At 38.3% G+C, this 288358-nt stretch overlaps 2 protein-coding genes across 11 annotated transcripts in view; both read right to left on the bottom strand.

The window, feature by feature from the left end:
- The window catches only part of Arfrp1 (ADP-ribosylation factor related protein 1), a 262721-nt gene extending 171891 nt beyond the window's left edge, over nt 1–90830 (bottom strand). For 3 of the 7 annotated variants that reach the window (XM_090381339.1, XM_090381340.1, XM_090381337.1), the window contains exons 1-5: nt 90716–90830; nt 77039–77156; nt 55465–55552; nt 36886–36974; nt 6450–6531 (exon numbers count right to left, since the gene is read on the bottom strand). In XM_090381339.1, the coding sequence (XP_090237465.1) occupies nt 6450–6531; nt 36886–36974; nt 55465–55552; nt 77039–77131 (352 nt within the window). In that variant the 5' untranslated portion in view covers nt 77132–77156; nt 90716–90830. Of the gene's footprint in view, nt 1–6449; nt 6532–36885; nt 36975–55464; nt 55553–77038; nt 77157–89919; nt 90064–90569; nt 90665–90715 lie in introns of those variants that run through there. The other 4 variants (XM_090381344.1, XM_090381341.1, XM_090381342.1 and 1 more) reach the window with 4 other exon arrangements.
- Nucleotides 90831–107144: 16314 nt separating this feature from the next.
- LOC150081137 (DGAT1/2-independent enzyme synthesizing storage lipids-like) lies at nt 107145–287525 on the bottom strand. 4 transcript variants are annotated; one of them, XM_090380977.1, is made up of 10 exons: nt 286991–287115; nt 278205–278369; nt 263559–263730; nt 238866–239033; nt 205886–206079; nt 194140–194203; nt 179870–179945; nt 121272–121335; nt 110376–110530; nt 107145–107255 (listed from the first exon to the last, which is right to left on the bottom strand). In XM_090380977.1, the coding sequence occupies exons 2-9, from the start codon at nt 278343–278345 to the stop codon at nt 110414–110416; spliced, it is 996 nt and encodes a 331-aa protein (XP_090237103.1). In that variant the 5' UTR covers nt 278346–278369; nt 286991–287115; the 3' UTR covers nt 107145–107255; nt 110376–110413. The 4 variants fall into 4 exon arrangements, with proteins under 4 accessions (XP_090237103.1, XP_090237104.1, XP_090237102.1 ...); XM_090380976.1 differs by lacking the exons at nt 107145–107255; nt 286991–287115 and adding an exon at nt 287195–287525 and having other exon boundaries at nt 110269–110530; XM_090380975.1 differs by lacking the exon at nt 107145–107255 and having other exon boundaries at nt 110269–110530.
- Nucleotides 287526–288358: the final 833 nt, after the last annotated feature.

Below are 288358 nucleotides of genomic sequence, written 5' to 3'. Positions count from 1 at the left end.
ACTGTCTTTACTCAATTTGAATCTATGCCCCCTCAGGTGCTTAGTCTCAGCAATCGGAAGTATCCAGTCAGCATTGAGCCTGCTCAATTATCTTATACATCAAGGTCTTATAAATCAAATTCAATTTAAACTTAGTGAACCGCGACAAGATTATTTTTATTAACCAATGTGAATATTGATATTCACGCATACGCATAAAGGTCGACGAGTCTGAAACGGTGTATGGTCTCCGTACATTTATAGAATTGGTGTTTAACTTCATTTCAAGTGTTTCGGCTATTAAGAGTTTTGTGTATTCATTCTATATTAGCATTAGTAGAGGCATTTGATGCAAGAAAGCAAGCTCATGCAGCATCAGCCAAAAAAAAAAAAAAAAAAACCCACTTCCACTTCACCCCTCTGTTCGTTCAAAATACCTGTCCAGTTGAGCCTTAAACTTATTTAAGCTATCAACCTCCACCACAAGGGATGGAAGTCTGTTCCACCAACCAACCACCCGCTGGCTAAAGGCAAATTTCCGCACGTCTATCCTACATCTGTCTTTCCTCAATTTGAATTTATGCCCTCTCAGGTGATTTTTCTGAGCTAGAGGAAGAATCCCATCAGCAGTGAGCATGCTTAAACCATTCAAGGCTTTATACACCTCTATCAGATCACCTCGCTGGTGCCTAGTCTCCAGACACTGTAATTTGCAAAACTTAAGCCTTTCTTCGTAAGAGCACCCCTTTGTTCCATTCACTAATCTTGTTGCCCTTCTCTGTACTCGTTCCAGCAGCTCTACATCCTTCTTGAAATGAGGCCTCCAGACCTGTATACAGTACTCTAGGTGTGGCCTGACCATTGCCTTATACAATGGAATAATCACCTCCTTATCCCTGCTGGAAAAATTCCTGTATATCATTGACAATACTCCATGAGCTACTCTTGCAGCCCGTCTGCACTGCTCAGAGAACTTCATATCTGCCTGCACAACCACCCCCAAGTCCCTTTCATTCTCTACCACTGTCAGTGTAGTACCACAGAGTTGATACGTTGCTCTGGGGTTGCTGTTTCCCATGTGTAGTATTTTACATTTGTCAATGTTAAACTTCATTTGCCACCTCTCAGCTCATCTGCTCAACCTTTCCAGATCCTGTTGCAGCAGCATAGTGTCAGTAGTGTCCTTGACAACCCTGCCAACCTTTGTATCGTCTGCAAACTTCGACATTAAGCTTGATATCCCTGCTAGAAAAATTCCTATATATCATCATACAGCCTGTCTGCACTGCTCAGAGAACTTCATATCTTCAACACTGAGCCCTGAAGGACTCCACTAATAACATTAGTCCACGATGAGCAGTGTCCATTGATTACCACTCTCTGTCTTCTCCCCCTCAACCACCCCTTTATCCATAGCAGCAATTTGCCTCCAATGTCACACTGCTCCAATTTGTGTAGCAGTCTTTCATGTGCAACAGTATCAAAAGCCTTTCTAAGATCCAAGTATATAATATCAAAGTTATACCCTGCATCCAGTTCTTTTGTGACTGCATCATAGTATCCAATCAAGTTGGCCAGGCAAGACTTCCCCTTAACAAAACCATGCTGTGTCTGAGCTATAACTGAAGTTTTGTCTAAATGATCCTGCAGTGCTTCTTTAACCAGTGCCTCCATTAATTTTCCTGGAACAGAAGTTAAGCTCACAGGTCTATAATTACTTGTGTCAGCCTTTGATCCTCCTTTGTGAATTGGGGTCACATTTGCACATTTCCAGTCTATCGGTACCTCCCCTGAGTCCAAGGAAGCTCTCATAATTATGGCTAAGGGTTTGCTTACTTCCTTTGCTGCCTCCTTTAATATAACTGGATAGATCCCATCCACCCCGGGTGTCTTTCTTGTGTTTATCTTCAACAGTTTCTCCTCCACTTTACTCCCAGTTATTTCAAGATTCTGTAGCTTACTGCTAGAGTTGAATACACCTCTGGCATTCCCCTTGCTGAATAACTCCTCATGTGTGAATGTCGATGCAAAATATTCATTTAGTGTGTTAGCTACCTGAGCAGGATCATCAACAGTTGACCCATCAATATCAAGTGGACCAATCTGATTCATCCCCTTCCTTCTAGAGTTTACATAAGTAAAGAACTCTTTGCTGTTTTTCTTTGCATCCCTTGCCAAGGATTTCTCGTAATCTGCCTTCGCCTGCCTAACCTCCTTTGTAACTTGGTTGCATATCAACTTGTATCTGTCATAGGCTTCTGTGTCATGTGTTAATTTTTAAGTATCCCATGCATTTTTCTTCTCTGCCATATGCCTGATTAGTTCATCTGACATCCATTTTGGCCTAAACCTTGAACAATATTTCTTAGTTGGTATGTAAAGCCTAGTAGCTTCCAAGATTATTCTTTGAATGCTTCCCATTTTGAATTTGCTGTTGGTAACATCATCAGTTGGTCCCACTGTATAGAATTTAAATACTGTCTCAGTCCATCGTAGTCGCCTTTACGGAAGCAATAACCCTTACCTTTACCCCTAATGGTAGTTACCTCTTTGAGTAAATCCCACTTCAGCACACTGTGATCACTGCCACCTAGTGGTTCATTTATCTGCAGATTCTTAATGCATGAAGAATCACTTCTGATAATCAAATCAAGAGTATTACTCCCTCTAGTTGCCTCCCGAACATGCTGATGTAGAAAACAATCATCCAATAAATCCACAAAAGCCCTGCTAGTGTGTGAGTAACCAGCCCCCAAATTCCAGTCAATATCTGGGAAATTAAAATCCCCATTATAAGACTCTCTGATTTACTGGCCCACTCTATTTCCCTGTACAGTTCCTTATTATACTCATCAGAGTCATTAGGCCTATAGCACACTCCTACTCTCAATTTTGATCTCCCAATGCTTATGTCACACCAAACTGCACTGTCCAGCGATATCGACTGGCTTCACTTCCTCGGTTTTTATGTGTTTCTTAACTAATAGCATAACCCCTCCCCCCTTCCTATCCTGTCTATCCTTTCTGTAGACGTTGTACTCCCCAAATTGCAGTTCTGCATCCCTTATATCTGTGTGACACCACGTCTCTGATATCCCCACAATATCTGCCTTTGATGTTTTGAGCAATACCTCAAATTCATCAAATTTATTTACTAAACTCCTAGCATTGGTGTACACGCATGTATACCTGCACCTGTTTCTATTCTTAGCTACCCTAACACAACCCATGTGTTTACTTGTACCGCAATGGCTCCCAGCAGTCTCTGAAATACCATGCATCTTGTTTTTCAGGCTTCTGCTCATTCTAATAGAAGCAGTGCAAGAATCTCTTTCACCTCTGCCAGTGGCTACTGTCAATCTATTGGTCTTTGTCTCCCCCCAAGTTAGCAGTTTCCCGATCCACCTAACACTGCCTCGATAGCATCAGCAAATATTCTTACACCCTTTCTATTTAAGTGTATCCCATCCCTGTAGAAGCAATCTCTCCTGTTAACAAGTAAAATATTAATAACTTTAGTCTAAAATAAAATATTTTTAATAAAATAAAATATTAATTACTTTAGTCTCATTAAAAAGAAAAACATGGTTCTCCTGGATGGCATCTCTAGGCTGCTGCTCATTACAATAGAAGCAGTGCAAGAATCGCTTTTGCTTCTGCCTGCGGCTACCATTAATCTTTTAGTCTGTGAATCCCCCCCCCCAAAGTAGCAGTTTTCCAACCCACCTAACACTGCCTCGATAGCATCAGAAAAGATTCTTGCACCTTTCTATTTAAGTGTATCCCATCACTGTAGAAGAAGTCTCTCCTGTTAGCAAGCACAGACCATGCTGAAAAAAATTCTACCCCGCAAGCCTTGCACAATCTCTCCAGGGTCAAATCCATTGACAAGGCTCTCATCATATACTACCTCCTATAGTGTCTGGGCAGAATTGCAGACACTTTCAAATTTAACGCTAACTCGCGACTTTTTTTCAGCATTGACCTGCACTTGTTAAGTAAATCTGCAGATCTCTTAATGTTAAGGTCAACGTGTACAACAATATCACCTTTTGTGCCCTTAAAAGATGATATCTGCTCTACAATGTCGCCCCTGGCAGACATACCCTGGTCCTGTTCGACCTATCCTTTTTGCATACTATATTCTCTGTCTCCCTGACAACAGAATCACCGACAATAACTAGTTCCTGTGGGACCAGTGCATTCTGCCTTGGAAATTGCCGCTGTGTTGCCTGATGCACAGGAACGAGCTCTGGCATTGAGTTGGGCAGCTGAGAGCTTGATGGGCCCCCTCATTAATTTTTTTGAGGGCATTTACCATACACCTCAAACTCTCATAGACACCCATCAGAATGCTGAGTTGGTGCTTAATTTCTTCACAGTCTCTGCACCTAGCACACACGAAGACATCCTCCTTGGCTAGATCATGCCTGTTCTAGACAGATCTGCAAACATTTCACATTTTGCACATTGTTTTAGACTGTGATGCATGGGAGAATCACCCATTCAGTTCTCCCAAGAGCCACAGCACTTTGGCTATTCTGTGACAGCTGCTTTGGTGCTGTAGTCTGAGTCACGATTCCATTTAAGTATAATTCAATTAACAATGAAATTTAATAAGATTAATAAATTTTATTGATAATACTGTACTAATCTAACAGATTTCTAATACACTACTACGTATTTCGCTATCTAATTTTATGTTAAACTTTACGGTAGTCTGTATCGTATAACAATGGTGGCAAGTTACGAACGTAAAATCTAAGTATTAACTTTCAAAACAAACCACGGAGCTTGGCTAGAACTATAAAGCTACTTACAGAAAATAATTTAGTATAACAGTTAAATCAATAAAACAACTAAATATAAATGAAAACTTAGCATTCATCAGAGCTGCAAAAATCTTGACCAACGTGTTAGCAACCTCATACCCAGAAAGCATGACCACCATACTGGGCATTCTTTATTAATTTTTGTACTAACGTTTTTTCAACTTCTAATTGCTGCCAGTACCCATTCACGTGGTTCACTTCACATGACCACCATACTGGGCATTCTTTATTAATTTTTGTACTAATGTTTTTCGACTGAACAAAGGCAACCTATGCCTGAAAGCTATCGATGTATGTTTATTTTATCTGTCTAGGTTTTGAGATGTGTAAAAATGGCTGAACAGTGTGTGAAAACTTTGAGAAAATGTAGAAGAAATGCTAATGAAACATTAGAGGAGAGATCTAATAGACTAAGAGACCGAAATGAGACTCTGTGACTACGAAGATGGACAGAAAACATTGAAGAAAGAGAAACAAGATTGGAAATGAGAAGACGGGCAAAACGCCGTAGGATTAATCAAATACAAGTACAGTACTGGATGTGAATAATCAACAAGCTGTAATTAATGTGGAAGAGCATGACATAGGAAATATGTGTTACAACTGTGAGTATTATAATGCAAGATATTGGGGACAGGAGTTAAACACATTGAATAAATACACTAAATGCTGTCATGATGTTTCACTTGACCCATTGTCTGAGACACCTACTCCATTACAAGAGCTTACAGGGGATACACATGGAGCAAATAAGTACAGAGAACACAAACGCAAGTACAACTCAGCAATGCCATTTGCATCAATGGGTGCAGAGATTAAATTAACACCTGGAAATGTTCTATACTGTTTTAGAATACATGGCCAGATTTACCATTTGGTCTCACTGCTATATCCAAATAAACCAGGATATGGACAAATTTACATTTTCGATTCTGCTGAAGCAACAACAAAACGGCGTGAAAAACAATCAAACCAAGGGTGTATGGCCGAAGTAATGCAATTGGAAGAGATTCTGCGCCAAGTTAACCCACTTGCTGAGTCATATAAACAAATGCATCAAATAACCTAGGCTAATCCAACAATGAATGTGCACGTGTCATTTATAGAAGACCCGAACTTAGATAAGAGACGATATAATGTACCTACATCCAAAATGGAATCTACTGCAATAAACCACCTGAAAATAGAGACATATGCATATATCCCATATCACTGCTAAACAAATTATATCGCTGCTAAACAAGAATGGTGAAGACTGAAGGATCTAGGTTAAACTATTTATGGCATAATCAGAAAGATGCCATATGTTACAGTGGATACAACTAGTTTTAATGAAATTTTGAATGATACTACAGATCTTTCTAAATGAGCCAAATAAAAGTTTAATGAAAATTTAATCATTGGAAGTCAAGTTATTATGTGTGGATATGCTAATATGCATATCCACACATAATAACTGTGCATATTTATGAATGTGCCTAAAAGAAGGAAGTTTCACAAAACAAAATCATAAGTTTTGTAAATTTTCAAAATATTCATAAATCCTGGCACGTATGCAATAACTGTAAAATTTTCAAGACTGTGGTCATAAACAGTCTAAATCATTTTAAAATTAAGCATGTAAAAATAAAAACTTACCAAAAGCTTGGTTAGATTCCTTTAATCTGTCTTTATCAGAAGAATCAATAATGTATATCACAGCATGAGACTCTGCATAATACTGAAATGAAAAATAGTCATTTAGGACATCAGTTTTTTGAATTAACCAGTAAAAAATATTTAACTCTTCAGGCAATTATGAAGATTATATGGTAGAGGTGACCAAACTACATCTAATGATCTCTCTCTCAAATGCAGCTTGAGGAGAAATTTGATAAATTATATGAAAATTTTCTTTAATCTTGTTATATTACTCAGCATGTTAAATATAATTGAACTAATAAAACTAATAACAATATAATATTAAAACTTTCCAGCTGTTTTAAACAACTAGAAAGTTATTTTTATTGAATAGAAAAATAAATACAGTTAGTAAACGTGAGAGCTGTATTTTATATGACTTTCTGATGTTTACTAAAAATGGATATCACCTTCTATAATAAAAAAAATTAACACTTTATTAGTGTATTAGTTAATTATGCACTGTTTGCAAGTATGCAATGCAATATGAGTAAGTATTTCTTTAATTTTTAACCTTTATTCTATAATAAATTAACATGAAAAAATTTATAAAATAAAATACAAAAAACAAGTTAAAAGTAAAATTACAAAGCAAAAATAAACAAATATACAAGAAAAAACCTGGGAGGTGTTAGATATATAGCAAAGAAAACAACTCTCTCTCTCTCTCTCTCTCTCTCTCTCTCTCTCTCTCTCTCTCTCTCTCTCTCAGCAAGTACTTAAGATCAGGTCTTATATAGCCAAGTGGTCAGGAGAAGAGTGCAGTAGCGCATATGGTTTGAGTGGACTGTGATACAAGCCCATGACTGCTAAATACGATTAACGACTATATTCATAATTTATTGCAAACTCTTTGACCTGGTAGTCATGCTCGAGTATAAACAAGAACATGTAGAAATAATATAGTAGCTGTGTCTATACTACATCATCTAATTAGAAGAAAACGTTTTTAGGAATGGGACAATATGATGAAGCGGAGAGCATTACCAAAAGTACTCATCAATAAAGTCAGCTTACTGCCAATTGTACATGTTAGTAATATTAGCATTAGTAGAGACATATGATACAAGAAAGCAAGCTTATATAGCATCAGCCAAATAAAAAAAAAAAAAAAAAAAACCTTTCCCATTTCACCCATCTATTCACTCCAAATGATTGTCTAGTTCTGCCTTGAACTGATTTAAGTTTTTGACCACCACTACAACAGATGGAAGTTTGTTCCAACTATCAACCACCTACTGGCTCAAGGCAAATTTCTGCACATCTATTCTACAATTGTCTTTCCTCAATTTGAATTTATGTCCCCTCAGGTGAGTAATCTAAGCAACAGAAAGAATCCTATCACATTGAGATTACTCAAACCATTCAAGGCCTTACACATCTCAATCAGATCACAACACAGGTGCCTAGTCTCCAGACAATGCAATTAGCAGAACTCAAGCCTTTCTTGGTAAGAACAACCAATTGTTCCCCTCAACAATTTTGTTGCCCTTCTCTGTACTCGTTCAGAAAGTTCTACATCCCTCCTAAAATAAGTCCTCCAGACATGTATGCAGTACTCAAATTTTAGTCTGACTATTGCTTTATACGAGGCAACAAGTTGTATTTTCATAAATGAAAATACAACTTGTTGCCTCGTTTGTCGTCCTGATGACGTAATGTCCAAAATTTTTCTGGTTTTCAAGAACACACGAAGATTTTAACAGATGCTACATCATTCTTTATCAACTAAATCCTACATCATTCTCCACAACTAAATCCTACATCATTCTCCACAACTAAATCCTACATCATTCTCCACAACTAAATCCTTCCTCTGCACAGTGATACCGTCATCAACCAGTGACTTCTGACACCACTCCAGATTAACATAATTATATCTAGAACTTGTTCCTGCAGATCTTGTTTTTGAATGACATTACACCCTTTGACAGTACTACACGCTTTCTCTTTGTGGACTATTTGGGCAGAACTGCATAAATACGTGGACAAAGATATAGATAAAGATTTTATTTATTTATTTTTATTTTTTTTGTTTTATTTATTTATTATTTTTGTTTTATTTTATTTATTTTTAATTAATTAATTAATTAATTTAATATTTTAATTAATTTATTATTATTATTATTTTTTTTTTTTTAACTTTATGCTATTCTATTCTTTGTCTTCTGCTGTCCTGTCTCCTGGGAAAGACTGTGTGTTTGTGTGTTCGCCTGCCTGGTGACAAAACGACCAGAAACAACACAACACACACAGCTACATGGGGGTTCTGCGCCCAGTAAGCATTCACGATTGACAATATCAAGTTTCTGTCAACAACGCTGTTTCCAACAATTTTTTCTTTTAAAAGGGCATCCCACAACCTCATATTTTAGAAACTTTAAGAAGGCGTGGCGTATAAGGTACTTGGATTCATCAAGACATTCATTATATGTTCAATAATGATGTGTTTACAAGACCTTTATTTGTCGCAATAGTCTTGCCGATTCTTGAAATACGGTCCCTATACGGGGTCCAGAACAATAATACCAAATGTGTTCAAGAGTTGTAGAATATTAAAAGAAATATCTCCAAGATTTTCCTTATCTTATTTATTCAACAGGCGAACACTGATCAAACTTAAATTTACATATAAGCTTTTACGTCACAAAATCTTAGGTACGGGCTCCGTAGAAAATATTACTTACTCTGTTCCCCTCAGACTATGGCAAAAACAGTCCAGGATTGACTAGGCAAATCAATTCAACACTGACTAGCAAACACAGTCCAGGACTGACTACGCAAAAGCAGTCCATTACTCAGTCTATTTGATTAATTTTGAGAACAGTCTGATAGGCAGCGTCAGACGCTACAATCAGGAGTAAAGGAAAGGGTTTTTGCTTCCGTAAAGGGGAGTACAGTGGTCTCAGACAGTTTTTAAATTCTGTACAGTGGGATCAACTGACGATGTTACCAACAGTAAATTCTAAGTGGGAAGTATTTCAAGGAATTAATCGTGGATGCTACTAAAAGTTTCATACCTATTGTTCAAGGTTTAGGCCTAAATGGTTATCAAATGAACTAATGAGACTCGTAACAGAGAAGAAAAATGCATGGGATGCATATAAATTATCAAGCGACTCAGAAGCCTATGGCAGATATAAGCTAGTCTGTAATCAGGTCACAAAGGAGGTTAGGCAGGCGAAGGCAGATTACGAGAAATCCTTGGCAAAAGATGCTAAGAAAAACAGCAAGGATTTCTTTACTTATATAACCTCTAAAATTAGTAAATTAATAAGAGGAGTTTACCTCAATATAGTACGTGGAACACTTCCGTATGATACCCTCCAGAAATTAAAACGGAAAAAACGAAAAAATCGACAACTTACCGGTACATTAAAGTAAAATGTAGATAATTAAAGTAAAATATAAATAATTAAATAATCAGTTTAACACAATTCAAAATCAATTCAAAACAATTAAAATTCAAATTAACGCAATTAAAAGAATCTAACGAAAATATTCAAAACGATTTTCCTTCCTGAAGCTGACAATGCTTTTCGACCGCCTGTCGTGATCACAGGAATGAAAATTACCGAATCACGCTAAACCTGCAACTTAAATAGTGATTATATGTCTTCGCGCATGCGCGTAAAGGTCCACGCATCGGAGATCAAATATGGCCGCCGGACATTAACAGAATTCTCGTGTAATTTAATTTCAACGGTTTCTGCAATTAATAGTCGCATATAATTACGTTGAACGTTAAGTATTTTGGCCTCGTTAAATAAAAAAGTATGTTTTTCGTTAATGGCATGAAAGGCTAATTCTGACGCTGCTGAACGAGAAGCACGAACTGAGGCTTCGTGTTGATTTACACGAATATTAAGAGAAAACCGCGTCGAACCCTGGTAAGACGAGTCGCAATCACCGCAAGAAATGTTGTATACTAGATCATTAATTTGTGTTGCGAACTCGGAAAGAACCGAGCGATTGTTCAGTATAGTGTGTAACTTCCGTATAGGCCTAGCTATAATTTTAAATTCGGTATCTTTAAAGAATCTGTTAAGTTGTTTGTGCCACTGTTCAACATATGGGACAGAAATAAAGTATTTTTTGATATTACTATTGTTGATTGGTGTAGTATTTTTTATCCTATCCTTAGCTTGTACCCTAATTCGATTTATTGTGTTAATGGGATAACCCCTTCAAGAATCTGCTAGTTAATATTTGTATTTCTGAGTCCAAAGCAGAATCCGTCGTTGAATATTTATAGGCATTTAGAAATTGATTAAAGATAATCGATCTTTTGTAGGTGAACGGGTGGTAGCTATTATAATGAAGAAGCATACCGGTGTTTGTGGGTTTTCGATAGATGCTAAATTGTATTTTGTTCGAGTCACGGGTAAGCGTGAAATTTAGAAAGTTTAATGACTTAGTATCCGTATCTTCCCTTTCCAATGTAAATTTGAGTCTAGAATGAATATTATTAAACGAATGTAAAATGTCTTGGATAGTACTACTATCAGTAATAACTAGAACATCGTCTAAATACCTCCCATAGTATGTGATACGGGGACGAAAAGGTGTCAAATGTATCTGCTCAATCGTTGAGAGATAGATCTCTGACATTAAGCCACTCAGGCTCAAACCCATTGGTAATCCAAAAAGTTGTTTGTACACCTTGTCTCGAAAGGTGATGTAGTTAGCCTCAGCTAATAGTTTAATTAAGTGAAAAATTTCCTTAATGGGCAGCTTCGTATAATTAATCGGTGTCGAGATTTTATTTAACATATCCCAAATAATATCTAATGTGTATTCAACGTTTACATTCGTATATAATGAGGTAACATCTAATGAGAATAAATTGTCATTGTCGCCGAGTCTACAGTCTTTAAGATTATTAAATAATGTATCGTAATTCTTAATCCCAAATTGTATAACCTGTCTAAAAGGTTTTATAATATTATATACATGTGTGGCTAAGGCTGAAAATGCCGAGTTCTTGTAGGAAACAATAGGTCGAATCGGAAATCCAGGCTTGTGTAATTTTACCTGACCAAAAAGTGCAGGAATATTGTATGTTCTGGACTTCAATTCCTTCAACTGAACCATAGTAATGTAGTCGTTTTTACGATATGTGGTTAACGTTTTATTGTATTGATTTACCAAATTGGTAAACAGTGCCGGGTCCACTTCACGATAAGTGGAGGTATCAGACACAACTGAATCTAATTTATTAATATAATCATGTTTATCTAGTATTACCACTGTATCTCCTTTATCTGCCCTCTGTATAATAATGTCCTTATTTTCTCGAAGTTCTCGTAAAGCTGAACTGTCATGTGTATTCAATTTAGGAAGTCGCGTTTCTTTTATGTTATTTACTACTTGGTTAACTTGTTGAATAAATACATCTTTTTGTGGAACACTACGAAGTCCAAATTACGAAGTCCGACCTACAAAACATCGATTATCTTTAATCAATTTCTAAATGCCTATAAATATTCAACGACGGATTCTGCTTTGGACTCAGAAATACAAATATTAACTAGCAGATTCTTGAAGGGGTTATCCCATTAACACAATAAATCGAATTAGGGTACAAGCTAAGGATAGGATAAAAAATACTACACCAATCAACAATAGTAATATCAAAAAATACTTTATTTCTGTCCCATATGTTGAACAGTGGCACAAACAACTTAACAGATTCTTTAAAGATACCGAATTTAAAATTATAGCTAGGCCTATACGGAAGTTACACACTATACTGAACAATCGCTCGGTTCTTTCCGAGTTCGCAACACAAATTAATGATCTAGTATACAACATTTCTTGCGGTGATTGCGACTCGTCTTACCAGGGTTCGACGCGGTTTTCTCTTAATATTCGTGTAAATCAACACGAAGCCTCAGTTCGTGCTTCTCGTTCAGCAGCGTCAGAATTAGCCTTTCATGCCATTAACGAAAAACATACTTTTTTATTTAACGAGGCCAAATTACTTAACGTTCAACGTAATTATACGCGACTATTAATTGCAGAAACCGTTGAAATTAAATTACACGAGAATTCTGTTAATGTTTGGCGGCCATATTTGATCTCCGATGCGTGGACCTTTACGCGCATGCGCGAAGACATATAATCACTATTTAAGTTGCAGGTTTAGCGTGATTCGGTAATTTTCATTCCTGTGATCACGACAGGCGGTCGAAAAGCATTGTCAGCTTCAGGAAGGAAAATCGTTTTGAATATTTTCGTTAGATTCTTTTAATTGCGTTAATTTGAATTTTAATTGTTTTGAATTGATTTTGAATTGTGTTAAACTGATTATTTAATTATTTATATTTTACTTTAATTATCTACATTTTACTTTAATGTACCGGTAAGTTGTCGATTTTTTCGTTTTTTCCGTTTTAATTTCTGGAGGGTATCATACGAAAGTGTTCCACGTACTATATTGAGGTAAACTCCTCTTATTAATTTACTAATACAGTCGATTCCGGTTATTTGGGACACATCGGGACTGTGCATTTTGGCCCGATTAAGCGGCTGCCCCAATTATCCGAAGTTTCACGTAAATAGTTAAAAATACAATTTACCCCCCCTTTACAATTAGTTCACTGTACAATCAAATCACGTTACGACGAACTCAAAATAGTAAAGTACCGTTCACTATACGATGTGCAGTAAGCGCCGGTCATTGTGATCACGTTTGTGAATTGAATTTTAATTCTATTAAACAGCGATTCTAATTAGCGAAAATAGGAGGAATATTATCCATAGGATATAAAAGTAAAGATATATTAAGCACAAATTTACCCTTTATTACCTTACCAATTAAAAAAATAAATGATACGTGAAAATCAGAAGAATATACGTGATAATCGGAATAATTAATACGTACTGTAATATGTACATACTAACTAAACTAGTTGACATTTCTGTTCACTGACATTTGTTGGTGGGGACTGAAATTTAAAACAGTAATAAGATAAGCAATCAAAAACAAAGAACACGGCACACACAAATTGCAAGTAACACAACAAGCGCAAGTGAGAACGGAGTAACAAATTAGGAAGCTTTAAAACTAGGAATGAAGAGAAGATTCTAAAAATTATTTTTTTATATGATTGAAGATTCCATGGAAGTGTAAACACATTTTACCATAATAACCCACAGAATTCCAGCTGCCGGTATTATCGCAAATTCAATAAGATCGAGTTTACTGTCCGTTTATGATAGACTGCACTAACAGAAAAGCCCAACAAACAGGTGACTGCTAATTGTTTTATGGTTGTGACCTCCAGAAATCCGACCGAACTACATGGTACGTTGGTACGTTCGGATACAATCGTAGGGTAATCTCCTGCCCCGATTAAACGGCATTTTGTCCCAATTAAGCGAAGTAAACCCTGGCTATTTTCTCGATTGGTTTTTGTTTTTTAAGATTTGCCCCAAATAAACGGCTGCCCCGATTACCCGGTGGCCCAAATAACCGGAATCCACTGTATTATTATCAACGTAGAACATATTGAGTATTACAGCTCTGATTCATACTATATAACCTCTAAAAGGAAGGGGTTGAATCTGATTGGTCCACTTGACATCGATGGTTTGACTGTTGATGATCCTGCTCAGATAGCAAACAAACTGAATGAGTATTTCGCATCTACATTCACACATGAGGAGTTATTAAGGATTGAAAATGGCAGAAGGTTATCAAATTGTAGCAGGGTGCTTAATGATTTTGTAATAACTGAGAGCAAAGTGGAGGAGAAATTGTTGAAGTTAAACATAAGAAAAGCACCTGGGGTGGATGGGATCTATCCAGTTATATTAAAGGAGGCAGCAGAAGAAGTAAGCAAACCCTTAGCCATAATTATGAGAGCTTCCTTGGACTCAGGGGAGGTACCCACGGACTGGAGATGTGCAAATGTGACCCCAATTCACAAAGGAGGATCAAAGGCTGACACAAGTAATTATAGACCTGTGAGTTTAACTTCTGTTCCAGGAAAATTAATGGAGGCACTAGTTAAAGAAGTACTGCAGGATCATTTAGACAAGACTTCAGTTATAGCTCTGACACAGCATGGTTTTGTTAAGGGGAAGTCTTGCCTGACCAATTTGATTGGATACTATGATGCAGTCACAAAGGAACTGGATGCAGGGAATAACTTTGATATTATATACTTGGATCTTAGAAAGGCTTTTGATACTGTTGCACATGGAAGACTGCTGCACAAATTGGAGCAGTGTGACATTGGAGGCAAATTGCTGCTGTGGATAAAGGGTTGGCTGAGGGGGAGAAGACAGAGAGTGGTAATCAATGGACACTGCTCGTCGTGGACTAATGTTATTAGTGGAGTCCCTCAGGGCTCAGTGTTGGGTCCATTATTGTTTTCTGTATTCATCAATGATACTGATGATGGTATATCAAGCTTAATGTCGAAGTTTGCAGACGATACAAAGGTTGGCAGGGTTGTCAAGGACACTACTGACACTATGCTGCTGCAACAGGATCTGGAAAGGTTGAGCAGATGGGCTGAGAGGTGGCAAATGAAGTTTAACATTGACAAATGTAAAGTACTACACATGGGAAACAGCAACCCCAGAGCAACGTATCAACTCTGTGGTACTACACTGACAGTGGTAGAGAATGAAAGGGACCTGGGGGTAGTTGTGCAGGCAGATATGAAGTTCTCTGAGCAGTGCAGACAGGCTGTATGATGATATATAGGAATTTTTCTAGCAGGGATAAGGAGGTGATTATTCCCTTGTATAAGGCAATGGTCAGGCCACACCTAGGGTACTGTATACAGGTCTGGAGGCCTCATTTCAAGAAGGATGTAGAGCTGCTGGAATGAGTACAGAGAAGGTAAGATTAGTGAATGGAACAAAGGGTTGCTCTTATGAAGAAAGGCTTAAGTTTTGCAAATTACAGTGTCTGGAGACTAGGCACCAACGAGGTGATCTGATAGAGGTGTATAAAGCCTTGAATGGTTTGAGCATGCTCAATGCTGATGGGATTCTTCCTCTCTCTCAGAATAATCACCTGAGAAGGCATAAATTCAAATTGAGGAAAGATATCTAGGATAGACGTGTGAAAATTTGAATTTAGCCAGCGGGTGGTTGGTTGGTGGAACAGACTTCCATCCCTTGTCATGGAAGTTGATAGTCTAAATAAATTTAAGGCTCAGCTGGACAGGTATTTTGAACGAACAGAGGGGGTGAAGTGGAAGTGGTTTTTTGTTTTTTTTTTTTTGGCTGATGCTGCATAAGCTTGCTTTCTTGCATCAAATGCCTCTACTAATGCTAATGTTATAAAAGCGTATAATCAACTTCTTATCCCTGATAGCAATATTCCTGTATATTACTAACAACACAACATGAGCTGCTATGGCAACCTGTCTGCACTACTCAGAAAATTTCATATCTGACTGCACAATTACCCCAGGTCTTTTTCATTCTCCACTAACATAAGTGCACAGTTGGTACGTTACTCTGGGATTGCTGCTACCCATATGCAGTACTTTGCATTTGTCAATGTTAAACTTCAGTTGCCACTTCTCAACCCATCTGTCCAACTTTTCTAGATCCTGTTGCAGTAGCATACTGTCATTAACGTCATTAACAACCCTGCCAACCTTCATATCGTCTGCAAACTTGGACATTATGCCTGATATACCTTCAATATCATTGATAAATATAGAAAACAACAATGGACTCAACACTGAATCCTGGGGGACTCCACTAATAACATTAGTAAATAAAGAGTAGTGTCCACTGATTACCACTCTCCAACTTCTCCCGCTCAACTATGCTTTTATCCATAGCAGCAACTGGCCTCAATGCCATACAGCTCCAAATTGTACGGCAGTCTTCCATGTGCAAGTGTCAAAAGCTTTCCTCAAATCCAAGTATATGATATCATAGTATGCAATCAAATTGGTCAGACAAGACTTCCCCTTAACAAACTCGTACTGGATTTGAACTATGACTGCAGTCTTGTCTAGACGATCCTGCAATGCTTCTTTAACCAGTGACTCCATTATTTTCCCCAGAACAGAGGTTAAACTAACAGGTCTGTAATTATTCGTGTCACCCTTTGATCCCCTTTTGGGAATTGGGGACATATTTGCAAATCTCCAGTCCATGGGGACTTCCTCTGCAGAGGCATAGCTAGGTTTTTGGTGCCCTTGGCAAATTCATGGCTACGCACCTTTTTTTCGATAATTGGTAAAATTATAATAAATAATAAGTGCAGTCAGACCTCTGTTTAACAAACTTCTTTCTAGGGAAAAAAAAAAAAAAATTTTTTTTTATGTTTTTCAAATTCCCCTTGGTTATTACATTTAAAAGTCTCCGTAGAATGATGAAAATTTTCCATATAACGAATATAAGAGACAACTGGGTAGCACTGTCGCACTGCTGGCCTTCAAACAATTTTGGTAATAGTGCTGCAACTTAGTAGTACCCGTAAAACCTATCCAACCACTTGTTCAACAACCCAGGAAGTCGAGCTGGTTAACTACTTTCTATGTATCCATAGCCAGTGGGCAGATAAGGCATATTCCACATTCGGACTGTAGGCTCTGGTTTGTTGGGCTTTTGTTGTTTTATTTAAATTATAAATTGCAATATTCACAATAACCTGTGTTTAAGCACAAACCATTATACACACATTATTTATAACTTCTAACTTTTTCAGTATCATAGAACGTACGCAATGCGTGAATTTAAATTCAAATTATTATATTAAGGTCACCCGTAATTTCTTGCATAAACCTGTATTTATGTCTGTAAATTGCATGTGTTCTCTGGTCAATTTGCCTGTTTTTCTGTATGCAAAACCCCCAGATTCTGGGGATAAAACCTTGTCTCTACGCCTGAGACTGACTAAATCAGTCACGGTCTGAAAAAACCCATTAAAGTTCCTCGCGTCATCGACAGGATTCGAACCCGGGCCCTTTCCACCCAGTGTGGGGAGGACAGTGAAGATACCACTGTGCTACACGTGCAGATACAATGCATGAATTGTGAACTGCTATGCATGTGCTGATGAAGCGGTCGCCTGAATGCTCCCTTCAGAGCTACGTTCTGGACTGCAAATGCTGCTATACAGTATGTACTCAAATTTATGGACATACAGACTTGAATTGCTCTCTGTAAACACACCATTTGGCAAAAATTAATTTTCACCCTGCACTCTGCTCTAATCCTGATGCAACATCATCTAGGGGCGCCATTTCGTCAGCTAGCTTCGGGTGTTGAAATAGCTTGGCACAGAACTGATATGTCCTGCCAGTGGGGCCCTTTTATACTGGCGCCCTTGGTATCTGCCCCAATGCCAAGGCGTTCCTATGCTACTATTTCCCTGAGTCCAAGGATGCTCTCATAATTATTGATAAGGGTTTGCTTACTTCCTTTGCCACCTGCTTTAATATAACTGGATAGATCCCATCCACCCCCGGGTGAATTTCTTATGTTTAACTTCAACAATTTCTCCTCCAGTTTGCTCTCAGTTATTACAAATTCATTTAGCTCCCTGCTAGAGCTAAACTTCTATACTTCTGAACATCTGGCCCTCTCCTCCTTGAATAACTCCTCATGTGTGAATGTAGATGCAAAATGCTCATTCAGTTTGTCAGCTACCTGAACGGGATCATCAACAGTCGAACCATCGATATCAAGTGGATTAATCTGATTCATCCCCTTCCCTCTAGAGTTTAACTAAATAAAGAAGTCATTGCTGTTTTTCTTTGAGTCCTTTGCCAAGTATTTCTTGTAAGTTGCCTTTGCTTGCCTAATTTGCTTTGTGGCTTGATTACAGACTAGTTTGTATCTACCATAGACTTCTGCATCACCTGATAATTTATATGCATTCCATGCATTTTTCTTCTCTGCCATGAGTCTCATTAGTTTATCTGACATCCATTTAGGCATCCATAAACCTAGATGACCTTGAATAGTATTTCTTTGTTGGTATGAAAAGCCTAGTAGCTTCCAAAAATACAAATGCAGGCCATGCTGTTAAAAATTTCTCTACAAATGTCTTGCAGTAATCCACAAGGCTTTCACAGCATATATTCCCTCTTGTCATGTCTGGACAGAATTGCAGACCCATACACATTCAGACCTAACTCGTGGTATTTTTTCAGCATAATCCTATATTTATTCAACAGATTATCAGGTAGTGTTCATTTAATTTGGAATCCAAATCAGTTGCATCAGTTGACAGGTCACAAGATAGTTGAGTCCCTGATGAGTTCCCAATTACATTTGTTTCTAGGACAAGCACTCATTTATTCAGTAACTTAAATTATGCACCAAGTTCTAATTTGCAACTGATCGTTTCACACATTGGGTGCAAAGAAGACAATCATCAGCTGAGTTGGGTTTCCACTAGACCAACCTTAGAATACATGCCACAGGCTATAAAAATGACAAACTCATGACACACACTGGAAATTCCTGCAGACATTTCCATCCTGGGAAAGGTGTACTTGGACTTTGTATTGTATTGTAAGTCTTGTAGCAACCATTATTAAGGGTTAAATTTGAACTTTATAAAAATTACAACATTTAAAATTAAAATATATTACAGGATTTAAATTAATAAACTATTACAGAAATGAAACTGTTAACAAAACTTTAACCATTAGTGAAGTTAAATTTAGGCTATTGAATGGAAGTTACAAAGTTCTCCCACCAAACTATCAATTACAAAGACCTTCTGAATATTAAGCTGTGTTTATAAATACTTAACTGACATTAGTTAGAGGCATATGATGCAAGAAAGCAAGCTTATGCACCAGCAAAAAAAAAAAAAACTTTTCATTTCACCCAGCCATTCACTCCAAAAGTTTGTCTAAACCTACATGATTATATGAATTCACACTACATATTAACTATAATTTAGTATATTAAATTAAAAAATATATATATATTCTAAAACCTAACCTATGAAGTTCTAAAATGCACAGCCACCATATACAATCAAGTGCAGCAATGTGTCTGCACTGTTCACATCCAAGCAACGAAATCCAACTTACTGAGTATGTAGCTGTAATCCCAGAATAACATTCTATGTGGTGCCACACTGACAGAATAGAATGAGAAAAGACCAGGGAATAATTGTGCAGCCAGACATGAAGTTTTCTGAGCAATGCAGATGGCTTGTTAGGCAGCTCATGGAAGTGATATATACAGGAATACAATGGAATACAATGAATACAATGATTTACAGGAATTTTGTCAGAGGGATAATGAGGTAATTACTCTGTTGTAATGGCAATATGGCCACATCTTGAGTACTGAGTACAAGTCTGGAGGCTCACTTTATGAAGGGTGTGGATCTGTTGGAATGGGTGCAGAGAAGTGTAGACTATAAAGGGGTAGTCTTGCTAAGAAAGGCTTCAGGTCTGCAAATTGGAGTGTTTGAAAACTAGATACCTGCAAGGAGATCTGACTGACGTGTTAAAGACTTTAAATGGATTGGCTGTTCAAGTATCTGTACTACTGTTCATACAAAACAACTGAACAAGCATAAATTTAAATTCAGGATGGATAGGTTGCAGAATAGATGGGCTGAAATTTGCTTTCAGCCAGAGGGAAAGTTTAATTGTTAGAACAAACTTCCAACTGATGTTGTGGAAGTGGTTAGTTTGAACAAATTACACTCGTCAGCAAAAAAAAAAATATTTTTTTTTTTCACTCCATGTTAAAATTCAAGAATCACCTTGAATTTTAACAGGGATCTGTTAAATGTGACGTTGCTGAATTAAAATATGGCAACCATATTGCTGTAACACCCACCAATTTTAAGGGAAAAGGGATTAAAGGGATTACTAAATTTTAGTACTGTATTTCATATAGTCTGTTGTTTGTTATTTGGTTTTTAGGAGCATTAGCAACTAAGGCCATATTGCTCCGGAATATGCAGTGGTCATTCCCTGACCTTTCCACATTTGGTGGTGACGGGCTCGAACCCGGGTCTAATCAAGAAGTGTGTGCTACACACTGCTACTCCTTCCCACCTGGCTACGGAAGCGCCATTTCATACATAAATATTATATAATATTGGTGTAAATACACCATAGTTTACCCATAAATTTAACTACGTAAGTAGTGTAACGGCAACCTCGCCCACCGATGAGTGAGTCAACTAGCTCTGAAATGCATCTGGGTGGTGGTGCCCACTGAGAATAAATAACAGTAGTGTTATTTATTCTCAGTGGGCAATATGAGATAAAATCAAACGATGCCGTTACACTACTTATGTATTTAAATTTATGGGTAAATTATGGTGTATTTACACCGATATTATATAGTTAATTTCAACCCATAACTTATTATGCCTTGTGTATTTAGTCTTCAAAAAAAGTACTAAACATTGAACAACCTGGTGGGTCTATTAAGCTTATTCTACTAACAAAAATGGTTATCTGATAACAAAAGGTGGTAGAGGCTGAAAATCTGGTGAGATTCAAAGGTCAGCTGGATAATAATTACCTAAGGGAGAGGGAAATGCATAGGTTGTCCATTTCCTTTTCTCTTACTAATTTTTATTATTTTTTAAAAATTTTCTTCTATTATTATTAATTTGTTTTTTATTCTTATTATTTTATATTATGTATTTTTTGTTATTTTATTTTATGCATTTTTTGTTATTTTATTTTATGCATTTTTTGTTATTTTATTTTATTATTATTTATTCATTTTATTTTTTTATTTTTTTTTGGCTGGTGCAGCATAAGCCATAGGCTTCCTGCACCATGTGACCATTTTAATACTAATACACTTTTGTCATTTTCTGCCTTTTATAATCATCCATCGGTGTCTTCCATACGAGATTCCAACTGTAATCTGCCAACATATTTGGACTCAATTTTCCCAGGTATCTTTGTTTTCCAAATTTTTTGGTCAAACCTTTCAACATGTTCATCAGAGACCGCTTCCAAGTTTTCGGGGAAAAAAGTCTAAATGGAAATGTAGGAAATGAAGCTTTAACAACAGGTCTTGGTTTTTGGTCATTAACCTGCAATATTTGAAAATTGTGCATGATAAGAACTTTTTAAGCATATGAGTTTTTGAACATATTGTCTACAAGAATCTGTCTAAATTATTTCAGGGGGGGAAATTGATGCTGACCAGTGTTATGAGAGGGGGAAGTGGACAGATGATTTGGGAATTATTTTATTTTTCCATAATTTTTTTTTTTATTATTAATTTTTTGGCCAATTCTATACAAGCTTGCTTCCTTTCTAATATTCATTTGCTAATATTAACACCAATGTATTAGTATTAATAACAGCATCAAATCTAAATGAACAGCTAAGTAATGTTCAGAATAAAACTGTCAAACAGTGCTGCATGCAATTCTGAAACATAACTTTCATTATGTGAATAATAAAAGTCCTATGACCCAATATTCAAATACATAAAGTAAATGTATTTGATAAAATATATTTACTTTATCAAATAAAGTAAATGTATTTGATAAAATATATTTACTTTATCAAATAAAGTAAAGCAGGGTAGTATTTCAATGCAGGTATTAAAACAGTTTGAGAAAATAATGCTTTTCTGCTATTACTGCCTGGTGACAATATTGTCCCTTCCATGATGTGGACAGCTTGAGCTCCAGCTCTTTTAGAAATGACTATGTTTGTCCATGAGCCAACCTTAATGTAACTACAGTGGAGCATCAATAATCTGAATTAATTTGGTCAGGGGTTAGTTTGGACTTATTATTTGTTCGGATTTTCGAACTTATCAAAAATACTGTTCTGGAGACTAAAAAAAAAAGTTTAGTAAGTTTAGAAATAAAAACACTGGCTTTAAAATCTGAGGGACCACCTAATTTTTTGTTAAAATCCAGCACCTTTTCACACAACAAAAATCCAGATATGGGTTCTCCTATACTTTGTGTTCACCACAAAGAAACCATTCTCATGGATTTTTTTTTTTTTTTTTTTTTTGAACCATCTGAATCAAGTTTTGATGTGAACTTTAAAATTTTTTCCTTGTTGTTTTTAATATCTGTTATGATTGACTTTTCAACCTTGTAAAATTTTACAAACAAAGACCCACTTTCTCCCTTTGAAAGTCTGTTTAAAATCTTAATCTTCAATTCAACTGGTAAAAATTTCTGCTTCCTTTTAAAAGATGAAGAAAACTACAGCACGGTAAAATAAAATTCCATAAAAACTCTGTTCAAAATCTTTTTACTCCTATCTTACTTGCGCTTATCGTGTTCGTTGCAGTTTCTACGTGCAGTGTTTTGTTATTAATCGACGCTTATTCCTTTTTCACTGTTTTAGATTTTACAACCCCAAAAAAAAAAAAAAAAAAAAAAAAAATCAGTGAACAGAAATTACCATTAGCATTAGTAGAGGCATTTGATGCAAGAAAGCAAGCTTATGCAGCATCAGCCAAAAAAAAAAAAAAATAAATAAATAAATAAAAAATAACCACTTCCACTTTACCCCTCTGTTCATTCGAAATACCTGTCCAGCTGAGCCTTAAACTTATTTAGGTCATTAACCTGCAATATTTGAAAATTGTGCATGATAAGAACTTTTTAAGCATATGAGTTTTTGAACATATTGTCTACAAGAATCTGTCTAAATTATTTCAGGGGGGGAACATACGCGACAAGGGATGGAAGTCTGTTCCACCTACCAACCACCCGCTGGCTAAAGGCAAATTTCCGCACATCTATCCTACATCTGTCTTTCCTCAATTTGAATTTATACCCTCTCAGGTGATTATTCTGAGCAAGAGGAAGAATCCCATCAGCATTGAGCATGCTCAAATCATTCAAGGCTTTGTACACCTCTATCAGATCACCTCGCTGCTGCCTAGTCTCCAGACACTGTAATTCGCAAAACTTAAGCCTTTCTTCGTAAGAGCACCCTTTGTTCCATTCACTAATCTTGTTGCCCTTCTCTGTACTCGTTCCAGCAGCTCTACATCCTTTTTGAAATGAGGTCCCCAGGCCTGTATACAGTACTCTAGGTGGGGCCTGACCATTGCCTTATACAAGGGAATAATCACCTCCTTATCCCTGCTAGAAAAATTCCTGTATATCATTGACAAGACACCATGAGCTACTCTTGCAGCCCATCTGCACTGCTCAGAGAACTTCATATCTGCCTGCACAACCACCCCCAGGTCCCTTGGTCTGGGGTTGCTGTTTCCCATATGTAGTACTTTACATTTGTCAATGTTAAACTTCATTTGCCGCCTCTCAGCCCATCTGCTCAACCTTTCCAGATCCTGTTGCAGCAGCATAGTGTCAGTAGTGTCCTTGACAACCCTGCCAACCTTCGTATCATCTGCAAACTTGGACATTAAGCTTGATATACCATCATCAATATCATTTATAAATACAGAAAACAATAAAGGACCCAATACTGAACCCTGAGGGACTCCACTAATAACATTAGTCCACGATGAGCAGTGTCCATTGATTACCACTCTCTGTCTTCTCCCTCTCAACCATCCCTTTATCCATAGCAGCAATTTGCCTCCAATGCCACACTGTTCCAATTTGTGCAGCAGTCTTCCGTGTGCAACAGTATCAAAAGCCTTTCTAAGATCCAAGTATATAATATCAAAGTTATTCCCTGCATCCAGTTCTTTTGTGACTGCATCATAGTATCCAATCAAATTGGTCAGGCAAGACTTCCCCTTAACAAAACCATGCTGTGTCTGAGCTATAACTGAAGTCTTGTCTAGATGATCCTGCAGTGCTTCTTTAACCAGTGCCTCCATTAATTTTCCGGGAACAGAAGTTAAACTCATGGGTCTATAATTACTTGTGTCAGCCTTTGATCCTCCTTTGTGAATTGGGGTCACATTTGCACATCTCCAGTCCATGGGTACCTCCCCTGAGTCCAAGGAAGCTCTCATAATTATGGTTAAGGGTTTGCTTACTTCCATTGCTGCCTCCTTTAATATAACTGGATAGATTCCATCCACCCCAGGTGCCTTTCTTGTGTTTATCTTCAACAATTTCTCCTCCACTTTACTCTGTTATTACAAGATTCTCTAGCTTACTGCCAGAGTTGAATACACCTCTGGCATTAACCTCGCTGAATAACTCCTCATGTGTGAATATCGATGAAAAATATTCATTTAGTTTGTTAGCTACCTGAGCAGGATCAACAGTTGACCCATCCATATCAAGTGGACCAATCTGATTCATCCCCTTCCTTCTAGAGTTTACATAAGTAAAGAACTCTTTGCTGTTTTTCTTCGCATCCTTTGCCAAGGATTTCTCTTAATCTGCCTTCGCCTGCCTAACCTCCTTTGTAACTTGGTTACAGATCAACTTGTATCTATCATAGGCTTCTGTGTCATGTGTTAATTTGTAAGTATCCCATGCATTTTTCTTCTCTGCCATATGCCTCATTAGTTCATCTGACATCCATTTTGGCCTAAACCTTGAACAATATTTCTTAGTTGGTATGTAAAGCCTAGTAGCTTCCAAGATAAGTTCTTTGAATGCTTCCCATTTTGAATTTGCTGTTGGTAACATCATCAGTTCATCCCACTGTATAGAATTTAAATACTGTCTCAGTCCACCGCAGTCGCCTTTACGAAAGCAATACCCCTTCCCTTTACCCCTAATGGTAGTTACCTCTTTGAGTAAATCCCACTTCAGAACACTGTGATCACTGCCACCTAGTGATTCATTTATCTGCAGATTCTTAATGCATGAAGAATCACTACTGATATTCAAATCAAGAGTATTACTCCCTCTAGTTGCCTCCCGAACATGCTGATGTCGAAAACAATCATCCAATAAATCCACAAAAGCCTTGCTAGTGTGTGAGTGACCAGCACCCAAATTCCAGTCAATATCTGGGAAATTAAAATCCCCCATAATAAGACTCTCTGATTTACTGGCCCACTCTATTTCTTTGTACAGTTTCTTATTATACTCATCAGAGTCATTAGGCCTATAGCACACTCCTACTCTCAATTTTGATGTCCCAATGCTTATGTTACACCAAACTGACTCGACACTGCACTGTCCAGCGATGTCGACTGGCTTCACTTCCTTGGATTTTATGTGTTTCTTAACTAATAGCATAACCCCTCCTCCCTTCCTATCCTGTTTATCCTTTCTGTAGACATTGTACTCCCCAAATTCCAGTTCTGCATTCCTTATATCTGTGTGACACCACGTCTCTGAAATCCCAACAATATCTGCCTTTGATGTTTTGAGCAATACCTCAAATTCATCAAATTTATTTACTAGACTCCTAGCATTGGTGTACACGCAAGTATACATGCACCTGCTCTTCCTCTTAGCCACCCTAACACAACCCATGTGTTTACTTGTACCCCAATGATTCCCAGCAGTCTCTGAAATATCCTGCATCTTATTTCCCAGGCTGCTGCTCATTCCAATAGAAGCAATGCAAGAATCACTTTCTCCTCTGCCAGTGGCTACTGTTAATCTATTAGTCCTTGTATCCCCCCAAATCTAGCAGTTTTCCGACCCTCCTAACACTGCCTCGAAAACATCAGCAAATATTCTTGCACCCTTTCTATTTAAGTGTATCCCATCCCTGTAGAAGCAGTCTCTCCTGTTAACAAGTACAGACCAGGCTGAAAAAAATACTACCCTTTGAGCCCTGCACAATCTTTCCATGGCCGAATTGATCGACAGGGCTCTCATCATATACTCCCTCCTATTGTGTCTGGGCAGAATTGCAGACACTTTCAAATTCAACCCTAATTCACGGCTTTTTTTCATCAGTGACCTGTACTTGTTAAGTAATTCCGCCGGAAATATTGGATTACAAAGTGTGTTAAATAACAGATTACAAAGTGTTATGTTTAGTTAGTATTGTATGTATATTAATTAAACTGTGTTTGTAAGTGTAAATTTTTATTGTTATTTTGCTAACCTGTGGATAATATTTTTCCAATTTTCGTGTATCATTTAATTTTGTTAATTGGTAAGGGAAAAAAGGTGTAAATGTGTGCTTTATATCTTCATTTCTATAGCCTATGGATAATACTTCCAATTTTCGCTTATTAGAATTTTAATTCTATTAAATTGCCATTTAATAGAATCAAAATTCAATTCGCAAACTAAAATTACAGTAAGCACCAGTTATTGTGATCTTCACAATAACTGGCACTTACTGTAATTACACTGAAACTTCATTATAACGAATTCGATAAATCCAGCAAAAAAATTCGTTATAGAAAAATTTCATTATACAGTCAGTCCTCGTATAACACGTGTTTACACTACACAAATTCGATCATACACAATTTATAAATAGGGGAATGATATCTTACATAACACGAACCGAATTCGCTTATGCAAGATTCGTCTTTGTGTTTACAAGAAATGGCAGTCGAACGCAGAATCACCCCAACCGAACGCAACACGATAGGAACGAAGAGAAGATTCTGAAAATGTATTTGTTTTTTTATATCAGTGAAGGGGAAACATTTCACCATAATAACGTAAAAACCAACACAATTTCAGCTATCGGTATAATCGCAAATGCAATTAGATCGAGTTACTACCAGTTTATAACAGATTCTACTAGCAGAAACGCAACTGGAAATTGTTTTTATTGTTTTATGGTAGTAACCCCTTGAAATGTGCTTTAGTAAAATGTGAGGTGTTAATCTCTGCCTTTACGGTGTTGTTTATTCAGTTCTACACGCGCGCAGCTTTGTTTATGTGTATCAAGTGTGCCTCCTCGTTTGTAATTGTGCTTTATTCCCTAAAAATTAGTAAAATAGTTAATTAAAAGGTGTGAAAAAGAAGCGTCCTGGTGCATATTCAGAGAGAAAAATAAAAGCAATACTGTATCGATAAACAGAGGCAGACTGGATCAAAAATTCTTACCGAGGAAAATTTATAGTGGCATCATACTATGGTCCGCTTCTGTCGATAGAGAAAAAATATGAAATTGTGAAACGCTTTGAGTGAAATGAAAGACCGTGTGATATTGCACATGCTACAGGCCTAAATGAGGCAACGTCGAGAATTACAAAGAATGCAAAGAAAATAAAAACAACTTTCATAGCAGGAACAACTCAAAGTGTAACTAAAATCCATTAGATTAAGACACAAAGAATTGGAAGAGATGGAATGGCTGTAATAAAATACATAAGTATTTTATTATGATTATTTATTGTATTTGGTAATGTTTTGGTTACAAATGTGTATTCAATCGTGAGTGCACGGCACCTAACCCTATTTTTCCCATAGGGCCTGTTGTTTATATTGCACGATTTTGCATTGGACCAGGGTTTCTAGGAACACAACTATCGTACTATATGAGGACTGATTGTACAGAGAATATCTTTTTTATTAGAAATAAATTGTTATTTAATTAGAAAATAAAAATGAATCTACATTTATTTTTAATGTATTTTATTTCAAAAACACTTATTTAAATTACGTTTACACAATTTTCGCCGGTAAGTATCACAAATTAAAAAAATCTGTAATTTTCGTTTACACAGTACAATTAAAAAATTCTGATTCTCAAAGAAACCCTCACATTTATTCAGAGCATTAAAAACATTATCAGGAACATTTTCACAAAACTGTAGACCCATACGAACCGTTTTAAAAGCGTTAATCATTTCTTCACGAGTTGGCTTTTCTACAGGTTGTTCTGATGTCTTCAGCGTCATCGTTAATTTCTTCGTGATCACGGTCGCGTTTAACACTGTTCAGCAGTATTTCATCTTCATCTGTATGTTCTGTTGTAGTCAGATCTTGATCTACATAAACATAACTATCCACTGTTATTTCATTTTTGGTGTTTCCAGACGACACTAATAATGTCCAAAGGTTTTTCAGTTGTAAAAGGGGCAGTTCATCTTGTTCGTCTAGTTGTTGTTCGACTTCTGTATTCAATGCAAATCCTGCTTTCGAAAACAATTTTGAATAGTGTATTCAGTGACATCGTTTGTCCAAACTTTTGCCAGTTCAGAGATGCAATCTCTAAGGTTAATTGTAACCTCCAAGTTTCTATTTTCTGATAACGCATTGACAATCTTCGTTATTATTCTCTTTCGATAATGAAATTTAAAATTTTTAATAATGCCTTGGTCCATTGGCTGGAGTTTTGACATCACATTTGGTGGTAAAAACAATAACGTCACACTTTTAAGTTTGGCAGAAATACTGGCAGGATGTGCCGGACAGTTGTCAGTTACCAACACGATTTTCCTTTTTTCTTTTTTATACACTTGTCTAGTTTTAATATCCAGTCTTCAAAGATATCACTGGTCATCCATGCTTTTATATTAAAGGTGAACTCCCAAAGTTTTGCGCCTCTAAAACATCTTGGGTTTTTTGATTTTCTGATGACTAAAAGTCTTAATTTTTCGCTTCCTGTCATATTTGCTCAAACTAGCACAGTGATTCTTTCTTTGCTTTGTTTTCTGCCAAAACATTTATCATCCTTAAAAGCAAGTGTTCTATTCGGTAAGCATTTAAAGAATAAACCCATTTCGTCAGCATTAAAAACATCCTTAGGTTCATATTCTTCCAAAATCTTCTGGTATTGTTCCTCCAACTGTTGCAATCTTCTTCGCTTACATTAACGCTTTCTCCACAAATAACCTTTTCCACAATTCTGTGGCACTTCTTAAATTTATCTAGCCACCCAATGCTCGCATTAAATTCTGTATGTCCCAGGGACTGTGCAAATTTCAGAGCTTGTTGCTTAATTATTGGACCCGATATTAGTATATTCTTTTCACATATCATTTGCACCCATTTTAAAACAGCTTTATCAACATCTTCATATATACACAATTTAATTCGCTTCTTGTCTGCTCCTCCTTCAATTGCATTTAAAATTGATTCTCCATTTTTTAAAATCGTAGATAAGCTGCTTGTAGGTATGCCATAGTTCCCCCAATATCTTTTTTCTTAAAACGCTGGTCAATATCATGAAGAAGCTTTACTTTATCATTAATACTTAAACACTTTCTCTTCGACATTGTTTCCACAAATGTAAAAATTACTGGGCTGCATTAGCATTAGTAGAGGCTTTTGATGCAAGAAAGCAAGCTTATGCAGCATCAGCCAAAAAAAAAAAAACCCACTTCCACTTTACCCCTCTGTTCGTTCAAAATACCTGTCCAGCTGAGCCTTAAACTTATTTAGGCTATCAACCTCCACTACAAGGGATGGAAGTCTGTTCTACAAACCAACCAACCACCCGCTGGCTAAAGGCAAATTTCCACACGTCTATCCTACATCTCTCTCTTTCCTCAATTTGAATTTATGCCCTCTCAGGTGATTTTTCTGAGCAAGAGGAAGAATCCCATCAGCAGTGAGCATGCTTAAACCATTCAAGGCTTTATACACCTCTATCAGATCACCTCGCTGGTGCCTAGTCTCCAGACACTGTAATTTGCAAAACTTAAGCCTTTCTTCGTAAGAGCACCCCTTTGTTCCATTCACTAATCTTGTTGCCCTTCTCTGTACTCGTTCCAGCATCTCTACATCCTTCTTGAAATGAGGCCTCCAGACCTGTATACAGTACTCTAGGTGTGGCCTGACCATTGCCTTATACAATGGAATAATCACCACCTTATCCCTGCTGGAAAAATTCCTGTATATCATTGACAATACTCCATGAGCTACTCCTGCAGCCCATCTGCACTGCTCAGAGAACTTCATATCTGCCTGCACAACCACCCCCAAGTCCCTTTCATTCTCTACCACTGTCAGTGTAGTACAACAGAGTTTATACGTTGCTCTGGGGTTGCTGTTTCCCACGTGTAGTACTTTACATTTGTCAATGTTAAACTTCATTTGCCACCTCTCAGCCCATCTGCTCAACCTTTCCAGATCCTGTTGCAGCAGCATAGTGTCAGTCCTTGACAACCCTGCCAACCTTTGTATCAACTGCAAACTCGGACATTAAGCTTGATATACCATCATCAATATCATTTATAAATACAGAAAACAATAATGGACCCAACACTGAGCCCTGAGGGACTCCACTAATAACATTAGTCCACGATGAGCAGTGTCCATTGATTACCACTCTCTGTCTTCTCCCACTCAACCACCCCTTTATCCATAGCAGCAATTTGCCTCCAATGTCACACTGCTCCAATTTGTGTAGCAGTCTTCCATGTGCAACAGTATCAAAAGCCTTTCTAAGATCCAAGTATATAATATCAAAGTTATTCCCTGCATCCAATTCTTTTGTGACTGCATCATAGTATCCAATCAAATTGGTCAGGCAAGACTTCCCCTTAACAAACCATGCTGTGTCTGAGCTATAACTGAAGTCTTGTCTAAATGATCCTGCAGTGCTTCTTTAACCAGTGCCTCCATTAATTTTCCTGGAACAGAAGTTAAGCTCACATGTCTATAATTACTTGTGTCAGCCTTTGATCCTCCTTTGTGAATTGGGGTCACATTTGCACATTTCCATTCTATGGGTACCTCCCCTGAGTCCAAGGAAGCTCTCATAATTATGGCTAAGGGTTTGCTTACTTCCTTTGCTGCCTTCTTTAATATAACTGGATAGATCCCATCCACCCCGGGTGCCTTTCTTGTGTTTATCTTCAACAGTTTCTCCTCCACTTTACTCCCAGTTATTTCAAGATTCTGTAGCTTACTGCTAGAGTTGAATACACCTCTGGCATTCCCCTCGCTGAATAACTCCTCATGTGTGAATGTTGATGCAAAATATTCATTTAGTTTGTTAGCTACCTGAGCAGGATCATCAACAGTTGACCCATCCATATCAAGTGGACCAATCTGATTCATCCCCTTCCTTCTAGAGTTTACATAAGTAAAGAACTCTTTGCTGTTTTTCTTTGCATCCCTTGCCAAGGATTTCTCGTAATCTGCCTTCGCCTGCCTAACCTCCTTTGTAACTTGGTTGCATATCAACTTGTATCTATCATAGGCTTCTGTGTCATGTGCTAATTTGTAAGTATCCCATGCATTTTTCTTCTCTGCCATATGCCTCATTAGTTCATCTGACATCCATTTTGGCCTAAACCTTGAACAATATTTCTTAGTTGGTATGTAAAGCCTAGTAGCTTCCAAGATAAGTTCTTTGAATGCTTCCCATTTTGAATTTGCTGTTGGTAACATCATCAGTTGGTCCCACTGTACAGAATTTAAATACTGTCTCAGTCCATCGTAGTCGCCTTTACGGAAGCAATAACCCTTCTCTTTACTCCTAATGGTAGTTACCTCTTTGAGTAAATCCCACTTCAGCACACTGTGATCACTGCCACCTAGTGGTTCATTTATCTGCAGATTCTTAATGCATGAAGAATCACTGCTGATAATCAAATCAAGAGTATTACTCCCTCTAGTTGCCTCCCGAACATGCTGATGTAGAAAACAATCATCCAATAAATCCACAAAAGCCCTGCTAGTGTGTGAGTAACCAGCCCCCAAATTCCAGTCAATATCTGGGAAATTAAAATCTCCCATTATAAGACTCTCTGATTTACTGGCCCACTCTATTTCCCTGTACAGTTCCTTATTATACTCATCAGAGTCATTAGGCCTATAGCACACTCCTACTCTCAATTTTGATCTCCCAATGCTTATGTCACACCAAACTGACTCAACACTGCACTGTCCGGCGATGTCAACTGGCTTCACTTCCTTGGTTTTTATGTGTTTCTTAACTAATAGCATAACCCCTCCCCCCTTCCTATCCTGTCTATCCTTTCTGTAGACGTTGTACTCCCCAAATTCCAGTTCTGCATCCCTTATATCTGTGTGACACCACGTCTCTGATATCCCAACAATATCTGCCTTTGATGTTTTGAGCAATACCTCAAATTCATTTACTAAACTCCTAGCATTGGTGTACACGCAAGTATACCTGCACCTGTTTCTATTCTTAGCTACCCTAACACAACCCATGTGTTTACTTGTACTGCAATGGCTCCCAGCAGTCTCTGAAATACCATGCATCTTGTTTTTCAGGCTTCTGCTCATTCTAATAGAAGCAGTGCAAGAATCTCTCTCACCTCTGCCAGTGGCTACTGTCAATCTATTGGTCTTTGTCTCCCCCCAAGCTAGCAGTTTTCCGACCCACCTAACACTGCCTCGATAGCATCAGCAAATATTCTTGCACCCTTTCTATTTAAGTGTATCCCATCCCTGTAGAAGCAATCTCTCCTGTTAACAAGTACAGTCCAGGCTGAAAAAAATTCTACCCCTTGAGCCTTGCACAATCTTTCCAGGGCCGAATTGATCGACAAGGCTCTCATCATATACTCCCTCCTATCGTGTCTGGGCAGAATTGCAGACACTTTCAAATTCAACCCTAATTCTCGGCTTTTGTTCAACAGTGACCTGTACTTGTTAAGTAATTCTGCCGGTCTCCTACTCTTAATATTATTAGTGCCAACGTGTACAACTATATCACCTTTTGTGCCCTTAAAAGATGATATTCGCTCTACAATGTTATCAACCTTTGCCCCTGGCAGACATACCCTGGTCCTGTTCCACCTATCTTTTTTACAAAGCATGTTCCCCGTTTCCCTGACAATAGAGTCACCAACACCTACTAGTTCCTTCGGGACCAGCGCATTCTGCCTTAGGGGTTGTCTCTGTGTCACGCGATGCCCAAGTGCAAGCTCTGGCGTTGATTTGGGCAGCTGAGAGCTTGATGGGCCCCTCAATTTAGTTTCTTCGAGGGCATCCACCCTGTCCTTCAAGCTCTCATATAGGCCCACAAGAACGCCGAGTTGTTGCCTGATATCGATACACTCCTTGCATCGCGCACACACAAAGACATCCCCCTTGGCAGTATCATGTCCCGTACCCAATTGCTCTGCAAACATCAAGCAAACAGTGCATTTTATAAGGCTGTGAGTCAGAGGACAACTGCCCCCCCTACATGTTTTCCAGTTGTATGATCCTTCTTTAATGAGCCAAAAGCCATACTACTTTTCCATAAAGTAGATAAACATATCACCACAAAAGCTTCTTTTATATTTTGTTTTTATTGCTTTTATTCTTTATCTGCATCTTCTTATTGCTTTTATTCTTTATCTGCATCTTCTTATTGCTTTTATTCTTTATCTGCGTCTTCTTATTGCCTTTATTCTTTATCTGCGTCTTCTTATTGCCTTTATTTCTATATAAATATTCTAGCTTTTAGTCTATAAAATTTTTCATTATATTGTATTTTATTTTTCCATTATATTTTAATAAAGTTTTATTTCTTAATTTTGTCAGTTACTGCACTATTTATTTAAGTATGCCCATTCTTAAGTATGCTCAACACGAAATGCCTTTTTTCCTAATGTGAGATTGTGGGTTGTGTTATATCGCTGAGATACACTGTGAGCTTTGCAAGCAAATCTCAGAACATGAGGGTTATTTTCCAAGCTTTTGCTGTCATTGAGCACTGCTGAGCATTTGTAACTCACTCACATTCAAAAAAAACCTTGACTACACATGATTCCTTCCCTTGCTCTTGGTTAGAGTGATTCATATATGTGTGCAGGTCCCAATATTAATCACAGAAGGCCCTGCATATGTCTATGATTATGAATATGTCTAAATAATTATGAAGACAATTATTTTTCGTGATGAATAATGGCAAACTTCTTATGATATGGCTAATATACATCATCCTACTTCTGTCTGATGGATGATACTTGCATTCTTTTTTTTGGCTCTTTTGCTTTCATCTTCCATTGTTTCTTTTAGTTACCTTTCTGTTTGCAGTCGACACTTTTTTGTTGTACACAGTAATGTTTTCCAGTCATATGATCCTTTTGTAATATAATAATGGTAGATTATACTATTTTTCCTTAAAGAGTTATGAAGAAACACATCATTATCATTCAATAAATGTCTACATGAATATTTTGCTTTTATTGTTTTTAGTGCGTTTATTGTTTCTCCGTATTCCTACAGCTTTTATGTCTATTCATATATTTTAGCTTTTATACTGTATTTTAATTTACCAGTATATTTTAATAAAGTTCCAATTCTTACATTTCTTCTGTTTTGAAAGATTAATTTATTAGTTCCCATGTAGTTTCTTTATGGAGCAGTGCTTGAACAAGTTTTCTTGAAATGGATATATGATTAGTTCTAGGTTGTTTTTTTTTTAAACTCACAGTAATTTCTCATTATTTTGCTATGTAATAACATTATAAGAGTTTCCCCATGCATTCTATACTATCCTTACTATTTTCTACGTTATACAATAATGAACAATTTGAAGTTATGCAAGAACCCCTATGAAAAACTATGAACTATGAAAAACTATCCATAAATCTATCAGCAAACTGCATTCCATTAAGTGCTAATTGATCTGATTCATTAAATCAATCATCAATCACTTAAATCAATGATGTTATAGTATGTTACATCCATGCACCAATTAGTTTATCATCTGTTACTTGCACCTCACTCAACTGTTCATTTGCATGCTCTTTTTTGCTATTACAATATACAACGTTAATTTTATGCAGCCCACCTGTTCACTGTGTATATTATTGAAAATAAACGTTTGGATTTGCCATCGGAGCTTTTCTTCTTTTTTTTTTTTTTTCAATCAGCAGTTAGAACATTCCCACTAGGCAGTTAATTACGCAGACCACCGAACACTGTCAAATATGTTACCCAAATGGCACAGAAAATAACTATCGTTTAACTTTGTTCAGCAGAATTTTGGGTACCAGGAACTCAATTGATATTATACTTGGTACTCTTACAATTAATTATGTAATTGAATCACAGTTCCCGACTCTTATAGGCAATGATATATGCGAGGAAATACTTACACTACACTCCCCCCCCTCCAATTTGCCCGTGTATAAAAGTCGAAATTCATTAACAGTATCAGTTATGTAAGTGAATCACAGTTTCCAACTTTTATACAAGCCCAAAAATGAAGGAAATAGCTCGCTCTCTCTCTCTCTCTCTCTCTCTCTCTCTCTCATGAATATATCTGTTATATATATATATATATATATATATATATATATATATTCATTACATATAACAGATATTATATCAGCATTATATTATAAGTATTATAATATAATAATAATGGTATTTTTGGTATTATAAGTAAATATAATACCAAACAAGTCCCTGATATCCAACATTCCTCATGCAGCTATGTTTTGTGGTAAATTTTTGCAGCCCACTGTGCTCGACAGTAAGAGCAAATTGATGCATCAAATTTTATCCAATGCCATAAAAGTTAGGTTTCCTCCTATGTAATTTTAATATTTTGAATGCCACTGAAATTTGTGAATGAAGTTTTCACTCTTAATTGTAATCACTTTGCAGTTAGAAATTTGGCACTTCAGTTTACTGTTACTGTTTAGTGCAGTGGGCAGCAAACTTTTGTGATGAAACATGGCCATAACATGTGCAAAGTCAGCTGTGATAGTAAGAATGAAACAAGCCTAACTTTCACATGTAAAACAGCTCTTGTCAAAATAAGAAAAAAGAGGTCACGTACTGTTTAAAAATTTTTGAGGCAGCAACTCCACAAACAGAAACAAATGTCAAAATGCTATATATTCTCTTTTTACTGTCAGTAAAGACACATCTTCTGCTACTGCCAACATGAGCCATTTGGCTAGCTTTAGATTCATTCTGCATGAATGAGCTGATGCTATGCTACTGGCCAAGCACATGATGAGAAAACCTTGTTGATAGATGATCGACCAATGTCCTCTGTTTATCAAGCAAATAGCATGAAGCTGCCAGTAGAGAGAAAGGAGTTTTCCCACTACCTGCAGCAACTGAGTGCTGGTGTTCTTCGTCCACATCTGCTAGTAATTTGCCACTGAAGAGTACTGCAACCCTGCCAACTGAATGCCCAAAAGAAAACCTTATTGATATCTGACTCGTGTTTAGTGAGTGTAGATGGTAGCTCTTGGCAGCAGAAAAGCAGACTCCCAGTGGATGTTTAATATGTTCTTTCTTTACAATTTGTCTCTATTTTTTGCTGGTGGTTAAACCTTGCTTCTTTGTATCATATTGCCAATACTAATGTACTATTAACTAAATGATAAGGCTACTACAGTTTTTCAGGTCACTTAGTGTCATCTTTGTTGTTTACATCTTCATATATTATAGAACACAGATTATCTAGGTGATTGTGGTAAACTACTTCTATATAGTTCTTGATAATTCTTTTATGCTCAGGCATTTTAATTTCCAATTGTTTTCTTGGCTGGTGATCAGTCAACCATATTTACATGGCTTGTGTTTATAGAGGCAATTAGCACTATGCATTGTGTTATAAAAATGTTATCATCAAAACAAAACATTCACTAAATGCAACACACTGAAGTTAATTAGATCTCCAGTAGTGATTGGAGACCTAGTGGAGCTAGCCTTTAAAACAAAAAATTGAGAAATAAAATGATAACTAACACTTACTTTGTCCCAAAGAGACTGAAGTTCATCTTGACCACCCAAATCCCAAAAATTTAGCCGAATACCATGGATATCGATTCTGCCAACTGAAGGGAAAAAAATTTATTTTTTTTATAAAAAAGCTAATTTTCAGTTTGCATATTCTTACTAAATCTTTATTCACATATTCTTACTAAATCTTTGTTTGCATATTCTACTTTCTGGCATTATCAATGTTTCTGACTTACTCATCCTACTTTTTTTTTGTATAGTCAGAAAGTAGCATGAGTAAAAACAAATTGTTTCCTTCCACATTGTAATTTATTCCTTTTATAATTACTGTTTTTGAATCAGTAACATAATTACATTCTTTAGAACTTCTTATGATTCAAGGTGTATTTCTGACTGATGATTGCATTTATACACTTACTTTTTCGCAAATATACATGGTCTCAGTTCTAATCTCAATGATGTCCATTTCCACTTACAGTCTGCCAATCCTGTACTTTTTCTGAAAAAAATCCCAGTTATCAGTTGATTCAACCGCTGTCATCTCAATTCTTTGAATTATTCGCTGTATAACACAAGTATGACCTTCCGATTCAAAGGTCATACTTGTGCATATGTCCGTTCCGATATTCCCTCGCAGAGACTTAGTAATTTGGAATCTCCTCTTTTCGATCTTCTCTGGCTTAAAATCTCTCTACGACATTCTGTCAAATTCATCCTGTTACCTCTGTTGTTCTCCATTCCACTAATCACTTGGAACTCTTCAACTTCCTCTTTTTGAAACTTGAATGTCTCTTCCTAACAGTAAGGTAATTTTCCTTGATTTTAATATTTGCAACTCCAACTAACTTCCATTTTATAGTCATACCAACCCAGCTGGTCGAGATGCTAAGGCTTTTGCAATTACTACTGACCTTGCACATTGTTCATTTACCTACCAGAACACCAGACAATCCTAACTATGCAGCCAACACACTTGATCTTTTTCTCACAAAAAACTCTTCTAAGTACACAGTCGAGGTGAGTGGTTCTCTAGGCACCTCAGATAACTTGGTGATAATCTCTTCTCCAGTGGAGCCTTTATTTCATAACCATTCTCAATCTGTTGTTGTTTTCCATTACAAGAATGAAAATGAGATGATCTGTGAGATTTCTTTTGCTTAGTTGGATTTAGGGTTGCCAAGTGTCCTTTAATTCAAAGGGCAGTCCTTTATTTCAGCTCATGCGTCCTTGTCCTTTAATAAACTAGGAAAGGATGCCAAATGTCCTTTAAGTCAGTAATTGAACTCCAAAATTTCATTCATTACTACAATTTTTAGATGCATATGTTTTCAAAATTAATTAGTCAATCGGGATAAGTTAAATTCAACATTCAGATGTAATTTCTCATTAATGCATAAATTAGAGCAGTTGGCAACTTGGTATTCCTGCCACACTACCCGTTGCAGCTTGTCACTGTTATCTTTGCTGGAAGGGAACGAGGAAGGCACTGTCCCTTAAGGCATTAACATATTTAGTACTTAGCCATATGGTGCACTATGGCCCTAGATGCTGATGTGCCAAATAAATCCCCAATCAACCAACCAACTTAGCCGTATTACATCGGTTTTGAGTTTTTAATGTCATTATATTTCTTATGAGTTGAAGAATATCCTCAGATGAATATTTTGGTAAAAATAAAAATAAGCAGCAGCCATTATCAATCCAATGCAGGATGGAAGCCTCCTCAACAATTCATGTTGAGGGAAATGGACCATAATCTGCCACAGGTTCAGGGGCAGATTAGCATATCGACCGTATTTAGCAGTCAGGGGCTTGAACCCAAAGAGCATGTGCTACTGCACTCCCGCTCCAGACTACTCGGCTACAGAAACCTTTCCGTAGAAATCAAAATATCTTATAATAAGGGCCTTTAACTTTCCAGATATTGACTAGAACTTCTGGGCTGGTCAATCACACTGTGCAGAACTTCTCTGGCTTTACTGGATGACTTCTGTTTACAACCACATGTAACAGAGGCAACAAGGGAAAGCAATACTCTTGATCTGATTCTTTAGCAGTGATTCTTCATGCTTTAAGAAACAACAGATAAGAGAACCACTAGGTGGTGATGATCACAGTATACTGACCTGGGATTTACTAAAAGGAATAAATACTGTAAAGGGAAAGGATTTTATTTAGACAGTTATTAAATTCTTTAGACATTCCCATCAAGCCATTGATTAACAACGATCAGAGGACCCAAGGCATGCCACAAAAACAGACTGCAAACCATAACATCGCTGCATCCAGATTGCTAACCACCAACAGTACATCCAGGTGCCATGGCCTCATGCTACTTTTTGCAAATGCGGATATGCAAATATGCCTATCAGCATGAGTTGGAAATTGGATTCATCAGACCAAGCTATACATTTCACATGCTGATGGTCCAGTGTTGGTGCTGAAATGCCCATGCAAGGCACAGTTTCTTGAGTTTCGCAGGGAGCATGAGTACCCGCAATGGCTTTAGACTGCCATAGCCTATTCAAGGTAATGTCCAATGCATTAACTTATATAGGCATTGGACAGTAGAAATAGCAAGACTCCTAGCAATATCTACATCTTGCTCCCACAATCATTCCATATCCAGAAAGATCTCAATGCCAACTCTTTCTTCTCACAGACACTCAAAAACTGGTCACCACACATGTGATCTACAATCTTACATTAACCATTCTTGACTTTGAACCTTCACCCAGTGTCACAGATCAGTACATTCCTAAGGGACGTTGCTAATGCAAAACAAAACCAATGTAAATGTTTACAGACATAAATACATTCATTCGTTAGTGCTTATTATTTACCCAAATTCCTCAACAAATAGGTACATTTCCCTAAAATCTGAACCTCTCAATCCCCAAGTGTGCCAGATTTAAAGTTTACTGTGAGGATCATACCCCCCCCCCAAGAAAATTAGTTGCTGTCTCCTGTACTGAAAATCAATCCAGCTGGGTTAAATGCTAAGGTATTGCATCAGGAAATTACCAAAATCAGTAAACACCAGTATACAGGAAATTTTAGGGGGTGCTTTTCACAGTGTTTCTGAAGGACACAAATTTAATCAGCAGACACTTGAGTTATCAATACTGAACATAACTACCAAAGAAGAGAGCTTAAAAAAGGCTTGGGTCATACAAATTAGTCCATAGATAAATATTAATTTAAATGGTAGCAGGGGGATGGCTGGTCCTTTTAAGAACTATCAGATACCTTCCCACAAACTTACCAAAATAGTAGTAGCAATGGCTATCAAAGCAGAACAGGTTCAGCTGTCTAGTATCATTGTTGTGGGCTCCAGGGTTCCCCCCTTGCCGCTGAGTCAGAACAAGAGAACTTGTTCTGCTGTTGGCTGGACCCAACAGGTGTATAGCAGCAAGTGTGTGTGCCAGCCACCAGATCTAGCACTCCCCCATCCCTAGCTGCTTGAAGGCACATGGGGTTCTACTATTGATAACTCTTTACCGGGGTTCCAGGATAGCTGGGACCCCAAGTTGTAAGCAAAAGGAGTTGGTGATAGTGGGAAAAGTCTGGGATGTTTGGGTGGGGAATAAGAGGATAATAAGTTGGGAATGGGAGAAGGCATTCTCTAGAAAGCTAAGTGATGAGAGTAGTAACAGACTGCAAATTGTAGTGATGGACAGGAGTCAATCCCACCCCGGTAAGGAGTCAGCAAGTCAACCTAGTGGTGGGTTCCAGGAGGGGTTGATATCCTACCCTCTAAGGGTTAGCGAGTGGTTCTCTGGTAGTGAGCCTACTAGACAGAGGCCTGTTTCTCACTCAGCAGGACTGAGTCAGATTATGTAATCTCACTCCCATTATGGGGTTAGTTGTCAAGGTCTGGAGTGTCTTCTGAGTTTGGTAGCCATTTTCAGTGGGTTCCTCTTGTCGGGAATTCTGATAGGTTATGGGTGGAACCCGCAGGCTGGTCATGTCCAGGGAGGATCCTGGTAAATTGGACAGGTGAAGGTAATGTGGTGGGCTGTCTCCAGCATTCCACAGGTGCAGGCAGGGGTTTGTGCACATGAAGTTTTGCATTGAGGCTTCCATGTTCAGTTAGTAGAAAAGTCATGTGTAAGCTTGGTATGAAACATTTGTTGAGCTGTTTGGGATGCTCCTGCACTGTTGGCATGTAATTATGGGCGGTTCTTCCAAGTGGGTTGGTAGCCCAGGAATTTGGCCATGTGGAGTCTTTTCTTTTCTTCTTGGATGATGTTGTTCAGGTCCAGTACTATGTTGTTGCTGCTAAATGGGAAGTTCTGTCTCTTATGGTATATTAGATAATGGTATGCCACCTCAAGATAAAGAGTTAACTTAAAGGATCCAAGTAGAACCCCTGCATGCAATGCATCACTCCCCCCCCACAAGCAGCAGGGTCACAATAGTTGTTTCAAACAATAGTGAATAATGATTGAACCTCAGCTGATAACTCCTAGTGTTACTACAATATGGTGAAAAAACTACCAATGTATATACAGATATGAATGCAACTGTGACTCACTACAAAACAGAAATGAGACTCAGTGAAGATTATTAACAATATCATTCATTATTTGTTTACAGTCAACACTGCAAACAATGATGACAATGGTATGATATATATGAAACACACAAATTAGTGGACAGGAAGACTGCCATATCCTGACCACATTTCTGATACATGCCATGCCAAGTCTGATATACTAATGCTTGATATTTGGCAATAGTCATGGATCCATCCATACTGTAACCAATCACTGAATCGCTAAATTGTCCAGTGCTAATGTTTATCAAGTGGTGGTTGGTACAGGTACTTTCCTACAGTCACTGCTGCCAACCGTTCTGTACACTGAAAGGACAGAATTCGTGGGATACCTGGTTCCTGGACAATGTAACACTGTCACCCCTCTCGCTAGTGGACAAACAATGCTTAGCAGGTATATCGAGTGGTGGTTGGTACGGGTACTTTCCTACAGTCACTGCTGTCAACCGTTCTGTACACCGAAAGGACAGAATTCGTGGGATACCTGGTTCATACCCTTCTGCATGAATGCATCACTGCATTCATGCAGAAGGGTAATTCGATGTCAATATAGATAAATGTTGCGAGTCAACCAACTTTGAAAGAGGGATGATAGTGGGTGCCCAATGCATGGGTCACACTATTGCGGAGGTAGTACAGAAATTGCACTATCCCCATTCAACAGTATCAAGAATGTATCGGAAATATGCCATTTCCAGAATAACATCTCATCATGGACAGTGTTGTGGGTGGAGAAAGGTAGTGGATGAACGTGGCCGTCAACGTCTCTCTTGCATTGTTTCAGCCAACCAGAGAGTGACAGTGGAACAAATCACTGCCAACTTCAACGAGGGAGGTTTCAGAAACGTCTCAACCAAGACCATTAGCATTAGTATTAGTAGAGGCATTTGATGCAAGAAAGCAAGCTTATGCAGCATCAGCCAAAAAAAAAAAACCCACTTCCACTTCACCCCTCTGTTTGTTCAAAATACCTGTCCAGCTGAGCCTTAAACTTATTTAGGCTATCAACCTCCACCACAAGGGATGGAAGTCTGTTCCACCAACCAACCACCCGCTGGCTAAAGGCAAATTTCCGCACGTCTATCCTACATCTGTCTTTCCTCAATTTGAATTTATGCCCTCTCAGGTGATTTTTCTGAGCTAGAGGAAGAATCCCATCAGCATTGAGCATGCTTAAACCATTCAAGGCTTTATACACCTCTATCAGATCACCTCGCTGGTGCCTAGTCTCCAGACACTGTAATTTGCAAAACTTAAGCCTTTCTTCGTAAGAGCACCCCTTTGTTCCATTCACTAATCTTGTTGCCCTTCTCTGTACTCGTTCCAGCAGCTCTACATCCTTCTTGAAATGAGGCCTCCAGACCTGTATACAGTACTCTAGGTGTGGCCTGACCATCGCCTTATACAATGGAATAATCACCTCCTTATCCCTGCTGGAAAAATTCCTGTATATCATTGACAATACACCATGAGCTACTCTTGCAGCCCGTCTGCACTGCTCAGAGAACTTCATATCTGCCTGCACAACCACCCCCAAGTCCCTTTCATTCTCTACCACTGTCAGTGTAGTACAACAGAGTTTATACGTTGCTCTGGGGTTGCTGTTTCCCATGTGTAGTACTTTACATTTGTCAATGTTAAACTTCATTTGCCACCTCTCAGCCCATCTGCTCAACCTATCCAGATCCTGTTGCAGCAGCATAGTGTCAGTAGTGTCCTTGACAACCCTGCAAACCTTTGTATCGTCTGCAAACTTGGACATTAAGCCCGATATACCATCATCAATATCATTTATAAATACAGAAAACAATAATGGACCCAACACTGAGCCCTGAGGGACTCCACTAATAACATCAGTCCACGATGAGCAGTGTCCATTGATTACCACTCTCTGTCTTCTCCCCCTCAACCACCCCTTTATCCATAGCAGCATTTTGCCTCCAATGTCACACTGCTCCAATTTGTGTAGCAGTCTTCCATGTGCAACAGTATCAAAAGCCTTTCTAAGATCCAAGTATATAATATCAAAGTTATTCCCTGCATCCACTTCTTTTGTGACTGCATCATAGTATCCAATCAAGTTGGTCAGGCAAGACTTCCCCTTAACAAAACCATGCTGTGTCTGAGCTATAACTGAAGTCTTGTCTAAATGATCCTGCAGTGCTTCTTTAACCAGTGCCTCCATTAATTTTCCTGGAACAGAAGTTAAGCTCACAGGTCTATAATTACTTGTGTCAGCCTTTGATCCTCCTTTGTGAATTGGGGTCACATTTGCACATTTCCAGTCTATGGGTACCTCCCCTGAGTCCAAGGAAGCTCTCATAATTATGGCTAAGGGTTTGCTTACTTCCTTTGCTGCCTCCTTTAATATAACTGGATAGATCCCATCCACCCCGGGTGCCTTTCTTGTGTTTATCTTCAACAGTTTCTCCTCCAATTTACTCCCAGTTATTTCAAGATTCTGTAGCTTACTGCTAGAGTTGAATACACCTCTGGCATTCCCCTCGCTGAATAACTCCTCATGTGTGAATGTCGATGCAAAATATTCATTTAGTTTGTTAGCTACCTGAGCAGGATCATAACACTTGACCCATCAATATCAAGTGGACCAATCTGATTCATCCCCTTCCTTCTAGAGTTTACATAAGTAAAGAACTCTTTGCTGTTTTTCTTTGCATCCCTTGCCAAGGATTTCTCGTAATCTGCCTTCGCCTGCCTAACCTCCTTTGTAACTTGGTTGCATATCAACTTGTATCTATCATAGGCTTCTGTGTCATGTGTTAAATTGTATGTATCCCATGCATTTTTCTTCTCTGCCATATGCCTCATTAGTTCATCTGACATCCATTTTGGCCTAAACCTTGAACAATATTTCTTAGTTGGTATGTAAAGCCTAGTAGCTTCCAAGATAAGTTCTTTGAATGCTTCCCATTTTGAATTTGCTGTTGGTATCATCATCAGTTGGTCCCACTGTATAGAATTTAAATACTGTCTCAGTCCATCTTAGTCGCCTTTACGGAAGCAATAACCTTTCCCTTTACCCCTAATGGTAGTTACCTCTTTGAGTAAATCCCACTTCAGCACACTGTGAACACTGCCACCTAGTGGTTCATTTATCTGCAGATTCTTAATGCATGAAGAATCACTGCTGATAATCAAATCAAGAGTATTACTCCCTCTAGTTGCCTCCCGAACATGCTGATGTAGAAAACAATCATCCAATAAATCCACAAAAGCCCTGCTAGTGTGTGAGTAACCAGCCCCCAAATTCCAGTCAATATCTGGGAAATTAAAATCTCCCATTTTAAGACTCTCTGATTTGCTGGCCCCACTCTATTTCCCTGTACAGTTCCTTATTATACTCATCAGAGTCATTAGGCCTATAGCACACTCCTACTCTCAATTTTGATCTCCCAATGCTTATGTCACACCAAACTGACTCAACACTGCACTGTCCGGCGATGTCAACTGGCTTCACTTCCTTGGTTTTTATGTGTTTCTTAACTAATAGCATAACCCCTCCCCCCTTCCTATCCTGTCTATCCTTTCTGTAGACGTTGTACTCCCCAAATTGCAGTTCTGCATCCCTTATATCTGTGCGACACCACGTCTCTGATATCCCAACAATATCTGCCTTCGATGTTTTGAGCAATACCTCAAATTCATCAAATTTATTTACTAAACTCCTAGCATTGGTGTACACGCAAGTATACCTGCACCTGTTTCTATTCTTAGCTACCCTAACACAACCCATGTGTTTACTTGTTCCGCAATGGCTCCCAGCAGTCTCAGAAATACCATGCATCTTGTTTTTCAGGCTTCTGCTCATTCTCATAGAAGCAGTGCAAGAATCTCTTTCACCTCTGCCAGTGGCTACTGTCAATCTATTGGTCTTTGTCTCCCCCCAAGCTAGCAGTTTTCCGACCCACCTAACACTGCCTCGATAGCATCAGCAAATATTCTTGCACCCTTTCTATTTAAGTGTATCCCATCCCTGTAGAAGCAATCTCTCCTGTTAACAAGTACAGTCCAGGCTGAAAAAAATTCTACCCCTTGAGCCTTGCACAATCTTTCCAGGGCCGAATTGATCGACAAGGCTCTCATCATATACTCCCTCCTATCGTGTCTGGGCAGAATTGCAGACACTTTCAACTTCAACCCTAATTCTCGGCTTTTGTTCAACAGTGACCTGTACTTGTTAAGTAATTCTGCCGGTCTCCTACTCTTAATATTATTAGTGCCAACGTGTACAACTATATCACCTTTTGTGCCCTTAAAAGATGATATTCGCTCTACAACGTCTTCAACCTTTGCCCCTGGCAGACATACCCTGGTCCTGTTCCACCTATCTTTTTTACAAAGCATGTTCCCCGTTTCCCTGACAATAGAGTCACCAACAACTACTAGTTCCTTCGGGACCAGCGCATTCTGCCTTGGGGGTTGTCTCTGTGTCACGGGATGCCCAAGTGCAAGCTCTGGCGTTGATGTGGGCAGCTGAGAGCTTGATGGGCCCCTCAATTTAGTTTCTTCGAGGGCATCCACCCTGTCCTTCAAGCTCTCGTATAGGCCCACAAGAACGCCGAGTTGTTGCCTGATATCGATACACTCCTTGCATCGCGCACACACAAAGACATCCCCCTTGGCAGTATCATGTCCCGTACCCAATTGCTCTGCAAACATCAAGCAAACAGTGCATTTTATAAGGCTGTGAGTCAGAGGACAACTGCCCCCCCTCAGTTCTGCTCTGAGCCACAGCACTTCCATTAGCTTGAGCCTTTTGCTTTGCTGCTCTGGTCTGAGTCATGATTCTATTAATTAATTAATTAATTATGTTATGTTATTAATTATGTTAAATATAATTAATTATATTACGTTTGTAATCTAAGTCGTTATATGTATTTATTTAAACGTACAATTCAACTGCTAACAAAGTTCAACTAACGCTATCTAGTACGGTATATAACTATCGTATCACAATGGCGGGAAAATTACGAACGGTAGCGGTAGTTACGAACACGTGGAAACCCTTACCGATACTTTTATGCAATTATAAGGCCGAGTAAAGAATAAATACACCAAAATAATCAGAAAATCACAAAATAATGTTATACTACTAAATTTAAATCAAAAGTTTTAGAAAAACAATAATTTCAAATCAATAAATAAGAAAAATCCACTTAGCGGCTTTGAACACGACCGTCACTAGTAGCCTCGTCGCAGGCAATCATTCAGGCAATCATCGCAGGCAATCATTCAACCATCAGGCAATCATTAGCCATAATAGGTTATGGGAGCTGCCAACCCACGAGTCTCATTGCTAACACCACGTCACAAGACTCTACGTCTCAGTTGGGCGAAAGAACATCAGCACTGGACTTTGGATGACTGGAGATGTGTCTCCTGGTCCGACAAGTCCCATTTCCAGTTATTTTGAGTGGACGGGAGGGTGCGTATCTGGTGGTCAGTAATGGTCTGGGAAGTGTTTAACTGGTACACATTGGGACTTCTGGTATGTCTAGACGCATCTCTGAATGGTCCAGGTTATGTCTATCCTTACAAACCATCTGCATCCCTTCATGGTCACCGTGCACCCACAGGTCAATGGACTCTTCCAGCAAGACAATGTGCCTCCCCACAGAGGCGTGGTGACTAGAACATGGTTCGAAAAGCATTCCACAGATTTTACCACCATGGAATGGCATTCCCATTCATCAGACATGAACGCTGTGGAACATCTTTGGAATGCTGTGGAAAGGTCTGTTTGAGCTTTGGATCCTCCACCCAAGAATGCAACGGAATTATGGACAGTGGTGCAGCAAGCATTGATGGAAATACCCGTGGAACACTTTTGTGAACTAGTAGACTCAATGCCTTGCTGTGTGACTGCCCGTATTAGGGAGAAAGGTGGGCCTACCCATTACTAGGTAGGTATCCCATGATTTCTGTCCACTCTGTGTAGTTCTCCCACTATGACAAATAAAACGAGAAGAGCATCTATGTTTAGATAAGTTAGTAATTAGTAAATGCAGACTATTTGATTGTCTGAGGTGTATATAATATTTTTAAACACGTGTGAAAAGCACTGCTCTCTCAAATGGGTTGTGTTAGGGTAGCTAAGAAAAGAACAGGTGCATGTATACTTGCGTGTACACCAATGCTAGGAGTTTGGTAAATAAATTTGATGAATTTGAGGTATTGCTCAAAGTTGTTGTTGTTATTTGGTTTTTAGGAGCATTAGCAACTAAGGCCATATTGCTCCGGGATATGCGGTGGTCATTCCATGACCTTTCCGCATCCTCCGTATTTGGTGGTGACGGGATCGAACCCCGGTCTAATCAAGAAGCGTGTGCCACGCACTGCTGTTCCTTCCCACCTGGCTACGGAGGCGCCTGTATTGCTCAAAGCATCAAAGGCAGATATTGTTGGGATATCAGAGACATGGTGTCACACAGATATAAGGAATGCAGAACTGGAATTTTTGGTGCCTCCATAGCCAGGTGGGAAGGAGCAGTAGTGCGTAGCACACGCTTCTTGATTAGACCGGGGTTCGAGCCCGTCACCATCAAATATGGAGGATGCGGAAAGGTCAGGGAATGACCACCGCATATCCCAGAGCAATATGGCCTTAGTTGCTAATGCTCCTAAAAAAAAAAAAAAAAAAGAACTGGAATTTGGGGAGTACAAAGTCTACAGAATGGCAGTAAGCTAGATAATCTTGTACTAACTGAGAGTAAAGTGGAGGAGAAATTGTTGAAGATAAACACAAGAAAGGCACCTGGGGTGGATGGGATCTATCCAGTTATATTAAAGGAGGCAGCAAAGGAAGTAAGCAAACCCTTAGCCATAATTATGAGAGCTTCCTTGGACTCAGGGGAGGTACCCATAGACTGGAGATGTGCAAATGTGACCCCAATTCACAAAGGAGGATCAAAGGCTGACACAAGTAATTATAGACCTGTGAGTTTAACTTCCATTCCAGAAAAATTAATGGAAGCACTGGTTAAAGAAGCACTGCAGGATCATCTAGACAAGACTTCAGTTATAGCTCGGACACAGCATGGTTTTGTTAAGGGGAAGTCTTGCCTGACCAATTTTATTGGATACTATGATGCAGTCACAAAAGAATTGGATGCAGGGAATAACTTTGATATTATATACTTGGATCTTAGAAAGGCTTTTGATACTGTTGCACATGGAAGACTGCTGCACAAATTGGAGCAGTGTGGCACTGGAGGCAAATTGCTGCTATGGATAAAGGGGTGGTTGAGGAGGAGAAGACAGAGAGTGGTAATCAATGGACACTGCTCATCGTGGACTAATGTTATTAGTGGAGTTCCTCAGGGTTCAGTGTTGGGTCCATTATTGTTTTCTGTATTTATAAATAATATTGATGATGGTATATCAAGCTTAATGTCCAAGTTTGCAGACGATACAAAAGTTGGCAGGGTTGTTAAGGACACTACTGATGCTATGCTGCTGCAACAGTATCTGGAATGTTTGAGCAGATTGGCAGAGAGGTGACAAATGAAGTTTAACATTGACAAATGTCTAATACTACATATGGGAAACAGCAACCCCAGAGCAACGTATCAACTCTGTGGCACTACACTGACAGTGGTAGAGAATGAAAAGGACCTGGGGGTAATTGTGCAGGCAGATATGAAATTCTCTGAGCAGTGCAGATGGGCTGAAAGAGTAGCTCATGGTGTCTTATCAATGATATACAGGAATTTTTCTAGAAGGGGGCTAGAAAAATTCCTGTATATCATTGATTCGGGGGCTATAAAAATTCCTGTATATCAAAAATTCCTGTATATCTTTGCTGCCTTGTATAAGGCTTGGTGCCTTATACAAGGCAGATGGCCTGTATCAGGCCATTGCCTTATACAGGCCATCTGCCTTTTATAAGGCAATGGCCTGACCATTGCCTTATACAAGGGAATGGTCAGGCCACACCTTGAGTACTGTATACAGTCTGGAGGCCTCATTTCAAGAAGGATGCAGAGCTGCTGGAACGAGTACAGAGAAGGGCAAGTTAGTGAATGGAACAAAGGGTTGCTCTTATGAAGAAAGGCTTAAGTTTTGCAAATTACAGTGTCTGGAGACTAGGCACCGGCAAGGTGATCTGACAGAGGTGTATAAAGCCTTGAATGGCTTCAGCATGCTCAATGCTGATGGGATTCTGCCTCTTGCTCAGAATAATCACCTGAGAGGGCATAAATTCAAATTGAGGAAAGGCAGATGTAGGATAGATGTGCAAAAATTTGCCTTTAGCCAGCAGGTAGTTGGTTGGTGGAACAGACGTCCATCCCTTGTTGTGGAAGTTGATAGCCTAAATAAATTTAAGGCTCAGCTGGACAGGTATTTCGAAAGAACAGAGGCCGGCTTTGCATAGAGAGGCATGCATAGAGGTAATGACATCTATGAAAAAGTAGCAATATAGTGATCTGATATGCCAATCATATGCAATTTAGCCTGGAGTACACAGGTTGAAGGAGAAGGGGAAGTGAGCCGATATCATAAGTAAACTCACTTCCTTGTATACATTTTTTTGGACAACTATAAGTATTTCAAAATATTATCATTAAAATAAATGACCATAGATTTGTGGTTGAAAAAAAGGAACTTTAATATGATAAGCAAGTACTTCTAATATTGCAACTGTGCTCGATGAAAACGAACACAATATTGTTAGACTTCAAAGTGAGAATCAACAATTGCAGACTTTTGTTCCCCAAAAATCCGAAGAGAAAAAACAAGAACCAACTAATAAAAGTCCAAAACGAAAGTATGATGACAGTTATTTGAATTTTGGCTTTACATGCATTGGAAATAAAGATGCTATTGATTCACAGTGTGTCATATGTAATAAAATATTAGCAAACAGTTCTTTGGTTCCCACTAAACTTGTGTTTCATACGTGTTCCGTAAATATATAAGTGCTCCGTAAATACATTGTGAGATGAAGTGTTCTGTGACTAAAAAAGTTTGGGAAACACTAACTTAAGGTGTGGCCTGACCACTGCCTTATACAAGGGGATAATCATCTTCTCCCTGCTAGAAAAATTCCCATATATCCTGAATGTAAATAAATAAATAAATAAATAAATTTTCTGTTTATACTCCGGCACGACAACCAAGTCAGTAGAGTTTACAATAAATCGTCAATACAAATATTTATCATATTTAGTAGTCACGGGCTTGAACCCCGGTCCACTCAAGGAACGCGTGCTATGCACTCTCGCTCCTGACCACTGGGCTACGTCAGGCCTAGTACCACCTAGTTGGCACGTTACTCTAGGGTTACTGCATATGGGTAGCATTACCACCCAGTTGGTACGTTATTCTAGGGTTACTGCATATGGGTAGCATTAACCCCAGAGTAACATACCAAATGGGTGGTACTACGCTCCAACACTCCTACACTTCAAATGTGTTACATATTTGAAGTTATAATACTTCACTGGATTGTATAAACATACCAATCACCTTGACAGTGTGCGTGAACTTACATTAATGCTTTCTTTTTTTTCACTGTCTGTACTTGTCTCTCACTAATCTTTTATAATTAGAAGTGACAAGGTAGGCAGCCTTTACTAATTTATTGACTGGGAGGATGGTATTTTGACTTGTATTTCTAGACTTATGACAACACGAAGTAGGAGATGAAAACTCAATTTATTTTCTTTGAAAATAAATCTTTAACTGTACAGGTTGTGCGGTTAAAGATTGAACCTCCAACCTGAAATTCCAAAAACCGAACGTTTTTGAAAAATACTCAAAAGTTCTGGAAACTGGGACCCCTGGCAGGAAAGAGCTGCGATGTGGTGTGGTGTGTGTTGACATCAGTAAAGTGCCAATTATTATCAACACAAGGTGTCTATGTCCATTACTTACCGTTTGTTTAGTTTATTCTCTGTTCTGTGGTGCAAAGATATTGTTGAAAATGTCAAAAAAAACCTGATACCCTGAGATATCAGGTTTGCTTTAATTCATAAACTTAAATGAAGAAGAAGGATCATTTAAGTTTATCTATAGAAAAGAAAGGGAATTTGTTGAAGAAATTGGGCAGCAGTGTAAGTGTGAGACATCGTACAGAAGAGTTTGGTGTTGGAATGACCACCATTTGCGACCTGAAGAAACAGAAGGATGAACTGTTCAAGTTCTATGCTGAACGTGATGGACAGAAGTTAATAAAAAACAGAAACACACTGCAAAGCTAAAAATGAAGATCTCAATTGTGTTTTGAAAGAGTGGATCTGTCAGCGTCGCAGTGAACACATACCACTTACTGGTCAGCTGATCGTGGAACAAGCAAAGATTTATCATAAAGGACTGAAAATTGAAGTGAACGGTGAATATTCAACATGCTGGTTACAGAAATTCAAGAAAAGACACAGCATTAAATTTTTAAAGATTTGTGGTGATAAAACATCTGCTGATCATGAGACAAACTTGCTGTGCTAAGCCAAAGCTTGCGTCCCCACTGTTTTAGAGGAGTGAATTTCTTACCAGTCCATTATTACACTAACAAAACAGCACGGATCACCAGGAACATCTTTTCTGATTGGTTTCACAAACATTTTGTACCAGCAGCTCGTGCTCACGGCAGGGAAGGTAGACTGGATGATGAATGCAAGACTTTGTTATTTCTTGACAATTGTTCTGCTCATCCTCCAGCTGAAATGCTCATCAAAAATAATGTTTATGCCATGTACTTTCTCCCAAACGTGACTTCATCAATTCAGCCATGAGGCCAGGGTAATCTTAGATCAATGAAGTGTAAATATAAAAACTTTCTTGAACAGCATGCTGACAGCAGTGAACAGAGCCGTGGGCATGAAAGGTTTCCAGAAGGAGTTTAACCCAAAGGATGCTGTATATGCATGCCTAGAACAACCTCTGGCCTGCAACTATACTCAGTGATGATGAAGAAGCAGCTAATGATTTTGAGAAAAAGGTGATATCTGAACTCCTTAGATATGCAAAAACAGTGCCTTCGGAGTCTTTTTTTTTTTTTTTTTTATGTGAACCCCAAACACGAGAGGTATTAGAACCTATAGTACTTAGTACCATGCTTGGGTTGTAGAAGTCTCTTTTATTTTATAAACATATTATTTCTTTTTTCATTATAAAAGCTAGTCTGTCAGTAAGCTGACAGACTAGCTTTTAACACTGCGGTAAAAATGCCTATAGATAAAATGGTGAAAAAGTGTAATGAACTCATTGAAGGACTAGAGCAGTGTGCTTTTATAATGAAAAAAGAAATATGTTTATAAAATAAAAGAGACTTCTACAACAAAAACCTTTGTTAATGAGACAAATGACTCTTGAACAAACATTCAAAAAGGCCATTCAGCACAATGTCTCCATATCCCTGAAGGACCCAATTCCTGGTCCCTCAACTGCTTGTGATGTTCCTTCTCAAGAAGGTAAATAAAAAGGAATTTTTTTTGCATGAAATGTGAATTTTGAATTAGTATTGGTTGCATTTATATTTTTTGTTTGTTGCACTTATACTCCGATGAGCCAAACCATTATGACCACCTACTTAATATGATGTTAGTCTCCACAAGCAGCCAAAACAGCTCGTACCCGGCGAGGCATGGTCGCTACAAGATTTCTAAATGTGTCTTGTGGTATCTGGTACCAACACGTAACCAGCAAATCCTTTAATTCCTGTAAGGTCCATGGTTGAGACGCCGCAGATCGGAGTTGCTGTTCCAACACAAATCACAGACTCGATGGGATTGGTGTCTGGAGAATTTGGAGGCCAGGGCAATACTTGGAAGTCTTCCTCATGTTCCGCGAACCAGTCTCAAAAATCCGGGCGGTGTGGCATGGCGCATTATTCTGCTGAAAGATGGCACCGCTAGAGGGGAAGACCATTGCCATGACAGGGTGTACCTGGTCAGCAATGATGTTTAGGCAGGTGGTAGACATCAGAGTGCCCGGCACATGGATGGCTGGACCCAGGGTATCCCGCAGAACATCGCCCAAAGCATGACTGCCACCACTGGCTTGTTTTCGTCCCATGGTGCACCCAGGTGCCATCACTTCCCCAGGTACACGACACATGTACCCAGCCATCCACATGGTGCAACAGGAAATGTGATTAGTCGGACCAGACGACCTTCTTCCAATCACTCAAGATCCAGTTTCGATGCTCGCATGCCCATTGTAAGCACTGTCGCCGGTGAACCATGGTTAGCAAGGGCACTTGGAGCAGCCTGCAGCTATGCAGCCCCATTTTCAGCAGGGTTCGATGTACTGTGTGTTTTACCACATTACTCCCATCAGCAGCATTCCAATTACCGGTGAGTTGCACCACAGTCGCCCTTCTGTTGCCATCCGGAAGAGCCTTTGCTCACCTTGGGCAGCCGCGGTCATCCAACACCTTGCCAGCAGTTCCTGGGTACCCCTCCTCGGACCACTTTCAGTAGGTAATAACCACAGCTGACCGTGAGCACCCCACCAGCCATGTCGTTTTGGATATGCTCTGACCCAGTAGTCTGGCCATTACAATTTGGCCTTTGTCAAACTCGCTTAAGTCCACTGTCTTTCCCATCTGAAGAACAAGAGTAACACTGATTAACGGAGCTCAGTATCAGGTGGTTTTTATACCATGTCCCGACCCACGCATTGCTGTAGTTCACCTGCAGTTGCTTCGATTTGCATAACAACTTGTTGGTCATAATGTTTTGGCTCATCGGTGTATTCTTTTGGAAGCAGAGACCATGTATATTTTTTGGTATATAAAATTGAATTTTTGCATAAAATCTAAATTTTATTTCCACCTTACTTCAACTCCACCATTCCATGTATTCCAAAATCTGAAAAAATCCAAAACATTTCCGGCCCCAAGCATTTCAGATTAGGGATACTCAAGCTCTATTAGCTTTTAATAGTAACAGAGATATAATGCTCAATAAGTTCTACATTGATATCAATATTTGTAAAAGAATAAGAGAAGTTTACCTCAATATGATACGTAGAACACTTCTGTAGGATACTCTCCAGAAATTAAAATGAAACAATTACAAAATCAAAAATCTTACATTACAGTAAGAGATGTAAGATTTTTGATTTTTTAATTGTTTCATTTTAATTTCTGGAGAGTATGGTACAGAAGTGTTCTATGTATCATATTGAGGTAAACTTCTCTTATTCTTTTACAAATATTAGCTTTTAATAAAAATTTAAGTTCTTTTATTGCCTTCTAAATTGATAGAGGGTATCATCCCCGGGTCATCACACATGCATTGCATTGGAAGTAAAAAACTACAGAATAATTTTTTTTTTTTTTTTTTTTTTTTTTTATGGCTAATTGAACAATTACAGCAAGCTATTCACAGGTGTTCATCCCTGCCACATTCTTTAATAAAATTAATAAAAAATGCACAGAATACTTTAAAAATTCAAATTATGTTTTGCTATTCTTTTCAAAAAGAAAACATGGAGAAATTCTATGGTGAGCTGGAGGAGTCAAAAAAAGTCAAAACTAAATCCAGGGAGATAGCAGGTATGATTATATCTTAAAGAACCACTGCTCAACCATTTGTAAGAACCACTAGCACTTACCATACATGATAATCAGTCAATATGGTTCCAAAGATGCTGTGCTGAAATTTTAATCACTATCTACGTAGCAGTATATTTTCCATTATATTCATTCTGCCTGCAGGTGAGAATGTGAATAAATAAACCAGAATGTAATTGAAGAATAAAAATAACCAATTTTTAGCAGATTTTTAGCAGAAACACAAAAAAAGACACTACAAATACTAAAAAAAAAAAAAAAAAAAAAAGAGTTAAACATTCTCAAACGAATGTATTCCATATAAATTCAGGGATTACTATTAATAAACTGCAAGGCATCATAAAAGAAGGCAATAAGCAAAGTACAGACTCTAATCACCTCTTAGTTAATATGAAGTTGCCTTAATAAGAGAAACAAATATATATTTAAATAATTATTTATGTAATGTTTTATTTGCAAACCCATTTAACACTTTGTTGTTTCATACTATTTAATCCAACAGTTGTGGTTATCTTCAGTGGGCTAATCCCTTTATATCCTTTTGTAAATTTGGTTTTTGTCTGTTCCAAGTAGGTCTGTAATTGCAAAACAAAGAGAATTAATATAAAAGTAGAAATATAATTAATAAAAAAAATTAATATACTAAGAAAATTTACGTTTTTTTTTTTTTTTTTATGACAAACCCCAAACATGAAAAGTATCAAAACCTGCAGTACTTAGTACCATGCATGGATGGAACGAAACGGGGGGGGGGGGGGAGCTGAAAACTTTGCTCTGGTGACTAAACATGGGTTTCGCACCACTTCAAGCCTCCAATAAGCAAAGCGGTGGTTAGTATTATATTATAGTATTGCATTATTAGTACTATTTTATATTAGTATCAGTAGTGATACTAGTTAGTATTAGTACTAGTAGTACTGTGCATGAGTTGAAGGAGAAGGCGGGAGGGGATGCCAGAAACTTTACAGGGGTTTCCCCACTTCAAGCCTCCAATAAGCAAAGTTGTGTATTGCACCGGTTGATGAGTCATCTACCACCCAGTGTTATATTAGTACTAGTAAGTATTATTATTATATTAGTAGTGGTACTAGTTAGTATTAGCAATAGTACTAGTAGTAACATGAATAAGTTGGAGGAAAGGAGGAAGATTTTGAAAGAGAGAGAGAGAGAGAGAGAGATGAAGTGTGATTAATGCTGAAAAGAGCTCAGTGTTTTCTATAAACACAACTAAGGTATGAGATTGCCAAAAAATGTCTTTTTCTGTCTTCCAAAGACAAATACTGGAAGACATTAGCCCTTTCAGAAGTTCACATACAGATCTACACGTGATGTGGGTTCTGGAGAAGTATGTGCACAATTCTATGTTTTGAAGGTCATTTTCAAATGATGTTTCTGTTAAATGTACGAATTGTCTATCATCCCTTATCTATGTTTCCAACAAATTGTAGATAGAGTTTATAATAGAGGGCAGCACAAAATAGCTTTGAAGGTTACACCTATTGACCTCATTTGTCCGATTTTGGCTTCTGTATTAATTATTAATTTAATTTCTGTGGACCTCAGGATCCAGAATTTGATAAAACTGAATCAAATAATAGATAAAGATGTAGAAAATATTTTTTTCATCAAAAAAGTAACGATCTAAGAAAGTAAGGGTTTGTTTAAATTTTTTTATGAATTCTTTTTAAAATATGATGTTTAACAATAATTTTACTCTAATAATATTGAGCAATAAAGTCAAAATAAGAATATATTAATATTTTAAAGCATTTAATGTACAAAATTTTCATTTTTACAAATTTTTTTAAAATTTCATCAAAAACTCGCTCCACAGAAACCACTGCTTTCAAAAGTTCACTGCAGTTGACCCACCTGTGTGCAGAAAAACTCCCCACAGAAAGGCTTGGCTGTTGCCTGGCTGTGCTGTATCAAAATGCACATGTCAAATAAACAAACAGAAATTCTCTAAATACCAGATGTAAAAGGGATCCTGTTTGGGTGACTTTTCCAATTACCAATCATCTTTAAATAAAGCTCCTCAGTTGAAAAATAAGTAGATTGTTCTTCTCTTCTTCTGAAACAAAGTTATAAAAATGGGAACTAATCCCATAACTAAGCCTCTGGTTCTTGAGGTTTATCACAGACATTCTTCCACGTGTTACAGTCTAGGGTTTGCTACATGGGGTATAAACTGTTGATGGAACTGTTATTCAGGTTCCGCTTACAAGTCATGCAAACTAATCAGTCAAGTCTAAGTCATTTTGCCGCAACCAAATCCTCTGCCTACAACTTTAGGATGGTGGGACTGTTAGTAATGCTGAGTATACCCCCATGTGCAAGGCGCTAAACACTTTACCTAGTATACTGGAGGTAACCAGTTGTACATTGTGGACAGATTCAGTAATTCATACATGTCCCATGTGTGACCCAACATAAGTAGGGATCGAGGTGTGGTGTCTATACCACACAGAGGAATGTGCCCCTCTGTGTCACCAGGCAATACTAGATGGCAGATGATGTTCATTATAAAGTGAAATACCACTACTTTGCCTACTGGAGGCTTGAAGTGATATAACCCATGTTAGTCTCCAGAATAAAGCTCCATCTTTTCAGGCTATGTTGGGTATTCCTAACATTTCAAGGGAATTATCAAGTGATCTAGATAGACTTCAGGGATGGTCAGAAAAGTGGCAGTTTTGCTTTAATCCAGCAAAGTGCAAGGTCTTACACGTGGGGAACAGTAACCCCAATATAACTTATACACTTGGTGGAGTTGAACTAAAATCAGCAGTGAAAGAAAGGGACTTTGGAGTTACGATACAGTCAGCCATAAAGTTCTCCGAGTATTGTAGACAGGTAGGCCCATGGTGTCCTATCGATGATTTCTCAAACATTTGCTAGTAGAGATAAGGATGTCATACTCCCATTAATACACTGGTGTGCAAAACTTAAGGACCAGTCAGGTTTTCACCTGTAGCATCTCAAAGGAATGACCTAGATATCAAAGCATATCAAATGTTAGTTTGTTATTTGGTTTTTAGGAGCATTAGCAACTAAGGCCATATTGCTCCGGGATATACAGTGGTCATTCCATGACCTTTCCGCATTCTCCATATTTGGTGGTGACGGGCTCGAACCCCGGTCTAATCAAGAAGCGTGTGCTACGCACTGCTGCTCCTTCCCACCTGGCTACGGAGGCGCCCAAGCATATCAAAGGAACCTTGTGAGGTACAGAAATGATGAAGGAAACAACACTGACACAACAATGGAAACAAAACGGTATGGAGGGATTTTATTCAAAAATGGCAACATAGCACTGGCTGCCATGATACAGATGCATCACTGCCAAAGATGGAACAAAGGGAAGAGATGGTCCTCAGTAGGAGATATGGCCACTAATGTCGATGCAGGCTTTGCACCGCCTGTCCATACTTAGAACAATGTTGTTGATAAATTCTTATGGTAACATTGTCCATTCCTCTGTCAGTGCCATCTTCAGCTGGTGAACATTTTCTGGTGGGTGCGGACGTGCCGCTAGGCATCGCCCTAGAGCATTCCGTATGTGTTCGATGGGATTTAGATTGGAGGAACGGGCAGACCAACTCATATTATCAATGTCCTCACTTTCCAAAAGCATATAAACAGCTGCAATGTGATGGAGTGTGGCATTATCATCCATAAAGATGAACTCAGGACCAATGGCACCTCGGAACAGACCCATGTGGGGAGGGATTACCTCAGTACAGTAGCATGCACCGGTTACAGTACCGCCTTCCAGTATCTGGAGTTGTGTATATCCATCCAAGATAATGCCTCCTCAGACGAGAACACCTTGACTGCCATATTGATCCCTTTCAATGATGTTTGCGGGGTGATACCGTGTGCCAACCTCTCACCAGATTAGCTGACGTCCAGAATCGCTGCTCAGACTGAATCTACACTCACCAGAAAAGAGTACCTTACCTCATTGCACTGCCATCCAGTCCTTGTGTTCGATACACCACTGTAATGGTGTCTCCGATGAGCAGGTGATAAAGAGACATAGCGTACTGGCCGTCGGGCAAACAGTCCACCTTTGTGGAGTCTCCTGGCCACAATAAACCGAGATATCCTGCGCAGTTGGTTTCCAATGGATCCTGCTGTCTGGTATTGGTACCTCTTGACCTGTTAAAGTATATTAGCATTAGTATTTGTAGAGGCATATGATGCAAGAAAGCAACCTTATGCAGCATCAACCAAAAAAAAAAAAAAAAAAACACTTCCATTTCACCCCTCCGTTCGTTCGAAATACCTGTCCAGCTGAGTCTTAAATTTATTTAGGCTATCAATTTCCACAACAAGGAATGGAAGTCTGTTCCACCAACCAACTACCCACTGGTTAAAGGCAAATTTCTGCACATCTATCCTACATCTGTCTCCTCAATCTGAATTCATGCCCTCTCAGGCGATTATTCTGAACAAGAGGAAGAATCCCATAGGCACTGAGCATGCCAAACCATTCAAGGCTTTATACACCACTACCAGATCACTTCACTGGTGCCTAGTCTTCAGACACTGTAATTTGCAAAACTTAAGCCTTTCTTCGTAAGAGCAACCCTTTGTTCCATTCACTAATCTTGTTGCCCTTCTCTGTACTCGTTCCAGCAGCTCTACATCCTTCTTGAAATGAGGTCTCCAGACCTGTATACAGTACTCAAGGTATGGCCTGACCATTGCCTTATACAAGGGAATAATCACCTCCTTATCCCTGCTAAAAAAATTCCTGTATATCATTGATAAGACACCATGAGCTACTCTTGCAGCCCGTCTGCACTGCTCAAAGAACTTCATATCTGACTGCACAATTACCCACAGGTCCTTTTCATTCTCTACCACTGTCAGTGTAGTACTATAGAGTTGATACGTTGCTCTGGTGTTGCTGTTTCCCATATGTAGTACTTTACATTTGTCAATGTTAAACTTCATTTGCCACCTCTCAGCCCATCTGCTCAACCTTTCCAGATCCTGTTGCAGCAGCATAGCGTCAGTAGTGTCCTTAACAACCCTGGCAACCTTTGTATTGTCTGCAAACTTGGACATTAAGCTTTATATACCATCATCAATATAATTTATAAATACAGAAAACAATAATGGACCCAACACTGAACCCTGAAGGACTCCACTAATAACATTAGTCCACGATGAGCAGTATCCATTGATTACCACTCTCTGTCTTCTCCCCCTCAACCACCCCTTTATCCATAGCAGCAATTTGCCTCCAATGCCACACTGCTCCAATTTGTGCAGCAGTCTTCCATGTGCAACAGTATCAAAAGCCTTTCTAAGATCCAAATATATATCAAAGTTATTCCCTGCATCCAGTTCTTTTGTGACTGCATCATAGTATCCAATCAAATTGGTCAGGCAAGACTTCCCCTTAACAAAACCATGCTGTGTCTGAGCTATAACTGAAGTCTTGTCTAGATGATCCTGCAGTGCTTCTTTAACCAGTGCCTCCATTAATTTTCCTGGAACAGAAGTTAAACTCACAGGTATATAAAAACTTGTCCAGTGCACATCTCCAGTCTAAGGGTACCTCCCCTGAGTCCAAGGAAGCTCTCATAATTATGGCTAAGGGTTTGCTTACTTCCTTTGCTGCCTCCTTTAATATAACTGGATAGATCCCATCCACCCCAGGTGCCTTTCTTGTGTTTATCTTCAATAATTTCTCCTCCACTTTACTCTCATTTATTAGAAGATTATCTAGCTTACTGCCAGAGTTGAATACACCTCTGGCATTCCCCTCGCTGAATAATTCCTCATGTGTGAATGTCGATGCAAAATATTAATTTAGTTTGTTAGCTACCTGAGCAGGATCATCAACAGTCGAACCATCGATATCAAGTGGACCAAGCTGATTCATCTCTTTCCTTCTATAGTTTACATAAGTAAAGAACTCTTTGATGTTTTTCTTTGTATCCCCTTTGCTTTGCCTGCCTAACCTCCTTTGTAACTTGGTTATAGACCAGCTTATATCTATCATAGGCTTCTATGTCACATGTTAATTTATATGTATCCCATGCATTTTTCTTCTCTGCCATATGTCTCATTAGTTCATCTGACATCCATTTAGGCATAAACCTTGAACAATATTTCTTAGCTGGTATGTAAAGCCTAGTAGCTTCCAAGATAAATTCTTAGAAGCTACTAGGATGTTCTTTGAATGCTTCCCATTTTAATTTGCTGTTGGTAACATCATCAGTTGGTCCCACTGTATAGAATTTAAATACTGTCTCAGACCACTGTAGTCGCCTTTATAAAAGCGAAAACCCTTCCCTTTGTCCCTGATGGTAGTTACCTCTTTGAGTAAATCCCACTTCAGCACACACTGTGATCACTGCCACCTAGTGGTACCTTTATCTGCAGATTCTTAATGCATGAAGAATCCTTACTGATAATCAGATCAAGAGAATTACTCCCTCTAGTTCCCTCCTGAACATGCTGATGTAGAAAACAATTGTCCAATAAATCCACAAAAGCCTTGCTAGTGTGTAAGTGACCAACCCACAAATTCCAGTCAATATCTGGGAAATTAAAATTCCCCATCATAAGACTCTGTGATTTACTGGCCCACTCTATTTCCCTGTACAGTTTCTTATTATACTCATCAGAGTCATTAGGCCTATAGCACAATCCTACTCTCAATTTTGATATCTCAATGCTTATGTCACACCAAACTGACTTGACACTGCACTGTCCAGCTATGTCGACTGGCTTCACTTCCTTGGATTTTATGTGTTTCTTAACTAATAGCAAAAAATAGTACCTCCTCCCTTCCTATCCTGTCTATAATTTCTGTACACATTGTACTCCCCAAATTCCAGTTCTGCATTCCTTATATCTGTGTGACACCATGTCTCTGATATCCCAAAAATATCGGCCTTTGATGTTTTGAGCAATACCTCAAATTCATCAAATTTATTTACCAAACTCCCAAGCATTGGTATACATGCAAGTATACATGCACCTATTCTTTTTCTTAGCTACCTTAACACAACCCATGTGTTTATTTGTACCGCAATGACTCCCAGCAGTCTCTGAAATATCCTGCATCTTGTTTTCCAGGCTGCTGCTCATTCCAATAGAAGCAGTGCAAGAATCACTTTCACCTCTGCCCGTGGCTACTGTTAATCCATTAGTCCTTGTATCCCCCCAAGCTAGCAGTTTTCCGACCCACCTAACACTGCCTTGATAGCATCAGCAAATATTCTTGCACCCTTTCTATTTAAGTGAATCCCATCCCTGTAGAAGCAGTCTCTCCTGTTAACAAGTACAGACCAGGCTGAAAAAAATTCTACCCCTTGAGCCTTGCACAATCTTTCCAGGGCCGACCTGATCGACAAGGCTCTCATCATATACTCCCTCCTATCGTGTCTGGGCAGAATTGCATCTGGGTAGAATATAGCGGTCATCATCGCGTGTTGTTTTTCATGGACGACCACCACTAGTCCTTCGAACAGCTGTGTCGTTCTGAAGGCTGACCACGATATGGGCGATAACAAACTCTGCAGCCACACTCTGCGCACTTCGACCTTTCTTGAACCTGGGGGAAAGTCATCCAGATGTTGTCTACTGGCTATTTCGTTGTCTGTTATTATTGTTATTTGTTTTTGTTTTTTTTTTTAGGAGCATTAGTAACTAAGGCCATAATTGCTCCGGGGATATGCGGTGGTCATTCCCTGACCTTTCTACATCCTCCATATTTGGTGGTCACAGGTTCGAACCCCAGTCTAATCAAGAAGTGTGTGCTATGCACTGCTGTTCCTGCCCACCTAGCTACGGAGGGGCCATTTCGTTGTCTGTAGCACTGTATGAAACCAATCGAACGTTTATGACACCCATGCTCACCATTCGGTAATTTTCACATAACTGCTGATCTGCTGCTTTTATCTGTTTACAATTCAAATTTTTGAATGTGTACTGCTTTCTGCTGAGCAGCCACAGTTATGCAAATCGCCACAGGATGTTTTTTTTGATTTTGTAGTTGTAACCTTTAGAAATAGTGTTGGTCCTTAAGTTTTGCACACCAGTGTATAAGTCTATTGTTAGACTACACTTGGAATACTGTGTTCAAGTATGGAGACCGTACCTAAAAAAAAGAGACCGAGCTTCCTGAAAGGGTTCCAAAGACGGGTAACTCGCCTGGTGATATCGGAAACTAGGAAACTAGACACCTTAGAAGAGACTTGACCGAGGTGTTTAAGGCTCTGAGAGGCAAAAGTAAAATGAATGAGGACAAAATTGTCACGGTTTTAATGATTCTAAAACTAGGAGTCATAAATTAAAGTTACGGGGGAGACTGGATTGCAAGAAGTTTTATTTTAGCCAGCGAGTTATAAATTACTGGAATAAGTTACGTAGGAGATAGAGGCTGACAGTTTAGGGAAATTCAAAGGTCAGCTGGATAGTTACCAATGGGAGAAGGGAAACACAGATTGTCTATTTCCTTATTAATTTCTCACATTTCAAGGATACAACTCTAAAATGGTTTTTGCAAGCTAGATAGTCCAATGGACTGAACCTACTGGTAACTACTCTTTAGGAGGCATCTGGATCAGCTAGTGTATAATCTTGCTACCTCTAATCTCCACTCAGCTGGTGATTAGGGGAGTTCAAGTAGAGTGTATGTATGCAGGAGGCATTTTTGAAGCCACATGTGATTCCACGTATATGTAATATCTAAAAATTCCAGTGATTTATAAATCATATCCCTATACCTCTACTTTTACTTCATCTACAGAATGCATCACGTACAGTCAAAGTAATGAACAAATTTAGCCGAAAAAGCATCTAAACTTCCCAAAAACTTCTACATTCATTCCATACAATGTGCATTTCCTGTACAATCTTCAAAATCACATTTTTTTCCCCCCTAACAGAATCCCAATTGTTGGCTGCATCAACCATTACCAATCTCAATTATCCTAATCATTTATTACAAAGGTGATATACTTGTACATATGTCTGCTCAGATGTTCCATGTCAAACTTTCTAATTTAGAATTTCCTCTGGCTTAAATCTCTCCACTCCATTCTGTCAAATTTCAATTGCATCTATCATTCTTTCATCTTTATAATCACTTAAACCCTATGACTTCCTTTCTTTTGAAACTCAACTTTCTCTAGTCTAACATCCTAAGAGTAAATAATTTATTTTAATGTTCAAAACTCTAGCTGGCTTCAGTTTTCTAGTTACACAGAACCAACTGCTCAAAATGGTGGAGCTTTTGCTATTACTAATGACTTCACACCATTTGTTCATTTAGGTACCAGAAAACCAGACAATCCTAACCACATACCTATCGCTCTTGATCTTTTTTTTACTAGCACTTCAAAGTACAAAATCAGTGTTAGTAGTCCTATAGTCACCTCGGATCACGATTTAGTCATGATCTCTCCACCAACAGGGCTTCTTCCTGATGACCATTTTCAGCCTCTTGTTGTTTAACATTACAGGAATACAAAATTGGATGATCTGCATAATTTCTATTCTTATTTTCCTTGTTTTTTTCCTTGCTTATAGTTTAAAATCTTTTGATCCTCATGTCTACACAGACATTAAGATCAGAAGCATAATACATAACAAGGAAGCCCATGTTAGTGAAATTATTCTTCCAGGGATGAAAGAATTTATTCTGCATTCTGCCCTAAAATCTTTTTCTTTATCTAAACCTTGATTTTCAAAGAAATGTGTTAAATCAGTTCAACATAAGAAAGTAGAATATCACAATCAGTTTGTATGAGCAAATTTTCAAAACAAATCTCCAGCAGACAGAATTAAAAACTTTTTCTTTTTATGTGCCCATACATTTATGTAATACCAAATATTTATTCATATCCACAGCTTAACTAAAAAACAGGAATGCAAACTGCTCCAAACAGAAATTACATTCTTTCCTCAATTAACTTTTAGAAAATAAAGAGAAATAAGAAAAAAAGCTAAAATAAAAAAAAAATCAAATGGTAAAATAAATAAATAAATATGGATTAATAAATATAAATAAATTAATATTACAAATAGTTATGCGAGCAACTCAAACAGTGCAATCTAGAATATTCATGGATCACTGCTAACAAAACACTTAATGCAGTGTGGCACAGACATATTAGTCTTGTGACCTACAAAGGATCCACAGTATACAGCCACTCCTCGATTAACGTAAGGGTTACATTCCACGGAACTCTGTGTAAGTCGGAATTTCCCCCATCCTTGTGTAGCACTCGCAGCTGTCCTTGCTGAATTGATTGAATCAAAAAATAGATGTTTGACGAACATGAGAATAGAACTATTATTTGTATTTATTCAATTTTTTTATCTCATGCCCAGGAAAAATTACAAAAGCATGCAATTTAAAAAATTTCAAAATTATAAAGTTACAAAAAAAATACAGGAGACAGACATAACGTCAGTAAGTTTTACCTCTCGAGCATCATTGCCAGAATCGACTTCTTCATCTGATAAGTATGCCGCTGTGGAAGTTGCGGGCTGTGGAGATTTAAAAGGGGTTGGCCACCTAACCTTACGAAAGAACATGTTAATGGATGACTGGACAGTGGCTTTTTCTTTTCACCACAGATTTCTTTGTAGCAAACAAACATATCATTCACCCCTCTGTTAACTTTTAAGAATCGTTCGCTGTCAGGATCCACCTTCTCAAACCTCACCATTCACGAAATGCCATTGCCATCTCTCTGGTGATGAAGCATCTTGGCTCCTCATTTGGTTCATCTTGAGCTTCATCAACATTTTCTTCTTTCACTATCACTGTCTGCAAGTCAATAAGTCCTTCATTAGATAATTCCTTCTCTTCTTTCTCTATTAACTCCTCCATGTCTTTGGCAACAACCATACTGACAGTGGTAGAGAATGAAAAGGACCTGGGGATAATTGTGCAGGCAGATATAAAGTTATCCAACAGTGCAGACAGGCTGCCAGAGCAGGTCATGGGGTTTTGTCAATGATATACAGTAATTTTGCTAGCAGGGATAAGGAGGTGATTATCCCCTTGTATAAGGCAATGGTCAGGCCACACCTTGAGTACTGCATACAGGTCTGGAGGCCTCATTTTAGAAAAGATGTAGAACTGCTGGAATACGAGTGCAGAGAAGGACAACGAGATTGGTGAGTGGAACAAAGGGTTGCTCTAATCAAGAAAGGCTTAAGTTCTGCAAATAACAGCATTTGGAGACTAGGCACCTGCAAGGTGATCTGATTGAGTTGTATAAGGCCTTGATCAGTTGGAGCAGGCTCAATTCTGGTGGAATTCTTCCTCCTGCTCAGATTACAAACTTGAGGGGGCATAAATTCAAATTGCAGAAAGACACTTGTAGAATAGATGTGCGCAATTTGCCTTTAGCCAGCAGTGGTTGATTGAATAAAAAAAAAAAAAAAAAAAAATTAAAAATTTTAAAAAAATTGTTTACTTAAAACAGCTTTCCATCAGAATGGTACAGAGGTTAAAACTTAGTGCATTCTTAAAAGATGTTGTGAGCCCTGCTCACAATCTTTTAGCCACTGTATACATTCAAGAATTATAAGATAATTCTTTAAACTTTTTGATCAAACCCATATTTGGATAATGTACACATGACAGGATGATGTCCTAGAGCAGCAGTGGCCAACTTAATTTGTGATGCGATCTACTTTTATCCTTCAAAATGTGCCGCGATCTACCATCTCAAAAATTTCATTGTACAAGGTTTAAAAAGTTAATCAACACATATTGAAAAATGTTGTTTATAAATTTTAAAATTCAATACAATTCAGAATTCTTATTTTAAATTCATATGTATTCAAATTTTTAATTTATGCGAAGTTTGTGTCTTAATGTCATCTGCCAAGCTTTCAAAATTGGGGATATCTGTGATAAGGCCAACCTTAAAGAATCTTTTGTATGCAAGTCCGTAAGAGTAGAGCAATTCTTCATCTTTGTTTGTTTCAAATACGAAAAGGCCGATACACATAGACAGGTGAATTTAAAAATTCATTGCATTTTTTTACAGTACTTTTCTCGGCAAACATATTTCCAAAGTCTTCTTCTGATGATCTGGCTTTTAGGAAAATATTGTTTCGCAATGTAATAATTTAATTTTCAGTAATATTTTCTCCATGTGACAAATCACAGCGATTTTTTCTGCAATTTGTTTCGTATCTAAGTCGACATTTGATAAGAAATATATTGAACAATGTCTTCATTGTATTAAAATCACTGAATCTGGTTTCAAAATCGTGCACAACATTCTCAATTTCAGAAATGTATATTTTCTATTAAATTCAAAAACCAGATATTTTCGCAAGTGATCTTGCATATTTGCAAAATGATCGAATTTTTTTCCTTTGAGATTAGTATTAGTATCGGCCGCATGGTGCAAGAGAGCCTATGGCTTATGCTGCACCAGCCAAAAAAAAAAAAAAAATCCAAACAAAACAATGATAAAAACAAAAAAATAAAATAAAATAAACTAAATGATAATAATTAATAAAAAAAAAAAAAAAGGAAATTAAACCTATCATCCTATGCGCTTCCCTTACCCGAAAGTACTATCCAGATGACCTTTGAATTTCCCCAAACTGTCGGCCTCTACCACCCATGAAGGCAACTTATTCCAGTAATTTATAACTCCCTGGCTAAAATAAAACTTCCTGCAGTCCAATCTAAACATTTCCCCCCGTAACTTGAATTTATGTCCCCTAGTTCTAGCATCATTTATAATCTTGAAAATTTTGTCCTCATTCATTTTACTGATGCCTCTCAGAGCCTTAAACACCTCAATCAAATCTCCTCTAAGGTGTCTAGTTTCCAAACTCTGCAACCCACATATTCGAAGTCTTTCTTCATAAGGACGCCCTTTTGCCGATCTCACCAGGCGAGTTACCCTTCTTTGCACCCTTTCAAGAAGCTCGATGTCTTTCTTTAGGTGCGGTCTCCATACTTGAACACAGCATTCCAAGTGTGGTCTAACATAAGCCTTATATAATGGGATTATCACGTCCCTATCTCTACTTGCAAAAGTTCGATAGATCATCGATAGGACCATGGGCCTTCCTTGCAACCTGTTTACAATGCTCAAAGAATTTCATGTCTGACCGTATTGTAACACCCAAGTCCCTTTCCTCCAGTACTGGGTTTAGTTGAACTCCACCAAGTGAATAAGTTTTTTTGGGATTACTGTTTCCCAGGTGTAATACCTTACACTTTGTTGGATTAAAGCACAGCTGCCATTTTTCTGACCATTCCTGAAGTCTATCTAGGTCTCTCTGAAGAAGCTCAGCTTGACAGTGATCATTAACAACTCTACCAATTTTAACATCATCTGCAAATTTAGACATCACACCCTCTATCCCTTCATCAATGTCGTTTATGAAAATTAAAAACAACAGTGGTCCTAATACTGATCCTTGGGGAACCCCACTTCTTACATCAACCCAATCTGAAGAATAGCCATTTATCACAACCCTCTGCCTCCTGCCCTGAAGCCATCCTTCTATCCATCTAAGGATTTTCCCAGTGATTCCAACCTGTTCCAGCTTATAAAGCAACTGCTCATGTGGGACTGAGTCAAAAGCTTTGCTGAAATCTAAATAAACAATGTCGAAATTATTCCCTAAATCCAGCTCGTGAGTGACCCTTTCAAAATAGCGAACCAGATTTGTTAAACATGATTTTCCCTTTACAAAACCATGCTGAGTATCCTTGAGAATTTCAATTCGATCCAAATGATCCTGAATTCCACCCTTGATCATTGCCTCCATGATTTTCCCTACTACTGAAGTCAGACTGACAGGTCGATAATTTCCAACTTCACTTTTAGAGCCACCCTAGCCGAGTGGTCAGGAGCAGGAGTGCAGTAACACACACTCTTTGAATAGACAGGGGTTCAAGCGCCTGACTGCTGAATACGGTCAATCTGCCAACCTGCACTGGACCAGCGTGGCAGATTATGGTCCATTTCCCTCAGCATGAATTGTTGAGGAGGCTTCCATCCTTTACTTTTTATGTATGGGAGATACATTTGCACTTTTCCAATCCAAGGGAATCTCCCCAGAGTCTAGTGATGCTCGCATAATTAGCCTCAGTGGTTCAATGCACTCGCTTGCCGCCTCTCTTAAGATTATAGGGTATATTCCATCAACTCCAGGAGCCTTACTGGCCTGTAGGCTCGAATGTTTTTTCATTAAATAATCTTGCGAAATTTCAATATCATTAATTACATATTTTTTAACTTCGCTCCCACAATTTCCCATTGCCACAAAAGGCTTTTCATTTGTAAATATTGATGCAAAATAACTGCTGAGTTCATCTGCAACGGCGGCTGGTGTACTTATTACTATCCCCTTTCCCTTACGTAAAGGTCCGATCTGGTTTTGTCCTGCTCTTCTTGGCATTTATATATGTGAAGAATTCTTTATCCCCCCCCCCTCTTTGCTCTGTTTGCTAGTGATTTTTCATAAACTGCCGTTGCCTGTCGAACCTTTTCTGTGGCTCTATTACACATCACCTTGTAGCTGTTATAGGCTTCAATACTTTTTATTGCTCTGTAACCTTTCCATGCCACCTTTTTCAGCTCAAGTAATGTGGCAACTTCACTATTCATCCAACTTGGAACCCTCCTCGTGGAGTATTTTTTTAATGGTATATACGCATTCAAGGCATCTGTGATTAATGTTTTAAAAGCGTACCACAGTTCAATTTTATTCATTCTCTGCGCAATATCTACCCAGTTAATAGAGGCCATGTAGTACCTTAAGGCATCGTAATTTCCTTTTCTGAAATTAAAACCCATTCCTTTGCCTTTTACTTCTGCTACCTCTCTCATCATCATCCACCGTAGAACTCCGTGATCACTTCCTGCTACTGGTTCCTCTACTGTCAGCCCTGTTATGTCATCTGATTCATGTGTGATGATGAGGTCTAGGATATTCTTTTCTCTAGTACTTTCCCTGACATGTTGATACAAATAACAGTCATCTAGTTGATTTAAAAAGTTTTGTTCCCCATGTCGAGTTTCCTTCCCATTTACTCCAATCAATTAGAGGCAAATTGAAATCACCAATAATAAGGCATTGACGCTTACTTGCCTATTCCATTTGCATGCAGAGGTTTTTGTCATAATCTTCACAATCACCTGGGCTGTAGATTACTCCTACTCGAATTATACCTTTGTTCCCAACTATCTCACACCATACAGACTCTATACTAGCATGTGAAATGTCTGAATCCGGGAAAGCTATCGTCGCACTCAGGCTGCTTCTGATAAGAAGCATTACCCCACCACCCCTTCTATCTAACCTATCCTTCCTAAATATATTATACAAGCTGTACTGAAACTCATCATCCCCAATTTCCGGGTGGCACCACGTCTCTGTAAGCCCTATTATGTCCGCGTTACTTGTTTTAACCATCAGTTCGAATTCGCTCATTTTATTGACGACACTTCTAACGTTACTGTATAAACAATTAAAATTTACTGTTCTTGTATATTTAACAACCCTAACACAACCCTTGAAGTTTTTTAGGCTCTCTTCCCTGATATTAGCTACCTGCTCACGTGAAACGTCTTTGCCCCCAGAACATCTAGATAATACGTCCAGTTGGGGTAACAGATAAGAACTCTTAAGGTATGTGCAAGAGTTACTTTGACCAATTTTATCAGATAAACGCGTGTCAGTATTACCCACATCCCCCCTAACTAGCAGTTTCCCTGAACCTTTAAGGTATCCTCAATAATACTGGCAAAAACTTTTGCACCACCTTTGTTTAAGTGTATCCCATCTCTACAAAACAAATTCCTTCTACCTACAAGTGTGGGCCATGCTGACAGAAATTTACCCCCTAAAGCCTTGCAGATTCCTTCAAGTCTTGAGTTAATCCACAAGGCTCTTAACATATAATCCCTCCTATCGTGTCTGGGCAGATTTGCAGACACACAGACATTATGGCCTAGCTCGCGACATTTCCTCAGCATGGTCCTGTATTTTTCCAACAAATCGTCAGATCGTGTACGTTTAATATCATTTGTCCCCACATGAATAATAATATTCTCTTTACTCCCTTTAAAATCTGACAATCTATTGGTGACATCATCAATAGTTGTTCCCGGCAGACATACCCTGGTTCTGCTCCACCTATCCTTATTACAAAAAATATTCCCCGTTTCCCTGACAATGGAGTCTCCTAATAAAACAATGTCCTTTTTAACCAGAGTAAACTACTCTGGTTAAAAAGCATGATCCTTAGCCATTGCCAAAAATTGATATTTATAAGCAGAAATACTACTAATCATGTCACCCACATTTTTATTTTTTTCTGGCAATTCCAAATTCAGATCATAATTTACAGGTAAAATCTGTCAAAAAAAGCCAGATCACACAACCACTCCATATCTTGTAACTGCTGATAATCATCTCCCCTTTGATCAACAAATTTTTTAATTTCATTTAGCAAATTTCGAAAACTCTGTAGAAACTTACTCCGACTCAGCCACCTCACATTTGTGTGTAATATCAGATCTGGTTTCATCCATTAAAATGGATGATACAGTGGTAATTCATAAAATCTGGAAATTCGTCATACTTTTGCCACAATGCAATGAATCCGTAAAATTTTTTTTTTTTTTTTTTTTTTTTTTTTATGTAAACCCCAAACACGAGAGGTATTAGAACCTATAGTACTTAGTACCGTGCTTGGGTTATGACCCGTCATTGCTTTAGCTCCATCTGTTGTTACTGATACAAGCTTAAATAGTGGTAATTTAATTTTTTCCATAAAATGTTTGAATGAGTTAAAGATATCAAGACCTCTAGTTCTTTCTTTTAAGGAAACCATACGCCAGCAGTTCTTCTCGAGTGGCAGAATCATCGAAAACCATACAAATAAAAATGAGAAAACAGAGCTGTATCAGTGACGTCTGTAGATTCATCCAGTTGTAAAGAAAATGACACACAATTGTCCCCTCACATTTTTACTCATTTTTTCGATGCGTCGCATCACAGTATTTCGAGATAACTGCAGATCCTGAAGGGCACTTTTAATTTCATTTTTGTTCTTAAAATTTTCAGAAAGAGAATCTGTTATTTCTAAAAATGCAGTTTTGATGAATTGACCATCAGAAAATGATTTGCATTTTTTGTAAGAAGATGACTCACTTTAAAGGATGTTACAGTTACTGCTTTAGATTGTAAATTAGGTGTCATGAAGAAATTTTGTTGCGCGAATAATCTGGATTTAAGTTCTTTTAATTTATTTTTTCTAAGGTCTCTATTAGGCGGAAAATCCGATTGGTATTTACCATGGAGTGTGTTAAAGTGCCGTTCTAAATTTCCTTTTTTGGGTATAGCCACAGAAGCATTGCAAATCAAACAGCAACATTTTTCTTTCACTGTTACAAAAAAGTATTCTAGTTCCCACCCTTGATGAAAATGATATGTTTTACTCTTTTTGTAGTATTCATTTTAAATCAAAAGGTATTAAATTAACATATAAGTACTGACCAGTTATTAAATCAGAAAAAGCAATGCTTACCAATTAAAACACTTTGCGTTGCGCGAACCGGAAAAATATTGTGCCTGAACAGCTAATGTAGGATAATTGATGAAAAGGATTCCCAAATGAGGAAGTTGTTTCCAAAATAACCAGACAAACTCACCACTGTTTATTGCTCAGTTTTTGGTTATATCCTTATAAGAATCAGTTTTGAACGCCTTTGTGTTATTTCTCTAAAACTATTTCTGGAGGTCACGACCATAAAACAATAAAAACAATTTGCACTTTCCACTTTATTGAGCTTTTCTGTAAGTGCAATCTAATTATAAATGGGTGGTAAACTCAATCTTATTGCATTTGCAATAATACCGACAGCTGGAATTCTGTGGGATTTTACGTTATTATGGTGAAATGTGTTTCTCCTTCAATGAAATCTTCAATCATGCAAAAAAAAAAAAACAAAATTAAATTTTAAAAATCTGCTCTTCATTCCTATTTTTGAAGCTTCATAAAAAAAATATAATAACGTGCAGGTAGCAAAACCCGCTGCTCAATATAAAATTTTGGTAGTATATCTGACTGTGCAAATCGAGGGATGATTACATATTTAAAATTCGTCGTGATCGAAATTAAAGCCACAATCGACTCATTGGTCACCCTTGTCCTAGAGCATTGTCAAACACTAACAAAATCCTGAAATCATTATTTTCAGCCTTACAGCATTCATTAAGTTCATTATGTAATTGTCCATTAACTGATTTAAGAAATTCAACTTCACGTTACCACTTGCTCCGCCATGACATTTTGCTACCATACATTTTTGTGCCTTTTATTAAAACTAAGATGTACTCTGTGAGCATTGTTTTCTGAAACAATCCCATCTCATCAGTAATAAATACTTGCTTTGATGTATTTTTTTTCAATTTTTTTTTTTTTTTTATATTTTTGGAAATTGTTCTACAGCAACCATATATGAACTAGCCACTTCTCCTACAAACCAACTGTTGTGAAGCAGCTTGAGCACTATATAAAAAAAAAAAAAAAATACATCAAAACAAGTGTTTATTATTGATGAGATGGATTGTTTTGAAAAAGGATGCTCACAGAGCACATCTTGTGGACAATTCTTCTTACACTTTCTAATAACCTTGGGGGGAGACAAAGACTAATAGATTAACAGTAACCACTGGCAGAGGTGAAAGAGATTCTTGCACTGCTTCTACTGGAAGGAGCAGAAGCCTGAAAAACAAGATGCATGATATTTCAGAGACCGCTGGGAGTCATTGCAGTACAAGTAAACACATGGGTTGTGTTAGGGTAGCTAAGAATAGAAACAGGTGCATGTATACTTATGTGTACACCAATGCTAGGAGTTTAGTAAATAAATTTGATGAATTTGAGGTATTGCTCAAATCATCAAAGGCAGATATTGTTGGGGTATCAGAGACATGGTGTCACACAGATATAAGGAATGCAGAACTGGAATTTCGGGAGTACAACATCTACAGATAGGATAGACAGGATAGGAAGGGAGGAGGGACTATGCTATTAGTTAAGAAACATAAAATCCAAGGAAGTGAAGCCAGTCGGCATCGCTGGACAGTGCAGTGTCGAATCAGTTTGGTGTGACATAAGCATTGGGACATCAAAATTGAGAGTAGGAGTGTTCTATAGGCCTAACGACTCTGATGAGTATAATAAGAAACTGTACAGGGAAATAGAGTGGGCCAGTAAATCAGAGAGTCTTATAATGGGGGATTTTAATTTCCCAGATATTGACTGGTTTTTGAGGCTGGTCACTCACACACTAACAAGGCTTTTGTGGATTTATTGGATGATTGTTTTCTACGTCGGCATGTTCGGAAGGCAAATAGAGGGAGTAATACTCTTGATTTGATTATCAGTAGTGATTCTTCATGCATTAAGAATCTGCAGATAAATGAACCACTAGGTGGCAGTGATCACAGTGTGCTGAAGTGGGATTTACTCAAAGAGGTTACCATTAGGGGTAAAGGGAAGGGTTATTGCTTTCGTAAAGGCGACTACGATGGACTGAGACAGTATTTAAATTCTATACAGTGGGACCAACTGATGATGTTACCAACAGCAAATTCAAAATGGGAAGAATTCAAAGAACTTATCTTGGAAGCTACTAAGCTTTACATACCAACTAAGAAGTATTGTTCAAGGTTTAGGCCTAAATGGATGTCAGATAAACTAATGAGACATATGGCAGAGAAGAAAAATGCATGGGATACATACAAATTAACACGTGACACAGAAGCCTATGATAGATACAAGTTGATCTGTAGCCAAGTTACAAAGGAGGTTAGGCAGGCGAAGGCAGATTACGAGAAATCTTGGGCAAGGGATGCAAAGAAAAACAGCAAAGAGTTCTTTACTTATGTAAACTCTAGAAGGAAGGGGATGAATCAGATTGCTCCACTTGATATCGATGGGTCAACTGTTGATGATCCTGCTCAGGTAGCTAACAAACTAAATGAATATTTTGCATCGACATTCACACATAAGGAGTTATTAAGCGAGGGGAATGCCAGAGGTGTATTCAACTCTGGCAGTAAGCTAGAGAATCTTGTAATAACTGAGAGTAAAGTGGAGGAGAAATTGTTGAAGATAAACACAAGAAAGGCACCTGAGGTGGATGGGATCTATCCATTTATATTAAAGGAGGCAGCAAAGGAAGTAAGCAAACCCTTAGCCATAATTATGAGAGCTTCCTTGAACTCAGGGGAGATACCCACAGACTGCAGATGTTCAAATGTGACCCCAATTCACAAAGGAGGATCAAAGGCTGACACAAGTAATTATAGACCTGCGAGTTTAACTTCTGTTCCAGGAAAATTAATGGAGGCACTGGTTAAAGAAGCACTACAGGATCATCTAGACAAGACTTCAGTTACAGCTGGGACACAGCATGATTTTGTTAAGCAGAAGTCTTGCCTAACCAATTTGATTGGATACTATGATGCAGTCACAAAAGAACTGGATGCAGGTAATAACTTTGATATTATATACTTGGGTCTTAGAAAGACTTTTGATACAGTTGCACATGGAAGACTGCTGCACAAATTGGAGCATTGTGGCATTGGACACAAATTGCTGCTATGGATAAAGGGATGGTTGAGGGGGAGAAGACAGAGTGGTAATCAATGGACACTGCTCATCGTGGACTAATGTTATTAGTGGAGTCCCCTCAGGGTTCAGTGTTGGGTCCATTATTGTTTTCTGTATTTATAAATGATATTGATGATAGTATATCAAGATTAATGTCCAAGTTTGCAGACGATACGAAGGTTGGCAGGGTTGTCAAGGACACTACTTACACTATGCTGCTGCAACAGGATCTGAAAAGGTTGAGCAGATGGGCTGAGAGGTGGCAAATGAAGTTTAACATTGACAAATGTAAAGTACTATATATGGGAAAAAGCAACCCCAGAGCAATGTATCAACTCTGTGGTACTACACTGACAGTGGTAGAGAATGAAAGGGACCTGGGGGTGGTTGTGCAGGCAGATATGAAGTTCTCTGAGCAGTGCAGACGGGCTGCAAGAGTAGGTCATGGTGTATTGTCAATAATATATAGGAATTTTTCTAGCAGGGATAAGGAGGTGATTATTCCCTTGTAAGGCAATAAGGCAATGGCCAGGCCACACCTAGAGTACTGTATACAGGTCTGGAGGTGCTCATTTCAAGAAGGATGTAGAGCTGCTGGAACAAGTACATTGAAGGGTAACAAGATTAGTGAATGGAACAAAGGGGTGCTCTTATGAAGAAAGGTTTAAGTTTGGCAAATTACAGTGTCTGGAGACTAGGCACCGGCAAGGTGATCTGATAGAGGCGTATAAAGCCTTGAATGGTTTGAGCATGCTCATGCTCAATGCTGATGGGATTCTTCCTCTTGCTCAGAATAATCACCTGAGAGGGCATAAATTCAAATTGAGGAAAGACAGATGTAGGATAGACGTGCGGAAATTTGCCTTTAGCCAGCGGGTGGTTGGTTGGTGGAACAGACTTCCATCCCTTGTCGTGGAAGTTGATAGCCTAAATAAGTTTAAGGCTCAGCTGGACAGGTATTTCGAACGAACAGAGGTGTGAAGTGGAAGTGATTTTTTTTTTTTTTTTTTGGCTGATGCTGCATAAGCTTGATTTCTTGCATCAAATGCCTCTACTAATGCTGATGTTCATGGAGAAATTGTGGAGAAACTATACTGTACTGAACTGAACTATTAGTCAAAAACCAGCCCTGCTTTACAAAATGTGTTAAATCAAATCCATGTTGATGGACTAGTATTAGTGAGGGTTATATATTATCAATGCGTTTGTTATAAATTGAATAAGTTTATATTTGTCAGGTATCAAAGTCAATTTTTGGTGCTTTAAAAAAATAATAAATATATATATCTTTCCCTCCTTTCTTTTTTCACTTCATCTTTCTCTGTGTCTCTATCGTTTTCTTTCTGTCTTTCACTTGCCTTTCTCTCTCTGTCATTACACACACGCACACACACACAATCCTTACTGTTTTTCCGGCATTGTCCAATCCTAGTATTAGAATAAAATATTCATCCTTCTGAAATATGTACTTCCAAAGCCCATATAACAGAGTAAACATGATAAGTTCCCGTTTCTTCTTTCAACTACCAGAGAGGGAGGAAAAAAAAAAAAAAAATTAGCAAAAATATGCATTTAACAATAGAATAAAATAAAAGTTGCTAAATATGGTATATAAATTCCATGTACACCGATGAGCCAAAACATTATGACCACCTACCTAACATGATGTTGGTCGTCCACGTGCAGCCAAAACAGCTCGTACTTGGCGAGGCATGTAGCGTCCATGCCTCGCCAAGTCTTCTAGTATCTGGTACCAACATATAACCAGCAGATCCCTTAACTCCTGTAAGGTCCGTGGTTGAGATGCCACAGATCGGAGTTGCTGTTCCAACACAAACCACAGATGCTCAATGGGATTGATGTCTGAGGAATTTGGAGGCCAGGGCAATACATGGAAGTCTTCTTCATGTTCCGCAAACTAGTTGAGAAAATCCGGTGGTGTGGCGTGGCACATCATCCTGCTGAAAGATGGCACCGCCAGAGGGGAAGACCATTGCCACAAAAGGGTGTACCTGGTCAGCAATGATATTTAGGTAAGTCAGTGGTTTTCAACCTTTTTTTTTAAAAACGACACCCCTAAGTAATTTATTTTATTTTGCGGCACCCCTACTCAATTTTCTTCCTGTTAGATCAGATTCTCTCTCTGTATATATATAATATTAAAATATATATATGTTATATGATAGTTATTACAATAATATAATTATAAAAATTACATTTCATAATACAAATTATATATATACAGTATATAATAATTTTTTTCTTTATATATAGAGGTACTAAGTAAACATCAATTATAGATCACCACAAAATTAAAAAGATATTGTACACAGTTTTATAATGAAATAAACATATAAATTTTAAAAAAAATAATAAGTTTTAGTGACTTAAATCCAAATTACGTGGCATCCCTGGAATATTGTTGTGGCACCCTAAGGTACCGCGGCAACCCGGTTGAAAACCACTGAGGTAGGTGGTAGACGTCAGAGTGCCCGGCACATGGATGACTGGACCCAGGGTATCCCAGCAGAACATTGCCCAAAGCTTGACACTGTCGCCACCAGCTTGTTTTCGTCGCACGGTGCATCCAGGTGTCATCACTTCCCCAGGTAAACGACGCACACGTACCTGGCCATCCACATGGTGCAACACGAAACGTGATTCATCAAACCAGACAACCTTCTTCTGATCACTCAAGGTCCAGTTTCGATGCTCACTTGCCCATTGTAGGCGCTGTCGCCCATGAACCATGGTTAGCATGGGCACTCAGAGCAGCCTGTGGCTACGCAGCCCCATTTTCAGCAGGGTTCAATCGATGTACTGTGTGTTGCGACACATTACTCCCATCAGCAGCATTCCAGTTACTGGTGAGTTGCACCACAGTCGCCTTTCTGTTGCCACATACCATCCGGGAGAGCCTGTGCTCACTTCGAGCATTGATAAGCCATGGTCATCCAACACCTCGCCGGCAGTTCGTGGGTTTTTCTTCCTTGGACCACTTTCGGCAGGTACTAACCACGGCTGACTGTGAGCATCCCACCAGCTGTGCTCTTTCGGATATGCTCTGATCCAGTTTTCTGGCCATTACAATTTGGCCTTTGTCAAACTTGCTCAAGTCCGCTGCCTTTCCCATCTGAAGAACAAGAGTAACACTGATTAATGGAGCTCAGTATCAGGTGTCTTTTATACCGTGTCCCGACCTACACACAAATGCTGTAGTTCACCTGTAGTTGCTTCGATTTGCATAACAACTCACTGGTCATAATGTTTTGGCTCATCTGTGTATACTTGGCAATAACCTTTTATAAATCTGTTTAAAACGGGGGGGGGGGGGAGTTGCATTCTATTACATCTATTACTAAATCTATTACATTAAAGAAAATGTGTTTCATGATTAACAAAAGCTATAGTAGTAGCAAAAAAATTACAAAGTTCAATAAAGATGAAAGGCACGTAAACAAATTCTCTGCCTAAAAAAGAAAAAAATTCAGAAAGAACATTCTTTCTGAATTTGTACAGGAATTCAACTCTGTTGGAAAGCACAGTTCATAGATGATCAAGTTTTTTTCTGGAACCAAGTGCTATGAACAAGCTCTGTTCTGGAATTGCCATACATAACAATAAATACCAAGAATGTGGAATATCTGAAAATCCTTATCACACAAAATAATGATTTAAAGTCATGAAAATGCAATCCACACGAGCATTCTTCTTAGCTTTGTGCATGCCATTCTGTACTAATAACTGAGCAAATAAATGATGAACAGAATACTCTTTACTGGAGTCTTGGTGAAAGCAGTTTTTGTATTGTCACTGAATGAGAAATACACTTCTAGCTCATATAGTAAGAGAAGATTCATCTTCTTTTCATTTCTTCCTTCGTTCATTTCTTTGAACTGAAAAACCAAAATGCAATCAAAACAATAGAAACATTAAACTTCTAATAATCAAGCCTCTGGCATTGAATCCCCTTTATAATAGTGTCTGTTCTGGAGACCATTTTATTCTAAAAATGGGGGGAAAAAATAAAACATCACAAAACAACTGACAAAAATACAAACATAAATACAGCAAGATTCCTATAATCAAATCTGTTTACATTTTTCATTAGTGAATCACTGAGGTAAATTCGTTGATCTCGCTCTCTCAACATTATGACCAACTTGTAAGGTTAATTAGTATTTAGTTATTTTGAATGCAAGAATGCAAATAATAACACAGCAAGAGTCAAGAAAGAATAAATCTGAAAATGGACCACTCACTGAAGACATCAAAGTCTACCTTTCAAAGACAATTTTAAATCAATCAGAGAAACAAAGCATTGGTGTATCTACAACTGTGCAACAAGCTTTAGAAAAATTAGGCAGTTAGGCTGAGAAATGGCAACTGAAGTTTGACACTGACAAATGCAAGGTACTGCATATGGGTAGTAGTAATCCCACATTAACATACCAACTGTGTAGTACTACACGCAGAATAGCAGATGATGAAAAAGACTGGGATAATTGTGCAGTCAGATATGAAGATCTCTGAGTAGTACAGACAGACTGCCATGACAGATCATGTGGTATACAGTTGCTGTATATCACTTGCCAATGATATACAGGAACTGTTCACAATGATAAGGAGATGATTATCATATTATACAAGGTAATTTTTAGGCTGCATTCGAGTACTGAATACAGGTCTGAGATCTCACTTTAGAAATGTAGATCGACTGGAATGGGTGCAGAGAAGAGCAATGAGATTGGTGAGGAGAGCAAAAGGGTAGTCTTATCAAGAAAGGCTTCAGTTCTGAAAATTGTAGCATCTGAAGACTAGGCACCTGCAAGGTAATCTGATTGAGGTGTTTAAGGCTTTGAATGGATTGCACAAGCTCAATGCTGATGACATCCTCTTGCTATACACATATGAGGGGTAATAAATTCAAACTAAGGAAGGATGGTTGGATGATAGATGGGTAGAAGTTTTCCCTCAGCCAGCAAGTGGTAAATTGTTGGCACAAATTTCCAACTGTTGTTGTGGAAGTGGATAGTTTGAATAAATTCAAGGAAGAACTAAAACTACTGGAGAGGATGACCAGGCGATGTGGGAAGTTCTTTTTTCCAAGTTAAAACTATTTAACGGACATGTTATACAAAGGGTACTAGGAAAGTTTTGCAATATGACGCAACAATGAATCACCGGAAGCTGCTTGTTGAGACATGTTCATATGTGCATAGTAGCCGCCGCGCCAAGTTGATGGGCTCAGTTATTCATTAGTAGTGAGAGTGTAAAGTGCTTGCGATGGCATCGTGGTCACGAAATGAGATAAGGACAGTTTTGCGGTATAATTTCGTGAGTGGTTTAACCACAGACCAGTGCTTAGAAGAAATGACTCTTGCACTAGATGATGATTGTCCACATCATACAGCGATATTCAGGTGGTATAGAGAATTCCAAAGGGGAAATTTCACTCTGGAGGATTCTGAGAGGCCGGGAAGGCCACGAACGTCAGTTACAGAGGAAAACGTTACTGCTGTGAGGAAAATGCTTGACGAAAACAGGCAAGTGACCTACCAACAGATAGCGGATACTTTGAGCCTAAATGCACCAGCAATTCGTTCGATTCTGCAAGATCATTTGCACGTGAAGAAACTTTGTTCTCTCTGGGTGCCGCATCAACTGACTGAAGAGCAGATGACACGACGTGTGACTTGGTGCCGGGAGATGTTAAAAATGTTTGATAAAGGACAATCTCGGTATGTGAACAACATCGTGACAGGTGACGAGACTTGGCTGTACTATTACAATCTGCCAACCAAGGCTCAAAACAAAGTTTGGGTCTTTGATGATGAGGACACACCCATAATTGTCAGAAAATCCCGATCTGTAAAGAAGAAAATGATAGCTGTATTTTTCAAATCGAGTGGAATTGTGGAACGTGTCGTTTTGGACACGCAGAAGACAGTCACAGCTAAGTGGTATACTGAACAATGCCTGCCTAAAGTCATTGGATCTATGAAGAACCTGCAGCCAAAGTCAAGAATGGACACCTGGTACCTCCATCACGATAATGCTGCAGCTCACCGCGCCAAAGCCTGCACCGAATATTTGACCACGACAGGACTGAAACTTCTCGAGCACCCTCCCTACAGTCCAAACCTTGCTCCCTGCGACTTTGCACTGTTCCCGCATGTTAAAATGAAGCTAAAAGGGAGGCGGTTTTCCAGTGATGAGGACCTTCTACGGGAGACGGTCTACTAGAGACGAGGCTACTAGAGTGGTTGCTGACGAGGCTACTAGAGACGGTCGTTTTCAAAGCCGCTAAGTGGATTTTTGTTAATTATTGATTTGAAATTATTGTTTTTCTAAAACTTTTGATTTAAATTTAGTAGTATAACATTATTTTGTGATTTTCTGATTAATTTGGTGTATTTATTCTTTACTCGGCCTTGTAATTGCATAAAAGTATCGGTAAAGGTTTCCACCTGTTTCAACTCCGCTAACCGTTCGTAATTTTCCCGCCTTTGTGATACGATATACCGTACTAGATAGCGTTAGTTGAACTTCGTTAGCAGTTAAATTGTACGTTTAAATAAATACATATAACGACTTAGATTACAAACGTAATATAATTAATTTTATTTAACATAATTAATTATACATATAACCACTTAGGTTACGTAACATAAATAATTAGTAAAAACAAATAATTAATACATAACTTGATACGAAAGTTATATAAAGGGATTTCGCAGATAACACTCGTTACTGAAACGTAAATATTTCGTAGATAACACTCGTTACTGAAACGTAAATATTCCGTAGATAACACTCGTTACTGAAACATAAATATAGCGTTATAACTGTGTTTGGATACAAGTTTAGGATTTAATTTTGTACAGAAATTGAAATTTTATTGAAAGTAAATCTAAATCATGACTCAAACCAGAGCAGCAAAGCAAAGGGCTCAAGCTAATGGGAATGCTGTGGCCCAGGGGAGAACTGAGGGGGGCAGTTGTCCTCTGAATCACAGCCTTGTAAGATGCACTATTTGCTTGATGTTTGCGGAGCAGTCAAGTATGGGACATGATACTGCCATGGGGGATGTCTTTGTGTGTGTGCGATGCAAGGAGTGTAAGGAGATAAGGCGACAACTCAGCGTTGTTATGGGCCTATATGAGAGCTTGAAGGATAGGGTGGATGCCCTCGAAGGATTACAAGTGAGGGGCCCATCAAGCTCTCAGCTGCCCACACCAATGCCAGAGCTTGCACTTGGTCATCGCGGAACACAGCGGCAACCCCCAAGGCAGAATGCGCTGGTCCCAAAGGAACTAGTAGTTGTTGGTGACTCTATTGTCAGGGAAACGGGAAACATGCTTTGTAAAAAGGATAGGTGGAATAGGACCAGGGTATGTCTGCCAGGGGCAAAAGTTGATGACGTTGTAGAGCGGATATCATCTTTTAAGGGCACAAAAGGTGATATAGTTGTACACGTTGGCACTAATGACATTAAGAGTAGGAGACCGGCGGAATTACTTGACAAGTACAGGTCACTGATGAAAAAAAGCCGTGAATTAGGGTTGAAATTGAAAGTGTCTGCAATTCTGCCCAGACACGATAGGAGGGAGTATATGATGAGAGCCCTGTCAATCAATTCGGCCCTGGAAAGATTGTGCAGGGCTCAAGGGGTAGAATTTTTTTCAGCCTGGTCTGTACTTGTTAACAGGAGAGACTGCTTCTACAGGGATGGGATACACTTAAATAGAAAGGGTGCAAGAATGTTTGCTGATGCTATCGAGGCAATGTTAGGTGGGTCGGAAAACTGCTAGATTGGGGGGATACAAGGACTAATAGATTAACAGTAGCCACTGGCAGAGGTGAAAGTGATTCTTGCACTGCTTCTATTGGAATGAGCCGCAGCCTGGAAAATAAGATGCAGGATATTTCAGAGACTGCTGGGAATCATTGGGGTACAAGTAAACACATGGGTTGTGTTAGGGTAGCTAAGAAAAAGAACAGGTGCATGTATACTTGTGTGTACACCAATGCTAGGAGTTTAGTAAATAAATTTGATGAATTTGAGATATTGCTCAAAACATCAAAGGCAGATATTGTGGGGATTTCAGAGACGTGGTGTCACACAGATATAAGAAATGCAGAACTGGAATTTGGGGAGTACAATGTGTACAGAAAGGATAGACAGGATAGGAAGGGAGGAGGGGTTATGCTATTAATTAAGAAACACATAAAATCCAAGGAAGTGAAGCCAGTCGACATCGCTGGACAGTGCAGTGTCGAGTCAGTTTGGTGTGACATAAGCATTGGGAGATCAAAATTGAGAGTAGGAGTGTGCTATAGGCCTAATGACTCTGATGAGTATAATAAGAAACTGTTCGGAGAAATAGAGTGGGCCAGTAAATCAGAGAGTCTTATAATGGGGGATTTTAATTTCCCAGATATTGACTGGAATTTGGGGGCTGGTCACTCACACAGTAGCAAGGCTTTTGTGGATTTATTGGATGATTGTTTTCTACATCAGCATGTTCGGGAGGCAACTAGAGGGAGTAATACTCTTGATTTGATTATCAGTAGTGATTCTTCATGCATTCAGAATCTGCAGATAAATGAACCACTTGGTGGCAGTGATCACAGTGTGCTGAAGTGGGAGTTACTCAAAGAGGTAACTACCATTAGGGGTAAAGGGAAGGGGTATTGCTTTCGTAAAGGCGACTACAATGGACTGAGACAGTATTTAAATTCTATACAGTGGGATCAACTGATGATATTGCCAACAGCAAATTCAAAATGGGAAGCATTCAAAGAACTTATCGTGGAAGCTACTAGGCTTTACATACCAACTAAGAAATATTGTTCAAGGTTTAGGCCTAAATGGTTGTCAGATGAACTAATGAGGCATATGGCAGAGAAGAAAAATGCATGGGATACATACAAATTAACACGTGACACGGATGCCTATGATAGATACAAGTTGATCTGTAACCAAGTTACAAAGGAGGTTAGGCAGGCGAAGGCAGATTACGAGAGATCCTTGGCAAGGGATGCGAAGAAAAACAGCAAAGAGTTCTTTACTTATGTAAACTCTAGAAGGAAGGGGATGAATCAGATTGGTCCACTTGAGATCGATGGGTCAACTGTTGATGACCCTGCTCGGGTAGCTAACAAACTAAATGAATATTTTGCATCGACATTCACACATGAGGAGTTATTCAGCGAGGGGAATGCCAGAGGTGTATTCAACTCTAGCAGTAAGCTAGAGAATCTTGTAATAACTGAGAGCAAAGTGGAGGAGAAATTGTTGAAGATAAACACAAGAAAGGCACCTGGGGTGGATGGGATCTATCCAGTTATATTAAAGGAGGCAGCAAAGGAGGTAAGCAAACCCTTAGCCATAATTATGAGAGCTTCCTTGGACTCAGGGGAGGTACCCATTGACTGGAGATGTGCAAATGTGACCCCAATTCACAAAGGGGGATCAAAGGCTGACACAAGTAATTATAGACCTGTGAGTTTAACTTCTGTTCCCGGAAAATTAATGGAGGCACTGGTGAAAGAAGCACTGCAGGATCATCTAGACAAGACTTCAGTTATAGCTAGGACACAGCATGGTTTTGTTAAGGGGAAGTCTTGCCTGACCAATTTGATTGGATACTATGATGCAGTCACAAAAGAACTGGATGCAGGGAATAACTTTGATATTATATACTTGGATCTTAGAAAGGCTTTTGATACTGTTGCACATGGAAGACTGCTGCACAAATTGGAGCAGTGTGGCATTGGAGGCAAGTTGCTGCTATGGATAAAGGGGTGGTTGAGGGGGAGAAGACAGAGAGTGGTAATCAATGGACACTGCTCATCGTGGACTAATGTTATTAGTGGAGTCCCTCAGGGTTCAGTATTGGGGCCTTTATTGTTTTCTGTATTTATAAATGATATTGATGATGGTATATCAGGCTTAATGTCCAAGTTTGCAGACGATACAAAGGTTGGCAGGGTTGTCAAGGACACTACTGACACTATGCTGCTGCAACAGGATTTGGAAAGGTTGAGCAGATGGGCTTCGAGGTGGCAAATGAAGTTTAACATTGACAAATGTAAAGTACTACATATGGGAAACAGCAACCCCAGAGCAACGTATCAACTCTGTGGTACTACACTGACAGTGGTAGAGAATGAAAGGGACCTGGGGGTGGTGGTGCAGGCAGATATGAAGTTCTCTGAGCAGTGCAGACGAGCTGCAAGAGTAGCTCATGGTGTATTGTCAATGATATATAGAAATTTTTCTAGCAGGGATAAGGAGGTGATTATTCCCTTGTATAAGGCAATGGTCAGGCCACACCTAGAGTACTGTATACAGGCCTGGAGGCCTCATTTCAGGAAGGATGTAGAGCTGCTGGAACGAGTACAGAGAAGGGCAACTAGATTGGTGAATGGGACAAAGGGGTTCTCTTACGAAGAAAGGCTTAAGTTTTGCAAATTACAGTGTCTGGAAACTAGGCACCAGCGGGGTGATCTGATAGAGGTGTACAAAGCCTTGAATGGTTTGAGCATGCTCAATGCTGATGGGATTCTTCCTCTAGCTCAGAAAAATCACCTGAGAGGGCATAAATTCAAATTGAGGAAAGACAGATGTAGGATAGATGTGCGGAAATTTGCCTTTAGCCAGCGGGTGGTTGGTGGGTGGAACAGACTTCCATCCCTTGTCGTGGAAGTTGATAGCCTAAATAAGTTTAAGGCTCAGCTGGACAGGTATTTCGAACGAACAGAGGGGTGAAGTGGAAGTGGTTATTTTTATTTATTTATGTTACTTTTTTTTTTTTTTTTTTTTTTTTTTGGCTGATGCTGCATAAGCTTGCTTTCTTGCATCAAATGCCTCTACTAATGCTAATGCTAATGCTAATGCTTGGGACAACGAGTGCGCTTTACTCCCTAGTGAAACTTGGCAGAACTGGTTTAAAGATTGGTTTCGGAGGATGGAGAGGTGTATTGAATGTAGAGGAAATTACTTTGAAAAAATTAAATAAACAAAGCTGTATTGCAAAACTTTCCTAGTACCCTTTGTACATGTGTGTGGATGGACAACTTGACAGTGTCATACATTACTCAGTCAGGTCATTATTATGGAAGAAACATAGAACTGATGGAGGTGTTTGCAGCCAGCCAAAGTTTTTCTTTGACAAGTTTAAAAAAAAAAAATGCCAGTGTTCGTATTAGTGATGAAGCTGCACATACTGAAATTCATGAAATGTCATCAATCACAAAGTCAACAACCAAGTAGACACAATTATTTAAAATGGTGTAAAGTAGGCATTTTTTTATTTAAAAATTATGCTTTTCATTATCTTTTTGTTTAAAATTAGTAGAGCAGTTATTATTTGTGTTTATTTAATAAAGCAGATGAAACCCCAAGTGACAGTTTTGTAACACACCTAACACTGCCACTTGTGGTTTCCCCTAATTTATCAAATAAACACAAATAAAAAACAAAAACTTGCTAGCTTTGAGGGAATACACAGACTAATAAATTAAACTGCAGCAGCAAACAGAGCTGAAAGTGATTCTTGCACTTCTATTGAAACATGTAGAAGGCTGGAGAGAGAGGTGTCAGAGGTTACACTATAGTAGGTCATCATGGAACAACTGAATAAATGAGATGTGTTAGAGTAACCAAGAGTAAGAACACATGCATGTATAATTACACTAATGCTAGGAGCATAGTAAATAAATTCGATGAATTAATTACCGATTATGTCATCAAATGCAGAGAATGTAGGGATATTTGAGACACACACATAAGTGATGCAAAATTTGAATATGGGGGTACAATTTGTACAGATAGGACAGAAACAGGAGGGGAAGAGTTTATGCTCTTAGCACACAAGGAATTCTTTAGGGAAGATGATTCCAGAAGTTTATCAAACTCTTAACAGGGAGCTAAATGATTTTGTGATAAGAGATAAGAAAGTGGAAGAGAAACTTTTGAAGCTAAACATAAAAAAAATGCACCTAGGGTGGATGTGATCGATCCAATTATATAAAGGGAGGTGCAAAGGAGGTAAACAAACCTTCAGCCATAATTATGAGGGCATCTTTGGATACAAGGGGACTCACTATGAACTGGATATAGGGGTAGTAGTAATGGCAAATGATGCAAGAAAACAAGATTATATAGCAACAGCAAAAAAAAAAAAAAAAATCACGTGTGCCCTGTATGCACGAAAGATGCTTTTGTGTAAACATCTTTGACACCTACTAAATTACGAACAGCTAGAACCAAAATCATGAACAATGTAATTTATGCTCACACACGCTACTTACTCTACCGAAACAATGTTAGTGATAAATAGGATACACACTCCCGCTGCTTACTCTACAAAATCACCGATTGGAAGAGGCTAGGCCAATAGCCTAATTACCCATTTGATTGTAGTCATCTGTTGAACAGTATGAGTGCAACAATACAAGTATTTGTACTGTTACAATAAAACTATCTTTTTGGATCACGTTACTCTTGTCATGCTTTGTCACAAATTACACATGCAGTCAGTGGCAGATTAAGGATAGTTGGGGCCCCTAGGCAAATTATATTTGAAGGCCCCCCAAAAAATAATAATAAAAAAAATAATAAAAAATAAATAAAAGTTAGGTGGCAAATAAATGAAATTTTGTACTTTTGAATTTTTTGCTTAAATTTTCGCTTAAATTAATCAAGATTTTTATGATGTTTACTCAAAACATTAATCTATTTTAGAACACTATAGGAAAATATCCTTGCTTGGGAGCCCCAAAGCCTTGGGCTCCTAGGTACGTGCCTCATTGCCTTAATGGGTAATCCGCCACTGCATGCAGTGCTATGAGATCTGCAAAAAATTACAGTATCCATGCATAATATGTTATCAAAACTATGACTTGGCTCAGGATCTCAGCAGGTACAATTTTCAGGGTCACTGATCTCCGGATTGAAACACATATGCTTGTGTGACGTCTCACAGATGCAACATTAATGTCTTTATTTCTATTAGCTGTTCTTGCCAGTGAAATTATGGCTCTACAGAAAGGTTAGACCTATTGCTAGCATCTCCTAGATGCCACGTGGGGATGGCTAGAAAATAAGAGCCACTTTTGCTTGCCTCGTGTCTGTTAAACACCAATCACAAAAAAAAAAAAAAAAAAATATATATATATATATATATATATATATTTGTGGTTAGGTTGGATTATGCTGTGCTCATAATTCATGGTATATCAAAAAGAAAAGTTGGTTTTTTTTTGCCAAGCCTACTCCTTTCAAACCTACTCCACTCTGAAAAGTTCAATGTTTCTAATAAAATTCGAAATTGGTTCCTTGACCAAAGAATATTAGAAATGCACGACACAAAGATTACAAATTACAAAAGAATGGAATAAAGGGTTGCTCTTACCAAGAAAAGCTTAAGTTTTGCAAATTAGTGTCTGGAGACTAGGCACCGGCGAGGTGACCTGATAGAGGCGTATAAAGCCTTGAATGGTTTGTGCATGCTCAATGCCGATGAGATTCTTCTTCTTGCTCAGAATAATCACCTGAAAGGGCATAAATTCAGATTGAGGAAAGACAGATGTAGGATAGATGTGTGGAAATTTGCCTTTAGCCAGCGGGTAGTTGGTTGGTGGAACAGACTTCCATCCCTTGTTGTGGAAGTTGATAGCCTAAATAAATTTAAGGCTCAGCTGGTCAGTATTTCGAACGATTGTTTGTTTGTTTGTTTATTTGGTTTTTAGGAGCATTAGCAACTAAGGCCATATTGCTCCGGGATATGCGGTGGTCATTCCCTGACCTTTCCGCATCCTCCGTATTTGGTGGTGACGGGCTCGAACCCTGGTCTAATCAAGAAGTGTGTGCTATGCACTGCTGCTCTTTCCCACCTGGCTACAGAGGCGCCTATATTTCGAACGAACGGAAGTGTTTTTTTATTGTTTTTTTTTTTGTTTTTTTTTTGACTGATGTTGCATAAGCTTGCTTTCTTTCATCATATGCCTCTACTAATGCTAATGCTAAAACACATACAAAAGACTCCCCACCCATCCCCCATTATCACCTAACTGCAAAATATTTACACACAAACATGCAAATAACAATAATTCTTTAGAAATGGGCCATTTAAATGACAGTTCTTAACTAGTATGAATTTATTTTCATAATATACATTTTTTTGTCATTTATCATATAGATACAAAAAAGGATTAGCGACATCGACATGCAAATTATCAATCAATAATTTTTTAGAAATAATTTTCACTCTTCACCGTTCAAAAAACAATTCAGTACTACAACGTAATTTCATCATATCATTCCGTAATTCAATGTTTTCCAGCATAACCCCAGTAGCTCACATCTGATGAATATGTGACTTGGCATACCCAGGGTCCTGAGTTGGATATCATCATTCTTATCTTTCTTGGTGATTCCCTTCTACTTCTGACTCACTCTCTCTCACACTCTCTCTCTCTCACTCACACACACACACACACACACACACTCTCTCTCTCTCAGTAATTCCAAAATTTTCTTTCGGCTGGTGCAGCATAAGCCTCAGGCCTCCTTGCACCATATGACTAATGATAATAATATCGCGGGAAAAGCTTTTTAACAGACCATCTTATTTCGGGCACATCTCTCTATATACACGTTTTTGAAGTTACATAACTGAAAATAAAAATAAAATTTCTTGCACATTCCCTTGGTGTCATTCGTATATCGTTAAGAGCGACAATCGGCGAAGAGAACGCTTACAACGGCAGCAAACAGAAACAATTTGGTACGACGCTAAAAAGGTAACATAATTTTAATATCATAAAGTTTCTCTATACAGGCAATATAGAGGATTTTAAAAACATAAAAGTAACAACGATTATCTGGGAACAAATTAATAATTATATCTTCACAATTTTTCCACCTTTCTTTCGTTAGCGATTTATTCCATTCGAGATATGTAATATCGTGTTTTAATGAAATCAGTAATGTAGCAAATAAATATACTTTACAAAGAAAACAAACAAAAAAAAAGAACGCATTATAGAAAAACAACTAGATGTATCTCACTTTCTCACGAACCAGGGATGGATCACAAAAACAGATAGCTTTATCAGGACCTGTGATTTTGTCATTGTCACATAGAGAAGCCACCTCTCGGCATTGAACACATCGCCCTCGGGCAAGAGCATGCCGTGTGCGGGCTCAACATCCTGTTACAATGGTGGAGAAAAAAAACAAAACTTTCCGTTATGATATTATTGTATGTTATTATCTGTTTCTTGTGTGTGTGTGTGTTTTTTTTTTTTAACTAAGGAAACAATCTAATACTAAAACTGGACGAGTAAAAGAAATTTTGTTCTGAAAGAGCTAAAAAAATATTGAACAAAATGTTGTTTTTAGGTCGATGTGGAGGGGGACTGCACATCATCAAGTTCATACCAAGAATATTTTTCGGATGAACGTACAGTAGCGGACAAAAAAACTGCATCACCTTAAAAATAAAGTAACATTTCAAGTGAAATGTATAACATATATTGTTTGATTACTGTCATTTTGTTTGTTGCAAAGCAAAGGTATTGTGTCAGATAATGCTTCTGTTGCACCAGACAGTAATTGCATCAGCCGTTTCTATAACTGTGGCGTTGGAAGGGTGTACACGCTCATTAGCATCCTATTTTGCGGAGGTGTAAGCATGGCTCCATAGTTTCAGTTGACACCAAGACAAAAAAAAAGTGTAGCTGTTGCTCTGACCCAGGAAGGGCTTTCTATGCATGCTATCGCTGATAAAATAGGCTGCCACCAGTCAACAGTATCCCTGTTGTGAAGAGAAGAGAAGACCTGGATCAGGCCGTAAGAGACTGAATAAATCTTCCCAAGATCGATATTTAAAATGGCTATGCCTTCGTAATCGCAGTTCTTGTGCTCATGATCTAAAACTGGACTTTGACATGGTGTTGAAACAAGTGGATAACTCGGGAATTTTTTTTGGCTGGTGCCAAAAAATTATTATTTGCACCATATGGCTAATAATAATAAGTGCACGAATTATCCAAAGACGGCTTTCGGAATATGGTCTGCATGCCTATCAGCCCAAGAAGCTTTGTTTACACAACAAATGAGGAAGAAGCGACTTGCTTGGGCTAAACGCATATTTTATGGACAAAAGAGCAATGGGACACAGTCATCTTTTCTGACGAATCGAAATTCAACCTGCAAAAAAAAATTTTAATTATGATGTTAGGATCCCCTTGAAATTAGCATTAGCATTAGTAGAGGCATATGATGCAAGAAAGCAAGCTTATTCAGCATCAGCCAAAAAAAAAAAAAAAAAAACCCCACTCCCATTTCACCCCTCCGTTCGTTCGAAATACCTGTCCAGTTGAGCTTTAAATTTGTTTAGGATATCAACTTCAACAACAAATGATGGAAGTCGGTTCCACCAACCAACCACCCGCTGGCCAAAGGCAAATTTCCGCACATCTATCCGACATCCGTCCTTCCTCAATGTGAATTTATGCCCTCTGAGGTGATTATTCTGAGCAAGATGAAGAATCCCATTGGCATTGAGCATGCTCAAACCATTCAAAGCCTTATACACCTCTATCAGATCACCTCGCCGGTGCCTAGTCTCCAGACTCTGTAATTTGCAAAACTTATTGATTACATCTACCCATTTTAATTTGGCTGTGAATTGCGTGTGTTCACTGGTCGATTTGCCTGTTTGCTGGACGAAAAAACCCTAGTTTCTGGGGTAAAAAAACCAGGCCTGAGACCTACTAACTCAGCCACGGAGTGAAAATTCAACCTGCATGGCTCGGATGGGAAGAGATATGGCAGATGAAAATCGGAAGCATACCATCCAGACTGTAAACACCGACCGTAAAGTTCCCCACTGGTCAGATGGTCTGGAGATGCATAACAAGCAAAGGGCCATGTGGGGTGACTTAAGTTTATTAACGGAACGGTGAATGCTATCTTGGAGGAGTGCCTGAAACCCGTTATTAGGAATCATCACACAGACGTCCAAAACTGCATTTTTCAACAGGACTCAGCACCTTGCCACACAGCAAAACTGGTATGTTTTATGCTATTGAGATTTAATGATGAGTTTGTTTTCTTGTCTCACAAGGCTTAAATCACAATTACACCAAAGTTTTCCCTCGTTTTTCCCTTAACTTGCAGTCAGACCTGAGGAATGCTGGCGTTACAGCGTTGGACTGGCCAGCTAATAGACTAGATTTGAATTCAATCGAAAACTGCTGGTACATAATATCATATAAAATTGCTCAGAAGACGCCAACAAGTAAGATTCAGATGCAGGAGAGCATTGTAATGGTGTCACGAAATTGGGCAACCGTATATCCAGAAGTTGATTAACTCCATGCCAGATCCAGTGGTGGATTTAGCACTTGAGAAGCATCAGGCGCAATTCAATTGTGAGGTCCCCCTCAAAATATTTTCGGTACCACTACAGTGTACATTCTACGCTCACGTTTTTACTATAGCACGCGCTCTAGATTTGGTGTTGCGGTTTTAATCATTTTGGTTGCGCAATTCTTTCATACATATTTTATTAATTGGGAATTAAAAAATTAATTCCCAGTTATCACTTGCTATAAATGTCACGCCTCGTCAAACAATTCAGTTTTGATAAATACATAAACAATACATAAGATATTACTAAATATTTTAAATAAATAAATGCACAAGGCATAATACTTTAAGAGTTTGGTATCTATATAATATCGGTGTTTAGGTACACCATAGATAACTCTTAAGAAACTACAAAGTAGTTGTTGTAGGCATCATTTGCTTTTTCTCATATTGTGCTCTGCCTTCACGACGAGTTGCCATGATATTGCCACTGATGATCGGCCAATAGCCGTGAAACAGTGCTGTCTGGGTGGTGGTACTCAACCGAGAATAAGTAACAATAGTCTTCTCTATTAGTGAAGCGTTACTTATTCGAAGTAGTGCAATATCATGGCAACTCGTCGTGAAGGCAGAGCACAATATGAGAAAAAGCAAATGATGCCTACAACAACTACTTTGTAGTTTCTTAAGAGTTATCTATGGTGTATCTAAACACCGATATTATATAAGATATTACAGATACTTACTTGATAACAAAACAAAAATACTCCTACACTAAAACACCAAACTCTAGTAATTTATAACAGATTCGTGAGTGAAATGTTAGTTTCGAAAAGCGATGCTCCGTTACATGTGAGCCAGCGCAGTAGTGATTTCAGAGGCTTTAAAAGATTACTGCGCTTGCTTATTGGTTCCCAATTAGTGGTGAATAGTTTTGAACTGCCTCCGCGAACAAATCTAATATCGTTTCTTGAGCAATATCGTCACAGGGTTCTTCACTCGTGGAATTACCTCCACTAGGAAAAAACTGAAAGTGTTTAATTTAAGCATTAATGATAATATGTATTCTACTTCATATTCACTTAGTTCGCATAGATATTTCATATAATATGTAGGGATATTCGCATAAGAGTTTACTAACTTCTTATCTTAAATTATAATTTTATTCAGTAACGGTAATAAAGATAAGTGTAACTTTTTTTTAAAATGAAACAATTTTTTTTAGACCTGAAATTTGATCCCCCCCCCCCCCGATTTAAGAGGCCCCAGGCGCGCGCCTCGTGCACCTGTGCGGAAATCCGCCACTGGCCAGATCGTTGCAAGGCTGTAATTCCTGCTCGAGGAGGAACAACAAAATATTGATGAATTATTTTGCTGATTTACAGTACATACAAATACTGGTTGTACACGTAATGCAATGTTTCGTGATGCAAATGTATGTTTCGTTGTCATTATTGCTATTTTCATGATTTCTCATATTACAGCCATTTTTAAGCCAGCGACTTTCATTTTCCATTGACACAACTTAATCAATTTCCGTAAACCAAACACATGGATTCATCACATTGCTACAAAAACAAGAGCAAAATGCAACTTTCCCCGTATTCAGTAATAAAAAGAAATGAAATCTAAATAGTCACTCAATTTTGTTATTATTATTATTGCTTTTATATTATTTCTCCCTGATAATGGGATTCCACTTCGCGACGGGTACTGCTACCATATACACAGGGTGGTTGTAATATCTAGTGTTACTGTTGGTCGAGGAAATATCTGACTATCCTACAGGTGTTCAGGATAGCGACTTTCTGGAGTTGCTCGTAGGTGTTCTCTGGGAGAACTATTGCTGCTAGGCTGCTATGTAGAGTTTTTGGTACCATACCGGTGGTTGACACGATTATCGGGATGGCCGATACTTCTTGCATAGGCCACATTTATTATTATTGTTGTTAGCATTGCATTAGCATTAGTAAAGGCATATGATGCAAAAAAGCAAGCTTATGCAGCATCAGCCAGGAAAAAAAAAAAAACCTTCCACTTCACCCCTCCGTTCGTTCGAATTACCTGTCCAGCTGAGCCTTAAATTTATTTAAAGCTCAGCTGGACAGGTAAGCCTTAAATTTATTTAGCCTATCAATTTCCACAAAAGGGATGGAAGTCTGCTCCAACAACCAACTACCCGCTGGCTAAAGGCCAATTTCCCCAAGTCTATCCTACATCTGTCTTTCTTCAATTTGAATTTATGCCCTCTCAGGTGATTATTCTGAGCACGAGGCAGAATCCAATCAGCATTGAGCATGCTCAAACCATTCAAGGCTTTATACACTACTCTCAGATCACCTTGCGGTGCCTAGTCTCCAGACACCGTACTTTGCAAAACCTTTCTTCGTAAGAGCAACCCTTTGTTCCATTCACTAACCTTGTTGCCCTTCTCTGTACATGTTCCAGCAGCTCTACATCCTTCTTGAAATGAGGCCTCCAGACCTGTATACAGTACTCAAGGTGTGGCCTGACCATTGCCTAATACAAGGGAACAATCACCTCCTTATCCCTGCTAGAAAAATTCCTGTATATCATTGATAAGACACCACGAGCTACTCTTGCAGCTCGTCTGCACTGCTCAGAGAATTTCATATCTGCCTGCACAATTACCCCCAGGTCCTTTTCATTCTCTACCACTGTCAGTGTAGTACCACAGAGTTGATACGTTGCTCTGGGGTTGCTGTTTCCCATATGTAGTACTTTACATTTGTCAATGTTAAACTTCATTTGCCACCTCTCAGCCCATCTGCTCAACCTGGCCAGATCCTTTTGCAGAAGCATAGCGTCAGTAGTGTCCTTAACAAACCTGCCAACTTTTGTGTCGTCTGCAAACTTGGACATTAAGCTTGATATACCATCATCAATATTATTTATACATACAGAAAATAATAATGGATCCAACACTGAACCATGAGGGGCTCCACTAATGACATTAGTCCACGTTAAGCAGTGTCCATTGATTACCACTCCCTGTCTTCCCCCCTCAACCATCCCTTTATCCATGGCAGCAATTTTCCTCCAATGCTACACTGCTCCAATTTGTGCAGCAGTCTTCCATGTGCAACAGTATCAAAAGCCTTTCTAAGATCCAAGTATATAATATCAAAGTTATTCCCTGCATCCAGTTCTTTGATTGGATACTATGACTTCCCCTTAACAAAACCATGCTGTGTCCGAGCTATAACTGAAGCCTTGTCTAGATGATCCTCCAGTGCTTCCTTAACCAGTGCCTCCATTAATTTTCCTGGAACAGAAGTTAAACTCACAGGTCTATAATTACTTGTGTCAGCCTTTGATCCTCCTTTGTGAATTGGGGTTAAATTTGCACAACTCCAGTCTATGGGTACCTCCTCTGAATCCAAGGAAGCTCTCATAATTATGGCTAAGGTTTGCTTACTTCCTTTGGTGCCTCCTTTAATATAACTGGATAGATCCCATCCACCCCAGGTGCCTTTCTTGTGGTTATCTTCAGTAATTTCTCCTCCACTTTACTCTCAGTTATTAGATTATCTAGCTTACTGCCAGAGTTGAATACACCTCTGGCATTCCCCTTGCTGAATAACTCCTCATGTGTGGATGTCGATGAAAAATATTCATTTAATTTGTTAGTTACTTATATTATTGTTGTTGCTCTTATATTATTTCTTCCTGATTGGGGGATTCCACTCCGTGACGGGTACTGCTACCATGTACACAGGGTGGTTGTAATGTCTGGTGTTACTGACGGTCAATGAAATATCTAACTATCCTACAGGTGTTCAGGATTGCGACTTTCTGGAGTTCCTTGTAGGGGTTCTCTGGGAGACCTATTCCGGCTAGGCTGCTATGTTGAGTCTTTGGTACCATACCGGTGGTTGACAAGATGATTGGATTGTTTCATACTTCTTGCAAATGCCACATCTCCTTGACCTCATGTCTCAAGTTCGTGTACTTCCTAATTTTTTCCTCATTGCTTATCTGAACTTTGCTAGTGTTCGGCACCGCTATGTCAATCAGGTAGGTAGCCTTTTCCATCTTGTGCAGAAGGGTTATGTCCGTTCTGTTGAGCGGGATGGTCTTATCCGTTATTATGGCGCGATCCCAGTACAGCTTGGGGGTTCGGTCTCTAGTACTGCCTTGATGTCATCCATGTATATCAGGTGGGTGAGGGTGTACAGGTTCTTTCTTCCTTCTTTGAGGTGATATCCTTGGGTTCGTACTTAAAGTATGGTACACTTTCTTGTGTCAACTGTTATTTCCTCGCTAGCTTCTGATGTATTATCCTGGCTACCTGGTCGTGTCTATGAGTGTACTCAGTGTGGGTGATCACCTTGCACCCCGCGGTGATGTATTGGATCGTTTCTGTGGCCAGCTGGCATCGGCGACATGTGACATCTGACATTCCGGACTCCTTTGCGATGTATTTTCTATAGTTTCTGGTGTTGATAACCTTGTCTTGGATGGCCAGCATGAATCCTTCAGTCTCGAGAAAGAGCGTCCCGCTTGGGAGCCATGCATTGGACGCAATGGTGTCGATGTGATCTTGAGGGAGATCATTGTAATGACTGCCATGGAGTCTTCTTTGCCCATCTTTCTAACTTCGTTTCTTGTGCTGTCTGGGCGGGAGGGGTTTCCTCGATTAGGTTCAGTGGGGTATACCACTTATCTGTCTTCCTTATGGCCAGGTGGAGTGGTGCTATGTTCTCGAAGTAATCCTTCAGGTTAACTGTTTGCTATTTTCTGTTGTTCTAACAGGTCTATCAGGCTCCCTCTTCCTTTGCGAGGTATTGTTATTCTCTCGAATGATGACTTCGGGTGGTATTGGCAACTCTTGGTCATCATTGTCCTTGTCATTTTCATGATATCTTCTAGCTCGGTGTTAGTCCAATCTATGACCCCGAATGTGTATGTTAGTGCTGGAGCTGCATAGGTGTTTATGGCTTTAACTCTGTTCCTTCCGTTCAATTTTGCTTTTAGCAGGCTTCTGAGTCTCTGATGATATTTTTCGGTCAAGCACTTCTTGATTTCCTTGTGCCCTAACTGCTCAGCCTACATCATCCCTAGGTATTTGTAGGTCTTTCCTTCAGTCATAGTTTCGATTTCATTACCAGTCAACAGCTGGTAGTTTCGGTTCAACTAATTTTCCCTTTGAACACCCTACCTGTGGTATCATGTGCAGTGTGTGAGTCTTGCCTTTTTCTAGACCAAATTCCATCCTAATGTCCTTTCTGAATTCTTCAGTGATCCGCAGTAGTTGCTTCTCGGTTCCCGCATAGAGCTTGATGTCATCCATGTATATCAGGTGGGTGAGGGTGTACAGGTTCTTTCTTCCTTCTTTGAGGTGATATCCATAATTGCTGCCGTTGAGCATAGTAGATAGTGGTTGAGTGCTAGACAGAACCATAGTGGGCTCAGAGCATCTCCCTGAAAGATTCCTCTTCTAATGGGGATTGGCCTGGTTCTGATGTTCTCGACCTTAATGGTGGTACACCATTTCGCCATTGTTGCTCCTAGGAAGTTTGTCACTGTCGGATTGACCTTGCAGATCTTCAGGGTCTTCATTAGCCAGCTATGAGGCAGCTGGCTAATAGAGACTAATTTCAATGCTCCACTTCATGCCTTACGGTAATTGATTTAGGCTGTGTATAGGTTGCAGTGCTTCTTGAAGGCTTGCTCCATAACTGCGACGTCTATGGTTAATTGCTCCTTGCATCCTTTCTACTGTTCGACCATTATGTTCTGACTCTCAAAGTGGTCTGATTTCTTGTTAGTTATGCAGATGATCAGGATCTTGTATCTCGTTGAGAGGATTGTGATTGGCCGGTATTTGCCGTGTTTCTTGTATCTTCATCTTTAGGCTTCAAATATCTGTCTCCTTCAGTGAGAAACTTCGTGATTGTCTCTAGGTTGCTTATCATTCAGGGAACTGCTTTGCTAGGTGCTTGTGTGTGCAGGTGAGCTTCTTGTACCAGTAGTTGCGGATATTATCAATTCACGTGGTTTGCCAGTTGTGGGTGTTCCTGATCGACTGTTTTACTTCTTCTCGAATCTCCCACTCTCTCATCTTTTGTATGGCTTTCATTTTCTTCCGTTCTACTTCTATCCAGGGTGCTCTGCTGTTATGTCTTACTTCACTGCTCCAGATATTTCCCCAGAACTCTTCAATCGTATTCTTCTCAGGTGATCCATTTCCTGTTTTCTCATATTCACGAGTTTCCTGTAGAAGGCTCTTTGGCCCTCATCGAAGATTCAGTTGTTTATTATCCTCTGGGAGCTCTCTTTGTGGTCTCTTGCTGAGTGCGATGAGGTTCTGCTTCAGTGAGTACAAGTATTCTCCTATTCTCTGATTTCGGGGTCTCATGTTTGTTGTGGACGCTGTCTCTCTTGAGTATGCTCTTCATCTTTCCAATCAATTTCTTACTTCTATTACCCTGTTGGTACTGGGTCAAGTGACCTATCTTGACTTTTATTTCTTCTATCTTCTGCTGAATTCTTCTTTCCCAAGCTGGTGGTTCCTTCTATTTTCGGTTCTTCTGCTGCTGGTCTCTCGTTTCTTTTCCATTAATTCTAATGTCTGCTATGGCAGCACAGTATACGGCTGTGTGGATAGCCTCCAGAGTTGCACCATTGTTTTCAAAGTAATGTAGCATTATTTGCCGATAGAGGTAGTCTGTTACTCTGATTAGGTATCATGTGAGTTCTCGTGTGGTTCATTCCCTCGAATTCTGTTAGGGCCTTCTTCCACTCGTCTTCTATTCTGTATATCATGGCTTCGTCTCTTTCCACTTCAGCTACTCTGGGTTGTATTTCTTCTTGCTGTTCCTCCTCTGGTTCCACATTGACCATATTCTTTGTGCTTTGTAGCTGATCGGTGACATCCTTCTTGATTTTTTCCAAGATGGCAAGAGCTATTAGGTTCTTCGTGACGATGGTCTTTCTTTGGTCTGCTAATCGCTGTTCGGTGACCTGATTATCAGGGTATCGTTCCAACATTGCTTTATCGGTCTCTGGCCTGGTTATTTCATAGTATGACCCAGAATGTGTATGTTAGTGCTGGATGTACGTATTCATTTCAATGCTCCAATTCATGTATTGGCGTTTTCTTCCGTCCTGGGTGGTTACTAGCGCAGTTGCTCAGGAAACACTTCCAGTTGGTGGGGCTGGATGGTCTTGCCCTTCTCTTGTGGTAGCCTTACGGGGGACGGCGCCACTTGCTCCACTGTCTTGCTTGGAAGACTGTCTCCAACTTTTCGAACCGACCCCTCTGTCTAAGGCCTGAACGCGAGTGACTTTATCCTGCGCCACACTCGATGCAGTATGAATAATATTTATCTGCGACATCATCCATCTATGGAAGTCGACTTGTTTAGTTTCGGCTTATGTGCAGGGGTTTATTTATTTAGTTAGTTAGTTCTCGCGAGTGACACCAAATGGAGCCACTATCTGCTTCAGCCATCACTCCGACCTTCGGGAAGGTATTATTATAGTATTTCTCCCTGATTGGGAGATTCCACTCCGTGACTGTTACTGCTACCAAGTACGCAGTGTGGTTGTAATACATATATGGCGTTACTGTTGGCCGAGGAAATCTCTATCCTACAGGTGTTCAGGATAGCGACTTTCTGGAGTTCCTTGTAGTTGTTCTCTGGGAGACCTATTGCTGCCAGGCTGTTATGTAGGGTCTTTGGCACCCTACCTGTGGCTGACACCATAATCTGGTTACTTGTTGCACATCGATTTGATCTCCTGTCTTAGGTTCCTGTTCTTTCGTATCTTTTTCCATGGGTTTATTGCAGGTTGCCAGTGTTGGGTACCACCATGTCAATCAGATAGGTACCCTTTTCCATCTTGTCCACAACGTTTTACTCCGGTCTGTTGTGCCGAATTGTCCTATCCGTTATTATGGCGCGGCTCCAGTACAGCTTGTGGGTTGGTATCTGTAGTACTGCCTGCGGTTCGTACTTGCAGTACGGTACAATTTATTTGTCCAACTGTTATTTTTTTTTAGCTTCTGATGTATTACCCTGGCTACCTGGTCGTGTCTATGAGTGTACTCAGTCTGGGTGATCACTTTGCATCCAGCAGTCAGCAGTGATGTGTTGCATCGTTTCTGAGGCCAGGTTTAATCGTCGACATGTCATCGAACACTCTGGGCTCCTTGGCAATGTATTTTTTATAGTTCCCGGTCTTGAATGGCGAGCATGAATCCTTGAGTCTCGGGGAAGAGCGTTCCACTCGTGAGCCATGCATTGGAAGCAATTTTATCTATGCGATCCTGATGGAGATCATTGTAGTGTCTGCCATGGAGTGTCTTCTGTGCCCTTCTTTCTAGCTTCGTTTGTATCTCCTGTTTGGGGAGGGGGGAGAATCCTCACTTTGGTTGAGTCGGAGTTTACCGCTTGTCTATCTTCCTTATGGCCTGGTGGAGTGCTATGTTTCTGGAAGTAATTCTTCAGGTTAACTATCGGTGTCTTCAGTTGCTTAATGAGGTCTATTGGGCCCCTTCCTCCTTCTTCCAGGACAATTGTCAGTCTGCCCACTGCAGATTTCGGGTGGTGTTGGCGGTTCTTTGTCATTATCGTCCTTGTCTTTTTTATATCCTCCAGCTGAGTGTTAGTCCAATCTACGACCCCGAAGGAGTGTTAGCACTGGGACTGCATAGGTGTTTATGGCTTTAACTGTGTTCCCTCCGTTCAACTTTGATTTTAGCAGGCTTCTCAGTCTCTGATGGTATTTTTTGGTTAGGCCGGCCATAATTTCTTTGTACTGTGACTGCTGAGCTTGCATCTAGACCTAATTTGATTCTAATATCATTGCTGAATTCTTTGGTGATCTGGAGTAGTTGTTGAAAGTTCTTCTCGATTTCCGCATAGAGCTAGATGTCATCCATGTACATCAGGTGGGCGAGTGTACAGGTCCTTCCTTCTTTGAGGTTATATCCGTACTTGCCACTGTTGAGCATGGTAGACAGCGGGTTAAGTGCTAGACAGAACCACAATGGGCTCAGGGCTTTGTCCCGAAACATTCCTCTCCTGATGGGGATTTGCCTGGTTATGTTTTCGACCTTAATGGTGGTACTCCACTTTGCCATCGTTTCTCCTAGGAAGTTTGTCACTATCATATGACTTTGTAGACCTTCAGTGCTACTATCCAGCTGAGGTATGGAGTCGCAATCAATGTAGGCTGTGTACATGTTGTGGCGCTACTGAGATGGTTGATACTGTGAGAGAGAGAGAATGATGATAAAATCTGGGACTTCTGCATACTGCTACTTAATGACCCTGACCTTTGTATAATCTGCCAAATTAGATATTATATTTGATATATTTTTCATTAATATTATTAATGAAGAAAACAAAAATGAATTGAGCACTGAACCCTGGAGGATTTGAAAAATAATATTAGGCCAAGAAGAGCAGTTTTCATTAACAACTACATTTTCTGCAGATTGCTAATTACAGGTTGCTTCAACTACTGCTCATCTCAGTTGTAATAATTATTCATTGTGCAATTCCTTTTGTTCCAAAGGATGTACATCATACATGTGCTTATGTTCGCTCTTATATTCCCTGTTAGAGAGACAATAATTTCGAATCTTCCCTTTTCGATCTTATCTAGCTTAAAAACTCTCTATACATTCTGTCAGATTCGTGTATTGCCTCTTATTGTTCTCCAAAATTCACCATTCTCTTGTAACTCTTACATCCTTTCTTTCAAATTTGACCTTCTACGGTCTAACTTTCCTAACATGGAGGTAACTTTGCTTGACGAATTTAACGTTCATAGCTCCAGCTGATGGCCGTTTGCTAGTCACACGGACCCAGCTAGTCAAGATGCTGACCCTGTTGTAATTACTAATGATCTGGCAGAGATTGTTCATTTATCTATCAGAATATCAGACAATCCTAACCTCACAGCCAAAAATCTTGATATTTTTCTGTGAACATCAGTTCCCAGTTAAGGTATATTCTCAGTGGAGTTTTCAATGGAATTTTCTCTTAGCTTTCCATTATTTGGCATTACAAGAATCAAATTGGGATGATCTGTAACATATCTACACTTTGTTTATTGGATTACTGATTTAACCTTCTGATGTTCACATCGCTCCAGTGAAATGATGCCGGCGGGATGAAAATCTATACTCCACAACTCACCTTAAAATCTTATCTTTTATCTACACCCTGGTTTTCTAATGTGGTAACAGTGTTCAAGATAAGTGTTGCATATCGCAATTGGCTTGCAACTACATTTCCAACTTCATTTTCTGCCTACATAAAGCAGTTATTAATCAGTCCAAACTAGATTTTGAAGAGGTTAAGAGTAGAAAACTTGCTTCTTGTCCAAATGGTAGTCCAATATACTGGTTTCTTGCCGAACCAAATGACCGCAAGAAAGCAAGTGGGAGTACAGATGGGGTAAAAAATATTGCCCATCCTCGTTAGAACCTGATGCTTGCTTTGCGACCTCAGCTAAAGAACAAGCTTTCTTCTAATGCTTTTATTGACAATCTCAATAAACCACCTCCTGGCATTTCCGGTACATTACGTTCAATGCCACCTGTGGTCTTACAAAAGGAAGTCACGAGAATTTTGCAGTCTTGACAAGAAAGTTCCAGGTCACGAGAATCTCTAAAAATTTGTGCTGCTGTCTTGTGCCACCTTTTTATACTTTCTTGTTCCACTGGTGCTTTTTCTACTGTTTGAAAATTTTCTCATATCCAGCTAGTTCTAAAACTGGGTGAAAAATCCCTCCCATCCAATTATCGTCCCATTGCACTTATTTCTAATCGTTCAAAAGGATTGGATGAAAAAAATCCAACAAAGACCAACTGGTAAACTGTCAAGAAAGCTTCAATCTGAACATTGGTTTAAAATATGGTTTCCATCAATGCCTATCCATTGCTGATACAATGGCTTATCTCCCCATCTGTGGAAATAGCAATGGAAAAGGTGACAAAGTTCCAGCAATTGCTCTTGATATTTCAAAGGCTTTTGATCCTGTTTGGCTTAAATATGCTTCCATCTTATGGATTGCCAACCAGCAGTGAGGATATTAGGTGCAAATCAGCTTTCTTTCTTATAGGTCTTAATGATAGCTTGAGGAACAGGGTAAAAGACATCGAAGGAACTAAATTGGAGGCCCTCAAGCTGTTCCCACAGGTGACTCTCCTGTGAATGAAACAGGAAATACATTGTGAAAAACGATGGGTGGAAAAGGATCAGGGTATGTCTACCACGAGCAAAAGTTGAAGACATTTGACAGCAATTATCTTTTAAATTACAAAACATGACAATTGCTGTACACATTGCTACAAATGATATTGATTAGATCAGACTTACTTAACAAGTACAGGGCAATGTTGAAAAAAATTAGAAAGTTAAGAGTTAAATTTGAAAGTGCCTGCAATTCTGCTCAGACACAATACGAGGGAGAATACAAGGAGAGCCTTGTAAATTAATTCGGCCATAGAGAGAATGTGCAAGGCTCCTGAGGTAGAATTTTACTCAATACAGTCTGTGCTTGTTAACATAACACTATTTAAGTGTACCCTAACAAGAGATGGGGTTCATTTAAATAAGGAAGTGTGCAAGAATATTTGATGACAATATCAAGGAAACGTTAGGTAGCTTGGAAAACTGCTAACTTTGGGGGGCGGGGGCACAGAATAATTGGACTGCATCCAACATAACAGGGTACCTGTTTGTGGGGCTTTTTGCTGTGCTTGTTTTCAGGTTAAGGAATTTCACGTTAGTTTTTTTACTTGATGAAATTATAGAATTAGTTTTTTTTTTTAAATTCAGAATAATATAATATCGATTGGTATTGATTGCTTAAAATTCCATATCCAGAGATTACCAGCAACAAAATTGAATGTAGTATCAACTGAAAATTACAAAGCATAAGGTTTTTAAGGAAACTAAATTTTTTTCTTTGTGCATTTCCCAGAAGCTTTGTATTCCTAGCTTTTATAGTCAATTGGTGCATGATCCAAATTTTCTTATTTCAGTGTGTGTGTGTGTGTGTGTGTGAGAGAGAGAGAGAGAGAAAATCAAAAATTAAAATGCATTCAAAAATCTTTCAAGTAAAAAGATGTTCCAAGACACTTTCTCCCATTACGGCTATTTTATGTACTATAACTACATTATTTTTAAAATACACATTAAAATATAATACTTCAATTAGAAACTACACTCTTGACAGCATTCATGCTTTATTAAAATAAATAACAAAATGTGGGTTAATAGTATCAAAAAGGGAACAATCTTATGACTATATCCAATGAATATAGTTTCTGGATTATCACATTATGCTGTTGTTTAAAAATAACAACGTTAGCACCTTTACATAAAAAAAAGGCAAGTGTCATATTATTACTTTTTAATTCATGTATAGAAGAAACCTTAAAGCAATTTATAGTAATTAGTTTTTAAATAATAGAAAAATGATATTATTAATTAAATTACAAGTTTAGTATCATAACAAATATAAATTTTGACAACCAGAAGTGTAACATAATCTAAGAGAAAATACTGTTATAATGAATACAAGGATCATGAGCTTTGTTTACAGAAATTCTTGTCATGTACCTGTTTAGCATTATCCACAACAGAAAGAATAGGATTTCTAAATACAATCCAAGGTTTTTCCCATGGAAGAAAGCTGGGTTATAGAAAGAGGAGGATAATGGCACAACTTTATATATACACCGATGAGCCAAACATTATGACCACCTACCTAGTATGATGTTAGCCTTCCACATGCAGCCAAAACAGCTCGTACCCAGCGAGGCATGGCTGCTACAAGATTTCTAAATGTGTCTTGTGGTATCTGGTACCAACACATAACCAGCAGATCCTTTAACCTCCTATAAGGTCCGTGGTTGAGATGCTGATCGGAGTTGCTGTTCCAACACAAACCACAGATGCTCAATGGAATTGATGTCTGGGGAATTTGGAGGCCAGGGCAATACCTGGAAGTCTTCCTCATGTTCCTTGAACCAGTTGTGAACAATCCGGGTGATGTGGCATAGCACATTATCCCTGAAAAACTGCCAGAGGGGAAGACCGTTGGCCATGAAAGGTGTACCCGGTTAGCAATGATGTTTAGGTAGGTGGTAGACATCAGAGTGCCTGGCACATGGATGACTGGACCCAGGATATCCCAGCAAAACATTGCCCGGTGCATCCAGGTGTCATCACTTCCCCAGGTAAATAATGCACGTGTACACGGCCGTCCAAATGGTGCAACAGGAATTGTGATTCATCGGACCAAACGACCTTCTTCCAATCACTCAAGGTCCCGTTTCGATGCTCATGTGCCCATTATAGGTGCTGTTGCCGGTGAACCGTGGTTAGCATGGGTACTCACTGCAGCTAAGCTGCCCCATTTTCAGCAGGGTTCGATGTACTGTGTGTTGTGACACATTACTCCCGTCACCTTTTATACTATATCCCAACCTGCACCATAGTTCACTGGCAGTTACATCAATTTGCATAACTACTCGCTGGTCATAATGTTTTGCCTCATTGGTGTGTGTATATATATATATATATATAAAACTAACTTTGTGTTTCAGAAAACAGAGTTTATCTGTACAAATGAAAAGAAAAAAATGGATGTCTGAAACAGTCTTTCTTTTGAAATATGTGCAAGATATATAAAATTGAATTTTATTCAAGAACTAATTGAATTCAAGAACTAATATCAAATACAACAGAACTTTATATGCATACATGCACAACATTATAATGTAGTAATTCTTTAGTCTAAAATCTACTTGCAGCCTTAAATAGTAGATACCACTGATTAGAATTTTCATCATTCATAAAATATTAAATTCTGATGCATTTCTTTTTTTTTAAACAGCCAAAAAATGCAACACAAACAATGAACAGTATAATTTTTAAACAACATATTTAGTACTTATGAAGAAATATTAGATTATTACATATTTCTGTGTTGAAAAGGAGCCAACAAGAATAACAAAATATTTATAATAAATAAACAATGTGAAAAGAATTATGTGAGATGAAATTCAAAAATTAAAAAAAATTACACACCTGACTCCATATTATTTCTCTCACAAAACCCTATTAGATATAAGAAATTAATTAACCATACATGCATCATCCTTTGTGTTTTTCATAATTTAGTAATTTTATGCTCTTCTTTCTATTAGTTTTGTCTTGATAAGAAATACCCAAAGTTGGTTCTGAAATGTCAATAAGAATGCAATGTTATTTAGTATATTGAACTCATTCTATATTATCTTTCAGTAGGAAAAATAGGCTCAAGTATTTTACTGCAAGAATTTTTTTTTTTTTTTTTTTTCAGAAATTTCTATTCAAAAATCCATTGAAAATAGTATAGGTAATGTATATAATTTTTAAAGTTTTTGATGAAATGTTTGATTCAAGCATTTTGTCAATTTCTTCCTCTTAATTTCTTAATCTCTATCTGTCTCTCTTTCTGTCATTAGCTTTTGAATTCTTTAAACCAAAGTTGGGGTTTTTTCTTGATGAGATAGTCCTTTAATTACATAGTAAAAGGTTATGCAGGTCAACAAGTATTTTTCATTAAAAAAGAAGGAAAAAAAAAGATGTGGACTAGATATCTTTGGATGCTGATTCCAAATCTGTTTCCAGTTTTCCTCTATTACATCAACATAATGAGACCACTCACACACAAAGTGCAAGCTAAAATTTCCAGACTGGTTACACGGAAAGCTAACTAATGTAATATAGCAGTGTACTATCAGATACCACTGAACTGATTCATTGTGAGTTAGGTGCCAATAAGATGTACTTTTATGAAATTGGTTTAAATGTATTTCTGTTGAGTGTGTCTTGCGATTTTTGTATCAAGCATGATGGTGGTCATTAAGGAATGAATGCATTTGAATCAAATTTTGTCATAAACATTGGAAAACAGCTTCAGAAACTTACAAGTAATTGGTGATGAAGCTACGAGTAGAACAGAAACTTTTTGACGGTATTTGCATTTCTAAAAGTGTTAAACTTTGGTTGAAGATTTTGAGTGCTCAGGTCGTACATTTTCAAGTTGGATTGACGAAAATATTGGAAGTCCATTACGTTTTCATGATGGTGTGCAATTAACAATATTTGTGACATTCTAGGCCTATTACAAGGTACATGTCAATGCATTTTTAATTGAAACTTTAAACATGAGGTATTTCTGCAAAATTTTTTCATTTGCTGAGCAAAGAACAGAAACAAAACTGGATTTTTGTGTGCAGAGACCTGCAAGCACAGACTGGAAAGGGCAGAAACTTCCTTTCCAAGGTTATAAGAGGGGATGAAAGCTGAGCATATGGTTATGACCAAGAAACAAAGCAAGTCCTCCTACTGGAAATGTCCATCTCCACATCCAAAAAAGGCAAGGGCAGGTTAGATTGAACATCAAGAGCATGCCAACCATTCAAATCACTAAGTCTATATTGGTGTCTTAAGGTGTTTTGAGGGAAGATGTCATTGGAAAACATTATTCAGGCAAATGGTGCACTCAGGATTGGCTTCTGCCTCACCATAATGCACCAGTCCACAAGACTGTCAGTTCAGCAGTTTTTAGCCAAGAACAAAATGGCAATGGTCCCACGCTTTCCTTATTCTCCCAAACTGGTCCCCTGTGACTTATTCCTGTTCCCCAAAATGAAAACAGCATCATATTCCAGGGATGCTTCAAACACTGGGAGAAGCACTAGGATTGATGCATAAACTTTGGAGGGGGACATAGTATATAGTGTTTAAGATTAAAGGGCACCAGCGGTTTCCCACAACTCCACCCTCTGGAAGGGACAACATCAACATTATCTAACGGAAGTCTAAATTAATTTTATTCCCCCAGTCTGGAAACCTTTGGTTTGCACCCCCATACCTATTTAGTCAACCTACATGAATATAATTGTTTATTCATACATGTATGAAATTGTTCAAATATATATCTAATTCTTGGTATTTCATTATTTGATTTCAGTTGTTTCAGGTAAGATGGGTGAATTAGTGATAAATATTCATCACCATGCCTCAAAAGAGAAAAAATCACCCCAACAAATTCTGTTCTGTTTGTGGCTCTTTCCTAACAATGTCTGTCTCTCTTTCTTTCTGTCACTAGCTTTTGAATTCTTTAAACCAAAGTTAGGTTTTTTCAAGTGTCATATCAAAACATGTTAGGATGTCCTATAAATGTTTTGGCTTAGTTTTCCATAAGCAGCTGAATCTTTCAGTTAGGGCCACTAAAATGTTTCCTGGAATTCATGAAACATTTTAGTCTAATACATGATTCTTATGTATTAGACTTTCAATTACTTCATTGCAAAAGTTGTGTTTTGCAATGAAGTCATCTTAATTAACTTTTACTGATATTATCAGCAGCTGTATTAAAAATTACATGTGCTATGAAAAAAACCAAGAACATATTTGAAATTGGTCATCCATTAGAAAAGTTTATACATCTTTGAGGAAAAAAAAAGAACGTTTTGTTTTATTGACACTTAGTGTTATCTAAGTGGAGGAGCAGTTATTAAATAAGTGCATTAATCCTTGAACTATGATTTAACAGTAAATATGTTATTTGGTAATTTTAACTAAAAGTGTTTTTTATGGTAGACAACACTATAATTATTGTAACACTGATTAATACTTGTAGGTGAAGTATATGAATAAAGAATTTGATATTCAGTGTTATCAGAAACTGATTCAAGCTTTTCAAATAAAAATATAAGTTTAATAACAAGGTGTAATACTTCAAAATAATTTGAAATATGGTATGTACAGATCTCAAAATAATTTACATAATAAACCAGATTAGGTTCAATTTAAACTGGAAGAATTTTGTCAAAACTACAAATATTAATCCCAAGAAAATCAAAACTAAACAAGATTTATTCTGATGTTAGATCATTTATAACAAAAATTTTCTCAAAATAGATAATTATTAATCTCATATGCTTATTTTATCATACATTATTTAATATCAACTATGTACTTCCACTTTTTTTCACCCTTTTTCTTTCCACTTTTTTTTCCCTTTTTCATTTTAATGAATCTGACGGGAAATTTTTTCTATGTATTAATGATTAAACAAATACACTGAATTAGAAATCTTGTGTAATTCACAAATATAAATGTTATAGTTTTTGTATTAACCATATATTTTTATATGTTATCATTAAATAAATGATAACATATAAAGCTGCATTAAGAAATTTTATTATGAATATACTTTCATAGTATACATGTTGTGAATGGATACACTTTGAACTATGCAAACATATCAAAAACAGAAGGGGGGGTTTATTCAAAGATTTAATTACCACTTCTATAGTGTCATATCAAAACATGTTAGGATGTCCTATAAATGTTTTGGCTTGGTTTTCCATAAGCAGCTGAACCTTTCAGTTAGGGCCACTAAAATATTTCCTGGAATTCGTTGATTCTTATGTATTAGACTTTCAATTACTTCATATGTCTGGAATAAAAATAATTATTTGTTATTAATTTATTAACAACTAATATTAAAAAACAAGTTTCTTATTAATTAAAATTAAATAATTTGAATATAAGCAATACAATCTGAATATGACCTAAAAAAAGTAATCTGAATATTTGAAACTCCTCAACAATTCACCCCCAGGGGCTCACATCTGGGGAGTATGGGCTTGGCACACCCAGGGTCCTGAGCTGGATATCATCATTCTTTTCTTTCTTGGTGATTACTTTCTCTTTCTCTCTCTCTCTCTCTTTCTCTCTTTGGTTGGTGCAGCATAAGCCTCAGGTTCCTTGCACCATATGGCCAATAATAATAATAATAATAATAAAAATAAAATGTAGAATGATTATGACAAATACAGTTTTTGAGAAGTTTTTATTTCAATATTCAATATAAACTTCCTAAACTGCACATTACCCAGAAGTACCAAAGTCCTTTTACAACACACACAAAAAAAAAAAAAAAAAAAAGAAGAAGAAAAAAGTCATTGGCTCTCTCTGCAGTTCTTTCAAAGCATTCACTTGACCTTTGTCTAAGTGAAATTATTATCATCCACTAAGGTGCACCTAAATTTTTTGAAGAGAGAAAGAAGTCAGGTTTGAAGAATAAGGTGGAGGAACAGTGGGAACAAGGATTTCAAACCTTACATGTGCAATGGCAGCCACTGCAACAGAGGACTTCTGTGTTGATGTGTTTCCTGGTGGGAAAAGAAACCACGTCAAAGTTTCTCGCTTTCTGGGATTACATCTAGTTTCACTTCTAATTGTACACAGTATTGATTCATACTTGTGTCGGCGAGATCGAGTAACCAAAGTGTACCAGTCCTTTACATCCCAAAAAAAATAGAGACCACAACATTATATGTTATTAGTGATGGAAAATGATATCAGGAAGCAAGGTTATCAATTGCAAGAAAAAAAAAAAAAAAAAAAAAAAATATATATATATATATATATATAATAAAATAAATTTAAAAAAAAAAAAAAAAAAAGCACACCACCACATCTCTCCATCCCCTATAATAATTTTTCTAATCCTTCTTTAAATTTATTTAAAGTAACCATTTCCACAACAAGATAGAAGTACAGTAGAACATCGGTTATCCAGAATAATTTGAAAGGCTGATTTTTTTTTCTTCTTTTTTTATTAATGGTAGTATTTGAGACAAAAAGTTTATTATGCTAGGAGAGCATTTCTGCCTGTTTTTTTTACGTCATATATCTGGTGAAATGTTGGATTAGGACTAATGGGTTTTCTTCTTAACCACGAGTGATGGAGTTTAGTCATTCGTTTCCGTGAACCCAATTCTCCATGACACACTTTGTTCTCTTCTTTTCATATTATGTTCAGTTTAGCTCCAGATTTGGTAAGAATAATACTGACCTGAAACTGTGCGATTTATTATTTGTCTCAGTCAATTTTTTATGGTAAAATGTCAAAGAAAAGAAACAGTACTGAAATGGGCAGACAATTAGGAAGAATGCGATATAATCAAATTGATATTAATGATAAATCCAAACCCTGCCAAGGTAGATGGCCTTAAGGGTTAAAAGTTGATATAATCATATGGATGTTATTGATATTATTAAGGAACTTGAGAGATTTTGCAGAAAAAAAAAAAAAAGGCACAACAATCGAACATTATTTTAAAAAATTACTTAAATTTTTTTTCCATATAAAATTTGCAGAAAAATACAATCTGAATACATATTTACATACATATGTAATGTGTGGATTTTTATGTGTAAGTTATTATTATTATATATATTTTTTAATTAATAATTTTTTTTTTCACATTTGAAGTCTTTTTCTTTTACCTTAATACATTATAACAGAATTTATTTAATTTTACTTTACGTTCGATTATCCAGAAAGATTTGTTATCCAGAAGAGGTAATCATACATTAATTATTCCAGATAATTAATTCCAGATTAATTATACATTAATTATTCCAGATAATTGACACACTATTGTATGTAGAACTACAATACTATTTAAATCCTTAAACACTTTAATAAGATAAGTTGCCTAGTTTCCAAGCTGTAATTGGAAGTACTGGAATTTTTCGGGTAAGAACCCTTTTTTGTCCTTGATTAATTTTGCTGCTCTTCTCTGTACCATTCCAAGAGTTCACATCCTTCTTAAAATAAGGCTTCTAGACCTATATGCAGAAATAAAAGCATGTCTTTAAAAAAACCACCCCTTCCCATTTCACCGATTCATTCATTCCAAATGTTTGTCTAGTTCTGCCTTGAATTTATTTAAGCTATCAATTTCCACAACAGATGGAAGTTTGTTCCAGCAATCAAGTACCTGCTGGCTAAAGGCACACTTCCGCACATCTATTCTACAAGTGTCTTTTCTCAGTTTGAATCATGCCTCCTCAGGTTTGTAATCTGAGCAAGAGGAAGAATCCCATCAGCATTGAGCCTGCTCAATCCATTCAAGGCCTTATACACCTCAATGAGATCACCTAGCAGGTGCCTAGTCTCCAGAAGCTGCAATTTTGCATTCTCCGCTGCCCTGAGTGTAATACCACATAGTTGGTACAATTCCCTGGGGTTACTGCTACCCATATGCAGTACTTTGCATTTGTCAATGTTAAACTTCAGCAGCCACTTCTCAGCCCATCTACCAAACTTTTCCAGATCCTGTTGCAGCAGCATACTGTCATTAACAACCCTGCCAACATTTGTATCGTCTGCAAACTTTGACATTAAGCTTGATATATCTTCATCAATATTACTGATAAATATACAAAACTACAATGGGCACGTAGAGCAGTACCCATTGATTACCACTCTGTCTTCTCCCACTCAATCATACTTTTATCCATTGTAGCAACTTTTTTTTATGAAAACCCCAAACACGAAAGGTATCAAAACCTATAGTACTTAGTACCGTGCATGGGTTGAAGGAGAAGTATGGGGGGAGGGAGAACTTGCTCTTAATGCCACACTGCTCCAGTTTGTTAACCTGAATTTTAACAGGGAGCGAAACAAATGTTTCTTTTGCTGAGCAGTGTAATCTAACCCTACTCATTAAAAATGATTTCCCCTATTTTTATCATATTGTAACCATTATACTCTCAACAACCTGAATTGACATGTAGTTATCCATCCCTGTCATTATGCGGAGTTATTCAGACATTATGAGGAGTTATTCAGCGAGGGGATTGCCAGAGGTGTATTCAACTCTAGCAGTAAGCTACAGAATCTTGAAATAACTGTGAGTAAAGTGGAGGAGAAACCGTTGAAGATAAACACAAGAAAGGCACCCGGGGTGGATGGGATCTATCCAGTTATATTAAAGGAGGCAGCAAAGGAAGTAAGCAAACACTTAGCCATAATTATGAGAGCTTCCTTGGACTCAGGGGAGGTACCCATAGACTGGAAATGTGCAAATGTGACCCCAATTCACAAAGGAGGATCAAAGGCTGACACAAGTAATTATAGACCTGTGAGCTTAACTTCTGTTCCAGGAAAATTAATGGAGGCACTGGTTAAAGAAGCACTGCAGGATCATTTAGACAAGACTTCAGTTATAGCTCGGACACAGCATGGTTTTGTTAAGGGGAATTGCCTGACCAATTTGATTGGATATTATGATGCAGTCACAAAAGAACTGGATGCAGGGAATAGCTTTGATATTATATACTTGGATCTTAGAAAGGCTTTTGATACTGTTGCACATGGAAGACTGCTACACAAATTGGAGCAGTGTGACACTGGAGGCAAATTGCTGCTATGGATAAAGGGGTGGTTGAGGGGGAGAAGACAGAGAGTGGTAATCAATGGACACTGCTCATCGTGGACTAATGTTATTAGTGGAGTCCCTCAGGGTTCAGTGTTGGGTCCATTATTGTTTTCTGTATTTATAAATGATATTGATGATGGTATATCAAGCTTAATGTCCAAGTTTGCAGACGATCTAAAGGTTGGCAGGGTTGTCAAGGACACTACTGACACTACGCTGCTGCAACAGGATCTGGACAGGTTGAGCAGATGGGCTGAGAGGTGGCAAATGAAGTTCAACATTGACAAATGTAAAGTACTACACATGGGAAACAGCAACCCCAGAGCAACGTATCAACTCTGTGGTACTACACTGACAGTGGTAGAGAATGAAAGAGACTTGGGGGTGGTTGTGCAGCCAGATATGAAGTTCTCTGAGCAGTGCAGACGGGCTGCAAGAGTAGCTCATGGAGTATTGTCAATGGTATACAGGAATTTTTCCAGCAGGGATAAGGAGGTTATTATTCCCTTGTATAAGGCAATGGTCAGGCCACACCTAGAGTACTGTATACAGGTCTGGAGGCTTCATTTCAAGAAGGATGTAGAGCTGCTGGAACGAGTACAGAGAAGGGCAACAAGATTAGTGAATGGAACAAAGGGGTGTTCTTATGAAGAAAGGCTTAAGTTTTGCAAATTACAGTGTCTGGAGACTAGGCACCAGCGAGGTGATCTGATAGAGGTGTATAAAGCCTTGAATGGTTTAAGCATGCTCAATGCTGATGGGATTCTTCCTCTAGCTCAGAATAATCACCTGAGAGGGCATAAATTCCTATTGAGGAAAGACAGATGTAGGATAGACGTGCGGAAATTTGCCTTTAGCCAGCGGGTGGTTGGTTGGTGGAACAGACTTCCCTCCCTTGTAGTGGAGGTTGTTAGCCTAAATAAGTTTAAGGCTCAGCTGGACAGGTATTTTGAACGAACAGAGGGGTGAAGTGGAAGTGGGTTTTTTTTTTTTGGCTGATGCTGCATAAGCTTGCTTTCTTGCATCAAATGCCTCTACTAATGCTAATGCTATGCAAAGCATTCTTCCCTAGTGAAAATTTATAAATTGCACAGATATATCATTATACTTTAATACAATTAACACCGTTACAAATTTTGAACTTGTTTAGAAATCTCAGATTGCCAATTTGGAGAAGGGATCACTCAGAAATTGAATGTTTCTCTTTTGTCATAAATTTTGGTATTGATACTGTCACGTAATTTAGAAATATACAAATCCAAATATGAAGTCTCAAGGGCCTTATTCATTTTAGTACATTCAGCAACTAAGTCACTATTTGTTCTTTAAAATTTGGTTGATTAATTGTCAATAAGTCATCTACATATCAATCATAGTGATGTAAATAACGATTGGCTACAGCGCATGAATTACTTGCACCCATTGCTATGTCCCTGTTCTGAATGAAAACAGAGGAACTGTTCCGTTGGAAACATAATTATGAAAAATGTATAACTTTTAACAGTCCAGACCAATATACCCCGTCGCATTTTCAAAACTTTTGGGAATTACTGTAATAATCATCCATAACCAAATTTCAATTATCATGTGAAATACTGGTTGTTGTTATTTGGTTTTTAGGAGCATTAGCAACTAAGGCCATGTTGCTCTGGGGATATATGGTGGTCATTCCCTGACCTTTCCGCATCCTCCATATTTGGTGGCTCACAGGCTCGAACCCCAGTCTAATCAAGAAGCATGTGCTACGCACTGCTGCTCCTGCCCACCTGGCTACGGAGGCGCCGAAATACTGGTAAAAAGATTATTAAAGTCATATGTGCCAATGTCGCTAATGTTATTTATTCAATGAATTTATTGCTTTTAACATTGGAGAATTATTATTAATAAAATTGGCATCAACTAAATTATCAATGATTATTTTCAGTAATCTTTGAAATATTTTACCAGGTATCTTTATGTAGCTGCCCTTACATGATAAACCTAAACTCCACTGGACTTCTATGAAATTTTGGCATTAAATATACAAATGGAAATTTAGTGATATTATTTTTAGTATTTAATTTTTTCTGCAATTCAAGCAATCTTTTGGCAATACTATTTGGATAACCTTTAATGCCCAGGATGTAGTACTATTAAGCATTTCATGATAAAATATTTTACATATAATACTGTAATTATTCATCACCTTTTCACAGTTGGAGTTATTAAAAAGCCTTATGTACTTCCTTTAACCGCTCTTTCATTAACTTAATATTAAAAAACTGATAATAATCCTTACTAGTATTATTATTATTAAACTGTTCAAAAGCTTCCTTAATACTTTCATTATCAAGTGTAATGCGAACCTTGTCAATCAATTTGTCCATGGAGAGATTGTGCAAGGAAGGCTCATGGGGTAGAATTTTTTTCAGCATGGTCTGTGCTTGCTAACAGGAGAGACTGCTTCTACAGGGATGGGATACACTTAAATAGAAAGTGTGCAAGAATATTTGCTGATACTATCGAGGCAGTGTTAGGTGGGTCGGAAAACTGCTAGTTTGGTGGGGGGGATTCACAGACTAAAAGATTAACAGTAGCCGCAGACAGAAGCAAAAATGATTCTTGCAATGCTTCTATTGTAATGAGCAACAGCCTAGAGAGCAAGTTGGTGGGAATTTCAAGAGCTGCTGGGAGTCACCATGGAACAGTAAATACATGGGCTATGTTAGGGTAACTAAGAGTTTGTTTGTTATTTGGTTTTTAGGAGCATTAGCAACTAAGGCCATATTGCTCCGGGGATATGCGGTGGTCATTCCCTGACCTTTACGCATCCTCGGTATTTGGTGGTCACGGGCTTGAACCCTGGTCTAATCAAGAAGCGTGTGCTACGTACTGCTACTCCTGCCCACCTGGCTATGGAGGTGCCGTAACTAAGAGTAAGAACAAGTGCTTGTATACTTGCATGTACACTAATGCTAGAAGTATTGTAAATAAAATTGATGAATTTGAAGTGCTGATTGAGGAATCAAAGGCAGATATTGTTGGGATATTAGAGACATGGTGTTGCACAGATAAAAGCAGTGCAGAATTCGAATTTGGGGAGTACAATGTGTACAGAAAGGACAGACAGGGTAGGAAGGGAGGAGGGGTTATGCTGTTAGTTAAGAAACACACAAAATCTAAGTAAGTGCATCCAGTTGACATAGGTGGACAGTGCAATTTTGACTCTGTTTGGTGTGACAAACACTGGGAAAGGGAAAATGAGAGTAGGAGTGTTATAGGCCTAATGACGCTGATGAGTACAACGAACAATTGTGCAGAGAAACAGAATGGGCCAGTAAATCAGAATGTCTCATAATGGGGGATTTTAACTTTCCAGATATTGACTAGAACTTGTGGGTTGGTCACTCACAGGCTAGCAAGACTTTTGTGGATTTATTGGAGGATTATTTTCTATAGCAACATGTTCGAGGGGCAACCAGAGGGAGTAATACCCTTGATTTCATTATCAGCAGTGATGATGCATGCATTAGGAATTTTAAGATAAAGAAACCACTAGGTGACAGTGATCACAGTGTACTGATGTGGGATTTACTTACAGATGTAACTACCATCAAGGCTAAAGGGAAGGGTTTTTGTAAAGGTGACTACAGAGATTCAGACAGATTTTTAAATTCTATAGAGTGGGATCAACTGATGATGTTACCAACAGTGAATTCTAAATGGTAAGCCTTCAGGGACTTAATCTTGGAGGCTACTAGGCTTTTCAAACCAACTAAGAAATACTGTTCAAGCTTCAGCCCTAAATGGATGTAGGATGAATTAATGAGGCTCGTGGTAGAAGAGAAAAATGCATGGGATGCATATAAATTATCAGACACAGAAGCCTATGACAGATATAAACTAGTCTGTAATCAAGTCACAAAGGAGGTTAGGCAGGTAAAGGCAGATTACAAGAAATTTTTGGCAAAGGATGCAAAGAAAACCAGCAAGCAGTTCTTTACTTATGTAAACTCTTGAAGGAAGGGGGATGAATCAGATTGGTCCAATTAACACAGATGGTTCGACTATTGATGATGCCATGCAAGTAGCTGATAAACTGAACGAGTATTTTGCACCTACATTCACACATTCCCTTGAGTTATTCAAGGAGGGGAATGCCAGAAGTTTATGACAGTCTAACAGGGAGTTAAGTGATGTTGTGATAACTGAGACAAAGTGGAGGAGAAATTGAAGTTAAACATAAAAAGGCACCTGGAGCAGATGGAATCTGTCCAGTTAAAATGAAGGAGGCAGAAAAGGAAGTAAGCAAACCCTTAACCATAATTATGAGAGCATCCTTAGAGTCAGGGGGAGGTCCCTATGGACTGGAGATGTGCAAATGTATCCCCAATTCACAAAGTGGTTTCAAAGGATGACACAAATAATCATAGATCTGTTAGTTTAACTTCTGTTCCAGAGAAAATAATGGAGTCACTGGTTAAAGAGGTGATACAGGATCACCTAGACAAGACAGCAGCAACAGTTCAGACACAGCATGGGTTTGTTAAGGGGAAGTCTTGTCTGATCAATTTGATTGGATACTATGATGTGGTCACAAAGGAAATGGATGCTAAAAATAATTTTTATATCATATACTTGGATTTCAGGAAAGCTTTTGATACTGTTGCACATGGAAGACTGTGGTACAAACTGGAGTGGTATGGCATTAAGGGCAAGCTACTGCAATGGATAAAGGGATGGTTGAATGTGAGATGGCAGAGAGTGGTTATAAATGTACACTGCTCTACATGGACGAATGTTATTAGCAGAGTCCCCCGGGGTTCGATGCTGAGCCCATTGTTGTTTTGTGTATTTATCAATGATATCGATGAAGGTATAATGTTCATGTTTTCAGATGATACAAAGGTTGGCAGGGTTGTTAATGACACTAAAGACAGTATGCTACTGCAACAGGATCTAGAAAAGTTAGTCAGATGGGCAGAAGTGGCAACTGAAGTTTAACATTGACAAATGCAAAGTACTGTATATGGGTAGCAGTATCCCAAGAGAAATGTACCAACTCTGTGGTACTACACTCAGGGAAGTGAGAATGAAAAAGACCTGGGGTTAATTGTGCAGTCAGATATGAAGTTTTCTGAGCAGTGCAGATGGGCTGTCAGAGCAGGTCATGGAGTTTTGTCAATGATATATAGGAATTTTGCTAGCAGAGAGGAGGTGATTATCCCCTTGTATAAGGCAATGGTCAGGCCACACCTTGAGTACTGTATGGAGGTCTGTAGGCCTCATTTTAGGAAGGATGTAGAGTTCCTAGAACGGTTACAGAGAAGGACAACAAGATTGGTGAGAGGAACAAAGGAGTGCGCTTATGAAGAAAGGCTTAAGTTCTGCAAGTTGCAGCATCTGGAGACTAGGCACCTGCGAAGTGATCTGATTGAGGTGTATAAGGTCTTGAATGGTTTGAGCAGGCTCAATGCTGATGGGATATGTCCGCTTGCTCAGCCTAAGAATCTGAGTTGGTATAGATTCAAATTTTAGCCAATGGGTAGTTGACTGCTGGAACAGACTTCCATTTGTTGTTGTGGAAGTTGATAGCTTAAATAAATTTAAGGCTGAACTAGACAAACATTTGGAGTGACCGAATGGGTGAAATGGTTTTTTTTTTACTGATAAGCTTGCTTTCTTGCATCATACACCTCAACTAATGCTAATTCATATGTGAATGTTAGGTATTTCTTATTTAAATCACAAAATTGAAACAGGCCAGAATGTATCTGCTTTAAGTTTAACCTGATTTTAATGCTGGACCTATAAAACTAATCTATAAGATATTAGCCTTCCCCCCCTCCCAAAAAAAATTCTTGTTTTTCATAATATCCAAGTTTCCAGTGATTACATCCTTGCAGAGTGAGTTAAATGAAACCCATACTACAAGCATATTTTAGACCAGTGTTTCTCAATCTTTTTACTCTCGTGGCACATTTTCCAAAGAAGAAAAATTTCGCGGCACACCTACGTAGTCATAGAAGAAGAAATTTCTAAATTTCGCGGCACACTTGGAAAATTTTGCGGCACACCCTTTGAGAAACACTGTTTTAGACTATTACAATTACAGTTAGCAGGCTCCACAATCCAAGTTAGTAGCCTTTTCTTGTAATATAAATAGTTTATTATAATTACATCTGACTTTAATGTTAATCCATTTAGTCAGCAAAGCAAAGTTAAACTTTCCTATTAACTCTTGAAACAGTATATTACAGCGGATATTCAAAAATAAAATTTTCAAATGCAAATTATAATTCATTTCCTACTATATATAACGCAGCTTTCATTATAAAATAATGAGAATTATCAAAAATTTGATTTGATAGGAATATTCTGAAGTAATTTTTGAAATCAGGAAGAAAAAAGGGTATTGAAAGAATGTTACTTTACCAGAAAAAAAAAAAAAAGTTATTTAATAGTGTAACCTAAGAGCTGCAACTATTTGCACATCAAATCATGTTCTAGTTCTATTCATGAAGGTGCAGCTTTTAAGATTCTCTGTCTGGTAGGTCAAAAATTTCGAAACTTTCAAAAATCAAAACTTTATGGAATACTGTAAAAGAATAGCCAAATTATTCTGTACCAGGTTAATAAAATTTGTTTATTTCTGCCCTAACCCATGATGCTCGAAGACCAGAGGATACAAGCTTGCCTATATTTCTGTCAATAAAATAAGTATTTATTTATTTATTCAGGTAATGAATAAATAAAAAAAATTACATTACAATAATATTAACGTATTAATCTTATGCTACTGTAAATTTAAAGTGCAACAGTTTTTTTCTGCATAATATGCCCTTTACCACTTACAACAGGAAATTTAAGAAGTACTTTGTAAAAATCAAATCTTCAAAAAGTAAATGTTTCTTGAAATTATTTTTATATTATATAAAATAGGCTTGCATATGCATATGATATTCTTATGCATCTGAAACTTACTCGATGGGCTAATTCTTCGGGTGTAAGGCTCGGATTGTAATAAATTGGATCGCCTATGATTGTTCTGAAATAAATTCAATTTCAAATTGAAGTTAATGAAATTAAATCCATTATTAGATTACGAAATATAACAAATCTCATTAAAACTTGTAGCATATAGTACAGAAACACTGAATTACTTTAAATCAAGTTAAATTTTAAATATTTTTTTTCCCACACAAACAAAAGTTTTCAAATATTTTTGACCAAGGAGATTAGGATACACCAAAGTAGTGTTATTTTGAAGTCCGAGAATTTTTAGGTAAAAGTTGAGGGAAACAGACAAAATGGATATACTTAAATAGAAAGGATTCTGCTGATGCTATCGAAGCAGTGTTAGGTGGGTCAAAAAACTCCTAGCTTGAGGGGGAAACACAGACTAATAGATTAACAATAACCGCAGGCAGAAGTGAAAGTGATTCCTTTTTCAGAGCAGCTGCTTCTATTGGAACATGCAGCAGCCAGGAAAGCAAGGTACTGCACATGGGATTTCAAGACCTGCTGTGGATCATTACAGAAAAGGAAATACATGGGCTGTGTTAGGGTAACTAAGAGTAAGAATAGTTCATGAATATTTGAATGTACACCAATGCTAGGAGCATAGTAAAAAAATTTGATGTGTTCACAAGGTCATAAAATTAGCATTAGTAGAAGCATATTATGCAAGAAAGCAAGCTTATACGGCTAGAGATAAAAAACAAAACAAAAAATTTCCCATTTCACCCATCCATTTGCTCCAAAAGTTTGTCCACTTCTTCCTTGAATTTATTTAAGCTTTCAACTTCCACAACAACAGATGCAAGTTTGTTCCAGCAACTGACTACCCACAGGCTAAAGGCAAATTTCCACACATCTATTCAACAACTATCTTTACTTAATTTCAGTTTAAACCCCCACAGGTTTGTAATCTGACAAAGTGGAAGAATTCCATCAGTACTGAGCCTGCTCAGTCAGATCACCTCACAGGTGCCTAGTCTCCAGATGCTGCAATTTGCAGAACTAGAACCTTTCTTCCTAAGAGCACCCCATTGTTTTCCTCACCAGTCTTGTTGCGCTTCTCTGGACTTAGCATTATCATTAGTAGAGGCATATGATGCAAGATGCTGCATAAGCAAGCTTATGAAGCATCTTGCATCATAGGCCAAAAAAAAAAAAAAAAAAAAACCCACTTCCATTTCACCCCTCTGTTCGTTCGAAATACCTGTCGTACCCAGAGATTCCTTGTAGGAATCTCTGGGTACGACCAGGCTACCATGTACGGAAACTGAACTTGGCCTGTTATAACGTAAGATCACTCATCAGTGAAGACAGGATATTAGAGCTAGAAAAGGAATTAGAAAATGTGAATTGGAATATCATCAGTTTGGCTGAAACAAGAAGAAGAAATGAATCATTTATAAGTTTTTCAAGTGGAAATCCATTGTACACCAATGGAAACAGTGAAAGGAGTGAAGGTGGAGTTGGGTTTCTGGTCCATAAAGATTTTAAAAACAACATTTTGGAATTCAAAAGCACATCACCAAGGGTGTCACAAGACTAATACTCAAGATTTCTAAGAGATACAAGCTAAAGGTTATAATGATTTATGCACCAACATCGAGCCATGATGATGAAGAGGTTGAAGAAATGTACACCGAAATTGAGAGTCTTCTAGATGAGCAGAAAACCCACTACACTATTATTATGGGGGACTTCAATGCTAAGGTTGGAAAAAGACAAAACACCGCAGAAAGGGGAAATATAGAAATTTGGGAATTGGTGAAAGAAATGAAAGAGGCGAAAGACTTGTGGAATTTTCAGAATCTCAAGGACTGTCAGTAATGAACACTTTTTTCAAGAAAAGGGTGAACAGAAAGTGGACATGGAAGAGTCCAAATGGATTAACAACTAATGAAATTGACTTCATCCTCACTAACAGAAGATATATTGTGAATGATGTTACCATCCTGAATAAGGTAAATGTTGGAAGTGATCACAGAATGGTAAGATGTACACTTGATATAGATGTAGGAAAGGAAAAAACTGACTCGAGTAAATAATACAAAGGTCTTTGAGATAACAGAAGAGGAGAAAAAGCAGTATGTACTGGAACTTAAGAACAAGTTTGAGCTTCTGCAGACTGCTCAGGACCAAGATATCGACGAGGAATATTACAACTTTCTGAAAATGATAAAGCCCAAGAAACCTACAGGGAAAAAGAAATCCAAAGAAGAAAAAATTAGTCAAGAAACACTTGTCATGATGAACCGAAGACAACAAATGAAGAACAAGAAAAACGCTGTAAGGGAGAAAATTGAGTATACTGAGTTATGCAAAGCCATTAGAAAGAGACTCAGAGAGGACATAAGAAGATTTAACACAAGAAAAGTAGAACAAGCATTAAGGGAAAACAAAGGATTTAAATCAACAGTCATGAGCAGTAATACAGAAAGACAAATGATACTGAAACTGAAGAATAGCAATGGTGTACTTATAAACAGCAGAGAGGGCATAATTCAAGTAGCAGAAGACTACTATAGAGAACTATACAAGGAGCGAGGGAATGATGCCAGCAGTGAGGAAGATGGATTGCAAAGTAGCAACACATACGACATACCCGATATTCTTCCTGATGAGGTAGAACATGCATTGAAGAAAATGAAGAATCAGAAAGCCCCCGGGGAAGATGAAGTTACTGTAGAGTTGTTAAAATTGGGAGGAAGAGGCATAACACAAAAACTGGCAAGGCTCTTCACAAAGTGCATTCGAAAAGGTGTGACGCCTAAGCAGTGGAATAATGCAATCATAGTTTTCCTGCATAAGAAAGGAGATAAATCAGAAATTGGAACTTATAGACCAATTAGCTTGTTATCCCACATCTACAAGTTGTTCACAAGGGTCATTACTAACAGATTAGAAAGAATACTTGATGAGAATCAACTGAAAGAGCAAGCTGGCTTTAGGACAGGATTCTCAACTATGGATCACCTTCGCGTAATATCACAGCTAATGGAGAAAGCAAATTAATATAAAACACCATTATGCCTGGCATTTGTGGATTATGAAAAGGCATTTGACTCCATACAGCATAAGGAAATGTTTCGGACACTAGAAAGACAAGGCATAGATATCCCACATATTATGAGTTTGAAGAAAATATATGAGAATGCTACCTCCTTTATTAGACTAGACAAAGACAGTAGGAAATTTAAAATCAAGAAAGGAGTTTTACAAGGAGACACAATATCTCCGAAGCTGTTTACTGCTGCCCTTGAGGAAGCTTTCAGAAGATTAGACTGGTCGCAGAAAGGAGTCAATATGAACGGAGAGTACCTAAACCATTTAAGATTTGCAGAATTAGAGGAAATCTTAATCAGTTATGCACAGTTAGTAAGGATTTAGGACTAAAGATGAATATGGCTAAAACAAAAGTAATGATGAACAAGTATGCCACAGAAAGGGAAATAATGATTGAAGGAACAGTAATTGAAAAGGTGGAGTCATATTCTTATCTGGGACAAGTTATTAGCTGTAATAATGATAAAAGTCAAGAGAAGAATAAATTTTGGATGGATAGCATTCAGGAAATATAGTCATATACAGAAGAGCAATATCCCAGTTTGTCTGAAATGTAAAATAATGAACCAATGTATACTCTCCGCCGTGACTTATGGAAGTGAAACTTGGGCACTCACCAAAAGAATGGAAGAGAGGCTGAGAACTACACAGCGAAGAATGGAACGAATTATATTGGGAATCAGACTGTTAGATAAGAAGAGAAACACATGGATTAGGCAGCAAACTCAAGTAAAGGACATTCTTATCAAAACTAAAGAACTAAAATGGTCTTGGGCAGGACACATAGCTCCAAGACATGATTACAGATGGACTAAAAAAATAACAGAATGGTACCCAAGAAGGGCTAGAAGAAATCCTGGAAGACAAAGGCAAAGACGGATAGATGAAATTCATGAGTTTGTGGGTAGTAAATGGATGGTCAGTGCTCAAAACAGAAGGAATTGGAAAGGTCTTCATCCTGCAGTGGATTGAAAATGGCTGATGATGATGATTGCACATCTCCAGTCTATGGGTACCTCCCCTGAGTTCAAGGAAACTTTAATAATTATGGCTAAGGGTTTGCTTACTTCCTTTGCTGCCTCCTTTAATATAACTGGATAGATCCCATCCACCCCAGGTGCCTTTTTTTACGTTTATCCTCAACAGTTTTTCCTCCACTTTGCTCTCAGTTATAACAAAATCATCTAGCTCACTGCCAGAGTTTACTTCACCTCTGGCATTACACTTCCTGAATAACTCCTCATGTGTGAATGTAGAGATGCAAAATACTCGTTTAGTTTGTTAGCCACCTGAACAGGATCTTCAACTGTTGAACCATCAATATCCAGTGGACCAATCTGATTCATCCCTTTCCTTCTAGAGTTTCCATAGGTACAGCACTCTTTTCTGTTTTTCTTTGCATCCTTTGCCTGCCTAATCTCCTTTGTGACTTGGTTACAGACCAGCTTATATCTATCATATCATGTCATATGATATGGGTGACATGGCTTCCACGTCACCCATTAATTTATATGTATCCCATGCATTTTTCTTCTCTTTCATATGTCTCATTAGTTCATCTGACATTCATTTAGGCCTAAACCTTGAACAATATTTCTTAGTTGGTATGTAAAGCCTAGTAGCTTCCAAGATAAGTTCTTTGAATGCTTCCCATTTACACTGAAACTGAAGTATTTTGAAAGTCAAATTAATAAGGTTTTACTGTACAAAATACCAAAACTGTTTCTGGCACATCCAATTCTTGTGTGTGTGTGTGTGACATTGAGTTCAGCATAGTAATCAGGTTGTCAAATAAAATTTTTCTTTATAAAACTGTCATAAATCCATTTAGGATAGGGCTGGACTTTGGTGTTCATAGGCCCTAGCCACTTTTATTCTGAAATGTGCTTGGGGGGGGGGGGGTAAATGTTTTACCCCTTTTCAACTATAATAAATGACAAACCACCTCAACTGAGGGTGAGACCATCGCTTCGATTCTTCTAGTTTCGAGAACAGTCGCTAGATAGCACATACGTATTAAATTGAAGTTCCTAGAGTTGATTGCGCAAGTTTTCTCAGCTCTTTTTTCATTAGTCACAGTGAAAAGAGTGAGCTGTTATTTTTTCTTAATTTTTCCCTTCCTTCGTAGCCCCTAAAAATTTCATAGGCCCTAGGCACTGTGCCTAATAGGAAATCTGGCCCTGATTCAGGATATAACATTTCACAACCTTCCCTGCCACCGAGGTCTAACCCAGAGACCTGCTTGAGGGAACTTGTGGGCGGGGGAAGACACACAAGTCCCTTGTCAAATTTCTGGGGATTATCCAAGCCCTTTGAAAAAAAAAAACTGGTGTTTTAAAATGTAAAAGATTATTTTAACCAAGGATGACCCTCAGCTAAAATTCTTCTCAAGCAAGCTCCTTGTTAAGAAATGGGCACCACATACCTTAGGTTAAACCACCAGTATATGATTATTCAAATTATGTTTTTAATGCCAAATAGCCAAGCCTTGACTAGATGACCTATGCAACTTAGATGTTCCATACGTTAAACTAATATAAACATTTTTCAGGTAGTACATTGCAGAGAATGGCTTAATGGTGATTTCTACTTATCGATGACAACTGTGACTATTCCTTAAAAGTATCAGTTATTTTTATCAGTACATTGGTGCTTCAGCCCCTACTTGGGATTACTGCTGACCACAAATTAGAAAATATGTCATCAGTTACAGTTTGTGTAAATGCTACTGAACCTAGTGTCCACAGAAACGGAGATTTTTTTTTTGTTTTGTTTTGTTTGTGCAAAAGTTTAATTGTTTGGAGATCAATTTTTCAAAAAAAAAAAAAAAAATCTCCAAACAATTAACTAATTCAGGGTATACAGTAATTAATTGTTGGCAAATTGACTTAACTGCAATATAAGTGATAACTGCAATAGCTGGCAGCAATACCTAACCTAACCTAATTGTTAGGAATTGCTGATAACAAATACTTTAATGTCCCATACTAGTACGCAGTGATTTAGCAGGAGAAGCTTTTCATAGATTTCAATAACTGTAACAGTGACAAAGGCTATCCAGATTCATCCATAAATGTAGGCTTCTTTTTATGGTGCGTGCGTGCACACTTAGTTTCTTATGCTTAAATATATACACTCTTGACATAAGATTAGTCATGAAATTCTGAATATAATTAATTCCAAAAATACTGAAAGAGCAAGCTTTATTATCATCATTAAGCTTAACTAATAATAATTAAGTTCAGGACCTCATGCTGTAAAAGCTATAATATGTACAATAACAATGATAATTCACTAAAATAAAATGTTAAGACATCTGTATATACTTCTTAAATAAAATTATGTGCTAGTTACAAATAAGAACAATAATAATTTTTTTTATTTTAAAAAATAAAGTTAATTTTTATAATATTTCTTTTCATAATATGTATGAGAAAAGTTAACAAAGACATTTTTTTAGTAACATGATAGCAGGTCAGAATTCTGAAATGCATTAACATTTGGTTTTACCTTTAATTTTTGAACTTTGGATGCACTCCCAGCTATACGAAAAAGGCCTTCTTCGTTGACTTGCTCTAGCAACTCTACATCCTTCCTAAAATCACACTTCCAGACCTGTACGCATCATTCAAGGTGTGGCTGACCATTGCCTTATACAAAGGGTACTAGGAAAGTTTTGCAATACAGCTTTGTTTATTTAATTTTTTCAAAGTAATTTCCTCTACATTCAATACACCTCTCCATCCTCCGAAACCAATCTTTAAACCAGTTCTGCCAAGTTTCACTAGGGAGTAAAGCACACTCGTTGTCCCAAGCCCGTAGAAGGTCCTCATCACTGGAAAACCGCCTCCCTTTTAGCTTCATTTTCACATGCGGGAACAGTGCAAAGTCGCAGGGAGCAAGGTCTGGACTGTAGGGAGGGTGCTCGAGAAGTTTCAGTCCTGTCGTGGTCAAATATTCGGTGCAGGCTTTGGCGCGGTGAGCTGGAGCATTATCGTGATGGAGGTACCACGTGTCCATTCTTGACTTTGGCCGCAGGTTCTTCATAGATCCAATGACTTTAGGCAGGCATTGTTCAGTATACCACTTAGCTGTGACTGTCTTCTGTGTGTCCAAAACGACACGTTCCACAATTCCACTCGATTTGAAAAATACAGCTATCATTTTCTTCTTTACAGATGGGGATTTTCTGACAATTACGGGTGTGTCGTCATCATCAAAGACCCAAACTTTGTTTTGAGCCTTGGTCGGCAGATCGTAATAGTACAGCCAAGTCTCGTCACCTGTCACGATGTTGTTCACATACTGAGATTGTCCCTTATCAAACTTTTTTAACATCTCCCGGCACCAAGTCACACGTCGTGTCATCTGCTCTTCAGTTTGATGCGGCACCCAGAGAGAACAAAGTTTCTTCACGTGCAAATGATCTTGCAGAATCGAACGAATTGCTGGTGCATTTAGGCCCAAAGTATCCTCTATCTGTTGGTAGGTCACTCGCCTGTTTTTATCAAGCATTTTCCTCACAGCAGTAACGTTTTCCTCTGTAACTGACGTTCGTGGCCTTCCTGGCCTCTCAGAATCCTCCAGAGTGAAATTTCCCCTTTGGAATTCTCTATACCACCTGAATATCGCTGTATGATGTGGACAATCATCATCTAGTGCAAGAGTCATTTCTTCTAAGCACTGGTCTATGGTTAAACCACGCACAAAATTATACTGCAAAACTGTCCTTATCTCATTTCGTGACCACGATGCCATCGCAAGCACTTTACACTCTCACTACTAATGAATAACTGAGCCCATCGACTTGGTGCGGTGGCTACTATGCACGTATGAACATGTCTCAACATGCAGCAACAAGCAGCTTCCTGTGATTCTGTCATATTGCAAAACTTTCCTAGTACCCTTTGTACAAGGGAATAATCACTTTGTTATCCACACTAGGAAAATTACTGTATATCATTGATGTGTTAGTAAATAAATAAGAGGAGTCAACCTCAATATAGTACGTGGAACCCTTCCGTATGATACCCTCCAGAAATTAAAACGGAAAAAACGAAAAAATCGAAAACTTACCGGTTCATTAAAGTAAAATATAAATAATTAAAGAAAAATATAAATAATTAAATAATCAATTTAACACAATTCAAAATCGATTAAAAACAATTAAAATTCAAATTAACGCAATTAAAAGAATCTAACGAAAATATTCAAAACGATTTTCCTTCCTGAAGCTGACAATGCTTTTCGACCGACTGTCGTGATCACAGGAATGAAAATTACCGAATCAGGCTAAACCTGCAACTTAAATAGTGATTATATATCTTCGCGCATGCGCGTAAAGGTCCACGCATCGGAGATCAAATATGGCCGCCGAACATTAACAGAATTCTCGTGTAATTTAATTTCAACGGTTTCTGCAATTAATAGTCGCGTGTAATTACGTTGAACGTTAAGTATTTTGGCCTCGTTAAATAAAAAAGTATGTTTTTCGTTAATGGCACGAAAGGCTAATTCTGACGCTGCTGAACGAGAAGCACGAACTGAGGCTTCGTGTTGATTTACACGGATATTAAGAGAAAACCGGGTCGAACCTTGGTAAGACGAGTCGCAATCACCACAAGAAATGTTGTATACTAGATCATTAATTTGTGTTGCGAACGCGGAAAGAACCGAGCGATTGTTCAGTATAGTGTGTAACTTCCGTATGGGCCTAGCTATAATTTTTGTCCGCACCAAGTCGATGGGCTCAGTTATTCATTAGTAGTGAGAGTGTAAAGTGCTTGCGATGGCATCGTGGTCACGAAATGAGATAAGGACAGTTTTGCAGTATAATTTCGTGCGTGGTTTAATTATTATTTAATACATTATTTAATAATCTTAAAGACTGTAGACTCGGCGACAATGACAATTTATTCTCATTAGATGTTACCTCATTATATACGAATGTAAACGTTGAATACACATTAGATATTATTTGGGATATGTTAAATAAAAACTCGACACCGATTAATTATACGAAGCTGCCTATTAAGGAAATTTTTCACTTAATTAAACTGTTAGTTGAGGCTAACTACATCACCTTTCGAGACAAGGTGTACAAACAAATTTTTGGATTACCAATGGGTTTGAGCCTGAGTGGCTTAATGTCAGAGATCTATCTCTCAACGATTGAACAGATACACTTGACACCTTTGCGTCCCCGTATCACATACTATGGGAGGTATTTAGATGATGTTCTAGTTATTACCGATAGTAGTACTATCCAAGACATTTTACATTCGTTTAATAATATTCATTCTAGACTCAAATTTACATTGGAAAGGGAAGATACGGATACAAAGTCATTAAACTTTCTAAATTTCACGCTTACCCGGGACTCGAACAAAATACAATTTAGCATCTATCGAAAACCCACAAACACCGGTATGCTTCTACATTATAATAGCTACCACCCGTTCACCCACAAAAGATCGATTATCTTTAATCAATTTCTAAATGCCTATAAATATTCAACGACGGATTCCGCTTTGGACTCAGAAATACAAATATTAACTAGCAGATTCTTAAACAGGGGTTATCCCATTAACACTATAAATCGAATTAGGGTACAAGCTAAGGATAGGATACAAAATACTACACCTATCAACAATAGTAATATCAAAAAATACTTTATTTCTGTCCCATATGTTGAACAGTGGCACAAACAGCTTAACAGATTCTTTAAAGATACCGAATTTAAAATTATAGCTAGGCCCATACGGAAGTTACACACTATACTGAACAATCGTTCGGTTCTTAACGCGTTCGCAACACAAATTAATGATCTAGTATACAACATTTCTTGTGGTGATTGCGACTCGTCTTACCAAGGTTCGACCCGGTTTTCTCTTAATATCCATGTAAATCAACACGAAGCCTCAGTTCGTGCTTCTCGTTCAGCAGCGTCAGAATTAGCCTTTCATGCCATTAACGAAAAACATACTTTTTTATTTAACGAGGCCAAAATACTTAACGTTCAACGTAATTACACGCGACTATTAATTGCAGAAACCGTTGAAATTAAATTACACGAGAATTCTGTTAATGTTCGGCGGCCATATTTGATCTCCGATGCGTGGACCTTTACGCGCATGCGCGAAGACATATAATCACTATTTAAGTTGCAGGTTTAGCCTGATTCGGTAATTTTCATTCCTGTGATCACGACAGTCGGTCGAAAAGCATTGTCAGCTTCAGGAAGGAAAATCGTTTTGAATATTTTCGTTCGATTCTTTTAATTGCGTTAATTTGAATTTTAATTGTTTTTAATCGATTTTGAATTGTGTTAAATTGATTATTTAATTATTTATATTTTTCTTTAATTATTTATATTTTACTTTAATGTTCCGGTAAGTTTTCGATTTTTTCGTTTTTTCCGTTTTAATTTCTGGAGGGTATCATACGGAAGGGTTCCACGTACTATATTGAGGTTGACTCCTCTTATTTATTTACTAATATTATTATCAACGTAGAACATATTGAGTTTCACAGCTCTGATTCAATCTATCATTGATGTGTTTAACTAACAACATAATCTTTCCCTCTTTCTATTCCATCTATCCTTTCTGTACACACTATACTCCCCAAATCACAGTTCTGCACTGCTTATATCTGTGTGACACCACGACTTTGATATCCCAACAATATCTGTCTTTGATGTCTTGACCAGCATTTCAAATTCATCAAATTTATTTACTATACGCCTAGCAGTGGTTTACATGAAAATATACATGCACCTGTTCTTACCCTTAGTTACCCTAACAAGCTCATGTATTTATTTGTTCCATGATGACTCTCACCAGTCCCTCCCTGAAATCTCCAGCAACTTTCTTTCCAGGCTGTTGCTCATTCCAATAGAAGAAGTGCAAGGATAACTTCCACCTCTGCTTACAGCTACTGTTAATCTATTAGTCTGTGAATCCCACCCAAGCTAGCAGTTTTCCAACTCACCTAACATTGATATTGTCTGCATTGTGATTAAAGGCAGACATTGTGGGGATATCAGAGACGTGATGTCACTCAGATACTTATATCTGAATGACATCACATCTCTGACATCCCCACAAAATTTTCTGAATACACTGTACTAATTCTGAATCCCTTAGGATAAAGAATTTGAATATGGAGAGTACAGTGTATTCAGAAAAGATAGACAAGACAGCAGGGGGTGTCATGCTTTTAGTTAAGAAACACAAAATCTAAGGCAGTGTGCATCTAGTCAACATGGTTGCCCAGTGCAAGGTTGAGTTACTTTGGTTTGATATAAGCACTGAGAAAACAAAAATGAGAGTAGGTGTATATTATGAGCTGAACGACTGTGATGATACAACAAAGTGTTGAGAGAAATAGTGGGTCAAAAAATCGGAATATCTTCTAATGTGTGATTTCACTTTCCACATATTGACTGGAACTTGTGAATTGGCCACACACAGTAGCAAGAGTTTTGTGAATTTATTGGATGACTGTTTTCTATAGCAACTGTAAGAGAGAAAACAGTACAGAGCAATATTCTTGATCTGATTATCAGCAATGATTCTTTATGCATTAAGAATCTGCACAGAAAAGAGCAACTAGGCAGAAGTGATCACAGTGTATTGATGTGGGATTTTTTCTTTCTTTTATTATTTGTTAAGTATTTATTTTATTTTATTTTATTATCTCTCTATACATTAAAAAAGTTTTCCTCCTAGTGATATTTATTCGAGCCAATGGGAGAAGAGGGCGAGGCAATTATGTCACTACAAATGCAATTAATTATTGACAACTGCCTCCATAACATTCACCAACCTCATGCACGTGCTTCCCTGTCTAACATTTGATGTTTCATTGTAATGTTTTTTTGTATATTAATGAATACTGTATACAGTATTTGTAAATAGTTTAGTATTTTGTAAATATTCTAAATATTTGTATAGTTTGTAAATATTTCAGTATTTCAGTCCTGCTCTTTCAAATGCAATAATATTCCTCATGCATTATGGAACCCAAAGCAAAAGGCCTTTTCCTAAGTGACCTATGTAAACACAGATAAATAATTAGAGAGTGATATTTATTCGACCTTGAGAATGCCGAGCACTACAAATGCATAGGTAAATAATTACATAGGTCATTTCCTGATTAGATATCGACTGATGCGTATCGACAGCTGTGTATTTTACATAGAAAAGATTTGACTTACTCTGTATAATTGTACATTTTACATAGAAATGCATGTGCAGGGATGGGCAAGCAAAGCAAGCAGGGATGAAGCCCCGTAGTTATTATTATTATTTTACTCTTTTTTTTTTCTCTTTTTGGCTGGTGCAGCATAAGCCTTAGGCTTCCTTGCACCATATGGCCATTACTAATACTAAAGATCTAACTACCAACAGGAGTAAAGGGAAGAGTTTTTGTTTGCTTTCCTAAAGGTGAGCACAGTGGTTTCATGCAGTTTTTAAATTGTGTACAGTGAGACCGACTAATGATGTTATCAACAATAAATTCTAAATGGGAAGTGCTGAGAGAAATAATCACAGAAGCTACTAGGCTTTACATACCGACTAAGAAATACTGTTCAAGGTTTAGACTTGGGATATTTAAATTATCAGGTGGTACAGAAGCCTATGGTAGATATAAACTACCGTGCAACCAAGTCACAAAGCAGGTTGGGCAGCCAATGCAGATTACAAGAAGTCTCTGGCAAAGGGTGCCAAGAAAATCAGCAGACTTTTTTACTTATATTAACAGCAGAAGGAAGGAAATGAATCACATTAGTTAAATCCATTCAATGTCAAAGGTTTAATGATAATGTGAATCAGGTTGCTGACAGGTTGAATAGGCATTTTGAATAATTTTGCTGACAGGTTGAATAGGCATTTTGAATAATTGTACTGACAACTGAATAGGCATTTTGAATCATTTTGCTGACAGGCTGAATAAGCATTTTGCATTTACATTATTATTATTACTGGCCACATTGTGCAAGGAAGCCTAAGGCTTATGCTGCACCAGCCAAAAAGAAAAAAAAAAAAATTCCGAGTTCTTATGCTGAGAGAGAGAGAGAGTCAGAAATAGAAGGGAATCACCAAGAAAGAGAAGAATGATGATATCCAGCTCAGGACCCTGGGTATGCCAAGCCCATACTCACCAGATGTGAGCCTCTGGGGGTGACTTGACTGTTTGCTGCAAATATGCTGGGATGAAATAAAAAGAGAAATTAAAGAAGCTTCATTCGTAGCTGTCATGGCTAATGACACAACAGATGTTTCAGAACATAAACAAATGGTAACTGTTCTGAGATATGAACTGAATGGAGAGTTTTTAGGGTTGTCACCACCCCGGACAACCAAACAGCAGACAGAATATCGAAGTGCATTCTAGATCAGGTAGAAATAATCCTCGAAGAAACTATTCAAAAACTTGTTGCTCAGATATTTGATGGCCCAAGAGTGATGAAAGGCAAGAAAGGGAGAGTACGGGCTAAAATAAAAGAAGTTAACAAAAATGCACATCTTATTCACTGCTAGGCACACTAGCTGAATCTGATGATGAGAAATGCAGCAAGTAGTACCCGAGATTCAAGAATATTCTTTTTGAACCTCATGTCGATACCATAATTTTTCTCAAGACCACCACAGCATCTCTGTGTTCTCAGAAAGCATATGGACAGCCGTGTTGCCCAACCTTCCTCTACAAGATGGAACTTCAATATATGCACCGTGAACAGCATTTATGAAAATTTTGAATCCTTAAAAAAGTGCATGGAGAAACTACAAGTGACAGCAATCGCAGATAAGACGATTTCAGAAGCAACTGAAATTTTGCACATCTTGAGTAATGAAAAATTCAAGTTCTGATTAGAACTTTTCCATCAGATAATGCTTCACGTGGAAGTTATTTATAATCAAATGCAATCTCGAGAAATTGAGGCAGTTAAAATATATGAATATATAGGAAACTTTAAGAATGTCATTCTAAAAATCAGGAATTCAATGTACTGTGAAAATCCTTCAAAAACATTCATTATTGAAGCGAAGGCAGTATGCGACTATATAAGTGTTGACATAGGTGAGAGATATTCTTTTACAAAGCAATTAATTGCTGCTAAATTGTTTAAAAAGGAAAACTTTGTTATTTTTCGTATGAAAATGCCCATGGAAGAGGTATGGGAGACTATTGAGGCATATTCCACGATTGAAAGGGAAAAACTTTTTACGGAATTACAAGTTTTCTATAGCAGACATGATCTACACAATAATTGCAAATTAATTGACTTGCTGAAATTTATCTCAAAAAATAATCTAGCTAAAGTTCTTGGTGAACTTACAAAACTCAAAAGTTCTTTTGACCATTCCGATGACTACTTCAGAGCCCGAACGCTGACATTAAAAAGAATAAAAACATTTTTAAGGAGCACTATGAATCAGGAAAGGTTAAATGCTCAAGCAATGCTTTCAATAGAGAAAAGCTTGGTCAACAGTGCACCAAACTTGAATGAAAAAGTTATTAATCTATTTTCAACAAATAAAAACCGAAGAATGGATTTTGTTTTTAAATAAAAGTTCAAGTCCGTTTGTTAATGGTAAATGTCTAGTTAATGTTTTGTAATTTTTTAACTTGCTTATTATTATTATTACCATGTATGTCTACATGTCTTATAACCAAGCCAATTTAACGTAACTTTAAGACGTAGCACCCCCAAACGTCAGTCACAAGCCACCACTGCTGGTGACCCCACTATTTTCTCTGGAATAGAAGTAAACTAACAGGTCCGGAATCTTCTGCACCCTAAACAAAAATATAATACAGTCTTTCCACAAATATTTTATCTATCTACTTAATATTCATGCCTTCAATCATGCCATCCTATTAACATAGTGACTTGCTGTTTTGTTAGGCTTTTGATGAGAGGTAAATAATAATGGTAATGCAAAAATAAACCTCTGCTTAAATGTAAATTCAGAAAAAAGAGCTTCTTTCAATTAGTCATATGAATTTGTCTTCCTCAAGGCAGATTTACACAACACAGAAAGATATACAGTGCCCTAAGCTGAAGGGTAAACTGCAAGGCTTCAAAAAAATTGCCAGCTATATATAACAGCAAACACAGCAAAATGCAAGTTATAATTTTCTTATATGCTTAAAAGTGTATAAGTTATATAACTAACTTATAACACATTTAATAACTGAAGTGAAAATAACTTAGACACTTATATTCAGTTTGGGATTGCTGTTCCCCATTCTGGGACCAGCAACCCAAAAATAACTTATACACCTAGTTGCAGATGAATTATGAACAGTAGAGGAAGAAAGTGATTCGGGAGTTATGTTACGAGCAGATATAAATTTCTGGGAGTAGTATAAACAGGCAGCCAGGAAAGCCCATTGTGTCCTAGTAATGATTTATTGAATATTAGTGTGTACAGATAGGGAGGTCATAACTCCAGTGAATAAATAAATTAGAAGAATGCACTTGAAATACTGTGTCCAATAGTATATAGACCTAATTCAGAAAACAACAAGGTCCAAAGCAGGACAACTCATGTGGTGGGATTAGCAAAAGTAACAATATGAGGAAAGACTTTCATTATTCTTTTAGAATGAGCTTCTATTGGAATGAGCAGCAGCCTGGAAAGTAAGTTTCTGGGAATTTCCAGGGCTGCTGGGAGTTATCATGGTACAAGTAAATACATGGTACAAGTAAATACATGGGCTGTGTTTGGATAACTAGGAGTAAGAACAGGTGCATGTGTACTTGCACATACACCAACTAGGAGTTTAGTAAATAAATTTGATGAATTTGAGGTGCTGGTCAAGATATCAAAGGCAGATATTGTTGGGATATCAGAGACATGGTGTCACACAGATAAAGGAAATGCAGAATTGGAATTTGGGTAGTACAGTGTGTACAGAAAAGATAGACAGGAGATGAAGGGAGGAGGGATTATGCTGTTAGTTAAAAATCACAAAATCTAAGGAAGTGCATCCAGCTGACATGGGAGTACAGTGCAATGTTGAGTCAGTTTGGTGTGACAGGGAAAGAAAAATGAGGAGCAGGAGTGTGTTATAGGTCTGATGACTCTGATAAGTACAATGAACAACTGTACAGAGTGGGCCAATAAATCAGATTTTCTTATAATGGGAGATTTTAATTTCCCAGATAATGACTGGAAATTGCAGGTTGGTCACACACACTAGCAAGGCTTTTGTGGATTTATTGGATGATTGTTTTCTACAGCAGCATGTTCGGGAGGCAACTAAAGGGAGTACTACTCTTGATCTGATTATGAGCAGTAATTCTTCAAGCATTAAGAATCTGCAGATAAAGGAACCACTAAGGAATTTATTCAAAGAGGTAACTACCATCAGGGGGAAAGGGAAGGGTTTTTGCTTTCGTAAAGGTGACTACACTGGTCTCAGACAGTTTTTAAATTCTATACAATGGGATCAACTGATGTTGTTACCAACTATAAATTCTAAATGGGAAGCATTTAAGGAAATAATCCTGGAAACTACTAGGCTTTTCATACCAACTAAGAAATACTGTTTAAGGTTTAAGCCTAAATGGAGGGCAGATGAACAAATGAAACTCATGAAGAAAAATGCTGGTTTGTATATAAATTATCAGGTGACACAGAAGACTATGGTAGATATAAGCTAGTCTCTAATCAAGTCACAAAGACAAGCGAAGGCAGATTGTGAGAAATCTTTGGCAAAGGATGCAAAGAAAAAAGCAAAGCCTTCTTATGTAAACTCTAGAAGGAAGGGAATGATTCAGATTGGCCAATTTAATATCGATGGTTCGATTGCTGATGAACCTGCTGAGGTAGCTGACAAACTGAATGAGTATTTTGCATCTACATTCACATATGAGGAATGTCTGTAGGGAAGTCGAGGACAGAAGCTTAAACTCTAGCATAGAGCTAAATGATCTAAATGATTTTGTAATAACTGAGAGCAGAGTGGAGGAGAAATTGTTGAAATTGAACATAAAAAAAGGCACATGGGGTGGATGGGATCTATCCAGCTATATTAAAGGAGGCAGCAAAGGAAGTAAGAAAACCCTTAGCCATAATTATGAAAGCTTCCTTGGAATCAGGGGACGTCCCCATGGACTGGAAATATGTAAATGTGTCCCCAATTAACAAGAAGGGGGGGGGGATCAAAAGGTTACATGAGTAATTACAGATCTGTTAGTTTAACTTCTGTTCCAGGGAAAATAATTGGGTCACTCGTTAAAGAAGCAATGCAGGATGATTTAGACAAGACTGCAGTTATATCTCAGACAGAGCATGGGTTTGTTAAGGGGAAGTCTTGTCTGAAGAATTTGAATGGATACTACAATGTGGTCACAAAGGAACTGGATGCAAGAAATAATTTTGATATCATATACTTGGATTTTAGGAAAGCTTCTGATACTGTTGCACATGGAAGACTACTTAGATAGTATGAATCAGAACTGTACTACTCAATATGTTCTACGTTGATAATAATATTAGTAAAATTATTGTCTCTATTGTCAGGGAAACGGGAAAAATGCTTTGTAAAAAGGATAGGTGGAACAGGACCAGGGTATGTCTGGCAAGGGCATAGGTTGATGATGTTGTAGAGCGGATATCATCTTTTAAGGGCACAAAAGGTGATATAATTGTACACATTAGCACTAATGATATTAAGAGTAGGAGACTGGTGGAATTACTTAACAAGTACAGGTCACTTTTGCAAAAAAGCTGTGAATTAGGGTTGAATTTGAAAGTGTCTGCAATTCTGTCCAGACACGATAGGAGGGAGTATATGACAAGAGCCCTGTCGATCAATTCGGCCCTGGAAGGATTGTGCAAGGCTCAAGGGGTAGAATTTTTTTGAGCCTGGTCTGTACTTGTTAACAGGAGAGACTGCTTCTACAGGGATGGGATACACTTAAATAGAAAGGGTGCAAGAATGTTTGCTGATGCTATCGAGGCAGTGTTAGGTGGGTCGGAAAACTGCTAGATTGGGGGATACAGGGACTAATAGATTAACAGTAGCCACTCGCAGAGGTGAAAGTGATTCTTGCACTGCTTCTATTGGAATGAGCCGCAGCCTGGAAAATAAGATGCAGGATATTTCAGAGACTGCTGGGAATCACTGGGGAACAAATAAACACATAGGTTGTGTTAGGGTAGCTAAGAAAAAGAACAGGTGCATGTATACTTGTCTGTACACCAATGCTAGGAGTTTAGTAAATAAATTTGATGAATTTGAGGTATTGCTCAAAACATCAAAGGCCGATATTTTTGGGATATCAGAGACATGGTGTCACACAGATATAAGGAATGCAGAACTGGAATTTAGGGAGTACAATGTCTACAGAAAGGATAGACACGGTAGGAAGGGAGGAGGGGTTATGCTATTAGTTAAGAAATACATAAAATCCAAGGAAGTGAAACCAGTCGACATCGCTGGACAGTGCAGTGTCGAGTCAGTTTGGTGTGACATAAGCATTGGGAGATCAAAATTGAGAGTAGGAGTGTGCTATAGGCCTAATGATTCTGATGAGTATAATAAGGAACTGTACGGGGAAATAGAGTGGGGCCAGCAAATCAGAGAGTCTTAAAATGGGAGATTTTAATTTCCCAGATATTGACTAGAATTTGGGGGCTGGTCACTCGCACACTAGCAAGGCTTTTGTGGATTTATTGGATGATTGTTTTCTACATCAGCATGTTCGGGAGGCAACTAAAGGGAGTAATACTCTTGATTTGATTATCAGTAGTGATTCTTCATGCATTAAGAATCTGCAGGTAAATTAAACACTAGGTGGCAGTGATCACAGTGTGCTGAAGTGGGATTTACTCAAAGAGGTAACTACCATTAGGGGTAAAGGGAAGGGTTATTGCTTTCGTAAAGGCGACTACGATGGACTGAGACAGTATTTAAATTCTATACAGTGGGACCAACTGATGATGTTACCAACAGCAAATTCAAAATGGGAAGCATTCAAAGAACCTATCTTGGAAGCTACTAGGCTTTACATACCAACTAAGAAATATTGTTCAATGTTTAGGCCTATGTGGATGTCAGATGAACTAATGAGACATATGGCAGAGAAGAAAAATGCATGGGATACATACAAATTAACACTTGACACAGAAGCCTATGATAGATATAAGTTGATCTGTAACCAAGTTACAAAGGAGGTTAGGCAGGCGAGGGCAGATTACGAGAAATCGTTGGCAAGGGATGCAAAGAAAAACAGCAAAGAGTTCTTTACTTACGTAAACTCTAGAAGGAAGGGGATGAATCAGATTGGTCCACTTGATATCGATGGGTCAACTGTTGATGATCCTGCTCAGGTAGCTAACAAACTGAATGAATATTTTGCATCGACATTCACACATGAGGAGTTATTCAGCGAGGGTAATGGCAGAGGTGTATTCAACTCTGGCAGTAAGCTAGAGAATCTTGTAATAACTGAGAGTAAAGTGGAGGAGAAATTGTTGAAGATAAATACAAGAAAGGCACCTGGGGTGGATGGGATCTATCCAGTTATAATAAAGGAGGCAGCAAAGGAAGTACCCATGGACTGGAGATGTGCAAATGTGACCCCAATTCACAAAGGAGGATCAAAGGGCGACACAAGTAATTATAGACCTGTTAGTTTAACTTCTGTTCCCGGAAAATTAATGGAGGCACTGGTTAAAGAAGCACTGCAGGATCATCTAGACAAGACTTCAGTTATAGCTCAGACACAGCATGGTTTTGTTAAGGGGAAGTCTTGCTGACCAATTTGATTGGATACTATGATGCAGTCACAAAAGAACTGGATGCAGGAATAACTTTGATATTATATACTTGGATCTTAGAAAGGCTTTTGATACTGTTGCACAAATTGGAGCAGTGTGGCATTGGAGGCAAATGCTGCTATGGATAAAGGGATGGTTGAGGGGGAGAAGACAGAGAGTAGTAATCAATGGACACTGCTCATCGTGGCCTAATGTTATTAGTGGAGTCCCTCAGGGTTCAGTATTGGGTCCATTATTGTTTTCTGTATTTATAAATGATATTGATGATGGTATATCAAGCTTAATGTCCAAGTTTGCAGACGATACGAAGGTTGGCAGGGTTGTCAAGGACACTACTGACACTATGCTACTGCAACAGGATCTGGAAAGGTTGAGCAGATGGGCTTCGAAGTGGCAAATGAAGTTTAACATTGACAAATGTAAAGTACTACATATGGGAAACAGCAACCCCAGAGCAACGTATCAACTCTGTGGTACTACACTGACGGTAGAGAATGAAAAGGCCCCGGGGATAATTGTGCAGGCAGATATGAAGTTTTCTGAGCAGTGCAGACGGGCTGCAAGAGTAGCTCATGGTGTATTGTCGATATATAGGAACTTTTCTAGCAGGGATAAGGAGGTGATTATTCCATTGTATAAGGCAATGGTCAGACCACACCTAGAGTACTGTATACAGGTCTGGAGGCCTCATTTCAAGAAGGACGTAGAGATGCTGGAACGAGTACAGAGAAGGGCAACAAGATCAACAAGATTAGTGAATGGAACAAAGGGATGCTCTTACGAAGAAAGGCTTAAGTTTTGCAAATTACAGTTTCTGGAGACTAGGAACCGGCGAGGTGATCTGATAGAGGTGTATAAAGCCTTGAATGGTTTGAGCATGCTCAATGCTGACGGGATTCTTCCTCTTGCTCAGAATAATCACCTGAGAGGGCATAAATTAAAATTGAGGAAAGACAGATGTAGGATAGACGTGAGGAAATTTGCCTTTAGCCAGCGGGTGTTTGGTTGGTGGAATAGACTTCCATCCCTTGTCGTGGAAGTTGATAGCCTAAATAAGTTTAAGGCTCAGCTGGACAGGTATTTCGAACGAACAGAGGGGTGAAGTGGAAGTGGTTATTTTTTATTTATTTATTTTTTTAAATTAATTAATTTTTTTTTTTTTTGGCTGATGCTGCATAAGCTTGCTTTCTTGCATCAAATTCCTCTACTAATGCTAATGCTAAAATAATAAGAGGAGTTTACCTCAATATAGTGCATAGAACACTTCCGTATGATACCCTCCAGAAATTAAAACGGAAAAAATCGACAACTTACCGGTACATTTTCGTTTTTTCCGTTTTAATTTCTGGAGGGTATCATATGGAAGTGTTCTACGCACTATATTGAGGTAAACTCCTCTTATTATTTTACTAATGGAAGACTACTGTACAAATTGGAGATATGGCACTAAAGGCAAATTGCTACAATGAATTAAAGAATGGTTGAGTGGGAGCAGACACAGAGTGGTAATTAATAGACACTGTGCTTTGGGGATTAATATTATTAGTGGAGTCCCCCAGAGTTTGATGTTGGGCCCATTGTTGTTTTTCTGTATTTATAAATGATATTGATGAAGGTATATCAGGGTTAATGTCAAAGTTTTCAGGCAATACGAAGGTTGGCAGGGTTGTTAATGACTGTAATGATAGTACACTACTGCAACAGGATCTAGAAAACTTGAGCAGATGGGTTGAGAGGTGGCAACTGAAGTTTAACATAGAGAAATGTAGTAAAGTACTGCATAGGGTTAACAGTAACCCCAGAGTAAGGTACCATCTATGTGCTACATTCATAGTAGTAGAGAATGAAAAGGACCTGGGGGTAATTGTGCAGTCAGATATGAAGTTTTCTGAGCAGTGCAGGTAGGCAGCAAGAGCTCATGATGTCTTGTCAATGATATACAGAAATTTTGCTAAGGATGTGATTGTCCCCTTGTATAAGGCAATGGTCAGGCCACACCTAGAGTACTGCATACAGGTCTGGGGGCCTCATTTTAGGAAGGAGGCAAAGCTGCAATGGTCAGGCCACACCTAGAGTACTGCATACAGGTCTGGGGGCCTCATTTTAGGAAGGAGGCAAAGCTGCTAGAATGAGTACAGAGAAAGGTAACGATAGGTGAGTGTTACAAAGGGTTGCTCTTACCAACAAAGGTTTATGTTCTGCAAGTTGCAGCATCTGGAGACTAGGCACCTGTGTGGTGATCTAATTGAGGTGTATAAGGCCTTGAATGGGTTGAGTACACTGAATGCTGAAGGGATTCTTCCACTTGTTCAGATTACTCACCTGAGGGGACTTAAATTCAAATTGAGGAAAGACAATTGTAGAATATATCTGCAGAAATCTACCTTTAGCCAGTGGGTGGTTGATAGTTGGAACAAACTTCTATTTGTCATAGTGGAGGTCGAAATCCTAAATAAGTTCAAGGCAGAATTAGATAAGCATTTGGAGTGAATGGATGGGTTAAATTGGAAGGTTTTTTTTTTTTTTTTTTTTTTTTGGCTGATGCTATGTAAGCTTGATTTCTTGCATCATATGCCTCTACTAATGCTAATACTAATGTTTTTGGACTACAATCAGGGACTGGCAATCAGGCATCTTAAAGGGAACCTGAATGAAGGGTAAATTTTCACTGTTATAAAGGATTCCAGAATTAGGGAACATAAATTGAAATTAAGGGGAGAAAAGGTTCAGACAGAACTGCAGGAAGTTTTCGTTTAGTCAGTGAGTTATTCATTAAAGGAACAAGTTGCCACTGCACTTAGTTGAGGCTGGCAGTTTGAAGTAATTCAAAGGTCAACTGAATAGTTACCTGCGTGATAAGAGAAGAACACAATTAATTTTTTTTTTATCTACATTTTATATATCTTCCTTTATATTTTTATTATTTTTTTATTTTTAATTAATTTTATTTTTTATTGGCAGGTGCAGCAAAACGTGTGGCTCCCTTTCCTTCAGCGACTTAGATTGTTGACTAGTTTATACTTACTGTAGGTTCCTTTGTTCTCTGCTAATTTATAATTATCTCATTCATTTTGTTTCTCTGACATTAGTCTCATTAATACATCTGACATCCACTTAGGTCAAAATCTTTAAAGTTTTACAATCCGTAAACTTATGAATATATACGCAAAGTCAGATAAATTTTTATAAATATATATAAATGTATTTTTTAATACCTATGATATACACTGAGTGATCACTGAATTATTATAACCACTTCTATTAAAGCTGAATGCGACCGTTGATCACACGTGAGGTACGAGAGTTGTGGGGAGTTAGTCGACTTACGTAGCATATAGATAAGGTGTCAGTGGTCAGTAGGTAGTAAAATTCTGAGCGTGATGGGTAAAAGGAAGGATTTATTGGACTTTGATAAAGGACAGATTGTGAGTGCTCGACGAGTTGGTGCCTTGATTTCCCAAACGGCTGAACTGGTGGGGTGTTCAAGAGCTGCTGTAGTTAAAGTGTACCAGGACTGGAGTCAAAATGGTCAAACAACGACCCGATGGCAAAACTGCAAAGGTCAGCGAAAGGTTGATGTTAGAGGTGAGTTCCGGGTCCAACGACTCGTACAGGCGAAGCACTGTTGAAGAGTTGACTACCCAATACAACATGGGCCAACTCGAAACAATATCTGGTATGATCATGCATCACATGCTTGCACATATGGGCTATACCAGCAGACGACCCGCAACAGCATCCTGTTCTAACCAAGGTTCATCGATGTAAAAGATTTGCCTGGTGCAAAGAGCATGCAAGTTGGATGTTAGAAGACTGGAAGAAGGTGTGCTGGTCGGATGAGTCACGTTATTTACTCCACACCGTGGATGGTTGTGTAAGGATTTGGCGTCAACAACAACATGAGGCTCTTGATCCATCATGCATGGTATCAAAAGTGTAGGCTGGTGGAGGTCGTTGTATGGTGTGGGGCATGTTTCACTGGCAGGAACTTGGACCCCTGGTGCATGTGGAACAACGTATCAGTGGTTTCCACTATCGTCAACTGCTTGCTGACTGTGCACACCCTGTATGTTATATTTTTTCCTGAATGGCAATGGTGTCTTCCAAGATGACAATGTGCCGAGCCATCGGGCATTGGCCTCCGAACTCCACTGATATCAATCCCATAGAGCACTTGTGGAACACTATGGAAAGGCATATCAGGTGTCTGGATACACCAATCACCTCCATATCTGCATTGCTGGGTGCATTATATGCAACTTCGTTGGCCATACCTCCTGAACACTTCCGACATCTTGTTGAATCAGTGCCACGTCGGATTGCTGTTGTACTGAGGGCAAAAGGAGGACCTACAAAATATATTGGGTAGGTGGTCATAATTCAGTGATCACTCAGTGTATACTGTTATTATTTACCTATTTTTAGTGTGCTATTTACTACCCTGTTTGTTTCATGTATTTTGATAAGTTAACTAACTTTTAGGTTGCCTATAAATTTTTATGTATTTATTTACATATCATGGCACGTTCATACATGAGGAATTCTTTAGGGAAAGGGGGAGCCCACTAGAAGTTTATCAAACCTTAACAGTAAGCTGAATGATTTTGTGATTACTGAGATTAAAGTGGAAGTAAAACTGCTGAAGTTAAACATAAAAAAGGCAACTGGTTTGCATGGAATCTATCTAATTATATTAAGGGAGGCAGCAAAGGAGATCCCTGTAGACTGGAGATGTGCAAATATATCCCCAAGTCACAAAGGGTGATATAGATTACAGACCTGTTGGCTTAACTTAGGTTCCAGGTAAAATAATGGAGTCACTTGTATAAATATAGTGCAAATGCATCAGGAATACATAGCTGTATCTGAATAAATCAGATTATTAATAAAACGGCATCGTTTTAAGTTATATCTCATATTGTGAATATTAATTTTATTAATAATCTGATTTATTCAGATACAGCTATGTATTCCTGATGCATTTGCACTATATTTATACATAGTCTAGACTCCTTCATAGCTTGAGGCTTATGCCCTAAACGCTGGAGTCACTTGTTAAAGTGATCCAAGACCATCTACACAGGAGTGCAGTTATACTTCAGTCACAGCATAGGCTCATTAAGGGTATATCTTGTCTGACCAATCTGATTGGATACTACGATGTAGTGACAAAGGAAATGGATTCAAAAACGAATTTTGATATCGTATATTTGGATTTCAGGAAAGCTTATGATACCTTTGCACATAAAAGGCTGCTGTACAAATTGGTGAAGTGTGGCATCAAGGGAAAGCTACTGTGATGAATAAAGGGATGGTTGAATGGGAGAAGACAGAGTGTGGTTATCAGAAGACACTGCTCTTCGTGGTCTAATATTATTAGCGGGGTCCCACATGGTCTAGTACTGGGCCCACTGTTGTTTTTTGTATTTATTACTGATGAGGGTATTTCAAGCTTAATGTCTATGCAACAAGATATAGAAAAGTTAGCAGGTGGCTGAGAAATGGCAATTGAAGTTTAACATTGAAAAATGCAAGGTATTTCATATGTGTAGCAATAAAGTCAGAGTAATGTTTGTTTGTTTGTTATTTGGTTTTTAGGAGCATTAACAACTAAGGCCATATTGCTCTGGGAATATGCCGTGGACATTCCCTGACCTTTCCGCATCCTCCTTATTTGGTGGTGACGGGCTCGAATACCTTGGACCCCTGGTGCATGCGGAACTTGCACCAGGGGTCCAAGAGTAATGGACCCCTGGTGCAAGTTCTAGGGGGATAAGAGTAATGTATCAATTGTCTGTTACTACAATCAGGGTAGTGGAATATGAAAATATCCTGGGGTAATTGTGCAGTCTGATATGAAGTTCTCTGAGCAGCATGGACAGGCTGCCAGGGCACCTCATTGGATTTTGATCAATGATATACAAGAATTTTGCTAGCAGTGATAAGGAGTTGATTATCCCACTGTATAAGGCAATGGTCAGTCCACATCTTGAGTACAGTATGCAGATCTAAAAGCATCATTTAAGAAGGAAGTAGAGCTGCAGCAATGGGTACAGAGAAGGGTAATAGGATTGGTGAGGGGGAACAAAAGGGTGTGCTTGAGTAATTATGAGTATAATGAGCAATTGTGCAGAGAAATAGAGTGGGCCAGTATCTCAGAATGTCTTATAATTGGGGGATTTTAACTTTCCGGATATTGACTGGAACTTGTGGATGGTCACTTGCACACTAGCAAGACTTTTGTGGATTTATTGGATGACTGTTTTCTACAGCAACACGTTCGAGAGGCAATCAGAGGGGGCAATACTCTTGATCTGAGTATCAGCAGTGATTCTTCATATGTTAAGAATCTGCAGATAAAGGAACCACTACATTGCAATGATCATAGTGTACTGATGTGGGATTTACTTAAAGATGTAACTACCATCAGCGGTAAGTGGAAGGGTTTTTGCTTTTGTAAAGGTGTCCACAGTGGTCTCAGAGAGTTTTTAAATTCTATACAGTGGGATCAACTAATGATATTACCAACGGTGAATTCTAAACAGGAAGCCTTTAAGGAACTTAATCCAGGAGGGTACGTTTCATATCAAATAAGAAATACTATTCAAGGTTTAGGCTTAAATGGATGTCAGATGAATTAATGATATAAGGCCTTGTCAGATGAATTAATGTATAAAGCCTTGAATGGGTTGAGCAAGCTGAATGCTGATGGGATTCTTCCTCTTGGAGAAAGAAAAGAGGGCAAACTGAGGAAAGAAAGTTGTAGAATAGATGTGCGGAAATTTGCCTTTAGCCAGCGGGGAGTTGATTGGTGGAACAGGCTTCCATCTTTTGTTGTCGAAGCTAAGAGCCTAATAAATGGAAGCTATTCCATGAGATGGATATAAATTATCATGTGACACAGAAGCCTATGGCAGCTAGTCTGTAATCAAGTCACAAAGGAGGTTAGGCAGGCAAAGGCAGATTATGAGAAATATTTGGCAAAGGATGCAAAGAAAAACAGCAAAGAGTTCTTTACTTACGTAAACTCTAGAAAGAAAGGGATGAATCAGATTGGTTCACTTAACATTGACGGTTTGACTGTTGATGATTATGCTCAGGTGGCTGATAAACTGAATGAGTATTTTGCATCTACATTCACACATGAGGAATTCTGTTCTCCACTTCCCTACAGGGAGGTAGAGGACGCTAACAGGGAGCTAAATTATTTTGTAATAACTGAGAGCAACGTGGAGGAGAAAATGTTGACGTTAAACATAAGGAAGGCACCTGGGGTGGATGGGATCCATTCAGTTATACGGGGTGTTTCAGTTAAACGTTTCAGAACTTCTAAGAGGGGTAGGGTACATCCTGACAACTCGAAATCATATAGCAATGTGGGGTCGGAAATGCTTTCCTGAAGCGGTGTTGTACACAGAAGCACCATAAAGAAAAGAGACCGTAAGTGAGAAATCGTTTTAATAATACATGAAAAGAAGCAAAAAGTACATGGATTAAAGTAAGTGTTCGAAGTTTCTTCCACGGGCTACAATGCACGCCTCACATCTCCGACGCATGGACATCCGAACATTCTGGAATACTCCAGGCGAATTTCGAATTTCTTGAACAAGAATGCCAAGTTAGTAGGATGGATGACTACACGAACGCAGAGTTAGCCAATATGCATTTGGCATACGGGGCTGCAAATTGTAGTGGGCCAGCCACACAGCGTTTGTACGCGGAACGATATCCGACGAGGCGTATTCCCAGTCATAATTTCTTTGCAAGACTGCACCAGAGGTTAGCTGAGAGAGGTTCATTTGAAAGAGCTGACAGGGACAGGGTAAGAACAGCATGGACTCCAGCCGTCGAACAGAATTTGCTGCAGCATGTACAGGGGAATCCAAGAACGAGTACACGAAGTCTAGCAAACGCAGTCGGGGTTTCCCATTGCAGCGTCTGGAGGATTCTCCGAGAACAAGACATGCATCCGTTTCACGTGCAGCGTGTCCAGACACAGCAACCGGAGGCTTATGCACCTCGTATTGCTTTCGCACAGTGGCACCTTGGAAAATGTGCTACAAATCCCCTTTTTCCTGCTGAAGTGTTGTTTTCCGATGAGGCATCCTTCACAAGGGAAGGAATTTTCAACACGCATAACGACCATATCTGGGCGGTCGAGAACCCGCATGCAATACGACGTCGTGCAGCACAGATTCGATTTTCGGTCAATGTATGGGCCGGTATTATGGGAGATCACCTCATCGGACCTTTCCTGTTACCGTGTCGTCTAACCGGACCTATCTACTTGATCTTTCTGCAGCAAGTATTGCCACAACTTTTGAGAGATGAACAGATTTCTGCATCGACGCAACAGACAATGTGGTTCCAACACGATGGAGCCCCTGCCTATAGCGGAGATGTTCGTAACTACCTGGATGTCACATTTGGTCAACAGTGGATGGGACGTGGTGGTCCCGTGCGTTGGCCTGCTCGGTCACCCGACCTATCATGTCTTGATTTTTATTTCTGGGGTCATATGAAATCGCTAGTTTATGACACCCCTGTTGACAATGCTGAGGAGCTGGTTGGAAGAATCGCAGTAGCTGCCGAAGAAATTCGAAATTCGCCTGGAGTATTCCAGAATGTTCGGATGTCCATGCGTCGGAGATGTGAAGCGTGCATTGTAGCCCGTGGAAGAAACTTCGAACACTTACTTTAATCCATGTACCTTTTGCTTCTTTTCATGTATTATTAAAACGATTTCTCACTTACGGTCTCTTTTCTTTATGGTGCTTCTGTGTACAACACCGCTTCAGGAAAGCATTTCCGACCCCACATTGCTATATGATTTTGAGTTGTCAGGATGTACCCTACCCCTCTTAGAAGTTCTGAAACGTTTAACTGAAACACCCTGTATAAAAGGAAGCAGCAAAGGAAGTAATCGAACCCTTAGCCATAATTATGAAAGCTTCCTTGGACTCAGGGGTGGTCCCAATGGACTGGAGATGTGAAAATGTGTTCCCAATTCACAAAGGGGGGAGATCAACTTCAGTGGTGCTGATCGCTTCACCACTTCTCGTATCCTGTCTTTCCCCTTAATTGTGTTCACCACTGCCACGGACTAATCTGAATTTCGTGCAATACTCGTTAATGTTTGACCATTTTCATACAACCTTATTATTTTAATTTTCTGATCAAACTCGATTGCTTTCCTTTTCTTGATAGATTTACTAGTACCACTGTCACTTATTCGCTTAGTTTGTCAAAATAATGGTCAAAATTAAATTTTCTGAAATGAACTTCACATGGTTAGGGTGAAACCTCACTATTATCACCTCATGCGATCTCACATTTTACTGAAGCACATTCCTGGAGGTCACTGCCAAAAACAATTTGCACTTTCTTAGTTATTGGGCTTTTCTGTTAGCGGAATTCATTATAAACGGGTAGTAAACTCAATCTTACTGTATTTGCGATAATACTGATAGCTGGAATTCTGTGGGTTTTTACGTTATTATAGTGAAATGTGTGTCGCTTTCACTGAAATCATATAAAAAAATATAAATAACGTAAGTCTGAAGCTATATAAGTTGGGGACTTACTGTATCAATAAATGTTACGTAAAAAGTATAGCGACAGATAAAAAATTAAAAAAACTTAACACACACTACTCGCATGTCCAATATCATACCTCCCTTTATTTTTTATAATGCTGATTATGGTTTGGTCACCAACATTATAAAGGTTCATTACAGATTTAACGGATAAACTGTTTTCAAACTTTTGAATAATTTTAAGTTTTTGTTTAATTGAAAGCACAATGATTGTGTTTGCCCATCATTTACACGATTTCTAAACAAACAAAAAAAAAAGAAAAAAAAAGGAGTTACTATTAAAAAAAAATTCCCAACATCCCTGACAGAAATAAAGAAACAAAATTTGTCCTTTTGAGGTGCGATGGAACACAACCTCTGCGACGCACTAAAACAAACTAAACATTTGTTCTTTTTTTTTTTTTTTTCTTTGAGTGAAAGGTGTGAAGACAGCGGGGGATGCAAGATAATAGGTACACTAATCTCCCAATAACAATTTATAACGCTGCTACTTGTTGCTTATTAACGTTAGCATTCATCATAATCATCAGCCATTTTCAATCCACTGCAGGATGAACACCTCTCCAGCAACTTTCCAGTTCCTTCTGTTTTGTGCAATGGCCATCCATTTTCTACCCACAAACAAATCAATTCTATCTGTCAACCTCCGTCATTGTCTTCCAGGTTTTCTTCTAGCTCCTCTTGGGTACCATTCTGTTATTTTCTTAGTCCATCTGTCATCATGTCTTCGAGCTATGTGTCCTGCCCAAGACCATTTTAGTTCTTTAGTTTTGATAAGAACGTCCTTTATTTGAGTTTGCTGCCTAATCCATGTGTTTCTCTTCTTATCTAACAGTCTGATTCCCAATATAATTTGTTCCATTCTTTGCTGTGTAGTTCTCAGCTTCTCTTCCATTCTTTTGGTGAGTGCGCAAGTTTCACTTCCATAAGTCATGGTGAGTAGTATACATTGGTTCATTATTTTACGTTTCAGACAAATTGGGATATTGCTCCTCAGTATGTGACTATATTTCCTGAATGCTATCCATCCAAAATTTATTCTTCTCTTGACTTCCAGCCATTTATCATTAGCATTAGTACAGGCATACGATGCAAGAAAGCAAGCTTATGCAGCATCAGACAAAAAAAAAAAAAAAAAAAAAAAAAGCTCCCATTAGAAAATACAGCTGCGAGTTACAGGCTCTGAAAAAAACGATAAGTGTTTGCTTTTTATTTACATAATTGTTATTTTATATTGTACTTAATACGTAGTCTTAGTTTTAATTACGCTGGTTATTTTTATTTTAATTTATATAAACAGTTTTTGTAGATATACGTAATACTTTATAAAACCGTTATTTCGTTCGAATATTGCAGGCATTGTTTTTGTATATAGTGATAGGGAATTCAAATTTTTAATTGAGGTAGCTAGGTAGATCTAACATATAATTATAGAAACAGTAATACGCTTCACTGTTTCTATTAGATAGAGTAGTATTGACATTTAATTAATTTAATTTATTGATTTTATTAATTTAAAGTATCATACCCCAAACTAGAGCAGCAAAGCAACGGGCACAAAGTGGCAGGAGTGCTGTGACTCGGGGGAGAACTGACGGGGGCGATTCTCCAACGCATCACAGCCTAAAAAAATGTGCAGCTTGTGAAATGTTTGCCGAACTATCTGGAACGAAACATGATATTGCTATGGGGGATGTCTTTGTGTGTGCGCAATGTAAGGAGTGTAAGGAAATCAGGCGACAACTCAGCGTTGTTATGGGTCTATATGAGAGTTTGAAGGACAGGGTGGATGCCCCTCGAAAGATCTAAATTGAGGGGCCCATCAGGCTCTCAGCTGACCACATCAACACCAGAGCTTGCACTTGGTCATCACGCAACACAGCGGCAACCCCCAAGGCAGAATGCGCTGGTCCCACAGGAACTAGTAGTTGTTGGTGATTCTATTGTCAGGGAGACGGGGAATATATTGTGCAAAAAGGATAGGTGGAGCAGGACCAGGGTATGTCTGCCAGGGGCAAAGGTTGATGACGTTGTAGAGCAGATATCATCTTTTAAGGGCACAAAAGGTGATATAGTTGTAAACGTTGGCACTAATGATATTAAGAGTAGGAGACCGGCAGAATTACTTAACAAGTACAGGTCACTGATGAAAAAAAGCCGTGAATTAGGGTTGAATTTGAAAGGGTCTGCAATTCTGCCCAGACACGATAGGAGGGAGTATATGATGAGAGCCTTGTCGATCATTTCGGCCCTGGAAAGATTGTGCAAGGCTCAAGGGATAGAATTTTTTTCAGCCTGGACTGTACTTGTTAACAGGAGAGACTGCTTCTACAGGGATGGGATATACTTAAATAGAAAGGGTGCAAGAATATTTGCTGATGCTATCGAGGCAGTGTTGGGTGGGTCGGAAAACTGATAGCTTGGGGGGATACAAGGACTAATAGTTTAATAGTAGCCGTAGGTAGAGGTGAAGGTGATTCTTGCACAACTTCTATTAGAATAACTAGCAACCTGGAGCGTGGGGTGTTGGGGGTTTCAGGGACGGGAGGCGGTCATCGTGGAACGGGTGGGTATATGGGATGTGTTAGGGTAACAAAGAATAGGAGTAGGAGCATGTATGCTTGCATGTATACCAATGCTAGAAGTATAGTAAATAAATTTGATGAATTTGAAGTGTTGGTCAAGACATCAAAGGCGGATATTGTTGGGATATCAGAGATGTGGTGTCACACAGATTTAAGGAATGCAGAACTGGAATTTGGGGAGTACAATGTGTACAGAAAGGATAGACAGGATAGAAAGGGAGGTGTTATGCTGTTAATTAAGAAAAACATAAAATCAAAAGAAGTGCATCCATTTGATATAGATGAACAGTGCACTGTTGAGTTAGTTTGGTGTGACATAAGCACTGCGAAAGCAAAAATAACAGTAGGAGTGTGTTATAGGCCTAATGACTCGAATGAGTACAATGAACAATTGTACAGAGAAATAGAGTGGGCTAGTAAATCGGAATGTCTTATAATGGGGATTTCAACACGCAGATATTGACTGGAACTTGTGGGTTGGTCACTCACACACTAGTCAGACTTTTGTGGATTTATTGGATGATTGTTTTCTGCAGCAGCATGTTTGAGAGCCAACCAGAGAAAGTAATACTCTTGATCTGGTTATCAGCAGTGATCATTCATGTATTAGGAATTTGCAGATAAAAGAACCACTAGGTGGCAGTGATCACAGTATACTGACGTGGGATTTACTTAAAGATTTAATTACCATCAGGGGTAAAGGAAAGGGTTTTTGCTTCCGTAAAGGTGAGTACAGTGGTCTCCGACAGTTTTTAAATTCTGTACAGTGGAATCAATTGATGATGTTACCAACAGTAAATTCTAAGTGGGAAGCATTCAAGGAATTAATCGTGGATGCTACTAAAAGTTTCATACCTATTAAGAAATATTGTTCAAGGTTTAGGCCTAAATGGTTGTCAAATGAACTAATGAGACTCGTAACAGAGAAGAAAAATGCATGGGATGCATACAAATTAACACATGACACAGAAGCCTATGATAGCTACAAGTTGATCTGTAACCAAGTTACAAAGGAGGTTAGGCAGGCGAAGGCAGATTACGAGAAATCCTTGGCAAAAGATGCTAAGAAAAACAGCAAGGATTTCTTTATTTATATAAACTCTAAAAGGAAGGGGATGAATCTGATTGGTCCACTTGACATCGATGGTTCGACTGTTGATGATCCTGCTCAGATAGCAAACAAACTGAATGAGTATTTTGCATCTACATTCACACGTGAGGAATTATTAAGGTTTGAAAATGGCAGAAGGTTATCAAATTGTAGCAGGGTACTTAATGATTTTGTAATAACTGAGAGCAAAGTGGAAGAGAAACTGTTGAAGTTAAACGTAAGAAAAGCACCTGGGGTGGATGGGATCTATCCAGTTATATTAAAGGAGGTGGCAAATTATGAGAGCATCCTTAGACTCAGGGGAGGTCCCCACCGACTGGAGATGTGCAAATGTATCCCCAATTCACAAAGGGGGATCGAAGGGTGACACGAGTAATTACAGACCAGTTAGTTTAACTTCTGTTCCGGGTAAAATAATGGAGATGTTGGTTAAAGATGCATTGCAGGATCATCTAGACAAGACTGCAGCAATAAGTCAGACACAGCATGGGTTTGTTAAGGGAAAGTCTTGTCTGACAAATTTGATAGGATATTATGATGTGGTTACAAAGGAACTGGATGCAAAAAATAATTTTGATATCATATATTTGGATTTCAGGAAAGCTTTTGACACTGTTGCGCATGGAAGACTATTGTACGAATTGGAGCAGAATGGTATTAAGGGTAAGTTGCTACAATGGATAAAAGGATGGTTAAGTGGAAGAAGACAGAGGGTGGTAATCAATGGGTGCTGCTCTTCTTGGACTAATGTTATTAGTGGAGTCCCACAGGGTTCGGTGTTGGGTAAACTGTTGTTTTGTATATTTATCAATGATATTGTTGAAGGTATATCAGGCTTAGTGTTGAAGTTTGCAGATGATAAAAGGTTGGCAGGGTTGTTAATGACAGTAATGGCAGTGTGCTACTGCAACAGGATCTAGATAATTTGGGCAGATGGGCTAAGAAGTGGCAACTGAAATTTAACCTTGACAAATGCAAAGTACTGCATATGGGTAGAAGTAACCCCAGAGAAACGTACCAACTATGTGGTACTACACTTAAGGTGGTAGAAAATGAAAAAGACCTGGGAGTAATTGAGCAGGCAGATATGAAGTTTTCAGAGCAATGCAGACAGGCTGCCAGGGCAGGTCATGTCAATGATATATAGGAATTTTGCTAGCAGGGAAAAGGAGGTGATTATCCCTCTGTATAAGGCAATGGTCAGGCCACGCCTTGAGTACTGTGTACAGATCTGGAGGGCTAATTTTAGGAAGGATGTAGATTTACTTGAGCGTGTACAGAGAAGGGCAACAAGATTGGTGAGGGGAATGAAGGGATCCTCTTATCAAGAGAGGCTTAAGTTCTGCAAATTGCAGTGGCTGGAGACTAGGCACCTGCGCAGTGATCTGATTGAGGTGTATAAGGCCTTGAATGGGTTCAGCACGCTGAATTCTGATCGGATCCTTCCACTTGTTCAGATTACGAACCTAAGGGGGCATAAATTCAAATTAAGAAAAGGCAGATGTCGATTAGATGTGCGGAAATTTGCCTTTAGCCAGCGTGTGGTTAATTGCAGGAACAAACTTCCATCTGTCGTTGTGGAAGTTGATAGGTTGAATAAATTTAAGGAGGAACTGGACAGGCATTTTGAGGGAATGGTGTGTTTTTTTTTTTTTTTTTTGGCTGATGCTGCATAAGCTCATACATTTGCTTTCTTCCATCACATGCCACTACTACTACTACTACCCCTCCATTCTTTCCAAATGCCTGTCCAGCTCAGCCTTAAATTTATTTAGGCTATTAGCTTCCACAACAAAAGATGGAAGCCTGTTCTATCAATCAACTACCCACTGGCTAAAGGCAAATTTCCGCACATCTATTCCACAACTATCTTTCCTCAATTTGAAACTGTATCCCCTCAAGTCTTTAGTCTGAGCAAGAGGAAGAATCCCATCGGCATTCAGCTTGCTCACCAATTCAAGGCCTTATACACCTCAATCAGATCACCTCGCAGGTGCCAACTCTCCAGGCGCTGCAATTTGCAGAACTTTAGCCTTTCTTGATAAGAGCACTCCTTTGTTCCCCTCACCAGGGACATTAGTCACCTTCCTGTCCCTGCTAGCAAAATTCCTATATATCATTGACAAGACTCCATGACCTTCCCTGGGTGCCTCCTTAGCCAGGTGGGCAGGAGCAGCAGTGCGTAGCACACGCTTCTTGATTAGACCGGGGTTCAAGCCCGTGACCCCCAAATACGGAGGATGCGGAAAGGTCAGGGAATGACTACCGCATATCCCCGGAGCAATATGGCCTTAGTTGCTAATGCTCCTAAAAACCAAATAACAAAAAACAAAGAAACATGACCTAACATAACCTCCCTTTAACAAACCCATGCTGTGTCTTAACTATTACTGCAGTCTTGTCTAGATGATCCTGCAATGCTTCTTTAACCAGTGGGTTAAAGAAGCATTGCAGGTAACTACAGACCTTAAATTAAAAGGTCTGTAGTTACTTGTGTCACCTTTTGAACCTCCTTTGTGAATTGGAGATACATTTGCACACCTCCAGTCCATGGGGACCTCCCCTGACTTTAAGGATACGCTCATAATTATGGCTAAGGGTTTGCTTACTTCCCTTGATGCCTCCTTCATTATAACTGGATAGGTTTCATCTGCTCCATGTGCCTTCCTTATTTTTAACTTCAATAATTTCTCCTCCACTTTACTCTCATTTATTACAAAATCACTTAGCTCCCAGTTAGTGTTTGATAAACTTCTGGCATTCGCCTACATTCATACCTTCTCATGTATGAATGTAGATGCAAAATACTCATTATTTTCTTAGCTACCTGAGCATGATCATCAATAGTCAATCCATCTATGTTAAGTGGTCCAATCTGATTCATCCATTTCCTTCTAGAGTTTACATAAGTAAAGAAGCCTTTGCTGTTTTTTTTTTTGCATCCTTTGCCAAAGATTTCTTGTAATCTGCCTTCGCCTACCTAACCTCCTTTGTGACTTGATTACAGACTAGTTTATACCTGCCATAGGCTTCTGTATCACCTGATACTTTATATGCATCCCATACATTCTTGTTCTCTGCCACGAGCCTCATTAATTCATCTGACATCCATTTAGGCCTAAACCTTGAACAGTATTTCTTAGTTGTAATAAAAAGCCTAGTAGCCTCCAAAATTAAGCCCCTGAAGGCTTCTCATTTAAAATTCAACATGGGTAACATCTTCAGTAGATCCCACTATACAGAATTTAAAAACTGTCTGAGACCACTGTGGTCACCTTTATGAAAGCAAAAGCTCTTCCCTTTAGCCTGATTGTAGTTACATCTTTAAGTAATTCCCACATCAATACATTATGATCAGTATCACCCAGTGGTTCCTTTATCTGCAAATTCTTAATGCATGAATAATAATCTGATCAAGAGTATTAATCACTCTGGTTGCCTCTTGAACATGATGCTGTAGAAAACAGTCATCCAATAAATCCACAAGAGTCTTGCTAGTGTGCGAGTGACCAATCCACAAGTTCCAGTCAATATCTGGAAAGTTAAGATTGCCCATTATAAGACATTCTGATTTACTGACCCACTCTATTTCTCTGCACAACTGCTCATTATACTCATCAGATTCATTAGGCCTATACCACATACTACTTTCATTTTTCCTTTCCCAGTGCTTATTTCACACCAAACCGACTGGACACTGTATCGTTCACCAACATCAATTGGATGCACTTCCTTAGATTTTATGTGTTTCTTAACTAACAGCATAACCCCTCCTCCCTTCCTGTCGTATCTATCCTTTCTGTACACATTGTACTCCCCAAATTCCAATTCTGCACTGCTTATATCTGTGTGACACCAGGTCTCTGATATCCCAACAATATCTGCTTTTAATGGCTTGACTAGCACTTCAAGCTCATCGAATTTATTAACTATACTCCTAGCATTGGTGTACATGTAAGTATACATGCACCTGTTCCGATTCTTAGTTACCCTAACACAGCCCATGTATTTACTTGTTCCACTATGACTCCCAGCAGTCCTGGAAATCTCCATTACCTTGCTTAGCATTAGTAGAGGCATTTGATGCAAGAAAGCAAGCTTATGCAGCATCAGCCAAAAAAAAAAAAAAAAAAACCCATTTCCACTTCACCCCTCTGTTCGTTCAAAATACCTGTCCAGCTGAGCCTTAAACTTATTTAGGCTATCAACCTCCACCACGAGGGATGGAAGTCTGTTCCACCAACCAACCACCCGCTGGCTAAAGGCAAATTTCTGCACGTCTATCCTACATATGTCTTTCCTCAATTTGAATTTATGCCCTCTCAGGTGATTTTTCTGAGCTAGAGTAAGAGCATTGAGCATGCTTAAACCATTCAAGGCTTTATACACCTCTATCAGATCACCTCGCTGGTGCCTAGTCTCCAGACACTGTAATTTGCAAAACTTAAGCCTTTCTTCGTAAGAGCACCCCTTTGTTCCATTCACTAATCTTGTTGCCCTTCTCTGTACTCGTTCCAGCAGCTCTACATCCTTCTTGAAATGAGGCCTCCAGACCTGTATACAGTACTCTAGGTGTGGCCTGACCATCGCCTTATACAATGGAATAATCACCTCCTTATCCCTGCTGGAAACATTCCTGTATATCATTGACAATACTCCATGAGCTATTCTTGCAACCCGTCTGCACTGCTCAGAGAACTTCATATCTACCTGCACAACCACCCCCAAGTCCCTTTCATTCTCTACCACTGTTTGTAGTACCACAGAGTTGATACGTTGCTGGGGTTGCTGTTTCCCATGTGTAGTACTTTACATTTGTCAATGTTAAACTTCATTTGCCACCTCTCAGCCCATCTGCTCAACCATTCCAGATCCTGTTGCAGCAGCATAGTGTCAGTAGTGTCCTTGACAACCCTGCCAACCTTTGTATCGTCTGCAAACTTGGACATTAAACCCGATATACCATCATCAATATCATTTATAAATACAGAAAACAATAATGGACCCAACACTGAGCCCTGAGGGACTCCACTAATAACATCAGTCCACGATGAGCAGTGTCCATTGATTACCACTCTCTGTCTTCTCCCCCTCAACCACCCCTTTATCCATAGCAGCAATTTGCCTCCAATGTCACACTGCTCCAATTTGTGTAGCAGTCTTCCATGTGCAACAGTATCAAAAGCCTTTCTAAGATCCAAGTATATAATATCAAAGTTATTCCCTGCATCCAGTTCTTTTGTGATTGCATCATAGTATCCAATCAAGTTGGTCAGGCAAGACTTCCCCTTAACAAAACCATGCTGTGTCTGAGCTATAACTGAAGTCTTGTCTAAATGATCCTGCAGTGCTTCTTTAACCAGTGCCTCCATTAATTTTCCTGGAACAGAAGTTAAGCTCACAGGTCTATAATTACTTGTGTCAGCCTTTGATCCTCCTTTGTGAATTGGGGTCACATTTGCACATTTCCAGTCTATGGGTACCTCCCCTGAGTCCAAGGAAGCTCTCATAATTATGGCTAAGGGTTTGCTTACTTTCTTTGCTGCCCCCTTTAATATAACTGGATAGATCCCATCCACCCCGGGTGCCTTTCTTGTGTTTATCTCCAACAGTTTCTCCTCTACTTTACTCCCAGTTATTTCAAGATTCTGTAGCTTACTGCTAGAGTTGAATACACCTCTGGCATTCCCCTCGCTGAATAACTCCTCATGTGTGAATGTCGATGCAAAATATTCATTTAGTTTGTTAGCTACCTGAGCAGGATCATCAACACTTGACCCATCAATATCAAGTGGACCAATCTGATTCATCCCCTTCCTTCTAGAGTTTACATAAGTAAAGAACTCTTTGCTGTTTTTCTTTGCATCCCTTGCCAAGGATTTCTCGTAATCTGCCTTCGCCTGCCTAACCTCCTTTGTAACTTGGTTGCATATCAACTGGTATCTATCATAGGCTTCTGTGTCATGTGTTAATTTGTATGTATCCCATGCATTTTTCTTCTCTGCCATATGCCTCATTAGTTCATCTGACATCCATTTTGGCCTAAACCTTGAACAATATTTCTTAGTTGGTATGTAAAGCCTAGTAGCTTCCAAGATAAGTTCTTTGAATGCTTCCCATTTTGAATTTGCTGTTGGTAACATCATCAGTTGGTCCCACTGTATAGAATTTAAATACTGTCTCAGTCCATCGTAGTCGCCTTTACGAAAGCAATAACCCTTCCCTTTACCCCTAATGGTAGTTACCTCTTTGAGTAAATCCCACTTCAGCACACTGTGATCACTGCCACCTAGTGGTTCATTTATCTGCAGATTCTTAATGCATGAACAATCACTGCTGATAATCAAATCAAGAGTATTACTCCCTCTAGTTGCCTCCCGAATATGCTGATGTAGAAAACAATCATCCAATAAATCCACAAAAGCCCTGCTAGTGTGTGAGTAACCAGCCCCCAAATTCCAGTCAATATCTGGGAAATTAAAATCTCCCATTATAAGACACTCTGATTTACTGGCCCACTCTATTTCCCTGTACAGTTCCTTATTATACTCATCAGAGTCATTAGGCCTATAGCACACTCCTACCCTCAATTTTGATCTTCCAATGTTTATGTCACACCAAACTGACTCCACACTGCACTGTCCAGCGATGTCGACTGGCTTCACTTCCTTGGTTTTTATGTGTTTCTTAACTAATAGCATAACCCCTCCCCCCTTCCTATCCTGTCTATCCTTTCTGTAGACGTTGTACTCCCCAAATTGCAGTTCTTCATCCCTTATATCTGTGTGACACCACGTCTCTGATATCCCAACAATATCTGCCTTCGATGTTTTGAGCAATACCTCAAATTCATCAAATTTATTTACTAAACTCCTAGCATTGGTGTACACGCAAGTATACCTGCACCTGTTTCTATTCTTAGCTACCCTAACACAACCCATGTGTTTACTTGTACCGCAATGGCTCCCAGCAGTCTCTGAAATACCATGCATCTTGTTTTTCAGGCTTCTGCTCATTCTAATAGAAGCAGTGCAAGAATCTCTTTCACCTCTGCCAGTGGCTACTGTCAATCTATTGGTCTTTGTCTCCCCCCAAGCTAGCAGTTTTCCGACCCACCTAACACTGCCTCGATAGCATCAGCAAATATTCTTGCACCCTTTCTATTTAAGTGTATCCCATCCCTGTAGAAGCAATCTCTCCTGTTAACAAGTACAGTCCAGGCTGAAAAAAATTCTACCCCTTGAGCCTTGCACAATCTTTTCAGGGCCGAATTGATCGACAAGGCTCTCATCATATACTCCCTCCTATCGTGTCTGGGCAGAATTGCAGACACTTTCAAATTCAACCCTAATTCTCGGCTTTTGTTCAACAGTGACCTGTACTTGTTAAGTAATTCTGCCGGTCCCCTTGCTTTCCAGGCTGCTGCTCATTCTAATAGAAGCAGTACAAGAATCACTTTTGCCTCTGCCTGAGGTCACTGTTAACCTTTTAGTCTGTGTATCCCCCAAGGCTAGCAGTTTTCTGACCCACCAACACTGCCTCGATAGCATCAGAAAATATTCTTGCACCTTTTATATTTAAGTGCACCCCATCCCTGTAGAAGCAGTCTCTCCTGTTAACAAGTACAGACCAGGCTGAAAAAAATTCTTTTATTTGTGACTTCCAAAATATCTGTTTATACCTATTCTAGTTATTACTTGAATTTTATGATTTCTGGTTGTTTTTTTTTTTTTTTTTTTTAATTTGGAGTTTTGAAGTGTACCTGTTAATCCAATCCCTGCAAATTGAGAGTCTGCTGTACTTGGATTTTAGGAAAGCTTTTGATACTGTGGCACATGGAAGACTACTTCATAGGAACTGTATAGCATTAAGGGCAAGTTGCTACAATGGATAAAAGGATGGTTGAGTGCGAGAAGACAGGGAGTGGTTATTAATGGGCACTGCTCTTCATAGGCTAATGTTATTAGTGGAGTCCACAGGGGTCGGTGTTTGGCCCATTGTTGTTTTCGGTATTTATCAATGATATTCATGAAGTTATATCAGGGTTAATATATAAGTTTGCAGACAATACGAAGGTTGGCAGGATTGTTAATGGCAGTAATGATTGTATGCTACTGAAACAGGATCTGGAAAAGTTGGGCAGATGGGCTGAGAGGTGGCAACTGAAGTTTAACACTGACAAATGTAAAGTAGTGCACATGTGTAGCAGCAGAGTGCATTTTTTGAGTTAGTATGCAACAGAATGTGTACCAGTAACTTTATTAACAGTGATGTGTGACATTTGGATGCTGTACATTTCGAAATCTGTAATATTCCGTAATTTTTTTTGTATGTTTACCTACTTTTCAAATAAGCTTGAAGTTATTTAACTAAATTTGCATCTCACTGTCTATTGTTAAGATATCTTCTATATAAAACTTTATAACCATTTTTAGAATTCTAAATTACTCAGTCAGACCTCTGACTAAAACAAACTCCTTTTATAGCAATTTTTTTTTAATCCCTTTGGAAATTACATTTAAAATAGTTTCAGTTAAGTGAAGAAAATTTTTATATAATGAATGGCTTAGGAGAGACTTAACTGGATACACACTGTTAGCACTTCTGGCCTTCAGGCAATTTAGGGAATTAGTGCAGCTGCTAAGCAAGAATTGAGAGAGCTTAAGGGATTACCGTTCTACAACTTAGTGGTACCTGGTAAAACCTATCCGACCACCTGTTCCACATACGGAGAAGTTGCGCTGGTCAACAGTAAGCAGATCAAGGGGTATTCCCAATGGGCTCTGGTTCATCTTCTACTGCAGTGGTGTCCAACTATTTCGCGTACAAGGGACATATTCAAAGTTAGAATTCTTTCAGGGGGCTGCACTGAGTGATTCGAGAAAAATTAGTGTGTTACATTTTTTCCATATCTTGTTACATGTAAAAGGAAGTTTGTTTTCATGTTACCGGTTTTTTTATTTTCAGGCTATATATAAAAAATGCAAATTCCTAATACTTTTATTTTGTAACAAATCTGTCACTAATTTATTTTTTAGATTTCATTAAAATTATAAAAATATGACTGTCTTCTGTTTTTCAAAAAATACTGTACTTTTGCCTTTAAATGAGAATTTAATTGACTTAATGAGAATTTTTTGATAATTAGCAAAATTTAAAATGTTTTTTTAATTCACTTTCCACGCAGGCCGTAGGTTGGACACTGCTGAGAATCAACTGTAAGTGTCCCATTCGAGAATTAGGAGGGAGTGATTTTCTTTTACCTTGACAAATAATCATCAGTTGTTTTGCGGAAGTGCGTTATCCACATTTTTCCGTAAATTTTCCCCATTCTGTTTATGTGGTCACAGTAGCTGAATATCCGAATGACACTGACATTTTGGACAGTTTCAAAAAAAAAAAAACAGAAAGAAAGAAAAATTTAAATTTAAGAACTAGTGACAATATCAATGACGAGAGAAGGAAAATGAGGACAACGAAGGTATTAAACCTTCTAAACATGAAATGTTGGCATTTGGTGAAAATGAATTTAGAAAATTGTCAATTAGGCTTCAGTTAAATGAAAGAGATATAATTCATCCATTTCGGGAATACCTAATCGAAAAGACGGTTTTGGAAAAATTGAAAAGTTGATGAACGCTCTATGATACCAAACTATGAACGCTCTATAAAAGTATGATACCAATTTCATCAAGTGAATGTGAATGAGGATTTTCACAAATGAATCTGATCGTCAGCCCAACCAGAGTTTCGTCATGACAAAAACAATTTCTTCACTACTATTTCTTAATTAAAATTGTAGGCCCACCACTGTCACGCTTCGATTCAGCAAATATGTCAATTCATGGCTGCTTCAGAAACATCATTCAGGCACAGACACAAACAGTAAGAAGTTGGCATAGTGTGCTGGATGAGAACTCACTAAAAATTTGGAATATTCTATAAAAACTTTATTATGAAATTAATTTAATTTTTTTTTTTTACTAATTTTTACTTATTTTTACTTTTTTTAAACATTTACTTATTTTTACTTTTTTTAAACATTTACTTATTTTTTATATACTTGAATTATAAATTTATGTTTAATAAACTGTGTGTTAATATACTTCATTTGTTGTTCTTATTCCAAAAACATTACTACTAAGTAACAATATCAGGAAATAATTTTTTTTTTAGAGTACTGTACTTTTCATGTCCTTTTAATTTTCAATTTTTCCTGATAGCAAAGAATGAGTACAGGCACCTATTTTTTTACAAAAAAAAAGCACTGGGTAGCAGTAACCCCAGATTAACATATCAACTGGGTGGTACTACACTCAGGGTAGTGGAGAATGAAAAGGACCTGGGGGTAACTGTGCATTCAGATATGAAGTTTTCTGAGCAGTGCAAAAAAGCTGCAAGAGCATGGTGTCTTATCAATGATATACAGGTATTTTGCTAGCAAGGATAAGGGGGTGGTTGTCCCCTTGTATAAGGCAATGGTCAGGCCACACCTTGAGTACTGTATACAGGTCTGGAGGCCTCATTTTAGGAAAGATGTAGAGCTTCTGGAACGAGTAAAGAGAAGGGCAACGAGATTGGTGAGTGGAACAAAGGATTGGTGTTACAAAGGAAGGCTTAGAGAGAGAGGCAAATTACAACTTCTGGATACTAGGCACCTGCGAGGTGATCTGAGAAAAGGAGGGGAGGAGGACGAACGTCACTATTCTACAATCAAGCCATCCTCACCCTTGAGAACAGCATCTCTAGTAACTCAGATGATTATAAGGCACTCTACGCATTGCTGAAAATGAGGTCCATTTCCATTGAAGTCGTCGTCATTTACATACCCCCCCAATCCTACACCAGGAACAATGCAAGAGGTGACCAACTGGATCCTTCACCACCTCCACACCTCACCATGAAAATTGTTTGTGAGGATTTCAACCTCCTGCCAGGTCTGGAACACATGAAAAAATTGCTTCTTTCACAGTTTGGCGTGGCTGGCCTTACTATAAAAAAATGAAGGCCCCACAAGGGGTACAAACCAACTGGATCTGATTTTCATTTCTCTTGCCTGTACACTCGAGACTCCTCAAGATGGTTATTTTAACTCTGACCATGACCCAATCCTAATACAACTAGAACCACCAACCCCAAGTTACAATTCAAAAAGAAAGGTGATACGAAGAACAATCTATAGTCAAAAATATCTGGATATTTCCTGATGCATTACAGCAGCAACTCTCATCCCATGGTATGTCCTTGAATCCTGCAATACCCTACTAGCAGTCAACCTGATAACTAAATAGATTATTACAGTAGCTCAATACACTGCCTCAAAGACAGTCACTATCACTCTCCACTCTAGAGCATGGTGGTCCCCACATTTAAACTCCAGCTTTCAACTAAAGCTGCAACTCCATAAGCAATGGAAGCAGTCTGGTGAAATAAATGACAGATAGCCTTTTCAAGAGCAAGAGCCATTTTCAACAACCAAAAATCCCAGGCCATCAAGAGCTATTTTGATCGCTTGCTAGCAATAGGTAAGATACCATACACCGAACAAACCACCAGTTTCCCAGAGAAACTCGACCCCCAGAGGTGGATTGACTTCATAACCAGATTTGAAGACATCGCGGGATCCAGCAGTAACCTCGATCACATATTCAATCATGACAAACAGAACTCTCTAACAACTATCACCAAATCTTGACAGCCTTGAATTCAACCCATTCCTCTATAGCTGTGGGTGCTGATCGAATACCACAGTTCATGTTCAGATGCCTGGGACCATATATCATCCAGCCCCTTGTTAGCACTTCAATACAGTGCTGACCAGCCGCATCTTCCCTCATTAATGGAATGTATATCTGGTAAGGCCACACCCGAAAATAAGAACGGTGTCATTGAAAAAGCACTTCAGACTCCAATTCCTCATGTCTCCCGAAACTACTAGAAAGAACCCTCCTTCCAACTCTAACAACTCACATACTTCCAGATGCCTCACCACAAATTCATTATTCATTACTAAATAGGTCCACCATTACCAAAATCAAGCTTTGATGATGAAGAGGTTGAAGAAACGTACACCGAAATTGAGAGTCTTCTAGATGAGCAAAAAAACCACTACACTATTATTATGGGGGATCTCAATCCTAAGGTTGGAAAAAGACAAAACAGCGCAGCAAGGGGAACTATAGGAAATTTTGGAATTGGTGAAAGAAATGAAGATGGATCGCAAATTAGCAACACATACGACATACCCAATATTCTTCCTGATGAGGTAGAACATGCATTGAAGAAAATGAAGAATCAGAAAGCCCCGGGGGAAGATGAAGTTACTGTAGAATTGTTAAAATTGGGAGGAAGAGACATAACACAAAAACTGGCAAGGCTCTTCACAAAATGCATTAGAAAAGGTGTGATGCCTAAGGAGTGGAATAATGCAATCATAGTTTTTCTGCATAAGAAAGGAGATAAATCAGAAATTGGAACTTATAGACCAATTAGCTTGTTATCCCACATCTACAAGTTGTTCACAAGGGTCATTACTAACAGATTAGAAAGAATACTTGATGAGAATCAACCGAAAGAGCAAGCTGGCTTTAAGACAGGATTCTCAACCATGGATCACCCTTCACGTAATATCACAGCTAATGGAGAAAGCAAATGAATATAAAACACCATTATACCTGGAATTTGTGGATTATGAAAAGGCATTTGACTCCATACAGCATAAGGCAATGTTTCGGGAACTGGAAAGACAAGGCGTAGATACCCCATATATTATGATTTTGAAGAAAATATATGAGAACACTACCTACTTTATTAGACTAGACAAAGACAGTAGGAAATTTAAAATTGAGAAAGGAGTTCGACAAGGAGACACAATATCTCCGAAGCTGTTTACTGCTGCCCTTAAGGAAGCTTTCAGAAGATTAGACTGGTCGCAGAAAGGAGTCAATGTAAATGGAGAGTACCTAAACCATTTACGATTTGCGGATGACATTGTGGTCATAAGCCACGATTACAAAGAACTAGAGGAAAATCTTAATCAGTTATGCACAGTTAGTAAGGATTTTGGACTAAAGGTGAATATGGCTAAAACAAAAGTAATGATGAACAAGTATGCCACAGAAAGGGACAATGATTGAAGGAGCAGTAATTGAAAAGGTGGAGTCATATACTTATCTGGGAAAAGTTATTAGCTGTAATAATAATTAATGGCTGGAAGTCAAGAGAAGAATAAATTTTGGATGGATAGCATTCAGGAAATATAATCACATACTGAAGAGCCATATCCCAGTTTGTCTGAAACGTAAAATAATGAACCAATGTATACTTCCCACCATGACTTATGGAAGTGAAATTTGGGAACTCACCAAAAGAATGGAAGAGAAGCTGAAACTACACAGCGAAGAATGGAACGAATTATATTGGGAATCAGAGTGTTAGATAAAAAGAGAAACATGTGGATTAGGCAGCAAACTCAAGTAAAGGACATTCTTATCAAAACTAAAGAACTAAAATGGTCTTGGATAGGACACATAACTCGAAGACATGATGACAGATGGACTAAGAAAATAACAGAATGGTACCCAAGAGGAGCTAGAAGAAAACCTGGAAGACAAAGGCGGAGAGGGATAGATGAAATTCATGAGTTTGTGGGTAGTAAATGGATTGCCATTGCACAAAACAGAAGAAACTGGAAAGTTGCTGGAGAGGCCTTCATCCTGCAGTGGATTGAAAATGGTTGTTGATGACGATTACCAATCTCCTTGCCACCAACCACAGCATCCTTACAGCATTTGAGAGAAAAGAAGAACTCCTCATAACATACCTTGACATTGAAGCAGCTTTTGATGCTGTTCAGGTACTTGCCTTCCTACAACTACTCTATAGGCAGGGATGCATTGCACTTCCTCTCATCACTCCTTCTTAACTGTACTATCATACTCCATCATTCAAAAAAACCTATATCAAGCAAATATCTACAGGAGTACCACAAGGGGGAGTCCTCTCTGGTCTCCTCTTTACTGCCATTATCTCCCCTTTCATAAGTCAGAAACCAGATGTATTGTCTTATATGTGGATGATTTAAAAATATTGACCACCATCCAAGCAAATAAAGACCCTTCCAAGATAACAGGAAATTAACAGTCTCCTCCTTGCACTAGCAGGCTACCTTAAACAATTTGGCCTTAACATTAACCAAGCAGAGTCTAAGTGCATGCTCTACTCCCTAAAGAAAGAAACAACAATCATCTCACCCAACATCAGTGGAGTTTCCATCCCGACTGTTCCTTATCATTTAGATTTGGGGGTTGTCTTTGACACAAAACTCAGATTCAACAAGCACATTGACAAACTCATCAGTCATGCGGCACACCTGAAATGGAGGGTGAAACAACACCTGCATTACGTCTCAGACAGGGTTACAGCAACAAAATATGTCAAACCATTATATACTCCCCACTACTTTATGTAGCTGAAATCTGGGCGTCAGCAGCACCTATGATAAGAAAACCCATCTGGACAGTGGAATATTGTCTCCTCAAATGGGTAACCTACAAGCACAGGTTACCACCTAATCATACAACTGAAATGGCCTAGGCCCTGGGAATCCCCAGGCAGCCCTTTCTCATTGATGAAAAAAGACTGATAATCACAGTAAAGATGTGTCCGGTCTGATCATATCTCCTTCATTCTGGGATCTCTGTGGCTGGAGTATTCCACCTGCCCAGCTCAGAGCCACCCCAACTATTTGCCCTCTTCATTCATGCCTCCACCTATCAGATCGTTTCCTACTAAACCAGATGCCCGGACAAATCCAGGACATCGACGGCGATGTTAAGAAATTTGCCGTCGACCGACGATATAGACATGGGTTACTCGGCCCAGCACACTCTATAGACTGCGAACTGTCAGCTGCATCTGCCAATCAAAAAACCACTTAACTAATACAGGGAATGGTGACACACAGGGAATGCAGCACCACCAGCTCTTGATAAAGCATTGCAACTCATCACAACCATCTAGACAGAAGTGCCCCAGTTGGAAACCCCTGTGAATTAATTAGTGAGCATAATGGGAAATGAGCCTGGCAGTGCTCTTGCTGCTCTCTCCCATGAATTGTGAGGACAATAGTCACTACTGTAAATTGTATATGTATTTGTCATTTTATCCCTGTATCATTTAATATCATCTTGTTTTTGTTCTTGAATGTCTTATGGTATTTAATGTTTTTGTAACACCTCTTATCTGTAAACCCTGGCCTTTTGGCTGTGAAGTTGCAATACTTAACCTTGTAATAAGTTACAATCAAATGTGACATGGAAGCCTATGATAGATATAAGCAGGTCTGTACCCAAGTCACAAAGGAGATTAGGCAGACAAAGGCAGATTATGAGAAATCCTTGGCAAAAGATGTAAATAAAAACAGAAAAGAGTTCTTTACCTATGTAAACTCTAGAAGGAAAGGGATGAATCAGATTGGTCCACTAGATATTGATGGTTCAACAGTTGTGGATCCTGCTCAGGTGGTTAACAAACTAAACAAGTATTTTGCATCTACATTCACACATGAGGAGTTATTCAGGAAGGGGAATGGCAGAGGTGAAGTAAACTCTGGCAGTGAGCTAGATGATTTTTGTAATAACTGAGAGGAAATTAGAAGAGAAATTGTTGAGGATAAACATAAAAATGGCACCCGGGGTGGATGAGATCTATCCAGTTATATTATAGGAGGCAGCAAAGGAAGTAAGTAAGTAAACCCTTAGCCATAATTATGAGAGCTTCTTTGGACTCAGGGGAGGTACCCATAGACTGGAGATGTGCAAATGTAACTCCAATTCACAAAGGAGGATCAAAGGTTGACACAAGCAATTATAGACCTGTGAGTTTAACTTCTGTTCAAGGAAAATTAATGGAGGCACTAGTTAAAGAAGCACCGCAGGATCATGTAGACAAGATTTCGGTTATAGCTCGGACACAGCATGGTTTTGTTAAGGGAAAGCCTTGCCTGACCAATTTGATTGGATACTATGATGCAGTCACAAAAGAGCTGGATGCAGGTAATAACTTTGATATTATATATTTGGATCTTAGAAAGGCTTTTGATACTGTTGCACATGGAAGACTGCTGCACAAATTGGAGCACTGTGGCATTGGAGGCAAATTGCTGCTATGGATAAAGGGATGGTTGAGGGGGGAGAAGACAGAGAGTGGTAATCAACGGACACTGCTGTTGTTGTTATTTTGGTTTTTAGGAGCATTAGCAACTAAGGCCATATTGCTCCGGTGCGGTGGTCATTCCCTGACCTTTCCGCATACTCCGTATTTGGTGGTGACGGGCTCGAACCCCGGTCTAATCAAGAAGATGGTTCAAACATGTGCTACGCACTGGTGCTCCTTCCCACCTGGCTACGGAGGCGCACGGACACTGCTCATCATGGACTAATGTTATTAGTGGAATCCCTCAGGGTCCATTGTTGTTTTCTGTATTTATAAATGATATTGATGATGGTATATTAAGCTTAATCTCCAAGTTTGCAGACGATACGAAGTTGGCATGGTTGTTAAGGACACTACTGACGCTATGCTGCTGCAACAGGATCTGGAAAGGTTGAGCAGATGGGCTGAGAGGTGGCAAATGAAGTTTAACATTGACAAATGTAAAGTACTACACTGACAGTGGTAGAGAATGAAAAGGACCTGGGGGGTAATTGTGCAGGCAGATATGAAGTTCTCTGAACAGTGCAGTGAATTCCTGCATATCATTGACAAGACACCATGGGCTGCAAGAGTAGCTCATGGTGTCTTGTCAATGATATACAGGAATTTTTCTAGCAGGGATAAGGAGTTGATTATTGCCTTATATAAGGCAATGGTCAGGCCACACCTTGAGTACTATATACAGGTCTGGAGGCCTCATTTCAAGAAGGATTAGAGCTGCTGGAACGAGTACAGAGAAGGGCAACAAGATTAGTAAATGGAACAAAGGATTGCTCTTACAAAGAAAGGCTTAAGTTTTGCAAATTACAGTGTCTGGAGACTTGGCACTGGCGAGGTGATCTGATAGAGGTTTATAAAGCTTTGAATGGTTGGAGCATACTCAATGCTGATGGGATTCTTCCTCTTGCTCAGAATAATCACCTGAGAGGGCATAAATTCAAATTGAGGAAAGACAGATGTTGGAGGAACAGACTTCCATCCCTTGTTGTGGAAGTTGATAGATAGCCTAAATAAATTTAAGGCTCAGCTGGACAGGTATTTTGAATGAACGGAGGGGTGAAATGGGAGTGGTTTTTTTTTGGCTGATGCTGCATAAGCTTGCTTTCTTGCATCATATGCCTCTACTAATGCTAATTTACTTCATGGTCAAGGTGGTGAATAACATAATTAAATAAAGCATTTCCTGATTTTTTTGTAAGTAGCAGTAATAGTAGTAGTGGCAAATGATGCAACAAAGCAAGCATCAATAAAAAAAAAAAAAAATCCCAGTTCACTCATCCATACCTTCCAAGAATAATGTGTCTAGCTATCCCTTCAATTTATTCAACCCATCCACTTCCTTCCACACATCTATTCGACAACCATCCTTCCTCCTACACAACCATGCCCCCTCATGTCTTAGCAAGTGGAAGAATATCATTTACATTCAGCTTTCTCAATCCACAAGGCTTTAAACTTCAATCACATTTCCCCGCAGGTGCCTGGTCTTGAGACACTGCAATTTGCAGAACTGAAGCCTTTCTAGGTAAGAGCACCCTTTTGTTCCCTTCGCCAATCTGGTTACCCTTCTCTGCACCCATTCCAGAAGATCTACATCTCCTTTCTAAAGTGAGGCTTTCCAGATCTGTATACAGTACTCAAGATGTAGTCTATCCATGGCCTTGTACAAAGGGATAATAATCTCCTTATCCCTGTTGTTGTTGTTGTTATTTGGTATTTAGGAGCATTAGCAACTAAGGCCATATTGCTCCAGGAATATGCGGTGGTCATTCCCTGACTTTTCCGCATCCTCCGTATTTGGTGGTGACGGGCTTGAACCCCGGTCTAATCAAGAAGCGTGTGCTACGCACTGCTGCTCCTTCCCACATGGCTACGGAGGCGCCCCTTATCCCTGTAGCAAAGATCTGTATATCATTGACAAAATGCCTTGAGCTATCCTGACAGCACGTCTGCATTGATCAGAAAATGTCATGTCAGACTGTAAAATTAACCCACAGGTATTTTTCATTCTCCACTAATTAAAGTGTAATACCACACTCAGAAACTGCTGAAACAAGAAGAAACGAATCACTTATTAGTTTATCAAGTGGTAATCTGCTGTACCAATAGAAACAGTGAAAGGAGTGAAGGTGGAGTTGGGTTTCTGGTCCATAAATATTTAAAAAACAACATTTTGGAATTCAAAAGTACATCACCAAGGGTGTCAAGACTAATACTCAAGATTTCTAAGAGGTACAAGCTAAAGGTTATAATGATTTATGCACCAACATCGAGCCATGATGATGAAGAGGTTGAAGAAATGTACACCGAAATTGAGAGACTTCTAGATGAGCAGAAAACTCACTACACTATAATTATAGGGGACTTCAATGCAAAGGTTGGAAAAAGACAAAACAGTGCAGAAAGGGGAACTATAGAAAATTTTGGAATTGGTGAAAGAAATGAAAGAGGCGAAAGACTTGTGGAATTTGCAGAATTTCAAGGATTGTCAGTAATGAACACTTTTTTTTCAAGAAAAGGGTGAACAGAAAGTGGACATGGAAGAGTCCATATGGATTAACAACTAATGAAATCGACTTCACCCTCACTAACAGAAGATATATTGTGAATGATGTTACCGTCCTGAATAAGGTAAATGTTGGAAGTGATCACAGAATGGTAAGATGTACACTTGATATAGATGTAGGAAAGGAAAGGAAAAAACTGACTCGAGTAAATAATAGAAAGGTCTTTGAGATAACAGAAAAGGAGAAAAAGCAGTATGTACTGGAACTTAAGAACAAGTTTGAGCTTCTGCAGACTGCTCAGGACCAAGATATCGAAGAGGAATATTACAATTTTCTGAAAGTGATAAAGTCCAAGAAACCTATAGGGAAAAAGAAATCCAAATAATCAAAAATTAGTCAAGAAACACTTGTTATCATGAACCGAAGGCGAAAAATGAAGAGCAAGATAAACACTGACAAGGAAAAAACTGAGTATACTGAGTTATGCAAAGCGATTAGAAAGAGACTCAGAAAGGACATAAGAAGATTTAACACAAGAAAAGTAGAACAAGCATTAAGGGAAAACAAAGGATTTAAATCAGCAGCCACGAGCAGTAATACAGAAAGACAAATGATACTGAAACTGAAGAACAGCGATGGTGTACTTATAAGAAGCAGAGAAGGCATAATTCAAATAGCAGAAGACTACTATAGAGAATTATACAAGGAGCGAGGGAATGATGCCAGCAGTGGGGAAGATGGATTGCAAATTAGCAACACATACGACATACCTGATATTCTTCCTGATGAGATAGAACATGCATTGAAGAAAATGAAGAATCAGAAAGCCCCGGGGGAAGATGAAGTTACTGTAGAGTTGTTAAAATTGGGAGGAAGAGACATAACACAAAAACTGGCAAGACTCTTCACAAAGCGCATTAGAAAAGGTGTGACGCTTAAGCAGTGGAATAATGCAATCATAGTTTTCCTGCATAAGAAAGGAGATAAATCAGAAATTGGAAATTATAGACCAATTAGCTTGTTATCTCATATCTACAAGTTGTTCACAAGGGTCATTACTAACAGATTAGAAAGAATACTTGATGAGAATCAACCGAAAGAGCAAGCTGGCTTTAGGACAGGATTCTCAACCTTGGATCACCTTCACGTAATATCACAGCTAATGGAGAAAGCAAATGAATATAAAACACCATTATGCCTGGCATTTGTGGATTATGAAAAGGCATTTGACTCCATACAGCATAAGGCAATGTTTCGGGCACCGGAAAGACAAGGCATAGATACCCCACATATTATGATTTTGAAGAAAATATATGAGAGTGCTACCTCCTTTATTAGACTAGACAAAGACAGTAGGAAATTTAAAATTGAGAAAGGAGTTCGACAAGGTGACATTTGCAGATGATATTGTGGTTATAAGCCACGATCCCAAAGAATTAGAGGAAAATCTTAATAAGTTGTGCACAGTTAGTAAGGATTTTGGACTAAAGATGAATATGGCTAAAACAAAAGTAATGATGAACAAGGATGTCACAGAAAGGGAAATAATGATTGGAGGAGCAGTAATTGAAAAGGTGGAGTCATATACTTATCTGGGACAAGTTATTAGCTGTAATAATGATAAATGTCTGGAAGTCAAGAGAAGAATAAATTTTGGATGGATGGCATTCAGTAAATATAGTCACATACTGAAGGGCAATATCCCAGTTTGTCTGAAAGGTAAAATAATGAACCAATGAATACTCCCCACCATGACTTATGGAAGTGAAACTTAGGCACTCACCAAAAGAATGGAAGAGAAGCTGAGAACTACACAGCAAAGAATGGAACAAATTATATTGGGAATCAGACTGTTAGATAAGAAGAGAAACACATGGATTAGGCAGCAAACTCAAGTAAAGGACTTTCTTATCAAAACAAAAGAACTAAAATGGTCTTGGGCAGGACACATAGCTCAAAGACATGATGACAGATGGAATAAGAAAATAGCATTAGCATTAGTAGAGGCATTTGATGCAAGAAAGCAAGCTTATGCAGCATCATCCAAAAAAAAAAAAAATGCTCAAACCATTCAAGGCTTTATACACCTCTATCAGATCACCTCGCTGGTGCCTAGTCTCCAGACACTGTAATTTGCAAAACTTAAGCCTTTCTTCATAAGAGCACCCCTTTGTTCCATTCACTAATCTTGTTTCCCCCCTCTCTGTACTCGTTCCAGCAGCTCTACATCCTTCTTGAAATGAGGCCTCCAGACCTGTATACAGTACTCTAGGTGTGGCCTGACCATTGCCTTATACAAGGGAATAATCACCTCCTTATCCCTGCTAGAAAAATTCCTATATATCATTGACAACACACCATGAGCTACTCTTGCAGCCCGTCTGCACTGCTCAGAGAACTTCATATTTGCCTGCACAACCACCCACAGGTCCCTTTCATTCTCTACCACTGTCAGTGTAGTGCCACAGAGTTGATACGTTGCTCTGGGGTTGCTGTTTCCCATGTGTAGTACTTTACATTTGTCAATGTTAAACTTCATTTGCCACCTCTCAGCCCATCTGCTCAACCTTTCCAGATCCTGTTGCAGCAGCATAGCGTCAGTAGTGTCCTTGACAACCCTGCCTACCTTTGTATCGTCTGCAAACTTCGACATTAAGCTTGATATACCCTCATCAATATCATTTATGAATACAGAAAACAATAATGGACCCAACATTGAGCCCTGAGGGACTCCACTAATAACATTAGTCCACGACGAGCAGTGTCCATTCATTACCACTCTCTGTCTTCTCCCCCTCAGCCACCCCCTTTATCCACAGCAGCAATTTGCCTCCAATGCCACACTGCTCCAATTTGTGCAGCAGTCTTCCATGTGCAACAGTATCAAAAGCCTTTCTAAGATCCAAGTATATAATATCAAAGTTATTCCCTGCATCCAGTTCTTTTGTGACTACATCATAGTATCCAATCAAATTGGTCAGGCAAGACTTCCCCTTAACAAAACCATGCTGTGTCCGAGCTATAGCTGAAGTCTTGTCTAAATGATCCTGCAGTGATTCTTTATCTAGTACCTCCATTAATTTTCCTGGTACAGAAGTTAAACTCACAGGTCTATAATTACTTGTGTCAGCCTTTGATCCTTCTTTGTGAATTGGGGTGACATTTGCACATCTCCAGTCTGTGGGTACCTCCCCTGAGTCCAAGGAAGCTCTCATAATTATGGCTAAGGGTTTGCTTACTTCCTTTGCTACCTCCTTTAATATAACTGGATAGATCCCATCCACCCCGGGTGCCTTTCTTGTGTTTATCTTCAACAATTTCTCCTCCACTTTACTCTCAGTTATTACAAGATTCTCTAGCTTACTGCTAGAGTTGAATACACCTTTGGCTTTCCCCTCGCTAAATAACTCCTCATGTGTGAATGTCGATGCAAAATATTCATTTAGTTTGTTAGCTACCTGAGCAGGATCATCAACAGTTGACCCATCGATATCAAGTGGACCAATCTGATTCATCCCCTTCCTTCTAGAGTTTACATAAGTAAAGAACTCTTTGCTGTTTTTCTTTGCATCCCTTGCCAAAGATTTCTCGTAATCTGCCTTCGCCTGCCTAACCTCCTTTGTAACTTGGTTACAGATCAACTTGTATCTGGGCCGACCGGGCTAGCCGAGTGGGTAAAGTACCTGCCCGGCAACCCAAAGGTCGCGGGTTCGATTCCCGCCTCGGGCTTGGATCAAAGTACTGCAAAAACTTTGGGAGGTGCATTATGGCCACAGAAGCCGATGCACCAACAACTACCAAATCAAAAAAAAAAAAAAACTTGTATCTATCATAGGCTTCTGTGTCATGTGTTAATTTGTATGTATCGCATGCATGTTTCTTCTCTGCCATATGCCTCATCAGTTCATCTGACATCCATTTAGGCCTAAACCTTGAACAATATTTCTTAGTTGGTATGTATAGCCTAGTAGCTTCCAAGATAAGTTCTTTGAATGCTTCCCATTTTGCATTTGCTGTTGGTAACATCATCAGTTGGTCCCACTATATAGAATTTAAATACTGTCTCAGTCCATCGTAGTCGCCTTTACGAAAGCAATAACCCTTCCCTTTACCCCTAATGGTAGTTACCTCTTTGAGTAAATCCCACTTCAGCACACTGTGATCACTGCCACCTAGTGGTTCATTTATCTGCAGATTCTTAATGCATGAAGAATCACTGCTGATAATCAAATCAAGAGTATTCTTCCCTCTAGTTGCCTCCTGAACATGCTGATGTAGAAAACAATCATCCAATAAATCCACAAAAGCCTTGCTAGTGTGTGAGTGACCAGCCCCCAAATTCCAGTCAATATCTTGGAAATTGAAATCTTCCATTATAAGACTCTCTGATTTACTGGCCCACTCTATTTCCCTGTAGAGTATCTTATTATACTCATCAGAGTCATTAGCAGAATGGTACCCAAGAGGAGCTAGAAGAAAACCTGGAAGACAAAGGCAGAGATAGATATATGAAATTCATGAGTTTGTGGCTAGTAAATGGATGGCCAGTGCTCAAAACAGAAGAAACTGGAAAGTTGCTAGAGAGGCCTTCATCCTGCAGTGGATTGAAAATGGATGATGATGATGACCACACTCAGGGTAGTGGAGAATGAAAAAGTTGATAAGTTGCTCTGGGGTTACTGCCACTCATGCGCAGTACCTTGCATTTGTCAATGTTAAACTTTAAATGCCATTTCTCAGCTCATTAAACCAATTTTCTAGAGCTTGTTGCAGTAGCTCACGCTGATGACTGTGATTAACCACCCTGCCAACCTTTGTATCATCTGCAAACTTAGACATTAAGCCTCATATATCTTCATCAATTATCATTAATGAATACTGAAAACAACAATCGACACAGCACTGAACCTTGGGGAACACAACTAATAAAATCAGTCCATGATTGATTACCACTTTCTGTCTTTTTCTATTTGACCATCCCTTTATCCATAATGGTAACTTGCCGTTAATGCAGCAGTGCTCCAGTTGTACAGCAGACTTTTATGTGCAATAGTATCAAAAGCACTCCTGACATCCAAGATTATGGTGCCAAAATTATTTTTTGTATCAGTTCCTTTGTCACTGCATCATACCTATCAGATTGGTTAGAAAGGCTGCTCCTTGACATTTCTATGCTGTGACTGCAGTATAATTGCATGCATGTCCAACTGGTCCTACATTATTTCTTTAACCAGTGATTCCATTATTTTCCCTGGAACTGATGTTAAGCTAACGTGTCTGTAATTACTCATGTTGTCTTTGATCCCCTTTATGAAATGGGGATACATTCGCACATCTCCAGTTCATAGGGACATCCCCTGAATTCAAGGATGCTCTCATAATTATGGCTAATGGTTTGCTTACCTCCTTTGCTGCCTCTCTTAATATAATTGGATAGATTACATCCACCTGAAGTGCCCTTTTTTATGTCCATCTTCAACTATTTCTTCTCCACTTTCAGTTATCACAAAATCACATAGCTCCTCGTTAAAGTTTGATAAATTTCTGGCATTTTCTTCCCTAAAGAATTCCTCATATATGAATGTAGCTGCAAAATACCTATTCAATTTGTCCACTACCTGGGCAGAGTCATCAATAGTTAACCCATAGACATGAAGTGGCCAAATGTGATTCAACCCTTTCCTTCTACTGTTAATATAAGCACAGAAGTCTTTACATTCTTTGCCAGAGACTTCTCATAATCTGCTTTAGCTTGTCTAACTGCCTTATTACTTGATTACGGACTAATTTATATATATATGCTTGTATCAGCTTATAATTTATATGCATTCCATGCACTTTTCTTCTCTGCTCTTCATCTCAACAGTTCATCTGACATCCATTATTCTAAGCCTTGCACAGCATTTCTTTGTTGATGATGTTAGCTACAGCACTTCTCATCTAGAATTTGCTGTAGGTAACATCATCAGTTGGTGGCATTGCTCACAATTTAAAAACTCTCTGAGACCTCTGTATTCACATGTATGAAAGCAAAAGCCTTACCCTTGACAGTAGTTATGTCTTTAATTAAATTCCACATTAGTACGCTGTGATTGCTGCCACTCAGTGGGTTTTTTTTAACTGCAAATTCTTAATGCATGAAGAATCACTGCTGATAACCAGATCAAGAGTATTGCTTCTTTTTGTTGCCGCTCTAACATGCTGCTGCAGAAAACAGTCATCCAAGAAATCTGCTAGTGTGTGTGAGTGATCAATCCATAAATTCCCGTCAACATCTGGAAAGTTAAAACCCCCCATTTATAAGACATTCTGATTTGAAGTGGATGCAATTGCTAAAAACTTATCAGTAATGTAGTGAACAACTGAAACTATACTAGGAGCATCTTGTATATTCTTTTCTTGTTTTTCTTATATTGAAAAATAAGTGGCACAGTTAAAAATAATTTTAAAATTGTCAAATCAGTTGATGATTTATAGATTACTCACACTAGCAGTTTAAAAACTTTTCTGCCTTTAATGGTTTAAGATGAAATATTTTTATAAAGAAAATAAAACATAAAAATTTTGTGAGTATAAAAAGAGAATGAAATTTATAAAAATAAATGCAAGGGTCATAGGAGTGTATAACATAATTAAAACTAATGAGTAGCTTTTCCAAATTTATCAAAATAGACCTTAATTACCTTAATTTTACAGGAAAGCCACCATAAACAGGAACAACAGGTAACCGTGTTCGCTCATATAAGCCTTTCAACCATCCTATTCAAGATTAACAAAATTTTCAAGATAAGATTTATATTAAATTTGGATAACTTTACGTTTCAGAGTGTAGTTATAACTTTGAATGCGTTAAACAGTCTAGAATATCATAAGATACAAGGTCTGTTTATCATTTCAAGGTTTAGACAACAGTGCACTGTGAAAAAGCATACTGTGGTTAGACATGCTTCGTTCTTACCTCCACACTAGAAGCTGTTTTAGGTTGTGGCAGCCCATTTTTGCCAGCCAATGATGAAGATGAAAATGTTGAGGCACATTAAACAATATGTATAAGTTAAATTTTGCTTTAAATTTGTAAAAACACTCATGAAAAAGACATGATATTAAAATAACATATAAAGATTATTCTGAAATGGACCATATAAGTTTTAATTTGCATTATCATTTAAAGGAGGATAGGGAGTCTGTTGAATTTGCACAGCAAAATGAAGGATATGTTGCTCAATTCCTATATAGTATTTTAAGATCAAATATATTATTTTAAGATCAAGTATATTATTTTAAGATCAAATGTTTTATTTCAGGTTTTTCCAATTTTAAAGCAAAATTTTGAACTTTGGAGGCCAGTTGCTGCACCACAACAATGCGGTGTCGCATTTGTTGCTACTTGTATAGAGCTTTTGGCTAAACATGGAACTAGTCACGTCTAGCCACTCACCTATTCACAACACATGGCTCCCTATAATTTTCTTTTTTGCTTTTGATTCCGAGACTGAAAATCTTGAAAGGTTGCAATTTGATGATATACTAATAATAAGGAGGAAAATGACAGCTCAGCTTTCAACTATTTCAAAATCAGCTTTATAGACGAGAAAATTGTTGAGCCTAAGCATGTCACCTCAGAAGAACATTATTTTTAAGTACATTAAGTCATTTGTCCATAAGTATGCTTTTTGTCACTAAATAATAGCAGTTTGGATACTTTTTTTTTGAACAGACCTCATATTTTATTTTTAATGCAATGGGAAAAGAATTCATAAATGTTTACAAAATGTGTACAATTATATTAGACTAATTTGATAATTTTCAGCTGTGATGTGATTAAACAATAAAATTCTCTCATGGTCTTTATTCAGATTATATAAGTATTTTTGGAAAGGGGCATTGGAAATCAAAAAAGAAGAGAAATAATCATAATTGTTACCAATTTCTTTTGATATTTCCATATTTTATCCATTTCAGAGAAAGTTAAAAATTTAATGGAAAATGAACATTAGCATTAGTAGAGGCATACGGTGCAAGAAAGCAAGCTTATGCAGCATCAGACCAAAAAAAAAAAAAAAAACCCCTCCCATTTCATCCCTCCATTCTTTCCAAATGCGTGTCCAGCTCAGCCTTTTCAACTTCCACAGGAAAAGATGGAAGTCTGTTCCACCAATCAACTACCCTCTAGCTAAAGGCAATCTGCACATCTATTCTACAACTGTCTTTCCTCAATTTGAATCTGTGCCCCTTTAGGTTCTTAATCTGAGCAAGAGGAAGAATCCCATCAGCATTCAGCTTGCTCAACCCATTCAAGGCCTTATACACCTCAATCAGATCACCTTCCAAGTGCCTACTCTCCAGGTGCTGCAATTTGCAGAACTTAATATTTTCTTGGTAAGAGAACCCCTTTGTTGCTCTCACCAATCTTGTTGCCCTTCTTTGTACTTGTTCTAGCAACTCTACATCCTCCCTAATATGAGGCATCCAGACCTGTACACAGTACTCTAGGTGTGGACTAACAATTGCCTTGTATAACGGGATAATCACTTCCCTGTCCCTGCTAGCAAAATTCCTATATATCACTGACAAGACTCCATGACCTGCCTGGCAGGCCCTCTGCACTGCTAAGTGAACTTCATATTTGACTAGGTCTTTTTCACTTTCCACTTCCCTGAGTGTAGTACAACACAGTTGGTACGCTTCTCTTCGGTTATCGCTACCCATATGCAGTACTTTGCTGCATTTGTCAACGTTAAACTTCAGCTGCCACTTTTCAGCCCATTTGCCAAACTTATCTAGATCCAGATGGAGTAGCATACTGTCTTTACTGTCGTTAACAACCCTGCCAACCTTTGTATCATCTGCAAACTGGGACATTAAACCTTATATAGCTTCATTAGAATTTGGGGAGTACAACGTCTACAGAAAGGATAGACAGGATAGGAAGGGAGGAGGGGTTATGCTATTAGTTAAGAAACACAAAATCCAAGGAAGTGAAGCCAGTCGACATCGCTGGACAGTGCAGTGTCGAGTCAGTTTGGTGTGACATAAGCATTGGGAGATCAAAATTGAGAGTAGGAGTGTGCTATAGGCCTAATGACTCTGATGAGTATAATAAGAAACTGAACAGAGAAATAGAGTGGGCCAGTAAATCAGAGTCTTAGAATGGTGGATTTTAATTTCCCAGATATTGACTGGAATTTTGGGGCTGTTCACTCACACACTAGCAAGGCTTTTGTGGATTTATTGGATGATTGTTTTCTACATCAGCATGTTCGGGAGGCAATTAGAGGGAGTAATACTCTTCATTTGATTATCAGTATTAATTCTTCATGCATTAAGAATCTGCAGATAAAGGAACCACTAGGTGGCAGTGATCACAGTGTGCTGAAGTTGGATTTACTCAAAGAAGTAACTACCATCAGGGGTAAAGGGAAGGGTTTTTGCTTTCATAAAGGTGACTACGATGGTCTGAGACAGTATTTAAATTCTATACAGTGGGACCAACTGATGATGTTACCAACAGCAAGTTCAAAATGGGAAGCACTCAAAGAACTTATCTTGGAAGCTACTAGGCTTTACATACCAACTAAGAAATACGGTTCAAAGTTTAGGCCTAAATGGATGTCAGGTGAACTAATGAGACATATGGCAGAGAAGAAAAGTGCATGGGATACATACAAATTAACACGTGACACAGAAGCCTATGACAGATACAAGTTGATCTGTAACCACGTTACAAGGAGGTTAGGCAGGCGAAGGCAGATTACGAGAAATCTTTGGCAAGGGATGGAAAGAAAAACAGCAAAGAGTTCTTTACTTCTGTAGACTCTAGAAGGAAGGCAATGAATCAGATTGCTCCACTTGATATCGATGGGTCAACTGTTGATGATCCTGCTCAGGTAGCTAACAAACTAAATGAATATTTTGCATCGACATTCACACATGAGGAGTTATTAAGCGAGAGGAATGCCAGAGGTGTATTCAACTCTGGCAGTAAGCTAGAGAATCTTGTAATAACTGGGAGTAAAGTGGAGCAGAAATTGTTGAAGATAAATACAAGAAAGGCACCTGGGGGTGGATGGGATCTATCCAGTTATATTAAAGGAGGCAGCAAAGGAAGTAAGCAAACCCTTAGCCATAATTATGAGAGCTTCCTTGAACTCAGGGGAGGTACCCGCAGACTGGAGATGTGCAAATGTGACCCCAATTCACAAAGGAGGATCAAAGGCTCACACAAGTAATTATAGACCTGCGAGTTTAACTTCTGTTCCAGGAAAATTAATGGAGGCACTGGTTAAAGAAGCACTGCAGGATCATCTAGACAAGACTTCAGTTACAGCTCGGACACAGCATGATTTTGTTAAGCGGAAGTCTTGCCTGACCAATTTGAGTGGATACTATGATGCAGTCACAAAATAACTGGATGCAGGGAATAACTTTGATATTATATACTTGGATCTTAGAAAGGCTTTTGATACTGTTGCACATGGAAGACTGCTGCACAAATTGGAGCAGTGTGGCATTGGAGGCAAATTGCTGCTATGGATAAAGGGGTGGTTGAGGGGGAGGGGAAACAGAGAGTGGTAATCAATGGACACGGCTCATCGTGGACTAATGTTATCAGTGGAGTCCCTCAGGGTTCACTGCTGGGTCCATTATTGTTTTCTGTATTTATAAATGATATTGATGATGGTATATCAAGCTTAATGTCCAAGTTTGCAGACGATACAAAGGGTTGTCAAGGACACTACTGACACTATGCTGCTGCAAAAGGATCTGGAAAGGCAGATGGGCTGAGAGGTGGCAATGAAGTTTAACATTGGCAAATGTAAAGTACTACATATGGGAAACAGCAACCCAGGAGCAATGTATCAACTCTGTGGTACTGCATTGACAGTGGTAGAGAATGAAAGGGACCTGGGGGTGGTTGTGCAGGCAGATATGAAGTTCTCTGAGCAGTGCAGACAGGCTGCAAAAGTAGCTCATGGTGTATTGTCAATGATATATAGGAATTTTTCTAACAGGGATAAGGAGGTGATTATTCCCTTGTATAAGGCAATGGTCAGGAGGCCACACCTAGAGTACTGTATACAGGTCTGGAGGCCTCATTTCAAGAAGGATGTAGAGCTGCTGGAAAGAGTACAGAGAAGGGCAAGTTAATGAATGGAACAAAGGGTTGCTCTTACGAAGAAAGGCTTAAGTTTTGCAAATTACAGTATCTGGAGACTAGGCACCAGCGAGGTGATCTGATAGAGGTGTATAAAGCCTTGAATGGTTTGAGCATGCTCAATGCTGATGGGATTCTTCCTCTTGCTCAGAATAATCACCTTAGAGGGCATAAATTCAAATTGAGGAAAGACAGATGTAGGATAGACGTGTGGAAATTTGCCTTTAGCCAGTGGGTGGTTGGTTGGTGAAACCGACTTCCATCCCTTATCGTGGAAGTTGATAGTCTAAATAAGTTTAAGGCTCAGCTGGACAGGTATTTCGAACGAACAGAGGGGTGAAGTGGAAGTGGTTTTTTTTTTTTTTTTTTTTTTTTGGCTGATGCTGCATAAGCTTGTTTTCTTGCATCAAATGCCTCTACTAATGCTAATTAATATCACTGATAAATATACAAAACAACAATGGGCTCAACATTGAACCCTGGGGAACTCCACTTATAACATTTGTCCACAAAGAGCAGTGTCCATTGATCACCACTCTCTGTCGTCTCTCACTCAACCATCCCTCTATCCATTGTAGCAACTTACCCTTAATGCCATACCTCTCCTATTTGTACAGCAGTCTTCCATGTGCAGCAGTATCAAAAGCTTTCCTGAAATCCAAGTATAAGATATCAAAATTATTTTTGGCATTCAGTTCCTTTGTGACCACATCATAGTATCCAATCAAATTGGTCAGACAAGACTTCCCTTTAACAAACCTATGCTGTGTCTTAACTATTACTGCAGTCTTGTCTAGATGATCCTGCAATCCTTCTTTAACCAGTGATTCCATTATTTTCCCAGGAACAGAAGTTAAACTAACAAGTCTACAGTTACCTGTGTCACCTTTTGAACCCCCTTTGTGAATTGGTGATACACTTGCACTCTTCCAGTACATGGGGACCTCCACTGAGTCTACGGAAGCTCTCATAATTATGGCTAAGGGTTTGTTTACTACCTTTGCCGCCTCCTTTAATATAACTGTAAATGTCCACCGCAGGTGCCTTTTTTATGTTTAACTTCAACAATTTCTCCTCCACTTTGCTCTCAGTTATTACCAAATCACTTAGCTCCCTGTTAGAGTTTGATAAACTTCTGGCACTCTCCTCATTGAATAACTCCTCATGTGTGAATGTAGATTCAAAATACTCAATCAGTTTATCAGCTACCTGAGCATGATCATCAATAGTAAAACCAATCTATGTTAAGTGGTCCAATCTGGTTCATCCCTTTCTTTCTTTCTAGAGTTTACATAAGTAAAGAACTCTTTGCTATTTTTCTTTGCATCCTTTGCCAAAGATTTCTGGTAATCTGCCTTCACCTGCCTAACTTACCTCCTTTGTGACTTGATTACAGACTAGCTTATAATTGCCATAGGCTTCAGTGTCACCTGATACTTTATATGCATCCCATACATTTTTCTTCTCTGCCACAAGCCTCAATAGTTTATCTGACATCCATTTAGGCCTAAACCTTGAACAATATTTCTTAGTTGGAATGAAAAGCTTAGTAGACTTCAAAATTAAGCCCTTGAAGTCTTCCCATTTAAAATTCAACATTGGTAACATCATCAATTGATCCCACTGTACAGAATTTAAGAACTGTCTGAGACCCCTGTAGTCACCTTTACGAAAGCAAAAGCCCTTCCCTTTAGCCTTGATGGTAGTTACATCTTTAAGTAATTCACACATCAGTACATTGTGATCACTGTCGCCCAGTGGTTCCTTTATCTGCAAATTCTTAATGCATGAATAATCACTGCTAATTATCAGATCAAGAGTATTACTCACTCTGGTTTCCTCTCGAACATGCTGCTGTAGAAAGCAGTCATCCAATAAATCCACAAAAGTCTTGCTAGTGTGTGAGTGATCAAGCCACAAATTCCAGTCAATATCTGGAAAGTTAAAATCCCCCATTACAAGTCATTCAGATTTACTGGCCCACTCTTATTTTTCTGCACAATTGCTCATTGTACTCTTCAGATTTACTGGCCCACTCTTATTTTCTGCACAATTGCTCATTGTACTCTTCAGATTCATTAGGCCTATAACAGATATAACAGACACCTACTCTCATTTTTCCTTTCCCAGTGTTTATGTCACACCAAACAGACTTAACATTGCATTGTCGACCAACATCAATTGGATGCACTTCCTTAGATTTTATGTGTTTCTTAATCATGGTCAAACAAAAGCTGAAAATTATTCATATTCCTCTGAAAGATAATAGGTTATAATTTTCTTCTTATGACAACTTAACATCTTCACAGATCTGGTTAACAAAACAACCAAAGTGACAGAGCATTAGCATTAGTAGAGGCATTTGATGCAAGAAAGCAAGCTTATGCAGCATCAGCCAAAAAAAAAAAAAAAAAAAACCAATTCACCCCTCTGTTCGTTAAAAATACCTGTCCAGCTGAGCATTAAACTTATTTAGGCTATCAACCTCAGTAGAAAAAGTTGATTAAAAGGCTATCAACCTTAGTAGAAAAAGTTGATTAAAGTACAAGAGGAAAAAAAGTGGGACATTGAGCTTTTCAAACTTTCACTGAATTTGCCCAAAAATAGATTAGCATTAGTAGAGGCATTTGATGCAAGAAAGCAAGCTTATGCAGCATCAGCCAAAAAAAAAAAAAAAAAAAAAAAAACAAATAAATAAATAAAAAATAACCACTTCCACTTCACCCCTCTGTTCGTTTGAAATACCTGTACAGCTGAGCCTTAAACTTATTTAGGCTATCAACTTCCACGACAAGGGTTGGAAGTCTATTCCAGCAACCAACCACCCGCTGGCTAAAGGCAAATTTCCTCAGTCTATCCTATATCTGTCTTTCCTCAATTAGAATTTATGTCCTCTCAGGTGATTATTCTGAGCAAGAGGAAGAATCCCATCAGCATTAAGCATGCTCAAACCATTCAAGGCTTTATACACCTCTATCAGATCACCTCGCCGGTGCCTAGTCTCCAGACACTGTAATTTGCAAAACGTAAGCCTTTCTTCATAAGAGCACCCCTTTGTTCCATTCACTAATCTTGTTGCCCTTCTCTGTACTCGTTCCAGCAGCTCTACATCTTTCTTGAAATGAGGCCTCCAGACCTGTATACAGTACTCTAGGTGCGGTCTGACCATTGCCTTATACAAGGGAATAATCACCTACTTATCCCTGCTAGAAACATTCCTATATATCATCGACAATACACCATGAGCTACCCTTGCAGCCCGTCTGCACTGCTCAGAAAACTTCATATCTGCCTGCACAACCATCCCCAGGGCCCTTTCATTCTCTACCACTGTCAGTGTAGTACCACAGAGTTGATACGTTGCTCTGGGTTGCTGTTTCCCATATGTAGTACTTTACATTTGTCAATGTTAAACTTCATTTGCCACCTCTCAGCCCATCTGCTCAACCTTTCCAGATCCTGTTGCAGTAGCATAGTGTCAGTAGTACAACCCTGCCAGCCTTCGTATCATCTGCAAACTTGGACATTAAGCTTGATATACCATCATCAATATCATTTATAAATACAGAAAACAATAATGGACCCAATACTGAACCCTGAGGGACTCCACTAATAACATTAGTCCACGATGAACAGTGTCTTCTCCCTCTCAACCACCCCTTTATCCATAGCAGCAATTTGCCTCCAATGCCACACTGCTCCAATTTGTACAGCAGTCTTCCATGTGCAACAGTATCAAAAGCCTTTCTAAGATCCAAGTATATAATATCAAAGTTATTCACTGCATCCAGTTCTTTTGTGACTGCATCATAGTATCCAATCAAATTGGTCAGGCAAGATTTCCCCTTAACAAAACCATGCTGTCTGAGCTATAACTGAAGTCTTGTCTAGATGATCCTGCAGTGCTTCTTTAACCAGTGCCTCCATTAATTTTCCAGGAACAGAAGTTAAACTAACAGGTCTATAATTACTTGTGTTGCCCTTTGATCCTCCTTTGTGAATTGGGGTCACATTTGCACATCTCCAGTCCATGGGTACTTCCCTTGATTCCAAGGAAGCTCTCATAATTATGGCTAAGGGTTTGCTTACTTCCTTTGCTGCTTCTTTTAATATAACTGGATAGATCCCATCCAACCCAGGTGCCTTTCTTTTATTTATCTTCAACAATTTCTCCTCCACTTTACTCTCAGTTATTACAAGATTCTCTAGCTTACTGCCGGAGTTGAATACACCTCTGGCATTCCCCTCGCTGAATAACTCCTCATGTGTGAATGTCGATGCAAAATATTCATTCAATTTGTTAGCTACCTGAGCAGGATCATCAACAGTTGCCCCTTGGATATCAAGTGGACCAATCTGATTCATCCCCTTCCTTCTAGAGTTTACATAAGTAAAGAACTCTTTGCTGTTTTTCTTTGCATCCCTTGCCAAAGATTTCTCGTAATCTGCCTTCGCCTGCCTAACCTCCTTTGTAACTTGGTTGCAGATCAACTTGTATCTATCATAGGTTTCTGTGTCATGTGTTAATTTGTATGTATCCCATGCATTTTTCTTCTCTGCGATATGTCTCATTAGTTCATCTGACATCCACTTAGGCCTAAACCTTGAACAATATTTCTTAGTTGGTATGTAAAGCCTACTAGCTTCCAAGATAAGTTCTTTGAATGCTTCCCATTTTGAATTTGCTGTTGGTAACATCATCAGTTGGTCCCACTGTATAGAATTTAAATACTGTCTCAGTCCATCGTAGTCGCCTTTACGAAAGCAATAACCCTTCCCTTTTACCCCTAATGGTAGTTACCTCTTTGAGTAAATCCCACTTCAGTACACTGTGATCACTGCCACCTAGTGGTTCATTTACCTGCAGATTCTCAATGCATGAAGAATCACTACTGATAATCAAATCAAGAGTATTACTCCCTCTAGTTGCCTCCTGAACATGCTGACGTAGAAAACAATCATCCAATAAATCCTAAAAAGCCTTGCTAGTGTGCGAGTGACCAGCCCCCCAAATTCCAGTCAATATCTGGGAAATTAAAATTTACCACATTATAAGACTCTCTGATTTACTGGCCCACTCTATTTCCCTGTACAGTTTCTTATTATACTCATCAGAGTCATTAGGCCTATAGCACACTCCTACTCTCAATTTTGATGTCCCAATGCTTATGTCACACCAAACTGACTCGACACTGCACTGTCCAGAGATGTTGACTGGCTTCACTTCCTTGGATTTTATGTATTTCTTAACTAATAGCATAACCTCTCCTCCCTTCCTACCCTATCTATCTTTTCTGTAGACATTGTACTCTCCAAATTCCGGTTCTGCATTCCTTATATCTGTGTGACACCACGTCTCTGAAATCCCCACAATATCTGCCTTTGATGTTTTGAGCAATACCTCAATTTTATTTACTGAACTCCTAGCATTGGTGTACATGCAAGTATACATGCACCTGTTCTTTTTCTTAGCTACCCTAACACAACCTGTGTTTATATGTACCCCAATGATTCCCAGCGGTCTCTGAACTATCCTGCATCTTATTTTCCAGGCTGCGGCTCATTCCAATAGAAGCAGTGCAAGAATCACTTTCACCTCTGCCAGTGGCTACTGTTAATCTATTAGTCCTTGTATCCCCCCAATCTAGCAGTTTTCCGACCCACCTAACACTGCCTCGATAGCATCAGCAAACATTCTTGCACCCTTTCTATTTAAGTGTATCCCATCCCTGTAGAAGCAGTCTCTCCTGTTAACAAGTACAGACCAGGCTCAAAAAAATTCTACCCCTTGAGCCTTGCACAATCCTTCCAGGGACGAATTGATCGACAGGGCTCTCATCATATACTCCCTCCTATCGTGTCTGGACAGAATTACAGACACTTTCAAATTCAACCCTAATTCACAGCTTTTTTGCAAAAGTGACCTGTACTTGTTAAGTAATTATGCCAGTCTCCTACTCTTAATATCATTAGTGCCAACGTGTACAACTATATCACCTTTTTTGCCCTTAAAAGATGATATCCGCTCTACAACGTCATCAACCTTTGCCCCTGTCAGACATACCCTGGTCCTGTTCCACCTATCCTTTTTACAAAGCATGTTTCCCGTTTCCCTGACAATAGAGTCACCAACAACTACTAGTTCCTTTGGGACCAGCGCATTCTGCCTTGGGGGCTGCCGCTGTGTTGCGCGATGACCAAGTGCAAGCTCTGGCATTTGTGTGGACAGCTGAGAGCTTGATGGGCCCCTCACTTTTAATGCTTCGAGGGCATCCACCCTGTCCTTCAAGCTCTCATATAGGCCCATAACAATGCTGAGTTGTCGCCTGATTTCCTTACACTCCTTGCATCGCGCACACACAAAGACATCCCCCATGGCAGTATCATGTCCCGTACCTGACTGCTCCACAAACATCAAGCAATTAGTGCATTTTAATAGACTGTGATTCAGAGGGCAACTGCCCCCCTCAGTTCTCCCCTGAGCCACAGCACTCCCATTATCTTGAGCCTTTTGCTTTGCTGCTCTGGTCAGAGTCATATAATATATAATAAGTTGTATATGTTTTTCTGTATTTGTGTTCAGCTTTGTGTTTTTATGCTGTATTTGTATTTCTCTTTGCATTTGTAATCTGTATTTTGTAGCCTTCTGTATGTGCTCGCTGTATTTTACAGCCTTTTGTATTTGTACGCTGTATACTTATTCTATTTTTCTCTAACTGCTATACGTGAACCTCTGGCGCTCGTCACCGAGATGGGATATTGTGCTGTAACTTTATACTTCAGAATAAAGATTTATTTATTTCAGTTAGTTTTTTTTTTTCTATACACATTGTACTTACCACATCCAAATTCTGCATTGGCATGTCTCACTGGCATTATGTTTCTGATTTTCCTATAATATTTACTTTTGATGACATCCAACACTTGAAATTCACCAAATTTATTTACTACTCCTAGTATTAGTGTACAAGCAGATATATGTGCACCCTGTTTTTGTTCTTAGTAACAGTCACACAGCCCATAGATTTGCTTGTCTCACAAGGACCCCCTCGTTATTTTCCATTTGCTTTTCATGCTGCTGAATTAAGGAAAGTAGACAGAGGAAAAGCTGTTAATCTTGAAATTGGAGATTAACAGGCAACAGATATTTTTCAGGTTGGCCTATTTGACCCTGTTGCTGCCTCCGAGTTACTTAAAGATTCAGTATTTTAACAAAGAAATCTCAGTTAACTTCAATTGATCTAAAACTCAGTCCTCACGAATTTCTTGTAAAAAAAAAATGTCTATTGCTCCTATGACACATGTTTCTAGACAAGATCGTGTATCTCTGTATCAAAAAACTGTTTTCTTTTTTAGCACCTGGCATTACTTGTCTTTTAAAAAACTATTCATTCTATCCCAAATCTACTCTTCTGCAGGATATTATCCATCTCTGGTGGTGGTGGTGGTGCCTCTGAAACCTCTCCCTGCAGCTTCTTGACTCCACTTAGAAGAGTGGCAGTCAAGTTAATTAATGACCCATCTCTTACAAAGTCTTTCCACTCTCCTTCATAATTATAGAGTTCAGTTTTGCCGCATGCCTTTTCTATAGACACCACCAATTTTAAACACACAGACCAACTGTTTATGACTGATTGAATAATGAAATAAAATAAAATAAAATGATAGAAAAGACTGTAAAATAATATTTACAAAAAAACTTTTAATTATTTACAAAAAACTAAACTATAACAAAAGTAAAATAAGTAAATACGTTAAAATGCATTAAAATATAAATATAAAAGCGATAAAAAGACGATAAAAAACACTACTAGAGCTTTCGGAGGTGTCTTCCTCCTTCCTCAGTAATAGTGAGACTTAAACGACACATCCTTAAATACCAGGTTCACGGCACACGTGGATGACCAGGCGCATACTCAGCATTCCTTTCACTTGCACCAGAACCGGAAGTGGTCTGGACACGTGGAAAATTAAAACGTTTATCTCTTGTCAAAACCACTGCCTCAAAAAGGGGGAGAAGAACTCCCCTGTCTCTGTTTATACTATTGTTACCAGAGGATCCAATCCACAGACTTTCCAGCCACTTGCGGTCCCAGAATCTATGCGCCCGGTCAAGGATGACAGCGTTGTCATCCTTGTTTTTTATCACGTCATCCTTGTCACGATGTTTTTTATCGTCTTTTTATCGCTTTTATATTTATATTTTAATGCATTTTAACTTAATTACTTATTTTACTTTTGTTATAGTTTAGTTTTTTGTAAATAATTAAAAGTTTTTTGTAAATATTATTTTACAGTCTTTTCTATCATTTTATTTTATTTTATTTCATTATTCAATCAGTCATAAACGGTTGGTGTGTGTGTGTGTTTAAAATTGGTGGTATGAATAATCCCAACCTCAGAGACCTTATTGCAGATATTTTCTATAGACACTTCCACAGGCATTGTTCTTCTGAATCAGCATCTGTAATTCCCTTGCTCTCTTCCAAACTGCACACACACACACACACACATGCCACAGCCAGTTGGCATCGATTCACAGTCTAACTCCAAACTCATAGAACCATATTTTCCTTATTTCTCACTTCTACTTGTTTTCTGGAACAACCTTCCATCACCTTTATTTCCTGAAAATTACAATCTACAGAAATTTAAATCTAATGTTAACAAGTATCTTCAGTTTTCTCAACCTTTTACGTATGCAAGTACCATAGGTTCTAATACCTTTCATGTGTGAGATTTTTCTAATATAAAATATTATTATGTAAATCAGAATTTCCCAATTAAATTTAGTTACAGAACCCTTTTATGTTTTTTACAATATAACGGAACCCCTTAAATATTTTTAGCGTAGCACATTAAAAAAAAAAGGAAATGCGCTACAGGTTGTTTGTTTGTTTGTTATTTGGTTTTAAGGAGCATTAGCAACTAAGGCCATATTGCTCCGGCAATATGCAGTGGTCATTCCTTGACTTTTCCGCATCCTCTGTATTTGGTGGTGACGGGCTGGAACCCCAGTCTAATCAAGAAGCGTGTGCTACGCACTGCTACTCCTTCCCACCTGGCTATGGAGGCGCGCCATTCGTCACAGGGGAAAAATTTTCTTGGTTCAAGGTCAAATACCTTTAAATTCTTTGTTTACTATTATTAGTATAAAAAAAAAAAAATACAAAAAACGTCCCACCATGCAAAATACGGATCAAAACACAGAGCGTAACCAATCACAGCCGTTTGGCCATCATTTCCTAGTATTTAGGTAGGTAGGGGCAGTAGTATACAGTCGATGTAATGTGCAGGTTCTGAATTACAATTACAAAGGCAGTTTAGTACACAAGCTGTGCAGTAAAAGCGACCTGACCCAAATATTGTCTTGTCTGACAGATATAAACGTACCTACAATATTTTTAACTTTTAATGTGTAAATTTTTTTTTAAATTTTTTATTTTTTCGTGGAACCCTTAATTTTCGCGGAATTCTCACAGAATCCCAGGGTTCTGCGGAACACTGATGTAAATATACAGCTGGCGCTTGTGCTTTTTATAACTTTGTCAGACTTTGACCCAAGCCATTTTTGGATATACTCAGTTCATATGGCTTGTAAAACAAAACTTTCCTCACATCTGGTTTATATACTAACTGTCCCTTACATTTTACAGTAATTTAAACACCAGGCTCCAAACATTAAGAATTACTACAGAATTATCTGTATTTTCTTAGCTAGGTTTTTGTAGTATTCTTATTAGTTCTCTCTCATGAATAAAGTTAGCATAAATAAAAAAAAATCATAACTGTACTTACTTCTTCCAATACTGACAGTTCTAAAGGCTTCTCTAACGTTCTGTGTAAAAATAGGAATGATAGGCTGCAAAGAAAAATGAACACTAATTTTAGTACAATGTAATTACTTTTTTGGTATACAGAGAACTAATACAGGTGACCCCCGCTTAATGCTGATAATTCGTTCTGGATAAACAGAGCACTAAGCTAGTGCCGAATTCCCATAAGGTAACATATGTATTTGTGAGTTACGGCTGGTGCCATAGGATATTTCCTAATCAATAATAAATGGTAGTGAAAAGATGCACAAATGTTGGTCAAAATATTTAATATTCAAATATTTGTACATATAAAATATTCTGCATTACATACTTATATAATTATGTGGTAACTACATATCAAAATTAAATTTAAAATTCCAGTTAAAATCATGAATTTAATTGATCTAAATTGATTTTAATTGATATAATTTAATTAAAGAATTTAATCATGAAAAATGTGTCAATTTTGGGTTGTACTTTGGCCCTCTTCCTGGTAAACTAAAAGGGGTTTTAATTTTAAATCCCCCACAGTGTTTCCACACAACAATAAAGTCAACCAATCCTTCACTGCTTTGAAACCTGGCATGTTTTTTTCTTCTTTCAATATGAAAATTCTTTTAGGCATTCGTTTCCAAAAAAAGTCCTGCTTCATCTATGTTAAAAACTTGTTGAGAAGCTTTTTAGTTGTTGAGTAGCATATAATACCCATCTTCAATAATTTTAACAAGTTCTTTTTTGAAAGTTTTGGCTCCTTGATCTGCACTTGTGGCTTCTCCCTGGATTTTAAATCTATTCAACCAGCCCTTACTAGTTTTAAATGGTTCCACATTTTTTTTTAGGCGAGTTTTCTTCAGATCATCATATAGGCTAATCTCTTTTTTTTAATAATATTTAACTTAAGTGAATTCTGCATTGGATATTATCTTCAATAAAATTATTTAAAGTCTCTCCATTTCAATCCTAATAGCCAGCCTAACCCTAGTTGCTTGCAGTGGAACAGCTGTCTTTCCCACTGCTAAAATTAATTCTTTATTTTTTTATAACTGTTCTTACAGTTTAAACTTGCCAGTCCTAAATTATGGCACACATCCGCTTGTCGCTGACCAGAATCGATTCGCTTCAGAGTCTAATTTAATTTTCAAATTCAGTCTTTTTCTTACATTTGCAGTCTGCATACTGCGTCCAGACATTGTGTTGCTTTTTCATTCTTATCCGCCATTATGAACTCTTCGAAAATGTAACTGCATTGGTTGCATTAATTATGATTCAATGTTCGAGTAACCTGTCTGTCATGCACGATGTCTAATACTGTACTGATGATGACTACACTTTGGATAAATACATATAACGCAAATATTACAAGCAATATACTTTATCATTTTTTAAAATGTTGATCTTGAAACTACATAACAAGTCACTGTACTGCAATTAAATTAATGTGCGAGAAAATTTCACTGAGAATAGGAAAATTTCTCAAGTCAGCATGGGAAATGTTTTAATGCTGTTTTGCTATTCATTTTCAAGCTATCGATTCCTTCAAATGAAACAGTTTTGTTAAATATGCCAAAAATTCAATCTGTAAAAGAGCATTATAGTGATTTGTGACAGTTATAGCGAATCAGCGTAAAGCGAACCGCGCTATACGGGCCTGCTGTAGTAAGTTAATGTTAATTTTTATTTTATTTTATGTTAATTACATATAATCATATGCCATTACCTTCATTTTAAACATAAATAAACTAAAAAAACAGTTGAGGGCTGAAAGCCTCAGATTATGGAAAATTCACTAGATGAACAAGTTAATGCCAAGCATCATTTCAGTTTGTTTTGAAGCAAACAAGTTTTGAACCGGTGCCATCTGGGTGGTGGTATCCGCCGAGAATAAGAACATTAGTCTTCTCTACTGGTGAAGTGTTGCTTATTCGAGGTAGTGCAATAGCACAGTAACTTGTTGTGAAGGCATTCACAATATGAGATGTAACAAAAATTATGCTATTTCACCTACTTCAGTAATTTACTACACATACATAAATTAACATAAGAAAATAATTCCTGTATACATTACCCAAATGCAAAACAATCCTATGATTAACCAATACTTCAAATTAATTAAATTTATTTACTATCCCAGCATTAGCATAATTTTGACATCATCTATATACAACCCCAGGGGCCCCAGGTGAGTATGGGCTTGGTGCACCCAGGGTCCTGAGCTAGATATCATCATTCTTCTCTTTCTTGGTGATTCCTTTCTACTTCTGACTCTCTCTCTCTCTCTCTCTCTCTCTCTCTCTCTCTCTCTCTCAGGGTAACTCAGGAATTTTTTTTGGCTGGTGCAGCATAAGCTTCAGGCTTCCTTGCACCATATGGCTAATAATAATAATAATAATAATAATAATAATATTTAATACAGAAGCCGTTTTCTTTACTCTGTCAGTGTGAATGACAGGCTTAACTGATCAGGCTTGAAGTAGTCTCAAATTGAAGATATTTCTTTCTAGGTGTACACAAAGCTGTTAAAATTTAAAAATTCCGAATAGTTTTATTTTACAGAATGGACCAGTTTTGTGCTACAAACAAGAATAGTTTGTTTTTAGTTCAACATTCACTTCATAGATGGAGCCACAGGAAGATACTAACTGTTAAACAAACAGTTTAACATTTGATAATGCATTTTTTTCTGATTAACAATTTGCACATTCGCACAATAGTGTCCTTTGTTCCGAAATAAATATAATAATAATAAATAAATAAAAAATAATAATAATAAAACACTGCTACCAACTGCGAAATTCTCTTCTAGCACTATCTACCTTAAAAGAAAGAACTAATCATTAGATTCCATCACAGCTCACTATATGTCCCCACATTGTGCAAGCAAGCTCATATACTCATTGCCATTCGTTATGTTTAATGCATTCAGAAATATTACCAAATTTGAGTTTTTTGTTTTGAGGTTATTTAAGGATTTAGAAGTATGTCACAGTCAAAATGCTACTCTGACTGGTTGTGTTGAATATACCTTGAGGCAAATGAGAAACATGACTTTTGTTTCTGCAAATGTATTGAGGATCTTTTTGAATGACCAATCCTGAATACATTTAGACATATATATTGATACTACACGGGTACTACATTTCTTTAGGACAGCTAGAGAAAAACTCTGCTACCAATTGGAAAATTTTCGCATTGAGTAAAGCTAGCTGTAGCCATTGCGTACGATAGGCCTACCTGATTTGGTCTCAAACTGAAGATATTTCTTCCCAGGTGTGTAGAAACATGGGAAAATATAAAAATTCTGAATAGTAAAAAATGCATATTGTTTTATTTTACAGACAGGCCAATTTTCTCTACTTAGCACTGCCTACCTTAAAAGAAAGAACAGTTTTATTTTACAAAAATAAGAAAATATTTGACGCATATTGGCTTACCTGCTCACAACAAAACACGGACTACTTTTCTTTAGGACAGCTAGAGAAAAACTCTGCTACCAATTGTGAAATTTTTTCAATGGGAACAGCTAGTACATTTGGAATGCTGTACAAACTGGAGTAATATGGCATTAGAGTAGAGTGACCAAATGTCCCAATTTTCAGTGTTTTGTTCCAAAGTCCCAGTACTCCCAGAATACTACATCCCAGTATTCTAAAATTTAAAATGTAATGGTTTACCCAGTATTTTTATCATCTACAAATGCCCCGATTCATTTTCAGCCTCAAACCTACACCTCCAAAAAAAAAAAAAAAAAAAATTTATAGTGCTGTAAAATCATTAGTTCAGAGGGAAAGGTGGCCAAAGCTCTCTTTATAAACTGCTATTAGTGGAGTCCTTCAGGGTTTGATGTTGATCCTACTGTTTTCAGAATTTATTAATGATAGTGATAAAGGTATATCGAGTTTGTGTGTTTTCTGATGACACAAAGGTGAGAAGGGTGGTTAATGACATTAATCAGGGCATGCTACTCCAACAAGACCTGGATAAATTATATTCAAATATAGATAGTCTTACTGGAGGGATTCTATTGCAAAGGAAATGAGAAACATTTTTTTTGTAATAAGGACAGGTGGATTAGAACAAGGTATGCCAGCAACTAAAACCGATGATATTACTCTTTAAAACCTTGCACCCTCATGGTCTGACAGGTGCCACATTTTACAGAGTATACATAAAATGGTTGAGCAGTTTTAAAGGATCACATCTCAATGAATATTAAGAACAAACAGCTGAACTTCAGCTTTTATAACAACAGTGAAAAGTGTTTTCATATACTAGATTGCAGCTCACATTTAACAACTTCTCTGCAATTCTTTTGTCTGTGTATACAATAGCATTTAGCATTAGTAGAGGCATACACGATGCAAGAAAGCAAGCTTATCCAGCATCAGACAAAAAAAAAACCGCTCCCATTTCACCCCTCCTTTTGTTCCAAATACCTGTCCAGCTCAGCCTTAAATTTATTTAGGCTATTAACTTCCACAACAAAAGATGGCAGTCTGTTCCACCAATCAACTACCGCTGGCTAACGGCAAACTTCCGCACATCTATCCTACAACTCTTTCCTCAATTTGAATTTATGCCCTCTCAGGTGATTATTCTGAGCAAGAGGAAGAACCCCATCAACATTGACCATGCTCAAACCATTCAAGCCTTTATACACCTCAATCAGATCACCTCGCAAGTGCCTAGTCTCCAGACACTGTAATCTGCAAAACTTAAGCCTTTCTTTTTAAAACCCCTCATTCCATTCACTAATCTTGCTTGTTGGTTTAGTTTAAATGGAAGTTTACTGGCACAAGGGCAACTAAGGCCAAATTGCGCCTGTCACAGTAATTCTGCAAATGATTTTTTTTTCCAGTCGTATGTCAGATAAGTTCATATAAATTAATTTGTTTTAAGAAATTAAATAAATCGGATAAATTTGCGTCATCACTGAGAATATGGTTCATCTCTAATGAAATGTTTTGGGTTAAAACCGATTTAAAATTTGTTAGTCAAACAGCATGATTGTAGGGACACTCGAGGAGAATGTGCTTCACTGTAAGTAGGGCTGAACAATGACGACAGTGAGGAGGATCATCACCTGTCAATAAATGGAGGTGGGTCAGATGGGAATGCCCAATGCGTGTCCTTGCAAGGACAACCTCTTCTCGTCTGTTTAATTGTGAACTAGATTTCCAGTATTGTGGGTTTTTCTTTATTTGGAAAAGTTTGTTATGGGTCTGTTGCTGCCATACTGATGTCCATTGCTCAATACATAACTGTTTTATGATGAGTTTACAGTCCATATAAGGAATCGAGGCAAGTGAAGACACGGGGTTGACTGGATTTTTTGCTGCTTGATCTGCTTTTTCATTTCCCTGGATTCCAGCATGCCCGGGAATCCAGCAGAATGTTATGTCTGTGTTATGCTCTGTTAGATTAATTAACTCTGCTCTGATTTCTTTCAGGATAGAGTGAGAGTTCGGACATTTATGTTGTAAAGAAGTTACTGCACTCAAGGAATCGGTATAGATTATTATCTCTTCATTAGACCTGTTGTTGATGTGTTTGATAGCTATTTTCATTGCATGAAGTTCAGCGGTGTAAATACTGCAACTTGGGAAAAGTTTTTCAGAGATTGCACAAGTGGGAAGAACTACTGCAACACCTACATCTGTATCAGATTTGGATCCATCAGTATATATTTGCAGACAGTGTTTGTTTGCTGATGCATGAGCTAAATGTAGCTGCTGTATATTTTCATTGTTCAGCGCCTGTTTTCCCCATTTTCGAAAAAAGTCATCACATAAAGTTTTAAAAGTGGACCATGGAGGCTCTATTTCTCCGGTATCTTGGTGGGTATTGTCGAGTGGGATACTCCAATACTGAGCAACATACTTCAATCTGATTCCAGCAGGTTTATTTTCATTTGGTTTATTCCTGTAGAAATTTATGAAAGACGGGTTAAAGAGGTAAGGACAGATAGGATGTGAGGGCATACTCCGAAGTTTTGCAGTGTACGTAAGCAGCAGCATCTGTCTCCTTAAGGATAATGGAGGTTCATGTGCATCAATATAGACTATGCACTGGAGATGTTCGGAAGGCACCTAGAGCTATTCTAAGTGCATTGTGTTGAATGGTATTTAGGGACTGTAATGCTGACTTTCTAGCTGAGTCATATACGGGTGCACCATAGTCTAGTCTGGATCGGATTATGGTTTTATATAAGTGAAGAAGGGAGTATCGGTCAGCTCCCCTTGATATTGCAGAAAGAACTCTAAGGATATTCATTTTTTTCAAACAAATAGTTCGTACATGCTATATGTGTTTCAGGAAGTTTAATTTCTTGTCCAATATTAAACCTAGGAATTTAATATTGTCATTGACTGGAACAGCATGATTTCCCAGGCACAATTCAGGATCAGGGTGCAGTTTTCGTTTCTTGCAGAAGTGTATAGCAAACGTTTTCTGAGGGAATAGTCGGTAGCCATTTTGTAATATCCATGATTGCGTTTTGTTTATTGACAGTTGGAGTTTTCTTTCAATGGAGAACATATTTTGCGAGTGACTGGATATAGTGAGATCATCAGCATAGAGATAAGTTTCTACTGAATTCGGGATGGTTGTTGTTGGAGTGTGTATTCTAACTGCGAAGAGTGTGGCACTGAGGACTGAACCTTGTGGGACTCCTTCCTCCTGTATGCAGATTTTCGAGAGTGCACTTTGATAACGAACCTGAAAGGTTCGATATTCGAGAAAACTCTGAATTAATGATGGTAAATGTCCCCTTAGTCCTAGGGCATGTAAGTCACGAAGGATGCCATGACACCACGTGGTTTCAAAGGCTTTCTCTATATCTAAGCTAACCATGACCAAATGTTTGTTCTTTATGAATGCATTTCGCACATTTGCCTCAGCCTTTATCATAAGATCTAGGGTAGACCTGTTTTTATGAAATCCAAACTGATCATTGTTCATAGTAGTTTGAGTTTCAAGATACCAGGTGAGGTGACTGTGTACCATTTTTTCCAGAGTCTTACCCAGACAGCTAGTAAGTGAGATTGGTCTATAATTATGCGGGTCTGATTGGTCTTTTTCTGGTTTTGGAATGGGTAGAACAACAGAATGTCTCCAGGAAATGGGAAAATAATTTGCAACAAATATTCGGTTGAAAAGTTTTAGGAGAGAGTAATGAGTTTTCTCATTTAGATTCTTTAACATTAGGTAGTATATGCCGTCTGGACCAGGTGCACTATTGGCTGAATTTTTTAAGGATTCTTCTAATTCGTACATGGTTAGTGGTTTATTATAAGAGAGGGCTGACTTCGTTCCGAAATTTATTTTATATTTTTCAGTTATTATTTTGGCTTTTAGGAAAGTTGGATCATATGCGGTTGAGGCAGAATGGTGAGCAAAAGATTCCACGAGGATGTTTGCAATATCCTCTGGAAAGGTTATCTCCTGTCCTTTATAGACAATGATTGGGGAAGGAATTGATGGAAACTTACCAATAAGGCATCTTGTTTTCCGCCGGATTAGTCCTGCACTTGTGTCTTTAGTGACAGATGAAGCAAAACGAATCCAAGATTCCTTTTTAGCTTTTCGCCGGGTGTAATGGGCATGGGCTTTTAGTTTCTTGTATATAATGAGATTAGCAGTGGTTGGATTCTTTCGAAACTGATTCCACGTCTTGTTCTTCTCTCTCTTAGCAGTGTTACATGCTGAATTCCACCAATAGTTTTTGTATCCTTTATATGAAGTTTGAGGAATGGTAGTAGCAGCAGCTGTCAACATTTGTTCTGTGATGTGTTTAATGGCGTTATCCATGGAGTGATGTTGGATAATATCATCCTCTAGTGTAATACTGGATGCATATTTATTCCAGTCAGCTTTTGGGAATTTCCATTTAGATCGACTGCTTACTGATAAGTTTCTCCTTGTGCAGAGCTTACAGATAAGAAAATTATCACTATTTAATAGGTTCTCTGAGACTCTCCAATCGAAGTCTGGAAATGTGGGTGAGCATATCGACAGGTCTATAGCAGAGGTTGAGCCTGTTGGAAAATGGACATAGGTGTGGGGGCCTGTGTTAAGCAGAGTGAGATTATTCTTTACAAGAAAAGCCTCTATCGTGCATCCCCGGTTGTCTGTCTGCAAAGATCCCCATAACTGGTGATGCGCATTAAAATCGCCCAACAGGCAGAAAGGAGAGGGTAGTTGTAGGATAAGGTTGTTTAGTTCAGTTATCGAGCAGTTCTGATTTGGTGAGATATATATTGATACAAGTGTAAGTGTTGTACCAAGAGCAAGGCGTACTGCAACAACTTCTAAAGTGGTTTGTAGGATAATACGTCTGGAAGGGATTTTACTGTCAATCAGTATAGCTACACCACCATGTGGAGAGATCCTGTCATGCCTGAATATTGTATAGTTTTTAACTGAAAGTGTCACTTGCGGAGAAAGATTCATTTCTTGTAGACAGATGCCTACTGGATGATGCTGATTTATCAAATCGTGAATATCATCTATGTTGCTACGGAGGCCTCTACAATTCCATTGAATCGACTGATCCATTATTTAGTTTTTGAAGTAGGTGTTTCTGATTGTTTTTTAGAGCCAATCTGTTTATGGCGTTCCAATTTTATTTTATCTTTTCTCGGGAAAGTGGGTCGTGCAGTATTCATGTCTTCTTCAGCATGTATTTCTGAAACGGTTTCATTGTTATGAGTTTGTCATCGATTTCCATATCTGCGGTTAGAATCTTTTGAGGTTTAATATTTCTCAGACTCTCAGTATCTGAGTGTGATGGAGCAATAGTTGGTGGTACGGTGATTGGGGTATTATTTCCTTGGTCTTTTACATGTTCTTTAGGGGACTCCAGCAGACTTGCTAGGACAGCTCGTGCCCAGTCGGAAATGGATGTAGCTGGTGGTATGGACACTTCAGTTTGAGTTCCTTCCGATTTGTATTTTTGTGTTGCGGCTGCATATGTGAGTTTCGGTACTGAGAGTAAAACTTGTTTCCTTGCTTCTTGGTAAGTCACTTTGTTTTCTATTTTGTACTTTTGTATCTTCTTTCCAGTTTTCCAGGTTTCCCAGATTTTCAAGTAAGCTGGATGGTCACCTTTACAGTTTGGACATACTGATGTTTGTGCTGGGCAGTCTGTCTGTGTGTGTTCTTAGATCCACAGTTGGGGCACACTGAAAGCCCTCTACACACTGTTTGAGCATGGCCAAATTTTTGGCACTTGAAGCACCTGGGAGGATTAGGGATATAAGGTCGGATATGGCAGTTCAGATATCCAGCCTTAACTGTAGCTGGAAGGATTGGTGTTGAAAAGGTCAGTATAACACTGATAGTGGGAACTAATTCACTGTCTTTCTTGATTTTAATTCGCTTTGCCTGTACAACTTTTTGGTCTTGTAGCTTTTGGACTAATTCCTCTTTGGTAACATTTATTAATTAAGTCCCATTCAGACAGCACTCCTTTGGATGAATTTATGGTGGCATGTGGAGTTACTGTGACAGGAATATTTGCGAATTTTGAAATTCTTTGCAGGGCTTCAGAGTGCCTGCTATTCATTGTCTTTATAAGTAGATCTCCAGAGCGGAGTCTTTTCACCATTTTAGGTGGTCCAGCAGCATTCTCGAGACATTTCTGGATAAGAAATGGAGAAAGTGCACTTACTGGTTTACTTGTTTGGGAATGTATAATAAGAAATAGTGGCGTTTCCTTTTTGGATCCTTCTGTTCTTTGTCTCTTGGGATGGGAAGGGTCAAAGTCAGTTTGGTCTGTCCTTAAATAAGTTGAGGCATGAGGCTCAACAGATGGATTACGGACTTCGTGATCCATGTTAGCTCCTTTTAACCCTTGGCAGAGAACCTTTTCTGCCAAGGTTACCGGACCGGCCACGGGGAGGCAGAGGCAGTGCCGCTAGAGTGATGAAGCGGAGTAAGTTAGTTTTTTTAGTTTTAAGGAAAAGAAAAGAAATGTGGTTTTCCTTTCTGTAACTTACTTACAAATCGTAAGAATAAGTTAATGGTAAATTACCTTAAACGTAAGGAAAACTTTCGAAAATTAACAAGAACTGTCGCACTGAGAAGACGCTCTGTAAATCGCTCGATCACAATAACGCTTGACATCCGGGGGCCACTAATCTTGCATCTTGTTTTCCAGGCTGTGCTCATTCCAGTGCAAGAATCACTTTCACCTCTGTCAGTGGCTCCTGTTAATCTATTAGTCCTTGTATTTCCCCAAGCTAGCAATTTTCTGACCTACCTAACACTGCCTCGATAGCATCAGCAAATATTCTTGCACCCTTTTTATTTAAGTGTATCCCATCCCTGTAGAAGCAGTCTCTCCTGTTAATAAGTACAGACCAGGCTGAAAAAAATTCTACCCCTTGAATTTGCTGCTATGGACAAAGGGATGGTTGAGTGGGGGAAGACAGAGAGTGATAATCAATGGACACTGCTCTTTGTGGACTAATATTATTAGCGGAGTCTACAAGGGTTCGGTGTTGGGTCCATTGTTGTTTTCGGTATTTATTAATGATACTGATGAAGTTATATCACACTTAATGTCCAAGTCTGCAGATGATATGAAGGTTATGCTACTGCACCAGGATCTAGAAAAGTTGAGCAGATGAGCTGAGAGGTGGCAACTGAAGTTAGGCACTGACAAATGGGTAGCAGTAACCCAAGAGAAATGTACCAACTATGTGGTGTTACACTCAGGGTAGTGGAGAATGAAAGAGATTTGGAGGTAATTGTGCAGTCATATATGAAGTTTTCTGAGCAGTGCAGACAGGCTGCCAGAGTACATCATGGGGTCTTGTCAATGATATACAGGAATTTTGCGAGCAGGGATAAGGAGGTGATTATCCCTTTTTATAAGGCAGTGATCAGGCCACACCTTGAGTACTGCATAAGGTGGAAGCCTCATTTTAGGAAGGATGTAGAGTTGCTAGAATGAGTACAGAGAAGGGCAACCAGACTGGTGAAGGGAACAAAGGGGTGCTCCTATGAAGAAAGGCTTAAGTTCTTATTCAAGGCAAGAAACTTTCTGCAGATGAATTGGTAGTGGTGTCCTTTAAAAGTAAGTTTGCTTCAGTTATAGCAAATTATGAGAAAGAAAACATTTATAATGTTGATGAGATGGGCTTATTATGGAAAGCATTACCGAGAAAAATCCTAGCCACTGAAAGAGAAATGCCTGCACCAAGTTTTAAGATGAGAAAAGAGTGAGTTACAATTCCTATGTGTACAAATGCCACTGAGATGCACAGATTGACCGTGCTCGTTATTAGTAAGTCGAAAAAACTGGGAGCATTTAAAAATCTTTCTAATTTTCCTGTTTTGTATAAAAATCATCAAAATACCTGGATGGATGCTTCTGTTTTTTTTGTATTTAATTGATCTTACCAAAAAAATTATCTGGAAAATTTTCCGGTTCGATTATCTGGAAAATTTGGTATCCGGAACTTCTGACATCAATTATTCTGGATAACTGATGCTCTACTGTATTACCAATTTAAAATGTAAAACCAGAATAGTTAAAATTACCTATGCATTGCATTAACTAATATAAAAACTTGTCTGTATGCTTGACAATAGCTTTGAAGTATATTCATAACTAAAATTATTCCAAATCAAATTAAAAGTTTCCTGTAAGTATCTTTCACAGGAAATTATTTGAAATTTTTCATTCTAACGAATAATTTCAAATAACTTAAAAAGGCACTTACCACTCTTGCTTCAATGGCTACTCTAGCAAAACCAATTCTTTTCCCCCAGATTAAATGATAATTTTCATCTCCAAACTGCGCTTCAAGAACTCCCCCTGGTGATATTGACAATAAATGCCCATCTTTCAATGTCTGAACACATGCTTGGAATGATCCAGGAAATACTTTGAACACATCCATTAAGAGACTCCATCCTAGAGAGAAATAAAAGAAGGTAGGGGTTGTTTTCAATGATTCCACATATTTTTTTAAGTACAGTTAACATATTCAATAAGTATTACATAGGGATTTTTTTTAAGGATGATGTTGGGGGTAGGGCTAATGCACTGAAGTGAGTGGCAATTTGCTCCCTGACATTTTCAACTGGGGATATGCTGTGCTGTGATGAAATACAATATAGCAGTGCCCACTTCTACACTGTAGTATGGAACTTCAGGACAAGATGCAAAAAAAAAAAAACAAAAAACCCCCCCAACAATCCTGGGTTGATATCCCTGAATAAAGGAACCATGTCTCTAAACAAAGGAGTCATTTACAAAAAATTTATCCTGGCTACAGGATCATGCAGCTACAAAGACTGCACGAGCAGTGCTTTGTAAGGCTCTAAATTTGATAACTTTGTACCATTCTCACAGTACTCTTTAACATTACAATTTCTTGTGTGAGGTGCTGAAGGGACAATGAGCAGCAATTTCATTCCAATCTGTTAATATTATCTTTGGTTTATCTCCAATAATAGAACTCTTGCTCTGAGTATATTTACTTAGATATATTCCAGTGTGGAATGTGAATACTGGAAAACTGCTTCCAAAATTCCACTTAACACAAAAGAACTACCGTATTTCCCCATGTATAAGACGCACCTTTTTTCGAAAAATTTGGGGTCTAAAAACTGGGTGCGTCTTATACAGTGGTTGTAGATTTTTATTTTACTTGCATTTCCCGCTTTTTCGCGCTTGTTGTCTTATCGCTCATTGTTTCACACTTGTTACCGGTATATTAGGTTACGTTTTGCCACTTTCTGCCCAGAAATGGCTCAGAAAAGATTTTCATACAGGGTTGAATTCAAGTTAAAAGTGATCCAGTTTGCAAAAGTGAATGGAAATCGTGCTGCTGAACATAAGTTTGGTCCTCCTCCAACTGAGAAAACAATCCGAGACTGGCTACGGGAAGAAGAAACCCTACTGAAAATGCCACGGCCGAAGAAGGCCATTAGAGGCAAGTCAGCAAAATGGCCTGATTTAGAGTGGGAATTGAAGATATGGATTGAAGAGCAAAGGGCAATTGGAATTCCTGTGTCCACAAAGATGGTTCAGCATGAGGCAAGAAGAATTGCTGATGAAAAAGAAGTTACTGATTTGAAAGGAGGAACAATTGGTGCTTCAGGTTCATGAAACGGAATAGACTAAGCATGAGTACACGCACTGGACTTGCCCAAAAGATGCCTGAAAGCTATGAGCACTAGGTCCTTGAATTTCATCGTTTTGTCATTCAATGTCGGAAGACACATCAGTTTGAGTTGGGACAGATTGCAAATATGGACAAAGTCCCCCTTCAATCTGATGTCCCAAGTAACAGAACTGTTGATAAGAAGGGGGTGAAAACTGTAACTGTGAAGGCAAATGGACATGAAAAGAGCCATTATACAGTTGTTCTAGCTTGTTGTGCCGACGGAAACAAGCTGCCTCCTATGCTGATTTTTAAACGCAAAACAATGTCAAAAGAAAACATTCCTCGAGGAGTGATTGTCCACGTTCATGACAAGGGTTGGATGGATCAGGATGGGATGAAGATCTGGTTTGAGAAAGTTTGGAGCAGGAGACCAGGTGGGCTCTTACACAAACCTGCCCCTATTGGTGCTTGATCAGTTCAAGGCACACATAACAAAAAACACAAAGATTGCTGCAGAGCAAAAAACAAAACTTGTCATCATACCTGGAGGCTTGACATCCCAGCTCCAACCACTTGATGTCAGCATTAACAAACCCTTCAAAGCTGCCATGAGAGACGAATGGAACCAATGGATGAAGTCTTCTGGGGACAATTTGACACCAGCAGGAAGAGTGAAGAAACCAACTATAGGATAAGTTTGTACCTGGATGAAAAGATCCTGGGATAATATCAAGATTGAGATCGTTGTCAAGTCATTTAAGAAGTGTGGCATTTCAAATGCCATAGATAGAACTGAGGACGAGGCAATATATGAAGACAGTGATTCATCATCAGACACAGATGAGGACAAGCTAATTGATGGGAGTTTTGACAGTGATGAGGAATTGTATGAATTTTATGATGAATGAAACTTGAGTTCAATAACTTTATATAATACATTTTTTTCCAAATTTCAGCCCCCAAAATTAAGGTGCGTCTTATACATGGGGAAATATGGTATATAGACCATAAGAGTCAAACAAGAACACCTGATGCTCTAGATGAAGATATTCAAGAATCTGTGTTTTTAACATTAGCATTAGTAGTGGCATATGCAGAGCCGGAACTAGGGTGGGGTGAATGGGGCACCAGCCCCAGCCCCAGGTGTAGCATTTTAAGGGCTCATCCAACCAGTTATATATTTTAAAACTGCTTCATTTTTGATTTAATTACAGTTGTACCTGTGTTTAATGAACTTCTTTATAGCGAATTTTTTGAATTCCTTCTCGTAATTACATTTAAAAGTTTCTGTAGAATGAAAAAAATTTCAATATAACGAATGGATTATGAGAGACTTAACTTTGTATGCTTTGTTTCTCCCCTGGCCTTTAGGAAATTTAAGCAATTAGAAAGCACAAATTAAGGATTAAAGGGATTACCGTCCCAAAATGTAAGTGGGGCACAAGACGTAAACAGCCACCTATCCCACATACCAAGAAGTCATGCTAGTCAACTGCTTTCTATAGCCAGTCAAAAGATTAAGGCTTATTCCCAACATGGATAATAGCTTCTGGCCAACTTCGTGTCTTTGTTCAATATAAACATTTTATTAAAAGAAATACTGCATTATCCTTATACGTGCTACTTATGATTCCAGAAATTTTTATGATCTTGTGAGTGAAAAAAATTATAAATTCGGGATTTATAACCACTTAAAGAAAAAAATATTAGGGAGGAACAGTGTTTTACAAATTTCAAAAATAACAGAGAAATCCAATTGCAAACTTCTATAAAGTATGGCCTGTTTTGTGACATCACACCTGAGCTTTTTGGTTTGTCCTTTAATGGTTGGAACTGGAGGACAAATAAAATTTTTCAAATATCTGTTGAAAAAATCAGGATATAAAATCTACAATTCCTTTACAACTTCTGCAATTCGTTCATGAGTATTGCCTAATAGCATCTTATCTAAATATAGAAATAGTGCTATGAATTTTTCTTATCCTGCCTGTAACAGTAGCTTCTTGTGATAGGTCCTTCAAAGCGAGAAAAATTCAATTAAATAACACACCTTCACTGCATATTTTTAGTTTATGTTATAATATTAAAAGTACTATATTTTGCAATATTTTGCTTCTATGATTTTATACTAGATATATAAACAGAAACTATCTGGTTTTCTAATTTCTTTGTAGTTTATATAGAATTAAATTCTCTGTAGATATAAAAGAATATTTGTAAGTTACTTTTTCTTTGATGTTTTTGTTTTGTTATATTCACTGAATTATTTAAATTATTTTAGTAATAAATATACAGTATGCAAATCGTAGACCTTTGTAATAGTAAATTTTATAAATTCATAAAGATTGCAGAGACATAGCAAGGGAGGGTTCCCCATGGAAAATCCCCCCCCCCTACACCCACTTGGGCATCAGGAAAACATGTTTCCCCCAAGGCGTCAACAACCCTAGCTACAATATTGAAAGATTGACTACCTACATATAATGGGGGAGTGCTTATAACACTTTTGCCCCAGACGTAGGATTGCCAAGTTCCTGCTCTGGGCATATGATGCAAGATAGTAAGATTATACAGCATCAGCAAAAAACCACACTTCCCATTTTACCTATCCATTCCCTCCAATAGTATGTCTAGTTTCTCCAGCTATTTATTAATGCTCTAAACTTCCAAAACAACACATGGAAATTTGTTCCAGCAATCAACCACTTGCTGGCTAAAGGCAGACTTCCACAAATCTATTCTACAACCATTCTTCCATAACTTGAATTTATGCACCCTCATGTGCATAATAGTAATAATAAAAGCCGCATTAGCTGTTTTTATTTGGTTTTTAGGAGCATTAGCAACTAAGGCCATATTGCTACGGGGATATGCAGTGGTCATTCTCTGACCTTTCCACATCATCCGTATTTGGTGGTGACGGGCTCGAACCCTGGTCTAATCAAGAAGCGTGTGCTACGCACTGCTGCTCCTTCCCACCTGGCTACGGAGGCGCCTGCCACATTAGCATTAGTAGAGGTATATGATGCAAGAAAGCAAGCTTTCTAGCATCAGCCAAAAAGAAAAAAAAAAAAACAAAACTTCCCATTTCACCAATTCATTCACTAAAAATGTTTCTATAGTTCTGCCTTGACTTTATTTAAGCTGTCAACTTCAACGACGACTGATGGAAATTTGTTCCATAATCAACCACCCGCTGGCTAAAGGCAAATTTCCGCACATTATTTCAACAACTGTCTTTTCTCGATTTGAATTTATGTCCCCTCAGACAACTAATTTGTGCAAGAGGAAGAATCCCATCAACACTGAGCTTGCTCAAATCATTCCAGGTTTGAGCAAGCCTTCCACTCAAACATTTCTTATGTGCAACTTCCATCTGGATAACTTAAGTCTTAAGACACTGCAATCTGGATAACTTAAGTCTTTCTTTGTAAGAGCAACCCTCTGTTTCATTCACTAATCTCACTGCCCTTCTCTGTACCCGCTCCAGCAGCTCTACATACTTCCTAAAATGAGGCCTCCAGACCTGTATACAGTACTCAAGGTGTGGTCTGATCATTGCCTTATACAAGGGGATAATCACCTCCTTATCACTGCTAGAAAAATTCCTGTTTATCATGAGCTACTTTTGCAGACTGTCTGCACTGCTCAGAAAACTTTATATCTGCCTGCGTAATTACCCCCAGGTCCTTTTCACTCTCTACCACTGTCAGTGTAGTACCACACAGTTGATATATTACTCTGGGGTTACTGTTTCCCATATGCAGTACATATAAAGTAGTCTACAGTCAGTACAAGTGAAGGTAGATTATGAGAAACATTTGGCAAAGGATGCAGACTTGTTTACTTATGGAAACTCTAGAAGGAAGAGGATCGATCAGATTGGTACACTTCGTATCGATGATTCGACTAAGATTAATGAATAATTTTGCATCTGAATGAATGACGACTGATGGAATATTTTGCATCTTCATTCACACATTAAGAAATCTTTAGGGAAGCGGAGGGCAGAGTTTATCAAACTCTTAGAGGGAGCTGAATGATTTTGTAATAAGTGAGAGGAAAGTGGAAGAGAAATTGTTGTGTTGTAGTTAAACATAAGAAAGGCACCTGGGGTGATGAGATATATATCCAGTTATATTAAGGTAGGTAGCAAAAGAAGTAAACAAACCCTTAGCCATAATTAGGAGAGTATCCTTGTATTCTGGGTAGGTTCCTGTTGACTGGAGATGTTCAAATGTTTTCCCAATTCACAAAGGGGCATCAAAAGGTGAAATTAGTAATTACAGATCTGTTAGTTTTAATCTGTTCCAAGGAAAAATAATGGAGTAACTGGTTAAAGAAGTAATGCAGGTTCATCTAGACAAGATTGCAGTTATACTTCAGACCCATTATGAGATTTTCATGGGAATTCTTGTCTGACCAATATGATTGGAAACTATGATGTGTTCACAAAGGAACTGGATGCAAAAAATAATTTCGAAATAATATACGAGATGCTACCCAAAAGTTCCCAAAATTTATTTATAAAATAAATTACACTCACCCTGGGTCTTATTCGCCACCGTCACCTTTGAAGTAGTCCCCTTGAGAGCGTAAACACTGATCCCAGTGCTTCTCCCATGATTTGAATATGATTTGAATGCATCCCGAAAGTCCTTCTTCGTCATAGTGTTCAGCACCGCCTGCAATTTGGTTTGCATATCCTTTATGCTGTCAAATCTTCAACCCTTCAGCTTGATTTTCGTTCTTGGGAAGAGGAAGAAGTCGCAATGGGCTAGGTCTGGAGAATAGTGGTGGTGGGGACAATAGTCATGTTGTTGGATGCCAAATACTGCACCATAGCGAGAGATGTGTGACCAAGCGCACCGTCATGATGAATGACCCAGTTCTTTGTACGTCAATTCTCTAGACTTTTCCTCCTGATGTCTTCCCTTAACCTCATCAGGACGTCGCAGTCAAACTTTGCGTTGACGGTCTGACCAGGAAGGATGAATTCCTTATGGATAATTCCGTCATTGTCCAAAAAACAGATCAGCATGGACTTCACATTAGTCCTCACTTGTTGGGTTTCCTGGTGTCAGGGCCAAGATGGGCTCTTCCACTGGGATAATTGTTGCTTGGTTTCTGGGTCATACCCATATTTCCAACTCTCTCGTCACCAGTGACTACTGTAGAAAGGAAGTTTGATCACTCTTGGCCCGTTCTTGAAGACTGCTCTTGGTCTTCACTCAGTAACTGTGGTACGAACTTGGCCACAATCCTTCTTCTGTTCAACTCGTTTGAAAAAATCTGCTGACACATGCCGTATGATAGTCCTACAGTGCCACAAATGTCTTGAATGGTCTGCCTGTGGTCTTTGCAGATCGCTGCTCAAACGTTTTGTGACATTTTCCAGGGCGGTGCTCGATGATAGATGCCCAGAGCAATCATCATCATCAACCGACATGGGACCTTTTTTAAAATGGTTAAACCAGCAGTAAGTCTGTGTCTGGCCTAAAGCATTGTCACCAAAAGCTTGTTTCAACTTCTTATGGGTTTCTGTTGCTGTATTGTTAAGAAGGAAACAAAACTTGATGCAACAACGTTGCTCTCTCACACACAACCATCGCAAACTATGCGAAACACACTGCCAAAGAACTGCTCATAAATATTTGTTGACTCTCGCCAGCCCGACGCCATGTGGCACACTGATTCACAAAGGATGTATGCAGTGTTACCTAGTGCCACAAGTTCGTACTAGACGTAGTCCCCGCACAACATTAAAATTTCAGGAACATTTGGGTAGCACCTCGTATTTGGATTTCAAGAAAGCTTTTAATACTGTTGCACATAAAAGACTGCTGTACAAATTGGTGCAGTGTAGCATTAAGGGCAAGTTGCTGCTCTGGATGAAGGGATGGTTCAGTGGCAGAAGACAGAGTGGTAATCAGTAGACACTGCTCTTCATGGACTAATATTATTAGTCGAGTCCTTCAGGTTTCATTGTTGGGCTCATTGTTGTTTTCCATATTTATCAGTGTAATTGATGAAGTTATAAAAGACTTAATGTAAAAGTTTGCAGATGATACAATGGTTGGCAGGGTAGTTAATGACAGTATGTTACTGAAATATGATCTAGAAAAGTTAGGCTGAGAAATGGCAATTGAATTTTAACATTGATAAATGCAAAGCACTACACATGGGTAGCAGTAACCCCTGAGTAATATACCAACTATGTCCATTACTTACTCTTTTCCACTACACTCAGAGTAGTGTAATGTAGTGGAAAAGAGTAATGTACATTACATTCAGGGTAATGGAAAATGAAGAAGACCTGGTGGCGAATTGTGTAATCAGATATAATGTTCTCTGAGCATTGCAGACAGACTGCCAGGACAGCTCATGAGATTTTGTCAATGATATACAGAAATTTTGCTAGCAAGGATAAGGAGGTGATTATATCATTGTGTACGGCAATGATTAGACTACATATTGAATACTCCATACATGTCTGGAGACCTTATTCTAAGAGGAATCTAGAGCTGTTGGAACGAGTACAGAAAAGAACAAGGAGCTTGGTCGGTGGGGGGGGGGAACAAAGGGGTGCCCTTACCAAGAAAGACTACAGTTTTACAAAACTGCAGTCTGGAGACTAGGCACCTGGAAGTGGTCTGATTGAGGTGTTTAAATCTTTTGAATGGTTTGAGCAAGCCCAATGCTGAATGGATTCTTCCTCTTGCTCAAATGCCATGAGTTAGGTCAGAATGTGTATGTGTCTGCAATTTTGCCCAGACATGACAAGTGAAAGCCTTTAATGAATAAGGCTTTCACAGACATGCTGTGAAAGCCTTATTCATTAAATTGAGACTTTTTTTTTTTTTTTTGATTTGGTAGTTGTTGGCGCATCGGCTTCTGTGGCCATATTGCACCTCCCAAGGTTTTTGCAGTACTTTGATCCAAGCCCGAGGCGGGAATCGAACCCGCAACCTTTGGGTTGCCGGGCAGGTACTTTACCCACTTGGCAAATTGAGACTTGAGGGAATCTGCAAAACTCTGGAGGGGGTAGAATTTTATCAGCATGGCCTGCACTTGTAGATAGAAGGAATAAGTAATGCTTACACTCACCTCTAGAATTCTTGTCTGGTGCCAGAACAGCCGATGTGGGCAAGATGTTAACCCCAGGGGCTCACATCTGGTGATGGGTTGGCACACTCAGAGTCCCGAGCTGGATATCATCATTCTTCTCTTTCTTGGTGATTCCCTTCTACTTCTGACTCTCTCTCTCTCTCTCTCTCTCTCTCTCAGGGTAACTGAGAAGAAATTTTCTTTTGGCTGGTGCAGCAAAAGCCTCAGGCTTCCTTGTACCATATGGCTAATGATAATAATAATAAAAAGTAGCAACATTTCAAATGAACTGTATGAGGAAGATGGAGGTACAAGCCTAAATAACTTCAATGGGTGTGTCATGGTAATAAACTATAGAAGAATATTTAGTTTTAATTGTGCCTGCAGTAATTTGCACGAGGCTACTACAGACGGTCGTTTTCAAAGCCGCTAAGTGGATTTTTCTTATTTATTGATTTGAAATTATTGTTTTTCTAAAACTTTTGATTTAAATTTAGTAGTATAACATTATTTTGTGATTTTCTGATTAATTTGGTGTATTTATTCTTTACTCGGCCTTGTAATTGCATAAAAGTATCGGTAAAGGTTTCCACGTGTTTCAACTCCGCTAACCGTTCGTAATTTTCCCGCCTTTGTATACGATATACCGTACTAGATAGCGTTAGTTGAACTTCGTTAGCAGTTAAATTGTACGTTTAAATAAATACATATAACGACTTAGATTACAAACGTAATATAATTAATTTTATTTAACATAATTAATTATACATATAACCACTTAGGTTACGTAACATAAATAATTAGTAAAAACAAATAATTAATACATAACTTGATACGAAAGTTATATAAAGGGATTTCGCAGATAACACTCGTTACTGAAACGTAAATATTTCGTAGATAACACTCGTTACTGAAACGTAAATATTCCGTAGATAACACTCGTTACTGAAACATAAATATAGCGTTATAACTGTGTTTGGATACAAGTTTAGGATTTAATTTTGTACAGAAATCGAAATTTTATTGAAAATAACTCTAAATCATGACTCAAACCAGAGCAGCAAAGCAAAGGGCTCAAGCTAATGGGAATGCTGTGGCCCAGGGGAGAACTGAGGGGGGCAGTTGTCCTCTGAATCACAGCCTTGTAAGATGCACTATTTGCTTGATGTTTGCGGAGCAGTCAAGTATGGGACATGATACTGCCATGGGGGATGTCTTTGTGTGTGTGCGATGCAAGGAGTGTAAGGAGATAAGGCGACAACTCAGCGTTGTTATGGGCCTATATGAGAGCTTGAAGGATAGGGTGGATGCCCTCGAAGGATTACAAGTGAGGGGCCCATCAAGCTCTCAGCTGCCCACACCAATGCCAGAGCTTGCACTTGGTCATCGCGGAACACAGCGGCAACCCCCAAGGCAGAATGCGCTGGTCCCAAAGGAACTAGTATTTGTTGGTGACTCTATTGTCAGGGAAACGGGAAACATGCTTTGTAAAAAGGATAGGTGGAATAGGACCAGGGTATGTCTGCCAGGGGCAAAAGTTGATGACGTTGTAGAGCGGATATCATCTTTTAAGGGCACAAAAGGTGATATAGTTGTACACGTTGGCACTAATGACATTAAGAGTAGGAGACCGGCGGAATTACTTGACAAGTACAGGTCACTGATGAAAAAAAGCCGTGAATTAGGGTTGAAATTGAAAGTGTCTGCAATTCTGCCCAGACACGATAGGAGGGAGTATATGATGAGAGCCCTGTCAATCAATTCGGCCCTGGAAAGATTGTGCAGGGCTCAAGGGGTAGAATTTTTTTCAGCCTGGTCTGTACTTGTTAACAGGAGAGACTGCTTCTACAGGGATGGGATACACTTAAATAGAAAGGGTGCAAGAATGTTTGCTGATGCTATCGAGGCAATGTTAGGTGGGTCGGAAAACTGCTAGATTGGGGGGATACAAGGACTAATAGATTAACAGTAGCCACTGGCAGAGGTGAAAGTGATTCTTGCACTGCTTCTATTGGAATGAGCCGCAGCCTGGAAAATAAGATGCAGGATATTTCAGAGACTGCTGGGAATCATTGGGGTACAAGTAAACACATGGGTTGTGTTAGGGTAGCTAAGAAAAAGAACAGGTGCATGTATACTTGTGTGTACACCAATGCTAGGAGTTTAGTAAATAAATTTGATGAATTTGAGGTATTGCTCAAAACATCAAAGGCAGATATTGTGGGGATTTCAGAGACGTGGTGTCACACAGATATAAGAAATGCAGAACTGGAATTTGGGGAGTACAATGTCTACAGAAAGGATAGACAGGATAGGAAGGGAGGAGGGGTTATGCTATTAGTTAAAAAACACATAAAATCCAAGGAAGTGAAGCCAGTCGACATCGCTGGACAGTGCAGTGTCGAGTCAGTTTGGTGTGACATAAGCATTGGGAGATCAAAATTGAGAGTAGGAGTGTGCTATAGGCCTAATGACTCTGATGAGTATAATAAGAAACTGTTCGGAGAAATAGAGTGGGCCAGTAAATCAGAGAGTCTTATAATGGGGGATTTTAATTTCCCAGATATTGACTGGAATTTGGGGGCTGGTCACTCACACAGTAGCAAGGCTTTTGTGGATTTATTGGATGATTGTTTTCTACATCAGCATGTTCGGGAGGCAACTAGAGGGAGTAATACTCTTGATTTGATTATCAGTAGTGATTCTTCATGCATTAAGAATCTGCAGATAAATGAACCACTTGGTGGCAGTGATCACAGTGTGCTGAAGTGGGAGTTACTCAAAGAGGTAACTACCATTAGGGGTAAAGGGAAGGGGTATTGCTTTCGTAAAGGCGACTACAATGGACTGAGACAGTATTTAAATTCTATACAGTGGGATCAACTGATGATATTGCCAACAGCAAATTCAAAATGGGAAGCATTCAAAGAACTTATCGTGGAAGCTACTAGGCTTTACATACCAACTAAGAAATATTGTTCAAGGTTTAGGCCTAAATGGTTGTCAGATGAACTAATGAGGCATATGGCAGAGAAGAAAAATGCATGGGATACATACAAATTAACACGTGACACGGACGCCTATGATAGATACAAGTTGATCTGTAACCAAGTTACAAAGGAGGTTAGGCAGGCGAAGGCAGATTACGAGAGATCCTTGGCAAGGGATGCGAAGAAAAACAGCAAAGAGTTCTTTACTTATGTAAACTCTAGAAGGAAGGGGATGAATCAGATTGGTCCACTTGAGATCGATGGGTCAACTGTTGATGACCCTGCTCGGGTAGCTAACAAACTAAATGAATATTTTGCATCGACATTCACACATGAGGAGTTATTCAGCGAGGGGAATGCCAGAGGTGTATTCAACTCTAGCAGTAAGCTAGAGAATCTTGTAATAACTGAGAGCAAAGTGGAGGAGAAATTGTTGAAGATAAACACAAGAAAGGCACCTGGGGTGGATGGGATCTATCCAGTTATATTAAAGGAGGCAGCAAAGGAGGTAAGCAAACCCTTAGCCATAATTATGAGAGCTTCCTTGGACTCAGGGGAGGTACCCATTGACTGGAGATGTGCAAATGTGACCCCAATTCACAAAGGGGGATCAAAGGCTGACACAAGTAATTATAGACCTGTGAGTTTAACTTCTGTTCCCGGAAAATTAATGGAGGCACTGGTGAAAGAAGCACTGCAGGATCATCTAGACAAGACTTCAGTTATAGCTAGGACACAGCATGGTTTTGTTAAGGGGAAGTCTTGCCTGACCAATTTGATTGGATACTATGATGCAGTCACAAAAGAACTGGATGCAGGGAATAACTTTGATATTATATACTTGGATCTTAGAAAGGCTTTTGATACTGTTGCACATGGAAGACTGCTGCACAAATTGGAGCAGTGTGGCATTGGAGGCAAGTTGCTGCTATGGATAAAGGGGTGGTTGAGGGGGAGAAGACAGAGAGTGGTAATCAATGGACACTGCTCATCGTGGACTAATGTTATTAGTGGAGTCCCTCAGGGTTCAGTATTGGGGCCTTTATTGTTTTCTGTATTTATAAATGATATTGATGATGGTATATCAGGCTTAATGTCCAAGTTTGCAGACGATACGAAGGTTGGCAGGGTTGTCAAGGACACTACTGACACTATGCTGCTGCAACAGGATTTGGAAAGGTTGAGCAGATGGGCTTCGAGGTGGCAAATGAAGTTTAACATTGACAAATGTAAAGTACTACATATGGGAAACAGCAACCCCAGAGCAACGTATCAACTCTGTGGTACTACACTGACAGTGGTAGAGAATGAAAGGGACCTGGGGGTGGTGGTGCAGGCAGATATGAAGTTCTCTGAGCAGTGCAGACGAGCTGCAAGAGTAGCTCATGGTGTATTGTCAATGATATATAGGAATTTTTCTAGCAGGGATAAGGAGGTGATTATTCCCTTGTATAAGGCAATGGTCAGGCCACACCTAGAGTACTGTATACAGGCCTGGAGGCCTCATTTCAGGAAGGATGTAGAGCTGCTGGAACGAGTACAGAGAAGGGCAACTAGATTGGTGAATGGGACAAAGGGGTTCTCTTACGAAGAAAGGCTTAAGTTTTGCAAATTACAGTGTCTGGAAACTAGGCACCAGCGGGGTGATCTGATAGAGGTGTACAAAGCCTTGAATGGTTTGAGCATGCTCAATGCTGATGGGATTCTTCCTCTAGCTCAGAAAAATCACCTGAGAGGGCATAAATTCAAATTGAGGAAAGACAGATGTAGGATAGATGTGCGGAAATTTGCCTTTAGCCAGCGGGTGGTTGGTGGGTGGAACAGACTTCCATCCCTTGTCGTGGAAGTTGATAGCCTAAATAAGTTTAAGGCTCAGCTGGACAGGTATTTCGAACGAACAGAGGGGTGAAGTGGAAGTGGTTATTTTTATTTATTTATGTTACTTTTTTTTTTTTTTTTTTTTTGGCTGATGCTGCATAAGCTTGCTTTCTTGCATCAAATGCCTCTACTAATGCTAATGCTAATGCTAATGCTAATGCTAATTTCAAAGTGATGTTAATAAAATGGCTGAATTTCAGCTCCTGATTAGGACAACTAATGCTGTCCTAATAGGGTTAACAGAAATGTGGTGCCACTTGGAAATTGGGAATCAAGTTCCACTATGGTATGTATATATTTAGGAAAGATAGACTGGATGGCTAAAAGAGCTTTTTGCTGAGTCTGAAGTTACATCTTCCAGAATAGAATCTGCCCACTCAATTTTGCTGTACATTAGTTTATTGTACTCATCAGGCCTATAATACACTCCAACTCTCATTTTTGCTTTACCAGTGCTTATATCCCACCAAACTAACTCAGAATTGCACTGGTCACCCATGTCAAACTGGATGTGCAGACTTAGATTTCATGTGTTACTTAACTATGAGCATAGATCCTCCTATCCTATCTGTTCTTTCTGTACATATATTCAAATTCTGCATTTTTTATACCTTTGTGAAAGCAGATCTCTGATATCTCTACAATTTCTGCATTTGGAGTTTTGACCAGCACTTCAAATTTATTTACGATACTCCTAGCATTAGTGTACATGCAAGTATACATGCACCTGTTCTTACACTTAGTTACCCTAACAGAGTCCAAGTATTTATTTATTCCATGATGGCTCCCAACAGTCTTTGAAATCCCCGGCACTTTGCTTTCCAAGCTCCTGCTCCTTCCAACAGAAGTAGTGCAAGAATCACTTTCACCTCTGCCTACGGCTATTTTTAATCTATTAGTCTGTGTATCCCTGTAAGCTAGCAGTTTTCCAACCCACCTAACACTGCCTCGATAACAGAAGCAAATATTCATGCAGCCTTTCTATTTAAGTGTGTCCCATCCTAGTAAAAGCAGTCTCCCCTGTTAACATGCACCAGCCACACTGAGAAAATTCTACCCTGTGAGCCTTGCACAATCTCTCCAGAGCCAAACTGGCTGACAAGGCTCTCATCATATACTCCATCCTATCATTTCTGGGCAGAATTGCAGATGCTTTCAAATTTAACCCCAACTCGCAACTTTTTTTCAACATGACCTGTAAGTGAGGTTAAGTGAGTCAGCAATCTACTCTTAATGTCATTAGTGCCAATGTGTACAACAGTATCACCTTCTGTGCCGTAAAAGATATTATAATAGTAATAACCATATAGTAAAAGGAAGCCAGAGGCTTTTGCTACACTGGCTGTAAAAAAAATAATAATAATAATAAAAAAGTAGATAAGAAAATACAAATTATTTGCTTCCCTCCTAACAAGGCAACTATCGAGTTCACTTTTAAATTTATGCAAACTGTCAGCCTCAACTTCCTGTGAAGGCAACTTGTTTCAGCGATCAATGACTCCGTGCCTAAAAGAAAACTTCCAACAACAGTACAGTCTAAACCTCTTACCCTGTAATTTAAATTTATACAGAGTTCTGGAATTCTCTACAACAATGAAAATTCCATCTTCATTCATTTTACTAGCCCCCCTCTCAGAGCCTTATAAACCTCAAATCAGCTCACCTCTGAGGTGCCTGGCTGCCAGGCTCTGTAGCCTGCATAATTTCGGAGTCTTTCCTCATATGGTAGCCCATTTGCCAATCTCCATGCGAGATGCCCAACACTGGACCCTTTCATGAAACTCAATGTCTGTTTTCAGATGAGGTCTCCATACCTGAACACAGTATTCCAAATGTGGTTTTACATTTGCCTCAAACATTGAGACTATGACATTCATATCTCTACAGGATAATGTTCGATAAACCAATAGAACACCATGGGCTTTCCTGAATGCCTGTATACACTGCTCATTAAACTTCATATCTGCCTGTATTATAACTCCAAGATCCCATACTTCCTCTACTGTTCTTAATTCCACCCAACCAAGTGTGTAATTTATTTGGGGTTGCTATTCCTCAGGTGTAAGACCTTACATTTTGCAGCATTGAAACTTCACTGCCAATTTTTTTACAATCCTTTTGGCCTGTTCAAGTCATCCTGAAGGAGACTGCTTGGTACTGATCATTAACTACTACCAAACTTTACTTCTACAAATTTTGACATCAATCATCTATCTCATCGTTAATGAAAATTCAGAAACAACAATGGTCCAAGAACCACTTCTTATCCCTGCTGAACCCCACTTCTGACTTTACACCAGTCCAAAGAATATAGATTAATCACAACCCCCTCTGCCATGCAGCAACCCAGCAATCCATCTTAGAATTTTTCCAGTAATCCCAATATGCTGCAGCTTATAAAATAACATCTCATGATGGACTGAGTAAAATGCCTTGATAAAATCCAAATACACTAGTTCAAAATTGTTATCTACATTTAGCTCATGAGTAACTGTTTCAAAATAGCTAAATTAGTTAATCGTGAGTTTTTCTTAACAATGTTGTGTGTGTGTGTGTTATTCAGAATGCCATATTTGTGTAAATGTCCCTGGATTGCACTCTTAATCATCCAAATATGCCCTTTAGCATTAGTAGACATATGCAATGCAAGAAAGCAAGCTTATGCAGCATCAGCCAAAAAAAAAAAACCTCCCATTTCACCCCTCCATTCATTCTATTTAAAATGAATGGAGGGGTGAAATGGGAGGTTTTTTTCAAATTCGTTGTTCCAAATTCGTTCCAGCTCAGCCTTAAATTTATTTAGGCTATCAACTTCCACAACAAAAGATGGACGTCTGTTCCACCAATCGACTAACCACTGGCTAAAGGCAAATTTTCACACATCTATTCTACAACTGTCTTTCCTCAATTTGAATCTATGACCCCTCCGGTTCTAAATCTGAGCAAGAGGAAGAATTCCATCAGCATTGAGCATGCTCAAACCATTCAAGGCTTTATACACCTCAATCAGATGACCTCGAAGGTGCCTACCCTCCAGGCACTGCAATTTGCAGAACTTAAGCCTTTCTTGGTAGGAGCACCCCTTTTTCCCCCCCTCACCAATCTCGTTGCCCTTCTTTGCACTTGTTCTAGCAACTCTACATTCTTCCTAAAATGAGGCCTCCAAACCTGGTATGGTCTAGGTGTGGCCCAACCATTGCCTTGTATAATGGGATAATCATCTCCCTGGCCCTGCTAGAAACATTCCTATATATCATTGACAAGTCTCCATGACCTGCCCTGGCAGCCCATCTGCACTGCTCAGCGAACTTCATATTTGACTGCACAATTACCCCCAGGTCTTTTTCACTTTCCACTGCTCTGAGTGTAATACCACACAGTTGGAACATTTCTATTGGGTTATTGCTACCCGTATGCAGTACTTTGCATTTGTCAATGTTAAACTTCAGTTATCACTTCTCAGCCCATTTGCCCAAATTATCTAGATCTAGTTGGAGTAGCATACTGTCTTTACTGCCCTTAACAATCCTGCCAACCTTTGTATCATCTGCAAACTTGAACATTCAGCCTGATATACCTTCATCAATATCACTGATAAATACACAAAACAACAATGGGCCCAACACTAATAACATTTGTCCACGAAGAGCAGTGTCCATTAATTACCACTCTCTGTTGTCTCCCACTCAACCAACCCTTTATCCATTGTAGCAACTTACCCTTAATGCCATACCTCTGCAATTTGTACAGCAGTCTTCCATGTGCAACAGTATCGAAAGCTTTCCTGAAATCCAAGTATATGATATCAAAATTATTTTTGGCATTAAGTTCCTTTGATACCACATCATAGTATCTAATCAAATTGGTCAGACAAGACCGCCCTTCCATGCTGTTTCTTAACTATTACTGCGGTCTTGTCTAGATGATCCTGTAATGATCCTTCTTCAACCAGTGATTCCATTATTTTCCCCGGAACACAAGTTAAACTAACAGGTCTATAGTTACTTGTGTCACCTTTTCAATTGGTGAATTGGTGATACATTTGTGCACCTCCAGTCCATGTGGACCTCCCCTGAGTCCAAGAAAGCTCTCATAATTATGGCTAAGGGTTTGCTTACTTCCTTTGCTGCCTCCTTTAAAATAACTGGATAGATCCCGTCCACCCCAGGTGCTTTTTTTATGTTTAACTTCAACAATTTCTCCTCCACTTTGCTCTCAGTTATTACAAAATCATTTAATAACTTCATAATAACTTCAATGGTACAATGCATTCTCTGGTGGCTTCCCTCAAAATTACTGGGTATGTATCATCAACTTCAAGAGCCTTACTTACCTTTATGCTCGAAAGATTTTCTAATAAACGATTCATCCTCACTTGCACAGTCTCTACTCAGTGAAGGGTCCTTCTTCAGTAAAGAGAGATGCAAAGTACAAGGCATCATATTAGAATAATATGCAGCATTGTCCTCTAACTTTATCTGTGGTACAATTACAAATCAACTTGTTGCTGCTGTAAGCTTCACTACTATTTGTTGCTTTGTAACTGTCCCATGCTATTTGTCTGTTCTATTAAACTGGCCAGCTCTGCATTCATCCATTTTGGGATCCTCCTCCTCCTACAATATTTTCTTAATGGTATGTATGCATCCATGGTTTCTGTGATTTTTGCTTTAAAGATATTCCATAATTCAAGTGCATTCACCCTCATTCAGCAATTCACCAAATTAATAGGTTCTATATATCACCTTAAAACGCACAACATCCCCTCTTTTGAAATTAAAACTTGTGCCTTCACTTTTAACTACTGGAACAATTTTTTTTCATCTTCCAACTGACGATTGCATGATCACTACCTGCTAATGGTTCTTGTATTTTAAGCTGTGATGTCACATAATTCACGAATAATGATGAGATCAAGAATCTTCTCACCCCTAATATCTTCTCTCTTATTCTCTAGTATTATTCACTTATCTTTATTACAAAAAAAAAACATCTGCCCCACAATGTCATCAACTTTTGCTCTCTGGCAGGCCTATCCTGGCCCCATTCCACCTATCCTTTTATTCCATTCCGCTTATCCATAATATATTTCCTTTTCCTTGACAATAGAGTCACTGACACCCACTGAAGTCAGAGAAACATTCAAGAGGAAATAAAAAGCTTTCAAAAAAATGGAAGTATCATAACTCAGCTGACTACCATAGGTACAAGAAAGAGCAGGCAACCTCCCTTAAATGTAAACGAAAAGCAATCCGGCAACTTGGAATAAACCTCTCCAAACATATTACATCCAAATGCAACAAGGATTTCCATATGGATGAGAAGGTATTTCAGGAATGGGTATCTTTGACTTACAACGAGGTGCCGTCAAACCAACCAAAACCTAAGCGATTTTGTTATGTACTCCAGACAGCCCCTTTCAACTATATCTCTAACAAAACAGCACTTTATAACCATCAATAGACTTCCCAATAAATCTAGAATTGGTCCTGATGGCTTCCCTCTATTCATGGTTAAAGTGTGCAGTGCCTTCATTGAAGCCCTTCTAACAATCTTTAATAACATATTGAATTCTGGAACAATCCTGATAATGTGGAATGACTACAGGGTACAACTCATACCCAAAAGATGAAACCCTAAGGACTTCAAAACTTAAAAGTGTTTGAAGTCCTTAGGGTTTCATCTTTTGGGTATGGGTTGTACCCTGTAGTCACCTGCTTATGATAAGCTCTCAATTCCTGCTCTCATCTACATTCTAGAAAAGTAATTTGTTATTGCAGGAAGCCTGTTAAAAACTATCAAACTCATCATTAGCCATAAATCCTTCCAACAGGAGGGCATTATAATACGAGGAGTACCACAGACAGGTGTCCTGTCTAGTCTGTTATTCGCTGCTGCCCTTGAACCTTTCCTTGAAAGATACACTGATTTCTCATCATATGCAGATGACCTCAAATTATACATAACATCTAAAGACGATGAACAAACTTGCCTCATAAATCAGCGCGTCTCAATCCTGATCAACAGCCTTGTAGCCTATCTGCAAATAGGTCTAGAGCAAAAAAGATAATCACAAATGACATCAGAGCCTACCACAACGGATTGCACATAAGGAAAGTGAAGTCTCACACCAACCTCGACATGACTTGGGATGAAAGCCTCAATTTTCAAAACCATTTTTCAACCGTGAAAATGAAGACTTACTCGGAGATGTGGGCAATTCGACAAGAGCTGACGGGGTTACTCCACGTCGATTTAGTTGAAGGATACATCCAGTGGTGTCTACAACCTATTGCACTACATGCGTCACCAATCTGGTCTTCTGTGCCGATGTAATACATAAACAGATTCCCGGCAGTCAAGTACTGGTAATGCGATGGATGAATACGGTCACAGGATGAATACGGTTTCAATCTTGGAGAAGATTGAAATCAATTCCACATTTAAGGAATTGGTAGTGGATATTCGAGAAGTTGAAGCTGATTGAGCAGCGCAAGGTTTCACAAAATGGAAAGTGGAATGCAATGTGCTATCATCGGCAAAACTACGGATAGGATTTCCAGTCAATGGAAGGTCATCAACATACAACAGAAAAAAGAGTGGAGGAAAGAACTGAACCTTGGGGGACACCAGCATTAGTGGAGAAGTTAGAAGACAGAGCCATCTACCATCACCCTCAGTGAGCAATCAGAGAGAAAACTAGATAACCATTTACAAACATCAGTTGGAAAACCATAAGATGGAAGCTTGTTTGGTAGACCTTTATGCCAAACACGATCGAAAGTCTTTGAGATGTTAAGAGCAAATGCTTGTGTTTCACCAAATTTTTCCATTGAATTTGTCCATAAATGGATAACATAGGCCAGAATATCACCAGTTGATCGACATTGTTGGAATCTATACTGGTGATAGTTGACCAGACGGAAGGTTTCTAGGTAGTCAAAGAGTTGGAAGTTAATTGATTTCTCCATTACTTTTGAAAGAGGAGAAGTAATTGCAATGGGACGATAATTGGATGGGAGTGATTTGTCACCCTTTTTAGGAACTGGCTGGATAAGAACAAATTTCCAAGCAAAAGGAAAAACACCTTTGGAATAAGAAAGTGAAAAAGGGCGGCAAAGATCATGAGTAAGTTCAGGAGCACAGGTTTTGAGAACAAGTGGGAAATACCATCGGGGCCTGGAGCTTTCTTAGCATCAAGATTCGTCAAAATCCTTCTGACATCGTTTTGACGGAAGACCACAGGAGGCATTGAATGGAGCGTGTTGGGAATGGTGGGAGGTGTTTTACCAAGATCATTAATACATGAGTTGGAAGAAAAATGGGATGCTAGCAGGTCAGCTTTATCCTTGGCTGAAGTGACAACAGAACCATCTCGTTTGGTCAGAGGTGGACGCAGAGAAGGGCAAAAGTTGCAGCCAATAGCTTTGGCAAGAGACCAGAATGCTCTGCTACCATTACGGCAAGAAGCAATTTTTCTACTCTTAGCCCATTCAAACTCTAGTTCGGACTGATTAATAACTGCTTTGCAATTGTTGCGAGCTTCGGTGTAAGCAGAAAATGAAATTGAAGAATTGGAAACAAGCCAATTACGATATGCAACATTCTTCTCTTGAACAGCCTTAGCGCATTTATTGGAAAATTAAGGTTTAGATAAAGGACAAGATTTTAAAGTGGAGTGTGGAATAAAGGATTCCATTCCTACAAGAATAATTTCAGTGACATGATCTGAGCAAACATTGTCATCAGAAGTTTTGAAACAGTAATCTGACCAAGGGATAGATGAAAAGGAATCTTGCAGGTCATCCCATTTTTGCATTTTTGTAATGCGCAAATAACAAGAGGTTGGGGAATAGCCATGAAATAAAGGCTCCAATGGAGAAGAGACAATCACCAAATTGGGATCTGCGGTAACTAAAGGAGCACTCACTTCAACCATGTACTTAAGAAGGGTTGTCTGTGAGAAAAAGATCAAGCATGTTGGATGTATGGTTAGGACTGTCCGGTATTCTAGTAGGTAAATGAACAATCCGTGCAAGGTCATTAGTAATTGCAAAAGCCTCAACATCTCGACCAGCTGGGTCGGTGTGACTGGAAAACGGAAGTCAGCTGGAGTTGTGAACATTAAAATCACCAAGGAAAATTACCTCACAGTTAGGAAAGTTGGACTGGAGAAAGCTATGTTGCAAAGAGAGGAAGTCAAAGAGCTCCAAGTGAATAGTGGAGTTTGGATAACAGTAGAGACAACAGATGAATTTGACACAATTAGGTAGAGAGATTTTTAGCCAGAGAAGATCGAAAAGAGGAGATTCCCAATTACCAAGTCTCTGACAGGGAATATCAGAATGGACATATGCACAAGTACCACATTTAAAGCGAAAGGATTCATACAGCAAATAATTTGGGCAACTGAGATGAGCAGTAGTTGAATCAACCGATAACTGAGATTCTGTCAGAAAAAGTACATGGGGTTTGGCAGACTGCAAATGGAAATGGATTGTTGAAATTAGAATTGATACCATGTATATCTGTGAAATGAACTAGGAAGTGTGTGGTTAGATCTTTTTGCAGATAAGCTAACCCTATTAGTTTGACAATTCATGGTGTATTCAATAGTAAGAAAAAGTGCTGTATGAAGTAATGAAATTTTTGTATATGGCATACACATGGTAAGAATATACCCAGATCTTTGTCATAACGTGGCCTCGAGAATGACCCCTCCCCACGCATACACACAACTCGGATTCCCTCCAATCACTATCTGGCAGAGTAGAGGTAGCAAGATTATACACTAGTTGATCCGGAAAATTCCTAAAGAGTTACCAATAAGTTCGGTCTGGTGTACTAACTAGCGGCCGGCCTGAGTACACCGTTTTAGAGCTGTACCCTCGGAATGTAAGATTGGATCTCGCCATGATGTTCATCATAACCTTAAAAGTTATCAGTCATACTGCATGATGGAAGAGATAAGGAAGGGTTGATTGGCAATAGACCCTGTGAAATTCTCCGAAAGCAAGCAGTACAGAGTGAAGTCTCTCTCTGAAGCGCACAGATTACTTCAACAAAAAACGGGAACACCCCTCCCCCGAGGAAACTACTCGTATAAAGAAGACGGAATGACCAACATGAAATGACTGTTGAACATCTACTTTTTTTATGAGACTGTACACCCTTCTAGCTGATCGGCTGTGTAAAAGGAGTGAAAACAAACACTTTCTACAATAATAAATGGATTTTATAAATAAATAACTAGCTCTTGTGGGAACAGCATATGGAACTTGCTGCTGTTTTGCCTGATGATCAAGTGCAAGCTCTGCCGTGGATGTGGGCAGCTGAGTGCTTGATGGTCCCCTCCCCAATTTATATCATTTGAGCACATCCACTGTGTTCTTCAAGCTCTTATAAAGGCCCATAACAATGCCAAGTTGGTGCCTAATATTGCCCTGACCTACTCTATACTGAGCATACTCAAAGACATCCCCTTTGGCAATATCATGGCCCATTCCTTGTAGCTTTGAAAACATCAAACAAGTGATACATTTTATAAAGCTGTGATTCAGTTTACAATAGCCTCCCCCCCCCAGTTTACCTTGAGTCACTGCAGTCCTACTACCTTGAGTCTTACTCATTACTGCTCTGGTCTGAGGCATGATTTCTGTTCAAATTCAATAATAAAAATACTACACTAAACTTATGTATGTAATGCAGTAATAACACTAAACACCAGTTATGTGATGAAGTTCACGTTACTGAATATATATATCGCAATATCAAGCTTACAATATATGTATTTTGTATCTCATATTAAGTTTACATTATACTTGTATCCTACCTCCTATCAAATTTAAGTTATGTTTTAAGCTATACCATTACGTTTGCAAGTTCTAAGTAATTATAACAGATAATAAATTTATCTAACTTATGCCAACCTATGTGATTCGAACTTTCAAGCGACCTATTTGCAATATGATATTTATGCCAAATGACTGATGCTATGTACTATGTGATAAAATTAATTCATTAAAATATGTACATATTGCTATAAATAATAGTTTATAAGTCTCTTCTAATACTGATTACACTGCTACAACACTACTTAGAAACCTAGGATCTCCAATATCAATACTAAAACAATGGTGGCAAAATTCTAAAGCAGAAATTAACTGTGGTTTTTAAGCAATTACAATGGCCAAGTAAAGAAGAAATGCACCACATTATAATCAGGGAATTACTTATATAAATACTACACTACTAATTTTAAATCAAAAGTTAGAAAAAACAATAATTTTAAATCAAAAAATAAAGTTCCACTTAGTGGCTCCTGAAAAATTGTCTTGTCAAGGAGTCTCATCAGCAGAAATCTTGTATTTTGTATTGTGCAACCTTTAGCTAGACGTGATACAGCCAAAGAGGTTGCCTTTGTGTTTTCCTTGTAAAGAGAACGAGGAGATTAAGCATGAATTTAGCATTCTGATGAGCTTATATGAGGGCTTGAAGAAGGTGGTTGATGCCTCAAAGAAATTAAAGAGAGGAATCCAACAAACACTCAGCCACCCAGCTCAAAGCTAGAGATCATGCTCCATCAACAGATAACCTCAACAGCAGAAATCTCTGGTCCCAAAAGAGGTAGCAGTTGTGAGTGACTATATTGTCAGAGAAATATATTCACATAAAAAATATAAGCCCAGGAGACGTGCAAATGTATCCCCAATTCACAAACAGGAGAAAAGAATGACATGAGTAATTACAGACCGGTTAGTTTAACTTCTGTTCTGGGAAAAATAATGGAGTCACTGGTTAAGGCAGCAATGCAAGATCATATAGACAAGACTGCAGCTACAGTTCAGACACAACGTGGGTTTGTTAAGGGGATATCTTGTGTGACCAATTTGATTGGGCAGTACGATGTGGTCACAAAGGAACTAGACACTAAAAATAATTTTGATATCATATACTTGGATTTCCAGAAAGCTTTTGATACTGATATACATAAAAGACTGATCTACAAATTGGAGCAGTGTGGGAAGTTGCTGTTATGGATAAAGGGATGGTTAAGTGGAAGAAGAGAGAGAATAGTTTATCAATGGACACTACTCTTCGTGGACTAATCTTATTAGTGGAGTTCACCAGGATTCAGTGTTCAGCCCATTGTTGTTTTATATATTTATCATTAATATTGATGAAGGTATATTCATCAATATATCCAAGTTTGCAGATGACACAAATTTTGGCAGGATTGTTAACGACAGTAATGACAATAAACTAATGCAACAGGATCTAGAAAAGTTGGGCAGATGGTCGAGAAGTGGTAATTGAAGTTTAACATTGAGAAATGCAAAGAACTGTATATGGGGAGCAGTAAACTTCTGTTTATACAGAGAACTGTATATGGGAAGCAGTAAACCCAGAGTAATGTACCAACTGTGCTTTACTAAAAATTAATGAGTGATCCATGGAAGGCATGGATCACTCACTTCTCCGAAAAACATACTCCCGTTTGTCGGAGTAAAGGGGAACCACAACACAGCCTGACCAGAGGCTATAATCCATGTCAAGAATCTTAGCATTAGTAGAGGCATATGATGCAAGAAAGCAAGCTTATGCAGTATCAGCCAAAAAAAAAAAAACCACTTCCATTTCACCCCTCCGTTCGTTCGAAATTCCTGTCCAGCTGAGCCTTAAATTTATTTAGGCTATCAACTTCCACAACAAGGGATGGAAGTCTGTTCCACGAACCAACTACCCACTGGACAAAAGCCAAATTTCTGCACATCTATCTTACATCTGTCTTCCTTAATTTGAATTTATGCCCTCTCAGGTGATTATTCTGAGCAAGAGAAAGAGTCCCATCAGCACTGAGCATGCTCAAACCATTCAAGGCTTTATACACCTCTTTCAGACCACCTCGCCGATGCATAGTCTCCAGACACTGTAATTAGCAAAACTTAAGCCTTTCTTCGTAAGAGCAACCCTTTGTTCCATTCACTAATCTTGTTGCCCTTCTCTGTACTCGTTCCAGCAGCTCTACTTCCTTCTTGAAATGAGGCCTCCAGACCTGTATACAGTACTCAAGGTGTGGCCTGACCATTGCCTTATATATCCCTGCTAGAAAAATTCCTGTATATCATTGACAAGACACCATGGGCTACTCTTGCAGAGCATCTGCAATGCTCAGAGAACTTCATATCTGCCTGCACAATTACCCCCAGGTCTTTTTCATTCTCTACCAGTGTCATTGTAGTACCACAGAGTTGATACGTTGCTCTGGGGTTGCTGTTTCCCATATGTAGTACTTTACATTTGTCAATGTTAAACTTCATTTGCCACCTCGAAGCCCATCTGCTCAACCTTTCCAGATACTGTTGCAGCAGCACAGTGTCCGTAGTGTCCTTAACAACCCTGCCAACTTTGTATCGTCTGCACACTTGGACATTAAGCTTGATATACCATCATCAATATCATTTACAAATACAGAAAACAATAATGGACCCAACACTGAACCCTGAGGGACTCCACTAATAACATTAGTCCACGATGAGCAGTGTCCATTGATTACCACTCTCTAACTTCTCCCCCTCAACCACCCCTTTATCCATAGTAGTAATTTGCCTCCAATGCCACACTGATCCAATTTGTACAGCAGTCTTCCATCTGCAACAGTATCAAAAGCCTTTCTAAGATCCAAATATATAACATCAATGTTATTCCCTGCATCCAGTTCTTTTGTGACTGCATCGTAGTATCCAATCAAATTGGTCAGGCAAGACTTTCCCTTAACAAAACCATGCTGTGTTTTAGCTATAACTGAAGTCTTGTCTAGATGATCCTGCAGTGCTTCTTTAACCAGTGCCTCCATTAATTTTCCTGGAACAGAAGTTAAACTCACAGGTCTATAATTGCTTGTGTCAGCCTTTGATCCTCCTTTGTGAATTGAAGTCACATTTGCACATCTCCAGTCTATGGGTACCTCCCCTGAGTCCAAGGAAGCTCTCATAATTATGGCTAAGGGCTTGCTTACTTCCTTTAATATAACTGGATAAATCCCATCCACCCCAGGTGCCTTTCTTGTGTTTATCTTCAACAATTTCTTCTCCACTTTACTCTCAGTTATTACAAGATTATCGAGCTTACTGCCAGAGTTGAAAACACCTCTGGCATTCACCTAAATATCTACTCATTGTTTGTTATTTTGGTTTTCACGAGCATTAGCAACTAAGGCCATATTGCTCCAGGATATGTGGTGGTCATTCCCTGACCTTTCCGCATCCTCCGTATTTGGTGGTAACGGGCTCAAACACCGGTCTAATCAAGAAGTGTGTGTGCTACGCACTGCTACTTCCCACCTGGCTACAGAGGCGCCATATCTCCTCATGTGTGAATGTCGATGCAAAATATTCATTTAGTTTGTTAGCTACCTGAGCAGGATCATCAACAGTTGAACCATCGATATCAAGTGGACCAATCTGATTCATCCCCTTCCTTCTAGAGTTTACATAAGTAAAGAACTCTTTGCTGTTTTTCTTTGCATCCTTTGCCAAAGATTTCTCGTAATCTGCCTTCACCTGCCTAACCTCCTTTGTAACTTGGTTACAGATAAACTTATATCTATCATAGGCTTCTGTCTCACATCTTAATTTATATGTATCCCATGCATTTTTCTTCTCTGCCATATGTCTCAGTTCATCTGACCTCCATTTAGGCCTAAACCTTGAACAATATTTCTTAGTTGGTATGTAAAGCCTAGTAGCTTCCAAGATAAGTTCTTTGAATGCTTCCCATTTTGAATTTGCTGTTGGTAACATCATCAGTTGGTCCTACTGTATAGAATTTAAATACTGTCTCAGACCATCGTAGGGGCCTTTACGAAAGCAAAAACCCTTCCCTTTACCCCTGATGGTAGTTACTTCTTTGAGTAAATCCCACTTCAGCACACTGTGATCACTGCCACCTAGTGGTTCCTTTATCTGCAGATTCTTAATGCATGAAGAATCGCTACTGATAATCAAATCTAGAGTATTACTCCCTCTAGTTGCCTTCCGAACATGCTGATGTAGAAAACAATCATCCAATAAATCCACAAAAGCCTTGTTAGTGTGTGAGTGACCAACCCACAAATTCCAGTCAAATTAAAATCCCCCATTATAAGACTCTCTGATTTACTGGCCCACTCTATTTCCCTGTACAGTTTCTTATTATACTCATCAGAGTCATTAGGCCTATAGCACACTCCTACTCTCAATTTTGATGTCCCAATGCTTACGTCACACGAAACTGACTCGACACTGCACTGTCCAGCGATGTCGACTGGCTTCACTTACTTGGATTTTATGTGTTTCTTAACTAATAGCCTAACCCCTCCACCCTTCCTATCCTGTCTATCCTTTCTGTACACATTGTACTCCCCAAATTCCAATTCTGCATTCCTCATATCTGTGTGACAGCACGTCTCTGATATCCCAACAATATCTGCCTTTGATGTTTTGAGCAATACCTCAAATTTGTCAAATTTATTTACCAACCTCCTAGCATTGGTGTACATGCAAGTATACATGCACCTGTTCCTATTCTTAGCTACCCTAACACAACCCATGTGTTTATTTGTACAGCAATGACTCCCAGGAGTCTCTGAAATATCCTGCATCTTGTTTTCCAGGCTTCTGCTCATTCCAATAGAAGCAGTGCAAGAATCACTTTCACCTCTGCCAGTGGCTACTGTTAATCTATTAGTCCTTGTATCCCCCCCCCAAGCTAGCAGTTTTCTGACCCACCTAACACTGTCTCGATAGCATCATCAAATATTCTTGCACCCTTTCTATTTAAGTGTATCCCATCCCTGTAGAAGTACAGACCAGGCTAAAAAAAATTCTACCCCTTGAGCCTTGCACAATCTTTTCAGGGCCAAATTGATCAACAAGGCTCTCATCATATACTCCCTCCTATCGTGTCTGGGCAGAATTGCAGACATTTTCAAATTCAACCCTAATTCACGGCTTTTTTTTCAACAGTGACCTGTACTTGTTAAGTAATTCTGCCGGTTTCCTACTCTTAATATCATTAGTGCCAACGTGTACAACTATATCACCTTTTGTGCCCTTAAAAGATGATATCCGCTCTACAACGTCATCAACCTTTGCCCCCGGCAGACATACCCTGGTCCTGATCTTCTTAATCCTCTGACTGGGTATGGAAAGCATATTGACTAGTGTGACTTCTCAGTATGTGACTGCATAGGTTTTATGGATCCCACCAACGTTATGGAATGGTAATCCCTTCACCTTTAATTCGTGCTTTCTAATTACCTAAATTGCCTAAAGGCCAGAGGTGAGAACAATACCTACACAATTGTCTCTCCATTCGTTACATGGAAATTTTCTTCATTCAACAGAAAATATTTTAAATGTAATTACCAAGGGGAATCAAAAAAATTCCCTATAAAGAAGTTCGCAGTTTTCTTGAGCAATACCTCAAATTCATCAAATTTATTTACCAAACTCCTAGCATTGGTGTACACGCAAGTATACATGCACCTGTTCCTATTCTTAAGTACCCTAACACAACCCATGTGTTTACTTGTCCGACTGTAATTAAATCAAAAATGAAGCAATTTTAAAATCCATAACCGATCGACTGTGTCATTAAAATGCTGGGAATGGGGTCCTGCTCGCACCACTGTACTTTCGGCTCTGGATACTCAATATTTTACAGGATTTCATTTGTTAAATAAATGATCGTCTCAACAATGGGCTTAATCACTTGGAGCTCTTTGACTTCCTCTCTTTGCAACTTGACTTTCTCCAGTCCAACTTTCCTAACAGTGAGGTAATTTTCCTTGGTGATTTTAATGTTCACAACTCCAGTTGGCTTCCGTTTTCTAGTCACACCGACCCAGCAGGTTGAGATGCTGAGGCTTTTGCAATTACTAATGACCTAGCACAGATTGTTCATTTACCTACAAGAATACCGGACAATCCTAATCATACAGCAAATACGCTTGATCTTTTTCTCACAGACAACCCTTCTAAGTACACGGTCGAAGTGAGAGGTCCTTTAGGCACTTCAGATCACAACTTGGTGATTGTCTCTTCTCCAATGGAGCCTTTATCTCATGGCTATTCCCAACCTCGTGTTGTTTGGCATTACAAGAATGCAAAATGGGATGATCTGCGAGACTTCTTTTCTTCTTTTCCTTGGTCGGATCACTGTTTCAAAACTTCGATGTCAACGTTTGCTCAGATCATGTCAGTGATATTATTCTTGCAGGAATGGAATCCTTTATCCCACACTCCACTTTAAAATCTCGTCCTTTATCTAAACCTTGGTTTTCCAATAAATGTACTAAGGCTGTTCAAGAGAAGAATGTTGCATATCGTAATTGGCTTGTTTCTAATTCTTCAGTTTCATTTTCTGCCTACACCAAAGCTCGCAACAATTGTAAAGCAGTTATTAATCAGTCCAAACTAGAGTTTGAACAGGCTAAGAGTAGAAAACTTGCTTCTTGCCCTAATGGTAGCCGAACGTTCTGGTCTCTTGCCAAAGCTATTGGCCGCAACTTTTGCCCATCTCTGCTCCCACCTCTGTCCAAACCAGATGGTTCTGTTGTCACTTCAGCCAAGGATAAAGCTGACCTGCTAGCATCCCATTTTTCTTCCAGCTCATGTATTAATGATCTTGGTAAAACACCTCCCACCATTCCCAACACGCTCCATTCAATGCCTCCTGTGGTCTTCCGTCAAAAGGATATCAGAAGGATTTTGATGAATCTTGATGTTAAGAAAGCTTCAGGTCCTGATGGTATTTCTCCACTTGTTCCTTTGGAACAAGTGGAGAAATTTTATCACGACCTGATAAAATTTCTTATTCCAAAGGTGTTTTTTCCTTCTGCTTGGAAATTTGCCCATATCCAGCCAGTTCCTAAAAAGCTTGAAAAATCCCTCCCATCCAATTATCGTCCCATGGCAATTACTTCTACTCTGTCTAAAGTAATGGAGAAATCAATTAACCGCCAACTCTTAAACTACCTAGAAACCTTCCGTCTGATCAACGATCGCCAGTATGGATTCCATCAGTGTCCATCCACTGGTGATGTTCTGGCTTATGTTACCCCTTTATGGACTAATTCAATGGAAAGGTTCCGTGAAACACAAGTAGTTGCTCTTGATATCTCAAAGGCTTTTGATCGTGTTTGGCATAAGGTCTTCTAAACAAGCTTCCATCTTATGGTTTGCCAACTGTTTTTAGTAATTCGTTATCCAGTTTTCTCTCTGATCGTTCACTGAGGGTGATGGTAGATGACTCTCTGTCTTCTAACTTCTCCACTAATGGCGGTGTCCCCCAAGGTTCAGTTCTTTCTCCCACTCTTTTCCTCTTGTATATTAATGACCTTCTTCCATCGACTGGAAATCCTATCCATAGTTTTGCCGATGACAGCACATTGCATTCCACTTACCATTTTGAGAAACCCTGTCATGCTCAATCAGCTTCAACTTCTCGAAAATCTGCTACCAATTCCTTAAATGCCGATCTTCAGGTAATTCTCCAGTAGGGCAAAGACAACTTAGTTGATTTCAACCCTTCTAAAACTCAGACTTGTCTTATATCTCGCCCTATGCTTATCTTTAGCGACACTCCGATTTCTAGGCAAAATGATATATCTCTTTTGGGGATTACCCTGACTTCTAATCTCTCTTGGCACAAGCACATTACAAATATTGCTTCCTCTGCATCTAAAAAACTTGGTTTTCTCTTTCGCTCTCGGCGTTACTTTCCTTCCAAACAGCTGCTCACTCTGTATAAACCGCAAATCCGCCCTGCCATGGAATATTGTTCCCACATCTGGGGTGGTGCCCCCAAAACCTCTCTCAGGCTTCTTGATTCCATTTAGAAGACAGCAGTTAGGTTAATTAATGATTCATCTCTAACAGAGTCTCTCCACTCACTTTCTCATAGACGTACTGTTTCTGCTGCATGCCTCTTCTACAGATACTTCCATGGACACTGTTCTTCTGAATTGGCTTCTATAATTCCCGCTCTCTCTTTCAAAATAGTCCGAACATGTGCCGCCACCAGCCAACATCCATTTACTGTCTAACTTCAAACCCACAGAACCAACTTTTCATCTTCCTCATTTATTCATTCAACTGCCATTTTCTGGAATAACCTTCCTTCATACGTATTTCCTGAAAATTACAATCTACAGAAGTTCAAGTGCAATGTCAACAAATATCTTCTTTCATCTTCTCAACCTCCAACCCAAGCACGGTACTAAGTACTATAGGTTCTAATACCTCTCGTGTTTGGGGTTTACATAAAAAAAAAAAAATTAAAATGCTGGGAATGGGACCCCGCTCGCACCACTGTACTTTCGGCTCTGGATACTCAATATTTTACAGGATTTCATTTGTAAAATAAATGATCGTCTCAACAATGGGCTCGCAAATTTTCAAAAAAAATAACAATGGGCTCTTGCGAGCCCACTATAGTTCACCACTGTCTATTTTGGTCTGAGACCTCCCTACCCTCAGACATAAAGATTTACAGATATATAGATGATTTGTTAGTAATCAACTACACTACATTTCTGCAGAACTTTGCTGGCATTTATCCTCAAGAACTTACTCTGGAGGGAACAAATTACAATGACTATTCAGCTAATTACTTAAAACTTGGACATCAATATCATTAGTCCACATACTGCAATTAACATATATAATAAAAGAGACGCTTTTTACTTTAATGTAGTCAGCTTCATCCATTGGCACTCCAACATTTCAAAGAAAAGTGCATTCAAATATAATACTCTCTGAATGCATCAAATTGCTACCATATGTAATAACAACATGCTCTTTTTAAATAATATCAAATTACTCCGTAATAAACTACTTGGTAATGGTTTCCCTTCAGCCTTCCTTTACCATCATTTTAGGAAAGCACTGAATATCATGGAAAATAAAAAGCTTATTGACAACCATATTGATATTAACAACGTAATTATTGGCTGATATCTTTTTACATTCAGGCTTGTACATAATGTATAGTCAAATATACCGTAGCCTCTTTCGTGAACTGCAGGCCGTGAACTGAGGCCCTGAACTGCAGACTGCTTAGTACATATGTAAATCTCGCACTGTATATATATATATATATAAGCTAAAATAGGATATTTGCCAGCAGCATGGCAAATATTCCACGCTGCAGGTAAATCAAAATATATATTAAAAAGTATCAAAGTAATCAAAATTATAATTTTTAATATATATTTTGATTTTTTTATCTCTTTATTTAATTTTGGATTAATTGGATTATATATATATATATATATATAGAGAGAGAGAGAGAGAGAGAGAAGGGGAGATAAAAAAAAAAAAAAATTAGTAGCGAGGTAAATAACTTCTTTAGTAGCGAGGTAAATAACTTTACTCACTGAAGTATTTTTAATTTTTAAGAAATTATTATTTTGGCTATGTTTTTCCACTTCAAAATTAGGACCAAACAGGTTTGTAAGTTTCCAGATTGTTTTTTTCTTTTTTTATTTCAAAAATCACACCTTTCAGGAAAAAAATTTAATTCTCAAGCTACCATTTTTTAAAAGAATTTTTATGAGCATTTTCACTTACCTGGAATTTTGAATAAGAATCTATCCCCTACTGCTCTGATGACTCTCTGTTTATGCAAAATGCATTTTGCTACTAAATAGTAATAATCAATGGGGATTGCCCCATGATAATAAACCAAGAGTGCTGGTCCTTTATCTGGAATGTTTTCCATGCCATAAATTTCAAATCCTGGAAATAAATAGATATCTGAAAAAAACAAAGCTAAATATATTTTGCATAAAAATTTATATCAGAGAAAACAAAACAAAAAGTTCTAAGTAGAACTAATGCAATCTACTGCCAACTTCTTTCATCACTATGAATAATGGAGCCTTTCATGTTTTTCAATTATATTTTAAGATAGCAGACTGAAATAAAAATACCTGTAGGCTCTTTTTAGTCCTTGCCACTACATGTACTATAAATTTAGTTTGATTTGGAGTATAAATCTAAGAGTTCCATAGATGAAAACTTTTGACTTTTTTTAGAAAGCTATAGAGTGGATAACTGCAAGCAGGAGATAAACAGGAAATTTTTCAGAAAACACTGGAGGATTTTAAAATTCACGCTACACTACACAATACAGCCACAGGCCTGTTTACCACTACAGTACACTTTTGAATTAGCTTACTTAATTTAGTAAACAATCCCATGGATCTTACTGTATATTCCATTTGAATTGTCTATTGGACATCACATGATCAAGACTCCTTCAAGAAAGATACTGTTGCACACTTTGCCTTCTTCAGAACTGCTGAATCAAAATTTCGTTTATAACAATAGCACTGCTGCTTAGATTGGCCAACAACTGCAATTCCAAAGCTTCACCAGAAAGATGTGAACTCAGTTTTTTCTTTTTTTTCACTTGGCTGAATTATTCTGCCACATAGAACTGATACAGCAAAATATCTTTATCTTTAATAATACTCAGAGTACTACAAACTTTTTTTTTTTTTTTTCAAAATCAATTAATTTCAATTGAAAATAAAAAAAAATATATTTTCTTCTCCAAATGTTGAATAGATAATGATTCTCCATATAAAATTATCTTTAAGTTACAAGTAAATAATATTTAAATTACCACTTCAGAAACTCAGTTGGTAACTTACTATCTATCAATTCTTTTCTCAACTGCTTAATATCCTTAATGATATTAGTTTATAATAAATTTTAAATTCTTTTATTAATCATTATTGTTTTTAGTGCATGTGTGAGAGAGAGAGAGAGAGAAAGAGAATCATAAACGTTGCATTGAAAATGAAAAATCTGCAGAATGAAGTTTGCTTCTTTTTTTTTAACGAAATTTGTTAACGAAACATGAATAAATTAACAATTTTTTTTTTTTTTTTACATTAGAAGCCTGTCATTTCAAAAAGACAGACAGAAAGAAACTTGTGATATTATGAATCTATTATACAATGGGGATATGGAGAAGGGGCCAAAACAAGTCAAAAAGGCAGAATCTCTGTTGTTAACCGAAGGAGTTAGCAATAGTAGACATACGATGCAAGAATTCTTTCTTGCAGCTTATGTAGCATCAGCCAAAAAAAAAAAAAACCTCCCCTTTCACCCTCCATTCATTTCAAATGCCTGTCCAGCTCAGCCTTAAATTTATTTAGGCTATCAACTTCCGCAAAGAAAGATGGAAGTCTGTTCCACCAATCAACTACCCGCTGGCCAAAGGCAAATTTCCACACATCTATTCTACAACTATCTTTCTTCAATTTGAAACTGTGTCCCCTCAGGTTCTTAGTCTGAGCAAGAGGAAGAATCCCATCAGCATTCAGCTTCCTCAACCCATTCAAGGCCTTACACACCTCAATCAGATCACCTCGCAGGTGCCTACTCTCTAGGTGCTGCAATTTGCAGAACTTAAGCCTTTCTTGGTACACATCTTTGTTCCCCTCACCAATCTTGTTGCCCTTCTTTGTACTTGTTCCAGCAACTCTATATCCTTCCTAAAATGAGGCCTCCTCCAGACCTGTACACAGTAGTTTAGGTGTGGCCTGACCATTGCCTTGTATAACAGGATAATCACTTCCCTGTTCCTACTAGCAAAATTCCTATATATCATTGACAAGACTCCTCCATGACCTGCCCTGGCAGCACATCCGTACTGCTCAGTGAACTTCATATTTGACTGAATTACCCTCAAGGTCTTTTTCATTCCCTGAGTGTAGTGCCACAGAGTTGGTACGTTTCTCTTCGGTTATCGCTACCCATATGCAGTACTTTGCATTTGTCAATGTTAAACTTCAGTTGCCACTTCTCAGCCCATCTACCCAACTTTTCCAGATCCTGCTACAGTAGCATACTGTCTTTACTGTCATTAATAACCCTGCCAACCTTTGTATCACCTGCAAACTTGGACATTAAACCTAATATACCTTCATCAATATCATTGATAACTAGACAAAACAACAATGAGCCCAACACTGAACCCTGGGAAACTCCGCTAACATTTGTCCATGAAGAGCAGTGTCTATTGATTATCACTCTCTGTCATCTCCCACTCAACCATCACTTTATCCATTGTAGCAACTTACCCTTAATGCCATACCTCTCCAATTTGTACAGCAGTCTTCCATGTGGAACAGTATCAAAAGCTTTCCTGAAATCCAATTATACGATATCAAAATTATTTTTGGCATTCAGTTCCTTTGTGACCACATCATAGTATCCAATCAAATTGGTCAGATAAGACCTCACTTTAACAAACCCATGCTGTCTTAACTATTACTGCAGTCTTGTCTAGATGATTTTGCAATGCTTCTTTAACCAGGGATTTCATTATTTTCCCTGGAACACAAGTTAAGCTAACAGGTCTATAGTTACTTGTGTCACCTTTTAAACCCCCTTTGTTAATGGAGAATAACATTTGTACACCTCCAGTCCATCGGGACCTCCCTTGAGTCCAAGGAAGCTCTCATAATTATGGCTAAGGGTTTGCTTACTTCCTTTGCTGCCGTCTGTAATAGATCCCATAGATGCCGTCTGGATAGATCCCATCCACCCTAGGTACCTTTTTTATGTTTAACTTCAACAATTTCTAGTCCACTTTGCTCTCAGTTATTACAAAATCACTTATCTCCCTGTAATAGTTTGATAAACTTCTGGCACTCCCCTCATTGAATAACTCCTGATGTGAATGTAGATGCAAAATAGTCATTCAGTTTATCAGCTATCTGAGTATGATCATCAACAGTCAACCCATCTATGTTAAGTGGTCCAATCTGATTCATCCCTTTCCTTCTAGAGTTTACATAAGTAAAGAATTCTTTGCTGTTTTTCTTTGCATCCTTTGCCAAAGATTTCTCGTAATCTGCCTTCGTCTGCCCAATCACCTATCTGACTTGATTACAGACTAGTTTATATCTGCCAAAGGCTTCTGTGTCACCTGATAATTTATATGCATCCCACACACTTTTCTTCTCTGCCATGGGCCTCATTAATTCATCTGACATCCATTTAGGCCGAAACTTTGAACAGTATTTCTTAGTTGGAATGAAAGGCCTAGTAGCCTCCAAAATTAAGTCCTTTAGCATTAGTAGAGGCATTTGATGCAAGAAAGCAAGCTTATGCAGCATCAGCCAAAAAAAAAAAAAAAAAAAAACCCACTTCCACTTCACCCCTCTGTTCGTTCAAAATACCTGTCCAGCTGAACCTTAAACTTATTTAGGCTATCAACCTCCACTACAAGGGATGGAAGTCTGTTCCACCAACCAACCACCCGCTGGCTAAAGGCAAATTTCCGCACGTCTATCCTACTTCTGTCTTTCCTCAATTTGAATTTATGCCCTCTCAGGTGATTTTTCTGAGCTAGAGGAAGAATCCCATCAGCATTGAGCATGCTCAAACCATTCAAGGCTTTGTACACCTCTATCAGATCACCTCGCCGGTGCCTAGTCTCCAGACACTGTAATTTGCAAAACTTAAGCCTTTCTTCGTAAGAGCATCCCTTTGTTCCATTCACTAATCTTGTTGCCCTTCTCTGTACTCGTTCCAGCAGCTCTCCATCCTTCTTGAAATGAGGCCTCCAGACCTGTATACAGTACTCTAGGTGTGGCCTGACCATTGCCTTATACAAGAGAATAATCAACTCCTTATCCCTGCTGGAAAAATTCCTGTATATCATTGACAATACTCCATGAGCTACTCTTGCAGTCCGTCTCCACTGCTCAGAGAACTTCACATCTGCCTGCACAACCACCCCCAAGTCCCTTTCATTCTCTACCACTGTCAGTGTAGTACCACAAGTTGATACGTTGCTCTGGGGTTGCTGTTTCCCATGTGTAGTACTTTACATTTGTCAACGTTAAACTTCATTTGCCACCTCTCAGCCCATCTGCTCAACCTTTCCAGATCCTGTTGCAGCAGCATAGTGTCAGTAGTGTCCTTGACAACCCTGTCAACCTTTGTATCGTCTGCAAACTTGGACATTAAGCTTGATATACCATCATCAATATCATTTATAAATACAGAAAACAATAATGGACCCAACACTGAGCCCTGAGGGACTCCACTAATAACATTAGTCCACGATGAGCAGTGTCCATTGATTACCACTCTCTGTCTTCTCCCCCTCAAACACCCCTTTATCCATAGCAGCAATTTGCCTCCAATGTCAAACTGCTCCAATTTGTGTAGCAATCTTCCATGTGCAACAGTATCAAAAGCCTTTCTAAGATCCAAGTATATAATATCAAACCTATTCCCTGCATCCAGTTCTTTTGTGACTGCATCATAATATCCAATCAAATTGGTTAGGCAAGACTTCCCCTTAACAAAACCATGATGTGTCCGAGCTATAACTGAAGTCTTGTCTGAATGATCCTGCAGTGCTTCTTTAACCAGTGCCTCCATTAATTTTCCTGGAACAGAAGTTAAGCTCACATGTCTATAATTAATTGTGTCAGCCTTTGATCCTCCTTTGTGAATTGGGGTCACATTTGCACATTTCCAGTCTATGGGTACCTCCCCTGAGTCCAAGAAAGCTCTCATAATTATGGCTAAGGGTTTCCTTACTTCCTTTGCTGCCGCCTTTAATATAACTGGATAGATCCCATCTGCCCCGGATGCCTTTCTTGTGTTTATCTTTAACAGTTTCTCCTCCACTTTACTCCCAGTTATTTCAAGATTCTGTAGCTTACTGCTAGAGTTGAATACACCTCTGGCATTCCCCTCGCTGAATAACTCCTCATGTGTGAATGTCGATGCAAAATATTCATTTAGTTTGTTAGCTACCTGAGCAGGGTCATCAACAGTTGACCCATCAATATCAAGTGGACCAATCTGATTCATCCCCTTTCTTCTAGAGTTTACATAAGTAAAGAACTCTTTGCTGTTTTTCTTTGCATCCCTTGCCACGGATTTCTCGTAATCTGCCTTCGCCTGCCTAACCTCCTTTGTAACTTGGTTGCATATCAACTTGTATCTATCATAGGCTTCTGTGTCATGTGTTAATTTGTAAGTATCCCATGCATTTTTCTTCTCTGCCATATGCCTCATTAGTTGATCTGACATCCATTTTGGCCTAAACCTTGAACAATATTTCTTAGTTGGTATGTAAAGCCTAGTAGCTTCCAAGATTAATTCTTTGAATGCTTCCCATTTTGAATTTGCTGTTGGTAACATCATCAGTTGGTCCCACTGTATAGAATTTAAATACTGTCTCAGTCCATCATAGTCGCCTTTACGGAAGCAATAACCCTTCCCTTTATCCCTAATGGTAGTTACCTCTTTGAGTAAATCCCACTTCAGCACACTGTGATCACTGCCACCTAGTGGTTCATTTATCTGCAGATTCTTAATGCATGAAGAATCACTGCTGATAATCAAATCAAGAGTATTACTCCCTCTAGTTGCCTCCCGAACATGCTGATGTAGAAAACAATCATCCAATAAATCCACAAAAGCCCCGCTAGTGTGTGAGTGACCAACCCCCAAATTCCAGTCAATATCTGGGAAATTAAAACTGCCATTATAAGACTCTCTGATTTACTGGCCCACTCTATTTCCCTGTACAGTTTCTTATTATACTCATCAGAGTCATTAGGCCTATAGCACACTCCTACTCTCAATTTTGATCTCCCAATGCTTATGTCACACCAAACTGACTCAACACTGCACTGTCCAGCGATGTCGACTGGCTTCACTTCCTTGGTTTTTATGTGTTTCTTAACTAATAGAATAACCCCTCCCCCCTTCCTATCCTGTCTATCCTTTCTGTAGACGTTGTACTCCCCAAATTCCAGTTCTGCATCCCTTATATCTGTGTGACACCACGTCTCTTATATCCCAACAATATCTGCCTTTGATGTTTTGAGCAATACCTCAAATTCATCAAATTTATTTACTAAACTCCTAGCATTGGTGTACACGCAAGTATACCTGCACCTGTTTCTATTCTTAGCTACCCTAACACAACCCATGTGTTTACTTGTACCGCAATGGCTCCCAGCAGTCTGAAATATCACGCATCTTGTTTTTCAGGCTTCTGCTCATTCTAATAGAAGCATTGCAAGAATCTCTTTCATCTCTGCCAGTGGCTACTGTCAATCTATTGGTCTTTGTCTTCCCCCAAGCTAGCAGTTTTCTGACCCACCTAACACTGCCTCGATAGCATCAGCAAATATTCTTGCACCCTTTCTATTTAAGTGTATCCCTTCCCTGTAGAAGCAATCTCTCCTGTTAACAAGTACAGTCCGGGCTGAAAAAAAGTCTACCCCTTGAGCCTTGCACAATCTTTCCAGGGCCGAATTGATCGACAAGGCTCTCATCATATACTCCCTCCTATCGTGTCTGGGCAGAATTGCAGACACTTTCAAATTCAACCCTAATTCTCGGCTTTTGTTCAACAGCGACCTGTACTTGTTAAGTAATTCTGCCAGTCTCCTACTCTTAATATCATTAGTGCCAACGTGTACAACTATATCACCTTTTGTGCCCTTAAAAGATGATATTCGCTCTACAACGTCATCAACCTTTGCCCCTGGCAGACATACCCTGGTCCTGCTCCACCTATCCTTTTTACAAAGCATGTTAACCTGACAATAGAGTCACCAACAACTACTAGTTCCTTTGGGACCAGCGCATTCTGCCTTGGGGGTTGTCTCTGTGTCACGTGATGCCCAAATGCAAGCTCTGGCGTTGATGTGGGCAGCTGAGAGCTTGATGGGCCCCTCAATTTAGTTTCTTCGAGGGCATCCACCCTGTCCTTCAAGCTCTCATATAGGCCCACAAGAACGCTGAGTTGCTGCCTGATATCGATACACTCTTTGCATCGCGCACACACAAAGACATCCCCCATGGCAGTATCATGTCCTGTACCCGATTGCTCTGCAAACATCAAGCAAACAGTGCATTTTATAAGGCTGTGAGTCAGAGGACAACTGCCCCCCCTCAGTTCTACTCTGAGCCACAGTACTTCCATTAGCTTGAGCCTTTTGCTTTGCTGCTCTTGTCTGGGTCATGACTCTATTAATTAATTAATTAATTATAATTAATTATGTTATGTTATTAATTATGTTAAATATAATTAATTATTTACGTTTGTAATCTAAGTCGTTATATGTATTTATTTAAAAGTACAATTTAACTGCTAACGAAGTTCAACTAACGCTATCTAGTACAGTATATAACTATCGTATCACAAAGGCGGAAAAGTTACGAACGGTAATCTACGGACACTTAAGTATTAATTAACTTTCAAATCTCGCTGTCTCAATTCAGAATAAACTAACGATCCTTACTACATCTATAAGCTACTTACAGAAATAATTCGATGTAAAAAAATATTCAATCAAGCGGCTAAATATGGTTAAAGAACTTCTCATTCAGCGGAGTTGCAAACACGTGGATACCCTTACCGATACTTTTATGCAATTATAAGGCCGAGTAAAGAATAAATATACCATATTAATCAGAAAATCACAAAATAATGTTATACTGCTAAATTTAAATCAAAAGTTTTAGAAAAACAATAATTTCAAATCGATAAATAAGAAAAACCCACTTAGCGGCTTTGAACACGACCGTCTCCTAGTAGCCTCGTCAGCAGGCTCGTAATCTGCCTTCGTCTGCCCAACCACCTTTCTGACTTGATTACAGACTAGTTTATATCTGCCAAAGGCTTCTGTGTCACCTGATAATTCATATGCATCAGACATCCATTTAGGCCTAAACTTTGAACAGTATTTCTTAGTTGGAATGAAAGGCCTAGTAGCCTCCAAAATTAAGTCCTTCCCATTTAGAATTCAACGTTGGTAACATCATCGGTTGATTCCACTGTACAGAATTTGAAAACTGTTAGAGACCCCCCCCAGTAGTCACCTTTACGAAAGCAAAAGCCCTTCTCTTTAGCCTCGTTGGTAGTTACATCTTTAAGTAATTCCCACATCAATACATTGTGATCAGTATCACCCAGTGGTTCCTTTATCTGCAAATTCTTAATGCATGAATAATAATCTGCTGATAATCAGATCAAGAGTATTACTCTTTCTGTTTGCCTCTTGAATATGTTGCTGTAGAAAACAGTCATCCAATAAATCCACAAGTATTGCTAATGTGGGAGTGACCAACCCACAAGTTCCAGTGAATATCTGGAAAGTTAAAATCCTCCATTATAAGACATTCTGATTTACTGGCCCATTCTATTTCTCTGCACAATTGCTCATTATACTCATCCAGATTCATTAGGCCTATAACACACACCTACTCTCATATTTCCTTTCCCAGTGCTTACGTCACACCAAACAGACTCAATATTGCATTGTCCAACAACATCAATTGGATGCACTTCCTGAAATTTTGTGTGTTTCTTAACTAACAGCATAACCCCTCCTATCTTCCTGTCGTGTCTATCCTTTCTGTACACATTGTACTTCCCAAATTCCAATTCTGCACTGCTTATATCTGTGTGACACCACATCTCTGATATCCCAACAATATCTGCCTTTGATGTCTTGACTAGCACTTCAAGCTCATCAAATTTATTAACTATACTCCTAGCATTGGTGTACATGCAAGTATACATGCACCTGTTCCCTGTGGCGTAGGAACACCTTGGCATTGGGGCAGGTGCCAAGGGCGCTGACAGGAGAAGGGTGCCACTGACAGGCCACATCAGTACAGTGCCAAGCTATTTTGACACCTGAGGCTAGCTGACAAAATGGCACCCCTCGATGATGTCAAATCAAAATAACAGCACAGGGAGGGTGAAAATTAATTTTCACAGTGATTCAAGCCTGCATGCATCCTTACATCTGAGTACATACTGTATAGCATCATAGATCTATTTGCTGTCCAGAATGTAACTTTGAAGGGACCAATCATGCGATCGCTTCATCGGCGCATGCTCGAATGCATAGTAGTTTGCAATTCACACGTTGCGTACAAACTGAATAAGTTATAATTTATAGTGTTTTTGTGATTGCTATAGGATAACTTTGAAGGGACCAATCATGCAATCGCTTCATCGGCGCATGCTCGAATGCATAGTAGTTTGCAATTCACACTTTGTGTACAAACTGAATAAGTTATAATTTATAGTGTTTTTGTGATTGCTATATAAACAGCTAATCGTGAATATTGCGATTTATAATTTAAATAAAACAATAAAGGCGAAATTAATTTTAGACACGCCACCAAAGAAAAAACTGGACATCAGTACCGCGTAGAAAGACTGTATAAAGAGGAAATTAGAAAAAAACATTCCGCTAGTTTACAAAATTGGATTACAATAAGCCACTCCAAACCTGAAAGTGACAAAGAAAATGAACATGATTTGAATGAAGATGAAATAAATGATGATGCCACTGAAATGGAAGTCCAAGAAAAAGCCCAAACAGTTGAAGTTCTTTTAAAAGAATTAGAAAGTGTGGACAATAACCAACAACAGCTGGCAGAAGAAAATGCTGGCAGCAATAATATTAACATGGAACATGTTAGTCTGAAGTTTAATGATCCGACCACATGGAACTTTAATACCCACAAAAACAGATCTCTTATGGTGCAACACGGTCCCAAACATATAGTCTTAAATATATATATATATATATATTTTTTGTATTAATCACAAAAAACAGCAAAAAGCCTTACATTTGTGAAAAACAGTTTGAAATATAATAATAACATATAAAAATAAAAGTAATACAAATAAACTTCAGTAAAGTTAAAATATAAAGAATTAATACAAAACATGAATGGGCTAAAACAACAGTTTGTGAAATTCATTTTTAACACTAGTTTTATTAATAAAAATATCAATTTTATTTTCATTTAACAATGCAGCTATTCTGTTGAAAAATTCTAATTTAAGATGATTTGTCCTAAATTTGGAGATGTGAAATAATTTATGTTCCCTCAAATGCCTATGTGGACAATTGAAGTTAATACACGAGAGTAGCAATGGAGCATCTATTTTGCCCTGAACAATTGAATGTAGAAGGAAGCAATCAAACATATTCCTTCTAACACTTAACATGGGAAGGTTAAAAATTTTACACCAATCTTTATATTTAAACATAAAATAGTCTAAATCTGATTTATAAACTAAGAATCTGATAAAAGATTTTTGAACTCTTTCGAGCGTATTAATATTATTTATACCAAAAGGGGTCCACACTTGTGTTGCGTATTACAGAATTGGACAAATATATGACGTATAAACAAGTTTTGGGATATCAGAGCCTACAAAGTCAAAAGAAGCCCTTTTGATTAAGCCAGTATTGAATGTCTTTATTATATGATAGTCAGTATTGATTATCCTGTCACTAATGGCTGATGTTTCAATAATTTGTGGAAATACAAAAATGAAGGTATTGAAAAAAAAAAAAAAAGAGAGAGGAAATGGTTATTTTATTGCAAAAACAAAGATGCAATATATTGTTTTCCATGCCTCTTATTTGTATCTGGCACAAATAATGTTCCAATTTGCAGCTCGGATGGATTTAAGGATTGGAAAAATCTAAACCCAAACGTCCTTTTTCATAATTCATTACGACGCATAAACAATTTCACAAAATGAAAATTATTAGAAAAGGGTCTTCAAAAAGGTGGGGGGGGGACTAATTGATGGCACTGCACAAGCAGCACTAAGAAGCGAAATTTTGAAATGGCGTCATATATTGAAAATAATATTCTTCTTCTTCAAGAGGAGTGTTTCCATTTACAATGGGTTTCCTCAGCCTACAAGTTATTTCTTCTTAGGAATTTTTTCCCTCCATAAAGTGCGGTTCTGGGTGTCTTGGTCGGTTAAGCCTCGGGCTGTCATGCACTCCCATACTCCATCCATCCATGTCCTCCTGGGTCTTCCTCTTCTCCTTTTTCCAGGAGATATCCATTCCAGGATAGCCTTTGGATATCTGTTTTCTTGCATCCGTTTTACATGTCCATACCATGTTAGACGCTTTTCTTTGATGGTGTCAATAATAGTCTTTTTCACTTCCATTTTTTCCCTTATGCCTTCATTCCATTTTCTGTCTCTTCTAGAAGTTCCTGCTGAGCGTCTCCAAAAATCCAATTCTGTGTAGAGCAATTTGTTTTCCGCTCGCCTATTCAATGTCCAGGTTTCCGCTCCATACAATAGAAGACTTTGTACAATCGTTTGAAATATAAGTTTCTTTGTTTTATTTAGGATATTTTTGCTCCACAGAACAGAGTTTAACATGCCGATAGCCTTTCTGCCATCTGCAATTCTCTTATTGATCTCTGCTGGGGATGATCCATCACTTTGTAAGATTGATCCCAAATATTTCAATTTATCGACTTGTTTGATTTTAAAACCTGCAATATTTAGAACGTGCCCTGGTCCTGAAGACAATATTTCAGTCTTGCTAAAATTGATTTTTAGACCCCATTGTTTATATTCCTCAAACAATTGAGAATATGCATACTTTGCATCTTCTAAGTCTTGTGCTTTCACCACCTGATCGTCTGCAAAAAGTAAATTGTGAATATAGGTGTTCTTATTAATCGGCAATCCCATTTTATTGCATTTTTTGACCAGGATCTTAGGCAGATGTCGATATAAATTTTGAAAAGCGTTGGTGACATGCAACAACCTTGTAATAAGACTTTTGAAGTGTGGAATTCGGGTGACAAAGCTGATTCCACTTTAATTCCGCATCTATTATTCCTGTAAATTGCCTTAATAATGTTAATCAGTTGTCCATCAATATTTGCCTCTTGGAACAATGGGATTGGAACACTGTCATATGCCTTTTCAAGGTCAATGAAAATCATAAAGATTTTTTTTCCTTTTGATTGGCATTTTTCAAGGATCTGTTATACTGTTGGGATATGGTCTATACATGACCTCCCGGCTGAAAAACCACTTTGTTCTTCTGATATCTCGATTTCGGGCTTCTAAATGGTTCCTGATTCATTTTCCAAGGATCTTTAACAGCGGGTTCAGGAAGCACATTCCTCTGTAATTTGAACAGCTTTTCCGATCGCCCTTCTTATAAATTGATGTAATATATCCTGTTATCATTTCTTTCGATATTTCTATTTAACATTCCTCTCAGTATTACTATTTCTTACTATTACTATTTAACAGTTTTTGTATCAGAACAGCCACTTCTCTTCCTCCATATTTCAGAAGTTCCATGTAAACTCCTCCAGGTCCAGGTGATTTGCCATTCCTTCCTTCCTTTAGCAGCAGTTCCAATTCCCTAACAGAAACTTTTAAGCCAGAGTCTTCTACACCAAAATCCTCCATCATCTTGAACTCTTCCTGGTCTTCTTTTAAAAGTCCTTCATAGTACTCCATCCAGTCTTTCAAAGGTATTAATTGCAAACCAGCATTGTGTTTATTCTGTTTTCTCAAGTCTTTAAGGACCTTCCACGATTCCACTGATTGCTTGAAGCCCAATTTGCCATTAATAGTTGCGCATTTCTTTTCCCATTCTTCATTTTTCGCTTCTACTACCAACCGATTGGCTATTTTCTTCTTTTCAACATAAATTTTCCTATATGCATCATTCCTATCACCCAGCCATTTCTGATATGCAAGTTTCTTTTCCTCCACAGCAGTTCTTACTTTCTCTGTAATCCAGGTCTTTTTTGGTCCTTGGCTCTTCATTTTGCCTAGAATTTCATGAGCTATTTTTTTAACAGTATTTTTTAAATATTCATAGATTTCTTCAGTATTACCTTTTATCTCTATGTTAATTGCAGCATCCAGTCTCTGGGTGAAGTTGTTTCTAATGCTGTCGTCCTGGAGTAGGTCAATGTTAAATTTATCAACTTGTAGCATTTCTCCTTCCCTGCATTGTTGGTTGTCCACACATATATATTGAAAATAATACTGAAATGTATATATTGTTCTGTGCTGAAAATAATTTGGCATTTCATGAACATGCTAGCAATATCGATACTGAAGAAAAAAATTGTGGCGAATTTTTAGACTTGATAAAATTTGTCAGCCAATTTCACGTTAGTATGAAAAATGCTCTGGAATTGCATATTAAACAACACACTAATTATTTATTTCCAGAAATTCAGAATGAATTTATTATTTTGTTAGCAACAAAAGTACGAAGTGAAATAATTTAAAATAACTAAATGCAACAAGGCATAATGTTAAGAGTAAGAGTTTTATATCTATATAATATCGGTGTGGATACACCATAGATAACTCTTAAGAAAAAACTACGATAGTAGTGTGGGAGGCATAATTAACTCTGTATCTCATATTGTGCTCGATGATAGGCTTTGAAACGGTGCTGTTTCACTTCGACAAATGTTATTGTTATTTGGTTTTTAGGAGCATTAGAAACTAAGGCCATATTGCTCCGGGAACATGCGGTGGTCATTCCCTGACCTTTCCGCATTCTCTGTATTTGGTGGTGACGGGCTCGAACCCCGGTCTAATCAAGAAGCGTGTGCTACGCACTGCTACTCCTTTCCACCTGGCTATGGAGGCACCTCACTTCGACAAAACAACAGATGACTGCTTGTCAGGATAAAGGAAAACCACTCTCTTCTAAATCTCTAACAGGGTGCTTACAATAGAAGGTTGACCAGAGCCTTGGTCTGTCCACTGGCTATGGATACACAGAAAGTAGTTGACCAGCTCGACGGATAGGTTTTACGGGTCCCACTGAGTTGCAGATGATAAATCTTTTTATCTTTTAATTCAAGCATAACAACAGCACTATTGCTTGCTTGAAGGCCATGGGTGCAAACAATGTGTACCCAGTTAAGTCTTGTAATGCAGTCATTATATGGAAATTTTCTTGGTTCTACGAACAAAGAAAATTTTCGTTTCCATAAAATGAAGAAATAAAACAATTTGACAAAGAATAAAATTCTATTTAGCGAATTCTAAAAAATTCGGTAAAAAGAAAGCATTTATCTCTAAATAAAAAAAATTTGCTACTAAATAGTAATTATAAGTTGAGTAAAGAAGTTTGTTAAACAGAGGTCCGACTATACTTAATATTTATTATAATTTTACCAATTATCGAAAAAAGGCACGTAGCCACAAATTTGCCAGGGGCGCCGAAAACCTAGCTATGCCTCTGCCCGTTCCTACTCTTAGTTACCCTAACATAGCCCATGTATTTACTTGTTCCATGATGACTCCCAGCAGTCCTGGAAATCTTTATTACCTTGCTGTCCAGGCTGCTGCTCATTCTAATAGAAGCAGTGCAAGAATCATTTTTGCCTTTGCCTGTGGTCACTGTTAACCTTTTAGTCTGTGTTTCCCCCCAAGCAAGCAGTTTTCTGAATATTTGCTGATGCAAGAATAGCATCAGCAAATATTCTTGCACCCTTTCTATTTAAGTGTACCCCATTCCTGTAGAAGCAGTCTCTCCTGTCAACAAGCACAGACCAGTCTGAAAAAAATTCTACCCCTTAAGCCTTGTACAATCTCTCCAGGGCCAGAATTGATCAACGAGGGTCTAATCACATACTCCTTCCTATCGTGTCTGGGCAGAATTGCAGACACTTTCACATTCAACCCTAACTCGCGACTTTTTTCAACATTGACCTGTACTTGTTGAGTAAATCTGCAGATCTCTTACTCTTAATGTAATTAGTTCCAACATGTACAACAATATCACTTTTGTGCCATTAAAAGATGATATCTGCTCTATAACATCATCAACTTTTGCCCCTAGCAGACTCTGGTCCTGTTCCACCTATCCTTCTTGCATAGTATATTCCCTATCCACCTGACAATAGAGTTACCAACAATAACTAGTTCCTGTGGGATTAGCGTATTCTGCCTTGGAGATTGCCTCTGTGTTGCCTGATGCACAGGAGTGAGCTCTGCCGTTTGAATTGGGCAGCTGAGAACTTGATGGGCCCCTCATATTAATTTCTTCGAGGGCATTTACTCGGCACCTCAAGCTCTCATAGATGAGTTGGTAGCTATGAAGTTCTAAATGAATGGTGCCAATCATATTATAACGACTATTCATTTTAGTCAGCCACATTTGTTAACAAAAATATGAATAAATTTACAACTCTTAAAAAATCCACCCTGCACCACTCCAAAACTGACATAAAATGAATTCTAAAATCAAATACAAAGTTCTAAATGAGTGGTGCTTATAAATTGAATGATGGTCATCTTGTTTCATCTTGTGATCCTAGTAACACCGTAATATGATTTTAACTATTATTATATATATGATTATAAGCATGCAAGTTCTAAACTGGGAAGCTTATAATTTGAGTAGAAGCTACTGGTCAAACATTTGCAGAGTTAAATAAAAACATAACTATTTAAGCACTCCATGAAGGGTAAATGTGGTAAGAACAGGACATACATAAAATCTCATAATTGAATTTAGAACCTGTGCGTTTCATTACAGAATAATAAAAAAATAGCACTTTTATTTCAGTATAAAGGAAGCAAAATTCATGATCTGTTAACATTAACATAGATCACACACCTAAAGGGAACACATCTACTTGCTACTAAATAGTAATAATCAATGGGGATTGTCCCATGATAATAAACCAAAAGTGCTGGTCCTTTATCTGGAATGTTTTCCATGCCATAAATTTCAAATCCTGGAAATAAATAGATATCTGAAAAAAAAAAAAAAAACTAAATATATTTTGCATAAAAATTTATATAAGAGAACCTTTTCTTTTTACTATAAAAAATTAATCTTTAGTAAAAATTAATCAAAAATGTCAAGAATACTGTTGAACTGAAACTTTTATTATGATTAATAAAATTTATCCCTTTTTCGTTGTTTGAAATTTCTTGTTCCTCATTTTCATTACACCACTCTTCTCAATTTCTTGCTTTTCATCCAGCAAATCTATCCACACAGAGCGAAAGAGAAAGATTTCTAGATGCATGTGTGTGTGTTATGGGTGTTTAATGGCACACAAGCTACACTGGCTATAGTGCACCTGTCCATAGAGTTGTGTTAGGAAATAATTCAGAATTGAAGGCATTTGTACTTGAGTTTGTCACAGATATTCTCTCAGATATGCCACACAAGCTGTACTTGCTACCTGGGAGTCTAAAACGCTGATGGAACTGATATTCGGGTGACACTCAAGTCAAGTGGACCCAATTTCGGCGAAGTCCGCACAGTCTGTGGCAGCCAAATCCTCTGCTTGCACCTTCACAATGGTGGGACTGTTAGTAATCCTGGTTATAACCTCCATGCACAAGTACATGGTGGGTGACCATCCAGGTGTGAACCAACGTAAGCAGGGGTCGAGGTGTGGCACCCACACCACAGGGAGGAATGCTGCCCCTCTATGTTACCAGGCAGTACTAGGTGGTAGATGACTCTCATCAACCGGTGCAATACCACCACTTTGCTTATTGGAGGGTTGAAGTGGTGGAACCCATGTTTAGTCTCTAGAGCTAAGTTCCGGTCAACCCTTCCCTATCTCTTCCATCATGCAGTATGATTGATGCCTCTTGAGGTCATGATGAACATCGTGGCGAGATCCAATATTCCTTACTTTTCGAGGGTACAGCTCTAAAACGGTGTTCGCAGGCCGGCCGCTAGTTAGTACACCAGACCGAACCTATTGGTAACTCTCTAGGAGGCTTCCGGATCAGCTAGTGTATAATCTTGCTACCTCTACTCTGCCAGATAGTGACTGGAGGGAGTCCGAGCAGTGTGTCGAGGCCACGTTATGTCAAGGATCTGGATATATTCTTACCATGTGTACGCCATATCCAAAAATGTCATTACTTCATACAGCATGTCCCACCCACTTTTTCTTACTATTGAATACACTATGAATTATCAAACTAATAGAGCAAGCTTATCTGCGAAAAGATCTAAACCTCCCAAGCACTTCCTAATTCATTTCACAAATATACGTGGTCTCAATTCTAACCTCAACAATGTCCATTTCCACTTGCAGTCTGCCAAACCCCATGTACTTTTTCTGACAGAATCTCAGTTATCGGTTGACTCAACTACTGCTCATCTCAGATGCCCAAATTATTTGCGGTATGATTCCTTTCGCCTCAAAGGTGGTACTTGTGCTTATGTAAGTTCTGATGTTCCCTGTCAGAGACTTGGCAATTTGGAATAGCCTCTCTTTGATCTTCTCTGGCTTAAAATCTCTCTACCTCATTGTGTCAAATTCATCTGTTGTCTCTACCGTTCTCCCAACTCCACTAATCACTTGGAGCTCTTTGACTTCCTTGCTTTGCAACTTGACTTTCTCCAGTGAGGTAATTTTCCTTGGTGATTTTAACAGTGAGGTAATTTTCCTTGGTGATTTTAATGTTAACAACTCCAGCTGGCTTCCGTTTTCTAGTCACACCGACCCAGCTGGTCATGATGCTGAGGCTTCTGCAATTACTAATGACCTTGCACAGATTGTTCATTTACCTACAAGAATACCGAACAATCCTAATCATACAGCCAATACGCTTGATCTTTTTCTCACAAACAACCCTTCTAAGTACGTGGTCGAAGTGAGAGGTCCTTTAGGCACTTCAGATCACAAATTGATGATTGTCTCTTCTCCAATGGAACCTTTATCTCATGGTTATTCCGAACCTCGTGTTGTTTGGCATTACAAGAATGCAAAATGGGATGAACTGCGGGACTTTTTTTCTTCTTTTCCTTGGTCGGATTACTGTTTCAAAACTTCTGATGTCAACGTTTGCTCAGATCATGTCAGTGAAATTATACTTGCAGGAGGGGGAATCTCTACTGTGTCCCCCATACTTCTACCTTTTCCCCCCAACTTCTTACTCCCTCCCCCACTCTATCTATACACAACGCGAGTGCCCTACACACTAAATTTAATCTAGCACAAAAATAATCTTCGCCCAGTCTCGGCCTAATTATCCTACACATTGCCCTACTCCTGCCATATGAATGCATGCACACGTGCTGTAATCAAACATCCAAAGTAATTACGATGGCATGGATGCGTATATATTATGTATCACTGTTGTGTATATGTGCATATATGTGTATGTGCTTGTATGTGTACGTGTACAAAATTTTTTTTTTTAGGTCCTAGCCGCCGGAATCTCAGAAAATTAAGCGGAAGGACCTGCCAGAGTAAATTTTAGTCTACTGGTGTTTCCTGGTCTGCCTCCAAGGGGGCGAAGGTGGGGCAACGCTGGGCTACAGCGGCTAAATGACCAGATGAACAAAGGTGCGCAACATTACACAGGTACAATACCCACACACTTTTAAACCTCTGGCATTCCCAGGAAACTGGTACACCCACAAAGAAAGCAAAGTGGAGATGGGGGAAACTCCTGGTGCTGCATGACAACAATATACCTTACACCTTATTCTTGCAGGAATGGAATCCTTTATCCCATACTCCACTTTAAAATCTCGTCCTTTATCTAAACCTGGGTTTTCCAATAAATGTGCTAAGGCTGTTCAAGAGAAGAATGTTGCATATCGTAACTGGCTTGTTTCTAATTCTCCAGTTTCATTTTCTGCATACACCAAAGCTCGCAACAATTGCAAAGCAGTAATTAATCAATCAATACTAGAGTTTGAACAGGCTAAGAGTAGAAAACTTGCTTCTTGCCCTAATGGTAGCCAAGCATTCTGGTCTCTTGCCAAAGCTATTGGCCGCAACTTTTGCCCATCTCTGCTCCCACCTCTGTCCAAACCAGATGCTTCTGTTGTCACTTCAGCCAAGGATAAAGCTGACCTGCTAGCATCTCATTTTTCTTCCAACTCTTGTATTAATGATCTTGGTAAAACAATTCCCACCATTCCCAACACGCTCCATTCAATGCCCCCTGTGGTCTTCCATTAAAAGAATGTCAGAAGGATTTTGACGAATCTTGATGCTAAGAAAGCTCCAGGTCCCGATGGTATTTCTCCACTTGTTCTCAAAACCTGTGCTCCTGAACTTACTCCTATTCTTTGCCGCCTTTTTTCACTTTCTTATTCCAAAGTTTTTCCTTCTGCTTGGAAATTTGCTCATATCCAGCCAGTTCCTAAAAAGGGTGACAAATCCCAATTATCGTTCCATTGCAATTACTTCTACTCTTTCTAAAGTAATGGAAAAATCAATTAACCGCCAACTCTTAAACTACCTAGAAACCCTCCGTCTGATCAATGATCGCCAGTATGGATTGCATCAGTGTTGATCCACTGGAGATATTCTGGCTTATGTTACCCATTTATGGACTAATTCAATGGAAAGATTCGATGAAATACAAGTAGTTGCTCTTGACATCTCAAAGGCTTTCGATTGTGTTTGGCATACAGGTCTTCTAAACAAGCTTCCATCTTATGGTTTGCCAACTGTTTTTAGTAACTGGTTATACAGTTTTCTCTCTGATCGCTCACTGAGGGTGATTGTAGATGGCTCTCTGTCTTCTAACTTCTCCACCAATGCCGGTGTCCCCCAAGGTTCAGTTCTTTCCTCCACTCTTTTCCTCTTGTATATTAATGACCTTCTTCCATTGACTGGAAATCCTATCCATAGTTTTGCCGATGATAGCACATTCCATTCCACTTTCCATTTTGAGAAACCTTGTCCTGCTCAATCAGTTTCAACTTCCAAAAATCTGCTACCAATTCCTTAAATGCCGATCTTCAGGTAATTCTCCAGTGGGCAAATCAGTTTCAACTTCTCAAAAATATGCTACCAATTCCTTAAATGCTGATCTTCAGGTAATTCTCCAGTGGGGCAAAGACAACTTAGTTGATTTCAACCCTTCTAAAACTCAGTCTTGTCTTATATCTTGCAAAAAGGATTCTTCTGCTCCTATGCTTATCTTTAGTGACACTCCGATTTCTAGGCAAAATGATATATCTCTTTTGGGAATTGCTCTGACTTCCAATCTCTCTTGGCCCAAGCACATTACAAATATTGCTTCCTCTGCATCTAAAAAACTTGGTTTTCTCTTTCGCTCTCGGCGTTACTTTCCTTCCAAACAGCTGCTCACTCTGTATAAATCGCAAATCCGCCCTGCCATGGAATATTGTTCCCACATCTGGGGTGGTGCCCCCAAAATCTCTCTCAGGCTTCTTGATTCCATTCAGAAGAGGGCAGTTAGGTTAATTAATGATTCATCTCTAACAGAGTCTCTCCACTCGCTGTCTCATAGACATACTGTTTCTGCTGCATGCCTCTTCTACAGATACTTCCATGGGCACTGTTCTTCTGAATTGGCTTCTATAATTCCCGCTCCTGTTTCTGCTGCATGCCTCTTCTACAGATACTTCCATGGGCACTGTTCTTCTGAATTGGCTTCTATAATTCCCGCTCTTTCTTTCAAAACAGTCCGAACACGTGCCGTCACCAGCCAACATCCATTTACTGTCCAACTTCAAACTCACAGAACCAACTTTTCATCTTCCTCGTTTATTCATTCAACTGCCGTTTTCTTGAACAACCTTCCTTCATATGTATTTCCTGAAAATTACAGTCAACAGAGGTTCAAGCAACAAATATCTTCTTTCGTCTTCTCAACCTCCAACCCAAGCATGGTACTAAGTACTATAGGTTCTAATACATCTCGTGTTTGGGGTTTACATAAAATAAAAAAAAAAAAAAAAATATATATATATATATATATATATATAGTTTTTTTTTTTTTAAATTATTGCCTGTATGCCATTATATTTTAGAACATTTTCTACACAGCTCGACAAAGTTTCAAAATCTGCCAACATTTCATCTTCGTAAGGTTTATATAATACCTTAGTTTCCTGAATCCACCCCCTCTCTATGTTGCTACTCTTACTAGTTCTTTGAATACTGTGCAAAATCTCGGAATTACATGGATATTTAGCTACTGTGACCATGTAAACATAGATGGAAAAATTTACTGGAAGGTGTGGATCACTCACTTCTCCGAAAAACATATGCCCGTTTGTCGGAGTAAAGGGGAACCACAACACAGGTTGACCATCTGGATCAAAGGCTAAAATCTGTGTCAAGAATCTTCTTAATCCTCTGACTGGCTACAGAAAGCCTATTGACTAGCGTGACTTCTCGGTACATGACTGCACAGGTTTTACGGACACAACTAACATTGTGAAAAGGTAATCCCTTTCAACTTTAATTCGCGCTTTCTCATTACCTAAATTGCCTAAAGGCCAGAGGTCAAAACAATGCATACAAAGTTGTCTCTCCTAAGCCGTTCGTTACACGAAAATTTTCTTTGTTCAACGGAACATATTTTAAATGTAATTACCAAGGGGAATCAAAAAAATTCGCTATAAAGTTCATTAAACAGAAGTCCGACTGTAATTAAATCAAAAATGAAGCAATTTTAAAAACATAACAGATCGATTGTGCCATTAAAATGCTGGGAATGCCCACCCCTTCCCACCGTATCCAGAGTTTCGCTCTGGATACTCAATAATTGCATTCAGGATTTCATTTGTAAAATAAATGATCGTCTCAACAATGGGCTTGCAAATTTTCAAAAAAAAAAAATAACAATGGGCTCTCGCGAGTCCACTATAGCTCACCACTGTGTGTGAATGTAGATGAAAAATATTCATTCAGTTTATCAACTACTTCAGCATGATCATCAATAGTCAACTCATCTATGTTAAGTGGTCCAATCTAATTCATCCTTTGCCAAGTATTTCTTGTAATCTGCCTTTGCCTGCCTAACCTGCTTTGAGACTTGATTACAGTCTAGTTTATATCTGCCATAAGCTTCTGTGTCACCTGATACTTTATATACATCCCATACATTTTTCTTCTCTGCCACGAGCCTCATTAGTTCATCTGACATCCATTTAGGCCTAAACCTTGAACAGTATTTCTTAGTTGGAATGAAAAGCCTAGTATCCTCCAAAATTAAGTCCACAAAGGCTTCCCAATTAGAATTTAACATTGGTAACATCATCAGTTGGTCCCACCATATAGAATTTAAATACTGTCTCAGACCACCGTAGTCACCTTTACGAAAGCAAAAACCCTTCCCTTCTCTTTACCCCTGATGGTAGTTACGTCTTTAAATAATTCCTGCATCAGTACATTTCATCACTGTCACCCAGTGTTTCCTTTACCTGCAAATTCTTAATGCATGAATAATCACTGCTGGTAATCAGATCAAGAGCATTACTCCCTTTGGTCGCCTCTCGAACATGTTGCTGTAGAACACATGTCATCCAATAAATCCACAAAAGTCTTGCTATTGTGCGAATGACCAATCTACAAGTTACAGTCAATATCTGGAAAGTTAAAATCCTCCATTGTAAGAGATTCTGATTTACTAGTCCACTCTATTTCTCTGCACAATTGCTCATTATACTCATCAGATTCATTAGGCCTATAACACACACACCTACTCTCATTTTCCCTTTCCCAGTGTTCATGTCAACACCAAACAGACTCAACATTGCACTGTCCACCTGTGTTTACTGGATGCACTTCCTTAGATTTTATGTGTTTCTTAACTAACAGCATAACCCCTCCTCCTTTCCTGTCCTGTCTATCCTTTCTGTACACATTGTACTCTCCAAATTCCAATTCTGCACTGCTTATTTCTGTGTGACACCACATCTCTGATATTCCAACAATATCTGTCTTTGATGTCTTGACTAGCACTTCAAGCTCATCAAATTTATTAACTATACTCCTGGCATTGGTGTACATGCAAGCATACATGCACCTGTTTCTACTCTTAGTTACCCTAACACAGGCCATGTATTTATTTGTTCCACTATAACTCCCAGCAGTCCTGGAAATCTCCATTGCCTTGCTTTCCAGACTGCTGCTCATTCTAATAGAAGCAGTGCAAGAATCACTTTTGCCTCTGCCTGTGGCCCCTCTGTTAACCTTTTAATCTGTGTATCCCCAAGTTAGCAGTTTTCTGACCCACTTAACACTGCCTCAATAGCATCAGCAAATATTCTTGCACCCTTCCTATTTAAGTGTACCCCATCCCTGTAGAAGCAATCTCTACTGTCAACAAGCACAGACCAGGCTGAAAAAAATTCTATCCCCATGAGCCTTGCACAATCTCTCCAGGGCCAAATTAAACGACAAGGCTCTCATCATATACTCCCTCCTATCGTGTCTGGGCATAATTGCAGACACTTTCACATTCAACCCTAACTCGCAACTTTTTTTCAACGTTGACCTGTACTTGTTGAGTAAATCTGCAAATCTCTTACTCTTAATGTCATTAGTTCCAACGTGTACAACAATATCACCTTTTGTACCCTTTTTGTCCAGAATATCAATATATGATGATAAACATCCACTACAACCAGCAAGCTTAGTATATACCACAACACTCCAGACCATGACAACTCATCCACCAAATTGAAAATTGGAACAATATGCAGTATTGTAGTATGAATTATACAGGCAACCCTCTATACTCAAATGCATCCATCAGACTGTGGTTATATTGGTTCTGTGTGGTTATTGTTCTTCCACAAGACCAAGACTGATTTTTATGGATCCAGAGTCCAAAGTTAGCATGCCTTGCCATGCCAATTGGTGGTATGCACTTTTTTTTTTTTTTTTGAAATCAAAGGCTTGTAGGTTTGTAATAAAATCCATGCATATAATTTACATGGCATGCAAAAATTGATTTGCTTGCTTCCAAAATCAGATTCTCTAGGGTCTGATGGAAATATGAGCTAAACAACTGTTTCATGGTACAGGCTCCAATCTGTCAGCATTTTGTACCAAACCAGTTGCTTCTCGGGTCCTGTGAAATTCTGTTTCTTGATCACCTCTGGACTACTGTTTCTTCATCACTTTGCCAGTTGCAAACTGGAGAATGTCTAATCATTGAGCAATAACACAAACATTTTTCCTAAATGATATCCAATTATCATTCCTTTTGACATTTTGTTATATCTTTCCATGTGCTCACTTGGTATACATGCTTGAAATGAATTCTGAGTTAACCACTGAATATCTTTAGGCCAAGATATTTGTATATTTCACAGGTATACGCAATTTCCTCACACCGAAGGGTGTCCAATGTATTAGACATTCATACTATTCAGGTACAAATTTTTCTTTATCCCAAATACTTGCCCTAATACAAATAGTTTTTCTGCAAAATTCTTAATAAAAAACACCTTTCCTATTCATTACTTGTCATGTGAGACTTCATGATTACCTGACCCATCCAACTTATAAAGAAAGTGAATATTTCATAAACTACAGCTAAATTCTGATTATATTATAAGTCTCTCTCTCTCTCTCTCTCTCTCTCTCTCTCTCTCTACAAGAAAAGCTGTGATTCCAATTTTTAACATACCATGCTTTAAGACTGTATCTAAAATCTGCACTTACCATACCAGATCCAACCATGAGCATCCCATAAAGTTGCAAGTGTTTGTCTTGCACCATACCAAAAATCCCTAGCATATGCATCTTTTAATCTATGTCGGTGTTGATAAATCCTTAGAAATAAGGCAGAAAAGTATAGAAGGGCTAAGATTAAAACAGGTAGAAGAAAGCTTACCTAAAAGAAAAGGCGAAAAAAAAAAAAAAAAAAAAACTTATATAGTATTAACTGCATTAGTACTGACAAAATGATGCAAGGATACAAGCAAATACAGCATCAGCCAAAAATATTAAAAAAACATTTAATTTGCCTAAACTAACTTTGAATTTATTAAAACCCCTTAACGTTCCACATCACTAGTTTGGGATTTTATTCCAATAATCAATCACTCTATGGCTGAAAGGTATGTTTAGATCAGTTGGCCCTCTAAAAATACAAAATTAAGTGCATTTAAAATTTAATTAATAAATAAGAACATATATAGAGTTTATATATGCAACTGCAACTGCAACAAACTGTCACTTTTTACATTTTTATTTGGGACTTTGCTAACTGTGTTGTGTTGAGAGAGTACAAAATACTGACATTTTAGTGGCATTATAACTGTTACAAACAGCTTGCACTAAAGTATAATCTGTTATATTAAGAGTTATACTACGAAATTTATTTATAGCAATGGCTTAATTTGTCCAGTACTCACCTCGGACTGGGCAAATTAAGAAATTGCTATAAATTAATTATAAGAAAATAGACAGTACTTTAAGTTCTAACTATAAAAATTTTCTAACAGTTATACTACATTAATTTATTTTGATATATTTTTTTATTATAGTGCTGTGTTAATAAAATTTGGAAAAAAATATTTAAATTTTTGGGAGTCCGAAGTGTGTGCCATGTTTAACCACACTACCCTTTGGCCGAAGTTAAATTTTTGTACACATCTATTCCGAAACTAATATTTTTTGATTTATGTTCCATTGTGAGTGTCATCCGAGAAAGCGTAAAGGTACCATCAGTTTTTAAAGTGTAAAGATACCACAGCTTTAGTTTACTCAGCCTTTTCAATGCTTCAGTGGATACATTAAAAAACATAATGTCAGCAAGCACCTGGCAGACTTTCTCTAGCAGTTACACTTGGAATAAAGGCAAGAAATAATTTAATATTATGCACCTGTTAATTTTATCCTTGATTTTAAATGCAATGGTTAATATGGGGGTTACAGTAAATTAAGTTATTTTTTGCTATAATAATATAGCAACATGCTAATAAAATTCTGAAAAAAATTTTGCTTCTTGGAAACCCTAGCCATGTGTCATGTGTAAATCACACTTCTCTCTCTGGCTGAAGGTAAATTTCTGCACATCTATTCTGAAACCATTTTTGTATTAAGTTTATATCACACTGTATCAACTGAAAGAATGTAATCATCATCTGAAAGATGCTATCATCATTTAGTTACTCTGCCTTTTTAATGCTCCATTGGATACATAAAAAATAATATGAGCAGGCACATGGTGGACTTTATCTACTATCAGTTCCACTTGGAATAAAGGCAAAAATAAGTTATACACACTTTTTAATTTTATTCTTGATTTTAACATTATTGTTATTAGTAGTGGTAGGCAGTAGTAGTAATAGTACTGGCAAATGATGTAAGGAAGCAAGCTTATACATCAACCAAAAAAAAAAAAAAAAAATCCCACCTCATCTGTCCATCCACTCTCAAATATATATTTCTTCCTTACATTTATTCAAACTGCCCACTTCTACAACACCAGACGGTAGTTTCCTCCAACAATCAATTATGCTCTGGCCAAAAGAAAATTTTAACACATCTATTCTATAGCCATCCTTTTTTCAATTTAAGTTTATGTCCCCTTATGTGCATTGTCTAAGAAAGAGTAAGGATACCATCATCATTAAATTTACTCAATCCATTTAAAGCCTTAAACACTCCAATCAGGTCTCCTCGCAGGTGCCTAGATTCCAAGTGGTGCAATTTGCAGAACTAAAGCCTTTTGTGATAAGAGTATTCCTTTGTGCTCTTGACTAATCTGGTTGCTCGTCTCTGAACATTCTAAGAGATCCAAATCTTTCTTAAAATAAAACTTCCAAATCGATACTCAAGATGTGGCCTAACCACCGCCTTATACAATGGGATAATCACTTTCTTGTCCATGGAAGTAAAGTTGTTGAATACCCTTGGAAGAACCCAGTCAGCTGTTCTAGCAGCCCATCTGCACTGCCCAGAGAACTTCATGATGGACTGTACAATTACCCAGCCTTAGAATACATGCCACAGATTGAATAAATGATGAAATCGTGACTCACACCAGAAATTTTTTTTTTTGTTAGTTGTTGGTGCATCGGCTTCTTCGGCCATATTGCACCTCCCAAGGTTTTTGCATTTTCTACTCTGATCCAAGCTTGAGACGGGATTCGAACCTGCGACCTTTGGGTTGCCAGGCAAGCGCTTGACCCACCCAGCTAGCCCGATCAGCATACTGGAAATGCCTGCAGGCATTTCTGTTTTAGTCCCAATGTCCCTAGACTTTGTATTGTAAGTGGATCTTGTAACAGCCATAATTTAATAAAAATTTGAACTTTACAAGGATTACAAAATTTAAATTTACCATATATTACAGAATTTGTGTTAATAAAATATCACAGAAATTAAAATGCTGACAAAAATTAAATCACTGAAGAAGTTAAACTTAAGCTACCGAACGAAAGTTACGAAATTCCCACCAAAATATCGAAAACAAAGCCTATCTGAATATTAAGCTATAGCTTTCCAAACACTTTACAAATTTAAACTTACAAAACAGATACAATATTTACAATACAATACTTTTAACCACTAGTGAAATTAAATTTAAACTACACAACAAAAGTTACAAAGTTCCCACCAAAATATCAATAGCAAAGGCTATCCAAATATTATGCTATTACTTTTTTCCAAATACTTAACTAAATACAAAAATAAACTATCTACGTGACTATAGGAATTCAAACTATATATTTGTTTGTATGCAGTTTAGTATATATTAAAAAAAAAAACCCTCGATTTTATTTCAAAAACTAACCTGCAAGTAAGAGCTTCAGAAGTACGCAGTCACATGCTTTTTACTACTGTACTGCAAATGCTTTCTTTGTAAACAGTGCCTCAATATGGTGGCATGTTTACTATAAGAAATATTTTTTAATTTATGTCCCCTTGTGTGTATTATCTAAGAAAGACTAAGAATACCATCATTAAGTTTATTTATCATTAATTATCTCCTTATCCCTGCTAGCAAAATTCCTGTATATCAGTGATGAAACCACACACTATTCTCTCAGCCTGTTTGTGTTACACTTCAACTGCCTAATTTTTCCAGATCTTGCTGCAGTAGCATACCTTGTTTATTATTATCTACCATTTTTCACATGCAATAATGTCATTAATCAGATTAAAGCTAATTATTTTGCTTTTGCACTGCATTGTGTTTAAAATTTTTTTAGCTTACCAATTATTGGTGTGCAGGAATATGTATTTCTCCATACTACCATGTAGAGCATGGTAGTTCAACCAAATACCATGTAGTTCAACAAATTATAGAGGGCTAAAAGCTCTTCATAATGATAATTACCACTGTTGATTTTATGTTTGTTTCTTAGCTTAAAAATTAATTGTTGATAAAAGCCTGCCTGCCTGCAAAATTATCAATTACAACACACTGAATAAGAATTTTCTCAAAAAAGGAATGGTGTTTTCTTTGAATTGCTATTTTTGAATAGCATTCTGTTGAAAGTTTTGCATTTTATCAACTCGAAAAATGTTCTTTGTGTTTGCCACTACTTTCCTTAAGACCCTGCACTGCTCTAATTGTGTCTTATGAGGCTTTTTGTAAATTTGTAAGATGTGCTTGCAAAGCATTTGATAACATGGAACTTTTCCAAAATATCAATCATTAGAGCTAATTACTTAATAAATTCATATTTGCTTATTTTAGTTATTCCAGAAAACTTTTTAATCACCTTTCTGAATAATTTCTTCTTATTTGGAATGGAATACATTCCAAACAACCAAAAACATCAATTTTGAAAGAGAAAAATATAATTGGTATCAACAATTGTCTTCAGTCACAATTTTTGGTAATGATATGAATTACCAAAAATTGTGACTGAAGACAATTGTTGATACCAATTATATTTTTCTCTTGCAAAACTGGGCTGCATCAATATCAGACACAGATCTAATTTGCTTTGCCAGATTATAAACTACATTAAAATATGAATTGTAATGCCTGTGTATTTTCTATTCATACTGTCAATTATTGTTTTTTTTTTTTTTTTGATTCTTCTAAAATATTTATTATTTTTAAATGCACACTCAACAGTGAATGTTTTCCATTTTGTCCTTAAATATCCGGATGGGTGAAATGGGAAGTTTTTTTTTTTTTTGCTGATGCTATATAAGCTTGCTTTCTTGCATCATATGCCTCAACTAATGCTAATACCTTACAGACTATTTTTAAATTTTCCACCCACTGAACAGTCTATCCATTCACTAAACACATGGATATGATTATCTTTTCCTATATGCTAATATATTTGCTTTTAAATATCTGTTTTAACAACCTAAATTAATCTGTCTGTTTTAACAACTAATAATTTATATTCTATCACTGATGGAGCAGCACTCTATTCTACAGTGATAGACTGGTCAGTTTTGATTCGCTCCACTTTAAAAAAATTATGGGATTTGCCTTTTCATTTTTAAATAATAAGGACTGATAAAACATATTGCAAATAATTGATATTCAGTTTATTAATTTTCTATACAGAAACCATGTCACTGTCCACATCACAAATGTTGCAAATTGTCAACTACAGCTTGTGGTCAGTGTGGTTACTAGTTAATTGGTCCACTCAAATATACATTTCAGTCCTATACTCTGCCATATTTGCCAGCAGATTGGTTACCCAGCCTATTGGTGAATATTGGAGAGAGAAAAGACCAAAGGAAAGGTGGAGACAAAGTAGTAATTTTGAAAATAATTACTGAACAGGAGAGGGTAATTTATCCTGTTCAAATAGAACTAAGCTATACAAAAACAAAAACAAAAAAAAGGATAAAAAATAACACCAGAAAAAGCTACGAAAGAAAGCAGGTTCTGTGATGTATAAACTAGGAAAGTAACATCTAACGCAAGTATCTTGTCACAATTAAGCAGCTGATAAAACTTATGGCAAGGCAAAAGAGCCAAAACTACCAAGCTAGACTGGCTATGCCTGGGTGCAGTGGGTATAATGCAACCAGGGATTCTGTGAAAAGGACTGAGATCACAACACAAGGGGATCTCCCTTAATATGATGCAAGTAGAACCCTCCCTCCTCCTCTTTGCTGTCCTTTCCCCCAACATGCATTCTTGCATCTGGGCCCCTGAACTCCAAAATATTCTATACATCAGGACAGGTCCTGGTGTACACAATATTTTGAAAGGAAAAATAATTTATCTTGGCTAAGGTAAAGAAAGCCAACATGAGAACGACGAGAAATGTCGTTTAACTTACGTGGAAAATTAGTTTCCCGACACCAAACTCTAGCGCTGCTCGCTCGATAAACAGACAGTAGGTGTTATCGGTCTGGAGCCAAAATCAAGAAGGATATATTGATTGACAGGTAGGCATGGCAAATGATGAAATGATTGGTGGTGGGCGTGACAGATGACAAGCTACTGTGTAGTCATTGGTTGGCATTATAATGTGTATTTATGAGTAAAGAACGGTGCATAATAGTTTTATGATGAACAGTAAACAGGTAATAGTAGCGATGAATCTTTTAAAGATGGAAGAAATTTGTAAGGAAAATAAAACGTTGGTTGATTTTTTGATGAAAACTAAATTAATAAAAGTTTCGTTCTGTTCATTTTTATGTTCTTCATTATGTTTTTTCTCATTATTAAAAGCAGATTTTTGGAGTTCATAAGTGTTTTTACTATACTGTTGATTTAGGTTTGGTTACAAAAAAAGGAGAAGGTTTCTTTATTTTTCATTATATTTCGTAAACTGACCTTAAATGGTACGTTAGAAAATAATATTAGTAAATTAATAAGAGGAGTTTACCTCAATATAGTACGTGGAACACTTCCGTATGATACCCTCCAGAAATTAAAACGGAAAAAACGAAAAAATCGACAACTTACCGGTACATTAAAGTAAAATATAAATAATTAAAGTAAAATATAAATAATCAATTTAACACAATTCAAAATCAATTCAAAACAATTAAAATTCAAATTAACGCAATTAAAAGAATCTAACGAAAATATTCAAAACGATTTTCCTTCCTTAAGGAAGGAAAATATTCAAAACGATTTTCCTTCCTTAAGGAAGGAAAATCGTTTTGAATATTTTCGTTAGATTCTTTTAATTGCGTTAATTTGAATTTTAATTGTTTTGAATTGATTTTGAATTGTGTTAAATTGATTATTTATATTTTACTTTAATTATTTATATTTTACTTTAATGTACCGGTAAGTTGTCGATTTTTTCGTTTTTTCCGTTTTAATTTCTGGAGGGTATCATACGGAAGTGTTCCACGTACTATATTGAGGTAAACTCCTCTTATTAATTTACTAATATTATTATCAACGTAGAACATATTGAGTATTACAGCTCTGATTCATACTATCTAGTTAGAAAATAATAGAAAAGTTTTCTTTATATTTCTTGACCTAAAACCTTAAACGTTAGGTTAGGAAATAATAGGAAAAGAAAGAGATTCTTTATATATATATATACATATATATATGTATATAAGCTAAATTAAAATAGGGTATTGCCAGTAGCATGGCAAACCAGTAGAGTGAAAATGAACTGAACCAAATGAAATAACAGAAAAATATAAGGAGGGGGGTAAAGAAGAAAAGGGTAGTGTTAGTGTTTGATAACGCACTCATGATGTTAGTGTTTATATTATTTTTTCTTATTTATTTTAATATATATTTCAATAATTTTTATTTCTCTATTTAATTTTTGGATTAATTTGATCATATAGTAGTAATATTTATATAGTAGTAATATTTAACAGTTGAGAAGCAAAATAAGTAGAAAACAGAAAGTAACAGAAGTTATATTATGTCTAATTTGGTGTGACATAAGCATTAGGAGATCAAAATTGAGAGTAGGAGTGTGCTATAGGCCTAATGACTCTGATGAGTATAATAAGAAACTGTACAACGAAATAGAGTGGGCCAGTAAATCAGAGAGTCTTATAATGGGGGATTTTAATTTCCCAGATATTGACTGGAATTTGGGGGCTGGTCACTCACACACTAGCAAGACTTTTGTGGATTTATTGGATGATTGTTTTCTACATCAGCATGTTCGGGAGGCAACTAGAGGGAGTAATACTCTTGATTTGATTATCAGTAGTGATTCTTCATGCATTAAGAAACTGCAGGTAAATGAACCACTAGGTGGCAGTGATCACAGTGTGCTGAAGTGGGATTTACTGAAAGAGGTAACTACCATTAGGGGTAAAGGGAAGGCTTATTGCTTTCGTAAAGGCGACTACGATGGACTGAGACATTATTTAAATTCTATACAGTGGGACCAACTGATGATGTTACCAACAGCAAATTCAAAATGGGAAGCATTCAAAGAACTTATCTTGGAAGCTACTAGGACTTACATACCAACTAAGAAATATTGTTCAAGGTTTAGGCCTAAATGGATGTCAGATGAACTGATGAGGCATATGGCAGAGAAGAAACATGCATGCGATACATACAAATTAACACGTGACACAGAAGCCTATGATAGATACAAGTTGATCTGTAACCAAGTTACAAAGGAGGTTAGGCAGGCGAAGGCAGATTACAAGAAATCTTTGGCAAGGGATGCAAAGAAAAACAGCAAAGAGTTCTTTACTTATGTAAACTCTAGAAGGAAGGGGATGAATCAGATTGCTCCACTTGATATTGATGGGTCAACTGTTGATGATCGTGGCTAACAAACAATGAATATTTTGCATTGACATTCACACATGAGGAGCTATTCAGCGAGGGGAATGCCACAGGCGTATTCAACTCTGGCAGTAAACTAGAGAATCTTGTAATAACTGAGAGTAAAGTGGAGGAGAAATTGTTGAAGATAAATACAAGAAAGGCACCTGGGGTGGATGGGATCTATCCAGTTATATTAAAGGAGGCAGCAAAGGAAGTAAGCAAACCCTTACCCATAATTATGACAGCTTCCTTGGAATCAGAGGAAGTATCCATGGACTGGAGATGTGCAAATGTGACCCCAATTCACAAATGAGATCAAAGGCCGACACAAGTAATTATAGACCTGTTAGTTTAACTTCTGTTCCTGGAAAATTAATGGAGGCACTGGTTAAAGAAGCACTGCAGGATCATCTAGACAAGACTTCAGTTATAACTCAGACACAGCATGGTTTTGTTAAGGGGAAGTCTTGCCTGACCAATTTTATTGGATACTATGATGCAGTCACAAAAGAACTGGATGCAGGGAATAACTTTGATATTATATACTTGGATCTTAGAAAGGCTTTTGATACTGTTGCACATGGAAGACTGCTGCACAAATTGGAGCAGTGTGGCATTGGAGGCAAATTGCTGCTATGGATAAAGGGGTGGTTGAGGGGGAGAAGACAGAGAGTGGTAATCAATGGACACTGCTCATCGTGGACTAATGTTATTAGTGGAGTCCCTCAGGGTTCAGTATTGGGTCCATTATTGTTTTCTGTATTTATAAATGATATTGATAATGGTATATCAAGCTTAATGTCCAGGTTTGCAGACAATACAAAGGTTGGCAGGGTTGTCAAGGACACTACTGACACTATGCTACTGCAACAGGATCTTTAGCATTAGCATTTTAGCATTAGTAGAGGCATTTGATGCAAGAAAGCAAGCTTATGCAGCATCAGCCAAAAAAAAAAAAAAAAACCACTTCCACCTCACCCCTCTGTTCGTTCCAAATACCTGTCCAGCTGAGCCTTAAACTTATTTAGGCTATCAACCTCCACCACAAGGGATGGAAGTCTGTTCCACCAACCAACCACCCGCTGGCTAAAGGCAAATTTCCTCGCATCTATCCTACATCTGTCTTTCCTCAATTTGAATTTATGCCCTCTCAGGTGATTTTTCTGAGCTAGAGGAAGAATCCCATCAGCATTGAGCATGCTTAAACCATTCAAGGCTTTATACACCTCTATCAGATCACCTCGCTGGTGCCTAGTCTCCAGACACTGTAATTTGCAAAACTTAAGCCTTTCTTCGTAAGAGCACCCCTTTGTTCCATTCACTAATCTTGTTGCCCTTCTCTGTACTCGTTCCAGCAGCTCTACATCCTTCTTGAAATGAGGCCTCCAGACCTGTATACAGTACTCTAGGTGTGACCTGACCATTGCCTTATACAATGGAATAATCACCTCCTTATCCCTGCTGGAAAAATTCCTGTATATCATTGACAATACTCCATGAGCTACTCTTGCAGCCCATCTGCACTGCTCAGAGAACTTCATATCTGCCTGCACAACCACCCCCAAGTCCCTTTCATTCTCTACCACTGTCAGTGTAGTACCACAGAGTTGATACGTTGCTCTGGGGTTGCTGTTTCCCATGTGTAGTACTTTACATTTGTCAATGTTAAACTTCATTTGCCACCTCTCAGCCCATCTGCTCAACCTTTCCAGATCCTGTTGCAGCAGCATAGTGTCAGTAGTGTCCTTGACAACCCTGCCAACCTTTGTATCATCTGCAAACTTGGACATTAAGCTTGATATACCATCATCAATATCATTTATAAATACAGAAAACAATAATGGACCCAACACTGAGCCCTGAGGGACTCCACTAATAACATTAGTCCACGATGAGCAGTGTCCATTGATTACCACTCTCTGTCTTCTCCCCCTCAACCACCCCTTTATCTATAGCAGCAATTTGCCTCCAATGTCACACTGCTCTAATTTGTGTATCAGTCTTCCGTGTGCAACAGTATCAAAAGCCTTTCTAAGATCCAAGTATATAATGTCAAAGTTATTCGCTGCATCCAGTTCTTTTGTGACTGCATCATAATATCCAATCAAGTTGGTCAGTCAAGACTTCCCCTTAACAAAACCATGCTGTGTCTGAGCTATAACTGAAGTCTTGTCTAAATGATCCTGCAGTGCTTCTTTAACCAGTGCCTCCATTAATTTTTCTGGAACAGAAGTTAAGCTCACAGGTCTATAATTACTTGTGTCAGCCTTTGATCCTCCTTTGTGAATTGGGGTCACATTTGCACATTTCCAGTCTATGGGTACCTCCCCTGAGTCCAAGGAAGCTCTCATAATTATGGCTAAGGGTTTGCTTACTTCTTTGCTGCTTCCTTTAATATAACTGGATAGATCCCATCCACCCCAGGTGCCTTTCTTGTATTTATCTTCAACAGTTTCTCCTCCACTTTACTCCCAGTTATTTCAAGATTCTCTAGCTTACTGCTAGAGTTGAATACACCTCTGGCATTCCCCTTGCTGAATAACTCCTCATGTGTGAATGTCGATGTGAATGTCATGTGTGAATGTCGATGAGCAGTAGGGCTGAGAGGTGGCAAATGAAGTTTAACATTGACAAATATAAAGTACTGCATATGGGAAACAGCAACCCCAGAGCAACGTATCAACTCTGTGGTACTACACTGACAGTGGTAGAGAATGAAAGGGACCTGGGGGTGGTTGTGCAGGCAGATATGAAGTTTTCTGAGCAGTGCAGATGGGCTGCAAGAGTAGCTCATGGTGTATTGTCGATGATATATAGGAATTTTCTAGCAGGGTTAAGGAGGTGATTATTCCCTTGTATAAGGCAATGGTCAGACCACACCTAGAGTACTAGGTCTAGAGCACCCAGGTATGGAGGCCTCATTTCAAGAGGGATGTAGAGATGCTGGAACGAGTACAGAGAAGGGCAACAAGATCAACAAGATTAGTGAATGGAACAAAGGGTGTTCTTATGAAGAAAGGCTTAAGTTTTGCAAATTACAGTGTCTGGAGACTAGGCACCAGCGAGGTGATCTGATAAAGGTGTATAAAGCCTTGAATGGTTTGAGCATGCTCAATGCTGATGGGATTCTTCCTCTTGCTTAGAATAATCACCTGAGAGGGCATAAATTCAAATTGAGAAAAGAGAGATGTAGGATAGACGTGAGGAAATTTGCCTTTAGCCAGCGGGTGGTTGGTTGGTGGAATAGACTTCCATCCCTTGTCGTGGAAGTTGATAGCCTAAATAAGTTTAAGGCTCAGCTGGACAGGTATTTCGAATGAACAGAGGGGTGAAGTGGAAGTGGTTATTTTTTATTTATTTATTTATTATTATTATTTTTTTTTTTTGGCTGATGCTGCATAAGCTTCCTTTCTTGCATCAAATGCCTCTACTAATGCTAATGCTCCAAAACACGCAAAGCAGCAGTAGTGGAAGCAAAAAGATATAATTAACTTGTGGTTTTTAGAATAAATAAGGTGTCTGAAAATGGAAATGAAAAGTACACAATGTGCCAGAACTAAGAGAAGTTTAAGGGATAGTAGAAAGTGGAAGTGAAGTAGTGGTTAAACAGGCAAAAGAATTAGAAAAACCTAGCGCAAAAATGAACTGGGACTGAGGCAAAAAAAAAAATAAATAATAAAAAATAATTAAATAAATATTATTTATTTAAGCAAGAGGTTGAATAAGAGGATGGCAAATATGCATAATCTGAATAAAGTAGATGAAAAAATGATACATAGCCATGATTCATCAGGGGACTACTACTCACCATGTATCAAGCACTACATTTCCAAACTTGTCTGTAGTATTAGAAAAAGTGTGTGGGGGGGGGGGGCAAATATGCAACCTTTTATCGTAATAATAGTAGACAAGGTAGTCCCTATGCAGTGTAAAAAATGTAAATTGAAATAAATACAAATATATACAAATTTACAAAAGTGTAATGTAAAAAAAAAAAAAAAAAAAAAAAAAAAAAAAAAAAGTAGATGCATGTGACGTATATAAAAATGTAGACGAGCAAATGGTATAGGGAATGTGAAATTCTAAGTGAGGGGAAGGGGAGAAAAGATGTTCAAAAGAAGGCGAAAATAGCAATAGGAATTAGGATAGACGGAGCGTTCTTATCAACCTCGTATTACACTAATAGTTTTACAAATGGAAAAAAACAGAAAAGACAGTATAAAGAAAAAAAAGTGTAGAAAAAGTCATTAAAAATATTGAACTTACTGGGTGTGTAAGGCCCAACCTTAAAGAAAGGGTTCTGGTATAAGCAAGCGTTAGTAAAAATGGGTGTTAATACCATAGGCTTGTAGAGAAGGGAAAACAACACCAAAACTAAAAATTACCTGGAGTCGCATGCTCGCACGTATGGGCTATACCAATAGACAACACCCACGGCATCCTCTTCTAACCAAGGTTCATCGGCATAAAAGACTCGCCTGGTGCAAAGAGCATGCAAGTTGGACGTTAGAAGACTGGAAGACGGCGTGCTGGTCAGATGAGTCACGTTATTTACTCCACACGTGTATGGATGGTCGTGTACGGATTTACCGTCAACAACACGAGGCTCTTGATCCATCATACATGGTATCAAAAGTGCGGGCCAGTGGAGGCAGTTGTATGGTGTGGGACATGTTTCACTGGCAGGAACTTGGATCCCTGGTGCATGTGGAACAACGTATCAGTGGTCTCAGCTATCATCAACTGCTTGCTGACTGTGTACACCCCACTATGTTACACTTTTTCCCGAATGGTGATGGTGTCTTCCAAAATGACAATGTGCCGAACCATTGGGCACTTGTTGTGCAGGAATGGTTTGAGAAACACAGTTTTGACTTCCAGCATATCGACTGGCCACCAAACTCCCTTGATATCAATCCCATAGAGCACTTGTGGGACACTATGGAAAGGCATATCAGGCGTCTGGATACACCAATCACCTCCACACCTGCATTGCTGACTGCATTACACACAGCTTGGTTGGCCATACCACCCGAACGCTTCTGACATCTTGTTGAACCAATGCCACATCGGATAGCTGCTGTACTGAGGGCAAAAGGAGGACCTACAAAGTATTAGGTAGGTGGTCATAATTCAGTGATCACTCAGTGTGTATATATATATAATACTTTTCCCACACACCGTATTTTACTTTTCTCTCAATGTAGGATACACTGTAAAAAGGTAAAATAAGCTGCAGCACAGAAATGCAGTGTTACAAACCTTTTTCTTTTCATGGTTCCAGACCTTTTTCTTTTCATGGTAAACCAAATCTATTCCAGTCTTCAGGTGTCCCCCATCCAATTTTTATTTAATACTGCTGTAATCTTCATATTTTTTAAACTTTTTTAAATGATATTTTCTCTTTACCTAAATACATTAAATGGTATCACTATGAATCCAAAAAATGCTTCCTTTGTAAACAGTAATCTTATTTGATATTTTTTTAATTTAAATCTCTTTTAAGTAATACTCACTAAAACTTTTTAATATTACAAAAATATGATATGAATAGTAAGTGTTAATGAGATATTTGAAACTGATGGGTATAATACAGTTGTTCAATTTGTAGGCTTGACAGTAGACAGGAAGGTATGGAGATCTTCCATATCTTGCAGTTTTGCAACTTTTTGGCTTAAGTGTTTGTTCTGTATATCGTGAAACCAGAAGTCAGAACAACTTTACAAAATATAATGGTGACGTAGGGGCCCATTTGAAAAAGAGCACTGCATGTGGACTCGTAGCGCCTAGAGCTGGCCCTGTCCAGAATTAACTACTTTAAATTATATTCAAGGTGCACTATACTAAGTTAGCTGTAAGAGTGGAAGCCATACATTGGCAAAACTGAATGGTGGAGCAGAATGTGTTAAAAAAAAATTTGTGGCATATCTTTAGTTTTCCTGTCACAACTTCAGTTTTTCCTGGTACTTTGGGAGTGTCTGCTATAAATTATAATAACATATGACTGAAATGCAGCTAATTCAAGATTCAGCAATGGCAAAGTCCCAAGAATGGGCCAGATTTCAGAGGTTCAAATGTAGCATAAGTTTCTGGTATACTTCATAATTGTAACAAGAAGTATTTGACTACAATTTTTTTTTTTTTTTTAAATTTGTGCTAAGGTTGTTATTTGGTTTTTATGAGCATTAGCAACTAAGGCCATATTGCTCCAGGGACATGTGGTGGTCATTCCCTGACCTTTCTGCATCCTCCGTATTTGGTGGTCACGGGTTCGAACCCGGTCTAATCAAGAAGCATGTGTTACGCACTGCTGCTCCTGCCCACCTGGCTACAGAGGCGCTATTGTGCTAAGGAATCAATGAGGCATTATGTAAGGTCTAATAATTCCATATATTCTATGATTGATTTACCATTTTAGCAGGATGGTAAAAACAAGTGTATCTGTGCCCAACATGATTAACTTAACAAATTTGTTGAATATGCTTTGTGAATACTACCATATTTTATTAAAACACAATGTTTTAATAAATTAGGGTGCTATTTCTAACAATTAAATTATATATTTTCTTTCTGACAAGAAAAACAAAATTAATGATTTTGGTATTCTTTATAATTGAATAAAAAATTTAAATTAAAAACTGAACTATACTTACTATGATAGGTGTAAACAGCCATATTAACCACCTCAAGAAATGGAAATCTATATATAATTCTACATATTCCACAAAGAAATTGTTGAATGTAAAGTTAGCAGTTTCTTCAGCTGAGTCTTGTAGGAAGAAATGAAGCATCATTATTCAGATCCTCTCCTTGATTTTCTGTTGATAAAACAATCATTTGATGAATACTTTTATGACATTTTTAAATTTTATGATACTGAAAGAATGGTGGAAGAAAAACTGATGAAGCTAAAAGCATGTAAGGCATCCGGGACTGACTGAATTGCTCCTTTAAGTATATCAAAATATACTTAAAGGAGCAAAAGAAGTAAACCTTTAGCCACAATTATGGAAGTATCCCAATGAGAGGTCCCATAAGAATGGACATATGAAAATGTCATTCCAATCCAGAGAGATTAGAGTGAAGTGAGTAATTACAGAACTGTCAGCTTGACTTCTGTGCCCAAAAAAATAATGGAATCGGTGGCTAAAGTAATGCAGGAAATGCACAGGAACACAGTTATATGACAATCGTAGCACAGATTTGTTGAATGTAGATTGGTCAGACAAGATCTATATTTAACAAAGGATGCAAAAAATAATTTTGACATCGCCCAATTAGATTTCAGTTAAAGCTTTTGATACTGTCCCACATGAAAGACTGCTGTACAAATTGTACAAACTGGAGCAGTTTTGCATTAGGAGAAAGTTACTGCTATGCATAAATGGATGGCTGAATGGCACAAAACAGACGGTGTTTATAAATGAACAGCCACTTCTTGAATTAATGTTATTAGTAGAGTCCCTCGGGGCTATGCCCATTATTGATTACAATTTTTATTAATGAAGTGATGAAGGCATATCAAGCTTACTGTCAAAGTTTAAGGATGATACAAATGTTTGCAGGGTGGTTAATGACAGAAATCAAAGGCATTATTTATTTATTTATATAATTAATTATTTATTATTTAACTTTATTTTATTATTTTAATATTTATTGTATAACAATTTAATTATTTGACCACTTATTTATTTTTATTTTGTTTTATTTATTTGCTGCTACAAAGCCTTCAGGCTTCCTTGCAGCATTTGACTAATATTACTGCAACAAGACCTATAAAAATTAGACAGATGGGCTGAGAAGTGACAAATAAGAATTAACATTGATAAATGAAAGGCAGTGTTCTCCCCAGAAAATTTTGGCAGGTGGGGAAGTGTAATACTTTGAAATATTATAAAATTTTCTGTTATTTATAAATGTTACTTTAGCGATACAGAGCAAAAATTAATTGCATAATTTAACATTATAAGCTCCTGTCACATTGACCTTAATCACATAGCATGTTCGAATTAATATTGATCAAGATCAGTGAACAGTACCATATGGTATCACGAGAATCGCTTAAATTTTAGCCGGGAGATGCACCCAGTTAATAGGTTCTGGTTCACTAGAAAGGTATGCATATGGTTAGCAATAGACCACAACAGCATACCAAACAGATGCCACCACATTCAAGGTATGGTACCATTTAATTGCACACTCAAGTTGGTGAAGAATGAAAGAGACCTAGGGGTAATTGTACAGTCTGATATGAAGTTCTCTGAACAGTGCAGACAGGTTGCTAGAATAGCTTTTGGGGTTCTGTCAATGATATACACAAACTTTTGTAAATTTTTTTTTTTGGCTGATTCTGCATAAGCTCTCACTTGCTTTCTTGCATCACATGCCACTACTACTACTTTTCCAACAGAGATAAAGAGGTAAATAATCACTGTATAATGCAAATGTTAGGTTGCATCTTGAGTATTGAATACAAGTTTGAAAGCCTCATTTTAAAAAAGACACGGATCTCTGGGAACAGGAGCACAGAAGTAGAAACCAGATTAGTTAAGAACACCGTTCGAAACTTGCCACCATTGTAGTATATCAGATCAATACGGGATAGTGTAACGTATGTCTCAAACTTGATCGCTTAAGGTATAATGTAAAACTAGATAGCATACTATGTAGCACTGTATTAGGAATCTATTAGCTTAGTATAGTACTGGCAATTAATCAATTAAATTTATAAATCTTATTAGTTTTGATTGTTAATTAAATTGCATTTAAACAGAAATCATGCCCCAGACTAGAGCAGCAAAGCAGCATGTAAAAAGTAGTGAAGGTGCCATGGTTCGGGGAAGAACCGAAGAGGGCGATTCTCTAACACATCACAGTCTAAAAAAAATGTGCAAACTGTGATGTTCACAGACTTATCTAGAACAGGACATGATCTAACCATGGAGGATTTCTTTGTGTGCTAGGTGCAGAGAACATGAAGAAATTAGGTGCCAACTCAAGAGTTCTGATGGTTGTCTATGAGAGTTTAAAGAGTCAGGTAGATGCCCTCAAAGGAATTAAAATGAGGGCCCATCAAGCTCTCAGCTGCCCAACTCAATGCCAGAGCTCACTCGTGCACCAGTCAACACACCGACAAACTTCAGGGCAGAATGCGCTGGTCCCCCAGGAGTTAGCTACCATCAGTAACTCAATTGTCAGGGAAAATGGAAATATACTGTGCAAAAAGGATAGGTGAAATAGGACCAGGGCATGTCTGCCAGGGGCAAAAGTTGATGACGCTGTACAGCAGATATCATCTTTTAAGGGCACAAAAGGTGATACTATTGTACACGTTAGCACTAATGACATTAAGTGTAGGAGATCTGTGGATTTGCTTAACAAGTACAAGTCAATGTTGAAAAAAAAAGTTGTGAGTTAGGGATAAATTTGAAAATGTCTGCAATCCTGCCCAGACACGATTGGAGGGAGTATATGATGAGAGCATTGTCACTCAATTTGGCCTTGGAGATATTGTGCAAGGTTTATGGGGTAGAATCTTTATCAGCATGGTCTGTGCTTGCTAACAGAAGAGACTGTTTCTACAGGGATGGGATACACTTAAATAGAAAGGGTGCAAGAATATTTGCTGAAGCTATTGAGGCAGTGTTAGGTGGGTTGGAAAATTGGTAGCATGGGGGGATTCACAGACTAACAGTAGCCACAGGCAGAGGTTGAAATGATTCTTGCACTGCTTCTATTGGAATGAGCAGCAACCCAGAAAGCAAGTTGCTGGGGATTTCAGGAACTACTGTGGATCATGAAACAAGTAAATACGTGGGCTGTGTTAGAGTAACTAAGAGTATGAACAGGTGCATGTATACTTGCATTTCCACCAATGCTACAAGTATAGTAAATAAATTTGATAAATTTGATGTTGTTATTTGGTTTTTAGGAGCATTAGCAACTAAGGCCATATTGCTCCGGGGATATGCAGTGGTCATTCCCTGAACTTTCCACATCCTCCGTATTTGGTGGTCACGGGCTGGAACCCCGGTCTAATCAAGAAGCGTGTGCTACGCTCTGCTGCTCCTCCCCACCTAGCGATGAATTTGAAGTGCTGGTCAAGACATCAAAGGCAGATATTGTTGTGATATTAGAGACATGGGGTCACATATATATGCAGTGCAAAATTGGAATTTGGGGTTTTCAATGTGTACAGAAAGGATAGATAGGATAGGAAAGGAGGAGAGGTTATGCAATGTTGAGCCAATTTGGTGTGACATAAGCAGCGGGAACGCAAAAATGAGGGTAGGTGTTGGTTATACGCCTAATGACTCCAATGAACAATTATATAGAGAAATAGAGTGGGCCAGTAAATCATTGTCCTATAATGGGGGATTTTAACTTGTGGGTTGATCACTCGCATACTAGTAAGGCTTTTGTTGATTTATTGGATGATTGTTTTCTACAGCAGCTTGTTAGAGAGGCAACTCTTAATCTGTTTATCAGCAGTGATTAATCGTGCATTAAGAATTTACAGATAAAAGAACCACTAGGAGGCAGTGATTGCAGAGTACTGACGTGGGATTTACTTAAAGATGTAACTACCATCAGGGGTAAAGGGAAGGGTTTTTGCTTTTGTAAAGGTGACTACAGTGGTCTCAGAGATTTCTTAAATTCTATACAGTGGGACCAACTAATTATGTTACCAACAGCAAATTCTAAATGGGAAGCACTCAAGTAAGAAATCTTGGAGCTACTAGGCTTTTTGTTCCAAAGAAATACTGTTCTAGGTTTAGGCCCAAATGGATGTCAAATGAACTAATGAGAATCATGGCAGAGAAGAAAAATGCATGGGATTCATATAAATTATCAGATATGAGCTCCGGGGTCTGTAAACCCTGGAGGCTCACATCTGGTGAGTATGGGCTTGACACAGTCAGGGTCCTAAGCTGGATATCATCATTCTCCTCTTTCTTGGTGATTCTTTTCTACCTCTCTCTCTCTCAGGGTAACTAGGGAATTTTTTTTTTTCATTTTTGGCTGTTACAGCATAAGCCTCAGGCTTCCTTGCACCATATAGCTAATAATAATAAGTCACAAAGGAGGTTAGGCAAGTAAAGGCAGATTATGAGAAATCTTTGGCAAAGGATGGAAAGAAAAACAGCAAAGATTTCTTTACTTATATAAACTATAGAAGGAAGGGGATGAATCAGATTGGTGCACGTGATATCAATGGTTTGACTGTAGATGATCATTCTCAGATAGCTGCCAAACTAAATGAGTATTTTGCATCTACATTCACACAGGAGGAGTTATTCAAGGGGTAGAGGGCCAGATATTTATCAAATCCTAACAGGGAGATAAATGATTTTGTAATAACTGAGAGCAAAGTGGAGGACAAAATGAGGAGAAATTGTTGAAGTTAACATAAGAAAGGCACCTGGGTTGTATGGGATCTATCCAGTTATATTAAAGGAGGTGTCAAAGGAAGTAAGCAAACCCTCAGCTATAATTATGAGAGCATCCTTAGACTCACGGAAACTCCCTACAGACTGGAGATGTGCAAATATATCACCAATTCACAAAGGGGATCAAAGGGTGACATGAGTTTTTTTTTTTTGGTAGTTGTTGGCGCATCGGCTTCTGTGGCCATAGTGCACCTCCCAAAGTTTTTGCAGTACTTTGATCCAAGCCCGAGGCGGGATTCGAACCCACGACCTTTGGGTTGCCAGGCAGGCACTTTACCCACCTGGCTAGCCCGGTCGGCTGGTTACACGAGTAATTATACTGTTGATGCTCTTGCACTTGGAAGACTACTAAACAAATTGGAGCAGTATGGCATTAAGGGCAAGTTGCTACAATGGATAATAGAATGGCTGAGTGGGAAAGACAGAGAGTGGTAATCAATGGACACAGCTCTTTGTGGATTAATGTTATTAGCAGCCTCAGAATTCAGTGTTGGGCCTATTGCTGTTTTCTATATTTATCAATGATATTGATGAAGCTATATCACGCTTAATGTCAAAGTTTGCAGATGATACAAAGGTTGGCAGGGTTGTTAACGACACTAAAGACGGTATGCTACAGCAACTGGATCTAGAAAAGTTAGGCAGATGGTCTGAGAAGTGGCAATTGAAGTTTAACATTGACAAATGCAAAGTACTGAATATGGATAGCAGTAACCGCAGAGTAACATACCAACTGGGTGGTGTTACACTCAGGGTAGTGGAGAATGGAAGAGACCTGGGAGTAATTGTGCAGTCAGATATAAAGTTTTCTGAGCAGTGGCTGCCAGAGTAGGTCATGGGGTTTTGTTAATGATATAGAGGTATTTTGTGAGTAGGGATAAGGAGGTGATTATTCCCTTATATAAGGTAATGGTCAGGCCAAACTTTGAGTACTGCGTACAGGTCTGGAAGCCTCAGTTTAGGAAGGATGTAGAATTGCCAGAATGAGTACAGAGAATGGCAACAAGACTGGTGAGGGGAACAAAGGAGTGCTCTTATGAAGAAAGTCTAAAGTTCTGCAAATTGCAGTGTCTGGAGACTAACACCTGCGAGGCAATCTCATTGAGGTGTATAAGGCCTTGAATGGATTGAGCGGGTTCAATGCTGACAGGATTCTTCCTCTTGCTCAGATTACAAACCTGAGGGGGCATAAACCGAAACTGAGGAAAGACAGCTGTCAAATAGAAGTGCGGAAATTTACCTTTAGTAGCAGGTAGTTCATTGCTGTAACAAACTTCCATCTGTTGTTGTAGAATTTGATATCTTAAATAAATTCAAGGCAGAACTAGATTTGGAATGAATTTTTTTTTGGTTGATCCTGCATAAGCTTGTTTCCTTACTTCGTATGCCTCTATTAATGCTAATGCTAAAAAGAGGTGAATATACTACAGTATAACGCGATGGTTATGTTGCACCTTGAGTATTGCACACAGGTCTGAAAAGCCTCATTTTAAAAAATGAATGGATCGCTGGGAGCAGCACAGAATTATAAACCAGATTAGTTAAGAACACAAAGAGATAATCTTACCACAAAACTTCACTTCTGAAAATCCTGTCAGCAGTTGCAAGATGACCTGATTCAAGTGTTTAAGGCTACAATTGTTTAAGCAAAGTTGGTGATGAATGGTATTCTTACTCTTTCTGGGACACACCCGAGGACAAATGGAAAACAGATGGTTCCAGGATATACGTGCGAAAATTTGCTTTCAACTAGACAGTAACTGATTGTTGGAGGGGATGGACAAATGAGATTAATACAAGGTTTTTTTTTTTTTTTATTTTAGCTGATGCTGGATGAGCTTCTTCCTTGCTTCATTTTCTACTAATAATAATAAAAAATAAGAGTAGAAGTGTGTTATCAGACAAATGACTCTGATCAGCTAACTAAAACTATATAGAGTGGGGGGCAGTAAATCAGAATGTTTTATAATGGGGGATTTTAATATTCCAGATATTGACTGAAACTTTTAGGTTGGTCACACACACACATAACCCAAGTAACAAGTTTTTGTGGATTTATTGGATAACTATTTTCTTTACTAGCATGTTAGAGAGGCACATGAGAAAACACTACTGTGACTTTACTGTCAGAAGAGGCTCACCAGGCATTAAGAATATCTAGATAAAGTAACCACTAGGTGGTAACAATTACAATATATTGATTTGGGATTTATTTAAAGATATAACTACTATCAGAGGTAATGAGAAAGGATTTTTCTTTCAAAAGGTGACTGCAGAAGTCCCAAACAATTTTTTAATTCTCTTCAGTGAGCCCAAATGATGATGCTATCAACTCCAAATTATAAACAGGAAGCATTCAGGGAAGAAATCATAGAAGATACTAAGCTTTTTACACCAACTAATAGATATTATTCAAGGCTCAGACCTAAATATATGTCAGATGAACTGACAAGACTAGCAACAGAGAAGAAAAACAAATGGGGTGCATATATATTATTGGGATATATGGAACCTACGGTAATAAAATAGCCTGCAATCAAGTTTTCTAAGGGGGTCAGGCAAGCTATGGCAGATTATGAGAAATTTTTAGGAAAGGATGCCAAGAAAAGTAACAAAGAATGTGAAGTAAAGCAGCAAAGGATTCTTTGCTCATGTTAACGTTGGAGGAAAGGGATTAACCACAGTAGTCCACTGCATATAAATGGCATAACCATAAGAATACCCAGGATGCTGATGGTCAAAATAAATATCTCATATCTGCACTTGCTTGCAAAGAAATTTTTAGGGATTAGAATAACAGAAGTACACCAAATTATTACTGGGAACTAACTTATTATAACTGAGAAAAATGAAAAGAGAAACTGTTGAAGGTACGAAAAAAAAAAAAAAAAAACACTTGAAGCTGAAGTGATCTATCTAAATTATATTAAAAGCAGCAGCAAAAGAGGTAAGCATTATGAGAGCATCACTGGATTTGAGGTCGAACGGGGGGACCACTGTGGTCTGGAGATGTATCTCCATACATAAAGGGCAAATGTATCTCCATACATAAAGGGGAAAACAAAAGGCAAAGTGAATAATTGCAGACCTATAAGCTTCACTTCTGTTCCAGGGTAAATAATGGAGTCTCTGGTTAAAGGACCATATGCAGTTATATGGTAATCATGCACATATTTGTTAAGGGACAATCCTACCTGAAAAATGTGAATGGATACTATGCCTGGCACAGTAACAAAGCAACTGGATGTAAATAATTTTTACATCACTTTGATTTCTGTAAAGACCACAGTTTTGCCAATTACATCTGGAAATTATGCACCTATGAGATCTGATTAAGGTTTTAAGCATTGAATCAATACAGTGAGCTAATGTTGATAGCATCTTTACTCTTTCTCAGACAACATACAAGGGGGCATGCATGAATTTAAATTGAGGAAGGATGGCTGCAAAATTGATGTGCAGCAATTTGCTATCAGCTAGAGGAAGTTGTTGGAACAAACACTTCCATCTGGTGTTGGGGAAATGTAGTTTGAATAAATTTAAGGAGGAATTAGACAAATTATCAGGACTGGATGGTTGACATGAGAAGCGTTTTTAGTTTTATTTGTTATTTTTTTGGTAGATGCTGTATAAGCTTGCTTCCTTGCATTACTTGCCAACACTATTATGTGTGCCCACATGCATGCATGAGTAACTAGACCCTGCTAAGAGCAAATCAGTTAATGCTAACAATGGGTTTGAGATTTCTCTTTATGCTTGGAGCTCCTAAACGGAAAGATCTGCCAGAAATATTGTTTAAAAAATGTTAATAAAGGGGAAACCAATGTGACATATCAATCACATTCAAAACTTCCATTTGGATGACTGACTTCTCTTGTATACAGATTAACAAGCTGCCCACAACGGATTATCTGCTTAATTGCTCTTATATCAAAAGACAAAATTTTATTTTTCTTATATTTCTATTTTTAAATGCTGAAAACACATACCGAGATAACAATAGAAATGCAACCTTGAAGACCACTTTCTGTTTGGATGGAGATACTGCTTTATTTACTGGAAAGAATATGTGATCCCAAATAAAACTATACATACTGAACTATCAAACTCGAAGATAATTTTAAATATACAAATTGTAAATAACAAATAACATTTATATTTATTAATTTTAACTTATATAAGAAAATTATTACAATTAGTTCATTTCATCCCACTATTCGTTAATATTCAAGCACGTCATGACTGAGTCCTTGTTTTCGTTTTTCTTTCAGGAATGCTTTCCCAGCTGATGCTATTTACATGCCCTTCGGCATCCAAGGACATATCTGTGTCTCAACGAAGTTCATTAAATCACTCAAATTCACATTAACAATCAGGTGAAATTCCTGGCTTACATCTTCTATCTTTCATCATGAAATAAATGGTAAAAACACGGAATCTCAATTCTGATACCTAACTATCATTGTTATTATTCGCATTTACAAAATGCGTCACAACAACATACACATGCGATCACAAATCACCCACGAGATCGACCACCACGACTTCTATGAAATTTCCATTGGTGGCAGCATTGTTCGAGACTACACTTGGCAAGCGCGAAGGGGAAGGGGCATAAAAAAAACAAAAAGACTATTATATTTAGGCCACCAGAATAATTAAATTCATCTGCTGTGCTGTGTGTCTTATGTCTGTTAATTGCGTGTGTTTTATGGTCGATTTCTCTGTTTGCTGGACTAAAATCTCCAATTTCTGGGGGTAAAACCTTGCCATCTACGTCTGAGACCGACTAACTCAGCCACGGAGTGAAAAAAAACCCATTAAAGTTCCTGGCGTTGTCGACGGGATTCGATAACGCGAGATTTATTGTCGGGATTCGAAACCGGTGTGGGGAAGACGGTGACGATACCACTGTGCTACCGCGCAGACGAGGAAGGGGCATAAGTAAAGTGTAAAGTGTTCATTGTCTAACGGCCACAGGTGTTTCCCCCATCTCAGTGTTGTGTACTCTGTTTGTGAAACACAGACACTCTGAAGGCCAGAGATTTTAAAAAGTGTAAGGTACATGTTTATGTTGTGTTGTTCCTCTGACCTTTGAGCCATTGGGCCCTAGTGGGACTGCCCCTTTGCCAACCCTTAGCCCCGAGGAGGCAGGTCAGGCATAGAGGGATCTCATTAGAAGTAAGTACTCTGGCAGGCCCTGCCACATAATTTCCTAAGATTTCAGTGGCAAGGGCCTAAAAAAAAAAAAATAATAATAATAATAAAATATAATAAAATAATAAATAATAAAAAAAATAAATTAAATTAAAAAAATAATAAATAAAAAAATAAAAATAAATAAATAAATAAAGTAA

Source organism: Mastigoproctus giganteus, chromosome 9, assembly GCF_048544385.1.
Source record: "Mastigoproctus giganteus isolate SK-2022 chromosome 9, ASM4854438v1, whole genome shotgun sequence".
In the NCBI taxonomy this organism is placed as follows: domain Eukaryota; kingdom Metazoa; phylum Arthropoda; class Arachnida; order Uropygi; family Thelyphonidae; genus Mastigoproctus; species Mastigoproctus giganteus.
Note: the sequence above shows the minus strand (reverse complement) of the source record. Positions and strands in the feature narration are given on the sequence as shown.

Excerpts from the sequence above, each read along its gene's own strand:
- LOC150081137 (XM_090380976.1), bottom strand. The coding sequence starts at position 278,345 with ATGATGCTTCATTTCTTCCTACAAGACTCAGCTGAAGAAACTGCTAAC. Across the intron at positions 194,204-205,885 it reads TAGCCATTGAAGCAAGAGTG|CCTATCATTCCTATTTTTAC; the intron begins GTAAGTGCCTTT and ends TTTTCTTTGCAG. Across the intron at positions 121,336-179,869 it reads GGCTTTCCTGTAAAATTAAG|AACAATCATAGGCGATCCAA; the intron begins GTAATTAAGGTC and ends AATTTATTTCAG.